Source organism: Colossoma macropomum, unplaced genomic scaffold, assembly GCF_904425465.1.
Source record: "Colossoma macropomum unplaced genomic scaffold, Colossoma_macropomum, whole genome shotgun sequence".
In the NCBI taxonomy this organism is placed as follows: domain Eukaryota; kingdom Metazoa; phylum Chordata; class Actinopteri; order Characiformes; family Serrasalmidae; genus Colossoma; species Colossoma macropomum.
In genome coordinates, this window is record NW_023494804.1 from 12,892,698 (window position 1) to 13,136,490 (window position 243,793).

The 243,793-nt window shown below is 38.9% G+C and overlaps 12 protein-coding genes across 17 annotated transcripts; 5 read left to right on the top strand and 7 right to left on the bottom strand.

Annotated features, from left to right (window-relative positions):
* Positions 1-8,976: 8,976 nt before the first annotated feature.
* On the bottom strand, positions 8,977-21,827 carry ankrd34ba (ankyrin repeat domain 34Ba). Its single transcript, XM_036594303.1, has 3 exons — positions 21,764-21,827; positions 14,018-14,200; positions 8,977-10,762 (listed from the first exon to the last, which is right to left on the bottom strand). Exon 3 carries the CDS (start codon positions 10,715-10,717, stop codon positions 9,062-9,064), a length of 1,656 nt encoding a protein of 551 aa, XP_036450196.1. The 5' UTR covers positions 10,718-10,762; positions 14,018-14,200; positions 21,764-21,827; the 3' UTR covers positions 8,977-9,061.
* Positions 21,119-62,912, top strand: rasgrf2a (Ras protein-specific guanine nucleotide-releasing factor 2a). 4 transcript variants are annotated; one of them, XM_036594299.1, is made up of 29 exons: positions 21,119-21,398; positions 21,481-21,827; positions 27,916-28,022; positions 30,569-30,716; positions 31,621-31,710; positions 33,350-33,603; positions 33,738-33,817; positions 33,958-34,151; positions 34,286-34,395; positions 34,851-34,969; positions 36,788-36,948; positions 37,549-37,615; positions 38,872-39,008; positions 40,661-40,743; positions 41,508-41,756; positions 43,965-44,057; positions 44,385-44,794; positions 48,684-48,809; positions 50,492-50,581; positions 50,757-50,863; positions 51,982-52,094; positions 53,552-53,612; positions 54,766-54,869; positions 55,331-55,415; positions 55,512-55,709; positions 55,876-55,955; positions 56,045-56,162; positions 57,482-57,550; positions 58,006-62,912. In XM_036594299.1, exons 2-29 carry the CDS (start codon positions 21,549-21,551, stop codon positions 58,102-58,104), a joined length of 3,831 nt encoding a protein of 1,276 aa, XP_036450192.1. In that variant the 5' UTR covers positions 21,119-21,398; positions 21,481-21,548; the 3' UTR covers positions 58,105-62,912. The 4 variants fall into 4 exon arrangements, with proteins under 4 accessions (XP_036450192.1, XP_036450193.1, XP_036450195.1 ...); XM_036594300.1 differs by having other exon boundaries at positions 21,484-21,827; XM_036594302.1 differs by having other exon boundaries at positions 21,119-21,340.
* A 1,901-nt stretch (positions 62,913-64,813) lies between these two features.
* On the top strand, positions 64,814-70,653 carry ckmt2a (creatine kinase, mitochondrial 2a (sarcomeric)). Its single transcript, XM_036594802.1, has 10 exons — positions 64,814-64,857; positions 65,902-66,087; positions 66,681-66,879; positions 67,019-67,114; positions 67,393-67,614; positions 67,869-67,954; positions 68,659-68,782; positions 68,887-69,021; positions 69,910-70,035; positions 70,146-70,653. The coding sequence occupies exons 2-10, from the start codon at positions 65,939-65,941 to the stop codon at positions 70,260-70,262; spliced, it is 1,254 nt and encodes a 417-aa protein (XP_036450695.1). The 5' UTR covers positions 64,814-64,857; positions 65,902-65,938; the 3' UTR covers positions 70,263-70,653.
* A 2,935-nt stretch (positions 70,654-73,588) lies between these two features.
* Positions 73,589-79,225, bottom strand: ube2l3a (ubiquitin-conjugating enzyme E2L 3a). Its single transcript, XM_036595421.1, has 4 exons — positions 79,117-79,225; positions 76,834-76,929; positions 74,624-74,810; positions 73,589-74,466 (listed from the first exon to the last, which is right to left on the bottom strand). Exons 1-4 carry the CDS (start codon positions 79,141-79,143, stop codon positions 74,312-74,314), a joined length of 465 nt encoding a protein of 154 aa, XP_036451314.1. The 5' UTR covers positions 79,144-79,225; the 3' UTR covers positions 73,589-74,311.
* A 6,370-nt stretch (positions 79,226-85,595) lies between these two features.
* Positions 85,596-94,166, top strand: hic2 (hypermethylated in cancer 2). Its single transcript, XM_036595172.1, has 2 exons — positions 85,596-85,698; positions 90,837-94,166. Exon 2 carries the CDS (start codon positions 90,860-90,862, stop codon positions 92,552-92,554), a length of 1,695 nt encoding a protein of 564 aa, XP_036451065.1. The 5' UTR covers positions 85,596-85,698; positions 90,837-90,859; the 3' UTR covers positions 92,555-94,166.
* An 11,487-nt stretch (positions 94,167-105,653) lies between these two features.
* Positions 105,654-151,284, bottom strand: pi4kaa (phosphatidylinositol 4-kinase, catalytic, alpha a). 2 transcript variants are annotated; one of them, XM_036594614.1, is made up of 55 exons: positions 151,081-151,284; positions 148,415-148,531; positions 148,093-148,186; positions 147,499-147,587; positions 146,559-146,631; positions 145,144-145,406; positions 144,335-144,401; positions 143,204-143,355; positions 142,998-143,063; positions 142,814-142,910; positions 142,257-142,448; positions 142,004-142,104; positions 140,155-140,284; positions 139,864-139,993; positions 138,264-138,359; positions 137,893-138,076; positions 137,630-137,730; positions 136,835-137,003; positions 134,769-134,819; positions 134,490-134,598; positions 134,224-134,360; positions 132,768-132,901; positions 132,461-132,543; positions 132,263-132,333; positions 132,050-132,174; positions 131,008-131,089; positions 130,804-130,887; positions 129,892-129,981; positions 129,657-129,776; positions 127,146-127,238; positions 126,847-127,003; positions 126,075-126,202; positions 125,648-125,806; positions 124,109-124,260; positions 123,879-123,986; positions 123,574-123,701; positions 122,624-122,782; positions 120,725-120,804; positions 120,358-120,557; positions 120,148-120,238; positions 118,771-118,938; positions 117,064-117,117; positions 116,854-116,974; positions 115,844-115,973; positions 115,632-115,702; positions 115,452-115,524; positions 115,242-115,312; positions 114,362-114,471; positions 114,168-114,272; positions 112,722-112,847; positions 110,789-110,909; positions 109,532-109,691; positions 109,131-109,220; positions 108,934-109,017; positions 105,654-106,898 (listed from the first exon to the last, which is right to left on the bottom strand). In XM_036594614.1, exons 1-55 carry the CDS (start codon positions 151,174-151,176, stop codon positions 106,847-106,849), a joined length of 6,294 nt encoding a protein of 2,097 aa, XP_036450507.1. In that variant the 5' UTR covers positions 151,177-151,284; the 3' UTR covers positions 105,654-106,846. The 2 variants fall into 2 exon arrangements, with proteins under 2 accessions (XP_036450507.1, XP_036450506.1); XM_036594613.1 differs by having other exon boundaries at positions 123,481-123,701.
* Positions 151,285-151,957: 673 nt separating this feature from the next.
* slc25a1b (slc25a1 solute carrier family 25 member 1b) lies at positions 151,958-171,511 on the bottom strand. Its single transcript, XM_036594615.1, has 9 exons — positions 171,048-171,511; positions 163,898-164,005; positions 161,090-161,189; positions 159,768-159,906; positions 159,345-159,429; positions 158,056-158,160; positions 154,849-154,964; positions 154,598-154,671; positions 151,958-154,484 (listed from the first exon to the last, which is right to left on the bottom strand). Exons 1-9 carry the CDS (start codon positions 171,157-171,159, stop codon positions 154,370-154,372), a joined length of 954 nt encoding a protein of 317 aa, XP_036450508.1. The 5' UTR covers positions 171,160-171,511; the 3' UTR covers positions 151,958-154,369.
* Positions 171,512-173,044: 1,533 nt separating this feature from the next.
* Positions 173,045-184,389, top strand: zgc:56235 (uncharacterized protein LOC393186 homolog). Its single transcript, XM_036594875.1, has 9 exons — positions 173,045-173,200; positions 176,315-176,386; positions 176,522-176,571; positions 178,154-178,306; positions 178,401-178,453; positions 178,538-178,759; positions 180,339-180,489; positions 180,848-180,905; positions 182,172-184,389. The coding sequence occupies exons 2-9, from the start codon at positions 176,320-176,322 to the stop codon at positions 182,261-182,263; spliced, it is 846 nt and encodes a 281-aa protein (XP_036450768.1). The 5' UTR covers positions 173,045-173,200; positions 176,315-176,319; the 3' UTR covers positions 182,264-184,389.
* Positions 184,390-185,539: 1,150 nt separating this feature from the next.
* On the bottom strand, positions 185,540-189,957 carry tor4aa (torsin family 4, member Aa). Its single transcript, XM_036595758.1, has 2 exons — positions 189,819-189,957; positions 185,540-188,021 (listed from the first exon to the last, which is right to left on the bottom strand). Exon 2 carries the CDS (start codon positions 188,019-188,021, stop codon positions 186,795-186,797), a length of 1,227 nt encoding a protein of 408 aa, XP_036451651.1. The 5' UTR covers positions 189,819-189,957; the 3' UTR covers positions 185,540-186,794.
* A 3,739-nt stretch (positions 189,958-193,696) lies between these two features.
* LOC118824834 (BRCA1 associated protein) lies at positions 193,697-202,634 on the top strand. Its single transcript, XM_036595260.1, has 12 exons — positions 193,697-194,158; positions 194,818-194,979; positions 195,505-195,688; positions 196,378-196,567; positions 196,751-196,864; positions 198,182-198,330; positions 198,929-199,004; positions 199,087-199,225; positions 199,618-199,727; positions 199,816-199,905; positions 199,988-200,091; positions 201,329-202,634. The coding sequence occupies exons 1-12, from the start codon at positions 194,080-194,082 to the stop codon at positions 201,696-201,698; spliced, it is 1,767 nt and encodes a 588-aa protein (XP_036451153.1). The 5' UTR covers positions 193,697-194,079; the 3' UTR covers positions 201,699-202,634.
* A 2,231-nt stretch (positions 202,635-204,865) lies between these two features.
* naa25 (N-alpha-acetyltransferase 25, NatB auxiliary subunit) lies at positions 204,866-229,281 on the bottom strand. Of its 2 annotated transcripts, none has more exons than XM_036594817.1 (24): positions 229,197-229,281; positions 220,850-220,935; positions 219,908-220,046; positions 219,127-219,245; positions 218,896-218,970; positions 218,658-218,765; positions 218,495-218,573; positions 218,244-218,355; positions 217,744-217,833; positions 217,282-217,454; positions 215,309-215,424; positions 214,308-214,515; positions 212,944-213,033; positions 212,666-212,846; positions 212,486-212,585; positions 212,249-212,400; positions 211,257-211,382; positions 210,850-211,093; positions 209,632-209,761; positions 209,454-209,519; positions 209,246-209,343; positions 208,845-208,955; positions 208,573-208,719; positions 204,866-206,372 (listed from the first exon to the last, which is right to left on the bottom strand). In XM_036594817.1, exons 1-24 carry the CDS (start codon positions 229,252-229,254, stop codon positions 206,250-206,252), a joined length of 2,931 nt encoding a protein of 976 aa, XP_036450710.1. In that variant the 5' UTR covers positions 229,255-229,281; the 3' UTR covers positions 204,866-206,249. The 2 variants fall into 2 exon arrangements, with proteins under 2 accessions (XP_036450710.1, XP_036450711.1); XM_036594818.1 differs by having other exon boundaries at positions 204,867-206,372; positions 215,309-215,421.
* Positions 229,282-230,967: 1,686 nt separating this feature from the next.
* Positions 230,968-243,266, bottom strand: ddx55 (DEAD (Asp-Glu-Ala-Asp) box polypeptide 55). Its single transcript, XM_036595559.1, has 14 exons — positions 243,089-243,266; positions 242,228-242,278; positions 242,053-242,139; positions 240,699-240,790; positions 240,548-240,610; positions 239,857-240,006; positions 239,558-239,747; positions 236,612-236,694; positions 236,346-236,477; positions 234,261-234,353; positions 234,068-234,182; positions 233,780-233,948; positions 232,555-232,844; positions 230,968-232,353 (listed from the first exon to the last, which is right to left on the bottom strand). Exons 1-14 carry the CDS (start codon positions 243,194-243,196, stop codon positions 232,171-232,173), a joined length of 1,806 nt encoding a protein of 601 aa, XP_036451452.1. The 5' UTR covers positions 243,197-243,266; the 3' UTR covers positions 230,968-232,170.
* Between the last annotated feature and the right edge of the window lie 527 nt (positions 243,267-243,793).

Below are 243,793 nucleotides of genomic sequence, written 5' to 3' on the forward strand. Positions count from 1 at the left end.
GGAATAAGACCCCGGGGTCGTCCTAGGACCCGCTGGAGGGATTATATCTCCAAGTTGGCCTGGGAGCGGCTTGGGGTCCCCGGGAATGAGCTGGAGGAAGTTGCGGGGGACAGGGTCACCTGGGATTCTCTGCTCTCCCAACTGCTACCGCGACCCTATCTGGACTAAGCGGTTAACGATGATGATGATGATGATGATGATGATTGTTCAACATGAAGCCTATTTAATTTTGTTTGCCTAGGACATGTAGTTACTCAGATATTCACATCTCAATTTTTTGGGACACCCTGTACATTTATTTTAAATATATTTGGTTAACATGGCAATATATACTGAAATACATGTATGTATATATGTATTTCATATATAAACAAATGCATGTCTATATTTTTTTTCCATATGGGCATCTAGGAGCAACAAAAGCTCAGCCACGAAGCAACCACACAAACTAACAGAGCGGACTGCCTGGTAGTGAAGTGCATAGTGCATAAAAATTGCCTGTCCTCTGTTGCATCACTCAGTATAGAGTTCCAAACTGGAAGCAACATCAGCACGAGAACTGTCTATCATGAGCTTTTTGCAATAGGTCTGCATGGCTGAGCATAGCTCACACAAGCCAAAGATCACTATACGCAATGTCAAACATCAGCTAGACTGGGGTAAAGCATACTGCCATTTGGACTCAGTGGAATCGTGTTCTCTGGAGTGATGAATCATGCTTCACTACTTGATAGTCTGATGAACAAATCTAGGTTTGGTAGATACCAGGAGAATGATACCTACCGGAATGCATAATGCCAACAGTAAAGTCTGATGGAGGAAGGATAATGGTCTGGGGCTGTTTTAGTTCTAGGGAAGGGTAATGTTAATGCTACAGCATACAAGGACATTTTAGACTTTATATACTTCCAACTTTGTGGCAGCAGGGTTGCACAAAATGAGGTCCATAAAGGCATAGTTTGATGAGTTTGATGTAGAAGAATGCCGCCTGCACATAGTCCTGACCACAACCCCACTGAACACCTTTGGGATGAAGTGTAACATCGATTGTGAACCAAGCTTTCTCGGCCCACATCAATGTCTGACATCTCAAACGCTCTTTTTACTGAATAGGCACAAATTCACACAGAAGCACTCCAAATTCTTGTGGAAAGCTTTCTCAGAAGATGGGAAGCTTTCATAGCTGCAATTGGGGTGCAACTCCGTATTAATGGTTTTGTAATGGGATGTCCAACAAGCGCATATATGTGATGATCAGGTGTCCACATACTTGGCCATACAGTGTAAGTCATAGTATGGACGCTAATGCGTTATGATTTTCAATTCACGTAGACTTTGAAAATTAAGAGAACAACTAAATATCTGAAAGTCTCAGTACCCTGCTGAAAAAAAACCCCCATAAAAACCATAAAGTGTTTCTGTTGTTTCCTGATGTGTTTTGGCTTTATAATGGGTTGTAAAGGATCCTAAAGGTTTAACAATGGCTGATTCTAAATGCATTTGATGGTTTTCCTAATGAGATCTAAAGGTGTTCTATTGGAAACCATTAAGCCAATTCCCATTAGAAAAAAAGGCATTAGGTCAGTAGTCCTTTTTCTGCAAGGTATTTTTCTACTTAATAAAGTATTTGCATAAGGCATGTGAATGCAGTTTTAACAACCAGCTTGGAAGCTTGCTAACAGGCTAACAGGTTCCTCTAATAATATTCACTGTTGGGTTTTGAGTTGAAATGTTTACGAAAGGAGTCATTGAAAACTGCAACATACACAGTAAAAAAAAGTTACATGCATGTCGTAGAAGCTTCAGATGTCAGTGTTTAATCTAGAGCTGCTTAAACTGTTAGCTTGGTGCTAACACAGTAAACCACGTAGAAATTCTAGTGGCAATTATCTTTTCTTTTGTGCAGCTGGAACATGGCTTCAGTAGGTCTTTCTGTCTGTTGGCTGTTCAGATGGGATTAGTTTCACATAAGGAAGTGGGGTAATGTGATTATTACCACCATTTGTCAGTTATTTTAATCCTATCAGAACACGGCATGTCAGTCATTTTTACAGACTGTTCATTTCAGCGGCAACAGATTCCGACACCTTTTACCTTCTGTAAATGATCCAAAAAATGACCTCAAGTTGTATCAATCCTGTACAAATGAACATGTCGATAAAACACTATCATATTCTGTGGAAAATGAGTCTCTTAGATATGGAGACATTTGAAGAAGCATTTACTTGTCTTCTCTGAAGAAGTTGAAGTCAGCTTCTTAGTCGCCAGCTTCTTGTTCACACTTCTTCGTTCCACCTTAAATGGAGTGGCAGTTATTATAACGCCTGAAGTGGCAGAACATAACTGCTGCACCTTTTAAAGTGGAACGAGAAAATTTGAATAAGAAGCTGACTTCAGTCTCATTGTTCCCTGAGGGTAAAATCAAGCTGATATGTAACACTACTGTCCTGTCTCACATGTGCAACAACTCAGAACATGTGAAATTACAGAAAAAAAATTAATTTTATGCAGTGAAGTTGACTGTTTACTGTGAATTTCCAAGCTAATGGTAATGCTAATGACACACTGCATTCACGTAAGACAAAAAGGAAAAGGTAAACGAAATAATGGCTCAATTAAACGTTTTAACATCTACTTTTTTCTGGGGTGAAGGCAGTGTGTAAATTAAGTAGCCACTCCCACCTCTGTCATTTAGACTGTGATATTGAGTAGCCATTCCCATCTCTGTCATTTGGACTGTGATATCAAGTAGCTACTGCCATCTCTGTCATTTAGACTGTGATATCAAGTAGCTACTCCCATCTCCGTCATTTACACTGTGATATCAAGTAGCTACTCCCATCTCCATCATTTACACTGTAATATCAAGTAGCTACTCCCATCTCCGTCATTTGGACTGTGATATCAAGTAGCTACTCCCATCTCTGTCATTTAATAGCTACTCCCATCTCTGTCATTTACACTGTGATATCAAGTAGCTACTCCCATCTCTGTCATTTACACTGTGATATCAAGTAGCTACTCCCATCTCCGTCATTTGGACTGTGATATCAAGTAGCTACTCCCATCTCCATCATTTACACTGTGATATCAAGTAGCTACTCCCATCTCCGTCATTTGGACTGTGATATCAAGTAGCTACTCCCATCTCCATCATTTAGACTGTGATATCAAGTAGCTACTCCCATCTCCATCATTTAGACTGTGATATCAAGTAGCTACTCCCATCTCTGTCATTTAGACTGTGATATCAAGTAGCCATTCCCATCTCCGTCATTTAGACTGTGATATTAAGTAGCTACTCCCATCTCTGTCATTTAGACTGTGATATTAAGTAGCTACTCCCATCTCTGTCATTTAGACTGTGATATCAAGTAGCTACTCCCATCTCCATCATTTAGACTGTGATATCAAGTAGCTACTCCCATCTCTGTCATTTAGACTGTGATATCAAGTAGCCATTCCCATCTCCGTCATTTAGACTGTGATATTAAGTAGCTACTCCCATCTCTGTCATTTAGACTGTGATATTAAGTAGCTACTCCCATCTCTGTCATTTAGACTGTGATATCAAGTAGCCACTCCCATCTCTGTCATTTAGACTGTGATATCGAGTAGCCACTCCCATCTCTGATATTTAGACTGTGATTTCTTATCCCATGCGAATTGCTGATAAACATCACAGACATCCTAATGTAAATTGGCATTACCCCAGCTCCCCATGAAAAACTAATCCTGTCCGAATAGGGTTTAGGACTCTAATACGTATGTCTGCGTATTACAACTGGTGAAAGGAATAAAGTTGCTCTTTCAAACAATAATGGCTCCAGAGAGTTATTTTTAAAGTGAATACTTAAAGAACTTTTATCTGGAACTGTTAGCAAAATGCACTGTAGTAAATTGATATATACAGTTAAGTTTATAAATATTTGCGGCAGTGACTATTTTTGTTTGTTCCATGGTTCTCAGGTGATTGATTTGGTCAAAAACATACCACATTTTGTCCTTGGAATAACTTCTTGCTTGCTTTAGTAGTATGTTTGGGCCTCATTCACCAGTTGTTATAAAGAAGAAATTTCTCCATAAAACTCACTTACACAGTTTTCACAAAGATTCTGACATTCACCGATGTTTTCTTATTTGGGATTTGTTCTTGAGGAAGAACAGAATCTATGCACACTCATGAGCACAAAGGTGCAACCAATTCTGCAGTTAGAACAGGTTATGAGTGTGATGTAGGCTTTTTCTTAAGACCTTTCTCAAGAACACATTTAAGAAAATACTTAGGAAGATATTGGAGAATGAGGCCCAATGTCCTGAAGTACTGTCCATTGTGTTTTAGGGCATTTAGTTTGATCTAAGCTGTTCAGATTCTTTGTACACTTCAGAATTCATCCTCTGGCTGTTATGAGCAATCTCATCATCAGTAAGAACCAGAGAGGGTAATCTTCAACTCATCTTTCCATTAGAATTTGTCCCAGACCAAGCCTTTTATGTTTACATTTCAGCAAACTATAACCAGGCCTTTCTGCTTCTTGCATCTCTGAGATGGTAACTTCACAGGCAAAGGAGAAAACATCATTAACTTTTAATGTTAAGTTAATGTAATTAATTTTATTCCATTTAATTTTGGACAATTTGTAATGAAATGGTCACACAACTTAGAAGGCAGCTGCCATTTTCAAATTATGTTTTAAAAAATGAGATACGAAAATGGAGACACAAAGTTTTGTTCTGACACGGATGATATTGTGGTGAACTTTTTCAGGTCATACTGGTGCATTTCTTATGGTCCCGTAAGGTTATGTATAAGACTGTGATTACTTTGTTCCGTTGTTATCATAAGATCCTAAGTAATATTATGAGATACTGGGTCATAATTATGAGGAAGTAAATCATAAGATGCTAATTCATAATTATGAGATATGTCATGATTGAGATACTAAGTTGTAATTATGAGACAGCAAGTCTAATGAGATAATGAGATACTAAGTCATAATAATGACAGAGGATCACATTATTATGGGATATGAAGTAATTCGATTCGATTCGAAGTAACACGATTATAAGATACTAAGTCAACATTATGAGATATTATCTCATTGTTGTGCTATGTCATAATTATTGGATACTAAGTCACAATTATGAGGACCGTTCTCATTTTTATGACGTTATTATGAGTAAATAGCCTTTATTTTTTAAGTGGCAGCAAATGGCTTCCACAGAGAACAGTTCCAAAGGCCAATTCCATTCTTTTTCAGCTGTACTTTGCACTTTGGCATTGTCTTTTGTGAATTTTTTCGTCGTTTTACAACCTGTGGATACAAATGGGTTCGGCATGCTTCCAGGCACTTTCTTTTTTGCTTCTGCTGTTTTGTTGTATTCTGCATGTCTTGTGGGATGTTGTTTTTAAGGGTTATCAAACCCTTAAAGGAGAATTATTTTTATTAGAAGAATTATTGGGTGTGACTGGTGACCTGTCCAGGGGGTTTCCTGCCTTCCACCCATTGACCGCTGGGACAGGCTCCAGCTCCCCCCGCAACCCAGAAGAATAAGCGGCTTAGAAAATGTGTGCGTGTGTGTGTTTGTGTGTGTGTGTGAATTATCGGGTGTGGTATCCCCAGTGATTATAATTGCTTGTCTAATGTCCACACAGCTGACATTTTTACTTTTGGTCTGCAGCCACTCAAGCTGTTTGAAGTCAGTGCTAAGCAGAACAAGAAAGAGAAGGGAACGAAACAACATTTTAAGTTACTGTTTCTCATTTTCGTTGCCAATAAAATTGTGAGTCTTGACACTTTGCCTAATTTTAGTTTTTTTTTCTGTCAAAATGTTTGCCCCTTTTTTTGACCAAAAACCAAAAGCTCCATTTTAAGCATTTTAGACTGAAGTGATAATGCATCCCTAGTAAATTAGCATTCAGCAGTACACAATCAAAACAATAAAAATTCTGCCACTGTCCAATTACTGATAAATGGTACTGGAATTCATTCATTCATCTTCTAAGCCGCTTATCCTTTTGGGTCACGCAGGGTACTGGAGCCTATCCCAGCGGCCACTGGGTGGAAGGCAGGAAATACCCTGGACAGGCCTCCAGTCCATCACAGGGCAGACATACAGACATACACATTCACACTTCTAGGCAATGTAGTATCTCCAGTTCGCCCTGACTGCTTGTCTTTGGACAATGGGGGTAAATCCACGCAGACATGGGGAGAACATGCAAACTCCACACAGATCAGACCCTGGTCGCCTGGCCAAGGAATCAAACTCTTGCTGTGAGGCAACAACTGTAACTGCACACTACAATATACTTTTTTCATAAACTATTGATTATATTGCACATTTTGGATACATGGCACCCTAGGAGCAATCCCTGTGATTCTTCAGGTAATTACCAAGTCCTTCATTAACTGTGCATATGCTATAATAGGAAAATACAGAAATGTGGTAATTTACAGTGCCAGTCAAAAGTTTAGACACACCTGATTGAATGTATGTTTTTCATAATCTTAAAAATGTTTAGATCTACAGGCTTAATAAAAAAAAAAAAAAAAAAACAAAAAGAGTTTTGACTTTATAATTAAATCATAAGACAATCTATTGACTGAAATAGAAATGCTAAATACCTCAACTCTGCAGATCATTCACAAAACACTGTTGATAGTAAGTAATGTCCTGCAAAATAGCATAGCGTCCCGCTCCTGGCTTGCATTGCCGTAGGGTAGACATTCTTTGCAAGTAAGTTGATGTGATTCAGTTAAAAAAGTGCACAAATGTTATTTGTGCTATTTTGTGCTGGGCTCGGGGGCAGTTTGTGTGGGTACAAACTGCCTTTAAAGTGCAATATTTCCCATTTTGATCTATGCTGATGCCACAATAGGTTACCTTTCTGGAGCCTAGCTGAGATATCCAGTTTTGTTACCAGCTGTTACTAGGCCACAGCTTATGTTCCATTCAAACTCCCAATACAGCAAGATAATCGCTGTCCTATAGCAAAGGTGTGCTGGGACCTAGAACAGAAATAAACTGTGGACTGTCTACAGTGCTTTTTGTGGAAAAGAGTGGGTTGACTGAACTGATTTAGTGTGTAAGTAAATGTACTTACAATGAAAGTATGTTTGCAGGTTGAAGGAGCAAATTCACTTTTTTTAGAATAAGGCCAATTAATGTTAGCTGTCTTAATCTTCATTGTGAGCTGTGTATATTTAAAAGACTGTGTTGTATTTTACAACACCCACTTTATCCTTGAGTTCTAAAGTGATAAATATGTAAACAGGTAGTTGATTTTTTTAAAGGATACATGCACCTTTTGCTTATTTTTAAGTCACATAAAGACACAGACACCCAGCACGACAGAGATCGGTTTTAAACAGTGAGTGTGTTACAAGAGTAAATGTGCTGTCATCTTAAAGGAACAGGGGGTGTGAACTTTCTGACAACCTCATTCCACACACACAGTAATTTATAACAATCTCTTGGCAGTATTTAAACATAAAAATTCTATTCTTACAACTTTTCAATAATTCCAACACCAACAACTCTACCCTTTACTGCACTGTGTTGCCATATGGACTGTTTTTTTGTCTGACTACAAAATAGAAGTATATATTTATCTTTTCTTTTGGAAATAAAAGGCTTTTTGAATGACATGGTATACTTTTATGTAATTACATGCTTCCCTGCATTCTGCATTTTTTTTGTCACACATACATCACATGGTGAGTTTAGGCCTCTTAAAGAGTATGTATAATTAATATTTCTACAAAACAACTCGACCAAAAAATAACACAATCTATGAGAGGTTTTCCTTTCTCATAAATAAAACAAATTTAGATTTGAAGGATTTTTGTATAAAGTGATAAAATACAATTGTTGCCTTGGGGCAACAGCATGCAACAATGGAACTGCAATCTTTAATGCATACAATAGGAGTAAATTAATAGACTTTCACTGGAAACCCTGGATATATGGCTGTTACGCACATGTTTTTTCATTGGTTCTTTCCCTTTGTATGCATAGCAGAATACAGTATCATTGATGTACACTAGGGGTGCGGGAAAAAAATTGATTCTTAGATGCGGACGTGAACGATTCTGAATCGATTTTCTAAATATTTAATTTATAACGTAATGTTGACAGAATGTAGAAGGCGGAACTTGGAAGCGGGTAAGTGCAGCGCCTGGACAGTCTCTGGCGGCACATAACAAAAACACAACTGGATGAGCGAGAAATCCGACCGGCTCCCTCTGCATTAAAAGCCAGGTTAGGTCAAGACTCACAACCCAAATGTTAAGAAGAGCTGCTTTCCTCCCCTTTCCCTCAGGAAACTTTTCCTCAAAAGTTCAGTAGTTTCTTCTAAAATGTCTCTCATCGTTCGACTGTTTTACAAGGCTGAAGTCGCTTCTCATTCTCCCGCTTCTCGTTCGAATTTTCCCGTTCCACCTTAAATTCTGAATGAGGCGCCAAATGTAACCTAAATGCGGCACCATCTAAGGTGGAACAGGAAAATTCGAAAGAGAAGTGACTTCAGCTTCGCAACTTTTTTGTGTTTGATCGTCTGTCGCTGCAGATTTAACGTACCAGGAAACTAACGACGCATTTCATCGCAGATGAGTGGCAGCAGTGTCTCATGTGCTCTGAACAAGAGCAGTGAATGAGAGCCATCTAGTTCCCTTGCCTCATCACTTCCATTTGATTTTTTAATAAGAGATATTGGAAGTAAATTCATTATGGATCATTACAAATACTTTGTTTTAAAAGTACCAAGTCCTCAGACAGTGAGAAAATAGAAACGCTGTATAGAAAAAAAAAGATGCACTGAGATGCATCGATAATCGTTTTATAATCGCATCGCAGCCCTCTGAATCGTAATCGAATCGAATTGTGAGGTGCCTAGAGATTCCCACCCCTAGTGTACACTGTTGCCATTTGGCAACAAAATGCAAGGTACGTCTTCACATTTTCTTTTCACTGTTTTCTTTTAATTATGCCATTTTTAATTTAATAAAATTCATAATTTGATAGTTCATGCAGTAAAGGCTTAAGTGTCTTTCAGTAGTCAATGACCAAAGATGTCCTTGAAGTCACCTAGCTGTTTGATTTGCTCGGTCTGCATGGAGTGCCTTCTCATGAGCATTCTCCTGGTCTTGAGATCCTTTGGAAAGCCAGCTGGAGCTGAGGGGAGATAGGGCATTATGCCTGTTACCAAGCCAGAGGCTGGTTTGTTGCTAGAGCAGAGAGCAGTGGAATTGCACGCTCCAGTAATTTGAGGGATTGTAGCGTGCTGATTCAGTGGTGGCAGGAATCCTGGCCGAGAGTAGGAAGTGGGATCTGTGAGAGGAGCACCTGACCCCCTGAGCTCGAGACTAACTGGATGTCTCTTGTGTATATATGCCAGTGAGTTGTTCTCAAGAGACTCTTGAGAGCCTATCAAAGTGGAGGAGCGTGAGGTCACAAGTTGTCTCCTCTCAAGCTGCCTTTTCCGTTCCTCTAGGGAGTTGCCTAACAGTGAAAGCTGGGAATCAGAACTGTAGTGGTCCATTCCAAGCTTTCGACGGTGGATGATGTTGCAGAGACTGGACACTGCTAGGTTAGGGAGAGACTTTTCTGGGTCCTTCTCTGTGACCAACATTTCTGCACTGCTTTTGGAGTGAAGGTTTGGATGGGAGAGAGAGTGGAGAGAAGATAAACCATCAAAGGACATATTACGAGTCAGTGCTTCCTCTGGTCTTAAACATCCACCCTCTCTTGCGTTGCTTTCTTGAAGCAAGGTCTGGCCCGAACTGGCTACTTTTTTGAGGTCCATGCTGCAGTGGCGTGAGAGAGGAGAGCCTAAAGCTAATCTGTTCATTTTGAAAGCAAGCTCTTCCTCAGGTGTTATGTCAGGTAGTTCTTCCATGGGAGAGGAGCCTTCAGCTTGCTGTTGGGCTAGAAAGGATTGAGGGATCTTGAGCCAGGGTTCTGAATGTAGTCTCTGGAGATGATAGAGCTTGTTCACGCTCCCATGTACCAGATGTGGATGGTGAGACGGAGAGGTTGGCTGGGAGTTGACAATGCTCTGCACATCCTGAAATGAGAACATATGCTCTGTGGAGCTGGAGGAGCCTGTCCCTTGGGATGATGTACTGAGGTGTATCTCAGAAGGAGAAGCGCAAGGCACTGAGGAGGAATTCAGCTTATCCCACTGCTCTGATGTTGCCAGTGAAGGAACCTTAAGATACTGTTTGGCCAGCTGCCTTCCACAAGCAAGTCTGTCTGTAGTGATGATGATGACTTCTTTCCCTCTGGCCTTGCAGGCATCCATTAGCAGCTTTAGCGTTTCCTCATCGCTGGCATGGATGGCATGAATCAGAGCAGAAGAACCCGTGTGATCCTTCAGACAGGGATCAGCCCCACTAGCCAGGAGCAAGGACGCTACTTCAGGTCCGGCTTGCTCTAGGCAGGCATGCATCAGGGCAGTCTTTCCACTCTTGTCTTGGATGTTTGGGTCAGCCCCACTCTCCAGCAAATACGCTACCATCTTTGCCTTTGGAACCCCCTGGTGGTCAGTGTGTCTGCTCTTGCAGGCGATCATTAGGGGTGTCTCCCCACGCTCATTGCTCTCATTTATGTAAGCCCCACCTTCTAGGAGAAGGCGTGTCAGGCGGAGTCGGCTTAGGTAAACGGCTTTGAGCAGAGAGTTGCTGTCTGTGTGGACTACCTGCGCACCATTCATCCTCACTTCTTTGACTGTGATTCATACAAATGTTTCCATCACAGCCTGTGAAGATAGGTACAATGTTTAGTATTTTCATTGTTCTTTCATTCTGTTATTCCTTCATCATTTGTTTATTGTTCTTCATCTTCTCTATATTTACCTCCTTAAACCACACAAACCCTGATCCTAGCAGGCCAAAGCACTGCACAACTTTGTTTTGCTGTAGCCTTGCAGGACAGGAGTTTGACACCCCAAGTGTGCTCCAATACACCTGATTCAACTCATCAGCTAATTAATGGGTAATTACCCCAACACTTTCTGAATAAATTAATCATTGAGATGTGAACAAAGTCATTCAGAGAGGTTTGCTATAAATGCAACATTTTGGAGAAACCTACGTAGTCAGAATTGTTCACAGTGGTGGTGATAGAAACCAAAGGTCTATAGCATTTAATGTCTCTAAAAGGTACCTCATAGTTACCGCCCTAATGCCTGAGACATTGTTTTACAACAATTTTGATACAAGGTTTTGATCTAAGTCCATTTAAGGTGGAGAGGTACATGGAGAGTATACATAACATATAAATACTCAGAGGACCTGTGTAGGTTCACTGTTCAATTTGACAGTAAATAAAATACACTTGTGATATAGACATTGCAATCCTTGGTTTTTATCACAACCACTGTAAAGAAGTCCTGTAAGTCTGTAAGTTTCTCTACAGTGCACCAGTTCATATCAAAACATTCTAAATGACTTTGTGTACATCTTAACAACTTAAATATGCATAAATATTTAAAATACTTTCCCCTTTCAGGGACACACAGGGCAGGGGTATCTCAAAGACTAACAACCACTGCCTTAGTCTAAAGTGATCGGGAAAATGTGCAACTCTTTATTTAACCAGGCTCAGTTTAGGACTGCCTACCCAGCTTTCTCTGCAATATTTTATCAACAAGCTGTGTGAATTCTGTAAGCTGAGGCAAAAACCTTGGCTTCATTGTTTGCCAACAGCACAAGATAACATCTTTTGAAGTACCATTCCTTTTCAGTGTAAGTATATAGCTCAGCCTCCCTTTCACTTTCCTGAGTGATGGCATCACTGTAAAGCCCATTGTGTCAGTTGTCCTTGCTGTTACCTTCTCCGCACTGTACCCTGCGCTTGCAGAACATCATGTCTCAGATAAGCTCATTGTTTCGTAAAACGTGTCTGAATACCTGGGCCACACTCAGTTGGACAGAATGTTTCAAATTGTCTTGTCAACTGAATATGAGACTCTACCTTAAGCTGTGTTAGGGAGGCACTTTAGTGCAAGTCTGTACAGTGTTCTGCAGAAATGTTGGTTTTTTTGTCTGGACAAATTTGCAATTTGGGTGTCATGTGACAAGTAAGAACTGAAATGTGTGTTCACTGACTGCTTGTGTTATCACTAATGTCCATCAAACAAGTGCAAACTAAACACCCAATTGAACGAAATAAAAAATTTGGTTAGACATGTCATGACACATGCCATATGTGGGCATGAGTTGCCATAAGAAATTATGTCCATATAAAGAGTCATGTTACTATTACTGTTAATTGTCACATCATATCATAATTTGTTTGATGTGATGATGGCTATCTAGAGTACACTTAACATGTGCATGACACTATATGTTTTATCTGTCATGACAATTAGCCAAAATAACATGATATAAAGACATAGTTATATTACTGCACAAAATGACAACTCATGACACCATATGACATCTTCAATGACTTCCATGTTCATTGGCAAAGGGGCTATTCACTACTCTCCAAACACTGGAGATGACATGACCCCACTGCCTCCTTAAATCTACACATATGGTACAACACATATGCTATTTATTCCATTATCACAGGCAATGGCAAAGCCATATTTTTCCTACATTTGCTTTTCTCAGATTTGCATTCAGTCAACAAAATATGTATCCTAGCTGCTTTAAGTAAAAGAGGAGGTGAAACTGAAGCTAATTTTTTTCAAGCTGCCCTTGAAAGACTGTGTCTGTCAGATAGCATGTAATGACCATCAATTTCCACACGGCAAACACGATTGAGTGTGTTAAGGCAATAGAGGAGATAGCAAATGTACAGCCTTTGTTGGTTTTCCTGGAATTGACCTTAACTCAAGCAGAGGGAATGTGCATAACCACAGTGTGAGAACAGTACTGTCTAGAACATCCGCCAGAAGACCATTTTCCCTTACTTTATCAGTATAAGTTCATTTGATCAGGTAAGTTAATTCTGGGATTGTGGGTAGAATCATGAAAGCAGTTTATGAGTCAGCACTATTCCCTATGAAGTAGAGCTTCATTTGAGAAAAATAAAGCTTTGTTTCTGTAATTAAAGTGCACCAGAAGATTCTGTCTCTAGTCTTAATGATAAAGCCATATCACAGAAATTGAATCAAGAAAATGATGACATTAATAAACTCTTTAACTAGTTTATTCAATAAGATGTAGGTGGTCTTATGGTGGGTTTTTTCCACTGATGGACTTGGTAGACTGGGGGCAAAAAAATTGCAGCAATAGAAGGGCTACTAACTGCAAACTTAGAATGTGAATCTGTGGTAGTTTTACCTGATAAACTTGTAACTCAGTCTTTGTCATTGATACTGTTATAATATGTTCTCCAGTAATAATAATTAAAAAAAAACATTAGGCATGATAGACAGAAAGCGTTGCTATTAGCAGTGTGCACCCAGTTACCATGGAGCACCTGTGCATTGCATGACTGTAGAAGCAACTTCTGCCCCTGTCAGCAGTGTTCTGCTGTGCTCCACCGGGAGAACCTGCAAAGCTTCACTCGCATAAGGCTTAGAGCAGGAACAGACAAGTTGAACACAGAGTGGAGCGGCCCCTGGAACCCCCTCCAGCTGTTCCGCTGTAATTATTATTTTTTTTTTGTTGGGGGGGGGGATTGAATTGCAAATGATCCACAGAACCACAGTCTTGTACGCACTTGGTTTGCAATGTGGAGAAAGATGTGCTGTGAGTACGCAATGTGTTAAAAGGCATGTTGAATGTGCACTTGAGATTTTGAAGAGGTCGCAGAGTGTTTCTATTCTCATCAAGGCATAGCTATTCAAAATGCTCTCAGTGCTGTCCTCAAACAACAGCAGTGCTTAGAGGAAAATGAGAGACCCGTTTGGCTCGAGCTTTTACTTGTGCACGGACATCAAATACTGCACTGTGCTATTTTGAATACTCTTTCTTACATTCCTTATGTGTGTGCAAAAAATTGTATTGTGGACAATGAAATACAACAATAATAAAAAGGCATGCTGAGGAGCACTCACCGGAAAAGCTGGGGAAGAGATGTTAGCCTTGCTGGTGTCCTGTTGGTTGTGTTAATGCTGGTTTGCTCCGGCTGGTTTGTCTGAATGTGGAGTAAATGTAATAGAGCGTGCGTGCATAGCAGGTGTGACGTTGGTTAGGTCTGAGCAACAATGAGCAGAATTACTCACACACGGAGAGCTGTACTGTGAGGGAGAAGGAGAGAGAGAGAGAACGAGCAGAGAAAAGACTATTACACATACAGGATCTTGATTTTCTGGCAAGAACACAGGCATGAACATATGTTCTAATATGCTGTAAGTGTGAACAAGGCAACATTTAGTATTTTAACAAGTGCAGCATATTTGAAGAATGACAATACAGCTCTGTTTTTTTAACCTGTAGACAAGATGGTTTTAAATAATACTTCTGTGGGCCTACTCATAGACTAAAAAGAAAGTGAGGCTTATTCCATTGCCACAAACACATTCCCAGTAGTTTTACTGGCCACTTTATTAGAAAGCCATTGTAGATCCACCTTGCTAGTGTACAGATATAGACCATAGCCCATCTATTGATGCATGTGTTGGTTATCCTCTAGCTCTTCAGCAATGGTCAGTTTCTGAAAATAGAGCTGTTCGTGGCTGGATATTTTTGGGTGGTGGACCACTCTCAGCCTAGCACTGACACTGATACTTGTAAAAACCCCAACATAATTTGTACCAGCACCATGCACATTACCATGCCATGTCAGTGTCAATGCTGTGTTGAAAATGGTCCACTACCCAAACATATCTGGTCAGTAGTGTCCCTGTGGTCAGAAACAATCAAAACAATCAGTGATTTGCCCCTATAGTGGACTTATAAGGTAGGTGGACCTCATGAAGTGCTCAGTAAGTACAAAGTAGGTGTTTTTTAATAAAGTGGATGGTGAGTGTAGTTTCCATCTATTTCTTCTGTGCCACATTGTTTCACCGTGATGATGCAGAGTTCGTGTCAGTGTCATTTCCCTGTCTGATAAGTGGTGGTCATATCCTTTGGTGTCCTTCACGCAGGTCTGTATGCCATGAGAGTCTAAAACTTTCCAGACAAAGCAGATGACTGTGACAACAAGTGCATCTCAGGGTCTGTATTAAGCAGGAAATGACTCTGGCAAAAAGCCTTTGTGATTTTCTTGAAATCATGAGATTTGTGTATCTGCCTTGCTCTAAAATAAGAGGCAGCTTTAGCATCTACATTAACTGTCGCCAGGTTGAGTGGAAGGTGAGATGGCGTAGTTTCAGTGCACTCAAGCAATGCCATCGCCATGACAACCACTGAAGGGAAGGACTGCCGCACATGTGCCTTGTTTCGTGGGATTGTGTGCACAGAAAGCAAGGGGAGGTCGTCACTCAAGTCCAGCTGATGATTACTTCCACATTACAGCAAGTCGCAAGCATTCAGTTTTCAGGGTCACTTTCAATTGATGGAACGTCATCAGTGCCGGATTATGTTTTTTGCTGCCCCTGTGATCTTCATGAAAATTACACAGATGATGGTCCTAGGTTTGGTTTGCCTCACCACTCTGTATTTGGCTCTGTAAACTGTAAAGTTTACAGAGCCAAATACAGAGTGCCTTAGGGATGAAACACCCTTCTCCCAAAAGCTACTCTTTTAGCTAGTGTTTTGATGATGGGGGGAGAGGTCACTGTCCAACAATTAAGTACAAAATCTCCCATAGGTGTTCAACTGGGTTGAGATCTGGTGACTGCGAAAACCATATACAGTGAACAGTGACCGTTCACTGTATATTGAATACAACACACAACTGCTTACTCCAACAGTATGTAACATACCGTATATATTGTGTTTATAGTATGTATGTATATATTATATATCATATTCATAGATATATTTGTAATTGTGTATATATTCTTCATATATTTATATATTTCATAGATATGTTATATTTATGCCTATTATTGTACATTTGCACTGTCTGTTTCACACTATTGCTACTATTTGCACTTCTGGGAGATGCTAACTGCATTTCGTTGCCTTGTACTTGTACTGAACCAAGACAATAAAGTTGAATCTATCTATCTATCTATCTATCTATCTGTCTATCTGTCTATCTATCTATCTATCTATCTATCTATCTATCTATCTATCATAGAATCAGATCGGCATCATTTTCATAGTCTTCAAACACTTTAGTGATCCCACATGCCTATTCACTCCTATGGTTTCTGTACCACTGAACTATAAAATGTCCATTCCACTTCAGGTTTATACACTGCAGCTCTACTATAATATCCATCTCTATGCAGTTGTGGGTGGACCTTTCTTCTTAACACAGTCTGATCACTTCAGACACACCTTTCATATGGCTGAAACCTTTGGAAAGTTGCATTGATACATTTGCATTTAGGCCTAATTATGTATTTATAAAGGTTTCAACATTAGAATACTAATAGGTTATTGGGTTATTGGTGCCTTTGTACAGTATAAAGAAGCCTGCAGTATAGTTAATTTTAAGATTATTTTATAGGTCTACATGTTTTACACTAATAGGATACCGTGTCAAATCATACTGCACAATCCAACAAAATTCTAACATTTTGTCACTTTTAGCAAAGCGGCACCTAAACCAGAAACCAGTCAGGTTAACGCCAGCATAAAGGAAGGAGAGAGTTGAGGAAAAGAGGACAGAATGAATAGAGTATAGGAAAACACAGAAAGCAGGCTGAGTCAGGGAAGAAGCCATAGTCCAGTTTCATGATTTGTTATACATTCATGCAAATGTGATTTATGTTAAATTATTTGCACAACACAGAATTTTGCTGTACTACCAGCAGCTTTCAGGAATTTTTATAAGATTAAAGCACTGTCCCGCTTTACGTGAAAAAAGGAAGCGCCAAACTGTGTTCCAGTGTCTGTAATATTCAAATAAAAATTACATTCAATACAGTTTCAACATACGTATATATCAGACGCCCTAGAATGGGCAATGTTTAATTAATTAAATCATTAGTTACTCTCTGGTGACTATTAAAGCAATGGAATAAAATTTTTATACAGATTCCTACACATGATGTCTTGTCGCAACCCATTTTTGTTATATCTGTTTTTGGAAATATGTTTACATTACGCCCATAAACCAGTTACTTTACAGTACGTAGAAAGAGTACCAGCATGGTAGCCAGCTGGCTTCATGTCATTGTGCATAGAAAGACATCATCAGATATATATGACTCTAATATGTAGCTCATATTTATAGGCTGAATAGGTGATCATATGTAAAATCATGGTTGTGAGATCATGAACAAATTCAAAATGAGCTGTTTTTGCACTTTATATATATGAAATGTACACAACGGGGAGTGGTAGGTTTGTTTACACAGTAGTACAGTATACTCTTTTACTAGAAAAAGAAAAGAAGAAAAATGATTTTATGGGCATTTTAACATAACCCCTGTTTCCTGTAGTATGTGAATGAACAGTCCCGAATGAGCTGATAATGGCTTTGTCCTAAGTGTGTGGAAGCAGTACAATGAACAGAAAAGGTACCTTCTGATGACAAAAGAATCTTTACTAAAGGGAGCCTTCACATGAATGAATATCCACAGCATTCATCTGGCTATTGCTATTTGGTGCTATTGGAATAGCACAGACCAATCTCAGTGAAAAAAGGAAAAGTTCAATTAAAGGAATAGTTTGGTTAAAAATTAAATGTACATAGGTTTTCTCTTACCCCAGATGTTGATCAGCAAATAAATGTTTGATGTTCAAATGTTTTTTTTAGTTTAGCACTGGAGCTAACATTGCTAATGAACAGTAGAAGTATAGAATAGAAGTATAAAGTCACCCAAATAGTCACCCAAAAAAATTCTCTCATTCTTTAGGTTACGCAGACTTGTTGATTTCTACTCTATCAATAAACATATATCTTCAGTTAAAAATTCTACATTAAGAGCTATTTATGAATAGAAACAACAGAAATCATGAACATAATCTATAGCATCCATATGCCTGCATGACAAGCTTTAGGCCAAGAGATATTTGTGAAAAGTAGGATATTTAATGGGGTTATAGGAAGTCACTGTCTTTAATACAAGTGATTTGTTGTGATTTTGTCTTCTTTTAACTAAATACATGAAAAATAAAATGTAAGTCGTCCTCAGTATGCACTTTTTAGAAGAAACCTTTAAGGCATTCCGTTCTTTCAGAATAGTTTTTCATTCCCTCTCAAGAATTTTGCATTCCCTTTCGAGAATTTTGCATTCTCTGCTGAAAAAAAAAAACTATTAAAAGTTTCTGTTGGTTCCTGGTGGTGTCCAGTGGTCAGTATTGGTATTTTGTGTTTTCCTGATGGGCTTATATTGCTGTGTAAAGGATTCTAATGGCTTAACAGGTGTTCTGGGACTGATACCACATGCATTTGATGATGTTGTAATGGGATCTAAAGTGTCCTACAGGAATCTAGTGGTCTCAATTGGTAACCATTAAGCCAATTCCCATTAGAAAGCAACACCATCAGGGTTTGATCCTAATGGTTCTAATTGTGTTTTCTCAGCAAAGTTCCCTTGCAAAATCCCTTGACCTTTGCTGAGAAAAGACAATTGCAAAAATATTGCAAGGGAATGCAATGTTGTTGAAATTGTTTTTTTTTTTTTGTTTTTGCAATGGCACTGAAGTGTTGTTGGTATATGTTTCCAAGCCACTGTTTTCAGCTAAATTTAACAACAGACATTTTAGATATATATTTGATTATATATCATTTTCTGTCTTCTCAGGAGTGAGCATAAACAGGTTTGATTATTTTTGTCTAGGCTACTGTTCAGGAACATCATCAACTACAGACACTTTAGGCTAATAATGTCCCCTGAGTGCATTTCTGTAAAGTGAGGTTAGGTTGCTGGTTTCCTGAAACGGTCCTTGTCATATATTTTGAATAGGTTTTTTTTTATAGATTTTTAAAGATCTGCCACAAGATGGCACTGTTTGAAAACTTTTCAACCACAACATAAACCTCAATTTATGGTTAAACTGAAAATCGCGTAGAGCGGTGGTCACCAACCCTGGTCCTGGAGAACTATTGTCCTGCACAATCTAGTTCCAACCACGATCTGCCATGCCTGCTCCAGCTAATTAACTTCATCAGAAGTCTCTGATTGGCTGGATCATCAGATGCATAAGTGTTAGGTAAGAAGGTGGCAGCATTTTTGATGTAGGATGGAACTTAACTCTGCAGGAAAGTAGATCTCCATCCAGGAGGAGGGTTGGTGAACACTGACGAAGAGCTGACTTCATTGGATGGAAAATTAAAACATGTTCTTGCTTCATGTAAATCATATTTCCTTTTGTAAAGTACAAATTCATTGGAGGAGCTGGAGTAAGAGTGAGGATCTTTAATTTATGGCTAGAAGTTGGGATTTTTGTGCAGTTTTGGGGCAGTGTCCCTCTGGCCTGGGCTTATCTTTAGAGTTGTTCATTTTCCATTTGCATCTGTTTAAAAACAAAACATCAACAAAATAGATTGCCATAGCAGCCCCATTTTACAGACTTATGAGCATGTAGCTATTTTTGGGATTGAGAGACATACTAGTAATCCACCATAATCCTCCAGTGTTGCCTTTGCCTTCAGCACAAACACTGGCTAAAAGAGAGAATTGCCACATATTTAAGATGTTTTAATACAGCTGGTATTCATATTATTATGATTGTTATACATTTACCTCTCATGTAATGCTATTAATGATGAAATTCAGTGGTGACTTTCTGGACCCACATCAGTTTGTTTTATAAGAGAATAAGGCTTAACAGTAATGATTTAGCTATGATAAGGTCACTAATAAAAACCAGTCCAACTGAGTGAGTGAAGAAATCTTTTTTGTCTTAGCACACAGCTGCTACTCTATGGCCTGCAGGCAGGCTGTGCTAGTGTCCTGGTTTTGCCTTTGCCCCAGACAGTGCTCACTTTTTCTGTTTTTCTCTGTCCTTTTTAGCTTACTATTTAACACAGCTTTTTTTGTCTGGTGTAAATAAAATAAACAGTTAGGCCTTTCTGAGATAGGTGATAAGGCATGCACATTACTAATGCATGTAGTAGCATGAACAATTGTGTTAATATGTGAAGTGTTTTGTGGTAAAAATTTTAATCAACTGGATCTGTGGACTTAAGTACATGGCCCTCTTGAAATTATTACTTATGATCAATTTTGTTTCCACAAATATGACCAATTTGAAATCTGATGTCTCAAATCCTGGCCAGGGATGTATTTTGAGCAATAGTTATATTTGGAGTAAATGTGCTAGCTCTATGCTGCCTTTACTCTGTATTAAAGAACACTGAACTTGAAAGAATGTCGTTCAAAATCTAAAGATGTGTATTATGCAGACCTTCATACATTACCCCTAGTTTTATAAGGCATGCATATGACTAGAAATTTCAGTTACAGCAACAACTCCAGCTGCTGTAACAGCTGCTCAAAAAACAGCTCAGAGCTGCTAGAGATGAGCTGATGCGGAGACCTCAAAATGGTGCAAATAAATCTATACCCATTTAGATTTATTCTATTATTAGTCCATTAGAAAAGGCTTTATGCAGTGGACTGTGTTCATTGTAGCCACTGATTTTAAATTGACTGCTAAGAGGGTATAAACTGTAAATGCTTAATGCTCTATACTAGCCAACATACGAAACTATTTAGCTAACGTTAGGATACCTTAAGCAAATTTTCTGTTGTAAGTTAGCTACCAGACAACACCAAAACAAACATGCAAACTTGCTAGAAAACTGATAATTATTGGAAAAAAGACTCGAAACTGTCTGATTCATGGCACTAAATGTTCTTAGAAAGACATTTCACATTGTCATTCAAATGGCACTAAAGTCGTTTTCTGTTGTAGCTACAAGCCTAACGCTTCCTCACAAACCTAAACGTGGACCGAGATTTTAAAAGCATCGTCGCACTAATTCACAGCATTTATTACTGCCAGAGAGTGGAACAAAACACATTTAAACATTTAAAAATACATGTTTAAGAGACACTGAAACAGGGTACTGTTTTGTTTTTTAGGGCTGCTTTTATGACTATAGCAACAGCAGCTCCGTGTCGGCGCTGTGTCTGCTGGGATGCAGTTAGCCTAGCACATCCTCCCCACACCGCCGCGTAAACAGAGCTGTCTCTTTAAGTTGGTATCAAAGCCGATTACCGCTGATCTCGGTCGTGATTCTGTTTTTACCGTCTGTTCACTGCATCTGTTTTTGTTTTACGATGCTTTCCGGAATAAAAAAAGCCCGTACATGTGGCTGAAGTTGTTTTAATTTTCTGGACTTAACCGGGCTCGCCGTTGTAAAAGCTGTAAGGGACTGATTTAGTGTTTTAACGGTCCGTTTTGGACGGGTAACGTTGTCTGCGTGTGAGCAACTTTCCCCAGCGTTTTCGACTGTCTCTGGGTGATCTTTTCGCACTTTTTCACCTCACTTTTTTCCTGTTTCAAGTAGGCTATCTCGACCACCGCTGAGGACCATGGGCTTATGTGACGCGGCGTGAGAGACCGAGCTGGAAAATGCAGAAAAGTGTGCGGTACAATGAGGGGCACGCACTCTATCTGTCCGTGATCGCGCGCAAAGAGGGAGTAAAACGCGGCTACCTGAGCAAGAAGACGGCCGAGAACAGCCGCTGGAATGAGAAGTACTTCGCTCTCTACCAGAACGTCCTGTTCTACTTCGAGAACGAGCAGAGCGCCAGACCGACGGGGATTTATCTGCTGGAGGGCTGTACCTGCGAGCGGGTCCCCGCGCCGAAAGTGTCCGCCGTGGGGAGAGACAGCTCCGATAAGCAGCAGGTATGCAGGCTACTTTCACATTTACATGCTTTATAAAGAACGCTCTGTTTCATACACTAAAGAAGCAAAGAGCTGGAGCTGCCGTCTTGTTTCGTGCAGAAGAGAAATTCTGCGCGGGAGCGCGCGCGCGAGGCGGGAGGAGAGTGAAGTTGGTGCCACGTGCGTTCGCTTCTGGAGTGCAGTGAAGATATTGGTCGGGTAGCAAAATCTGCGATTTGAAACGAGTTTCATTCAGATTTGCGGTGTCGTTCGAACTGTCCGTCTAAACCAGGTGTGCCCAGTCTTATCTGCAAAGGGCCGGGGTGGCGCTGACCAACTGATTAAGCAGGTAGAATCAGGTGTGCTCTGTATGTTCGATATGAGACCCTGCAGCCGCGCTGGCCCTTTGCTGATAAGATTGGACACCCCTGGTCTAAACGAACTGATTCACAAACAGAAAGACGTTTATGAGAGCACACTGACCAAACATTCTTAAACAAATAGCAGTGTTTACAGATGCCCAGCGGAGTATTTCATACAGCAGGATTTCTCAGTTAGCCAAATGATTTGAGCCTAAATATGAGGACTGTCTAGCAGGAATGTCCCTCAGCTCTTTTCCTATTGGACAGGCTTGATGTTGGGCTGTTATCTGTTATGTGGCTGAACTGAGAAATTCTGCTTTGTGAAATTTCCTCCAGAAAAATAACTGTGACAAGAAAATGTTGGAGTGAAGGAGGAGAGAACATTCTAGATTCTCCCAACATTCAAAGATATGCATAGCACACCATCTCTGTTTGTGTTTGGTTGGTGTGTACTGGCCTTTAGAGCGGGATTGTCAGAAATGTGTTACAATCAGGCATTTCTGTTGGGATTTTATGAGGTTGAATTGTGAAAGTTTGTTATTGAAATTTAAAAATTTTATTGGACTTTTTATAGCCAGAGCACACCCAACGGGCAAACGTGATCAAACGCTAGCATTTGGTTGGAGTGCTGTACCTGTGTTTGACAGTTCTCTTCCATTCACTTCTTGTTACTGGTTTGTCAGTTCTTTTTCTGGACATTCTGTGAACAACTGTGTTTGTCTGGTCAGTACACTTTGGCCTTTAAAGTCATCCCAAGATCAAAACAGACTTTTATTACCTTGTTAGTTCATGTGGGGGTCATTTAAGTGCAATTCATCATGCCATGCCATTTAAAAGACACAATTCTTGTTTTCTGCTGCATTTTTGATCAAAGTGAGGTGACAAAACGTACCTCTGAGTTTTGATTACATCATCATACACCATCAGCGGAAAAAATATTAGCCAATAATGTCATGTTTCATGTCCCCCTCCCACCATCTTCATCTATCACTGAGCAAAATGCTCGGATAGCTTAAAGATCCTGCCTAAGACCTGTCAGTCGGCTCAAAAGTACAATTCATGAGTTGAATATCACTATTAGAACTAAAAGTAGGCCTGTTTCAGAAATTCTGGAGTCGTCTCCGATTCCGATTCTAAGTAATATGGATTTGATGAAGTTGATTCCAAGAATTAATTCCACACAAAATTTTCTTGTTTCTCAATTCCAAAAACTGGAAGAAAGAAAAGGAGATCTTGGAACATAAAAAGGACAACATGAGTTAAATACATAATGTACCATTATGATTTATGTTATAAATGACAAGGAATCTTCATGTTCTGCCTCCTCAGTTAACACATGTCAGTTTAGTTATATGACCTTTTTATTTTAGCACGGCAATTTGGAGAGTTGACTCTTACTAAATTAACTCAGCTGCAAAGAGGAGATATCTAAACTGTAACGTTTCTGGATTCTTGTCTGTCAGCTCCTTCAAGTGGGTGGATGTTGCAGCGCTGACAGTCTGCATGGATTGAGACACTTTTGTGTTACGAATGTGACATTTTAGTTAGTTAAAGACAGCCAGTTTATTAATGTCTGTTTTGCGTTTTTCATGCTAATATTTTGACGCTAATATTGTTTTTAATCAAATATTTGTTGATACCGACATGATTCTAATAAAATCATCTGTCATTATTGTGTGCATCCAGAAAGCTGACTGACTGCCACCATGGATCACCCCCAACTTGGGGATGTGAACTTGGTATTTTCAGCCTGCCTTTCATTCACCATTTTTAATGACACAATCTTGGTGATATTTGTTTAGATTTACCGGTTGCTTGAAGCCTGACTTTTATTTGCTGGAGACCATTTCCATTGTCCCAGACTTCCCTGTGCTTTTATTTAGTTCCGTACTCTGTCAGCCTAGCCTAGTTTACCGTACAGCAGATGTGTGTGCACGGCCCTGCCCCCTCTCTTTCCCTGTGACAGCTCTGAGATTATCGGCCGCAGACTGAAGCCAGCAGCTCCCTGTCTGTCTCCACGCACTCCTACAACAGCTACAGCACCTGTGAATACAAAGTCCTATAGTTAAATACTTTATCCTTGAGTAATTTCTTGAATATACTGTTATTATTAGACCGTTACGATTAGACGCTATAGGCAGTTTAATATACAGAGTACATTAGCCCTTAGCTCTGTTGGTAGGTGGGCTAGAAAATAGGGCTAGGAAGGCATGTTGGTTTCAGTCCAACCTTTGGATTACTTCATGAACTGTGCAAAAGTCAGAGACCACCCATCATTCATTTAATTTCCAGCCAAAACAGCCAATAAGTACAAGATATTCATTTTTCAGGAGATTTCTGAGAAGTTTATATCAGCCACTTGCATAAATTGTCAAAGGAAAATTAGTAAAAACATTAAAAAATTGGAGAAAATGGCACTACTAATAACTGTGCAAGATCTAGTAGACCACCAAAACTGTCTCAGATAAACAGTACATAAAGCATTTATCTAAATTAAATAAAACAGCTTCGTTCTCAGACATAGGCATTGTTCTCAGAGCAATAACAACATATTCGTTATTGCTTTGATGGTGAGAAGCAGAAAAGTTAACCAACATCTAAGACTGAACTTTGGAGATGAGGAGAGATATCCTTGCAGATTTCTTTCAGAAACTGAAAGGAAGTCACCTGACAAGAATGGAAGCTGTAATGAAGGCACAATGCAAACGCACTAATTAGTGAAAACCTTATATTGTATGTCGTTCTTGAGGTTTATTTTAAATGTATGTTTTTGCTTTTTTCCTGATTTTGAAAAATGAATAACTCTTTTATGGCTGTTTTGACTGGAAATTAAATAGATAAAGGGTGTCCTCTTACTTTGCACAGTATTATATCTTATCTTGGCAAAATTATTTTGTGCAAAAGATAACATTTCTGCTGTCGCTTCAGAAAGGGGGATACGTTTTAAGTGCTTTATCAGTTTTGTTGTTTAGTGGTATTCAACCAGCCTGCTATTATCACAGCAAGTAACCTAATTTTATAGTCATGCAACATGGAAAATTAGAAATGCCATTATGTGTACCCCTTCTTAGCGAAGGCCACTCAATGAACTTTTACTATATCTCTCTCAACGACAAGCCTCTTCAGTAAAATTTCAAACAGACCAAGCATCAGAGAGCTCCAGAGTACTCTGAAAAGCAAAAGCAAATGGATAATTGTGCTTTGCTTTGTTGGCCATATTGATTGAAGAGGCCTTTGTGATGTGCAAAGTATTCTGCTTATTAATGTAACAGTTGTTTATGGATAGAGTCATTAGAAAATCCATTATAATGTCCATCAAAGTACCATCATTAACTCAGAATATGAAAATTAGATTGGCTTCGATTGAAAGCCTGTCAAATACGCTTTTTTCCCTACGTCTCATTCATCTGAACTCCAAGCTTAGAACTTTTGAAGCCAAAAAACAACCCTGTTAAGCTTTTATGTTGGACAAACACTACCGATTTTGACTGTTAGTTACCGAGACAGTCAGCATTTTTCATCATACCTGCTAAAGATTCAGATGCAAATGAAACATACTTGACAGAACTGCCAGCAACCGAATGACTTGGGTTACCATGGAAATTGGGTTTGATGTTATGCTGAAGTGGCACTGTATTATTATGCTTGAAGCACTTGCCACAAAATGTTACGCAAGATATCCCGCCACCCTCCTACCGAATTGGTGAACTCTGGCCGCAGATACTAAATTGCAACCTTTGCAGAGAGTTGCATTAGATTGTGTAATTTTATTTGCATTCTGTCAGTTTGTTGATTCTAGCAGAGCGGCCCGCTGTAAGGACGGCTCCTTTGTGCACTGTTCCAGTTCACTAAGCTCTGCAGACCACTAGAAGACCGAACAGGCGAGCATGTCTGTGCTGCACAATGCACTGCCGCCCTACTAAGAATAGTAGCCCTCCTGGTAGCGTGTTGCCCCCGGACACCGCCATTTGAATAAAAAAAAGTCTACAGCCTCTGTTAAAAAAATACAGTCTGTGTGAGAGAGCAAAGGAATAGGCTGTGTATGAGAGATGGGGCTAGATAGGACATTATTTAGTGGAATTTTGTTAGGACTAGGCCTGGAACAACTGTTTAATAGTATTCCATAAATTCAATCAATAAAATACTTGAAAAAGGAAAAACCCTTTAACAGATCTTTCCCATGCCTTACTAATTCACGGCCAAGACTTATTTGTCATGACCATTGTCTTGTTCCCATGCCTAGTTAAGTTTTATCCAAGACTAAATCTCGTTCCTGCCTTAGTAAGCCATGTTCACAGCTTATCGCATTCTTATGCTTTGTTAAGTCATTTCCATGAATTAATTATCTAATTTCCACGCCTTACTAAGTTGTTGCCACAATTTTATCATCTTGTTCCCACACCTTACTAAATCATGGGCACGATTTAATTATCTCATTCTCACACTTTAATGTCGTGGCCATGACTCAATTATCTCATTCCCAAGCCTTACTAAGTCATGGCCACAACTTAATTAACTCATTTCTACACTTTACTAAGTCATGGCCACAACTTAGTTATTATGACCATTATCTTGTTCCTTTGCCTTACTAACTTTCACTCGTTTAATGGCCTTGTGCCTTGACTTCATTATCTCATTTTGACACCTTACTAAGTTGTCACCACAACTTCATTATCTTGTTTCTATGCCTTACTTATGCCTTACTTAAGTCCACAATTTAGTTGTGACCATGACTTAATTACCTTGTTTGCAGTAAGTTTATTTTTGTAAACTCTTTTTATTTATTCATAGCTCAGTTTTATCTTATTGAAAGCAGATTTTATCAATAATAGAAATGTATTTTCTTTCTTGAATTGTAGTTTTTCATGTTCAGTGCATTTTTAAAAACATAGAAAAACAAATAAATAAATAAATAAAACAGCACTTCTAAAAAAAACCTTTCTTTTGGTTTCTGTTTTCAGCCATAAATGTCATGTGTGTCTTCAACTGGTTTTGGTCAGGAATTTTATTGCACTGCATTTTATTGCATCATCATTTATTACTGAATATTTGTTGTAGCCCTAATAATAATAATAATAATAATATTAATAAAGATAATCACAAAGAAATTAAGATTATTCAAGATAATATTTCATGGAATATTTGAAAATGAAAATATTTGATAGTTGCAGCCCTAGCTGCTAGGAATGTGAGCAATATCAGGTGATTATGTAGTGGGTTGGTGAGGTGGTTATGTATTGGAGGTGAGGCAGATTGAGAGGTGTGTGGGGAAGCAGTGGCTCTATTGTTATCTCCCAGCTTAAACAAGGCCTGGGGCTGAGGACAGCGCATTAAAGGCAGATAGGAGAAGCACTGGCTGTTACATAAGTGCGCACACACACACGCACATACACACACACACACACTCACCAGCCGATCTGCCATGCAGCAGGAGAACATGAACAAGCCCTTAAGCCTACGTCCTATAATGTGCATGCACACACACATAGTCTCTTTCACACTCACAGTTTATTGCATCAGCACACTTTTGGACACTGCAAATGCACACCTCTATCCAAGCTTACCTCGCATCCACAAGCCTGAAAATACTCACTTACCTCTGCTTTAAATGAAGCTCGTATTTTTGGGAAATGTCAACAGCAAGACCAATGACGGACTTTAAGTGTCTCCATTTATGTGATAAATGCAGTCAACTTCATGTGCTTCACAGTATGCAGTCACTGGTTCTTTGTCTTTCCTTCATTAAGCACTATTTCCTGGTCATCTTCGGCCATGATGGACAGAAACCTCTGGAGCTGCGAGCCGAAGAGGATGCAGACTGCAGTGAGTGGGTGGAAGCTATTCAGCAGGCCAGGTACAGGAGCACATGAAGGCCATTTTATTTTTTTATTTTTTATTTTTTTTTTCCTAACAAAGAAGAGGCTTCAGCTGACGCAAGGTACAGTGGCCTAGTTTGATTATATTCCAGATGTACTATAGTTCTAGCAAGCAGAGCAGAAAGTCCTCATTAACTGAAATGACACTATTTTAAGACTCATTTTTGTTTCTGATTTTTATTTTGGAAAAAAAGTTAAGACATTTAAGACGACCTGTTGTACTATGCTTTATTTTTAGAGGAATTTATAAATAAATATTTCAAGTTGGACAGCACAGTCAGAGAGAATCTGGACTCAGTGTTTGATGATCCACACAAATCCCTGTGTTTTCCCACACATCCACCATCTGTAATTTCCAGCACTCTGCATTTAGTGGTTCAGTCTCAGGTCACCCGCTGATGCTCTATGACGCTGGTGTTTAAAGATTACATCACAGTGTTGAGGGTGGCACACACAGTTCAGGACCTCTGCAATGCCATACCAGCTTTTTGCTGAGAGCTCCATTACACTTACATGAATATTCCTTCACAGATTTTTTTTTCTTTTCAGCAATATCATAATGCTTAAGAATGCTTAAATGCCAAAACATGTTCACATATGGGCTGGATATCAATTGTTTATTAAGCAAAGGCCACTAAATATTAGGGGTGGTAATCTGTAGGCACCTTAGTATTTGATTCGATTTTCATTCAGGATGCCAACAAAGCGATTCTTGATGCATGCTTCTAAAAACTGAAAAAACCTATACTATATGTTGTATACACACTTAGAAATGATGTTTTCAAGGGTTCTTTAGTAAAGAAGATGGTTCTATGTAGAACCATGTACGTTCAAAAAATATTTTGCACGAATAAAGGGTTCTTTGCATCATGAAAGGGTTCTTCGGATTAATGGAGAATGTATTGAATATGGTTTAATATGGAACCTTTTTATAGCACCAAAAAGGATTCTTCTATTGTTACAATGTCAAGCTTGTAATAATAGAAGAACCCTTTTTGGTGCTATATAGAACCATTTTCAGAAAGGTTCAATATAGAATCATATTTAACACATTCTCTTTCATGATGCAAAAAACGCTTTAATCATGCAGGTTCTTTGAATGTTCATGGTTCTAAAATGAACCATTTTCTTTACTAAAGAATGCTTGAAAAACCATCATTTTTAAGTATGTACAGTAGAGGTCATAGTTTTGATTTTTCATCAGACATGTTAGGTATTGATGGAATATTTCTGTAAAAATCAATGTTTTTTAGGGTTTGGGGCCTTTTATGTCATATACATGAACATTGTGACCAATTTGTGAATGCAAACATGCATGCATTAGTGAGAACCTGCTTTTTTCGCTGCTCCAAGGCAAGCCTACTTTGTTATGTTTGTGCGTGTGCTTGAGTTTATGTTAAAACACTGAGCCAGCATAAAATCTGATTATAATGTTTTATGAATCAATTACCCAGAATAAACAGATCAAAAACCCAGAATAAGCAGGTCAAAACATGGCTAGCCAGGAGCTCTAGGAAAGAAAGCAGCAATTAACCTTCAATATTTCATGAAGAGACTAAACAAAGGGTTCAGCTGTAGGTGATTGTGTGAAAGCAGTGTCAGAGTGGAGGTGGAACTAGAACAGAACAATTCAGAACAGTACTAGAGGTGAGTGAAGTCTCTCAGAAGAGAGAACTTTTCACAGTCTCTTATTTTATAGAAACTGTTGACTTTTTTAATAGTGGAAAGAGACTAATGTTGATGCACTGTGAAATTATATCATATTTGTGCATAATTTTAGCTTGCAGGATGGTAATGCAAAAACCAGCACTCAGTGAGGGGAAATAAATTGGAAAAGCAGCCAGTATTGCTGCTCAAATGTGAGAATTCTGCATCTTGCGCCACTATTATTAGAAGGCCCTTGTGGGAATCTTGCATCAATTAATGTCTGAGTATTCAAGAGAAATAAAGCTATAGCAGTCAACATTGATTTGATAAGTGCACCTGCCTGAAAAGTGTACATGCAGCAAATTAAGGACAGTGTGGATTGTACCTAGCTGCAAAACTCACACACAGTCTTCAGCAAAATGACTAAAATAAACTAAAGTATTTGTATCATTGCTATCAATGCTGTCTAGACCGTGAAACCACAATGAGTAGTAATCACACACAATTACTTAAATTATTCTCTCCACAACTTCTCCAGAATCATTATACCTTTCCTCCAAGGAATGCCATCATCCAGATGAACACTTGAAATTAGCCAGACCATAGTAATTCAGTATGTTTGGCCCATTCATTTGGTCAGCAGCGCATTTAAGATGGGGGGCCTCTTCCATCTTACAGAGTTAATAATTGTTTTCATTGAGATACTAGCTACATAACTAATGTGCAATAAATAAATTAACTTCTTTACCATGGAACAGTTATCAAAAACAAAATTCTTGTGGAGTTGTGCAAATCTCCATTTGGTGTGACCATGGTTTGGATCACTCTCCCTTTTTCTCTTTCTCTGTTTTACCATTTCTTCTTCATCCGCTGCCAGCTATTCTGATCTCATTATCGAGCGAGAGGTGCTCATGCAGAAGTACATTCACCTGGTGCAGATCTTGGAGACGGAGAAGGTGGCGGCCAATCAGCTCCGCACGCAGCTGGAAGACCAGGACACAGAGATTGAGAGGCTCAAGGCTGAGGTCAGGTCTCTCTTCAAAATTGACAGTGTCAACACTAGTACTGTATACTGTATCCTTCTTTCTTGCCAGCCTCCTGTTCAAATTTTCCAAATTTTTCAAATATTTCACCTTAAATGGTACAGCAGTTACATTTTGGTGCCTCGGGCCACTGAGGCATTCAGGCACCATTTAAGGTGGAACTCCTTATCAGAAAATATTACCAGCATTAGAAGAATAATAATGTTACTGCTGAAATTCACTGTTCATTACATTGTTTATAAATCTGTTTATGGAACATCATTAATTGTAATGTAATGTAAGTAATATTTGGCTATTTCTGCTGTTTTAGCTATTTTCATTATTTTATGTATCTGTGTAATATTATTAACTTGTCCCTACAACAGTCCTGTGGCTGTGTAATAGTAACTTCTCCCTACAACAGTCATAGTTACACAATATTATTATTGCTGTTTTCATTTAATAATAAAAATGTAATGTAGGGTAATATTGTGTTTTAGTACATATATAATGCATAATTCACGAGTTTGAATGTACGAATAACTACAAATGAATTTTGTTTGTTTGTTTTTTTTATTAAAAAAAAAAAAATCTTGATCTGGTCTCAGTCTTGTCTCGGCCACTCCTGTTCTTGGTCTTGACTAGGACTCAACTACTAAAAGTCTTGGTCTCAAAGTGTCCCGGTCTCGGTCTTGGCTCGGACTCAGACCCAGTGGTCTTGACTACAGCACTAGTATCCAGTGTACAATGTGTAGAGACACGGATTTCCTCTAAGTGCATTTGTAATTATTTGTTTAATGCTAAATGTCTTATTTTGCTGGTACATGTTCTCATCATATGTCATTTGTAAGGCCAAGTTCTTTCAGTATAATGAGGTTAAGCAAGGTAGTTTGTCATTTTTTTACAGATTATTGTCCTAAATAAAGCAAAGGAGAAAATGCTACCTTATCAGTCCAATCAAGAAGAGGAAGACCCTGACATAAAGAAAATCAAAAAGGTATATATCCTGACTTCACTCTAGAGATTTTAATGTTGCATTACTGACCCGTCTATGTTCTGTACTGTTCATACTTTTTATTTAATGCACCTGATCTGTTACTGTTATCATTATTAACACATTTTAATCAGTATTTCTCTCAGTCATAAAGAATAATCAGTGTATCTAGTAGCGTGTTAGTATTGTTTGGTCAAGCCATACTGCTTAAACTACAGTAGTGTTAAAAAAAATAGCAGTCCAACATCATTAATCTGATAAATCACTGTTTTTGGTAGAAGTGATATTTATACATAGCAAATAATTTACTTGTAAGTGTAGTAGAGTAATAGGAAAAAAACAGCAATTAGGACATACATGCCACTCAGAGTAATTGAATTATTAATTGAAAGGGGCATGTTCAAAATAATAGCAGTGAGGAGTTCAATTGGTGATGTCATTCATTCTGTGGAACAACAGGTGTTAATTTTGGCCCTTATTTAAGGTAGGAGAGTGGTAAATGTTGCACATGTTGGTTGTAGTGCATTTCCCTTTGAAATACTGGTCGTTCCTGACATTGTTCTGATGAAGAACATACTTTGATTAAAAAGTTGATTGGAGAGAGAAAAACATATAGAGAAGTGCACCATATTAAAGGCTGAGTGGATTGAGGAATAGCCAAAATGGCAAAGGCTCAGCCAATGATCACCTCCAGAAAGATCAAAGAAGATTTGAAGTTACCAGTGAGTACTGCTACAATCAGAAGACGATTAAGTGAAGCCAAGTTACCAGTAAGAACTCCCCGCAAAGTCCCATTGTTGAAAAAAAGACGCCCTGAACAGGTTAAAATTTGCCAAGGAACAAGCTAAATTGTTCTTTTTGGGTCTAGTGGCCGCAGACAGTATGTCAGACAGAACTGAATTCAAGCCACAGTACACTGTGAAGACAGTAAAGCATGGTGGTGCAAAAATCATGATATGAAGATGTTTCTCATACCATGGTGTTGGGCACATTTACAAGAGACCATGGATCAGTTTGAATATATCAGAATACTTAAGGACATCATGTTGCCCTATGCTGAAGAAGAAAAGCCCTTGAAATGGGTGTTTCAACATGACAATGACCCAAAACATACCAGTAAGCGAACAACATCTTGGTTACAGACAAACAGGATTGAGGTAATGGAGTGGCCAGCCTAATCCCTCAATCCCATAGAAAATGTGTTTTTGAGGCAAAACCCAAAAAAGCTGAAGAATTGTGGAATGTAGTCCAATCGTCCTGGACTGGAGTACCTGTTCGGATGTGCCAGAAGTTAGTCAACTCGATGCAACACAGATGTCAAGCAGTTCTCAGAAACAATGGTTATGCCACTAAATATTAGTTCAGTAATTCAAAGTAAAGTGAAATCTCAAACATTTTTTTCAGTTTATATATTACATTTTTGAGTTTTTAAAGAAAAATGCTGGCACTGCTATTTTTTGAACAACCTATATTTCGTTTTCTTTACTTTCTGTGAAGGATTAACACAAACTGGATCAATTTTGTTAATGTTTTGATTTGGAATTAAATGGATTTATGGAAATAAAAGTTATTATAATAATTTTGCGCTTTATTTGGTTTTTTAAACTCACTGCTATTTTTTTGAACACTACTGTATGTCCAGGTGCAAAGTTTCATGCGTGGCTGGCTTTGTCGGAGAAAGTGGAAGATCATCGTACAGGACTACATCTGCTCCCCCCACGCTGAAAGCATGAGAAAGAGGAATCAAATTGTCTTCAACATGGTGGAAGCTGAGACTGAATATGTGCTCCAGCTGTCCGTTCTGGTCAACTGCTTCCTGCGGCCGCTCAGGATGGCCGCAAGTTCCAAGAAACCTCCCATCAGTCACGATGATGTCAGCAGCATTTTCCTGAATAGGTGCGTGAATAATGTGTTATTGAGAAGCCAGCCATGGTAAAATATGCTGATGTTGTTGTAGCAAACATACTGTATGTACGTTTCACATGACTCTAAATCTACAATACTGATTAAACGATTTCCTTTCTTTCAAGTGAGACTATAATGTTTCTTCATGAGATCTTTCACCAAGGCCTAAAAGCAAGAATCGCCAACTGGCCAACATTAGTTTTAGGTGAGTCATTATATGTGTTCTTTTTACAGCTTAAAAAAATCATTTTCTCTTTATCTGCCATCAAATCCATTACTCAACTGTGCAGATGACCTACAATTCAAGAAATGGAATGAGACTCTTAAATAAATTTCACTTTGCAGCTGATCTCTTTGACATCTTGCTGCCAATGCTGAACATCTACCAGGAGTTTGTGCGGAACCACCAGTACAGCCTGCAGGTTCTGGCTAACTGTAAGCAGAACCGGGACTTTGACAAGCTGCTGAAGCAGTATGAGTCCAATGCTGCTTGCGAAGGCAGAATGCTGGAGACATTCCTGACCTACCCCATGTTTCAGGTGAATGACTGGACCCAGGCATCAGGAGTTATCCTAATCAGCCTATTTGGGCAGAGCATGAACACCATGGTGTTTATATGCAAAATTTCAGAAGTTTCACAGTATCTTATTCATTAATGTTCTTTTCGAGCCAGATCCCACGATACATTATTACACTCCATGAGTTGCTTGCCCATACGCCTCATGAACATGTAGAACGCAAGAGTCTGGAATTTGCCAAGTCGAAACTGGAGGAACTTTCCAAGTAAGTGATTTTAGAAAAGCTATTGTCAGTAGCCGTAAATCACAGATGCCATTTTTGTTCTGAGTGTCCAAGTCTCAAAAGATCAATAAGCTCTAGATTATTGCCTGACCCTTAGATGTAAGGACCACCATGCAACAGACCAGGGCGGAAATGTTTTCTGCTGAATTACCTAGCAACGCATATAGAACAACTGTTCTCATAGAAGAGAAGCTCTATCAATTGTACCATCCTTTAGGCCTGATTATGGTGCTTTGAAATGCAAAGAAGCCATTTGTATGCTGATGCCTGTTTGAAGGAAATGCAGTAAACACTGGCAAACACCACATGATTGAATGCGATGAATTACAGTTAAGCTGCAAGAGCAGAGTCTGCTGGCCAAAATTTATAATTAACTTAAATGAGGTTTGTATGCGGTGGAATACATTGTGTTGATTTTCATTTGTTTCTTTTTACAGAATGATGCATGATGAAGTGAGCGACACTGAAAACATCCGCAAGAATCTCGCCATTGAGCGCATGATAGTGGAGGGCTGTGACATCCTCCTGGATACCAGCCAGACCTTCGTACGGCAAGGTGAGCCTCACATAGCCACAAACAGAATCCCTGAAACTCCAATAGACAACATTCTTGCTTGCCCTTGCATGTCAAAGCAAGACCAATGACTTGCTACAATTTTATATTTCACATCAGCAAATGCCTATCTCACTTTATCTGGCACTAAGTTTTGTGCAGTGTCCTCTAATGAGTCTGGTGTGTCATTTGAAATCACTCTCTCTAAAACCCTTCCTCCCCGGAACAGCTCCATATTTCTCTTAGTTACCATCTTTGAAGCTTTCAGCTTCTCTTTCCTGTCTTCGTTCATTCTTCCCCCTCTCCTCCACCAGTCGCTTCAAGACTTCACTTCTACGATCATATGCAAAAGTTTGGGCAAACTGCATGTTTTGTTAATTTTCTAAGTGAAATTATCGCATAGTCTACAGAGAACATACTTCTGCATAATTTATTGCACAATTACTATTTATTTGCTGAATTTTAACATATTGTGAAAAGAAACACAACACAAAGTTGGCCTGCACGAAAGTAATGGCACACTTTGGAGTTTATTTTTCAGTATGTTAAAACTCAGCAAATAAATAGAATTTGCACACTAAAATTTGCAGAAAATGCCTTGAAAATGCCATGTTTTGTGTAGAAGATTTTTATTTAAAAAAATAAACAAAACTTTTTGCATGACTGTATGTATTCCTCCCAAACCAATGTTTTGTTATGTTTAATTAATTTATTTTTTATTACAATAATATTGTAAAGTAACCCTGTGCAAGCCAGGTAGGTCTCTACACAAGTGCTGTATGCCGTGTATCTTGCTTCAGAGCTCGGGTCACCCTGCAGGTAGTAGACTTTTACATCTGGAACATTTAAAGTGCTCGTCTTTGTTGTGGTATATATAAGAGACACTTCCGCCTTTGCATACTTTTGTGTGTTGCACTTCATACACTCTATATTCAGGAATAAATCCATAAAACCACTGTAGAAAATTTCAAGCTATGCACTTTTTTCTGTCCAGTGTCCCTGTGCGTTTTTAGTACATTTGTCATATATGAAAGTTCTTTTGGCAATTTCTGTCCACAGTTACAAGAGAGCACTTTGCAAACCCCATACAAGAAAGGGGTCAGTTTTTTATATTTTTTTACACAGTCTGAACAATGTGTACCATGACGCCAAAATCACTTATGTCTTCTGAGGAACATGATTCAGGATCTGAAGAGTTGTCACACTGTGCGTCGTTCTGTGCAGGACCAGCAATTCGAGAACCTTATCTGTAGAAAATAGCCTCTTAGCCATAATTTTTGTTTTGCTGTTTTTGTTTTCAGGTTGCTTTGCTTGTTTTTTTGTCTCTCTCTTATTGTTGCCCAGAGACACTCCCACCATGACTTTCTCTGAATCAGAAACTCCAATTGGCTGACACAACCTAACCAAAGCCAAACTGCGCACCCGTTTTTAAAGAAGTGCGCATGGAAGCTTTCCAAATCATGTGCCCCGATCAGCTATGGCTAGCCATTCAAAAGTAGAATGTAGACTATACATCACATGTCGCAAAAAAGACGGTGAATGGAACATGATCTATATACAAAACCCTACAAAACGATTGAGCAAGCATTGTGCCAGATGCATGGAAAGGGTGCATGTTTTCTATACGTTTACGCAATGTATTTACAGAGAAAGTAAACGACCCACACACACAACTTTGGCTTGTATTTTAGTGCTATTTCTCTCATTTCAAGGAGAAAAAATACATCTCTATTTCTTGAACTACTGAAGAGCAGTGACACTTTGAAGATAGCACAGTATTTTGCCAATTCTAAAGGGTTAATGTTCTCTGTCCCCCTGCAGGCTCTCTAATTCAGCTGCCCTCTGCGGAGAAAGGCAAACTCAGCAAGGTGCGCTTGGGTTCGCTGTCTCTGCGGAAAGAGGGTGAGCGCCAGTGTTTCCTCTTCACCAAGCACCTCCTCATCTGCACGCGCACATCTGGTGGCAAGTTGCATCTACTCAAAGTGAGTCTTCTCATATGGTAATGTAGGTGAAACATAACTCTACAGTTCTATACAGTACTAGTACAGTATTGGCCGAACCAATACGAACATTTTATGGCAGATACCGATTTTTTAGGGGGCTAAAATTCCTATAAATGATCATATCAGGCAATATAATTAGTTACATAAGTGTAAGTAGTGCTACACTGCTCTGGCCAGATGTTCCAGTTTGCAGCCAGAACTATCTTCACCGTATACTCACAGAACCACTGATGTAACTGCCTGGTTAGCGATCTGTCTGATTCTGTAAATGATCTTTGTGTCAATTTGTCTGATATATGAATATTTTATAGCATACAGTCTAACTACATTTGTCCTACGGTCCAGTTTTAAAAAAATGCATATAAATACATGTCTTGTAACACCTCTAGTGTAACTGCACACTCACATATTATTTTATCATAAGCTGGTGCAAAATGATTTTGCACCATCATTTAATATTGTTGTGAAAACACTAAGAGTACAATATTTCAGTACACATCATACTGAATATATTGCTTTGTAGTTGTCAGTTAATAACTGTGTAATGACATGGCACTTGTTCTCTCTTCTGATTTACAGCAAGGAGGCACACTGTCTCTGATAGAATGCACTCTTATTGAAGAGCTAGATGCCAATGATGAGGATTGTAAGTACTGTGTCAGCCTACAAACTTAATTTGGTGATGCTTTGTGCCAAGAACATCTTAAAGAGCTCAAACTTCTTGGAGAGTGACTGATTTAGTTCGAATTTAGTTTGATGTTCTACTCTAGGTACTGATGTTGGATGCTTAATTCTGGAACACAACTCCAAGGTTGAAGGCTTGTCAATTGGATAAAGCTCCATTGCTCCAGGGAATGCAGTTCCAGTGCTCCAGAGCCCAATGCTTTGTGTACCTCTAGTAGACACTTGGCTTTGGGCATGGTGCCCTAAGGATGATGTGCGGCTTCTCCAGAGTGTCCTATTTTATTGGCAGTGCTTTTCAATGGAGATTATGCGTCCTGTGCGCACAATTGAACGCCTGTATCAGCAACAGTAGCTTAAAGTAGCTAAAGTAGCTAAATTCAGTGTTTGTGTAACATGTTTAACAATAATTATAGTTGTACCACCACCCAGCTTTGAAACATATTTATTTGGAAGTTGAAGTTGTTACCTGGATACTCAGGATACTCAGCCCAATGTACTTGCGCCAGTTTCAGGTGCAAATTGGGACTCATTCAGCTCATGTGAAATGTACGAGAGTGGTGCACAAGCCTAAACACACATTTTATAGGCAATGTGCATGGAAAAACTTACATATGCATTGAGGAAGGGCCACGCAAAATATGAGAAGATTGCACAGAAAATGGGCAGAAGTATTAGACATGCAGCTGATTACCAGTTTACTGAAGTTTGACTAACTACTAGTGGCTGGTTTTGTATGCATTCTTTTTGCCTGTTACAACTAAGTGATCATTTGCAGTAGGATCTCAAAGGGATGTTATTGAGAGACTTCCTTTAACAATGACTGCAGACACAATGGCTAGACAAAGGCACAAGCCTCAAACACCAGTAGAGCATTACTAACTCTCTGGATCAGATGTACACATTTGAAAAGAAGCAGTACAAAATATCCTTGCTGATGGCTTCATTGTTTTACTGTGCCTTTTAAACCCTGCATCTTACAAGCACTGGAGTTAGTAGGCAGGCCTACGCACATTTATGTGATGAAGCTGTAGCAAAGTAAATCAAACATTAATTTCAGGCATAGTGTGGGCACATATTGTTGCAGTTTCACTAAGGCACATTCTGCAAAGTGCCTGTGTCCAAACATAAATTTGGGCCTTATTGTTATAGAAATGTTATCTAAATGTGCACCTGGGTTATCCAGTAGTATGGCATTACTGTGAAATTTGTGTCCTGTAGATAATGCTGCAGGTCAAGGCTTTAGTCATCTGGAGTTTAAGGTGGTGGTCGAGCCAGCAGATGGTCCCTCCTTCGCTGTGGTCCTGCTGGCTCCATCTCGCCAGGAGAAGGCTGCCTGGACCAGTGATATAAGCCAGGTAAGCCACAGTCTGTGTTGATTTTTTTTTTTTGTTGCCTGAGACACAAACATGCAGCCTAAAGCTTTAAATGACTGCCAGCTCTCAGGATACCAGTGCTGTAGTAATAATCAAGATTGTTTTTCTGTAATTCTCAAGATTCTAAATGCAGAGGGACTGTGGGCTTACACACACATGCACACACAAGAATAGAGCACACAGAGAGCACATCTAGTAAAACTGAGCACCAGACCTGCAGCAGGTCTGTCTCTAGAGTGCTGTATGTTTTGCGGTGCAGGTGAGGTAGGGGCTCTGGGGACAGAGCTGCTTGTTTTGATGTGAAGTTCAGGGTGTTTCCAGTCCCTCCCTCCACCTGCACTATCCCCACTGGGGCCACAACACTCTGTGGTTTTACAGCTTGCTCAGCCATACTCTTCATACTCTAGTATGTAGGATTGTTTAAAAGAAAAGCATAGTGTGGTACACAAAGAAAAGCGCATTACTTGTAGCTGTCCAATGAGTGGTTATTGCACTGGGTGGAGCTTTGGTCATTCAAGTGACTGCCTGACTAGGTCCTAGTCCCACCAACACAATGATGTTTTAACACAATAATACATTTCTGCTGAAGGAGAGGTCAAAGGGAGGTGAATGCAGTGACTGCAAGTATGAATCCCTCACTTTCACATGTACACATAATGGATAGCACATCTGTTTGTTTTTAAGTTTTAAAATACTCTTTCATCTGTTCATCACAATTTTTTGTGTATTTTATCCTTCATTTATTTAATTTCCAGTCCAGTTCAGTCGTTAAGTTATTCATTTTTCAGGAGATATTTCTGAGGAGATTAGATATAAGATAATCCTCTTGCATAAGGAAGGGGAGAGTCAAAGGAAAATAAGTGGAAAAAAAACAGGTGTTTCCAAAACCGGAGTTCAAAAAATAATTCAAAGATTATAGAGAAAATGGGACTCCTAACAACTGTGCATGACCCAGTAGACCACCAAAACTGTCACCATCAGATAAGAGGTACTTAAAGCTTTCATCTTTGAGAGAGAAGAGAAAATCAAGCTCCACTCTTGCTTCAGATCTGACAAAATCCACAGGTGTTTCTGTCTATCCTTTAACTGTGAGAAGACAACTCTGTGGGTCTGAAAGAATGTGTGGCTGTTAAGAAGCTGTTACTGACAAAAAAAGAAAGTGGACAAAAAGAAGAAAATTTGCAATGGACTGACCACCCCAGAGCCAAGATCTCAACATCATTTGGAATTGCTTGTATTGCAAGAAACAGAAAAGACTAAATCTTGAAGTTGTGAAAAAATATCCCTGCAGTTTTTTTTTGAAAAACTGAAAGCAAGTAATTAAAGCAAAGAGTGGACACACTGAATGAAAAAAGAGGTGTCTGTTTATATATTTATTTATTTTAAATATATGTTTCCTGCTTTCTAACAATGGAAAATGAATACCTTGTGCTTATTGCTGCTTTGCGTGGAACTTAAATACATAAAGTATGGTCTCTGAATTTTGCACATCACTATATATTTTATAATTAAATGTAATTTTCCTATAAGACTGACAGGGGCCATTAGTCACAGATTAATATGATGAAGGGGAACTGAAATTAAACAGTTAAATATACGTTGTTTTTCTTCCTGTTTCTGGGCCGTTTGTGAAGTGCATCGACAATATCCGCTGCAATGGCCTGATGACCAGTGTGTTTGAAGAGAACTCCAAAGTCACTGTGCCTCACATGCTCAAGTAAGAAATTTAGCAAGACAAACATCCACTTGCAATAACATTAATTTGAGATGATGCTAATATGACTACTGCATGAAAGCTAAGGGCATCATTTAACATGATCTCAGCTGAATTGTTGTTAACTTGCCTAAGACGGCAGCTTGCGTTCATTATTACTAACATTACCTCTTTAACCCAGTGGTTGCCAAACTGTGGTTTACACTTAATTTAAACTTCATTTCGTTCCATCAGCCGGCTGTGCAATAACACAAGTTCTTCCCTGATACACACAACGCAAACAGCTCTGCACTCACCAACTGCTGATCAAGAGATCCTCACTGAAAGTGCTACAGGCTGATCTTTGAATTCTATTTAATCTAAAGCCAATACCAGATTTCTGGATAGCGTTGCGCTCTGCCGTATATACATGAGTGATGAGTAAGTGGGATATTTATAACATCCAAATGAACAGCAAATAAAGTGAATGAAGTGAGTGCCCTTATGTAGACCACTGTGCACATATAAAAACATTATTCAATATATCTGGTGTAAAGCATCATCGCATTATAAACATGTTTGAACTTTTAATGGGGAGTAATTTTATAAGGCTAAATGTCTAACATGCATCATGCCAATGCGCACACATGTAAGTGTAAGGAGTGAGAGGGGGTACGCAGCAGGAGGTTTAATGTCTGAAGGTGTACCTGACTGCAAAACGTTTGGGAACCGCTGCTTTAACGTGAAACAAAATTATGAAACATGAGGTTAATGTATGCGCTCTATAGGTCTGACATCCGCCTACACAAAGACGATGTGGATATTTGCTTTAGCAAGACGCTCAACTCTTGCAAGGTGCCGCAGATCCGCTACGCCAGCGTGGAACGTCTTCTGGAGAGGCTGACCGACCTGCGCTTCCTCTCCATTGACTTCCTCAACACCTTCCTGCACACTTACCGCATCTTCACCACTGCTGCTGTGGTCATGGACAAGCTGGCTGATATCTACAAGAAGCCTTTCACCTCCATTCCTGTCAGGTCAGGCCTGATGATATTATCAGATTAAAGGATTACAATTGCTAAAATGCCAAGAATGAATAAGGGCAACTGGCCACCAGGTTATCATGATGACATTGACATGGTAATGCAAATTAATTGTCCACTATTTATTTTCATCCAGCACTAACAGTTTTGGGTTGAAATGTTCCTTTAATGAGGTTTCAAACTGCTGGCCTGCAGGCCACATCCTTCATGTGGCCCATATCATATTAACAGTTTATCCTTAGATATAGATATTTTTTCATCTGATTAGATGAAAGTAGATGAAAGAAGATAGTTTTGCCTCACCTACCAGCCACTGCGGCTGGATACCGCAGCGTTAAAAAGACACCGGTGCGCTAATCACCACCTCAGTGACTTATTTAATGTGCCATGTGTAGTAGCGCTGTTACCGCCAAGTTTTATTAATCTGGCCCAGAGTATTTATACTACCGCTGCTGCTACTAGTAGTAATAGAAATAATAGTAATAGTAGAAGTTTGTGATTGCAGAAGAATTGCTAACAAAAATTGTGGTTGGTATAGTGTAGTGGGTAACACCTCTGCCTTCTACACTGTAGACTGGGGTTCAATCCCCCACCTGGGCAAACACCCTGCACTATACCAATAAGAGTCCTTGGGCAAGACTCCTAACACTACCTTTGCCTACCTGTGTAAAATGATCAAATTGTAAGTCGCTCTGGATAAGAGTGTCTGCCAAATGCTGTAAATGTAAAAATTGACTAATTTAATCTACATGTTATGTAGTTAAAATTCAGACTTGGAAAAATGTTTTCAACTCCCTCACTTGGAGAGAACCACCTGGCTTGTGCCCCCCAGGTAATTTGAGTTTAAGACCTCTGCTTTGATGTATTCTGATTTTCACCCTATGGCATGCGGTGACGATGCAGTGAGTTTTGTTCCACAGCTCGTTTTCTGTGTGTTCAGGGAGAGTGTGTTCTTAACCTCAGTTTCTACCTGTGTATCACCTTTTATGAGCATAATCTGAACAGGCCTGATTTACTATTAATGTGTAAATGGAGGTCAAACCCACTGATCTAAAAAAGTTCATTCAACCTAAAAAAAAATGACTTCATGTGGTGACAAGTAGTTTAATTGCTTTTATTCTACTCAAACAAATACTTTGAATGAAACATTTGTTCATTCCGTATATTTATTTCAGTTGAATAAAACTATTATTATTTCAGTTTATTATACCGGTATGCAAAGTTTGAACCAACCACATTTAAAAATTGTGAATTTTTTGAATAATTTGTATTTATATATAGGTGGCTCTTCCAGTGGCACCTTCATCTAAGTCATAATAATATGTCAAAAACCATATCTTTATTCAACAAATAGTTGAAATAGTAAACAAAAAGTCACTAATGGAAAAATGTGTGGACACTTATAATTAGTAACTAGTGAAACCTCCTTTACTGACAATAACCTCAAACAACACTTTTTATAGCTTCTGATCAGTCTTGTGCAGCAGGTAAGAGGTATTTTAAACTGTTCCTCTACATCAACCTGTTTCAGTTCATGTATTTTTCTGCCATGTCTTGCTTCAGTGCTCGCCTTTACCTCAACCACAGAAGGACTGAGGTCAGCATTCTACCAGTCTAAAATACAGAATCTTTTCTCTTCTAGGCTCTCAGTTATTGATTTAGTTTAAATAATTATGTTGCATGACCCAAACTCTCAAGCCCAGATTTACTAGACAATTACTGAACACATGCAAACGTGATAACATCCACATACAATGTACAAGCATATCTATAAACAGGGTCCATGGATTGACTACTTAATCCACACTGGTGCTGAATCTCCTCCAGCTTAATGAGCCATTTATGTAAAGATCTAGATCATTCCAGTTGGCAATACTGATAACACAGAAGGCTGCAAAAAGCAAATGAACCCTGTTTTGTTTTTGTTTTTTTGTAGCCTAACAAGGGTTCACTGATTTGTTTAAACTACATATAGGTATAGTGCCATCACAATAAGTAGATGTATTACTGCAATATAATAGTTTGTCCATTGTGATGCCCTAGTGCATGGTGCAGTGAACAAAGGTAAAATTAAATTAATTTAAATTAAACCAGGTATACATATGTGTCCTTAGAAGTGTATTAGCAATGTGTACAGCACAGTAGACCCTAACCCAGACCCTCCGCCCTTCCTTCCTGCTCCACTCTCACTGTCACTCACAGGATTCAGTACCACTCATCTGATCGTTTGTCCATCTCCTCCATCTGTCCAGACTACAGTCTGAAGATCACAAGGCTCGCCCTGGACCAGTCCAAGTAAACACATTGTGCATATCTGTTTAGCCTTCTCCTCCTACTTCTTCTCCTCCTGTATCTTCTGTACCATATCTGAACTGTTATCTCAATTGTGTCTCACCCCATCACAGCAAAACCATACCTTTCAATCTGAGTGTTGGGAAATGATAAACCATGCCCCAGCACAGGTTTTAGAAGTTATGACCTGTTATTGGAAAAAATGCTGCCCCTTTTTTGTTTCAGTGCAGTTCTGAATATGCATTGTGTTCCTGCACTGTGCATTTATTCTTATCTCTGTCTTTCGTTCTCTCTTTCTCCCTCACTCTCTCCCTACTTCTTTTCCCTCAGGTCTCTTGAGCTCTTCTTTGCCACTAACCAGGGCCCCTGGGGCAGCGAGCACCTGAACAACAAGTCCCCCCGACTGTCACGCAAGTTTTCCTCACCCCCACCCCTTTCCATCCCCTCCCGCACCTCCTCACCTGTGCACTCCCGCAAGCTCTCGCTCAGCTCCCCCGTGGGAGGGGGGAAGACCGTAGCTTTGGACCTGTCAGCTGCCTCCTCGTCCTCTGCAGCCAGCAGTCCCACTTCCACCTATAACCCAGTAATCTCTTCCCCTCCACCCACATGCACAAAGGCCCCCCTAGACCTGAGCCGGGGCCCAAGCTCACCTGAGCTGGCCCCCACTACACCGGAGGAGGGGGGCGAACTGCCACGCATCGACGCCTTCTGTGGCAAGCTAAGGAGGAGCATTCGTCGGGGTGAGTCTGATCCTGAATCGTGTCAATGAACACTGAGTTGCCGATTTGTTAGGCATCATTATTAGGTTACTTAGCTCATTGATCATTTTATAAAGTACACCTGACATGTAGGTGCATTTCATAGATATATAATTACTGACTCTAGAGTGCCTGTTGCTATGCATAGTCAACACCCAAAACAGAGCAGAAAACCAAGAGTATACATTGTTAAGAAAGAACGCTTTAAACAAGGGGGTTGACAATATACTCAGCTCCCAGTATGATTCAGAGATCACTTCATGTGAGGGTCTCAAGTCTCTAAAGTGCAAGTCTAACCCTTCTCTGTCCCAAACACAGCACAGCAGTTCACAGTCATCAATCGGCCAACCCACAGATATAGTATTACATTTTAATGGGCTATTCAGATAATTAAGATGAGGTTACCGAAACGTGAAAAAGGAGCCATGTTTGATAATCAGGGAAGTTGGCTGGTGGGCAAAAAAGTTTAGTGGGCTGGTGGGCAAAAAAGTTTAGTGGACTGGTGGGCAAAATGTTTAGTCATTTTTTGCAACCAAGACAGCTGTTGCTGTTGTAGAGAATGCGAGTGTAACACAGCTGGAAATTTGTACATTTTTATTTTGTTTGAAGTTTATTGTGTTTTATTTAGCTTGAATTCCTGTAAGTATGAATATACACCTTTTATTACTAATCTGATCAAATCAATCAAATTCTGTTCAAAATGTGTGTGCACGCTAGCTCAGAAAATGACACAGTGCGTCCAGCTATAAAGGCAGTGTGCAGGTGCATAGTGCTTCTTTTATGTAGTGGAAGAAAACATGGCAGCACATAGAAAGCTCCAATTCCACATGCTTATCCACTTTATTGGCTGGCATTCACGCATCCCTACTTTAGGTTAGATAAGGTTTATATAAAATCCAAATAAGATATGAAAATTCGGTGACCAATACTAATTTTGGTGGGCTAAAAATTCTTATAACTGATAATATTGTTCAACATTATTACATTTCTCTTTTACTTTTTAAATATATAGTTTTAGTAGTTAGAGTAACTTGAGGTGGAGCAACTGATTTCTTTGCTGCTTTATTTTCTGTTCATTAACTCTGATCTTTCTTGGTTTTCATTAGCTCTCTTCATATTTTTTTAAGTTATAACATGATATTCTCATGTTACAAGTTAGGTTTGGATACATGTTTTGGTAATACTAACTATGATGAGATTCATCAGTTCAGCATGTACTGCTTTCATATAGTTGAACAGGGGGTTACTCATTTTGGATTCCCCAGTGGCACAGCCATATATCGGTGAGATGTTGCAAGTTTTTGAATTCTGCTAACCAAAAAACAAACAGGTTAACAGTGATATCTTTGTTGATACCGATACATCAGTCAGACCGTATTCTCTTCAACGTTATGAAATTGAACATGAAAAATGATGTGAAGTTAAGAACTGCTATGCGTATTGGAAACAAACAAAGCAAAGTAATGGGGAGGTTAGAGTTTACTTGAGAAGGGTCATTGTCAGTGTGTCTGAGGTATTTTTGGAGAGCAGCTCTTCGAGGGGATGTACAAGCTACAGAACGTATCCTTACAAACAGCTTTTTTTTTTTTAGGCTGAAGAGAGGGGCTCTTCTGGGGGCTAGCGTGGTGTGAAGGCTTGTGCACCCCTGCGTCCTGAGAGGAAAATGACATGTAATTAAATGTAGAGGACCCTTACTAAGCTTTTCAGATTGGCAGTGGCTGTCTAAGTGGCTTTCTTCCTTCCGGTGTTGTCATGATTGAGATGAAATGAGGGCAGCAGTTCTACACCACAACTAATGTTCTTATGTTTTTATGTTCTCATTCTTTTAAATTAGGCAATAGACATTAGCTAAAACCAGTGGTGGGCAATGTAACGTTGTTGTTAATGCAATAAATAATGCCAGTATGTTTGTACAATATATTTTGAGTATATTGCGGGCATTGCCTGTATTTCTGCGTGCATCATAAATTGTGGCATTGAAGACATTGTGAAAATGCCTTCAACTGTCTTGATATTATACACTATGTGGCCAAAAGTATCCTGACCGTCATATCTGTGTGAGCTTGTCGGACGTCCAATTACAAAACCATGGGCATTCATGGCCTCTTTGCGCTGGGACCGAACCCTGCTCTCCTACACGGGAGGCCTGTAACTTAACCATTTGGTCAACTACAAAACGTATGCTCTGAGACCTTAACTCAAAACAGAGGGCAGCAAAGAAGAAACATGCAGCACACGGGCTAGCTCAGGCTCTACTGTTTTTCTGCTAACCATCTGTGCTACTGAAGCTTGCTACTTTACGACCCTCCAGAGTCCTTCAAAATAAGAGTTCTGTGACCCACTAACAACACAGTGCCTAACTCCATTTAACTATAACAACAATATTCGTGAACTAAATACAACCTGGCATGTTTGACACCTCAATACTGAATAACTTAACAAAAAAATCTAATGAAACAAGAATATGTGTTTGTTCTTGTGTGTCTATATAAAAAAAAATATATATTTATTTGATTTTGTAGCCTTATAGAAAAGCTGTTAAGGTAATGCTGACTGTTTCTCAGCCATTCAGTGCAGAAATAATGTGCTTGCAGTTCTGATGTAAGTAGTTGTTAGTATTTCATTTCTTATTATTTTACAGAAAAGCAAATGGTGCTTTTGTAGTTTTATATTTTGCTGTTTCTTTAAAGAGGAGTTTAAAGAGAGGTTAGTAAGATTTCTGTTTATTATTTATTACATTCCAAAAAAAAACTTGCGTTACATCCAGCCTGAGACAAATTATTTTAATAGTAATTTATTGCTACATATCATCATTGTGATATCCGTCAGCTTTATTGAACATTGCATTTTATGTCAATATTGTGCAGCCCTACATCAAACCCAGATTTGTTTATCAGACCACTAGATAGTAAAGCATGATACATCACTCCAATGACAGTGATACATTTGAAGTCACTGAGCTCTTCAGTTCGACCCATTCTACTGCCAGTGTTTGGCTATGTGCTTGATTTTATACCTGTTGGCAGTGGGTGTGGCTAAAACACCTGAACTCATTGAGAGTGGTGTCTCATTTTCACTTTGTGTCTCCCTGGTGAAGTTCCTGTATTTTTGTACTGAATTGGTAAAAACTGATTGATTTAATTGGTGAATTGGTGGATTCCTTGAGTGATTAAAGGATTTTTGTTGATGTTCTAAGTGAAATTAGGAACACATCTTCTACAGAAAACACACAACAGCACATTTAAATGCACAATTACTGTTTATTTGATTCATTAAAAGCTATTGGAAAAAAATACAACATAAACGTGGCACATTTAAGGCATATTTTAGATTTTATGCTTTATTTTTTTCCAAGTTTTCCAGTTACTTTGTTCCTTTTATAGGGTGTGTTAACTTATTTTCACTTACAAAATCAACAAAACATGTAATTTGAGAACCTTTTGCATACAAATGTATGTTAACTGGTACCTGATAATTATAATCACCTATTAACAATGGGTGAAGCAATGGGCATTAGTTAGTGGGTGAAATATTCCTTTAGGACATTGTACGCTCAAATAAGCCATTTGCTCTGCTGCCACCAAGAGGACACATATATAACATATTCTTGTTTACTCAAGCTTCCTTAGCTCACAAACTATGACTTGCTGCTATGGCATTCTTTAAAACTTTTTACCTAATCCTTATTTTCCAGAGTGACTACACTAGTGTAAACCATTTCTTACAACATTTAAACATTGGGAAATGTGTCAATCAGCAGTGCAGTCAACAAGTTTTAAATGTTGTGATGTCATGATACTCAGTTACCTTGAACCACTTTAATGTCACAGAAGATGATTTAAATTAATCAGTATATTTTGTGTCCTGACAGCTGTCTTAGAGTCTGTGTCATTGGACAAGTTCATCCCAGAAACACCCACTTCTGTTGAGGCGGGAGACATGTCCCCATGCCGCTCGCCATCCACTCCTCGGCACCTTCGTTACAGACAGGCAGGAGGTACGGGATTTAACATTACTCCTTAATATTTACATTCAATGCATGGTGGTATCCATAACCATTTGCACATATCACTCTGGCTGTTAGCGACCTGGCCCTTATGCACTGTATGTTTAAAAATTTGTAAACACCTGCTCATCCAACATTCTTATTAATAATAATAATAATAATATTAAGTCCCTTTTTAGTAACAGTCTGTTCTGGGAAGGCTTTACACTAGATGTTGCAGATTTGCTATGAATATTTGATTGCATTCAGCCACAAGAGCATTAGTGAGATGAACTGATTAGATCTGATTAGATCTGGATCAGAATCGCCACTCCAACTTATCCCAAAGGGGAGCTCCATCACTCCAGAGAATGCAGTTCTGCTGCTTCACAGCCCAGTGGGGAGTTTTATACCCCTGTAGCTGATGCTTGGCATCGTGCAGGGTGACTTCAGACTCATCTGTAGCTGCTCCAAATTGTCCGATATTGTTGGCAATACTTTTTTGATGTAGTTATGTTATAACTGACGTTTTTGGGGGAGGAGCAAGGCTGAAAACCCTCCTTCTTTCCATCTAACGCCCTATAAATTCACATCCTGGCCAAGTGTTTGCAATCCCTGCCGCCACCCCATCTCCTCCCCGTTCCTCAGTCCTGCATCAGTCCTACTACAGCTATGAGGCCGAAGCTGCCCAGAACTCCAGTCCAAGTTCTCAGAGTTCTCCCCCTCCCTCAATCAGTCTTCCCTCATACTACCACCACATGTTGAAGTCATGGTCTGAACTCACAAATTGGAGATTATACAGGCTGTGTGGATGTATCTCTATGCACCTTGAAGTAGCTAAATTCACTGATTACAAGACTTCTGGAGACATTTAGACATATCTAAAATAAATTGGTCTGCAAACTGCTGTAATAATGTAAAATTGTCAAAACATTTTGTTGACAATAACAAAATAATTTTCACACTTTGCCACTTATCTGAAAAAAAAAGCTGAGGTGGGGTGGGTTGAGGACATGGGTTGCTCGTAATGTATTTAGGGATTGCGAGGTGTTTTTCTTTAAGAAAGTATTTTTCCATGTTAATATACAGTGATGAGACAAAACATCATGACCATCTGCCTAATCTACTGTTGACAGCAACAAGCAGCTTTGACCCACTGACTCACAGACTCTACAAGACCCCAAGGCCTTAGCAGATTCTAAAAGTCCTGTTAGTTGTGAGGTGGAGCTGTCATAGATCGGACTTGTTCCAACATATTCCACAGATCCTTGATTGGTTTGAGATCTGGGAATTTTTCATCTCCGCAAAAAAGCAGCCCTTTCACTTTTTGTCACTTCATTTTGGTGTCATCAAACACACAGAACTACAGAAAAAGCAGCAAAATGTTACAGCAGCTTCTGTGTCGAAGTTAGAGGAGCGATCTAGAAGTTTACATTTCTAATTCTACTTCTGGACAGTATTAGCCTGAAGCTTAGATCAACTAAGACTTTCGTCAGACTATGACAATCATAGCATGCTGTTTACATGAACAAAGCTTAGTTAGACTAGTAGACTAAGTCAGGCTAATATTGAACCACTTACATCTGTAAATGCAGCTAATATCCTGATCAGTTATGAGTATGTGTTCATAGAAGGTCTTTGAAAGTTGCCCTGTTTAATGTCACCCCTCTCCCCCGCTGTGATTGATCTGATAGGTCAGTCCACTGAGAATTCACGCTGCACCATGTCCCCCGCCTCCGCCTTTGCCATTGCCACAGCTGCAGCTGGACACAGCGGCCCGCAAGGTCAGACGTCGTTGATGCACTCGGACAGCTTCCCACTGCTCTGTTACACATCCCCCACCAGGCCATTGTCCGACATGACAAGGCCTTGAAGGGTGGCTGGCTTTCATAGAAACCTTTATAAATACAACATGTGGTGTGCTAAAGTTAAAGCTGCTGTATTATTCGCTCTTGCTAGGTTTCACCAACCTGGAGAAATCATACGACAAGGAGTTCCTCATTCGCAGGGCCGCCACAAATAGGGTGCTCAATGTTCTGCGCCACTGGGTTTCCAAGCACTCACAGGTTTGATGCATCAGCTCCATCTTCCATATTTCAGTTCTTCTTCTTATCAGATAGCCCACAGTTTTGCTCCAGCTCACCTCACAGAGTATAAAAGAGTTAATTACATTTCCTTTCAGGAAAGTTAACAGATTCTGAATGAACATTCCAACAGTCTGTAATATAACACACAAGAACCCTCCTATTTTGAATGACAGTGGACTGCAGTAGTTACACTTCAGTCAGTGGGTATATATTAAAGCAATAATACACGAAAAGCATACTTTACAGTGATTTTAGGATTTTAAAAAAAGCACAGCCTTGATGGCAATGAAATCCAAACATTTCATAAATTATTTATTAATTAATTATGATCTCAGTAAATAATTCTTATGCCAAGCAATGTAGTTTTTTAAACAGCAGACTGTGATTGCCAAGCAACATAATGCTTTAATAGTTTTAATTGCTTGGCAGAATAATGCAGAATCAAACCTGTGTGTGGACATATCAGCATGTGTGTATATCAAATATTTTACAGCAGTATACAGCAGTTATAGTAATATAAAACCATAGCAATTTGTATCATAAATATATATAAACCAACGGATTAATCAATTACTCATTATGCCTTTAAGAACAAGTCAGGATTGCTTTAAGGCTACACAGAAATCTCTCAAAAGAGTAGTGGTTATCCATATTCCATTATTCATGAGCTAATTCCTGGCTCATTGTTGGGATACTGTAACCAGCTCATACACTGAGTAGCCCCACACCTCCATATGGTAGCCACTGTCAGACTTACTCTGCTTTTCAGCTCTATGCCATGCATGGTAATGACAGCAGTGAAATGTCAGCAGGCCCCCCTGGGGCTCTGTACTGTTAACTCCAGTGTCTGAACGTGTCAGGGCTAGGGAAGGACATGACACAGTACTTCTTAGCAAGTTACTGGTGGGATGAAGCCCAGAGGGAGGTCCTTGTCTTCCTCTAGACATTATTCCTGTGCTTAAGCTATCCTGCTGTGTTCATCCGGAAATGGATGATTTGTTTGCTGAGAATATTCGCTTCCATTAGACATGTCAACTTATTAAAGTTCATGTTAATGGCTATGATGTAAAGTTTGGGTCTGTTGGTGTGCCGCACAGGACTTTGATATGAATGGTGAGCTGAAGACTGGGGTGATTACTCTGCTGGAGGAGGTGCTGAGAGATCCTGACCTGCTGCCTCAGGAGAGGAAAGCCACAGCCAACATTCTAAGGTTTGGTCTTTTCACCCTTGCCATAGACCTATGCACTCATATGCGGTATGCACTGTATGCCTACCTCATACCTACACTCATTTTCCATTTTATCTACCATATAGGTGCACTTTGTAGGTGTACAGTTACTGACTGTAGTCTGCATATCAATAACCCAAATTTCAGTTTGCTCTAACAATTAATATACCAATAATATTAACATTACTGGTTTCAGGCTTTTCTACATAGTCAAGTATTGGCATTTTAACTTTATTGAACCAAAAGTTGGTGATCCATCTCTGTGTGCTAATGTGTTTCTATCACTGTATAAAAATACACCAATCTTCATGTATTGCTTGTTGTTCTGTGATTTTTTTGAGTGAGTGTTCAAGCTTGTTCAAAGTGCAGGCCGAATCTGTAAGCACTTATTATTGACTCAGATCAATGATAAAACATGATGTGTGACCTATATTCTTATTTATGTGTTTGTGTAGTTTTTGAGACAAAGTAAATATAAATCTTTTCATTTTCAGCTTTGTAAGATCACGTTCTTTACATGTCACATAAATGCAACAACGGCAGAATTGTGAAGGGCAGAATAAAGCAGAAATAGCTACGTTTTTAAATCAGTTTTAAAGAGTCAAGGCAGCAAGGTAAATAAGATGACTAGATCATAAGTCATAAGTTAGAGCTTTAATCTAAAGAAAGACTTGCAGTGCACAGGGTTGGAAATATTGTGTCATCTATTACACAGCCAAACAGAGAGGGTCTGTGGCCCAGATTGGTTGTGTAGTGTTTATTCCATACAGAATAATGACTGAAGTGTAACCGTTCAGCAGAATCCAGACGCGTGCGGATAAAACTGACAAGATGGGTTTTATTAACACTAGGCAAAAACGTAGTCAAAACACAGGCGTGGGTCAAAACCGAGAAGTGCAAAAAGATCACGCAAGTGATCATATCACAAGGCGAACAAAACAATAGGGCAAGACAAAGGACGAGGTCAAAAAGGCAGGCAAAAATAGTCAAAACACAGATGCAAAATACCAGGCAACAGTACACAAGGGAACAGGTAAAAGGCAGAGTCAAAAATGAAGCAATGGTCAAAAACAGAATCATGCAATCAGAAATAACACTCATTATGTTCTCAGGGAAGCAATACCTCACACTGATACCAGCTAAAGCCCGGGCTATTATACTGCTCTAGCTAAATACATGATTTAGGCACACAGGTGGATCCAGTTAGTACTCAGGAGACTGAGATCTCTGACAGGCGTGTGAGAATGTGTCGGGAGTCACATGACCCCCATGTGTCTCTTGGGTAATGGAGTCCACGTTGGACTCCGATTCCGAAGGGAAGTTCCTAGTCACGTGATCTCCCAAGGGAGCTTGGGAAATGAAGTCCATTTCAGTCTGTGAGTTCGTACAAGGCGTGACATGAAGTCTGTCTAATACACTGCTCTTCTTTTCCACTACAGTGCCCTTTCTCAAGAAGAACAAGATGACTCCCAGCTTAGAATCGAAGATATTCTCCAAATGGTAAGCATTGGTGTCAAGCATCAAAGTATGTGTTCTTCACACTGAAAGCTATTTGAGAGGTGTAGTAATGAGCAGAGAGTATAATCAGTCTCTGTTTATTTGATTTGTCCTTGAATTGTGGAACAGAAAACCTGTCCACTACTTCACTCCTACACGCATCTTTGACTTACTTGGTTGTACTGTATATTAGATTAGTCAAATAATCGCTTCTGATTATTGAGCTGCTCTGTTAGTCCTGCTAACTCTAGTAACTGGTGTAATACTTAAAGCTATGTCACAGTTCATAAACAAGTAATTATTGCAGACAATTTAGAATATATAGTGTCTTTGTGTTTAATGTAGGGTAACTTGGGGAGGAAAAGACCCCAGGGTAAGATGTCCCCCCCTTATTTATTCTCCTTATCAAGTTATAGCAGCTAACCTAATCTCACCACATTTACTGAATGGATATGCTCTAATTCTGAAATTTTGTCTGGATGGCGGGATTCCTGAGATCATCTTTCGTGTGTTTGAACAATATGTATGTATGTTTTGTATGTAAGGTTTTTTTTTTAATGTGTTGTTATAGGGGAGTGCAGCTGGTTTCAAAATTCTGAAATTCCTCTTAAATGACCTTTGGACCAAGAAGTCCTTGCCAGATAAACACCTCCTTTAGTGTTGCTCTAAATTATAATTTAGAGTTTTATCAGAAAGGCAATAACTATTGCATAAAAAACCTGTTTTACTGTTACTTGTCTTTTGTCATAGCATATTAAAAGTGAATTAACTAATACAAATTATTAGAGACCTCATTCTAATTTGAAAAAAATCTTTTTGTATTGTACTTTGTTTAACATTGTTTTTAATGCAAGGACTAGAATTCATTTAACATAAATGATGCATTATGTTCAACTTTGATGCAATATTCACCAGGGGGGTGCTTCTTACCCCAGGTAGGGGGGTATCTTGCCCTGATAGTGGGGCAAGGTGCCCCTTTACAAGGTTTTCTTTTTTGTGCTGTGAAAACAAAACTGCTGTTCCAGATTGTTTTCCATAACTGTGTGTAGGTTCATGCTTCAGCATCCTGTACATGCTAAACTTAAATACAACTTAAGTGGGCGTTTTCCCCAACATCTCCTATTTGATCATCTCTTATTTGTATGTATGCTTCTAGGCCGAATATCCAAAAACAGAGTGTTTTGAGTCCCTCTCTGCCATGGAGCTTGCTGAGCAGATCACCTTGCTTGATCACATCGTATTCAGAAGTATTCCTTATGAGTAAGTATCCTTCAGTAGATCCTGCCAGGGTCTGATGCTGTGAAAGCTGGTTTCTGCCACTTAATAAATAAATTGGATTCCAAATTATATTCATGATTTAATGTCTCATAAGAATAGTGGTATAGTATCTTGTCATTTGAAATGAGATAATAAGTCATAAGTGAGATAGTAACTCCTTATTATGAGAAACTTTCTCATTGTTATGAGATATTAATTAATATATTTTATGGCTTACTAAAGTTTTTTTTACTTTTTTTTTGTGGCAGAAATGGGCTTCCATAAGATACTTTAGTGACTAGTGAAAAGGTTGGAACTAGAGAGTTAAATCTTTCATTTGCCTGTCTATATGTCACTACCAGTTGAAAGGATTTAGATGGCTGCTTGATGACCAAAACCATAAATGATCTTATGGACTCTTCCCAAAAATGTAACTATCCTTGTATACCTGTGGCTTTCAACAGGGAGTTTCTTGGTCAAGGTTGGATGAAAGTAGACAAAAATGAGAAAACTCCATACATCATGAAGACCAGCCAGCACTTCAATGATGTAAGCAAGCATAAGAAACAAACGCAATAGCATAAACCTGGAGTCATCTTCTGTAGTTTTAAACTAATTTGATTGATCATCCTTTTCTCTCTCTAGATGAGTAACCTGGTAGCTTCTCAGATCATGACCCACACGGATGTGAGCTCCAGGGCCAGCTCGATTGAAAAATGGCTGGCAGTGGCCGATATCTGTCGCTGCCTCAACAATTACAATGGGGTGCTGGAGATTACCTCTGCTCTCAATCGCAGTGCCATCTACAGACTAAAAAAGACCTGGGCTAAGGTCTGCAAGCAGGTGGGTCATGTCAATCAGTTTTTACACGCTTGTAGTGCACTTTATGCTATTGGTGAAAAACTCACTCTGTGCATAGTGGTTTATAGATTTTGATCTTGGATAACTGATTTGTTCTAAAATGAATGGAACACAGGCCTTTTAAGACAAAGGATTTTTTCCCTGTTAGACAAAAGCACTTATGGACAGACTGCAGAAGATAGTATCATCTGAAGGGAGATTTAAAAACTTGAGGGAAACCCTAAAAAAGTAAGTTTGGATCTTATACAGATTTTTTTTTTTATTAGAAGTACCAGAAAGGTGTGATATTTTATGTTCATGATATGTTTTGCTCACAGTTGCAATCCACCATGTGTACCCTATCTGGGAATGTACTTAACAGACTTGGCATTTATTGAGGAGGGTACCCCCAACTTCACAGAGGAAGGGCTTGTTAATTTCTCTAAAATGAGAATGGTAGGCCTAAGTCATATTTTTTTTCACATAGAACATTAACCCTTATACACTCTTTGTCCAAAAGTATCCTGACACCCCTTGTAATTAGTTTATGCAACTACTTTAAGGTGCACCGATCACCAACACAGCCATTCTTATTGCACACACAGTCTGTATAATATCCAATGAAAAAAGCACTGTCTTTAGAATAGGATGCTCTGGCACAGCCTAATGTTAGCCTAAGGACATTACGCTCAGTGGGTAAACCGCACCACTGGGCAGTGTAGCAGCAGGACTTTGTAATCTGAAGCAATGAAGCAGCACCTTTAGGATGAGTTGAAGTGGCTTTGGTGATCCAAAACTACATCATGAACCAAGAACAACATCACCTGACTTTGCCTCATTAATGCTCTTGAACCAAGACAACATCACCTGACTTTGCCTCATTAATGCTCTTGTGGTAATATTCAAACATCTAGTGCAGAGATGTCCTTTACATACGCAGATGGTCGTTGTGTGTCTGGTTTTTATAAAAAAACAAAAAGGAGCATACCGGGAGCTTTGTGCATAGTTTTGTGCAACTTTGTACTTAAGTTTGTGTATAAAGTCTTAGTTAGCACTAGTTTTACACTATCCTTTAACTAAATTTGCAGCACAAAACCTTGTCACGTCTAGTAACATCTAACTAATATGTCGCTTTTGCATGACGATTACATGTTCAGAAGTTACAGTATAAACGCACTACCGTGACAGCAAGCAATGGAATGGCAGCTTGTGCTGACTTTTTTCATTGCAAAAATATCCTGTATAGACCATGATGTGTACAGGTTGAACTGAATAAAACTAAATCTATAGCCATTGTCAGTTTATTTAATATTTCCTTGCAACAACTAAGTATGTTGTTTGTGAAACAACAGTTTCTGGCTATCTGACCCAGCAGCAGCCTCAGTTTGGACTTTTTGGCAACTGCTGAGTCTCAGAGAACACTGGAGCTGTGGGTGCTTCATGTTTAGGCTTTGTTCATGTTAATGTTGTGTAGAGCTTCACATTTGGAATTAGGTGTAAATATTTTGTAACTACTAAGTTCAACATAAAAACTAGTTTATTTGGTCCAGCCAGTTATGATTTTTGATGCATAAACCTGAACTTACACTATGACTAGCCTACATGTTAACTAACTTACAGCTGTTGCAAAGAGCAGGTGTCTACAAACTTTTGGACCCATAGTGTATATTTTCAAGTTTAATCAAGATCACATTTTTGCACTGCACAAGTTTGTGGACACTTGTGACACTAATAAAAATCTGTCTATCTGGGTGCTCTTTGGTTGTGTCCTGCAGATTTCTCACATCATAAGAGAGATACGGCAGTTCCAGCAGGCTCCCTACAGGATAGAACACCAACCCAAGGTACTTCAGTTTAGCAGTTGGGAGTAAAAGAGGTTAGAGCAGTGGTCTTCAGTCTTTGTCACAGAAGAGGTTGGTCTGGTTCCGAGCTTTTATTTCAACTATTCAGTAAAACTGGTGATACCGCTATTACAGTCTTGGCTAATGGTGATTATAGCTTTTTTTCTGTGGAGTTATCTATGTTACTCTTTAATATGAATAAACTAGGGATGCATCGATCATGAATTTTTATGGTGATTCCAATTCTGATTTCTTTACAGCCAGTTTTTGATTGCCTGTTTCTAAACCAAAGTTCACACTGTGTGGGCTAACTGAAAAAATTTTTAAAAATCTTTTAATCGTGCATTCTTAGAATAAACATTTGATCTATAGCAAACATTTTGTGCGTAACACCTGAGATGATGAGATTAAGTAATCTTCATGAAGTTCACAATCATCCTCTTTCCTTTTCTGACCAGGTGACACAGTTCCTGCTGGACAAAACCTTTGTTATGGATGAGGACACTCTGTACGAATTGTCTCTAAAGATCGAACCAAGGCTTCCTCCTGCCAACTGACAGCTGACACATTGTAGAGCTTCTTGTCTGCGTAGAATTGTCCCCAGTTTGCCAGACACCAGTGAACACTTATCTAAGTGTGGGCTTTGAGTAAGGTACTAGTACATGGCCACCAGAACCATGTGGGCAGGTGGGCATTTGACCCACCACTTTTCAAAGTACTGGAGCGACGACTCACATCTTTTTGATTGAGTTCAGGACGCATACATCAAAAAGAAACTAAACTACATGGAGCGCTGACTGACACAAACAGAGAGTCAAACTCATTAGCAGAACCAGTCAAAATCTCCGTTTCAGCTCGGAGGTGGGACATTTCCTAGACAGTAAATCCTTCATGAGTTCATGTTCAGTGAGAGGAGCTGCAGCTCACTGATCTGGTAAAAAACATTTTACTGCGAAATACAAACTAATGCACTGGGTCAAAGTTTATGTTACTACGCAATGTGAATTCATTAAATGTCAGTTTTAATATTTATTACTGCTACTTTGCTATACAAAGGTCGCTTTCGCACCTACCTTGTTTAACATGGACCTATCGAACGTTTTCTTTAATTCAGTTTGACGTGTGAACACCCGTATTCAGGGCCATACCAAAGAACTGAACTTTGGACTGGTAACCCCTGCTTGAGTTCACTGCGTCTTTACAATGGTCTATACCAAACTAATTCAACATCAGAGTGTGCTATTCTCAGTGCACATCAGTGCTGTACTGTCCATATAATTTGCCTTTTTTAACGTTTTACTCTTTACAGACTGTCATATAGTTCCTGCAGCATGAACTGCTGTTAATAAGGGCAGATGGGCAATAAAATAAAATTTAGGCATTGCAGAACATTTTTTTTCCTGATTTGGTACATTCAAATTGGTAAACCTAAAAAGAAGCAGATATCAAATAAAGTATATTGTTATTCCTTTGTTTTGTTATACACAAAGATATTAGGCATTTCTATATTATTTTATCTGTTTCTATTTTTCTATTTTCATGTTAGTGATCGCGTCTCTGCAAAACTCTTGACCAATAAATGAACATCCCCTGTATGTAATTTGATCTACTTTAGTAGTTGCAGTGTGAAACCAACCAAACCAAATGAAATAGAAACTAAAATTTTAATGATTAGGTTTATAGAGACATGTTATTAACAAGACATGAAAGCTAGTTTTAGTTACTCAGTCAGTGACCTGGTTGCAGTTTATTTTTGTTTGTTTTGTTTTTGTTTTTGTTTTATTTTGCCCCACCACCTTTTAGAGTTTGTTCTAGTTTGTACTAGTGCGACCAAGCACACACATCGTGGCAGCAACAAGAAAACCATGGCTGTCATTCCAGTTTATGGAGTGAAGACGTCAGCGCCATAGGAACATTTTTATACATTAGTACAGAGACGTCATAAAGCCAGTATCCCTCAGCTTTGTAAGAAGTTACTGTAAATCCAAATTATAAAATATAGATAGAACATAAAGACAAAAGACAAATATTCTTTTTACCTGGTTGTTATGGATGTGTATTGAAGTTAAATTATTGTTATGTTTAATCACATTACTCAGGTCATAATGTGCCTTTAACTAAATGCAAAATATCTGATTGACCGTTTTTTTACGGAAGGACAGATTTAGGATACGCTTGAAAACATGAAGTAGAATATAATTAAGAAATGCCGAAACACGACGGTGGTATAGCATGACTGGGCTGGACTTCATGAAGAACGCGATATTGCACCGTTGTTGTTAAACCTGGCCGAGCAAGCGTTCAGTATGGTGGAGTATACTGAAATAAGAGACAATCTTTAGGGTTAAACCCTGCAAAGCACATTTATCCTGTAAATACTGTTTAAAAGTTTGGAATCACATCGTTTTCAACCATTTAAAAAAACAGTGGTTGTAGATAAGAATAAAATTGTTCTAATATGCTCATCCTGTGCAACATTCCAGGTTCAGAGAATTAGTAATTATAATAAAAATAAAGTATTTTATTTTCAAATGTTTAGAGCACCCAAGGACACTGTAAAAAATTTAAAAGAAAAACAATACAATTCTAATCATTTTTACAGTGTTGTCACAATTGTAAAATGTAGAATCATTAAAATCACAGCAAAAGTACAAACAAGAGGTCATTTCAGTAGTCCAAGCGAAAAAAGAACAAATGCATGTAAAAGCTTTTCAGCTGATGATACAGCTGAGACGGACAATGTTTCTAAGGTAAGAAAACATTGTTGTAGTAATACTATTTATGTGTGGTTGAAGTGAGAGACAAGGATCAAATAAAATCCCAAAGGTTCCAAACTACACTAGCAGCATGTAGGGTGGTTCCATTAAAATACCTGTGGAAATCACTGCTTCTATGAGATGTGGGAAAACCCAGAGGCATAGCCTCTGTCGTTTTGCTATTAAACGTACAGCCCACTTTCCAAAAAAGTTGGGACGCTGTGTAAAATGTTATTAAAAACACAATGCAATGATGTGTAAATCATTTAAACCTGATTTATATATATATAAACCCTATGTGGGACATATTTACCACTGTGCTGCATCACGTTTTATTTTAACAACACTTGTAACACTGTAAGTGTCTGGCAACTGCGGAGTCCAGTTGCTGAAGTTTTGAAAGTGAAATGTTTTCTCATTCTTAATATAGGATTTAAGTTGCTCAACAGTCCAGGGCCTCCTTTGTCATATGTTCCGTTTCATAATGCACAAAATGTTTTCAATGGGTGAAAGGTCTGGGCTGCCAGGAGGCCAATTTAGCTCCCGGACTCTTTTACTGCAGAGCAATGCTGTTGTAATACATGCAGAATGTGGTTTGACATTGTCTTGCTGAAATAAGCAGGTTTTCCCTGAAAAAGATGCTGTCTGAATGTCAGCATGTTTATCCAAAACCTGTATGTATAATTCAGCGTTAATGGTGCCTTGACTGATGTGTAAGTCATCCATGTCATGTGCACTAATGCACCCCCATACCATCATGGATGCTAGCTTTTGAACTGCATATGGTAGAGTTTTAACTTGCATTTGTAGATTCATTGACAAACTGTTTTCACAGACAGTGGTTTTAAGAAGTGTTCATGAGCCCGTGCAGTGATTTGCACCACAGAATCGTGTTTGTTTTTAATGCAGTGCTGTCTAAGGGCCCAAAGATCTCAGCCATCCAAAATTGGTTTTTGGCACTTGCAGACAGAGATTTTCTATGATATTACGTGCCGTAGATGATGAAATTCCCACGTTCTTTGCTATTTTACTTTGAGAAACATTATTTTTGAATTGTTACACTATTTGCCCACTTAATCTTTCATAGAGTGATGACCCCCTCCCCATCTTCTGAAAGACTCCGCCTTTCTGGGATGCTCTTTTTATACCCAATCATTTTACTGACCTGTTGCCAATTAAGGTAATTAGTTGTGAGATGTTACATCAGGTGTGTTTTTTAGCATTACACAACTTTACCTTTTGTTGCCCTTGGTTTCAGCATTTGCTATGTCGTCTTTGTGCTGTTTTCAATTTTATACAGGTTTTAAATGATTTACACATCACTGCATTCTGTTTTTATTCACATTTTGTGTCCCAACTTTTTTTTGAAATGGGGTTGTAAGAAAATTACTGTTCATCTTTGTTTTCACCTCCTGGAGACAGTCTGAAACAGCTGGAGGTACAAGTAGGTCAGTAGGCTTTACATGGACATAGATTTGGGTGTCATCAGCAAAAGAATGATATTCATCACGCATCAGAATTCATTATATTTCAGAAGTGGAGATCAAATCTCTAGGCAGATATCTTGACCAAAAATATTGTACATAGATAATTACAGTATATTATTAATTAACTTTTTGTTCACAAAATTACTGAAACATTGAATAAAACATTTAAAAATACCTTTTGACAAATACTTTATAATATTTAAAAATGGTATAAGATTCTTTGGTACACAAAATAACAAAAAATTGTTGATATGGGAAGTGATTCCAAACTTTTGAATGGTAGTGTACATTTGCGATGATAACATATTTACATATTGTTTACCTGATTTCAGCGATGACAAATAATTGAGAATAGTTAAACGTTTTCATGATAGCAGGCTGAATTTTGGGCCGTTATACAAAATCTCTGCTTTAATTTAGCATGTCTGTTTGTTTATAAAAATATTTTATAGTTTTGTGCATGTTGTTTGAATAGCATGTTGTGTTTACTTTAATTGCAGTTTGATCCTTTATTCAAAAATACTAACTTACCACTGATTATTATGAAAGCTCTTCCTAATTGTGAAACAACTGTAGCATACACACTTATGCTGTCCACAGGCAAAGCAAAATGTGAATGGATTTACTGTATCATCTGAAAAAAGACAGAAGAGAAACCTCTGGCAATACTTTAGGTTTCAAAATGATAACAAGTATTTATGGATCATATGTTTGACACTTTTTTTCACTGTAAAGCATTCTCTCCTTTTTTTGTTACAAATTGAAATTTTGATTCATGCAAATAATTTAATTAGTTCAGCAAAAGGTGTGCATTAGCATATTTATTATTTATTTACCTAATATTTGTTTATTTGTTTATTACTTGTAAAATATAGAGAAAGAATTTTAGCACATCCTGTGCAATATAATTGCTTCTGTTTTTGTACAGTTCTGCAGAGTTGTATGTGAGCCAATGCACAGTCAGTCAATGGAGGTGCCTAATAGACTCCAAGTCTTCACTTTTATACATGTTATTACATTAACCTAAATGGTTTTTTTTTGGGTTTCCATAGGCATCCACACAAATGTACACGTACTCACAATATAGGCATTGTATTTGAAATAAAATATCTTCTATCATTACTATTATTATGGATTTTTTTTATTTTAGCCAACATAGATTTGAAAACAGTGTGGTGGTGTTTGTTCAGGAAGCATGTTACAGGTCACTATATAGACAAAAGTATTGGGACAAAACTTCTAATTATTGAGTTCAGGTGTTTCAGCCGCACCCATTGCTAACAGGTGGATAAAATTAAGCACATAGCCATGCAGTCTTAACAGACAAACACTGGCAGTAAAATGGGTCGTACTGATGAGCTCAGTGACTTTAAACATGGTCCTGTCATAAGATGCCACCTTTGCCACAAATTCGGGGGGCAGGGGGGTGTAAAGCCGCCGTCACTGCACTCTAGAGCAGTGGAAACATATTCTGTGGAGTGACAAATCACGCTTCTCTGTCTGTAGGTCTGATGAAGGAGTCTGGGTTTGGTAAATGCCAGGAGAACATTACCTGCCTCACTGCACTGTGCCAAGTGTAAAGTTTGATGGAGGAGTGTATTATTTGTGTAGAATTGTGTATTGTATTTTTAATTATTATTAATTCAGTTTTGAAATCCATCACACCACAGGGACACTCATCTTTTTGTGATGCATGAAGTTTTCAGACTTTAGCCAAATTTATCAGAAATATACCAAGAGATCTCACTGGCTATAGACTTTTCAAAGTTAGTCATTCTTTCTGTGAGTAATTCCAAAAGACCTTCTTGATTGTTCTTTTTCCATCACTGAAAAAAAACTGTATTGAACAATCAAAAGGTAAATTGTTTAAAATATTTAATATAATATGGAACAGAGGAAACAATTTTAACTCTTTACACTGATTCAAACTAAAAAAACAAAAATTGAAGTTGTTTCACATGCAAATAATACTTAAACATCTGTCAAGTCACTGGAGTGACATGCTGTTCATGGTGTTTTATACATACATACATACATCATCTAAACCACTTATCCTTCTGGGTCGCGGTGGGGTGCTGGAGCCTATCCCAGCTGTCATTGGGCGGAAGGCAGGATACACCCTGGACAGGTCGCCAGTCCATCGCAGGGCAGACAGACAGACATACATACATATACAATCACACACACACATTCACACCTAGGGGCAATTCAGCATTTCCAATTGGCCTGACTGCATGTCTTTGCACTGTGGAAGGAAACCAGAGTACCCGGAGGAAACCCACGCAGACACGGGGAGAACATGCAAACTCCACACAGAAATGACCCTGGTCGACCGGCTGGGAATCGAACCCAGGCCCTTCTTGCTGTGAGGCGACAGCGCTACCCACTGCGCCACCGTGCCACCCTATGGTGTTTTATGCAAAACTAAAAATTCAAAAAGAATAATTGTCATTTTTTGTGGGTTAATTGGAGAACATCACCATCAACTTTCTGTGGTTTACTTTTATTTTTAGATTTTCACATAACTTTTATGGCATCAAAAATGTGGGACAGCAACGGCCACTACAATGATATAATGACCCAGGTCCTAAATGCCCTTCCATTTCACCCTGCAATGCCACTTTCATATTGATTTCAAGCCTGGTGTCCTGACTGGCTTGGACATTCGGACTAATAATCCCTGATTGGTGTCTGCTGTAGTTAAGAGGACAATCTCAGGAAAGCAGTTACTTGAATACTGGAGCTGTTAAGGATTTCCACATCCCAGCTCATCAACATAGCTATGGCAAATAACATAGGAGAGACAAACCATGAAAAATAGGGAATATAGTTCACACAGATTGTGAACCTGCCAGAGTATGGGACCTTATATCCTCCATGTAGTGACAATGATACAAAAGCTCAAGGGCAAGATGGATGACAAACAAACTCAGGTCATGACCTGGCACTTAGAAGAGGATTGGCCAGCAGGGCAGGGTCTAATCCAATACAGAGCCAGCTCTTCTCACAGACTTGTGCTACTGCTGAGAGTATACTGGAGGCAGGAGCCACAGCGACATCTCCACAGGTATCTCTCTCTCTCACACGCTTATCTTTTTTATCTATGATTTTTTATCTATGATTTGAAATTCTATGATGAAATTCTTTACTGTAAACCAGGGTTCTTCAGTTACTGTTCTGGAGGGCTGGTTTCCAGCACAGTTTAGCAATTTCCTGCTCAAACTTTGATTTACTCATTTGTTAATTGCCAGGTGTAGTAAAAGTATTTGAGCAGAGAAATCACCAGACTGGCCTAGGCACCAGCCCTCCAGGAGCGGAACTGAAAAACCCTGCTATAAATGGCAATTGGCACAAATAGGACTTTCAAGAAGTGTAGTTAACAAAATGCATGACAAAAGATGTAATTTTCAATCACACTTAAGGCTTTTTAGGTTATAATTGTCTTTTTCAGCTTTGCTCTTCCCATTAGGGTACAATTTCTAAGAACTAATAATAATAATCCATGGGAACCAGGATCAGTGCTAGACCTTAAATCTGGGAAAAGCACTGACAAATCACCTCTTAAAGTCAATCACATAGCGCTCTCCATTCCACTTCTTAACGCAGATCTTAACGTGATGGAGTTTAACTTTTGGTTCCCCAGCAGAATGTCTCACCTGACCAGAAGGATTCTGAATGGACTTAATTCTCTCATTTTGGTGTGAGCTGGATCCAGTGCAGGGACATCCAAACAATTCACTTCTGGTCTTTAAAGGTTCTCAAACCTTTGATAGTTCACAAAGCTACCTCAGAGATTCTTTTCCACGCCATCCACATCTACATTTATAAGATATTGACACATTTTTGTATGCAATACCTCAAACTTGAAAGAGCAACCATCATTTAAACATACACCTTCCAAAGGTGACCTATGAACAAGATGGCCATCTTTGCTTAAGGACAAGTGTCATGCATCATTAGGTCATTTCCCAGCTCTATCACATGTCCCTTGACAACTAGATCTGCGTAAACTAAGTTTCATAAAATGCAGAAGGCACCGAAGGCCCATCAGGTCCATCAGTTGATCACCATATTTGTTTTTACATGGGCCTTCATTCTCTCTTCTCTTTAGCTGAACGAAGTTTGACTTGGATCAGAATACAGTTACGATGGCTAGCACCTTCACCAGGCTTCTGACAAGCCGGAACACCAGCCTGCTCCTGGCCAGTCTGGGTGCTGGCACCATAGCAGCTGGCTACCTCATGCGTGAAAATGCAAGGATTTCAGCTGCAGAAAAAAGGAAGCTGTACCCTCCCAGGTATCCACACATGATTTACGCCAGAGAAGGTGGTGAAGGTGGGACATATCTTTACTATGTCGTGTTAAGTGTCTGGTCTCTCACATATGCAATTGTTATTAAGCAGTATCTTATAGTTGTAGTACAACTACACTACAAGAATACTAAAAAGGAAATAGATCATTTTCTCCAGATGTAGTAGTCATGATCACCATTTAATTGAGTGTGGTGTCACACAGGAACTAAGTGAAAGGTGAAAGGGCAGGACTGTTAAACTTAAGTAGCTTAATGTGCAGACTTGCCAGGCGCCCTTTCTTCTTCACACAGGAAAGATCAAATTAGATCAGCTGTCGAGACATAAGCCTCTCCTCAGAGCTAACTTTGGACGGTCTGCTGTCATGTTTGTAACTGATACATTGCCAGGATGTGTGAGAGCATTGGCAACACTAAATTGTGCAAGAACATGACATTTCATTGCTGTCATTATGTACCTCTATTAGAGAGGTATTTGAATCCTGACCAGAAAGTATCAATTCATTCATCACTGTCCTAATCCTAATAGCCCTCGGCTGTAGTAAGGGACCCTAGCCTTTTCCTGCTCTTTTTTCCAACAGTGCTGACTACCCAGATCTTAGAAAGCACAACAACTGTATGGCCAGTGCTCTGACCCCAGCCATCTATGCCAAGCTAAGGGACAAGGTGACTCCGAACAACTGGACCCTTGACCAGTGCATCCAGACTGGTGTAGACAATCCTGGTCATCCCTTCATCAAGACAGTGGGTATGGTTGCTGGTGACGAGGAAAGCTATGAGGTAAAATTAAGTGAGATAGGATAACTAATGTGTTCATTGTTATTTAGAACCTCTTCTGAAGAAGGTATCATGCTTGTGGTCATTAGAAGACAGATCTTCAGCTCACTCCTCCCTTCTTTTTTTACTTATGATATTGCAGGTGTTTGCTGAGCTTTTTGATCCCGTGATCAAGGACAGACACAACGGCTATGACCCAAGGGCTATGAAGCATCCCACAGACCTGGACGCCTCCAAGGTTCCTGTCGTAATCTTTTATCTGTTAATGTCCTTGTGTGGAGTCACAGCATGGTTCCTTTGAATCAAGGGTGTCCAGTCTTATCCACAAAGGGTCAGTGTGGTTGCAGGTTTTCATTCCGATCAAGCAGGAGCATAATTAATTGTACTTTATTAATCATTTGGTCTCAGTTTGCAAACATTTGATCATGTGCACTCCTGCTTTGCATAAGACTGGACGCTCTTGTTCTAAGTTTTACTATGCAATCAAGTCAAGGTGTTCCCACCGGTTCCTTGTAGATCACCTCGGGCATGTTTGACGAGCGTTATGTCCTGTCATCTCGCGTGCGGACAGGCCGCAGCATCAGGGGCCTGAGCCTGCCTCCTGCCTGCACCCGCTCGGAACGTCGTGAGGTGGAGAGGGTGGTGGTCCAGGCCCTGTCTGGTCTGAAGGGAGACCTGACTGGCCGATACTACAGCTTGAGTGAAATGACCGATCTAGAGCAGCAGAGACTCATTGATGTGGGTACCATCTTAAAGAAACCTTCAGGGTTGCACTATTGCATGACTAAACTTTGTGATGGTGTAGGAATTCCAGTCATAGAGGGCCATAGTATCTGAATTGAGTTTGTTAGAAAACATTAGCACCATAGTCCATTGGTCTTTTATGGCTGGAATTGCCCATCCCAGGTACAAGAACTTTCAGGCAATTTGTTTTAGAATTGCCTCTATACACAGTGATTGTGGACTCTCCATTTCATGCTGCTGTGGTTCAGGAGCACTTCCTCTTTGACAAGCCAGTCTCACCTCTGCTCACTGCAGCTGGGATGGCCAGGGACTGGCCTGATGGCCGTGGTATCTGGTAAGGCAAAATGCAGACAGACTAGCCTATCCACTTCGTCCACAAGTCCAATGCTTTTCTTCTCCTGATCTTTGACTCCACAGTTATTTTCCTAACCTCAGCCTCTTGTTTCCTACCATCATGTTTTCTTCTTTCTTCCTTAGGACCACTTCTTGTCTTGCAAAACCTGTTTCTCCCTTTATTGACATGTGCATTCATAGCCTGTGACTTGTCTGATGCTAGAGGCATTTTGTAGAGTTCCAGAGAGTACTTTAGCATATGCTTACACCACAAAGTGTTGGTGTCTCTCTTTAAAGGGATAAAACTAGAATTTAATGTCATTTGTCGTGTTATGCATTATTCTGCATCATTCTCAGTACAGTACCTAGCACACACTATGCAAATACATCACACAATCATTTAGAACACTGTGGTGTAAAGCAGTTTACAACAGATGTAGAGATGGCTTAATTTTTCATTTTGTGTACCTTTAACTTATAACAGATGAAATGCAGATTTCTTACAAAAGTGAGGGGCAAAGACATCAGTGGGAGGCAATTGGAAGTAAAATGCATTCAGCTTGTGCACTGAATGCTCACAATCACTCATATAAAACAATAATCATATGCCTATTAATAAAGAATGAAATAAACCAGTAAATATATGGTCGGTAAAGGCCGTTCTCTGTTAATATTCTTTGGTAAAGGACTCCTGTCTTTCCAAAGGCACAACAATGATAAAAACTTCTTGATATGGATTAATGAGGAGGACCACACCCGCATCATCTCCATGGAGAAGGGTGGCAACATGAAGAGAGTGTTTGAGAGGTTCTGCAGAGGCCTCAAACAGGTATGACACTACCTCCCAACCTTAAAATGGCAATATGTTTCACCATGACCAAGTTATCTCAGTGCTTCTCGACTATTTATTCTGTCTTGCTTACTGATTTTTAGGTGGAGCACTTAATTCAGGAGAGGGGTTGGGAGTTCATGTGGAATGAACGGCTGGGTTACATCCTCACGTGCCCATCCAACCTGGGCACTGGCCTGAGGGCTGGAGTGCACGTCCGCCTACCAAAACTCAGCAAGGTGATCACTTCCAACAGACCAAATCTCTCATCTGACAAGTTCCTCTAATTTTGTAGCAATTTTATGGATTTATTGGTATTTATTGGTATGAGCTGCAGATAAAACACTAATATTTCTAAGAGGTTTATTTAATATTTTAACAAATGCTGTATTGTCATGAGAATTGCACATTCACGCAGATTTGAATGGTTTCGTAAGCTGGCAGTAATCAGTTACAAGCTAAACTTGTGCATTTGAACACAAAACACCATCACAGTTGAAATAGCAAATATATGTATATTGAATTATACTAATGCGTATAATGCATCTTTAACATGAGAATAATGTCATACAGTGCAAAAAGAGAACTGATGAAAAAGAAAAAAAGAAAAAGAAAAAAAACGATACATAAAAGAAACCAACAATATCGCCAGAAATGGTGAGAAGCTTACCCCAGATGTAGTTGATTAGTCACATTTGGTGTCCAAATTTTGCTGAATCATTTCTGTTAATACAGCCCTAATTCTTCCCTCAACCCACTTAAACCGCATCCAGAACTTCCTTAAGGTAAACTATGGCTATTGACGTCTATCGTTTGTTGCAAAGTTAGCCTTGTCGCCCAAGCTAAAGAAGCAACACTTGGGCACCAAACATGTCTTCGCTGATCAACTACATCTGGGGTAACTGGATAATCCTCGAGAACTGACAAACCTACATCAGTAAAGCACTCTTTAACTAAAACCTTTGGTGTCATATAAAACCAATACTGTCGGTTACTGGAGTTCTTAGTTCCTTATATTCAGTAATGATAACAAAATTTTATTTCAGTCAAACCCTCGTCCAACATGTCTCATACCTTTTGATATCTGCAGTATCAAAAGCAGCATAACATAGGGTTCCCCTCTGCAGGATCCTCGCTTCAACAAGATCCTGGATAACTTAAGGCTGCAGAAGCGTGGCACAGGAGGAGTGGACACTGCTGCTGTTGGCGACGTATTTGACATCTCAAACAATGATCGTCTGGGCAGATCTGAGGTAGGCTCACAATGGTCTTCAAATCCCCCCCTGGCAGAAATCCTCTTTCCAGCTGTGTACAACCAAAAATCGTCCTCCCTGGAGAATAACTCTACATCTTGTTTTCATAGGTGGAACTGGTGCAGTTGGTCATAGACGGTGTTAATTACCTAATCGAGTGTGAGAAGCGACTGGAGAAGGGCCAGGACATCAAGATTCCTGCCCCCCTTCCTCAATTCAGGAAGTGAGGTGTTGTCAAAAGCTGGTCCCAGTGCAGTGGATAGGCAGACAGACACTCCTTCCACCCAAATCTTATACAAACCTTTTTAAATCTTATCCAAACCTCAATAAAAAGAGTCCTAAAGCTACAATTGTCTTCTTTCTTTTTAACTACTAAGCTGAATAATGTTGTGAGTGCACAATTTTGGCTTTGCAAAATTGAACAAGCTAGAACGGACATTATTCATATCTTGAAACTGTTAGACTTATTTTGGTGCTATTGGTAGGCATCTGTAGACCCCTGTGTGGCTTTACCAACAGAGAACTACTCCCTACTGATCTCCTTTTAGAGCCCTTAAAGGGTTTATAGTAGTAACACTTGTCTAAGCTTCTAAGAGCCAACACATAGCGCGCGCCCCAAACCCCCCTTAACTACAGACTACAAACTCCCATCGATAGACAGCCTAATCCTGTGGGCCTAATTTGTCCCCCTAGAGCTGCTTAGTGACGTATATCTAATAATGCTAATCTTTGTTCTATACTTAAAGAAGTGGGTTAGGACTGGGCCGATGGCATCCAACATAGTGTCCAGCACTGAGTGTAGGTATGTATTCAGAATGTTTTTAGTGTATACTTTGTAGTGGCTGCAGATGGCACTAAAATAGAACAGTGTTTTTGGACTGAACCTTTTACCTTATTTGGCCAAGACAGTTTCATCCGCCTAACAACACAGCTAAAATGCATTAAACCTCAAACAAAATATATGCTGTAATAAAACACTGAGCTTATTCGTTCTCATATATATATTTATTATTTTATACCAGGCTTCCTATTCTCCTTTCCCCAAGCAATGCATTACTATAACACAGTTTTAAAAGAACAAGTGCGTATCGGTTTAGCTGTATAACAATATTCGCGTATATTTTAAAGAGCTGGATCATACAAAATACATGAGTCCCTTTGAAAATCTAATTTCATCTTTTGATTAGTTCAACAACACTGCAACAGATGGTCTGTAGTCATTTCTGACATTGAGTTAAAATGCCCCCTAATGGCAATGATGCTCAAACACTTCTGCAAAACCTAACCAAGTGTTTGCTGTACGAATGCACTCACTAACCAGACTCTGAGGAAGTTATGGGACTCATCATGGAATCAACCTCAAAGTAATATATTTAATCTGGTGAGATGGGGAATATGGGGAAAAAATCTAGAAGAAGCAATGAAATATCTGTTAAATGACTGTTGCTGAATGCTCTAATAAAAATCACAAAAATTTGAGTATATCAGAATCTAGTTTTAGATAATGTACATAGGAAGGTCAAACTGCAGCATTACTCTATCCTCAAATGAACACTGCTTTAATCAGCTCGTGGTGACTTTACTGTGGTGAAGTACAGTATTTGCTCACAGTATTCTTTCAGCACTGCAAATAGCTTTATAATAATTAGTAACTACTATAAACGTTGATAGCTCAACATTTTAACGTCCCTTCAAAGAAGGTACTTTCTATTAATATAGTGCCATTTCTTATAACATCATTGTTAGATATTCTTGAAAGAGTTCAATTTCCAGATAAGATCTCAAAACATGTTTCTAAGAGCTAGTTGTCTGAATTAGTCTCATCTAGTAGATACAGAAAATTTAAAAAAACTCAAATACGCAGTATTTTGTTTTATATCAACTGACAATATTCTCTTTAGGGGTGAGAAAGTAACTGATTCCTAGGCGTAAGATTTTTATATAGACTGCCTTTTCCTTACTGTAAAATAAACTCACAACATAAAGTCAGATCTCACAAATAGTTTGCAGTCACAAATAATTGTAAAAAAAAAAAAAAATCATAAAAGGCCGGAAACCTCTCCGTATGAATGCAACATTGTTTAACAACTACCTCAGCAAACTGCCTACATTCAAGTTCAAGTTACTACTTAATCAGCACCAGAAAAAAAATCATAACTTGGGCTACAGAAAATTGAAAATACAAAAATTGAGATGGATTAAGATGCATCGCGAATCATTTTATAACCACATCATGGCACCCTAAATTTAAATCCAATTGAGTTGCGAGATGCCTAGAGATTCCCACCCCTAACTGTCACGTTGTTGCATGAATCCAAACTGCTAAAACTATTCAGAATGAAATTGAAACAAATACGGCCAAGAGAATGATATAGAGCAGGGGTGCACAACTCCAGTTCTATAGGGCTGGTGTCCAGCAGAGTTTGGTGATTTACCTGCTCAAGCACACATGATTTTACTCATCTGTTAATTACCAGGTTTAATGGGTGTGTTTAAGCACAGAAACCTCCAAGCTGAGCTGGACACTGGCCCTCCAGGACTGCAGCTGCGCACCCCTGATCTAGAGCTTGACTGCCATCTTCAGTCAAGACTTGGTATCACCAGTTGAGATTTGTCTGCAATTAAGAAAAACTATTGTTCCTTTACTTTAAAAGACCTTTAAAACGATTTTCTAAAAATCTGAGTAGCCCACACACCTCATGGTCTAGCCAAATCACATGGTGGGTTTACCGCAGTCATGCATTCTTTCAATGTATTATTTTACTTTGCAAATCATTTAAAAATAAAATTTTAAATCAATTAAAACTGATCTTGGTCCCAGTTATCCTGTTTACCAATCTAATTAACGTCCAGTTGCAGCAGGTACTTTTTTGCTTTGCAAAAGTTTACAAAAAAAGTATACAAAGTTCCAAAGTTAAAGAACATTAGGTAAAATAAGCTCCTCACACAGAGAACTATGCAGAATGCAACACTTCTCTAATTCTTGGTTAAGCACCCAATTACCGTAATCACAGCACCAATCTGGCCAAGTAAGGACCACACCAGTCTCTTGGGATTCCTGTCCACTTTAGTCCACTCTACTAACTTTGTGATTCATGTCTGAGCACAACAAAACACTGATATTCCCACATTCCAGAAAGACAACAGTAGGGTGTCTGTATGTATCTGGTTCAAGAGACACTGGAATAGTTTGAAAGGCCAGCAAAATCACCAGACCTCAATCCCAATTTACAGCAGGTAAAATGCTGAAATGAACACATGAACTCTGGCTGAAATGTGCACCCAGTTCATGAAAGAGTGGGAAAAAATGAACAGCAACCATCTCAATATAATCCTTATATGACCAGATTTGCATTGTTAATATGGAAAGGAGACACATAACCAAGTTTTAAAAAAGTCCCCCCCAGTGAGTTTATAATCCAACTTTGTCAGATTTTAAACTAGTTTAAGGCAAACTACCGCCCAGTGCTTTGACAGGAAAATGTCTTGCAAATCATACTACCTCAAGTTTAAAAAAAATAAACAAAAAAAAAACTGTTACGTCAGACACAAGTGTTTTTTTTTTTTTCTTTTTTTATAACATCATAAACATTATATTGGTAACAGTGACTATGCTGCAGTTTTGAATATTGGATGAGATACAAACATAGGTTATGGAGAACATAACACCTTGTTCCACAGAATACAGTGCAACCTAAGCAAAAACAAAATAATAAAAAGAAATATAAAAGAAACGTCTGCCACACACCTTCAGGACCTTGATGCATTAATTGTTGCCTATCAATTAGTTATTTGATTTTCAACACAGACTTGTGTGGAAGGGAAAGACAGTGAAAGGACATATAATATAATCAAGTTCACCATAGTACTCTGCTCCGAAACAGTCGAGATTCATTGCACAGCAGGTTGCGTGACCATATCTCTGTGCAAATTAAGAACAAATTAAAAGTAAAAGCAGTCACCCCCACCCCACCCCCACGGTCCAATTCTTGATGTTTTTTTTAAATCAAGTTCCCATTTACGCTTATATTTGGATCACATTTTCTTTATACACTATAGAAAAATCAGCCATCCAGTTGGCACCCAGAGGGCAAGCAGACTGATTCAGAAAAGTCCTGTACCAATGTTGAAATGCTTTTGGGATGCTCTGCTCCAAGCTCTGAGAGGGTGTTGTGGGTTTGAGTGTGAGGGCAGGTTGGGAGGGTACAGGTAGAGGCAGAGGTTTATAGATTTGGAGGGGTGGACAAAGGAGAGAGTGGGAGTCACTCTTGTGTTATCAGTCCACTGGTCGCTTTTCCCCATGTTTCTTTGTAAACTCTTCTGCGTTCTTAAAGAACTTTTTACGGTCTTTTGAGTATTCCTCTGCTAAGTCAGCCCTCAGCGGGTGCTCTGGTTGAGGGTCGTTGACAAGGGCGATGAGAGACTGGATTACTAATTAGGGGAAAAAAAGGAAAAGAAAAAAGAACACAACATGTTGTTGGATGAAACACTTTGACACTTGTCACCTGACGGTCAAATAGAGTCAAACAGTGTTTAAAATTTTTTGTTTTTTATAAATGCTGAAGGGTGATGTGGCTGGACACTGTACCTTGGTCAGTTTTGGTTGCTGGTTTCCAGTTTTCTGCACTTATAACGGGCAGGCAGACCTGGCCTTTCTCGTCAATGTTTGGGTGGTAGATCTTTGTTTTGAAGGTGATCTTGGGAGGCTTAAACGGATACTCAGCAGGGAATATGATCTCAATCCGGAATGCACCTTTATCGTATGGAGGGTTGTCCTGCAATACATAAACAGGCATTCATTTTTCAACCATTTTATTTGCTTTCACAGTATTTGTGACGTTGCACCATTCTTCGAGGGCAATACATTCCACACAATTCTTCTCAAATATAGGACATATTCCACTTCCAATTTTGAACCAGTGTTACTGTCTGACCAATTTTGTGAGAAATAAACATCTTCTTGCACAACTGCTTTGTGGCCATTTTTTCGATGCGCAAAAAATTGTTCCAAATATTTTGCATTTGTGTGTTTATTCGTGTCACACTCTGTGTGTAAAATTAAACATTAGGTGACACTGAACAGCCAACAGAGCTTTCATTTCTGAATCATGAACAAAATCCATTCTTGCAACTTTTTCTCACTTAAAAACTGAAAACAAGACCGCAGGAATAAAAAATGTCACCAAAACATTCCTATTTGCTGCTGCATTACATTATACTAGAAGCTAATACATTACTTAACTTTCCCAGCAATGTGTTTGCTTCTTTTCACACATGAGCCCTCCTGGAATTTTCTGGGATTGTTCTAGGCCAGTTTTATCAGAACTTATCAGAACAGAGGCTTGACAGGATGCACCCAGATACCTAGGCCCAATCCCATTGCGCCCCTTGTCCCTACCACTTAGGGCTAGAAATTTTTGTTGAGATAGAGTGATGGGATGAAGAATTAGGGCTACATGGCCCTCCAAACAGAGGTTTCTCAGAGGCACACTCCAAACAGAGTGTTCTGACAAAAAAGGACAACTGGTAGGATGGCTGCTCAAGCGTCTAAAAAAATACACAAATGTGAGTATTTTCTCTGTTTTAAAATTATGATAATCGTTGTATTATCTTACTTTAATGTCATGTTAATGTATTATGGTCCTTTTCTTTATAATAAGCATGAAAAATTTGCTAGTATTATGCCAAAGTCTCGGTAGCTAGCTATTCTCACCGAAGAATTAGGGGTAGTGGTAGTCACATTCTGCCCTCTTCGAAGGCCAATCATTTCCTAAATTTATCTAAAAACCAGCAGCGAGTTCGCTGAACTTTACCATCCTCTGCTATCATTGCAGACTGACAGGGTCGCCTACAGAGCAGCGCTAGTAGCCTGTTAATAAAGTAATGTTCTTTTTATTTGAGGGTTGTCCCATTTCACCAAGGAAGATTTCAACCACTACCCCCTGTAATGTAGTTTCAAGGGGCAAGGTCTACAACACACAGTAAAACAAAAGTATCTGAATAACAACAAAGGTACAAAATCACACTCAACATTCATCTAGCCCTCAGCTATTGTACAGCATGGTCAGCTGTAGTTTTGATTCAGAAATGACTAGCTGGAGCTTTAAACAAATAGCAGTAAGGGCATAAACATGAGAGGCACTGGTCAAAAAACAGTTAAATGATAATAGTTCCCTGTAATCAGATTCCAGAGGAAATTATTACAGACAATTTGCGTTCATGTTATTCCCAATTCGGTATAAACTGAAGCCTGGGGAAAGCTTTGGGCATAGCTATTGGCTTTATTGTTTTAAAGGTAATATAGTTAAAGTGAGGTTGGGACAGTACAACTATTCCCCCCCCATGTCCTTACAGTCCTGAAAAAGAGATTCATTAAGAGACTTAAGTGGCACAGAAATGTGGTAATTGATGTGCTTCTGATATTTTTACCCTTCTGAAAAATGAATCAATGTAAAAATCAAATGACTCAACACAAAACATACATTAAAGGCATTTAATTTTACTGTCGTTGGACAAGTACGATGAGGCTCTGTGTGTAGTGCCCCACCAAAACTATGCCACGCAAACCACTTATAAAACCACTACCAATACTTATAAAACCACCACTGCACTGCATCGAGACATGGCGCAATACTGGTGTACTGACACAGATAATCCACCATCAAAGTGATGAATAAAACATATATATTAAAGACTACTGCAATGTATGCTTGAACAGTTTGCAAAATCTCCACCAACAAAATCTTCAGCACGAAATCCAACAAAGACAATAACGAGATGGTACTTTATAATACTTACAGGAACGATAAGCCCTTGCCAAGTCAAAATGTTTGACTCGTCAACTTGGATGTTGCGGAAATTTTTCATTCCAGACTTGCGGATTTCATCAAGTTCCTGTAAAACAAAGCACATATGTATGAGATCCAATTCTCAACACTCTTACAGTGGCCATTGCTTATACTGGAATAATACCTGTTTAGATCACTATCATACTGAAATACAAACACAATTTAAATGGCTTTAAATGGACAGGATTAAGCTTCAGCTTCACAAAACCTAACTAATGCAACAATGTTTATCTTGTTTTATAATAGTGGTTAACAACTTTCTCTGTTAACCTATGCTATGATTAATATGTGTGCACATAAAGGATGACTTTTATGGCAAACATGCAATTGGAAAGTGGAAAACGTCTAGTGGCTTGTTTATAATGAAGAAAAAAAAAATCATGCCATGTAAGTATATAGAAGGTAAAGCACTTATCCAGGTTAAAAAAAAGGAATGGTGATGCCACTGCCATCATGTCACCATTCATTAGAGTAATGTCTGCTTAATGATATTTACAAAAACAATGCTGATGTAGCCTAGTAAAAAGTGAAAATGCTGGGTTAGATCAAACTAAGCTTAAAGTTAGCTGGCTAATGACTTAATCCTAAAAGCACACACCGAAATTGATCAAAGTGTTGCCAGTAACAAACAGCGATGGATCTACCTTTCCACTGCTAGATGGTGACAAACGTGAATAACAATGAGAGCCATCTGTTGCATCAACCAGCCACCCACATTTAAAGTCATTTAAACTCGTAAGTATGTCCCAAGCTGAATGTAATGACACAATCAACAAAATTACGCCTGAAAATGTACTGGCCAGAATTCGTCTTCCACGTTGTTGTACAGTCCTTACACTCTAATAAAAACAGAGACACTGACAACGAATAAGCAACGTACATAGCACCTAAGACTTTCCAGTAATATACAGCGTGTCTCGGAGAGGATTATCCAAGTCTGCATAAACCAAAGTCTCGCCAACAAGGTTGTGAAACTTCACAACTTAATTTTATATTTTGTTGAACTTGTTAATACAAAACTACTAGGTTAACACCCTGACAAACACCGACAGCTGACTTCCTGTTACTCACCAACATTCTAAATGTAGACTAGCTAACTTACAACAAAACGGCACCAAGTAACAAAACCGACTATATAAAGGAGTTTGGCAAGCTTGTAATCTCATGTTACAAGCTGAGTACATTATATATTGTGGATTGAGCTAACATAACTAACATTTTTGTCTCGTATCTCGAAGCCAACAAGCGACAAATTTGCTCCCTGGCCATTTGGGTCATTAGCGAGCTAACGCTAACTGTAGTAGCTAGCTAGCCCAACAGTTTTTTCCTTCCCCCAAACTAATTCAGACAGTTTCGGTTAAGCGGCTTAACAATTCCGTTTCAACTAAACTAAATCAATATAATTAAAAAAGCGCGAAAACGGGATGTACTGGACACCTCAATGGAGTCCAAATGTCGTTCCCGGCACATTTGCTCTTTTTTTGCCGGGACTTCTTTCATCTGCGATAGCGGGCGGCTGTTTTCCCTAGCTGGCTGCTAACCTGCTAACCGGCTAAGCAGATCTGCTAGCCAGGCAGCTGTTCTAAAAGTTAGCACTTTAATTTACTTAGCTAGGCGAACAGATGTATTAAAACTTACCTATTTGCAATCATACCGAATATAAAAAACAGTAGCTATACTCAATACTAGTTATAATACTTCTCTTCACTCCTGTGTCTATGGCATCAGACTTAACCATTGAGTATGTAGCTAGTTTCTTTACTGACATTACGATTAATGACTTTAAAATGTACATATTTAAACATGTGTACAACATTAGGGCCATTACATTTCAGAGACGCGGGCAGTTTTATTAAAAAGACGAGTCAGACATGACAGCCAAGGGAAATACGGGCTACTTCAGCGCAGACTAAGTGTCGTTGCCGGTTCATCTTGTCCTTTTTACCGGGGACCTTTGCAAGCATAACGTTCATCTGTGATAGTGGGCGGCCGTTTTGGCTGGCTGCTAACCTGCTAACTGGCTAACCGCTAACTACCATTAGAATCCCGCTATGATAAGGCTAGCCCGCTCGCTAGCTTCTCCATTATTATATTTCTTTGTCGTAAACAGAAGCTGGTGAAAACCTTCTCTTTTAAATTCGCAGTATCTCCCTGCCTGTCGTGCTGTACAGCTGAACGGGTTAGACGCGCCGCGTTTCTCATCCCATCGTTTCTGTCAGATCGGGATATTTACCTTATGCAGCCTCCTGCTTGCCGCCATCTTGGACTCGCTGCCTGATTACCCACAATCCAGCGGTGGAGTCGCTCACAGACGCGGTGAGTCTTCTGGAAAAAGCCTGACTGAGCCTGTGAGTCAGCACGGCTTACATTCACATACAGGGCTAGAGAAGAAACGGCAAACTGCAACAGCATGACATAACAAGATATGCACTCACTGGCCGCTTTATTTGTTAGACTAACCGTATCTGCGCTCATTGTGCATTGTATAAGTTCCAGTTATCATGTAGGTGGACTGTAGTTCTGCAGTTACAGACTGTAGTCCACACGTTTCCCTGCGTCATTATTTAGCTTTTCATTAATGATGACAGGCGTCCGAAGCCCCTAAGGTAACATGCTGATTATTATTTAATAAGTAACAAATTAATATATTAAGGCCACGAGTTATTATATTTAACGCACTACTATACTGAGGAGACGAGTTGAGAAACTCGTGGCCAGGCCTTATTAAAAAAATAATCACCATGTCACCTTAGGGGCTCTTTAGAGGCGGGTATTATTCGAGGGGTGGATCATTCTCTTTAATTTAATATTTCAAGTATTCAGGTAATATAACATTTCAAGGTTTACTAGAAGTGTATTATAGCAAAATGTTAATTAAAAATAAAAATGAAGCTGTTCTCTGGCCCAGAAATTTGTTGAGATTTTCTAATAATATCCCTTTTAGTGACTGAACTTAAGAAGGTGTATACAATCATGAAATACATTCTTGAAGATTTTCTAGAAAGCAGGTCTCCTGAAAAGAATGGATGCCGTAATAAAGGCAAGGTGGACGCACTAAATATTGAACATTTTGATATGTTTCATTGTTTCTGTGTAATTTTCAGTTAAAAAAATAATAAATGTTCTATTTTACTGAAAAATAAATGAAGTGTCTTCTCTGACTATTGCACACTACTCTACCACAGGGCCTACATTGTGTGTTAGTATTTTACTATTAGGAAAAACTGTACTCTGTAGGCCTATTATAGGCCTAATAATCTGCCGTCATTCCTGGGAGATGGAACTGAATTTCTGTGAAATTCACAGATTGACCTCTTGAAAAACAGACTGACGTTTTTGCCATTTTGTGTGCAGATATCTAATGCCAAAACATTTCTTTCCTCTCTTCTTTCTTATTTTGTTGTTTTCAGAGGTGATATTGGAATACTTATGCATGTTACTGCTTTGCTTTATTTGTATGGTACTTCACAAAATTTGCAAATAGAACACGTATAAACAAAAAGAGCAAAAAAGCGAAGCTACACGAAAACAACAGAAAGTGTAACAGTGCTTCTTGTTGTTAGGTTTAATTAAGCATGTTTTTTTGTGAAATTATTTTTTTAATTGTACATCTTACAGTCTATCCATCAGTTCCATTCACACCTTCATTAAGTTTCATTAGGTCGTATTGTGATATCCTTTCATTTGTGCCAACATGTGAATCTTAAAGTGGATTTTAATGGACAAGGTTAGGGTGGATTTTATAGCCAATGGTTTCAGTCTTTTCAGTACTTGCGTAACCTGTCAGTCTCTTCTACCACCGGTTTGTCCAGTTAAGTAACATTTATTGATGACAGTCATGTAGAAGAGACCTTTGCCTTAATTCACAATAAGTTTGCTTAACACCTATGTTACAACCACTGTGGTTGTGCCACTTTTCCCCCTATTTATAGGCCACACATATTTGATACTCCAGTTTCTAACTATCATAAAATTCTCCTTTCTTCGCAGGGGTGTGGCATTGTAATAGATGGAAAACAACAGTTTTGTCCAGCAGGTGGTGGTAAGGACACTTTCTAGTTGTTATAGCAAATAGACAAATTCTTGAGATGACTCTTCGCACATAATTATTGCTTCCGCACTGGCCACAGCAAAATTACAAAATTCCCTTGTATGATCAACAAAGTATAACTAACATTGAATTTGAGCATAGCTTTATGCTCACTAAAGCCTTGGAGAACATAACTATTATTATCATCTTGCACTAGAAACTGCATATATTTCTCACATAGCTTACAGTTTGTAGGTAAAAGTTTGGGTGCCCCTGGTCAAATGTTTTGTTGATTTTCTCCATGAAAATAATTACACATCCACTACAAAGAACACACTTTTTAATGGACAATTACTATTTATTTGCTAAATTTAACACATTGGAAAAACACAAAAATTGCTGTAGTTTTGAAAGTGAAATAGTTTCCCATTCTTGCCTGATGTAGGATTTCAGCTCAACAGTTTGGGGTCTCCTTTGTCGTATTTTTTGTTACATAATATGGCAAATATTTTCAGTGGGTTACAGATATGGACAGCAGGCAGGCCAGTTTAACACCCAGAATCTGTTACTACAGAGCCATGCTGTGGTAATACATGCAGAATGTGGTTTGGCATTGTCATGCTGGAATAAGGAAGGCCTTCCCTGACAAAGACGTCATCAGGATGGCAGCATATATTGCTGCAAAACCTGTATATATATTGTTCAGCATTAATGGTGCCTTCACAGATGTGCAAATCTCTCATGCCATGTGCATTAATGCACTCCCATACTATCACAGATGCTGGCTTTTGAACTGTGCACAAGCTAGTTGGTCCCTCTCCTCTTTAGCCATGAGGACATGGCGTCCGCGATTTCCAAAAAGAATTTCAAATTTTGGTTTGTCGAACCATAGGACACTTTTCCATTTCACCTCAGGCCCAGAGAAGGCGGCATTTTTGGGTCCTGTTTCTTCTTTGCGTGGTAAAGTTTTAACTTCAATTTGTAAGTGCAGTGACAAACTGTCTTCACAGACAGTGGTTTTCGGAAATGTTCCTGAGCCCATGCAGTGATTTCCACCACAGAATCGTGTCTGTTTTTAATGCAGTGCCAACTGGGGGCTTTAAGATTGTGGCCAGCCAATACTGGTCTTCAGCCTTGTCCCTTACATACAGAGATTTCTCCAGATTCTCTTAACCTTTTAATAATTTTATGTACCATAGATGATGAAATCCTCAAGTTCTTTGCTATTTTACAGTGAGAAATGTAATTGTTGCAATAGTTTTTGCACAGTGGTGAACCCCATCTTTACTTCTGAAAGACTCAGTCTGTCTGGGATGCTCTTTTTATACCCAATCATGTTCCTGATGTGTTGCCAATTAACCTAATTAGTTGTGAGATGTTCCATCAGGGCTGCATACAGCCCTGACAAAATGTAGCAAGACGTTTATTTAAACAGAAACCGTGGTGCATTGAACACATAATACCAAAGCATTGCAACTATGTACAAAAAATGTACCTCAAAGTCCCTTGCACACTGTTTCACACCATTTTGGAAACCATAGCAAAACGATGCACAACGTTTTGAGATTAGATGTGCCCAACTTTACCAGTCCTTTGTTGACCTGTCCCAACCTCTTCAAAATGTGTTGCTGGAATCAAATTCAAAATGGGCATATATTGTTCAAAAAACAATATAATTTCTCAGTTTCAACATTTGAATATGTTGTCTTTGTACTACTTTCAATTAATTATAGGATTTAAATGATTTGCACATCACGGCATTGAAAATTGAATATATGCTCTTTAAACATTTTCAATTGACATGTTTTGTTAATTTTCTAAGTGAAAATAAGTTAACATATCCTCTACAGATAACAAATGTAAATATGATATTTTTGTGCAAATTTTAGTGCACAGTTTTTATTTATTTTTATGAGTTCAACACATCGGAAAAAAAATTAAACATTGAATGTATGCCAACTACTGCACAGGCCACATTTTGGAAATGGGGTTGTATTTTTTACCTTAATCCTGCAATACACTGTAAAAATGGCTTGTCAGATCAACCTAAAACATTACTTCATGTGGTAACAAGTAAATTAACTAGTTTTATTCAACCTAAATAAATACTTTGAATGAAAAAGTCTTTCAATCATTGTAATTTCTTGAGTTGAAAAACTCTAGTTAATTGCTTGTTACCACATGAAGTAATTTTTTAGGTTGATCTGATGAGCCATTTTTTTACAGTGTATAATTCTTACAATTATAATTAGAATACTTATAATTCATAATGGGCGGCACGGTGGCGCAGTGGGTAGCGCTGTCGCCTCACAGCAAGAAGGGCCTGGGTTCGATTCCTGGCCGGGCGACCGGGGTTCTTTCTGTGTGGAGTTTGCATGTTGTCTGCGTGGGTTTCCTCGGGGTACTCCGGTTTCCTCCCACAGTCCAAGGACATGTAGTCAGGCCAATTGGACATGCTAAATTGCCCCTAGGTGTGAATGTGTGTGAATGTATATGTCTGCCTGTCTGCCCTGCGATGGACTGGTGACCTGTCCAGGGTGTATCCTGCCTTCCGCCCAATGACAGCTGGGATAGGCTCCAGCACCCCACCGCGACACAGAAGGATAAGTGGTTTAGATGATGTATGTATGTATGTATGTATGTATAATTCATAATGGCCATTTGAGGAAATGTGAGTAAACAGCAACTGAAGACAGAAACCGTGGAGAGTCTCTGACATAAGAATTGAACAAATTGCATTGGTTCAGTTTGTATTTTTTTAAAGATCTTTTTGACTAAATTTAAAGTGAAGTTGAAAAATTTGTACATATCACGAGTTTTGGAGCAGGAAGTGAGACTGTATCTCTGTCCCTCATGGCCACCTGGTGAGCAGTTATATTCCATTGTTTTGATGCAAATATGTCTGTTTGTCATAATGAAAATTATTATGATTCTATTTATGTACAACTGTTCAAAGCTGGCCCTGCGATGGATTGATGACCTGTCCAGGGTGTATCCTGCCTTCCACCCAATGACTGCTGGGATAGGCTCAAGCTCCCTCTGCGACCCAAAAGGATAAGCGGCTTAGAAGTCCACATCTAAACTAAATGTCTAAAATGTGTTTTCAACAGTGACATCACAGTATCCCAAACTACTGACTGATTATTATTATTATTATTATTATTATTACATGTGTATTTTCCTGTATTGATATAATTTAATATGTACAGCTCTGGCTAGCACACAATTATACCAAGCAGTAGAAGTAGATGTTCATGTATGTCCCACAGGGTACGACTTTCTAATGATGGCCTGTAGGTGGCACATAAGTACACAGCATCAAATCTTGCCTCTAACAACACCATTAAAACACCAACCAGTATTTCTGAACAGAGTGGCAAAGCAGACACTCATTTATCTGAAACAGTTTTTCTCTTCCTGGTGAACCCCTGCACAAGCACACATGATTCTGTTTAGGAAGTAATTAGCTAACAAGTTGGATCAGGTTTGTTAGAGCAGGGAAAACATCAAACCGTGTACTGCATGGACACACCAATATTGGCACAGGGAAACATTACTAACATTATTAACTAAAGACTTTGGTCATGGGCCCATTCATGGATGCTTTGGCAGAATTGTGTACTTTAATGCCTTATACGCATTTATTTTAGTTAAGAGAATCATACACTATATACAGTAATATGTAAAAGTTTGGCACCCCTGGTCAAATTACACTTTTTGCTGATTTTCTAAACAAGTACACACCCTCTACAGAGAACAAACGTCTGAACACTTTCAATACACAACTTCTGTTTATTTTCTGAATTTAACAAATTGGGGTTAAGTAAAACGTAAGATGTGGTCTGTGCAAGTTAGGGCAAATAAGTAGAGACTGTACACTAAAAAAGATCCCAGATTTAAGTGTGCTCTCTCTAGAGCATGTGTTAACTAGTTTTCCCTTAGAAAATCAAGATGTTATCACAAACTGTATGTATTAAAAATATTAAACAGTGTGAATTTATGCATACAATTCTGAATATTGCTCAAAAAAAATATAAATGTATGGATGTCTCCTGTACTGTTTTTACCCTGGCCGACATAAACATAAAATACATAAAGAACTGTAAGAAGTGTGTTTTATTGTAAATAACAAAGTATTTTTATATACCTTATTGTAAAACATTTTTATTTGAATAGTAGATTAACATGAACAGATGCCACTTCTAAATAAAACTCAATACCTTGTTCAGTAGTTTTTGTATGTGTCGTACTGCAGACAGAAATCAGTGTTGGGTGGAGACAGTGAACAACGATGACTGCAACTACACGTTTGCATGCAGGTTATTTAGCTGTCTGTGAATAAATACACTCTAAAAGTAGTCCTAACTCGCTAGTATGGCCAGCATGGAAACTCGACTCTCAGTGGCTATCCTAACATAACAATTACCAAAGGACAGAACGACATAAATAGTTACATTATTTGCTCCTATTCAGTTTATCTTGCTGTATTATTTAACTTTATAATATTCGAGATAGGAGAACGGGCAGCGTCTCAGCAATAGCCTGCACAGTAATCGTGGCGAATACGACATGCTGTTCTAACCCAGAATAACCCGAGCGAATTCGTGGCTCCTGGCTGGCAGAGGCATTTTTCTCCCCTTTTCACCCCCTCTTTTGCTGGCTTTTATTCAAATTTGGGTCAGGGGTGAGGATTTTTCACGTCACAAGCTTGCAAGATGGCGCTCGGAAAGCTGTGAGATGAGAAAACAGGATGGCTGTTTGAAGAGCTTCGGTCGATTTATTAAGGTATATGTTCTTTTATCACTAGCGCGGTATATGTTTTACTGAATTTGTAACCGCTCCGATGTGACGGCCGCGAGTTTATGTTTCTGCGAGAGGGTTTTGGGGTCAGTCTGCTTCTTGAAAGAAAGACAGGCTGCTCCAGCGCGTTGGTCTCGTCGTGTGCCCACAGGGGCTTCTCTTGTTCAGGTCGCTGCTAACAGCCTAGCTTGGCAGCGGCAGCGTGCCCGAGCAGCGGGTCGGTCTTTCAGCTCGGAAGCTAAACCACCGCTGCGTCGGGAAGTAATTCACAACGTATTCCAAGTGAAAGCGTTTTAAGCAGGGGGTCTTATATTTTACTTTAAAAAACAAATATAGTGCTGGGGGGGCTAAAGTGCCTGGGCAAACCTGGCGTATTGTCGCTTTTATATAGATGGCGGTCCTCTGTCTGTGTGTGTTTTTCTCATGAAATACTCCTGTCTCTTTTCTGCTATTTATGCATGAGGCTTTTCGAAGCAACGTATGATATTGGTTAGCGAATGCTGACACGAGTACCACGAACTGTGTCATGTATTTCCCCCTCATATTTACATGGACACAAGACCACCGTTTGCAATAATTGTGGAAAGAGAAAATACGTAGAAAAAAGTCTTTGTTTGGTCGCCTTTACGCGTTTCTTTTTTCTCTGCGCTGTAAGGGACTTGCAAAAAATCACAGCTAAGATTTTGTTTGGTGTATTGTGGAGGTTCGCTTTTGATTCGGTGTTAGTTTCAGGCTGGAATAGCAACCTGCCACTGTTGGGCATTTTTAACCTCGTGCCTGAAAACCTTATCAATGGGGCGGCGTGGTTTAGGCACTTAGTTTCCCCTTGTTTTCTCCCTTTTGTGCTTTCTTGAGCTGTTCTAACTCGTGTTGCTGGGAGTTTTTATACGTTGGCTTGTTTGTGTTTGTGGGGGGGGGGTGCATTCCCTGTAAAGGACTGTACTGAGTCGCATGTTGAAAGGATACGTTATTACACAGCTTGTCGTAATCGGAGTTTTAATTTTTTCGTACGGAACGTGATTGGATTGCTTGAATGAACCTTTTATCTCATCCGTTTTAGTGGATGGGGGATGGGTTGTTTTACAGTGGGCTCTGCACCGATCTGCTGCACATAGGTAAGGTAGTAGCTCTTGTAATGGGACAGTTTTCCTGAATGAGAGGAACCGAAAGGGTTTTTTTAATCTTACATATACTTATTCAGTGCATACGGTTTCATACTGGTGGGGTGCACATATTGGTCCATATTTAACAAGCATCTCAAAGAAAGAAGATGCTGGGCAGGTGGTTGTAGTCATCCAGCCTGTGAAAGACACAACCTGATTCTAGATCGTTGCTCGTTTTGGACAGGGCCCACAGTTGCAAAGTCACTCCGTGAATGTGGTTTCAAATTGACGTACATATTTGATATTTTCTGGTCATGAAAAAAGCCTGAATTCATGGATGGTAGTGGTAGAAGAAGTGATGTGTAAAGCGAGATCAACAAGGACAAGATAAAAACGTCCTCCTAAAGATCTTCTGTAAGCTCTATCAAATGGATGTGCCGCTGGCTCTCTGGGAAAACGCCCGAAGATGTTGGTGTCCCCCTGGACAGCTTGAATTTATGCTGTGCAGTTTTGCTTCATGGATTGAAAGGGACTTATCCATGATCAAATACCTTTCAGTTGATTCTCTGAGTTCATGCAGTTACAGAACCCAGTAGTTAGGCTGTCACTGAAAATCAAGTGTAACTAATCGTCAGATGTTTTAACACTGTTTGGCTTACATCCTTCTTTACTGATTTCATACCTGTGAAGCCAGATGCGTGCAAATATATTTTGTGCAGGAGTTGTGTTGCTTTAAGGTAGTAACTTGGGTCTGAAATCTTGCCCTACATACTTTGCGTGTTTGTTGTGGAGTAGACAGCTTCTCTAAATAAGAGGTGCTGTGACTGCAAAAACATAATACATTGTGCCTCAGTGTTGACATGCTGTTTTATGGCATGGATGTCTGTCCACATTATGTTCTAAAATTTTAAGGATGCATCAATATGGGAATTGTGGGCCCATGCCAATGGCAGACAAGTTTTTATTTATGTAACTGCTGTTGACGATGCATGAACAATTTGGAAACTGTGTAGAAATTACAACTATATCCACCTGGACTAGAATTGTCAAAAAATACAATTATCACTAATATTAGTCACTGTCCAAAAAAACATGAATCTCCATTTTTGTTGTTTTTCTACATCATTTCAACACACAAGCTGTTCTTTCCGTTGTGTGAAAATATCCTGATTAATGGACTAATTGAGATGCTCTAAAATCACTTGGAATAAAATCTCTTTACACTGACTTACATTAAAAGAGCATTACAGAGCTCTTGTAAAGTTACTTTTTTGGAGATACTTGTCCAAAGAAAAACAGTGACTTCACTGTGCTAGACAAGATGCATATTAAAGGGTATATTTTTTTTATTTCATTTTATCTGTAAAGTACAATAATGATTCGGAGAATGAGGTAAGCGCTATTTATTGCAAGTAAGTTGCATTAATTGGTTAGTAACAGAGCTGGCAGAGGCTATGACCATAGTCGTCAGTCAACCTTATGAGTGGTATTCAATTTTGTGAGGATTTGGCTTTTTAATGGTATACTCTATATACCTGAATTGACAGGGTTTGTTTCATCCTTGTCTTTTTCATGTGTTGGGCATGTTATGTCATTTATGAATGAAAATAGGTTTGGGCAGTAAAGGAAGGCTCTTATGTTCTTGAGATAATGTGTCTTTGAAATTGTATGGTTCAAGGTGGCATTTTGATTAAAGGAGTATTCCTGACATGAAAAAACTGACATTTAGGTGCATCTTGAAGGTAAAACACTAGAGAAACACTGATGACCATGACCATGGTGGTCTTTGAATTTCCACTAGTTATTAAGATTTCAATAAACAGTACCCTGGCTTGGCTGAAGTTTTTACCTCAAATGATTTGGGTAATTAAACATACAGGATAGCTTGTATATTTTGAGAGGAAAGATGACCGTGTGAGACAAATTCTCATACAGTGTTATTACATTGGCTCTAATAGCCATGGTTCCATTATTTTGGTGTTAAAGCTGACTTTATATTTCTTTTAGTAACAAGGCAACAGCCCAGCATGTATTGTGCTTGTTATTGCTTGCTCAGAAATAATGCAACGGGGCAGTCAGTTTTGTCTTATAAGAGCCCACAGTAAATATGTTGGCTGTATTTCTGCTGCCAGCGCCATCTTTCCTAAGAGTTACACTAGTAGGTTATAACAAAGACAATAAAATAAAGTCCTTAGGGGTATGTGGCATTGGATAAAGTTGTTTACTAGGCTAATCACATTCCTTGCCAGACTTGTTTACCAGTGTTGTTACTGGCCCCCCTCTTCTGCACTTTGGCTTGCCTTTCCAGGCAGCAATCTCTCTGATTAGACCAGTTGTTTCATCTGTGCTGGCGCAGGCCTGTTCATTTTTGAGGAGGGAAAGGAATGTCTGCAGAGCAATAAAGAGGGTCAGAAGCATCTTATCAACCCCTGTGTACAACTCAGATAAATGCTTTTCTGTAACTTTTTTTTGCCTTTGGCTTTTTTTCCTAGCCAGTGGGTTTTCTTTTGTGGGCTATGGGTGCGGTGTGATATAGAGGTTTGTTCAAACAGATGTGGTTTTTCTGTAAAATCCTTAAACTTCTGTGGGCAGTGCTGCTCCAAGGCCGAAAAAGGTTTTCAGAGAGATGATAATACTAAACCCAGTCAAAGTGTTAGGGCTGGTGTCACAAGGAATCTATTTAGACAATCTCTCTTTTAAATAATGTAATTAGCATTGATCTAGACTGGTGAATTACTCAAACATAAACACAGCAAAGTTCTAAAGCCTAGAGTCTGCCTGGATTTTTTTAATTCATGAATTTGATGCAAATGTAATAACCCAGTGAAACTGAGAATGAGAAGTTAATTTCTGTTAACAGTGTATGCATTTTTCTCTTTATTCACATAATTATGAAAGCTTTTGGCAAGATCATAATAAAATTATTATTATTATTGGTTTAGTCTTGGGTGTATGCTGACCCCATGAATAAGCTATTTATAGTACAGCAGACCTCTGTGGAACAGCTGATTTGAGCTCACATCATAATGCACACAAACAAGGCTGGCACCCTAATGATAATAAGGTTCTCGTTGGCCTTTATCTACCCACCCCTTCACAGCCACCACCACCACATATTTATGGTTTTTTCCAGGATTTCAGTGGGTGCTTCTGATGGCTTTCATAAATGGGATATGAATTTGCTTGCTTGATTTGATACTTAAAGTATTTTAAGCATCTCTAATGTCATAAGGAGACCTAAATGAATTGTAGATTCTACTGACATGAGCCTAATAGTAACCTCCTAGTTACCCGGGGCAAGTCTTGTCATTGATCAGACAATACAGTGCTTTTAGGTATTTTGTAAAGATTTCACCATCACTAATGACACTGTTGCTGAATGACAAAACCTTTATCTTATGCATTGCAAAGATTCTGTTGCAAGCCAGGGCCTGCTTATCCAGTGGAAGGGCTGCTGGTTTACCTGTTCCCACCACACCCTTGGTGATCCCTCTGGCTCGAGTTTCATGTTGTCCTTCATGCAAGCGAGTCAGAAACATCCACTGGCCTCCCTCCCCCCAACCCCCATCTTGCAACAAAGAGACTAACCCTGGAGGCTGGCATTAATGGCTGGTGGCAGGAACGTTAAGAAGGCTCAGAAGAAAAAAAAATACTCTTCAGACCTTTAGTTTCCTGTCTGCTTTGTGCTTGGACTGGTGTTTGTCAGCATTTAAAAACATGATGCTGCTTTTTGAGCCAGTAAAAGAGAGTGACCCTTGATTCATAGTGAATGGAAGCACACAGTGTTTTTAGCAATGCAGGTTTTAAAAGTTTGTTAGGGTCATGGGATTCCTGAGAAATTTATTGGCATTGTTCTAGGTCTTTTTTCCATACCTCAGCTTAAAGTGGTGAGAGTAAATGACTCTGAATAAATGAACAAAGAATTTAGTTTAATTGAGAATTCACATTCAGTGAAGCATTTTGTACTTTGCACGAAATGAACAGTATGCTAAGTTCTCCTGGTTATTTGTACCCTTTCAGGTTTGCAGGTGCAGAAAAAGAGGATGGAAATGGAATTGCCAAATCATGCCAAACAATTGCTGCTGCAGCTGAACCAACAAAGAGCCAAAGGTTATCTGTGTGATGTCATTATAGTAGTAGAAAATGCCCTCTTCCGGGCACACAAAAACATCCTGGCAGCCAGCAGTATCTACTTCAAGTCCCTCATCCTTCACGACAACTTAATTAACCTCGACACAGATATGGTCAACCCGTCGATATTTCGGCAGGTACTGGACTTCATTTATACTGGCAAGCTTTTGTCATCGGATCAGGTCAGCGACCACAATTTTAATGCCCTCCTGACGGCAGCAAGCTACCTCCAACTGCATGACCTGGCTGCTCTCTGCAGAAAGAAGCTGAAACGCAATGGAAGATCCCTCCACAGCAAACCTACAACCCCTACCAATGGAAGAACTTCCAGGAACCAAAGGTTGTCCTCTACACCCGTCACCCCAAACCAAATTTCAGGGTTTAAAGATAGTGAAAAAACAAAGAGGCAAGAGGAGGTACTTAAAGACGAGTTATCGGAGGAAGAGGTTTTTGCCGGGAATGCCCATTGCGCAACCTCAGCTAATTCTCTTAGTCCTTCTACAAGTAAGAATGGGAGCAGTGGCCCCATTAACAGCAGTGGTGGCCTCCTGGAGCTTGGCCTGGATCTCTCCAAGAAAAGCCCTTCAGGGAGCACAGCCACTGAAGAAGTCAGTCCCAGCAGCATCCCACAAGAATCACCTCAGTCTGCCTCAGAATCCACAGCCAACAGTGCCTCGTTTGATGAGATAACCACGAACCCGCAGAACCTCACCGGTGGTGAGCCTATGGATGTAGGTGAAGGGGGAGAATGTGAGGAGAGCCAGCACCCTCCAGACCCTGACCCCGTCAAAAGCTCCCGTCAGACATCACGGCCAAGGCGGCAAGCCAAGGGCGAGAGCCACAAAGGTGAAGATGCAGAGCGAGCCAGTCTGCCCAATGGTGTCACCAAGAGGCTGAATGTGGCAGGTGGGGGAAAGGTCAACTCTGATCTGTCCTTCCAGTGTAAAGAGGAAGATGAAGGCCTGGAGAACGGCCAGGAACAGAGTGAGGAAAGCGGCCAAAGTGAGAGCGAAGGTGGCCGCAACAGCGCCAACTATGTGTACCGCCAGGAGGGCTTTGAGCCTGCCCTTGGTGACAACCTTTACGTGTGTATTCCCTGTGGTAAAGGCTTTCCCAGCTCGGAAGAACTGAACGCCCATGTGGAGACCCACACGGAAGAAGAGCTGTACATCAAAGAGGAGGAGGACGATGGCTATCCAAAGGAAGATGAGGCCGAGGCCGAGGACTTGTCATCCCAGACAGTGCAAGCGCATGGGGCAGAGTCACGCCGCTTTTGCTGCACAGTGTGCAATAAGAGCTACAAGGATCCGGCCACGCTGCGGCAGCATGAGAAGACCCACTGGCTCACACGACCCTTCCCCTGCAACATCTGCGGCAAGATGTTTACCCAACGTGGCACCATGACGCGCCACATGCGCAGCCACCTGGGCCTGAAGCCCTTTGCCTGTGAGGAGTGCGGCATGCGCTTTACACGACAGTACCGCCTCACGGAGCACATGCGGGTCCACTCGGGGGAGAAGCCCTATGAATGTCAGCTCTGTGGCGGCAAGTTCACCCAGCAGCGCAACCTCATCAGCCACTTGCGAATGCATACCTCCCCATCATAAGCCAAAGACGCTCTGGACAGGAGAATCTTCTTCAGCAAAAAGATTTCAATACAACGCACACCTCTTTTCTGTGAAGATGATGGCTATGAGTGGGCGACCCCAAAGGAAGTTTCGCTCCTGCCTTGACTAACAGGAGTAGCAGTTCAAAACATGAAAGCCCTAATGGTTAAAAGGGCAACCTTCCTCAAATATTGGTATGTAACTTTTTTTTGTTTGTTTTTTCTTTTTTTGTTTTTACTTTATTGCTGTGAATGTATAATTGGGGTACTGATGCTGTTTCAAGATTCCTTGGCATTACCAGACCATTATTAACCAGTCTTTGCACTGGTTTCATGTCTTGGTCCACTTCAAATAATTGTCATTTGGCTATCCCAAGAATACACCACTTCTCTTCCTTTGGTCTTTCGAATAAGGGGTTCAGTAATCTGAAAATACATCACAATGTTTTAATGTCTTAAATTTTCATTTGAATTCAAAAGATTTAAATTTATTGAGTATGACAAATGAGGGTTTTTAAGAGTCTCAAAGAAAATGTTGCAAGGCATGCAAAGTGCTGTCTGTAGTGGTGTTTCATAAAAGCTTTGTGCATTCAACCAAACAAATTTGCAAGATTTTACTCTGTACCATGTGCCCGTTGGCTATTCCCTAGTAGTAGATGTGAAGCAGGGTCCAACAAAGCTTTCGTTCTACAGTATCTTGAGGCATTTTGGGACATGCACGCAAATTCCTCAGTTTGATACAGCTTCAGTTATAATTGCTGCATGAAACCAGTAGTTATGAGGAGGCTTTGTAGTAGCCTTTAAGATGAATGATGGATGAATGATGGGCCACTCACTTATCAGGCAGGTGCAGTCAAATATATCTGCTGTGTTTGTTCCGCACCTGAACATGGGCAAGTGGGGTCATGGACATGTGTGGTCATAGGTGTCCATTAAAGCTGTATCGTTTACTCATATAGTATGTAGGGGTTTACTCTCAAAGAAAAGCCAAAATGAACGGTACTTGTTTTATAGATAACTTATTGTTATACTTCTGTGAATATTTAAACTGGAAGTCCTTTTGATATTTCTTTGGGGTGAGTCAGAAAGGTGAGGTGACTTGGGTGATGGGTTGGGTAGGGTTTGTTTTAGTGAATGTTAAACTTCTAAATTCTGTCGGTACTGTTTTTTTTGTTTTGTTTTTTTTTTTTCCCTTTTCTTTAGTTTTGTCTGTTTAACTTTGCCCTTCACTGAAAAGACAAGCCTAATTTTATAGTCTTGTCACATTTCTACCTCTTAATTCAAAAGAACAATACATTCATTGATGGAAATATGGGGGTTTCTGAATATAGATGTATAAAGTTTGCTGAGGCTTTCTGAATACTTCTAACCTGCCCATCTCTCAACAAAGGTTTTAAGTTTTACAAAGTTTTAAACATATTAAAGTAGAAATTAGCTTGTTGGACGCATGTATTTAAGGTATTGAAAGGTTTATGTCAGTGAAATCCAAAGAGAAAATGAATATTGAGGAGAATAATGGCTTTCCAACAAAAAAATCCTGTAGAATATCCCTACCAAAGTTCTTAGAGTAAATATGGAAAAATATCATTGCAGGAGAAAGGTATTATTAAAAAACTTCTGTGGTTCTCAACAAAGAGTATTGTGGGAATGTTAGTTTATACTGGACATTGTACTAAAAACCAATGAACTTCTTTTGTAAAACTTCTGCTGATTGGTGGGCCGGTGGCTTTCCATTTTTGAAGTTTACAGTAGTTTCTCTTGAGTGTCTGACTTGCTTTTTTTGTCGTCAAGAGAACTTTTGTTGAAGGACTTCAAGAAGACTAATTTATTTTAGTTCAGACCAAAAAAAAGAAAAAAGTAAGTGAGTAGGATGTTGTAGGGTTAAAAAACATGTCCACCATAGTTGGGAAGCTCATTCAATGAGGAATCGATGCACTGGATTGCCTCTGCCATCTGTAGAAAAGCTCTTGGGTCACACAGATGCCCAGCCGAGTTGAGTGGATCACACAAGAACTGACGACATTTAATCGGTTGACTAAGTATTGTATAAATTCTTTGCATGGATCAGAGAATGCATAGAGGTTATTCAAAAATGCTGGTAGTTGTCTTGGGTTACTGACTTTGGGTCAATGTTACATTATCAGTACACTGAAAGAAGTATTCGTACTTCACTGGTGAACTTGTTGATGCCATGTATTCCATAACTCATTACAGATTAGCTTATTTTAAAGCCAATTCTGGTATATCACATTCCATGTTTAACTCTTAGGCCTTCTTAATGCAAGTCTTAATGGCATTCCTTTTTGGTTCCATTTGTTCTGGTTCTTACTCTGTAGTCCAGTTTGAGTAGTTATTGATGCCTCTGCGGTACAGCTATAGTCATTTTAAACTATCAAATACTGTTAACTGACCTTCTTTTTCCTGGAATTCTTTTGTCTCTAAGCCCACCTGTTCAGAGACTGTCTAACCTTATCAATGTTTTTACACTGGAGACACTTCAGGTTCTTTTTGGCAGAAAATTATAGCTCACATTCCTGCCTCTATCAGTAGATATGTGCTGCCCTATATTTTTCTGGCCTTTTTTACGACAGAATAGCTTGTCATGTAATTTTTTTCTCACATTGTAATATGGACACTAGTAGTTTGAAAGAGGTCCAAAGTCTTATTACTTTAATGGTTATCAAGTGCATCGGCAAAAATTGTATCTGCCTCATTCAATTCAATGTCTCATGGAAACTGAATTGTTTCGAAATGTCTGGGTGCACTCCAGTGTTGATGTACTCGTATCACGAACTCAGGGAGACTTAATTTTGTCCTCCTTGTCTCTTATGTACACCACACAGGATTCCAGGAAAAAGGCGACATTGATCTCTTGTGTATGTTTCAGCACTTAACCAACACAGCATCAGTGTAAGAGAAAAGAGGTGTGTTGCATGGCGAGGTGTTTTTCTTCTCGATTCGAACATTTGGAGCTATAGCCGAAATGAACTGAAAAGATCAGCGAAAGGATGACTAAGTTTCAAACTGTGACAATAATGTTTCTACTTCAAACTTCAGGGACAGTTCTGCATATTTTGACATGCGGAACTTTCAACTACATTTGTAAGACTGTGTCAATACTGTGTCAATTTCTGTATTTTAATGACAAAAAGCAAAACACTAGTTTCCTATGAAATAGATTTTAAGAGAGTGTGTTCCCATTTCAAACAACGCCTTCAGAAAAATAGAAAAAAATGAAAAAAAAAGAAAAGAGAAAAAAAGCCAGAGATGTACATGAAAGCTTAACTTTTAAGTTCCAGAGTGTTTTAGAACAAAAGGAGAAAAAGAATAGTAGTAAGCATAAAGTGTATAAATGAATAAGATAAGCTCATACCCAAATTTTCAGACTATTTTCTAAACCAAAGCACATTTTTGAATGATTGACAGCTTGTCTGACATAACGATACTTGTGTATATCTCATTGTTTACATATACTCTTACAGTCTCAGACCTCAGGAGAGGAGAGGCCAGTTTGAATGCACTTCTTTTCAAGTGCACTTCTTTTAGAGAAAAAAAAAAAACCTTCAAGTCTTATTTACGTGGCTTACCTTATAGAAGAAGCTGCATGTTTCAGAATGGCTTTAGAGATTTTTGTTAAAACTGTCTTAGCTGCTAGATCTTTGATTTCATGTCCAACCACTCTCTGCATAATGTGCCGTGGGAGTGATGGGGAGATTAGGGTTAACGCATTACATTTACAAATCATATCTTTGGATGTACTGGATGTATTTGTTAGTCTGCTGCTTTTAAAGGTGTAAATAATTGTATACAAACTACACAAACATCATTTACCTCAGAGTGAGCCATTTAGGATTGTACATGTTGTTTAGTTGTGTCTTGTTTAGTCACATGTTTGGTTTGTTTTTGTTTTGTTTTTCTGACCTGCCTGCTGTCTGTGAAAAGAAGAAACTTAAGTCTAACTGGCCTCTCCTCCAGCCACATTGGTGCAAACACTTATTGACAGTGTTCACTTTTTTTTATCAAATGTCTTTTGTCAGTGATGAATGTATTTATTTTTGATCCTGTTTTCACTTTTGCTAAAGGGTTCACTTTGGGTGAGACGAGGTGTTTTCAGGGTCTTCTAATTTTATTGTTTTTGAATACGCTGAGAATAAAATGACACAAAGCGAACCATTGTTTTTGAAACCTGTGAAGATGTAGGCGTGAGGAATGTAGTGGTCCCATGAAGTGTTCATATTAAAGGGTGGATAGGATAGGTGGTGGTAATTATTATTTTTTTTTCTTTTCCTCCTATTCCTTCTCTCACTCAAAGCATGCATGTACTCTGGATCATATTTTTATGTTTGTGTTTTCCTTCCTGTACTGAACACTTGAAGGCTGTTTTCTTCAATTTGAATTTTTTTTTCAAGTCTGTATGCTTCTGTCTGTCAGTACAGTGCGGGACCTTTTTTTAGAATTGTGTAACCGGCAAACGTGTTCGTGTTTTTACTGAAAGCAGAGGTGTTGTCATGCTATCATGGTTCAAGGCTCCTAATTAATTCCTCCCCCCCTCCTTTCTTTGGGGGTTGGTGTTTTATTTATTTTTGTTTTTTTACAAATGACCAACAAAACCAAAGCTTTTGTAAGAATGAACACTTCTATGCTTACCTTCTACACCTCCACAGGCAGTAAAAGTGGCATGCAGACATGTCGCGTCATTACAGATGGAATAATTTTAAGCTTTACGATATGCACTTTTCATGTTGTCAGTGAGGTCCCTTTTAAAGATCTGCAAGAATTTAGTTACCCTAACTGTTTCATAAACTAAGCTTATCGGTGAAGCTTTAAGTGAACTCAAAGATTAGGGACTGAAGAAGAATGACCTTTCATTTGCTGCTATAACACGTAGTCTGTCAACAGGACTGCGTTCATTTCCTGTGTAGTACTCATTGTGAAAATAGTCTTATGTTACTGATTGTTAGCCCACCACTTGGACCTTGAGTTACCAAACCAACCCCTAACTAAACCAAAGCCAGCTTTGCAAGTATCTGCATAGCAGGTGGGCCTTTTCCATGTGTTTCTGCTCAAGGCCATATTGCACCTAATGCTGTATTCCTGCTGCCTTTTGCCTGTTCGTACAGCCAATATGCCCACCTCCTTTCAGTGTCTTCTAGCCACGTCCTGCCCATTCCAGTGTCTTCATATGCCTCTAATATTTCTGCTCATGGCTTTATGGACCTGAAGGAATGTATCCATCCATCTTAACAGAGGAGACGTCAATATTGTCCAGCTACATTGATGGAACAACCCAAAGAACAGTCTGACCTAACCTCTCCCTTTTAAGGGTTTGCGTACCTCAGAATGGCCGAACGCAAGTTATCTTGGTAATTTAAAATTTACATTAATGTCTTTTTGGTTTTTTAGCCTTGAACATGGCTTGCTGACAACACCTTGGTTTCACGTTTCAGTTCCTCAGAGAGCTTGTATTCAGGGCAGAGCTACATGAAGCTTGCAGCTCGAATTCTGTCGTGTATAGAAAAATGTTGTACAGAGGTGATCTCATCTCAGCATTCATGGTCTTTACAGTCTTAATGTACAGCTACAAGAATTCCATTTTAGAATCTTTTCATTAAAATCTTGATTAAAATGCTCATGTATCTCATTGTCTTTTATGCCTTGGTTGACTTTTCTTTTTTGTGGGTGGATGTACCAATTTGAACTGAGAAATAGTATGAGAGCCAATTAAAGATTAAATAAATTTAAATATATTTAAGAATGGTTCTGTATCTGCTATTTAAATCTAATTTCATTTAAGCACTTTTTAAGCTACTACTGTAGAGGGGACACATGGGCATTATCCACAACTTACGTCAGCGGGTTTGAGATCTTAACAAATGGTTTAAATGTCTGCAGTGAAACTACTTTGAAGTGGGGAAAATTACAACGGTCCAAAAGTCATTTGAAATATCTGCAAAGACATTATTTTTACTGTCATTAACGGCCTTTTGTCAAAAAGGTTAAACTAGCTGTCTGTAGAATTACCCACTTTTACATGCTCAAAGCTGAGAGAGTACTTGTTAGAGTAACTTGAAATACAGAAATGGTAATTTTTTTATTGTAGAACTTACAAGTAATTGGCAGTTTAGCATATCATATAATCAAGGTATTTTATGGTACTTTTAAGATTCTTTTGCCCAAACATATAAGGCCCTAATGTATTTTAAAGGTCAACCTGAATTCAAAATACATTCTTTTTGCCTGCTTAGTTCATGTCCCTGGTCTTACGATATGATGAATCATGCTTTATATCATACAATACTTTATATCTTACAATACAAACCTTACATTAAAATATTGTGACAAATATCTGCCTCTAAAATGTATTCTGATTTTTGGTCACTGTGTCAGTGGGTGGATAAAAATAATATTAACCAATAATATAATTTTTCACCTCCCTGTTCCACCACCCCTACTTATCATCAAGCCAAATTGCTCAGAGACCCTCCTTAATACCTTGTTTCACTTAGAAGTACACAGTACAGAAGTATGCATTGATTTATGTTCACATCAACTTTTAAGTTTGCCATGTGTAGCTATATTCTCTAAAATACAAATATCAAATAGGGCTCTGCCATTGGCTTATGGGAACCACTAAAACAATTAGGATTAGAAACAAATAAAAACATTGGGGAATCCCTGGCAAATGTGATTTCCAGTACTTTTGTTTCTCTTAATCACATCTGAAACGGCCATTTCAGTTCAGGCCATACTGAAGTGAGTAAGTGGAATCGGTTGGAGTTTGGGGGGTCAGTGGTGATTGATGACCAACGGGTGTGAGGGAAACCGCCCCAATGCGGGCCCCAACCAGCCGTGGCACACACACTCGCCTCCGTCTGCCATCTGGGAGCCCTTCTCCCAGCTTCACCAATGAGGGGGCCACCTTAGCTCCCTTCATTTTCGGCCACTAACATTCTCTCTCCTCCAGCCTCGGCAGCCCATATAGAACGGCCCTCCCTTTGTCTCCTCCTGCCCTGGGCTTGCCAGTGTGTGTCAAGAGGCCAGCAAGCACCTCCCTACCCCAGGGGAATAGAGGGTTGGCATTTTTATGGCCCTTGTGTGCCTGATTCCACGGGGCCATTTAGCCCCGCCTCAAGTGGTGTCACATGCCAAATGACCCTGAATGGGGTCAGTTTCAGGCACAATGAGTTGTATGTTGATGCCGCCTCCCCCCACTCTCCTCCCGTCTGCTAAGTATAGATTAACTATAGTCACATCTGCGAGGGGGCCAAATCACATGCAGATCTCGGAGGAAGGCTGTGAATGCATGAAAAGGCGATTCAATTGTCAGATGCCCATGATGTTGTAGCCCTTTCTTTCTTTCTTTTCAAATTTGGCATCTGCTGCGTCATGCAAATTTCCACTTGAAATTTTAAAATGGGCAAGGCCTGCCAGGTGGTGCCACAGCTGATCACTTGACACATTTAGAAAGTACTCTCTGTCTCTCCTTCTCTCTCACTTTCTTTATCTCTCTTTTTTCCCTCTCCCTCTCTGTCCCTCTCTCTCAAGTTGGATCTTACATCCACACTGTCAAACAGTTCTTTTCAGGCTAACCTGGCTTGCATGAAAATGTGATTTCTTTCTCTCTTCTTTAAACCAACAGTGTTGCACCAGGTGTCTGCTACATCAGTACAGCAGCTGCCTCTGAAACACTGGATTAATTCAAAAGAAGGGGGGCGGATAACACGCGAGCCCGTCCAGCGACATTGAATTCATTCTTCTCTTTTCTTTCTTTCCTTCTGCACCGGGCTGAATGTAACGGCCTGGTCTGCCCATGCTGACGGCAAGAGGCCCAAAAAGAAATGGCACTACAGGTGGCTGGCACAAGGAGGGTGAGCCTTTAGCATATTGATCCTTTCACATAAAACAGTACAGCAAAAGCTCTCTCTCTCTCTCTCAGAGCAAGAGGGGCCTGCAGTCCTCCCTCCTGCGTTTGCCCTGTGCCATGGCACTATACAAAAACAGGCTTTGGAGCTAGGCATAATGGCTCCTTTTCTCAGGCTGAAGGGACCAGGCCACAAAAGACTGGACTAAAAAAAAGATTCAAAGTGAAATCTGACATCTGTTTTGTTCCCCTTTCTCTCTTTGCCAAACATGGTGCTGCGATATGAGGCAATGCAAAGATGTTTTAGGGTGGCTGGAGGACACCAGTATTAGCATTAGTTTTTAACTAAATGTTTTATAGAACATTTTAGTTGGAGTTTCTGTATCTCCCCAGATTAACAAAGACTGTTACACTGAAACCTCTTCATCCATTAATTTATTGTTACTTGGCACAAATACTAGAGGAACTACAAAATAAGTGTCTCTCCATTATCTGTTAGAGCTATAAAGCTCAGCATAAATCAAAGTGCTTGCAAGGTGTTGCTGTATGATGTTTACACAGCCTCGCAGGCTTTTAACATGCTGCGGGTGTATGCGGTTTAGTGGTTATAAGTGTACTTTCCTGGTACAAAATTTTTTTATCAAAGCCTGTCAACTGCATTTGATTAACATTAATGGGTCATGGAGACCAAGTCTGTCCTCCCCTCTGCTGAGAGTATGCAGATTTAGAGTGGGTTCAACAGCAAAACGACCCTAACGTACACACATGCACACACTCTCTGCTGCATCCAAATTCAGTAGCAGCTTTAGGCCCATTCATCACTGTCAGCTTGTATTAGCTGTGTGTGTGTAAGCGAGAGAGAGGGAGAGCGAGAGAGAACGCAGGGTATGCAATAAAACTAGAGCCACCTCACGGCTGCTGTTTTCCTGCACTTGAGGCAATTAAAAGAAGAGCAGCCAGTAGAGATCCATATAAGCTTCCTTCAGTAATGCTCCAGTAATACTGACTCGCTTTTGGTCCGGCTCCTTTACAGAGTTTTTCTGACCGCTCTCACCTCTTAATCAAACATCATTCTCATCTGCCCTGAAAAAGAGGGACAGGCATTACATTTGTTTAAAAATGTCATCTCGGCCCGCCCATCCCTCTTCGGAGTAACTTCTAGCTTTTCCAAAAGATTTGCATCCAAACCATAGAGAGCTTTCCATCCCTCGACAAGTCGCCCTAAGGGCTTCTTTTATCATTAACTGATCCTGTCTTTAATAACCTGCAATCTAATTTTGCAATTTAAATGTTTGTAGTAGTCCACCACTTTTTCCCGGCCTTCACTGTTTTGTTTGAGGTGGGAGAGGAATTTCTGAAACCTCGGAGAATGTCTGGTGAGCTAACGTTAATTTACCACTAGTCAATGCTTTCTGTGATAAACTGACCGAGACTATTAATTACTGACATTAGCTGTTCTACTCATGACTTGAACTTATAAATACTCCTAAACGTCTGTTAAAGCTAGCTCGCCAACCACCATTATCTAAATCTACACTGTATTAACTAGCTAGCTACGTTAGTTAACCTAGCTAACCTACCTATCGTATTTAGTTAGCTAACGTAGCTAACCCGCCAGACTTCGCTTCCGACTGCAAGGTACTGAAATCGTTTACGACCAAAACAGTCCGGTTTTAACTGTAACGGTAGTTGTAAGATGAAGAATGTATGCTAAATTCAACCCACCTTTACATCTTTGGCTGTATTTTGGCCGTGCGGTGTCTCTGCCAAATCTACGTCACTCGTCTGCGTTGTGACCGTTATGCGATCCTCTTCACTGCTCTCGTTATCAAGTCAGTTTTGGATGTTGATAATATTACACATGAAAATATAACGTTCATTTTTCTAATCTCGTCCTCGCGTAGTTACATACACTGACAGTTAGCTTTTTGTTTGAATTCAAAGTTAAGCAAAAACGTGTATATTACCCCTAATACGAATAGGGGTGCAGAAACTCAGCTTCCTCCACTATTCAGGCGCCGATGCATTACATAACGTACAGTTAAAGGGGAATTCCACCCATTTTTCAAATTTCTGTATAATGCAATTGTTAAGATGTAAACAAAATCATTCAGACTGGTTTAATGTGATTTGTTTGAACAGGTATTGCGGAGGGGTACATGCAGACCGTTATAAGGCAAAATACTACCCAAAGAAAAGTTTTTTCCCTATTTTACCACTATATTACCATTAGCAACATTACATATAAAACTCAAAACACATTTGTAGGTTTACTGGTTGTTTTGGATACTAAATAAATAATAGCTTTAGTTTTGTTGTAGACATCACAACCTGGTTCATATAATAGAAATTTGAACATGCTAAAGTCAACTTTTGTTAATTTACAAAAGCAAATCCCAATTAATGTGTTGGGTTCCTTAATTTGTTTCATATTCAAGTACTGAATATTTCTAAATTTCAGTTCAAATGTAATAAATTAATATTTGAGAAAGGGGCGACATGCATGACGAACAGATGTCACAAGCACCATAGTGCTCGCTTGCTTTTGGACCACCGCTCTGGAGATGGAAGCAACACTTTAGTGTTAGGGGCTGAAGTAATGTGTCAGGTTAAGAGACTGATGGCCCAGCTTTCCCCATTAAGGTGCTTGTCCATCTAATCTGGGTTGACAGGGCTCACTGTACACCAGTTTGCAAACTTGGGTCTGGTGTAATCTGCTCTGAATTCTACCCACATTGACATGGTGCAGAAAGCAGCCATAGCCACTGGGTTGAAAAGTAGATCCCCCACCATCCGTTTGTATGCCCAGCCTGTGCTGCAAGGCTAATAAAACTTCCAAGAGCAATGTGTGGCCCAGCATCCTCTCATTGTGAAACCCACCTTAAAGCTTATAATCTGTAAGCTCATTAAAAATAGGGTGAACATGACTAGACCGAGCAGTCTCCTGCTTGAAATCCCCAGCAGATGCACTGTGCTGCTTTCTGTAATCGTCAAAGGATATTATTACCAAGGTTAAAGTGAACTCATGCTGTTCACTGTAAGTGAGTTCAGAATGCTTTAGTGCATTTGAATGTATTTATGGCAAACTGATACAAGTAGTACTTAAGGTAGACGCATTGGGGGGGGGGTTGCATTGGCTGTGAGGTGATCATACTGTCTACTCTGCCTAGCTGCATAAGCAGTCCTGGGCCTAACTGTGATGAACTGAAATATCTCTGGGAGGACTGTCAGGGGTAGGTGTGTGGGTGGGTGCTGGGGTGCTTTTTGAAAATTGCCCTGTCGTGAGTGAATGGGCACATTTCAGAAGAGGGGAGAAATCAGTTGCAACACCTTTTACAGCCACACACACACCCCCACCCCCTTGCTGGCTGTGCTAAGGGAACCGGTTGCCATGGCGATCCAGTATTTGGCCTAATGTATGGATAGAAGTGGAATTCCAGTAGACAGTGCAGGCTCAGAGAGAATAGCTTCTGAAGAAGGGGGTATACACACACGCACACACACTCTCACTCTATCCTGGATTGGAACACCCCAAGAGCTGGTAGCTCTCCAGCACTCAAAGGCTCCCCTCTGACCACAGTACGTGTGCTGGTTCAAGGATGAAGGGGAACAGGGAACGACAGACGAAGAGAGTGAGTGGTAGCTGGAGATTCGAAGAGGTGTGCGAGTGGGGGATGGCTGCTGGAGGTGCATTAATGAGTTCTCTGGTGTTTAACATGGTAGCTTTGTGGAGGAGGTTACTCTCCCTCTTAGAGATTAGCTCAGCGTTTCTGTGCCACGCTACATCCCCCAATTAAATATTAATGCAGGACAGACTCAGTGTCCAAATAGTCTTCCCTAGCTATGGCCCATACAGAGCTACATCAGCTTTTCACAACAGCCATAAGCTTGATTTCAGGGGCTAATAGTTACATGGTCATGAATAAAGTATAATAAAAAAAGTAAAATATAAACCATAAGTTTTTGAATATTAAATTTAGTATATAACACAATATTATACAAAATGAAAGCTAACTATAATAGCGGAAATTAGATATTAGATAAAGAGTACAAAAAAAATACAGTAAAGATGTGGAGGATATTAGCAAAAAAATATCTAAAATCTAAGATACTGGATATTGTACATAGATAAAAAAGCAAAATTAAAAAGAAGTTTTTGAATATTAGATATAGTCAATATATAGTGTGGGATATTATGCAGTCTACAAAAGATCAAAATATCCACATTAGGGGCATGTTATTTTTGTATTTGTAGTATGCGTATAAGGCTATTTAATCCATATACATTGCTGTAATTTATACATAAAGGTTAAGAAATAATGCCACACACTTTTTTTTTTTTGTTCAGTTTGTATTTAGATGGATGTACATGAGCACATTCATTGCACTCTGACTGGGACTGGTATGATTTCTACAATACGAGCACTGCACACACTGAGTGGTCAGCAAATCCCTGCGTAACGCTAGTGAGGATTTTGGTCAGCACCAGCTAGTGAACTCACAGACAAGAGCCACCATCTCAATGACCAGCATATAAATAATACTCCAGAAACAAAAAGCAAGTTATTGCACAGTTGAGTAAACACAACACAATTGAAACCTGGACTGGACAGATGCGTAAGGTATCAGTAAACTATTTATGTGCCAATCAAAACATTTCAGACTTTAAAATTCCACAACAATAAGGTCCTAGATCATCCTTCAGTCACTGATCATTTTCTCACACATAAGACATTACAGTATATACACAAGTAAAATAATGTTCACTTCTAGATTCTATGGTACATATACTAAAATAGTTTCTTCTGATGGTCTCTGAATAATACTTTTAAAAGAAAGTGATCTGATACACTAATGAATTGATTAAATTCCAATAGATAGACATGTGAATAAATTCTTTGAAATAGCCTTTACAGGGGAATTTGTGTGTGCATGTTATATATATATATATATATATATATATATATATATATATATATACACACACACGCACACACACACACACACACACACATACATTGGAATAAACAAAATCATTCAAAGTGTTTTAATGTAAAAGGGTTCACTGTAGGGAAATTTACTGACTTAGATTTCTTTACAGTGGTGGTGATAGAAACCAGGGGTTGCAATGACTCCAATGCAAACACAGCCATTTTATTTACATACACAACCTTCATGTACCTTTTGAGTTTTTATATGTAATGTTGATAATGCTACAATATTGGTAAATCTGAAATTGGTACTATTTTAACATCCTGCATGCATCTTTCCATACCTCTGGATTTTAAAAAATATGTTTCTTATTAATTTTGTCAATTATGTTTATGTCAGAACTATCACAATATAATTTCTCAAGTAACAGGCAGCGTTTTCATAACCATTTTGTTCAAAAGCTTTCTATGAGGTAGCTTTGAGAAGCATTAAAAGCTGAATGTCTGGTTCCTTTCACCACTGCTGTGAACAATTCTGATTCAGTAACCTTCTTTAGGAACGTTGCACATTAAACCACTCTGAGTGACTCTGTTTACATCTTAATCATTTCAGAAATTTTTAAAAGAAAAAAAAAAAACCCAGCAAAACAAAATCCCCCCTATTAAATAAAGTGACGCTGCTTCTCTTCTTCAAGCATTTCAATGGAATTTAAATGTAAATTGGCGTTGTTATGAGTTTAATGCTTCAGATCCGTCACATCCTTAGCCAGCTAAAGTTCTTGTTTAAAGGGAAAAGAGCTACGGATCTGTCAATATCTCTTTGATGGCATCACCAACAAGATGACACATATACATGCAAAAGTACTCCTAATTATATGCCCGTCACTCAGGCAGCAGTTCACAAACATCAAGTTTCTCTTTTTTGGTTGAAGTTTCCCTTTAGGGTTCCATGTACGGTGCAGTGTTCTATTACAAACGTGACACACGCACAAGCAGACATATTGCATAACATCTGATTGTTGCAAGGACACACCAATAAATACAGTACTATTTGTGCCATGGTCATATAAATGGCTTCTTGAGTAAGAAGACAAGCTAAACTAAACAGCCCCTGAATTTCCAAGTATAGTTTAGAACGCACTGGTATATATTCAAAGTGGAATGTTATCAAAAAGAAGAAGAAAAAAAACAAACATGTATGCTCGCACAACACCATTATGGTGTGCACTTTAAAGGGAGATAAAACACTCATTGCACATGTAGCACTTTCTACAGCAGATGACTACGGAGGCCCCCGACAGCACTGGAGGACACGGCTTATCTGGACTCTTGCAATTACCTCCGCTGTGACGAGGCCCGTTACATCAATTATTAAAATCTATAAAGTGCTTGTCTTCATGGATGCTCGTCGACTGATATGGCCATTGATCTCTGAGGGAGGACTACAACTAATAGGTACAGACAATTGGGGAGATGTGAAAGGGGATGAGACGGTGCTTCATCAGTATGGGATTTGGTTTTGGTAATACTGCAGCATGTCATAGGTCTTGCTCCTGGAACACAGCAACAGAAGAAATGGTAATTTTACAGGAGAAGGCAAAAGCGTTAACATTTAATGGAAGTTAATTTAACAAGATGTTTTTTTAAGTAAATTGAAACTATTTATGTTGGTCCGTTTATCATCACAATTTAACACAAAAGTGGAGATTTTTGCTCATCGGTGACCGCCTCACAGCAATTGAATTCTGTATTCATGTGCCATTTGGTTGTGCCATTTGGTTGTTGAGCACTGAGCATGATGATCCATATGGCCAGAAATCAAGCATGTATGTGAAGTAAATGGCTTGAAACAGAACAAAACATTCTCTACAAAAGAGACCGGTTTTGTTTTAACTTTTGCACTTTTGTAAGATGTTTTTGTTCAAACTAAAAGAAGTAGCACTGCTGAGTCAGGAAAAAACAAAATCCTAAACACTAAAATATGGTGTGCATGCGCTGCCGCGGGTCACCTGGTAAGGCCTGAAATAGTAATTTGAAGGTCAGAGGCGTTGGGTCGGATTTCGTGGGACTTTTTTGGACCACGTCATGCATCTTTACTTATTAACGTTACACACACAGAGTCAAAAAGATGGTCTGGCTTGATGCTTAGGTCTCAAATGCAAAATCAATGTTATGATGATGAAGATACGATGGCTTGAAGATACGATGGCAATAGTAAATAATTCGTTAACATGCTCGGAAAACTTGTCCTATTTGAATTCTCCTTTTACACACTCACAATCATCAGATTGATTGGCTCCTGGAGGCCTGAAGCACAACCAACGTTACAAAATGCTTTTCTGCACTTTAAGTGTAATTACGCAATTCCACCAGAAAGGTCTCCAAATCCCAGTCTTACATCCAAGTCTTACATAGTGTAGCTTCAATCTGACAGACTGCTCAACTCATCAGATAGCTAGCCATGTTTCTCTCTTGTGAATATTTAGTGTTAGGCTTCGTATTGAAGTATTTACTGTAAAACATATAGTTTAAAGAATATATTACTTCAACGGCCTACAAGGTTCAAATGTCTGCATGTTTTGTTAGATATGCATTAAACAGAACTAAACTGAATGTGGGAAAATAAGCAAAACCATTATCTTGATGGTAATACAACAAGAAATTACATAGAGTTAGTTGTATGCAAAAGTTAGAACGTCCATAGTCAAATTACGTGTTGATTTTCTACATAAAAATAAGTTATCTTCTACAGAGAACAAACTTAAATGTGGCATTTTGTCTGCAAATCTTAGTGCACAATATTTATTTGACCAGCTTAACATTACACTGAAAAAATAAAGACTATAAAAATTAAAAATTATATATATATATATATATATATATATATATATATATATTTGCGTCACAACATTTGCACAGGCCACATTTTATGGCTTACTTTTTCCAAGTTTAATTTTGCAAATAAACAGTAATTGTACATTAAAATTTGGTTCTCTGTAGAGCATGTGTACTTAATTTTAATTTAAAAAAATCAACAAAAATGTAATTTGACCAGAGGCCTAAAAGTTTTGCATACTACTGCAGAAAGGTAGTAAAAACTTTCAGTGTATTGGTAACTTAAATAGGTGAAGGTTCCAGCCTTAAATTCTGCTCTATGTTCATGATTACATGAGAACAATTTTAAAAGAAATAAAATGCTGCCATAGACAATGATGGCTGACTGAAAGTCCTTGTCCTTGCTTGCTTAATGTCTAACACAACCACGTACCCTCTTAAAATCACTAAAGCATGGCCTCAAGTGGTGTATTGCTTTGTTTTACGTTACCTTTATACTTCCAGTGCAAAACTAAAGAACCAAACTTTGGACACTGATCGACTACATATGGGGAAAGGGGAAAACTGTAAATTACATTTTTTTTTTGCCAAACAATTGCTCTACAGGATGCTTGTGTGTGCTTAGATATTGATCAACACAATCACTATCCAAAAAGGCCCATAGGCTGACACAGTGGTTTAATATAACTGTATGATTCATGCAGACTATATTCAACCCTTAAAATGGAAAAAGCTAAAGTAGCAGGGTTGTACCTGCTGCTGAGGAAGCAACGCTCGATGACTTTGATCATAAAGGCCGCGGCCTCTTTTTCACTCATGTTGGGGTTGAACCTTTGCCTGGAACACACAAATGGTGGAAAAAAAATCATTTAAAACCTAAAAGAGGATTAAGAGCACTAGGCTTATCATCATCTGCCCCAGTAAGGTGCATTTTGGAAGTGGACACATACTTGAGCAGTTTTATTGTCTGTCCTCTAAAGCATGGAAGACCAGTGTCCAGCATCAAGGTCACCAATGACACCACAGCATCCATATATGGCCTGAGATTAAGAGGAGAGAGAGAAGGAGAGAGAGAGAGAGAAGGAGAGAGAGAGAGAGAGAGAGAGAGAGAGAGAGAGAGAGAGAGAGAGAGAGAGAGAGAGAAGGAGAGAGAGAGAGAACCAGAAACCATAAGAATAAGCAGACTTCAGACTAAAAAAAGCTTTGCGCTGTACAGATTACTCTCTCTCACTCTCTGACATGATACGCACACATAGAAACATCACCCTGGACTCCAACCTTCCCTCCTGCACTTACACGTTATCCTGTATCCCAGAAAGCTGCTAAAATATTTATGAGCAGCGCATCTCACCTTACTGCGAGGTATCCGCGAACACACATCTCCATGAACCACTTAAAGGGAGTGGCCTCCATTTTGCCCCCCATGATCATCACCATCTCGTCGGTCAGCTTGATGTCCGGCTCCCAGCCCAGGTTACCACCCGGAGAGCTCTCGAACATGAAGCCAAAATCTACAGCCAACCAAGAAAGATATATGTACACCCTCTTACATAAATAATATATATGCATATTTTTGTTTGTTAAAAAAAATAATAATAATGTTATTGCACACATATCAGATAATCACTTGCATATACAGTACTGTGCAAAAGTCAGAGAACACCCTTTCGCTTCTTTCTTTGAAAACAGCCATTGAGTTTAATTTTTCAGAGTCAGGGTAGAACAGCACAAGGCATATATTTACAAATACAAACAAATTTCACAGAAAATTACAGGGCCTCCAACGCTATGCATGTCAAATTTAACTTTTTCCACTCTTTACTTTTGTGCACCAGTTGTTCCCATCAGATAAAAATCACAAAGCTTTCATCTTTCAGAGACAGGAGAAAATCAAGCTCCACTTTTGCTTCAGAGCGGAAAAAATAAATTTGTCTGTATATCCTTCCACTGTGAGAACGCTATGCATGGTCTAAAAGGATGTGTAGAAGCTGTGTGTATGTCGCTAAAGCAATGAAAGACTCTTCAAACAATGTCTATAACCATGTTGCAGGATCAGTGCAAGTGTTCAGATACATAACATCTGGAGTTAGTGATTAGTCTTCGACTAAAAGCTGACAAGGACAAATTAATTTGAATATATCATGCAGTACTCTCTGAAAAATATTTGATTGTAAAGACACACTGCTGAAAAGATCAAGATGTACTTAACAAACAAAGAAGCTGCTGGTCCAGACCTCAACATTACTGAATGTGCTTAAGATTACTTGGATTGTGAGAAGCAGAAAAAGCAACCGAATTTTAATTCTGAACTTTAGAGGTGTGGAAAAATATCCTTGCAGATTTCTTTCAAAAACTGAAAGCAAGTCCATCTGAAAAGAATGAAAGCTGTAATGAAGGCAAAGAGTGGACACAATAAATACTGAACAATGTTGATGTTATATTAGGCATTGAAGCTTCTGTTAAATGTATGTAAATGTATATACATGAAATAAACGAAAGTGTGGTCTCTGACTTTTGTACAAAACTATGTAAGTTCAGCTAAAGTAGGTTTTCTTTATAGCTTCTTGTGATCTCCTTAATATATTAATGGGCAGTGACTCAGACAAACCAATGTGAATGAGGTGGCCTTTGCTGTCCAGCATGATGTTGCCGTTGTGGCGGTCTTTGATCTGCAGCAGGAAGAGGAGCAGACTGTAGGCGGCCATGCTGCGGATGAAATTATACCGTGCCTGTTGGACACAGGAGCACAGACAAGCAATTTAATTAACTGGACAACTCACAGAACTGGACACAGCTTTTAAAAACATTTAACTGAAAAAAGATAAATAGACTGACTACGGAAATCTATATCAGCGAAGAATTACAATGGTAATTTAAAGATTTATATTTCATGTAATACATAACAATTTTGTTGTAAACTATTCACAAAGTTCAATTAATGAACAGTCAATCAGCCATTTCCCTATGAACTCCTCTCACACTATATAGACAAAGGTATGGGGACATCCCTCCTACATACTGAGTGACTAACAGGTGTATTAAAACAAGCATACAGCCATGCAATCTCTGTAGACAAACACTGGCAGTAGAATGGGTCATACTTAAGAGTGACATAAAATGTGGCAGTGTCACAGAATGCGATCTTCGCCACAAGTCAGTTCGTGAAATTTCTGCCCTGCTGGATCTGCCCGGTTAACTGTAAGTGCTGTTATTGTAAAATGGAGCATCTTGGAGCAGCAACAGCTCAGCCAAAAAGCAGCAGACCACACAAACTCACAGAGTGGGGCCACTGAGTACTGAAGCAAATAGCATTACTCACTTTCAAACTGCCTTTTTAAAAGCAACATCAGCACAAAAACTGTATGTTGAGAGCTTCATGAAATGGGTTTCCATGGCCAAGCAGCCGCACACCAGCCTAGTATACGCAATGCCGAGCATCTGAAGTGCGTGGAGTAAGGTTTGTGTCCCCTGGACTGCAGTGAAAATGTGTTCTCTGGAGTGATGAAACATGCATCACTAACTAGTGCTCTAATGAACAAATCTGGATTTGTCAGGTCTGGAACTGGAATGTCAATTACAAGCCAGGCCTTCTCATCCAATATCAGTGTCTGACATCACAAATGCTCTTTTGACTGAATGGGCAACAATTCCCAGACACACAAGAAAATTTTCTGGAAAGCGTTCCCAGATGAGTGGAGCCGCAAAGGAGGGCCAACTGCACATTAAAGCCCAGGGTTTTGGAACGGGATGTGCAACAAGCTCATACAGGTGTGACTGCCAGATGTCCACATACTCTTGACCATACAGTGTATAATTTGTATTTAGCTTTATGGCTGCCAGTCTCTGCATGAAGTCACAAATATAACAAATGTTAGAAGCGGACCTCAAGAGGAAAAATAAAATCCAAGAAAAATGGACCCTATAAGCTGTGTGAACATTTTAAGATTAATGGACCAATAGAAATGGTACAAAACTACTCAGAATAAAATCTTGTGACTTTTACTTAAAAAGAAGCTACAGAGGATGTGTTCATATATTTTCACTTAGAAAATCAATCAAATGTGTAATTTGATCAGGGGTGTTCAAACTTTTGCATATGACTCAATTAACATATTTAGAATTAAACAACACAGTAAAAAACAGCCTGTTTAATTCTAAGGGATAAAGAGAGGTTGGAAAATTATTATGTTAAAATGAATGATTGTTTTCGGTATGTAAAACCACACAAATGTCATGAGAGGACCTCAGGGGAAAAAATTAAACTGAGAAAAATGAGCCCTTTAAAGGACTTCTCATTTGTTTATTGTAACTCCACTATCCGGTGCACCTCCAAGAAATCTGAGTTTTGGGCCCTTTTGAGTCTTGATACCTTTCAACATCTCTTCCACATAAGGAGCTGTTTTCAGTCTGGACCCACATTTCTCTTAAGCTGCTTTGAGACAAGGTGCACTATATGGATAAATATAACTGAACTGAACTGGACTGAATTATACTGAGGGTTTTTATACCTCAAGCCAATCGAATTTTGAAATTGCCTTTACCTTCTGGAAAGCCAGAGTGGACTCGTCCCCGTACTGGTTCCTGAAGTAGTCATACATGCCAAAGTCAGTCTGTCTGCCCAGTTGATCACGAGACTTACAATCTGGGATACACTCAATTACACCACACTGGAAGAAGGAAATGATACAAGTAATTAATAATTCACACCCCTACACCCCTGCCTATGCCTGCTTTATTTATACTTAAATACTTTCAAAAGTTTTTCATTCCATTACTTACAATGATAATCTAAGGAAAAAGAAATAACAAGCATCAAAGCATCAACTTTTTTTTGTTTAGAAGTCCTTGGGAATACATTTTTTCAAAGCAGGCAAGAAACATCAACTAAAAATGGTTCTTCTGCTGTTACAGGCTTGACATCGTAACAATAGAAGAACACAAATTGGTGCTATAGAACCACATAAAAAACATTCTCCATCAATCTGAAGAACTCTCTAGTGATGCAGAGAACCCTTTAATCATGTAAAGGGTTCTTTGAGTGTTTTCAAAAAGGTTCTATATAGAACCATCTACAGCACATTCTCCATCAATCTGAAGAACACTTTCACAATGCAAAGGACCCCTTAATCACACAAATGGTTCTTTGTGTGTTCATTTTCTTTACTAAAGAACCTTTGAAGAACCATCATTTTTAAGTGTGTAGTAGTAATTATAGCAGCTGACTGCAATTATTCTCCAAAGTTGTTAGCTTTCATAATGCTATGTTTACATTGCAACAAATGGTGAGATTGGGTGCGTTTTCATCAATTAGGAGGTAAAAGCAAGCAGAAATCATTTATTAGGGCATGTCATAGGTCTTGCGAAACAACACGGTTCTAGCATCTGACCAATGGTATAACACCTTTAGAGGGCAGCGGTGAGTAACATTTGTTTATTTAAGCTCCAGCCGTGTCTGTCATCCGTTGGGAGCTATTAAGCAGCAACAGCTATGAAACATTATCAGCCATTTTGGACACTTCAGGCTTATACTTTAATAGTTGCATACAGTAAACAAAAAGACAAATTAATTGTTAATTGCAATTATTATTATTTATATGACAATTAATTTTCAGTTCAACCTTAATGATCGTGACAGGCCCACCAAGTGACCAAGTATTTATTTTAAACAGACCTTTTGAAAGTCTACTTTGCCAAAAGGAACATATTTTGACCAAATCTATTTACATTTCATGGAGTATATAAATGCCTAGAGTTATCAAAACACCCAACAAATCTCATGTGGATATGGATGAGGTTTGATGAGGAAGCTCTCAGCAATGAACAGCAAAGAACAGCAACAATGAAACATTTTTGATATTTTTAACCCTGTTTTTAACCCTAATTCATTCATGTTCAAATTCCACCCACTATCCAGCTCTCCTTGTGCAGCCTTAGTACATTTAATGTGCTAGTAGTGGACAGTATGAGGGACAAAGAGTAGAACTTACGCCAGGGGCCGTGGCTACAACTCTGTAGGGGAACACAAACAGATCCAACCCCACCAGCTGGAAAATGTTCTTAAAGAGTCCAATGATCTGCAGTGCCAGCATGTCCTATCGCAAGAAACCAAACAGTCAGCTGTTACCAGAAATTAGCTCCTTTTAAATGGACTTCAGAAACCTTTTTTTTGAGGTTAACTAACCTGTCTGCAGTCATCTCCCACTTTAAAGATGGCCGCCTGCCAGCAGACCTTCTGTGCGACTTCTGAGTTTTCATCTTCGTCATCTACAGAGTCAGTGGGGCAGCGCAAACCTAGATAGAACAGTGAAATATAGACCACTGAATTATAGGTCATGTACCTACACGCAGGTGGGCAATCTGTCATATAATCACAGTTAGAACACAAAGATTATTATCAGCAATTATGAATCATCATGAACACTAATGAACTCACAAACACATGAACATACCATTCTATAAGTTTATTTTTTAAAAAGTGAGAGTCCCTCGCCACATTTCACATTTTGGCCAAGCATCCCACTGGGTGACTGGGGGAGAGGGAGAGCTATTCTACCCATGCAAAGAGGTTAATTATGTTCTCTTGCAGTCTCAGCCGTAGATGGCTGTGGCATCATTGGGGACTGAATTTGTGAGCTCCCAATGATAGAACCAACACTTAGATGGTTGCGCTCCCCTTGGGGGGGAAGCATGTTTGTCAATCGTACATACAATGTATACATGACAAACATGTATCTATAAATGGAACCACTTATTGACCAATTGTTAAATCTGGCCATAAGATTCACTGGCTTGGTGGCCTAAGTGTCCAGTGCAATTCTACTGCATCTGTCTACCTATGCTTATGAGGACACATCTTGAAGTATCTGAGAAAGGTTTCTTGTATTTGCTCTGCAATTATTAACAGGCTACTGTGCTAATGGTACATTACATAGGCCATGAATATCCTTTTTTTTTTTAAATGTACCTTATAATCATTAGTTTGATCATTTGAGAGAGAGAGAGAGAGAGAGAGAGAGAGAGAGAGAGAGAGAAAGATAGAGAAAGAAGAATACACTCCACACCTTCTTTCTCAAGTTCACTCACTCCACAGCGCTTGACTTTGAACTTTGCCAGATAAGGAGCTTTGGCAGCACTGCAAAACGTAAACAAATTAATAACACAGGAAAATATCATCGCACCATGTAAATATTGGCACAGTAATTAGTGGTGGTGTTACAAACATGATGTATAACCACATTTGCTTTGGTCATCTATTTTTTTAAATAGTTCACCTCTGCATAGGAGTTCCTGACTTGTAGTCGATATCTAGAACAATGGCTTCAGGATTGCTTGGCAAGTAGCAGCCTGGGAAAATAAATCAACAAAATAAAAGTCACAAACTAAAAACGAGCTTTGTTTAGATAACACAACACTACAACAAAATAAAAATGACAAAGTAACTGTGTCCCAACCTGGCTGAACTTTGATATCAGATAAGGCTTTTAGGCAAGCCCTTTTTCTCTCGTCTCCTTTCGGGACGGGCCTAATAAGAAAAAAAAACATATCAACATAAGAATTAGCATACATGAAGAAAAACACTACACAATATAGTTTGAATGGCAGAGCAATAGAGCGGTTGAGTTCTCTGATCATTGATTGGCTTTCACAGTGTGAGAGAACGTACTTAATGATGGCGGAGACATTGGTGATCTTGTTGAAGAAATCAAACTCTCGCTGGTAAAAGTCTTTAGCTGGGCCTGACAGAGAGCTCATGATCTCCTCCATCATCTGCTCCAGCAGCTCTCCAATGTCCGCTGTGTACCAGGAAAATAAGAAAAAACTCAACAAAAACTATTCTATTCTATATATGTTCTACACTACTGATATGAAGTATACATTTTTCTGTCTCACAAAGCAGGATTTCATGCTTAGCCAGCTAACTTTAAACGTTTGCTCTAACCCTGGATTTTCTGTCTCACAACGGTGTATCACTATTTAAAGAGATACATCATGGCAACTATGGCAACGTATTCTGCACACCTAAACCGGGGTTTATGGATTGCAATCCCCACAGCTCCATGACCAATTGGGACTGAGCTACTGACCAATCAAGGCCTACCTTCTGGTGAAGTTCTTTTCAGATCTCAAGCTAGAATGCTCACAGTGCCACCTTGTGAGGAATCTTCAGCCTGCTAAACATGAGTGCATACTAGCTCAATGAGATGCTTCTTCGCTAATCACTGATCTTCGCTCAAGTGTCTAAACCCAGACCTGCCGTCATAAAACAAGTTAACCCTGGCTGCATTTGTTAGATTTAGCGCAGCTGAAACGTGATTTGTGAGACAGGTCCCAGGAATTAGTTACCATGTGTAGATGACGTGCTTAAGTAGGTAAATTATTACACTGTGCTGGACTCCGGTCCACTAAAACTGGAGTAGCCCTAAATTGAGGTGTTGGGTTCTATCCATTTTTTATTTGAATTATTAATAGGATATTTAAAAATTTAACAACATTGTAAAAAGCATTTTTGAAATCAGATTTTGCAGGCAGATGAAGTTGAAAATCAAATGTCGAAAAATTTGGCTGAACATTGACAAAGATGACTGAACACCAGCAGTGGGCAGTTCTTATTGTGCCGATGTGGTCTTGCCAACAATTCCCCCAAAGCCTTTCCTCTGATTTGGATGCACTCACGGTCTTTCTGGTGCCCTTCCTCATCCAGGTAGATGTTGGTCTTCATGTTCCAGATGAACTGGTGGGCGAGGAGCTGGGACTTCTGTGCAGCCCACAGTATGTACTCGCGCACATAGCCCATCTGTTACAGAGGAGCAAGGACTGTGAGTCACTGGAAAACCCTGTGCTGTGTTTTGTTAGGAAACGGGTGGGGTGGCTGAAAGCTCTTACCTTGTCATACCGGAGAGCTTGCACAATTTGTGGAATGTAGAACAGAATTGCATCCTGTCAGAAGCAACAAAGCAAAGTTACCCTCCCATTAGACTTTTACTCACTATCACTTTTCCCTGGGCAACGGGTACAGAATAGATGTGGTTTTTCGAGATAACTAACCAATAATGCACTCTTTCACCTATGCATTTGACCTCACACAAAATATTTGTACCTGAAATAGCCAATGAATGTCTCAGAGAAGCTAATAAGACTGCATTCACTTACAGGTTTGAAGTGGTGCAATTTTTTTTTGCCTAAATGTGACAAAGATCTGATTCATTCCGGTCTATGTGAACATGAAAAGTAGATCTTTTCAAATCTATCTTAAACTACTTTTATATGTGATTTTAAATCAGATATATATTCTACGCATGTTCATGTGTCCGTAAAAAAAAGTCAGATGAAAATTTATTTTACACTTCACTGTATGTGTATATCGCTGTCATCATCGAATGTTGGCAGCATTCCTGCAGTGTCTAAACTTGATTAAATGTTTTTTCCTCATCCTCACTAGTGATATGGTTACATATAGTTGTTTGCAAACTTTGGACAGTGCTTGTTATATTACATGATTTTCTAAGTGAAAACAAGTTTCCTCTACAGAGAATAACTCTGCACATTTTAATGCATACTTACTGTTTATGTGCTAGATTTAACATATTGAATGGAAAAAATATTTTTATATTGCATTTTATATTTTATGTATTTTTCCAACGTTAAATTCAGTAAAAAGGTGCTCTAACATTTCCAAAAAATGCCATATTTAAGTTTGTTACCTGTAGAGGATTAAAGGATGTGTTCATTTATTTTCACTAAGAAAATGAACAATATTCAGGTCTAGATTTATTTAATTAGCGCTTTGTACAACAAGGGTTGTCACAAAGCTGCACTACACGAAATCTGGGTCCAAGCCCCAAATTAGCATACCAAGGGCGACAGTGGCAAGGGAAAACTCCCTAAGAGCAAGAGGAGAAAACCTCAAGAGGAACCAAGACGCAAAAGGGGAACTCCTCTAGTAGACCGGAGGTCTGCTACCAGATAGCAGAACAATAATCCAACAAAAGCAATATACACAGAAGATATGATTTTACAATGAATATACAATATTGAACATAGAAAAAAGAAAATAAATCCGACTGTCACTGGACAGAAGTACTTAGATTAACCAATGACAGACGACCGGCCTATCAGAATAACAAATAACTACTGTTAGAAGTATATCACAGAAAATAAGAGTAAATCCATGACTATCATCAGAAACTCGTCATGATAATATGTTACTATGAATATGTAATTTGACTTCTGCATATAACTGCACATTAAAATTAACTGACAAAGTAAAAAAACTGGATCGATGAGGCATATTATCAATTTAGCCTAAATGACTCAATAATGTTAATTTGGTAACTAATTCTGTGACAATTCATTGTGGCAACTAGTTTTCTGTCATATTGTGACAGAAGCATTTAAAATGCTGCCAACAGAAGCACAATATGTAGGTTACTGAGTGTGGAAACCCTTGACACCTCAAGTGGCTAGCATCCACATCAGATAAAGACAAATGCATTAAAAGTGCTACAGTGTGCCATTACAGCATATTGTGTCACAGCCTGAGCTCCCTAGCAGCAGAGGCAGAGCTGTGAGGCAGAAGCAACCGGTACATACGGGTGGGAAGGAGCGCAGCACTTTGACGCCATACTGCGCTGTGAGTGGGTGAGGAGGGTACATGCTGGAGAAATAAGACAGGCCGGTGGGGGGGTCAGCAGGGGCCCAGCACAGGATGTGGCTCAGTTCAGGTGAGTCAGCATCAATGGTGTGCCATGTCACCAGAAACTGTAGTTAGAAAAAGATATAATAGAAAAAGTGAAGAAACAGGTGAAATATGTTGGTCAGCACCTCCAGTTCAAGCCTTTTCATGTTGTTAATAAACATTTCACAGAGCACATTTTATTTTAGCTAGGTTATCTGCATACAATGTAACATTAAAGGAACAGCTTAGTTAAAAATAACAATTTCATAAATTCCCCCTTAGCCCAAACTTAGTTGATCAGTCAAAAATGTTTTTAGGTCAGAAGTTTGTTTTGTTAGTTTTGCACTGGGGCTACGAGCCTAACATAGCCAACAATAAAGGAAGTTTATACCATCAACTGGTATCATACACTTCTGCTGTATGGCTGTCTTCCTTTTTTTAATCTATGCCTGTTCACAGTATTTTAATACTTTTTCTTAAGTTTCTCTCCAGTACTTGTTGCTGCCATTTACCACCCGTTACCTCCACCACAGCTCAATAGCTACTAAGCTGGATAAGGCTGAGGGCAAACTCCATTGTGTAGCCAATCAGTGCACTTGTTTTTGTAAATTCTGCTTATGCAATATCAATAATTAGCCTGGAATAGACTTCTGAAGACATTCTGAAGTCAGCATCTTGCCCATATTGGAACTCCAGGTCTAAGCAGGTTTTCTCTATGGGAAAAGTCCATTTCAAAACCGCTGCTATAGCAAACAAAAACGTATCAAAGTCGATACTTTTTTTCTGTACACATATTTTTCCCGAATGTCACTGGATCACCTGAATAACAAGAACATTAAGAGCTCAAATACGAGTCATAAGAGGAGCAACAAGACCGGCACATCATAAGATAAGCAATGCAGCCTCACTGAACTACTTCACACAAATCAGCAAGCTTTGCCAAATGTGGTAGTTAAAAGGCTGTGGCAGTGACAGGCTACACTTTCAATAGCTGGTGTTGGTATATAATAGCGTTGTACAAAGGATAAAATGTATCCAGTTTGGAACACTATTGTTCACCATATGGCGCGACACCAGCAATTTTCAAAAAAGCTGTTTATGTTTCTCAAAGCGAAAATGTGCTAAGACCCAGAGTACCTAACATGGGCTAGACGCCGACTACTGAAACTAGGCTGGAGTGAGAGATGGCTGTGGCATCACTGGGAATCAAACTTTAGCTGACTGCGCCATTCAAGGACCTTTTTTCACAGTAGCCTGAGAGTAAAAGGAAATATTATTGACTCTTGTCTCACCTTTACTGCCTCTGGGACATCGCTAACAGCGCCAGGGTCCAGTCGGACCAGCCGGGTCACTTCAGCCACAATGGCTTCAGAGTTTTTAAACCTGCGAAACAGGCCCAAAAAGGTCAATAGGTATTTCAACGCTTAGAGAACTGAAAAAATGAATGGAAAATCAAGTAATAGCCATATTATATCAACACATTTGCCTGTATTTAAATATACCTGGCTGGCAACTGCAAAGCAAGGTAGGGAGAGATGCTCCAGGAAAGGTTGACATGGTCCTTCCACTGCTTTTCACTGAGACTGATGTATTTGGACCTCCAGTTGGCAATGCTGGTCTCCACCGACTGCTCAGTGAAAATGGTCAACTCCTGGGCAGACAGTGGGTTGTACCAGGTAGTCAGCCGCTCAATCTCACTGGCCTGTATAGGGAAAGAGACGGAAAGAATCAGTGGTCAAAAGCTCTATGAGCTTAAAGGGTTTAAAAGTTTTATCAATAATGCTAACTGGCCTAACCAGCATTTTTTGTTTCAGCTGCAGGTTTAGGAAGAGACTAGACTTGACAGAGGAGCAAAGAGTATAGGCTTACCAGTAAGGCCAATAGCAGTGTTCTGCGCTTCATGTAGTACTTGTGCAGCTGAGTGCCTCTGTTGCTCTTCTTAGACATTCCTGTGACAAACAAAGAAGAATAAAGGTATTTATTATTTGCATGGTTTGCATGTGGACTCTGCTTATGTAGAGTCTACTGCTTATGTAGTTTGACATACTGCACATTGTGAGTGACCAAAGTACAAACAAAATTCAGGCTGAAAGGGAAAACCCATTGCCTTTTTTAAAAAATTCTACATAATTAAATGGTCAAAACATTTCCAAATTCATTCAGAATGGTTTGATGTGAAATATTACATTCTAGAAAAACTTAACAAGTCGGAATTGTTCACAGCAGTGGTCATAGGAACCAGATGTCTAAAGAGTTTAATGCCTCAAAGCTCCCTTACAGAAAAATATTACATAAAATGGTTTCGAATACACTGATGTCTGAGATGTTGTGTTTGGACAGTTCTGAAGATTTTGGCCCAAAACGTATTTTTTAAAAATCCATTCATGATGCAGGGCATTTTCAGGCAAAATGGTCCCCAAAGAACATTTATTTTTTCAGATTTATCACTGTTTTAACCTTATCAACATACATATTAAAACACTAACCACTAGTGGTTTTGGATAGTAAATAAATGTTGTGTTTTGTAGACATCTCAAGTCAAGTTCCTATCACCACCACAGTAAAGAAAGAGCCGGTATGATTCTCTACAATGAACTGTTTTACACCAAACCAATCTGAATCACTTTGTTAAACCACTGAATTATGCAGGAATGTAAAAAAAATGGTAGAATTCTCCTTTATAGATGGCTGCTAATAGTGTCAGAATAGTGTCAGAAACCTTATGAGCAAGTATATTTGAGATTACTTAATATCTCATGTATTGTAAGAGACAGAGGAAGTGTTTTTTGTTTACAGTTTTACATTTTTGTACATTTGCTTGACTTTACACAGACATCAAACATCAGTTTGAGAGTGTGCGCAAGTCTGTTATTCTACTAATAACAGTCCTAGAGTCTGCTAATTTGGACCTAGCATTCATAGATTTTTTTGTGATGTAGCAGTGGATACAGCATGTCAGAATTATGAAACAAATTCACAGAAAACAAAGGCTTTAGTCTTTTTATTAATTATTTTTTATTTACTAAAATTGAAAGAAGCAGGATTACTGGGTGAAAAGGGAAAAAAAAGTTAAACACAATAATATAAGGTGTGCGTGCACTGCTGCAAGTCCCCCTGTAAAGCCTGAAATAATCATTAAATAGTCAAATGTGTTGGGTCTGATTTTGTGGGAATTTTCAGACCACGTCATACATCTTTACATATTAACAACTCACACACAGCCTCAAAAAGGAGGTCTGGCTCAGTGTTCAGGTCTTAAATGCAAAATCATCGTTATACTGATGAATATTTGACGACAATAGCAAATAATGCATCTACATCCATAGAAGATATGCCGTTCATCAAGTTCTGAATGAGCTCTCTTTGGAATACTCTTTCAACAAGCTCACAATCAGCATTATTATTATTATTATTATTATATAAACAACAGTAATAGTATTATTAGTAGAACAACAACATTTGTTGGCAAAAAGTGGCTGGTAAAAAATCTAAATGGGCATCCACCAGACACAGCGGGCAGGTGGACTAAAATGTTTATTGACCACAAGCCCAAACTTTAATCACAGTAGTCACTCCTGCACTACTGTAGCTAAATAAGTACTTTGTCTTAGACAAGTCAAACAGTGCATTGTGCACAAGCGGATACACAACGTCCGTCTGAGCCATTCTAGACTTCCCTGGTCAGCAGAGAGCTCAGAGCATTACCTGGAGTGTGAGGCTAATGCAATTATACAATTAAAATGAATCAGGGTTACGGAGCGGCCATACCTGATTTCTTGGAAGTGGTAGACATTCCACTGGACAGCGGGTATGTGTTGATCCAGCCTTGGGCACTCTGCTGGCGAGTGCCCACCGACATGTCCATGGTGTTCCTGGGGTCAGCGGCAGTCATCACTGACAGACTGTTCAGCGATGGATCCTGGTTGTCTGCCAAAAGCCAAGCAAAATGCTCTTTAGTTAAGTTTGCAGCTGCTTTCACTGTCTTTTCTGGACATTCTTGAATATTTTAATTACATATTTTTTTCCATTTTTAATTAAAAGAATTAAAAGCTCTATTTCCTTTTCTACTTCTCTGGTTCTATCTTTGTCTCTTTTTTACACCTGAACCATATTGGTCTTACAGATGATCTCAGAACGTTTTGTTTTCACCATGTTACAATCCAGCACATTCTGTTTTATTTGTTTTAAATATATTAGTAGCATTCAATAGATTAGTAACATTTGCACGAAACACTTTGACAATTATTAACTGAGACAAAATATCGGGTTTCTCAGTAGGCATCACACGGATGGAGAGGTCTTTGAGGAGCGGATGGTGCATAAATTAGTCCTCTGATACTGAAATGACCATGCATTGTACATGAGTGGGCTAATTCATGGATGAGAGAATGCTGTCTACAATGAAGGTGGTGCTGTAAGGGTCAGTGAAGGTGGCATCTGGGGGTGGACGAGGCAGAGCCGTTTCTCAATTTGTGCTCAGCGACAAATTGACGAATCGGGCGGCCGTGATGACAAAGTCGTGCACTTTTCGCGCATGCTTCAAATTTGCGCGACGGCAAATTTGAACTGCGTCAACATGCTCCTGGGGCACTGTAGATTCCACAGTTGGAGCAAGGCAGGCTTACTTAAGATCGATATCGGAGAAGTGCTGGAAACGATTAGCGATCCGAAAATCCCAGCAGATAGGGAGCTTTGAGGGGGATTGGCGCCAGGCTCACCCGGTGGCACGAGTTGGCTAGCAGCTAGGTACTTCTTGTCTGAGAGGATGCTGGCGTAGAACTTGATCATGACGCTGATGTCTTCACGCAAACGCTTGTCCCCTTGAGTGGGGAACTTGGACGCCACACTGACAACAGAGAAGAATCAGAGGGAATGTTAAACTCTTTCCTCATAACAGTGATTCTGAATACGATGGTTCATGATTCAACAGTGTTTCCAGATGCAAACATCAAAAATGATTTTTAGCTAAACTATCACTTTAGAAGACTGGAAGCCTATTTTGAAACTGAGAACAAAACAATACCTGAAGTAATCAAAAGCAGTGGAGTAGATCTTCTCTCTGAGCACGTTGCGGATAGTGGCATTGGTAACCACATCTGAATGGAGTAGGGCAAGGCCAAGCGTCAGCAACCTGCAAGCAAAGAACAACGGCAGACTTTCACTTCCAAGTGCTGCATTGTTTGTTTCTGGGTCATAAAACAAGGTATGAAACCAGAGCAACGGAAGCAGAAGTGCTGAGAATCAGCCGTGAACCTGAAGCGGGGTCCGATGGCCGCAACATGGCGGTTCAGGCTGCTCTTGGGGCCGCCTACGTTGAGTGAGAGTGACCTCTGGAGTAGGCTGCCGAAAATTTCCACCTGGTCAGCACTGCAGTACTTCGCAATCTCAAAGCGCTGGACGAGGAACTGTTAAGACCACGAACAGCAGAAAAAACAGTCTATAGATATGCTGCAATTTGATAAATTCATATATTTATATTAAAGTAATAGTTTGGTAAAGAAGAAATTCTACACAATATTCCCCTCAACTACTGTTTATTTAGCCAAATATAATTAAACCAGCCATGACAAAACAACTAAAGAAGCAAACTTCAGACACCAAACATGTCTTGGCTGATTGACTATATTTGGGCTGAGGAGAAAACTTGATATGAACATGATTTTTTACTGAACTATCCCTTTCACATATGTTACAGAAGAGAGTTCCCTTCATTTATAAAAAAGCTTAATACTGCTTCAATGGACGTAATAAACAATTACTATAAAACCATACTGAATTAAAGCTAGGGCTAGGTTGACACTATCACTATACTTTTAAGAATAAAGGTTCCAAAAAGGGTTCTTTGGAGCTATGCCACAGAAGAATCACATTTGGTTCCCTATAAAGACTTTCAGTAGATGGTGCTTTAAAAAAAATCATATTTGTAAATGAAAAAAATGGAGGGGGGTGTTCTATACCTGTTTTATTCTAGGAACCTTATGTCCAAGACAAGAAGCATTTATGAACCTTTATTTAAGAGTCTATTGGCAAATCAAACTGTGCAAACATTTTTTGTGTTCAGAAAATGAGCCCCTTCAATGAAAAACCATATACTGACCATTCAGCCTTTTTTGGATTATCAGTTATTTTGTTTTCTATTTTATTTTGTAAAATCTTTTATATTAAAAAAGCCAAACTATGCTTTATTTGCATTTTAGAAACACCTTTATTTTAAATACAAGGCATCAAACAATGCCATACCATGTTTTTAACATAGAATGTCATTTATTCTGTTTTTCGTTGAAAGGACTGAAATGACTGGCACTTAATTTTTTTTTCTCAATATGTATTGTTTGGTATCAAACATTGCAGAACTACAGTTGGTATCAGTATTAAAATCAAAATTCCAGTATCATGACAACCCTATTTCTAAGGTAAATTTAACAGTTGTATCAATGAATTTCATAGTTTTATTTCTTATCTTTGGCAGAATCTGTTGAACTGTAATTGAACTGTATAACCTGAAATTGAATTAACTAATTTTGATGTCTGATTATTCATTTTTTTAATAACATATGGGTAATCCTATACTTAATGAACACAATGTCAGATCAGACAGTAACAAAAGGAGAAACAAGAGCTGTTGTCTCCTGAGCTGTAGCCCTGAAGGACATGCGGAAACGCGCGCTATTTCTGGTGTAGATCATAAGGAGCTTTCCCACCATGCAAATCCAGCTGAGGCCCCCGAGCAGGTAGCTATGGATATGACCAGGAGCTTATGGGAGTGGATAAGGCAACACCAGCTCCACTGACCTCGATCCAGATGTAGTGGGGGGTGACATCGGGAGGGCAGGGCACAGGTTGACTCTCTTCTGATGCAGCCAAGGGGTCTGCCTCCACCTGGGCGTCGGAGAACAGCCCCATCTTCAGCTCCACCGTCATTTGCCATGCACCCGCCATCTCACGCATGAACTGCAGCCAGAGAATTTCAGCAAATATCACCAAATTGTCCTAACTCGCAATGCACACCATCCAGTACAGGTTTGACTTCTTTTTAAATGTTCTGAGTAAAGTTTTTCATTGGGACTTTTAGGTATGGTAAACAAGTATTTACTAAACCTCTGGGTGCATTGTGCAAGACTCAAAGTGTCTTATTTGCTATTAAAAGCAAGATTTACCTAAAAGACTGTTGGTACATCTAGGTGAATTAGAAGACCAAGGCTAGAAAACTCTGCCTTACCGGGACCTCAACACCAGCTCGAGCTGCTAAAAGCCATTCCCAGCAGGCTATAGCCGTCTCCATTCCGTTTTCTGTAAACATCTTCAGTGGGGACCAGCACAGGTGATGCAGGAGCTGTGGGTCACAATCTGCAGCACATATATGCATATTCATTCTTATTACATTCTTATTTAGAGTAAACTGTAAATGCTGTCAAAAGAATTTTGACACAGTCCAAAACCAGGGCTGTGACAATTACTTTTAAGCTTGATTGCTAAACTGAATCTAAATTTATTAACTGTAACCACTGCTACATCCATTGTAAACATGCCTATGCGCATCCTACAGTGGTGCCACAACAGTTTCAAGAGTAATATTTTCCTGCTTAAAGACTAGTAAACTCCCCTACTGATGATATATCTTGAACGTGGTAGGAACTTTAGAAAAACTACAAATGCCTTTTGTCGAAGATATTTGAGGGGAGTTTGTTTAAAATGACTTTTTTCTGCTAGATGGCTAATGCAGAAGGAAGCCAGATAGCTAAACTTACTGCTGGAAGCCCAACATCATGACTGTATTTATTAGCCTCTGCATCTGTGCAATCCACGCTTGTTATTGTAGTGAAAGAACAGGTACAAAAAAATCATTAATTTTGTCAAACTGATGACGGGATGCAATTCTGCTCATCAAAATATTACATGACAAAAACATATTAAATGCTAGTTTTAGGCCATAAAGTCACTTTAATATATTATATCTAGAGGGTTAAAAGGGCTGGGTGTGGGGGCCATGCCTTTAGAGATGATGAGGAGAGCTGCCATTTTGAACATGGCTTCAGTAAACGCTTCTGGCTGCCCTCCTTCCAGAGCCTCATTCAACTGCCGAATCATCAGTTTATTCAGGTCTGAGGTGCTCCGCGTGGCCTCTGAGAAGTGGATCATGCCTGCCACCTAAATGTAACACGCACACACACGCACCACTTTAAGAGCTGATTTGAAAGATGTTACTTATCACCCCTGCCGTGAACCCGATGCCATTAAAGTAAACAGGTTAAGTATGAAGACGTAGAAATCGATAAGGGATTATCCACACCTCTCCAGCGTAACGATTCCTCAGGTTCAGCGAGGCCATGAAGTTGGAGTAATCTTTCTTAACGCAGGCTGGCCTCTCCGTGAGCTGAGTGGTCTGGAGTCAAAACACATTCCTTAGTACACACAGGATTCATAGACTTTAACACAAAGAGACACAGTGTTACCAATGTGAAGCACTGCTCTTACGAAGCACTGAAGATTATGTCAATGGCGCCCCCTTTAAGGAATTTTTAGCCTGCTAAATGTGAGTGAGTGACTAGTCTACTACTAAATCCACTAGTCAGCGCTGTGGGCAGCAGTCGACTAGTTTAGGACACTGTGGTTGTAAAAACTGCAGGGAAGAAGCAGGAGAGGATTGCAGCAATCAGTTTTTCTGCCAAACACAAAGCTCTTTTTTAGTGTGGAAATACTACACAAAATACTATACTGCCAGCTGTGAAATACAGACTTTGAAATACTGGCTCATAAGCCAGACTGAGTGGGCCTGTTTAAATTCTCTGTGTATGTATGTACGTTTCTGAGAGCTGTGGTGACTTTAGCATGCGGTTTACCTCAGACAGTCTATGTACTAGTGTTGTAGTACTCAAGACCATAAACTATTGGTCACAGTCTTGTCTCAGCCTCAACATCATTTGGACAAAGTCTTGTCTTGGTCTCCAGATACGGTAGACTTGGAGTGCAATGCCTCTTTCTAAAGTAACTGGAAACTGAATTATTACTGAATATCAACAAAACCAAAAACAAACATTCCTTTCTCCATATTGGGGTTCCCAAACTGCAGCCCACATAAACAACCACAAAAGCTTCCCACACAAACAACCACAAAAGCTTCCGCGGTCCATAAGATTTAACAGGCCAAATTGTTTTTTATGACTCACTTAGCTAATGTGATAGCTGATATTTGGCATCTACTGAGTGCTGGATGCCAGGCTGAGAACAGAAACCCTGCAAATGTCATTCTGGCTCGGTTCGACATGTTTAGATACCTATTCAATATTTTTAGTCTCCAAGAGACAGTGTAAATTGTTGGGTTTCAAAGCTTCATTTGGAAACACCCCTGAGCAAACAGTGGTAGTCACTCGTTTTTTGGTTCCCACGCAGGTGAAGTCTAGCATTACATATCCCCTGCTGTATTTTTTTTCATTTTAGATATGCTTGCACTGAAAATATAACTAGCTGGCATTTTCCCAGAGCAAACAATGAGTTTAATATAAATGTGTTTTATTTTTGCAAATAATCAACAAATTTGTCATGTTTAAAATTGCGTTTGGTTAAATGTCTATATCGAAACAATGTAAACCAAACCTGATTGCCAATGCCCCCTAGCAGTACCACCATGGCCCACTGGTGGGGCACAGCCCACAGGTTAAAAACCAGTGCTGTATATTTGCTTAAATAAGTTCACTGCCAGTTAAGGAACTAATTGTTCCTTTCCATGATGGCTTAACTGGGTATTACTTGTTTGCTGATACTCATTAGTTCCAAATTACAAATTCCCCTGAGGTCAGACTGGAATCTTATTATTGCAATGTTTTCATTTAATAACAAATGGATGTTGTTTGGGTTAAGTATATATGACTTTTTATGACTCTGAGTGTTGATTCTAGCGGTCTTAATTACAACACCACTGTGTACTTCTGTGGGCAGAAGTCCTGAGGTTAAAACTTACTGAAATAAAACAAAAAACTGTTCTGCAGTGGATACAACACACCTCAAATCACAGCATCCACAGCTATAAGAAAACATTTATCAAAATACCAGACCACTCACTTTTTTCAGTACGCAGTAATGACAACTAGTTGACTACTTTTTTTAAATGACTAGTCGGCTGTGACAACAGAACAGTCGAGAATAAACACTTTTGCAAGTTGCTCTGGATAAGAGCATTTGCTAAATGCCATAAATGTACTAGTAAATGTCCTGCAACACCTAGACAGAGTGAGTGAATGAGTGAATTACAAGTCAGTTCCATGTGGTGCCTCTCATCTGAAAATCTAACTCAAAAGACGATGATGTCAGCTTATAAAATAGGGTGAGCATATCACGATAAAAATAGGGTAAGCATATTACAATATTTTGACATGCATAACGCACATGTAGCTCCATATTTAAAAACTACCCTTAAAAACTGGGTGATTTTTAACAACATAATTCTGCTCTTGTTTTAATGAAACATGCAGTTAGTTAGTGCTATGTAAGTACTGATGATATCCACAATATCAGAAAAACATTTTATTACGATAACAAAATTTATCACAATAATGATAAAATATTGTTATACTGGCCATTTTTACATAAAAATTCATAATGGTTTCTAGTTTGGTGTTTTGTTTTACTGTCTATACTTCACTACTGTGTAAATAACTCCAATTACATAAAAATAAAATCTAGCAAAATAATCAATCAAATCTGTGAGGTCAAAAATTTAGACCCCTAAGCAATTCCCATTTTGCATTTTCAAGGTGAAATTAATAATCTAAAGTGTAAGTCTATACGCTTATGAAATACTCACTCCCAGAGTGGTACTCTGCCGGTTGTAGCCAGCAAAGTGCAGAATACTTTCTGTTGCCATGGCGAGGCCAGTGTGCTGAGACAGGCCTGATACCCAGTTCTGGTGCTTGTTCAGGTACTCCTGTGGCAGAGACAGGGACATGAGAGCTTACAGTCTACACAGTACACAAGCTTCTTGGAATTCAGGACGACAGAATATTTATCACATTGAACACTTAAAAAAAAATCAGGTTTACCTGTAGATGAGATTTGGTGACAGATGGTGCCCACTTCATGGCCTCCTTTAGGATCTCCCCACAACGTGCAGCAAAGTCCTTCACAATGCTCTACATAAGAACACCAGCACAATTGGAATTTCAATCAGCTGGAGGGATATTTCATGAAAACTGGGGCCCAACTGATATATTATTTTACGCTTACAGTTTAGACTTTACTTTTCCATCCAGTAGCAGATTAGAGTGTGAAACTGGCAGACATAACTGCCTGTCCTCAATTGTTACACTTTTTCACATTCAAATAAGCAAAAACAACTCACACTTAAATTGTGTTTGTATATATATGTGTATACACACACACACACACAAACACACACACACACACACACACACATTATATTAAATATTGACTTTAATGCAAATAACACACCAGCATGAAGTATGTCACAAACAGGCATCTACAGGATTCTGAAGAAGGTGCAGCAATTACATTCTCCCTTAGGGTGGGCAATATGACATTATCTTATCTTGCTATAAAATTATGCCACAAAAAACTTTTCCGCAGCACACCACCGGTAATTTCTGGAATGCTGACTAATTGTATGCTTCATCAAAATACACAGATTTACACCAATTGTAGAAAGCCTGTAAACAACACAGTTACACTGTCCAATTAAAGCTGTATAAAAGCAGCTGTTTGCAAGTAAGCCTATTACATTTTTACCAATTGTTGGATATTTTCTCATGTTTATTAAGATATTTCTTGTTGAAAATCCTTGTTTTCTTATTTTTCAAATTTTTTCCAACGTGCTAGTTTTGCTTGTGAACCCCTCAGAAAATCACATTATTATATTTTTGCCACATCATCCACTCTTAATTCTCCCTATGCCAAACCTCCGTCAACAACTAAGTGAATTTCCCACCACAGCTTACCTCTCTGGCTTCATAAGTGTCAGGAACGGTGATGCGGTATGGGGTATCTGGGATGTCATAATAAGGCTGATCTTTGTGAATGTCCTGAGAAGTGAAAGAGTTAACTGTTGATTAAGATGTTAACTATTCATGCATGCTGTATGTTATTGAGAAGATGGGTTCTGATTAACAGCTGCTTGGAGTAGAGAAGGTAACAAAACTCACAGCGCTAAGCGACAAGGAGAGGGTCTGTAAAATATCCAGCATCGTCTTCAACACACGTCCGCTCCACAGCAGGTGAGGGAATCTAGAAACAAAATACATCAGAGTAATATACATTTTTCATCCTCACATTCATATTTCTAATTCATATTTCATTATGTTAAACTTTCACTGAAAACAAAAAGGTAAAGAAACATAATAAGAACATTATATGACAATATACATTAGTAATGTGTTAATGACACTTTAACAAGGCTAATTATTAACGACTCATTACAGTACTGTAGGCTGAAGACCAGTTGCTCATGCACTGCATGTTGCAATGATATATTCTGTGATTCTAGCTCTCTGTTTCAAATACAGATTTAAAATGGTTTTAAGATTTAAGATTTAAAAAAAAACAAAACAAAAAAAAAATAAAAAACAACTTCGGCACTTTTGGCATAAAACTGTGTCGGAAGAAGACCTATAGATAAATTCAATGAGCAACACAGCAACTAAAAGCAACAGTAAAGCAGAGAGTTCTGGTTCTACTCTAGAGCCTCTACTGTAACAAGAATACACAAGCTGTATAATGAGATCGACAGGCTACTGTTGTGTTGGGAGTTGGAACCTTGGACTGTATATGAAATATACGCTATATGGCCAAAAAAAAGTGGACAACCCTCCTAATTATTTAGTTGCTGGCAGGTGTATAAAATCAAGCACATAGCCAGGCAATCACCATGCCAGTAAAATGTGCTGTACTGAAGAGCTCAAGAGGTCATAAGATGCCACCTTTGTCACAACACACAGTGCACGTAGAGAGTAAAATGGTCCATCCTCTGTTACAACACTAACTACAAAGTGGTTGATGTCCACCACAAATGGTTAATATCAGTCGGGTCCTACAAAAAAAAAAATCCTTTAAAAGCCACCTCACAATCCAACAACCACATATCTGTGGATATGAATAAAGCAAGAAGGGCTGAAGTTGAGATGAGGGCAACAATTCTCAGTATGTTCAGTGCATGTTTGTGTTTTTCTGAAAGAACTGTGCTCTTACGTTTCAGCCAGGCCTGAAAGGTATTTGTCGGCCACCCGTCTGATCCTTTTGTGAATGTGATTGAAGTTGACCAAAAGGAACTGAGCATGCCGCTCCAGCTCTTCTTCGTGGGCCTTTGTCTTGGGCTGGGACAGAAAAAAAATGGCCATTGGAGCTCAGCAGTGGTTGCATTTAAAACTGTCAAAAATTCCAACTCCATAATTATGAAGCTACCTTATCTGCCATCATTTGAAGAAAGACATCAAAGACCTTGTCGCCAACTGCAATCACACACTGCATCATCCCTGAAGAGTAAAGGAGAAACAATGCTAACAAATAAAAGCATACATATTGGCGACAGTATTTATTTGTTATTAATATAAGATATCTAGTCGCTATTTCCTTCAACAATCGTTCAAGTCACTAGCCCACCTGATTTGTCTTTCTGGATGGCTCGGTCTTCAAAATAACGGAACATCACCTGGAAACGATCTGAATCCAGAGAGCGCAGCATTCTGGAGAAATTCAGAGACCAATGATTATATGCGTGTACATTAAATCAAGGCAAATTTCTACAAGACATCTAAAACAGAAGATTTCATTTGGTTATTTTTCTTTGTTCTCTGGATAATTCCATGCTATTTTATAATTTTAATGTCTTCACTGAAAAACTATGCATGAAATGCATAAGTGCATCCAAGCTTTTGATGGCATATATAAAACAGAACATTCAAAATACCTCATATATTCCAGCCGGTAGACTGAGAGCAGATAGGTAGACATAGCAAAGTCCAGCTTATTGATGAGAGCTGCTACTTCGGGTGGGGGATCCAGTAGGTTAATGATTGTGCTTCTCAAATCATTCAGCTCAGCCTGTAAACAAACCTACTGAGTGAGTCCACCTCAAATCTCATCCAGTACACCAATCAACACATTTAAACACAAAGATAAATCAGTAAAAGGTAATATTTCAGCTTGAGATAATGGCTGATCATTTTCAGCACTGCAGTGACAATGATGTGGTGGTATGTTAGTATGTGCTGCGCTGGAGTTTTTAAACACTGCTAGAGTTTTTAAACAATTGCTGTCCACTCTATAAGACACACTTATCTTACTGGTCCACCTTTCGTACACTGCAGTCATTTAAAGTGCTTTATAAATGAGAAAATACAAAGATGATTCAAATTAAAATTTTAAAAACAAATTAAAAACATGATTATAAACAACATATTTAAAAGAAATAAACATTAAATTAAAAGTTAAATTCAGATAATAAAGTGTCATTACAGGATAGAAGTGCAATAGAGCTAACAATGTTTTAAACTGCCTGGATTTGAAAGCGTCTGTCAACTGGTTTCATTTGAGATCAGCCTAATACCCAAACGCTGCTTCTTCATGTTTAGTCTTCACTTTTGGCAGGACTAACTGACTAGTTCCTAATGATCTGAGAGTTCTGCTCAGCTCATATTGCTGCAGCATATTAGATAAATACACTGGTCCTACACCATTAAGCAATTTTTACACCAGTAATAGTATCTTGTATCTACCAGTAGCCAGTGGATTTAAGAATGGGGGTGATCTGTTTCCTTCTTTTACTCCTAGTAAGAACTCTGGCAGCTGCATTCTGAATCAACAGAAGTTGTTTGGCTGTCATTTTTGGGAGTCCAGTTACGAGACCATTACAGTAATCAATCCTGCTAGCAATAATGTGTGGATGAGTTTCTCCAGGTCTGGTTTAGTCAGAAAATGTCTAATCTTGTTAATGTTCTTACGGCAATAAAATGCTGAGTTAGTAACTGCTATGACTGCTAAAACTGAGATCAGAGTCCATTAATATACAAAGATTACATGCTTGTTACTTAGATTTTAAGGCTCTCGAAAATCCGGAACATTTATTCTTGTAATAAGGTATAAATCTTTTTGAAAACAAGAAATTCTTGATACTTTTTTTGTTTGTTTGTATACATTTACACAGACTGCTGAGATAAATGGTTTAAACCATTTGCTTGGGTGCCTAAAGGTTTTGCACTAGTGTATACAGATAAAAAATACTGCCCACAATTTCCATATCAGTGCCCCACTTCAATGTACTGCCATTTTAATATATGCAAGTTTGACCTAATGGCTGCTTTACTCTGTATTAAGTTGTAACAGGTTCCACAACATTAGGTTCCACAAGATGCATTAAACCCTACCGGAGTAACTGTGTCATTCTTCAGAGCGGAGTTATATTGCAGCTCTGAACGCAGGGGCTCTCCACTGGGGAACGTCAGCAGAGGGGATTTGGTGGCTATTTCACAAACACCCTCATACCACTCCTCCGGCCACAAACCTGGAAGAGACAGCACACAATCAGCGCACTTGTAGAGTCACAAAATTGCTATCATCAACACTGATACAGTCACCATGTAACCACAGCGTCATGTTTTGTATGGGATTCTGCATTTCAATTACAACTCACCCGAGCCTTCCACAGCGAAGCCCATGACAACGGAATACAGCCAAAAGTCTCTAAAGAGCTTCTGCAGCCTCGGTTTAGCCTCCTTTATTGGTGGCAGACGCCTGGTCAACTGGAGATAACAGTGACAAGGTGAACTGGCCGTATAGCAGAAAATAAAGCATCTGCAAATATGCACTTGTTTTTAATTTGACAAACTGCAGAGGGCACTATGTAGAGTGTGAAAGGCATTAGCTCAGGCCCTGATAAGGAACAGCTTTTGACTTTGAATAAATATTTTACCACAGCGATGACAGGAATGAGCACTCCTAAATTACCAGCACTGCTTGAGGCCTGAAAGAAAATGGAAATAAGCATCAGAGATGTGTGATATTAAGGAAAATGTCATTTTGCAATATTTCTGTTTTTTGCAATAAATACTGGGATATATGGAAAGGAATAAAGCAGTCAAAAATTGACCCAGATAAAGTATTCCCAAATGGACCTAATTATGACTTTATGAAAGGATTATGTAGGCAGAATAATATGGACAAAGTACAGTATTGAAATTATCAGTGACTTAACCATGACTATTAGAGCTAGGCCTTAAGTTTGGGCAATAAATGTCAAAAATTAGTCAAAGATTAACCATTAAGATATTGCTCATTTCTGTTAGCAGCCCTATGGAATTTCTAGTAGTATGTTAGCACCAAGCTAACAATGACAGATGTTAACCTTTTTTGGCTGTTCTAGATTAGTTAGAAATAATCATTAGCTTTAATTAGACTTTTGTTTGCATTTTTTTTTCAACTTTCAATGTTATTATTTTCAATATATTTGAAGGTAGTACAAAATAATTGCTAGTGGGAACCCTCTGAGTCGTCTAATGATTTCTGGCAACTAAAAATACATGTCATTTACACATTTTATTTTGTATGCAAAAGTTTAAACACATCTGGTCAAATGAATGTTTGGACATGTAAGGATTGGTCTGCATTATTTTTGGCCAAAATTGTTTATCACACCATCACACCCAGACATCATCTGTGATTGGTCAGAGTGCCCACAGCACACAATAAAACATTCAGTGACTGGTAATATACAATAAGACATGCCAGAAAGGATATATTGTGCAGTCCTAACCCACACTTTTGCGCTTCATGTTTTTAATTTTTCAAGATTTAAGACTCTAAAAGCGCCCCAAACAGTCCACACTTTTGATTGCAATCATAACTTCTCTCTAACCAATTCACTGTGACCTATTAATGGATTCTGAACTTTACAATCTTAACCTCTGCACTATTACAGTTCAGATTCTTTATCTTTGCTTTCTGTGTATTAAAACGTCTCTGCCATTGCAAAACCATGAATTGTACCAAATCCTCTTATGCTGACATCTCTGCAGTTATCTAGTATGGATTAATACAATGGCTGTTAGCACCAGTTTAAGCCTCTTTCAGCAGGCTTTCAATCTTCCCCAAAAAGTCTGATAAGAAACCACTGGCAGAACTGCGATAACACCTCCATGTTAGCCTAGCTAACTGGCGTTCGGAATACAGCATTCCATGCTTCACGTTTGACAGTTTTAGCTGCCAGTGTAAAATGCTCTTCTCAGTCTTGACTGGTTGGTCCTGTTTCAGGGCCCACAGAAAAGGTGTGAGCTGTATCCAGATTACTGTTTAGTTGAGCTAAACACATACAGTCAGCTACTGCAGGTTATAAGGTGGCAGCAAACAGGTCAGAAGGAAGTATACTTTTTAATACAGTATTTTGCAAAGGTCAGAAATCACTCCTCATTTATTTAATTTTCAGTTAATCGGCCATTAAGTAAAAGTAAATTTTTTTTAGGAGAGAAGTGGAACATGTATTTAAACAGAAAATCATCTACACAGAAGCCTCGGCAACCCAATATAAAATCAAATTATTCAGTATTTAGTGTCTAAACACTTTATCTTATTACAGCTTACATTATTTTTTTCATTAAATCTTTCTTTTAATTCAATTTTCTTGAACTTTTCCCTTCTTTATGCAAGTGGATTATCTTATATCTTAATCTCATTAGAAATATCTCCTGAAAAATGAATAACTTGTATATAAAGGCCATTTTAACTGGAAATTAAGTAAATGAAGAGAGGTCTCTGACTTTTGGACAGTAATGTACACACGTCTACTTCACCAAACCCAATTTTACTGTTTATTTTCTTTCATTATTTACATTCCTTTTGTCTTTCTTGTTTCGTCTACCTCCCCCTCCAGCTCATTACATTAAATAAATGACATTCATTTGAATTGCAAATAAGAATCGTACACGCTCCCATGCATACACACTATACTATTGCATATACATAAGAGAGTGCACATGCGGATACCTTAAGCGCGGGGCCCTTCTCGCTGGCTCTCTCACTGGCCCGTTTGCCCTCCAGGCCGAGCTGCACGAACAGCTCCAGAAGGTTCACCAGCAGCTCATCCACCATGTGCTCGGCCTGCAGGTTGGCTGCAATGTTGGCCAGGGCATTGATCACCGCCAGAGAACAGTGTCTGCCCAAAGCATGAACACAGTTGTCAGCCACAGGTGTCAGGACATTATTCTTTAAAAAAAAACTGGGCATTAGGTTACCCCCCTGCTAGGTACATTTCATCCCAGTCTGCTAAAACTGCAGTTTAAACGATAATCAAATTTACCCTGTTTTCCCCTCATCCCTCATGTGGACAATCAGCAAAGACATGTTTGGTGTCCAACAACTGCTTCTTTAATTGTGCACTGAAGCTACAAGGCTAGCTAACAAGTAGCTGACAGGTAATAGAAGCTTATACCAGTTTTTTTGCACAGTTGTTAAGTAATCGCAAATAGACTTGCTTATTTGGTTTCTGATACTTCATAACTGTTATCTGTCATCCACAAAAATGAACAACAAAAAAAAGATTAATTTTTTAAAGACAACAGTACAGACGTGAGTTTAAGGCAGTTTGATTGTGCTAACAACTGCAATGGACTGACAACCTGTCCAGGGTGTATCCTGCCTTCCGCCCAATGACCGCTGGGATAGGCTCCAGCACCGCCCCGCGACCAACAGTCTGTGCATTGTTAAGGGCTTTATAACGTAGATAAAGAAGCTGTTTGATACAAAAGTTGTGAAATGACAGGAAGTGACATAAGCAGTTACCGGTATCCGTGGTCTTTGTAGTCTTTGGTGGAATATACCATAGAGCTGGCTTTCACACTTATTTGCTGAAATAAGTTCCAGACTTCCTGGTATATGTATTGCTGAAAGAAAATAAACAAAAAAATTGCAAGACAATTTATTCCAGGTGCATATGAAAATGCTAATATTATAAGCAGCATGGCATCATTACCATTAATGAGACAGCATTTAATGCAAACAAAGACAAAGTCTTGAAATGCAAGCGTGTGTCTATGTAGACATACATTTCCAGTGATGACCATGCAGCCCAGCTGGTCAATGATGAGTACATCGAGCTGTGAGGGCGGCTGGCAGAACTTTTGCTGAAGGATCTGCAGGATGGGCTCCATCACACGTGGGGTGTCCCTCAGTGCCACCGCAATGTGCCCCAAAGCCCGGATGGTGTGGTCCGGAATGAGATGGGCGTCCCTTGAGAAAAACAGCTAGTGACATTACCTTCAACTCAATTCCACTGTCAAGGACACGGCTTATATGAGACATTTTTACTTGAGTAGATTGGGAGAACTGAAAAGAAAAAACGAACCGAAGCTTATTATCCATCAAAGGACACATCTAACGACCTGCTTAGCACTTGAGACCCCGCACAATAACATACTTGTCATTTTCCTGGGAGATGTAGAGACGGTTGGAGAGGCTGGCAAGAAATGCTTCCACAATGACTGCATCCATGGTTAGTCCTGCTTTCAAGCATCTAAAATAAATAGATAAAGAAGATGGTAGGCTGTGAGGAAATCAAGGCTGAGCTTGACTAAAAGAACAAATCCTACAGACAGAACAAGCATGAAGACTGCTGTGGTGTATTACAGTTTATTAGTGAAAAAATCCTCAACATTGTTAGCATAATAATAAAGCTTTGGTGATTATACCATAACGATAAAGCATAATGATTTAAGATTACATTTTTAATCCTTTGAAACCTAAAGGCCTAAAAAAATGCACGTAAATGGCTTCAGTCAATATTTTAAATTGTATTCTCAGACTCTGCATATCATCACTGTCAAAAAACAAATCAAGCATCTCCAAAATGGAAGCTTTTCAGGAGAAGCCAAAGCATTTACTTTTAATCTAAATGAATGTAAAACTTTTTATTCCAAGCAATTTTGGAGCATCTCTACTGGCTATTTATCATGAATTTTTTTACACACCAGAAAGGGCAGTTGCTAAAAACTACCATATTTGCCATTCTAAAATAACTTACATTTACACATTCATTAAGATGAATTGCACTAATTTATTCAAAATTCTGCACAATTAAATTGCTAAGATGTACACAAAATCATTCAAAATGAGAAATGTAAGAATTCTTCACAGTGTTGGTGATAGGAACCAGACATCTGAAGCGTTTAACACCTCTCACAGTCCCCTTTTGGAATAAAACATACTTTTTGAAGACCATTCATGGTGAAAAGGCACATGCTGGGTGTTGAAAGGCAAAATACTACCCGCTATTCAACCATCAATGTTACATGTAAAATCTCTGAAGACACATGTAGGTTTATTGGCTGCTTTGGAGAGTAAATAAAATGGCTAAATTTGCCTTGTAGCTATCGCAACCCCTGGTTCCTATCACCACCATTGTAAAGAAAACTAAATCTCTAAATTTCTCTACAATGTACAGTTTTACATCAAACCACTCAGAATGACTTAATAATTGAATTACACAGGGGCAAGAAGGCGCCTGCATTCAATTCCCAGATTTCTGTGTGGAATTTGCATGTTCTCCCCGTGTCTGCGTGGGTTTTCTCCCACAGTCCAAAGACATGCAGTCAGGCGAACTGGAGATGCTAAATTACCCCTAGATGTGAATGTGTGTGTGAATGCATATGTCTGTGTGCCTGCCCTGCGATGGACTGGCGGCCTGTCCAGGGTGTTTCCTGCCCTCTGTGGTATGTATTACAGTGTGTATTATGCAGAATCTTTGAAAAAGTAGTGGAATTCCCCTTTAAAGAAACCACAAAATTCTGAATGGCAAAGGCTAAGAAACATAAAACATAATCTTTGTTATGGATCTATGACCTATGGATCTATAACTCTAGTCAGAACTTATTTGTGGAAATTTAATGATACAAATCAGCATCTGAAAGATTGTGGCAACAATGTCATACCCAAGACCACATTCACTGGGCTGTGAACCATAAATCTTAATGTGAATGAAGTCAATCAAGCAAATCTTTAACAGGCCGGTATTTGCTCACCTGCAAATGTTATCTATGGAGATGTCTCGGAGTTGTTCATACATGGAGGGCTGACTTTTCTTACTGGAGTGAGCACTGAAGGTGGACTGGGAATGCTCATTGGTTACATGGATCTTGATCTCTCCAGTCCCTTAGCAAAAGAAAAAAAAAGGAGTAAGGCATTTCCAGCAACTCACTGTAGTCTGACTTCTTAAGCAACTGAAAAACAGATTTTTCCCTATTTAAGATTTGCACAAAACTTGAATTATATTGGTTCTAATATATTGTAGTATACAAGATAAGAAAGGTCACCGGTGGTGTACTGGCTGTGGTATTTGTAGAGCTTGACCAGCACGGGAGATGGCACCACCAGGAAGTCTCTCAGTGACATGGTGACGGAGTGGGCCACCACTGGAAAACGCTCACACAGACGCCCCAGACCCTAGAACCACATCATTTCCATCAATTTCCATCAATACATCCATCACACTAATATAATACTATTCATTTCATATGTATATCTGTTGTATGAGCATTATTCAATTTAATTTTTTTTTCTTTATTTGGCCATTTTTCAATATTGCAGGCCTCTTCACTGTCAGCCAACATAAAGGGGTAAAGGTCCTTATACAATATGTTTAAAACCTATCGACGCCTTCCTTCAAACTGCTGGTCATGCCCTGTCGAGCACATTACCCAAGTGCTCCACAGACAGCACTCAAACCTGACTCCCAGCTGTCGGTGATGCTTCAACAATACTGAACAGTGTTTTAACGTGCACCCTCAGGCAGTTATGTATAATAGTTTTCAATACAAAATCTGTAAACATTTTCCAATAAATTCTCCCAATGCCTTTAGGTCAAGAATCTGAAAAAATAGAAACACACAAGGTCAGTACTCAAACCTTTTACAGTGCTGGATCAGTTTCTGTGTCTACTCACAGGGATGTAACTATCTGAAGGTGGTGATTCAACTGCAATGATTTTACAATTCTAGAATTGATTAAAATAATATTTAGTAAAGTATAGCTGTAGGAAACGTATCACTGCTCTGGTGAGCCATTTCAGATTATTTATGAAAATAATGGATGTTGTGTTCTCTGAGCCAAAGAAGAAATAAACCACCCAGATTGTTACTAGTGTAAAGTTCAAAATCCAGTGTCTTGTCACGGATGGCTTTGTATTAGAACTCATGGTATGGGTAAATTGCACATCTGTGAAGGCATGAATAATGCAGAAAGATACACATTTAGGAGCAACATATATCACCTTCTAGACCATGTCTTTTTCAAGGACATCCATGCTTATTCATTTTCAGCATCACATCAAGTCACATACTGCACGTCACAACAGAATCACTGTGTTATCAGAGCATGCAGGTGCTATACTGGCCTACTTGCAGTTCAGACCTGTCTCCCACTGAAAACACGAGGGGCATGATCAACCTTGAAATTAGTCAACGTTCCTACTTTCATTGGACGTTAACCTAATCAAGAATGTATCCTACGTCTTGTAGACAATTTTTAAATGGTCCACTTGTCATGAAACTTTGTAAAGTGTAAGCAGTACTTTTTTCAAATTATGTAAAAAAATAAAAATTACCAAAATGGACATATAAGGTCCTAACAGTGATGATATGCTGCTTCCAAGACTCCATCTTTTACGGGACATCCATGCTTATTTCAGCATGACAACAACAAGCCATATTCTATGTGTGTTCCAACATCATGTCTGCGTAACCAGAGCGTGCGGGTGCTAGACTAGCCAGCCTGCTGTCCAGACCTGTCTCCCATTGAAAATGTGTGATGCATTATGAAGCTCAAAAAATTACAATGAAGGCCCTGTATGATTGTGCAGCTGAAGACCTGTGTAACAGAGGAATGGGAAAGAATTTTGCCCTTTAAAACTCCAAATGATTAGTAAATGTTACTAAAAGGTGATGTAAAACAATGTTAAATATGCTCCTGTCCTAACTTTTTGGGAACATGCTGTAGGTATCAAATTTGGAGTATGCATTTATGAAGGGCAAAACATCATGTCACATATCATGCTTTTGTACTGTTTTCAATTACTGCTTTCTGTATTTATTAGCATTTCTTTTACTGTCCCAACTTTTCTGGAATTGAAGTCTGAGTTCTTCTTCTATAACTGTGAACACTAACCTGCAGACAACAGATGAGCAGAGGCATGTGCGCAATGATGACTTTACTGGACGTTTTGGACTGCAGCTTCTCCGACAGCTTAGTGCAAAGATTCTCAGCGCCTACCAGCAACACAGTAAAATAACAATAAAATCAATTCAATTAATTATTCAATTAAATTGAACACACCACAATACTACCTAATAATCAATTGATATTACATACTTCAAAGATACAGAAGAACATCAAAACTTTTTCCAGCTAGTAACCTTACCCTGTTCCTCAGTGACTGCCCAGACCATGAGGTCCACACAGGCAGCGTTTGCCTGGCATCGCAGTTTGAGTGGGCTGAGCTCACTATGCAGATATTCTACATCATGCAGGATGCGCTGCAGCTCAGACTGGCTGCTGCTGAACTGCTCCAACACAAAGTCATGCACCTCCTTCACAAAGGACGTCTGCAAGTCTGTACACAAACAAACCCAGGGTCACCAAAAAGAACAAAGCAGGGATGCGTCCATGTCAACTTATTCACCAATGATATCATCCTGGTAAAAAGTCTGGAGCTCTCCAAGTTTTACTTCATTTTCCTCCATGGAGTCTTTACGGTTTGAAGGAGCTTCTTTAAAGAAGCATTATAATATTTTTTTAAAATATTACAAGCAAGGTGCTAGACTGAGGGGGAACATAAAGATTCATACCTTCCTGTCTAACAAAACCAATTAATTTGTGATTTTAAACTGATCAAAGTAAAAAGTAGTTAAAACAAAACAACTGTATGTACACTCTCCAGACATGCTGTAAAAGATATAATGCTTCAAACCCACTCACCTTTCATATAATACAGAGTGTCCCTCAACATTTTAAATATGGCCACATACAGAGGGTCACTGAAGGTTTTGTAGAAGAGGTTAAGACTTGGATTACTCTGTAACAGAAAGCACACATCACAAATTAAACACAATTCTTCCTTACACTTACAAGTCAATGGTGAGTAATAATTTGTGCACGTTACCTCTAAAACCTCAACCATTGTTTGATCCAATGTCTTTAAAAATGACTCAGCAACAAACTGCTCAACCTGTCCACAAAGAGAAAGAGCAGATTACATTAACTGTCCATGGTAAGTAAGTAGAACTCAGGTTTTTGTGAATGTATGGAGCTTCCAAGTGAAACTTTCACCTAGGAAGCAGAATATGAGTGCTGATATGGAGCACTAACCATCTGAAGGAGCTGCCTCAGCATATCCAAAGGAACGTCAAATTCCTTAGTGCTGCTGCCAGTGAAGAGAGGAGAGACAGAGAAACTGGAGCTGATGTTGGAAAAGTAGTAGTCCGGGTCTACAGTGCTGCCATCAGGCAAGTACGATCCAGCTGCAACACGTACACATACACTGGTCAAAACCTTGGTTAATCACATGTCCACTTCAAAGTCCCTTAAAACAGCATTAAAAGTGAAATCAGGAGCTGGTACCATGGCATCTACATGTATATGGTCATTGCATGCACTTGCACTTTAACTCAAAACCTCATTATCTTAGCAATTCCCGCTTCCATCAATTAGACACTCATTTGCCAGTAACACCCAAGGTGCAAAATACAGGGGTCCTGTGGGGTCTGGGCAGTGACGATACTCTTGAACCCTACAGTGAGGGAATCCAGTGGCTCTATTATGCTGTAGGGTATATTTTATATTTGGGTCCACTTGTCCCCTTAACGGAAAGAGTCACTGCATAATCAATATAAATTTATCCTGACTGACCACCTTTATCCTATGATGAAACATTTCTATGCTGTTGGCAGTAGTGACAATGCCCCCATCCAAAGGGCATGAAAGGTCACCAAATGGTTTGATGAGCGTAAAAATCATGTAAATTCTATGCTATGGCTTTTGAAGTCACCTGATCACAACCCAACCAAACAAATATGGGAGATTTTGGACCGATATGATAGACAGAGCTCCCCACCATCAAAACAATACTTAAGGGAATATGTTTAGAAGAATGGTGTCCATCTCTCTAACAGCATTCCAGAGAAGCTGTTTTTGTTTGGCTGTATCTTAAACCCTGATATAAGTAACTGTCCTCTGTTTTGATTGGATGTCCTGAATTGTGCCCCATTTGAAAAGGAGCTCAGACTGAAACACTTCTTATAACGTCCGCTTAAATGGGAGGAGCGAACCTGCCGTAGGCTGAATAGGTGGATCTATAAAAATGTGTTGGTTGGTCTTATTTCAAAAGAGTGAGGAAAATTATGGACGCTTTACTGATAGAAGGGGTGTCGTTCTTATGGAGAACGGAGAATATTATTGCTAAAAGTATTTCATATTCACTTCTCTGACTTTGGATGTTACCTTCAAAGTAATGAGCAGAAGGGTCAGCAGGAGAGCTTGGAGGCAGCCCTGCACGTTCTGGACTGGCCTAAAAGAAAAAAAGAAGGACAAACACAGTACATATTTAGGACTGGGCACTCTTTGTTAGCTCCTTTGGCTAAACAACTTCCTTTAAGGAAAAGTTTGGCAAAATTTCAATTTCACACAGATCCTTAGCTTAGATGTAATTGAATCAACCTAGACATGTTTGGTGTCCAAAGTCTGTTTCTTTAGTTTTGCAATAATGCTACAAGGCTAATGTAGTAAATAGAAGCTTAAACTCAGCCAATTAGTATTGCATTAACAGAGAATTCTAGTAATTTTTCAAAATATCTGCATAATTCAATCTTCGAGATGTCAACAAAGTCATTCAGGGTGATCTGATGTGAAGTGGTTCTTTCAGAGAAACTTATCCACAATGCTGTGACAGGAACCAGGGGGTAGCAATTTCTACAATGAAACCACTGAGAATGACTTTGTTTCCATCTCAATGATTTAAATATGCAGAAATATTTAAAAATCAGTGGAATTCGCCTTTGCCCACACGTCCAAGTCATGAGACGTTAGCTTGTCCAGTAGTTATGTAATCTCAAATAGATTTTCTTATGAGGCTCCTGACATACTTTTATCTATTAAAATGTACTACATGACACTGCATACATGTGGAGCCTTAACTTTGCCCAAACTTTTGTAAATTAAATTTTTTGTCCAAGTACTACTTGAAGCAGCTGCTCTCATTTTAATGAACTGAGTGCCCCTTGCTGGTGGTTTGATGTACTGCGGTCAGGAACCTGCTGCGAGATGCTGGACACGCTGCTGGTTTTGCGTCGCAGTGTGTCACTCTGGCAGACAGTGAGAAGCGAGCTGGGCAAGATGGAGCGGAAGTCATTGAAGGAGCGCCGACGGGCCGCCTCCATCTCATCTGTGCTGGCCACGGGCTGCGGGATTGACCGGGGGAAAAGCTTGGACAGGAGTGGCTCTTCAGTGTTACTGTAACGTCCGGATGCTCGAACCACACCAAACAAGCAGGGCACGGTGTATCGACACATGTATTCTAGGTAAAGAAATCACAAAAACAGTTTTTGTAGGTGGAGTTTGATAACAGATATAGACATGTACTGTCACTTCTGGTTGTATTAGGAATCAAGTAATCTACTGATAATTTGGACAACTTTCTGGATAATTCACTGGTTGAGCTGTGAACAAAGTCATTCAGAGCGGTTTGATGTGAAGTGGTTCATTTGTAGAGAAGATCAGATTTCTTTACAGTGTTTGTGATGGGAACCATGAGTCTCCAATGCAAATACAGCCATAAACCAGCAGTGGACTCAAACATGTCTTTTTTTATATGTTATATTGATCATGGTAAAGTAGTGGTAAATTAGATTAAGTACGTTTTCTTTGGGGACCATTATGCCTTACAACACCCTGCATGCAACTTTCTGCTATAAATAATTTTAAAAACATGTTTAAGGCCAAAACTTTCTCAAAACTGTTGCATAACAGTGCCTGTCTCAGGCATTAGGCAGCATATTCATAACCACTTCACTTTCTGAGAAGGAGCTTTTAGAGACATTAATCGTGTCAGATGTCTGGTTCCTATCACCACTCCTGAGTTTTGACTCTGTATGTTTCTCTAAAATGGAGAATTTCACATCAAACCACTCTGTCACCAAATGACTTTGTTTCTTTATCATAATCATTTCATTATGAAGAATTAAAAAAAAATAAAGCATAGTCATATAAAAGTCTGAATACCACTTTTTAAAACATTGTTTTCTGTAAATTTTAGTACACAAGTTTAACATGTTAGAAAAAATGATCTAACACATAGTATGTGCCATAACTTTTGCACAGGCCACATTCTATGCTCCAATATGTTTAAAACAACAAATAAACAGTAATTGTGCATTAAAATGTGCAGAAGTTTGTTCTCTGTAGAGGATGTGCTAACTTATTTACACTTAGAAAATCAACAAAACATGTCGTTTGACCAGGGACGCCCAAACTTTTGCATACAACTGTTTAAATGTGTGTGTCCATCGAGTTCTGTTTCTTACCCCAAGAATTAGCGTAAGGACAATTTAAAATAAGTGTCATCCTCACTCAAATAAACTAGTCTCTGCCAATTCATCGCAAAGGTAAATCTGAATGTGGGTTAACTAGTTAACTGTAACAGCTCTTGAGACATGTGGAGGATACAGACCTTTGTCTTGACCTTCAGGGTTCTGGCATGTCTCCAGAAGGACCTGCATGAGGTCCATCACAGCCTCCAATATCTGTAAAGGACACAAAATCCACAGTTTAATGTGATTCGTAACAACATTTTCATATAAGTTTCTGCCGCAGGGCCTAAAGCATCAACACTCTGGAGGAAATTGATAATAACAACAGTTCACTGACGTACACTAGAGTTTGTCGTTAGGGATGCACGCTCGAAACCAGCCAAGATCAGAATCTGCATATTTGCTTCAAACACACAATGTGCTGCAATTTTATGATGTAAATATCCAGGTATGATTGTATGCAAAAGTTTGGGTGCCTTTGTTTTGCTGATTTTCTATGTTTTGCTGATTTTGTGAGAATACACAAACACATCCTCTACAGAGAACAGAAGTCTGCACATTTTAATGCACAATGACTGTTTACTTGCTGAATTTAAAATATTAAGAAAAAAATCAAACATAAAATGTGGCCTGTGCAAAAGCTATGGCATATTTTACACTGTATGCTTTGTATGCATTGTTTTCCTATATGTTTAAATCAGGAAATAAAAAAAATGTTCCCTGTAGAGAATGCGTTCACTTAATTTCACTTAGAAAATCATCAAAACATGTTAATTCAAACTTCTGCATGACTTTAAGTGTCTTTGGGCTGTATCTGAATGCTTGTGCGTGTACTAAAGAGCAAATATTATTTTTTATATTGTAACTTTGAAAACTAAATTGAAACTAAATTGAAAGTACCAGATATACGTTTCATGTGTTCTTTTAGCCAACACAGTTCATGTTCATGATCTGTGCATCCCTATTTGGCACTTACAAATACTGTATATGTCAAGTATTAATGCTAGATGCACATCTAGCACTTTCACTACTAATCCTGAATTAAAGCTAGAGCTGAATAAACTGCAGCACTGCACACACCTGGATTCGCAAGGTTTCATCTCTCTGAGCGACATCAGACAGTACAGTTACCAAACAAAAGCAGAAGTTCTCAGCAACAGGAAGGGTTTCTGCAAGAATCAAAATGCAAATAAGCAAGAATTGTGTGAATACGTTCTAAGAAAGTTGAATTTAAAAGAACCCACATGAACGAAATAAACAATTTCCTTCAATTTATTTTAGAGTTTGATGTACTTTGTAAACACTGGTAAAGTTTCTCATCCACTCCCTAGTCCATATATAGAAACGAAGCTGCACAAACGGCCCGTTTTGAATTCATTGTTTTTGTCATGTTACAAAAAAAATAATGTTACGGGCATATCCACTTATTCAGCCTCAGATACTCCTATTGAAGTTATAAGGAGCATTTCAGCCTGGGCTGAATTTTTAATGAGTCTCAGTAAAGGACAGCCAATCAGATCAGAGGTCTTAAAGGCATGGAAACAAAAACAAAATAATGCTGGAAAAAGACCATGTAAACATTATTAAGGCCACTTTTGGTTAATGAATCCAAATTCAAAAATAAGAGAAATGTAGAAAATAGATCATTAATTTAAGAACATTTTGGGCTGTTACCTCTACCCTTCCTCTCGGAGCTCTCTTCAATCCATTGTACCTTTGGTAATCCCTTCAGCAAGCCCAGAAGGTAAGGCACAATTGTATCTTTGTGCTGAATAAAAAACAAGCAAACATATATTTATGTACCACAGAACAAAGTGAATAACAGCTACTAGGTTTAACCTATACTTATAAACCTATAAATCTCAAGTCAGGCCAACTTTTGGAACGGTAGTGTTTACCTTAAACTAGATTCAGCCTCGTTTATATGGCGCACCTCATATTCAATATTTGTAGCTTAACAACACGAACAGCTTCAATATACAATGTTACTGTGTACCTGCAGGTCTGATTCCACTAGGAAGATGCCCAGTGCTATCACAGCATCTCTTCTCCTCTCATCCAGCTGAAAGACACCACGGCAGTCCACCGGACACATGCATTGCAGTTTCTGAACCTAAATCACAAATCATCAAGAAATAAGTAGTAAGTCAACCAGTCAGGTTAAAGAACAATGCTTTGCCTCCAAAACATTTATTTCCAGTTTTAAGACTGCAACTTTAGTGTTTTTCTATTGCAAAATGTGGCATTATGAGCATTTATTTTATTTGAGAGTTCATCATATATAGCCTTCTCAGTTATTATGGAAGCATGTAGGGGTGAGCAATATGATAAAATATGTCACAATGCGTTTTCTGAGCATATCATGGATCTCGTCAGCACTTCAAGGAGAACTCCAATGATTTTTTTAAAATTCTACATAATTAAATGGTTGAGATGTATACAAAGGCATTCAGAGTAGTTTGGTGTTAAACGCTTTGTTTTTGTGAAACTTAGAAAGTCAGAATTGTTCACAGAGGTGGTCATAGGAACCAGATGTCCAAAGAGTTTAGTGCCTCTGAAAGCCACCTCACAGAAAGCTATTACATGAAATGGTTATATTATGTTAGATGTATGCTACCTACTGTCTGACACATTGTTTAATGATTGTTCTGTGAAAAACCTTTAGCTTAAAATGTATTTTAACCTGTTTATTTAAACCCACTTATGGCTGAGGGGTACATGCAAGGCATTTGAGGCTAAATAGCCCAAAGAAAACTTGTTTTTTTCAGATCTACCACTATTTTACCATAATTAACAGTACATACAAAAAGGTTCACTGGTGGTTTTGGATGATAAATAAAATGGCTATATTTGTGTGCAGACATCTTGACCCCTGGTTCCTATCACCACCACTGCAAAGAAATCAGAGTCTGTAAGCTTCTCTACAATGAACTATTTCACATTAAACCACTCTGAATGAGTCAGACAAATTGGTTGAATTCCCCTTTAAAAAACTAAATATTTCATTGCAAAGAGAGCATAAATGGGCCTGTTTAATTTGTGATATTTTTTTGGTCATATCACCTACCCCTAGAACCATCTGCCACTCCGTTCATCAGTTAAAATATCTTCCGTTCTAGAGGCCTCAAACAAATGGTTTGAAACCTATAGTCTACCTATGGTCATCAACCCTGCTCATGGAGATCTGCCTTCCTGTAGAATTCATCTCCAGACCAAATCTAACACAACTGATCTCACTAATGAAGTTGCTTTAACCTGTGTCCAGCAATTAAGTCATCGCAAAAAGACCTGCTTATGTGGTTTCTGACACTGTATGACATACTGTTATATATAAAAATGCTCAACAGTAAAGTGAATGTAAAGTGTTTTGGGAACAATAAGAAGTTAAGACATCTCTTCAGGAAGGTAGCTCTACAGGGGCAGGGTTAATAGGCACTGCTACAGAACATTACCATCATGTCCAAATCATTTTATACATGTATGAGCAACAAAATTAGGTTTTATACTATTAAAAACACTCATTCCAAACTTTATACAGTGTACCTATACCTGACATTTACATTCTTGAGTTTTAAATCTCTTGCTGTTCTTTTGTCGTGTAATTCAATATGGGGACAATATTTTTATATTAGTTATATTTTTCTACATTCCTGCATTCAGTGGGTGAGAAACAAAGTTATTCACAGTAGTCTGGTGTGAATGGTTCACTGCAGAGACTCCGATTTCCGATTTTATTTACTATCTAAAACCACCAATGAACCTACACGTGCTTTCTGAGATTCATAAGTAATGTTTATGATAGTTGAATAGTGGTAAATCTGAAAAAAAATGTTTTCTTTGGGGACTATTTTGCCTTACTAAGCCATCCATGTACCCCTTTGCCGTGCATGGATTACAATAAATTGATTAAAACACATTTTAAGCAAAAATTTTATCAAAAAACTATCACAAAACAATGTGTCAGACAGCAGAGGGCATGTATCTAACCATTTCATGTAATAACATTCTGGGAGGGAGCTTTCAGCATTAAACTCTTCAGACGTTTGGTTCCTATCAACTGTGAACAATTCTGACTCGACAGGTTTCTCTTGAACGGAACACTTCACACCTAACCACTCTGAATGACTTTGTTTACATCTCAATCTTTTAATCATGTAGATTGTTTTTAAATGGGTGGAGTTCCCCTTTAAGTGTCGACCGTAGATGCCATTACTATTACTCTCAGGCTGTCAGCAGAACTGTGATCTTTTTCTAAAAGTGCAATAACCAGGCATTTATGACTGACTATTCATAGGCAACAACTGAAACTATACCTGTTCTTTGTTGCACAAATAAATAGCTTAATACCAAGTTATTTGATTACGAATTACGGAATTGGACGTAAACATCAGCTATCCCAGCTAACCAGTGACGGCCTTTAAAGTAAGCTGTTTTGAATGGGTTAGCTAGCTAATGTCATGTCCATTTAGACATTTACTTCGCTGGTATAAAACATGACATGGTTATGCCCTCTATCCAAAAAACAAACGGAGCAGTGCTGCGAGTAAATGATTACTTCAGTTACTAAGTTTGGTGTTACTAGAGCTAGCTAAGCTAGCTAACTGGCTAGCGATCTTCCTACAGGAATTAGCGTTAGCCTGTGTGACACCTATGAAACGTTACCTTGTCAATTGGAGCAGGCCGATGAGCAGCTAGTGATCGGGCCAGGGACAGTACAGTGTTAAAATAAAATCCCCTCGATCCTCCTTTTGCCGACATTGTTGATTTTAAAAAAGAGAACAGATTTAACGTTCTGACATCTTACAGCCACTAAGGACAAACACGGGTCCTCGGTACGGAAAGCCAGAAAGGCCACGTCATAACGTAAACGGAAAAACGCGGTTTGGATAACCTTTTCAGTGATGGGCTAAACTGGGTAGGAAATAAAACATTACTGTTAAAGGGGAACTGCACCGACTTTTCAAAAGTTCAAATGTTGAGATGTAAACAGATTCAGTCAGAGTAGTTTGAAGTAAAATGCTCCATTTTCAAGAAACTTGCCAGCCCAGCTCAAATCTTCTTTGTGGTGGTGATAGGAACCAGTGGTCACAATGACTAGAACACAAATATAGCGTTTCTTTAACTACCCGAAACTACCACTGGACCTACACGTGTCTTATGAGTTTTTATATGCAGTGTTGACAATAGTAAACTAGTGATAAATAATTTTTTAAAAATGTTTTCGTTGAGTATTATTTTGCCACACTTGAATTTGAAATTAATTTTTTTCAAATTTCAGCCCAAAAGATTGTGTCAAAATTAGAGTACAATAAGAATCAAGCAACAGGCATCAAGCAACATATTCGTAACCTTCTTATGTGATAACTTCCTGTGAGGTAGCTTTTAGAGGCATTAAACACTTCAGACATCTGGTTCCCATCACCACCACTGTGGACAGTTCTGGCACATTCATGCCAGAACACTCTAAATAACCATGTTTAATTCCCCTCCAAACAAATCAATGAATGACAAATGAGGAAGAACAAAAGAACTTCCCATATTCATGTCCAGCCACCATGATTTATTGAACATTAAGAACATAATGTAAAGGCACATTGTATGATTGAATAAAAACAAATATGGCAATACAAATTAAAAGTGTAGATATACGCAGTCTCATTATTTTACTATGGGCCACAAATACATCAAGAATATTTCATTACATTCACTGCCAGACTTCTGTCAAATAAGTCATACTGTCCAAACCAAGATATGTGACAAACATGGAAACACAAAACCATTGCTATATTCACAGGTGACCCAGTTTGTTTCCCGTTTCCTCTTCGAAATCACTATTTTCTGTGCTTTCACAACATGACCATATACTCATTTTATTCAAAGCTTTACAGATGGGTCAAGGACAATCATAGAGAACTAAATATATTTGGCAAGAAGAGAGTGAGCGCTCTTAAACATAATGAACATGATCGAGAGCTTAACGCTAACACAATTTCCAAGGCATAGACAAGCAGATATTAATTAGGCACGAATATTCTTTTCAACAAACACTGAACGCACTGTGTTATTCTCCCATATTAGACGTAACATTAAGTAGAACACATTAACATTTCTGCATCCTGACTCAAATCAAAAACAAAATCATTTGTACATTTGTCAGGTAAAACTGTACTGTTTTTCCCATTATAGCTTCAAATGCAAGTACAGGAATTCCTACTAATGAGCTGTTATGATATTTGTATACCTAGTGTACTATGTAAAATGTCAGTAATGTCAGGGAGACACTATTGTGCCCTGTATTGAGAGATATCATCTGCTTTCTCCCTCATTAGTTTTTGTGTATATTTTGGGGATTTCTTGAGGTAGGAGAAGAGATAAACAAAGTGACACTGAAAAGCAATAATCAAAAGCAGCATATAATTTAAGGCCATTTCAGATCCATGAACCACTTCTCAAACCAAACATTCTGGACAGATTTGGTAATCTCTTTAGCATGAATAAATATTTTGTATCTCTCATGAAGCCAGTATGAGTTAAAAGCTATCCCGCGCTCATTCAAGCAGCCAGAAGTCCTCCAAGTTGTGTTTTGGTCACTGTCAATGGTACACGCGTTGTCTAACACACATCATATTCTTTATTTTCAGAAATTAGCACTACTTTGATTATGCCATATTAGTGCACGAGGACATAATCATGGCATACAGACAAACGCTACATGCTGATCATGAGCACTAGTAAATACTGGTCTAGGCACTTAGTTGCATTTCATTACTTCTCTTAAATTAGTACCGTGTTCATTAAGGTTTTAAAAGTGCACATATTTACTGGAGGTACTGAGGAGACTGTGTTTCTGAGAATTAAAGGCTTTGGTGCTGTTTCAAGATGTTTTGTGCGTTTTTGGATCAAAGTCCTACAGACTGTGGCAAAAATCAGGCTCTTAAAATTAGCAAGTACGCAAGTAATCACTTGAAGAGGCAAATTAGCGCACTAGCATAATCTGAAGAAAAAAAAAAAAAGCTAACAGTGTAACTCCACTTAAACATTTCCTTGGTTTTGCCTAACCTGCTTGAAAGTGCTTGATCTTACTTTAATTACTACATTTTTGAGTGTAGCTACACTTTTAAGCAATACTTAAAATCCTCACATAGCTAATGATGAATAAAAGCTAATAGAGGCCAGTTAGCAAAAAATACTAACAGAATTTCTGCTGGGGCCACACAGCTCTGCAGAGATTAGCATTTTCCCTTATTAAACACTCTGAATTCAACTTAGGAAGGTCTTGCTAATTAGCTAATGAGCTGAATTAGGTGTTTAATGAGGCAAACTGCCAAACTCTGCAAAGCTGTGGTTTGAAAAAGGCTAATTAAGCTAATTAGTTCTCATTAGCTTTACTTCATTATTAGCGCTTCTAGCATCTTTAAGCTGTAATAAGCTATTTTTGTAATGGTAGTAACTTGCCACACTTTTGAGCAATGATGAACTTGCTAATATAGTTATACTTCAATACGTTTCATATGTTTTAGTGTCATCACATTTAATACAGAAATCAACTAAGTAAATGTAATATAATTTTAGAAAAAAAATCCTAAGGGTAACACCTTAAAACGACACCAAAAAGCCAAGTTTTTCATGCTAAAACATGAGTTAAGCCTTTCTTTTGCTCTTCCCATTAATGATTCTCATTAATAAAAAAGCAAATTATTTTCCTATTAGCTAATTTTCAAGTATTTGTGTGCCTCACATTATTTGGGGAAATGTTTTCTCTGTCTTGATTTTAATGGGCTACTTTAGTACATTAGCAGCCACTTGGCTTTGCCGCTTGTGAGCACATGCACTGCCTTAAGCACATATTTGGCCTCCTGACTGCATGTTCCCATGCGGCACATCACTGGGATGCTGTGAAGGTCAGGCCATGTTCACCAAGCTCTGTCTGCATCACAGTGCTCTCTCTGCTTTAATCCGTCTTCCACACCATATTAAGAACCTTCACCACCTCCTCATAGATCACAAACACGATTGCCACATCCATGCAGACTCGACCAAGTCTCGGAATGGTCCCTTTGTAGAACCTAGAACACAGACATAGGATTATAGTGGTATCTCCTAGCTTGTATAGTTAATAACTAGCTAGGTGTTACTGTGTAACTGCATGCTCAGTGCCAGCATGGACGTGTTCACTTACGCTGCTGGTCCTTCGTGTCTCATAATCTTGATGGCACAGTCCATGGTGTTCTTATATTTGTGAGCCTCTAGACCCTAGAGACAGATATTTGATTACACTCCAAGCCGCCAACCACAAATCATGGATTATTTCTTTAAACCACCATTTTAATGGCCCCAAGCTGAGGCGCTGGGGAGATATCATTTTCACATACGAAGAAAAATTAGATTTAGAGCACCACAGACTTTAAAACTAATATAACCACAACTCACCTGCATTCTAGTCTTAATCACATCAAGCGGTGTGTTTCCGAATACACTGGCAGCTCCAGCTATGGCTCCAAACACTCCAGTCACCAGAGGGTTTATGGACTTGTTGGGGTTGTCACCTGGTTTTGAAATAAACATATGTTTGTTCAGTCTTGCATGTTTACAGCCTAAGACACTCAGTTTATTAGGTACACCTAAATTGCAACTACACTCATTGACTATTTTATTAGGCACACCTACGATATAGGTGCACTTTGTAGGTTTACAATCCTGGTAATCCATCTATTGCTGCACTTTTTTTCAGTCACCTTCTATCCCGTACATAAACGGGAAAGGACCACCTAGGGTTGGGCAACATTACATACACTTACAATACTCCAAGAACACTGAACAACTGTATGTTTTATTAGGAAAAAGAGTACAATTAGTCCTCTTCCATTGGATTTAGTGCAGTGCATTGCGTGAAGCATTCAATCAATCAATCAACCTTTATTTAAACTCTGAGTACATTGAGGAAGATTGAGGAAGAAAAAGTAATTATGAATATAGTAGTAAATAGAAAAAAAAAAATCAATAAACCATTAAAATTACAACAATATAGTAACTACATAAATAAGATAAAATTATGATAAATTACAAAATATAATTAAAGTTAAATAATTATAATGTAAAACTCAATAAAAATCACCATATTCATAGTAATTTGGTTCTTTTTTTTGTCTGTTTCAACTGATCAGAAACACTTAAAATCATGAAGTATATCACATATTGAGAAAATCTCATCAGCATCATGATGTTACACTTTTGCCACAACATCCACCTCTAGGACTACAAGACCAGGTATTGCTTAGGGCCTTTTTCAGCACAGCAGTGACACTGACATGGTACTGTGTCTTGCACTGTTACAAAAGTTTGAGTGCCCTGGCCAAATTGCATGTTTTGTTGATTTTCTTTTAGAAAATAAGGTAATACGTTGAATAACTTTACATTTTAATGCACAATTACTGTTTATTTGCTGAATTTAACACATTCAAACAAACAAACAAACAAACAAACAAACATTTTCTAAGCCTTTATCCTCCTGGGTCACAGGGGGTGCTGGAGCCTATCCCAGCAGTCTTTGGGCAGAAGGCAGGAAACACCCTGGATAGGTTGCCAGTCCACCAAAAAACATACAAAAAAAAAAAAACACAAAATGTAGCCTGTGCCAATGTTATGGCACATTTTATATTTTGTGTTTCATTTTTTTTCTAATATGTTATAACTTAGCATATAAAGAAACAGCACAAAAATTAGCAGAAAAATTGCTATATATTTATGTTATATTGCTATAAAATTGCTATATTTAAGCTTCTTACCTGTAGAAGATGTTAACTTATTTTCAATTAAAAAAAATAAACAAACCGTAATTAAACTGGAGGTGTTTAAACATTTGCATAGAGCTGTACGAGTGTATCAAGCACAGCAGTGTTGTGGGAGGGTTTTAAACACTATATACATTTACTAGCCATTATTAGACAGACACATCAACCTTGTAAACCATATTGGTAATAATAATATTATAATAATAATATAGTAATATTTTTCTAACCACAATTTGCACAGCTACCATTACACCCACTAAAGTCACAGAAGATTTATACACAATAAAGCTCTAAAGCTTTTTCCCCCCCTGTGGTCTGCATTTCTGGTAGGCAGACTATTCTCAACATTGGCTGTAAAATGTGTAAAATCTAGGGCCTGACTGATATGAAAATTGTGTGACTGGTACTGATTTTAAGGAGAGAAATATTCTAATAAGCGATCATATCAAACAATATATTTTGATATTGATATTTTAGAGTCTAACTTATTAAAATTGTTTATGTAATCAATGAAGTAACAGTTTTTGTTAAGTATAACTGATAAAATTGTTTAGAGTGAGTTCACTGTCATTTGTCAAATGTTAATTGTCCTCACATTCCTAAACTCAAATACAGCTGTATGCAAAAATTTGAACATTTTCTGATCATTTTAGTGCATGATACCTAGTCATTTGCGCCATAACTTTTGCATGGGCCACATTTCAAGTTTTATTTTATTTTGTAATATGTTTAGTTTAGCAAATGAACAAGAATTGTGCCTTTAAATGTGCAGAAGTGTGTTCTCTGTAGAGCATGTGTAAACTTAATTTCACTTAGAAAATCAACAAAACTTGTCATTTGACCAGGGATGCCCTAACATTTGCAACTGTAAATAGCAGAAACCCAAAGTTTTAAATAACATATATATCATAACAATGAACCTTATTTAGCCACTGTTCTTAAGAAGAAATTTCTTCTTAAAACCCACTTATGAGGTTTTATTAAGATTCTGATATTCACCAATGTTCTCTTATGTGGGATTTGTTCTTAGGTAGGAAAAGAATCTACGTGCATTCAAGAGAACAAAGGTGCGAACAATTCTGCGGTTTGAGAACACGTCATGAATCTGACGCAGGCTTATTCTTAGGACCTTTCTCAAGAACACATTTTTGAAAAATTTAGGAAGATTGGTGAATGAGATCCAATGTGAGCCTACGCAGAATTCTTCTGCAGTTTTGGTTTCTGTTGATTTACTTCCTATTTTTCATCTTTTTTCATCTTCCTATTTTTCCTTCCTATAGTTCTCTCCATTGAAAAAAGTTTTTTGTGTGTATTACATGTCATGCTAAAAGTGAGGTTTGCATTCAAATTTACCAGTGCAGCCTGTATTATTGGCATATAGTTAAAGAGGTGGTAACTCATTTTGAGCTCCTATTCTCTATTGGCACTGTTCTCTAAGGTATCACCCTCTTGTTGAGAGGGTCCCTGGTGATGGTGCGCCTATGTAAGGAAGCTAATTTTTGGACTATGCTAATATTTTTGCCGATATTGATGCAACCACGGGTCATCAATTTCGGCCAGTATTACCAGCCAGCATACTGGTTGGGAACTAGTGAAAAAAAAAAAAATCTAAGTCAAAAAGCAACACAACACACTAACATGCAACTACCATGTTGTTATCACCAGAGCGTAGAAAGAGGCTGATAATTTGTGCAGCAACAGTCAGTTAATAATAGGCAAACTATACATAATAGATAAGCGTCCTTACATGATAAATATACTGGCTAAACTGGCAACTCAGTGTAGGGCCAGATCAGTTGCTAAAAACTGTGCATGTAGATAGTAAATAATTAACTTAAGTACAGACCTTTGTACCAGTTTCTCAAGGAGGTCATAACAAAGAAACGAATAGCTTGGTTTGATCCTTGCTTCAATACTGTTGCTGTCAATCCCTGATATGTTCCCTTAAGGCCTAAGAAAAGAACAGAACAATGCATGTTTACACTAATAAAACACTGGATTACAAAGTCACAGATTAGGAAAAGTAAGTAGACATTCCACCCCAGTTAAACCAGTCTGTGTCCATTAGCTACTATAAAGATCCACTTGTTCTAAAATTAGCTCTCTTAGGTTCCCATAATCGATTGGGGCCAAAGCAAGTAGGAGTGTGACAGTCACATGGCCTCGACACTCATCACATGTTGCTCATGTGAATGAATGTCAATTGCAGAACTTGAACATGGATAATCGATACCCATTTATTTTGTTCAGAGACTTATTTAAACTGAATGTGAATGAGCTGATGTTCTCGGCTCTTGGTCTTATTTGTGGAGTCTTCGCACTGTGTTTTTGAGTAAATGTGTGTAATTAGGTGTAATGAGACATATTTATTAATTTGTTTAATATATCCTGTGCACTTTAGCTACAGCTGCCTCCCAGCTCAGCAAAGAACCAGCAGACCAAGCAAACTCACAGAGTGTGGCTGCCGAAGCATGTAAAAATCACCTATCCTCTGTTGAATCACTCACTGCCTCTGGAAGTAACATCAGTGTTGGGAGCTTCACAAAAAAATGGTTCCATGTCCAATCAGTTGCACACAAGCTTAATGCTAAGTGCAATGGGTGATGTCAAGCTTCCACTCGAGTAGTGGAAATGTGTTCTCTGGAGTGATGAATCACATTTCTCTATGAGGCAGTCTGATAAACAAAACCGAGTTGACAGATGCCAAGAGAACGGTTTGGCATGAACTGAAACATGGATTGCGAGTCAGGTCTTACTGTCCAACATCTGACCTCACAAATGCTTTTTGACTGAATAGGCCCAAATTTCCATAGACACACTACAAAATCTTGTGGAAAGCCTTCCCAGAAGAGTGGAGTAAGTATTTTGATTTATAAAATAGTTTAGAGAGAAACCAGATGAGCACACAAATGAAACAATAGTTCCCTATTCCAGCTCAGGGTTACTGACCATATTAATATTCAAAAGATTTTGTAAAATTAAGTTACAAAGAAACACAATGCTGGGTATGCTTGTACTTAAATAACAATATATCCTGAATTAGATCTGTAAACAGTCTAAATTAGTTCTGTAAAAATGAAAAACTGCATTCTGTTTCATCTCCAATAGATGGCAGTGCAGGTAAACTTTACAAACCTTGTGTTCTGACTATTTCTCTTACACCATGGAAAAAGCCTCGATACTTGGGGTTGGCTGAGGTCTGATCGTGGATAAATTTGACCTGAAACAGAAGATAAAACAAAACTTAGGCCACAGCTTTAAAGCTACTAATTCAATGTTACTTGTGATTCTATTTCTCAATTACTTATGTATATTTTCACAATAAATTTTCACAGTCATCAAATGTAAAGAGAACTGCTTTTTCTAATCCAGCCCCCAAAGCCTCCTATGCCACCCCATGCACATTATTTAAGCAGATCTAAATCATCTCTGTAGTTTTAAATAACTTGACTTCCCTTCATTTGGAGCTATAGAAAAGATGCATGTGTTAGCCATGGCATAACTGATGGCTTAGTAGAGAAGTATGGATGCTGACTTCTCAATGTTCTTCTCATGTACCTTTATTGTCTCCATAGGACACACCACCACCACAGCCTCAGCCACACCTGCGCCCAGGCCGCAGATCAGCCCTCGTGTGCTGTCCAGCTTTCCAGCTTCGTCCCTCATCTTATTACTGAGAAACTCAAACACTCCAAACCTGAGGAGACAGGGGAACACCTGAAGATACAGCATTCTCAGAGTGACCTCATGAAGCAACCGGTGAGCCAAACAAATAAATTTACTCAATTTTCCCCTTATCCCAAATTGCACTAAACTACAAGTCTAACGTATTAACCAAGTAATGGAAAACTATGTATACCAAGCATTGTCCAAACTATGCTATGGTTGTCTATAAAAAAGATGGTAAAGTATGGTCAAAAAGTATGGACAAAATTTTAAGCTTCAAGATGGCTTATACTACTGTTTTTAACAACGCAATTTTTTTGTCAAATCTGATCAATAACAGTATGTCATACAGCATCAGAAACCTCATAAGTCTATTTAATAACTACTTAATATCTCAACATGGCATGAGGCTAGTTTGCGATGATTTAGACATGCTGGCTCCACAATACTTTAAAACCAGTGTAATGAACTGACACCAAACATGATTTGGGTGCTAGACTAGTTTTTTCACCAAACTATTACTATTAGTCAAATGTTTACCACTTCATCACCAACATCAGATTTCACCACAATGTACCTAGACATCATGCTCACTTATTTCTGGCATGATGCAATGTTCATGAGTCTTACCTCCACCTGACTTTAAAAAAAAAAAAAAAAAGATGAATCTGTCCTTTAATAGTACCCAACTACCATCTTAGGCAGGGGCAGATTATGCTCTTACAAGTAATCAAGCATCTTCGAAGGCCAGTAATACAGCTATAAAAAATACGAATGGCAGGGAATGATTTATTTTACATATTACTGGGATAATTGTTTGTCTAATTTTTTACATTTGCAGCAGATTGTCCTGGGTCTTTGAGGTGCCTTGTACTCATTGAGGTCTCCTAGCAGCCACAGGCCCCTGGGCACTGGCCTAGTCATTTATCCTTCTCTGATTTTAAACAAGCTACATTTACTCCTATTAACATCAGTTTGTAACTTGCATGAGGAGATGAGGAGAAGTTATGAGGCATTATCTGCTATTGATTTACTTTACTGAATAGATTTTATATTATTTATTTGTTTATTTATAGGCCGACATGCAGCTTCGCAGGCACACCATAGTTCAATGTGTTTCTTCCCCCGGAGTTCTTTTAATTTTAACGAAAAATACTTACACAGTGCAGCTTGAAAAAAACAATAAACAAAAAGAAAACCTATGGCATGCTTACCTCACAGCTGCTTTGGGGATGGAACCATAAAGCAGGGAGCTGAGGCCCCGGTACAAGCCTTTCACCCCATGGCCCTGGACTGTCTGCTTCACACAATCAACTGTGCAAGAGACAGGAACGAAAGAGAAAGTTTCTCCATGAGAAAAGAGTTTTTCCATGGCGATTTTGCATTAAACATTATGAAATAAACCTCTTCTCCCCAGGTTTGTCTTAAAGAGATATTTCAGCAAAGGAAAAAATTTATAATAATTTCTACAATTGTCCCCAAGTCCCAGATGTACTCAGTAAGCCAAGAACTGTTTGGGGTCCAATATAGCTAAAGACACTACCATCAGTCATTGAAGCCTAATTTGTGTGCATGCATTTGTCCATTTTTATACATGTCCGTATGTCATACAATGTCATAAACTATCAACAAATCTTTCTGAGATTACCTAACAGCTTGACTGCTAACTGGTGTGGTATACGTTTCTATTGTTTGTTAGCTACATAAGCCTTGTAGCCTCAGTGTAATGCTAAAGAAGAGAACTTCAGACACCAACCAAGTCTTTGCTGATCAGTTGTCTACATTTGAGGAAAACTGCATGAATTAGATTTTTTTTGTGCGCACTTTGTTCTTTTAATGCAAAACAGGACACCTTGTGCACTTGAACAATTACTCGCCATCCTAGTGTTTCATTATTCTATGGAGTCAATATATCTCCAGAGCTCAGCTGTTTCGCAAAAGTTTGCTGCTCGAGTGGTAAATCAATGATTACGTCAAATCACCGGGTAGACCACTCAGCCAAAGGCTGATCAAACGCAACACGAGAGCGTGACAAATCTATTGGTCAACAGCCGCGACACAGAAGCTCCACATGGGAACAATCAGTGCTGGCAAACATGTTGTGAAGAAAGAGGGGTTACCTTCCAAAGTCCAGGGACTATGGAACACTGATAAAGCTATGATGAGTGCTGGAGATATCAGAAAGGGGTTAGCGCCGCACTTTGTACTTATAACTTAACACGCTCACGCTTCCTTCATAAACGCTGGCACTGTCCCCACCTAGGCACTTTTGGAACATTTTTAGATAATTAAAATGCAGGTGAGCTCTAAGAACACAAGTTTAACACCAGTATGGCTGGTAATTGCTTAATAAAACAAGGTGTCCTAGTTAGTATTAAATGAATAGCAAAAAATCTAACTTACACAATTTTCCATGTATTTCAGTTATAATTGATCTACCAAGACATGTTTGGTGTCTGAAGTTTGCTTCTTTAGGACTTGAGCCATAAGACTAACAAGCTAACTAATAGAGAAATCTCGAGCTCCACCAATTAGGACTGCGCAAACTGCATACCTAAATCATCACACATTTGCCTTAAACTCAGAAAAAACAGAATATTCCTCAGACAATGTTCAGGATGCTACTGTTTTTTATTTGTTTTAGACTCACTGAGCAATTTATCAGATACACCTACCTTGTATCTACACTCATTGTCCATTTTATCAGCTCCACCTACCATACAGGTGCACGTAACAGTTCTCCATTACAGACTGCAGTCCATCTGTTTCTCTGCATACTTTGTTATCCCACTTTTACCCCATTCATCAATGTTGAAAACCCCCACAGGACCACCACAGAGTAGATATTATGTGGGTGGTGGATCATTCTCAGCACAGCAGTGGCACTGATGTGGTGGTGGTGTGTATATAACAGCATGTCACACAGTACCAGAAAGCACATAATCCAGTTTGAGGCAAATGTGTAATGATATAGGTATGCAGTTTTTGCATGATTCTAATTGGTGGGATAGATGCTTCCCTTACCTACACTGGCTTTATAGCTCCAGGGAAGAAGGAAACTTCAGACACCAAACATGTCTTGGCCATTGGCTATATAACTCTGAATGTGTATGTAATTTTGTAGTTGGTGTAATGACCATACAATTAACCCCAGATCCAAGCAAGGTTTCTCTGAGAAAAATGCAGTTTTTGAAAAAGCATGGCTGTCAAAACACAAATATTTCTACATGCGAGCTAAAAATGCTGTGCATTTAACTGACTGGCTCCCTCATCAAAACACCCCACACAAACCAGCAAGCTTTACAAACGTGGCTGTTAAGTTGCGTTGACAGTAGTAGTCCACACTTTGAGCAGCTGGTGTTGGTATTTAACAATGTTAAAGTGTAATAGTAGACTTACTTTCTTGTGACGCCATTTTAATGCACAGCAGTGGTAGCTTGCTTTAGCATGAATGTAGCCGTGGTAACAAAAATGCTCAAAAGCCAATACATTTTATCCTGTGTGCACGCCCACACCCAAGTGTCATGGGATCCTCTGAACCTCTACAGGGTTGTTTAGCAGTAAGTAAGTAGCAGTAAGTAAGTGTACTATTCAAAGCTTGCTGGTTTGTATGAGGTATTTTGGCAAGGGTGCCTGTCTTATGATGTCAGTTCAATGTGCAGCAGCGTTAGCTTGCACATAGCAATATTCATAGTTCGGTACATGTACGTTCAACAAAACATACTGGCTTTGAAACATTTCTGTTTATCACAGGGTGCAACAGCCATGACTTTTGAAAACTCTGTTCATTTATCTTATAGGGAAAACCAGCTTAGACCCGGAGTACCTAATATGAGCATGACACTGACTTCAGAATGATGCATGACTTCAGAGGACACTGTTTGGGGTAAGAGGGAAATAGTGCTAATTAAATTTGAACTATTCCTTTAAAAACTTTACTTTTTTGGGATGGAATGATAACCTTTCAGGTGTAATATAATACAGACAGGGAGAGACAGGTTTGAAAGGAGACAGAGACACACCAATGCCTTTGTAGCGTGGGGGGTTTGCCTTCTCATCTAACTGTAACTGGGTTTTCACATACTCTGTTGGGAAAGTGATGCAGATTTCAATCCCTCCAGCAATCCCACCTGTAAAAACAGACAGAGGCCTTCACAAGAGTTGCAATTAAAATGGTTAATCCCTACATTTTACACTTTCCTATCTGCAAGTAAAAACCATCATTAACAAATAAGAAACACAGTATGGAAGTGGATGAGTAAATACAATACATAATTTAAGTCATTTTCATGATTCAAAATAAAGCATTCAAACTAGTTAATATTAACCATGTTATGTACTAATATCCATATAATTACACAAATAAACGTTGGATTTTTGAGCTGAAAATGTAAACATGCATAAGTTCATAGGCATTTAGAGGACAATCACAATTAGCAGGAGCCTCCTTAAAAATGTCAGCTTTGTGCATCTGCAGTGAAACAGCAAACAGCAAGGGGGCGAGTGACTGGCTGCTATTGGCTCAGTGAGATTCTGCCCACTTGGCCTCTCTCCAGCTTTGAAGAGGTGTGTCTGTAAACCACAGGTCCTGCTGCTCAACAGGATATGAAAAAATTATTGGGTTCTCAAACACTAGCACATGCTCAGTGCAATTCCGCCTGCCTGCTACAGCACAGCAACGGTTAATTACATACCACTCGCAAACTGCTTATTATCTATCTAGCCACACAAATACAGGCAAACACGGAAAGATTTGATCAGTGTAAACAAATGCATTGTTTGAATTCAGACTCTTTGCTGATGGATTAAAATTAAGTGCTTGACATACTGCATCAAACTGCAAAAGTTACAAACCACTCTTCATCTGTTGACTTTTATGTCAAAACTGCTATTAAGGACATGTTTTGAAATGAAAATGAAAATTACACAGCAGCCTCTGCAACTAAATATGTCACCTTTTTCAATATTTAGCATGTCCACCCATTAGCCTTTACTACAGCTTCCATTCTTTTCAGGAGACTTGCTTTCAGTTTTTTGAAGAAATCTGCAGGGATATTTTTCCACGCCTCCAAAGTTCAATCTTAAAAGTCAGCTGCATTTTCTGTTTCTCACAATCCAAGTAATCTTAAACACATTCAATGATGTTGAGGTCTAGACTCTAAGGTGGTCAGTCCATTGTTCTGAGAACACCATCAGCTGCTATGTTTGACTCGCAAATAATATTCTTTTTTTTGTCTATATCCTTTTCACAGAAAACGGCTTCTTGACAGCTATCAAGCTATCAGCACATCATTTTAGACCCACAGAGTTGAGTTGTCTTCTCACAGTGGTAGGACGGATAGAAACACCTGCATGTTTTCATAGCCGACGCAAGAGTGGAGCTTTGATTTTCTCATATTTGATGGTGATAGTTTTGGTGGTCTATCAGGTCTAGCACCATTGTTAGGTTTCCCATTTTCTCTACCGTCTACTCATTTTTTGAATTACAAGTATCACAAGTCGCAATCACCAGGGTCCACGCACAACAAGCAATTTTTGAATTTGGACAGTTTTTGAACTCAAATAATTCCACAACAATTCTTTTCCGGACTTGCCATCTTTTTCACTGTTCATTTGTTCTCATGTCTGTAATGTTGATGCATCCTGTAACATTAAAATAATGCCTACTGATTTTAACTGGCCTAATGTGCCCAGCCTTGGCCTGTACTTTTGTCACAAGGCAGAATGGATCCATGGATTCATGCTGTTATATTAAATCCTGACCTCTACTATTTCGAGAACCTAGCCTAAGCATGTCTACCTGGGTGCTGCAGAGATTACAATTACCTTCATTTAACACACTGAATCCAGTCTGAAGGTCTTATTAATTAGCTGATGAGCTGAATCAGGTATGTTTAATGAGGCAGTGTGCCGCAGTGTTTGGCTCGCGAAGACTGGAGCCTGACACGTGACCTTGCAGAAACTAAGATTCATTAGACCGGACAATGTTTTTCCAACCTTCAATCATCCAGTTTTGGTGACTATGTGCCCACCCCATAATTTTCCAAGCTAACAGATGATGTACCAATGGCATGGTCTACAGTTATAAGCCCATCTGCCTCACTGTTCAACTCTGCTTTCATGGATTCTCCTCTACACACTTCTATTGAAAAGCCAGCACTGTTACATGAATATTTGTGGTCATTCTGAAAAGGCCATTCTCTTCTGGCCTCTACGTTCAAAAAGGTGTTTTCACCAACAGAACTGCCACTCAATGGATGTTTTGTTTATCAAACTGCTCCCAGTAAACTCTAGAGACCCCAGGAGGGAGGTTGGAACCACAATGTCTGGCACCAACTAATCATCATGTTCAAAATGACTTAGCTCATCATGTGCCTTGATCATTCTAATGTTATTAGTAACAACTAATTCTCTTAAATATTTTAGCATGCTTTATTGACAGAGTTGCAGTCACATCATTCACTGTTTGGAAGAACAGGCTATTTGTGTTAGCCTAATACAGGTTTACCTGTGTATCTGAGTGTATATAGCAGCAGGCCAACATCACAGGCCCAAACATTCACTGAATTAGATATTTCATCTTGCTTTAAGACAAATGGTAGCATTCAGACATCAGGCACTTATGGCACTCACAACCTAAAAAGAATGTTTCAATCTCTTAAAATTTGGATACTGCATCATAACCAGATTCCATGGCTGTATAACAAAGGTCTTGAGGGCTAGTTGACTACTGAACAATGAATCTGAAGCTTATGAACTACTGTAACTAAAAAGTGTGGATACACATATACTGCCAAGTTTTGGCACCTCAATACAAAATATTCAGTCTACATAGTGTTAATAATTTTGCAACAAACACTCTTTTGTGAATAATCATTTCTGTGCCCACCCTAGTCTCACAAGGCCATAACAAGAACATCTAGACAACCATGAGAAATTCTGGGCAATTTCTAAACCAATCCAACATCTCATGAAGTTAAAGCTCAAACCAGGGGACGACAGTGCATCTATCAACATTGTCCAATAGACAACAAGCCCGTTGTTAATCTGATGGACATAATGTAAGTTCCCCCAAAGAACTCTCAACTAAGCATGTAGATGTGTGCAGAGAACACATTACTATTGCAGTAAAAATTCTGTTGGCTAATGATAACTTTTGGCTAGGTTGCTTGTTTTTCTTTTGTTATTGATTGTACTATAGACGATAAAAGAGCACGGACACCATAGGTTTAACAAGTTTTTCCCAGAAGTGTATTCTTATGGGATCACAACTGGCCCTGCAAGACTATGCCCACCCCACAAAATCAGCATGTACACTTCATATTACACCCAAGAGTGATGGAGTTGTGGTTTTTCACAAAAAACACAAATTCTGCAGGTATCAGAATACCTGTTTAACAGGTATTTGCGGAGCAATCTCTGAAAGACATGAAGCAGGAGATTTCCGACCTGCTCTGCAGGCTTGTCTAGTGGTGTGTGAAAAGTGGGGTAGAATGAAAGATTGCTCAAACACGCTAACAGCTAACATTCATTATAGTCAGACAATCAAATCTCAATATGCGGTTGCATTTTAAGGAGCTCCTGGGTCAGGGGATGATTAGAGAACCAGCAGTCCTTCTCCTTTTGTATTATTCATTAGCTAAAACCCTGCTGACTTCTGACTATCAGCGTGAGAGCAAAGGTTATTGGCAAGTTAAGCTATCCCAGTGCAACACACATCAGACTAATGAAGGCAAGTAGCAAATACAGAAACTTCCAGCTTCAGGCTTTAGTATCATGCAGAAGTCAGAGACCACCCTTTTATTGGTTCAATTTTCAGTCAAAATGGTCAAAGTTATTAAACTAACATTGTCAGAAAAAAAGACAGGAAACATTACACAAAAGCCTCCAACACTATAATACCAAATCTATCAGTATTTTGTTTGCCTACACTTTTATGCACCCCACTGCCACTTTAAGTCTTCTATCCTTCCAATCTTAAAACCAACTAGTTACAGCTGTGGCATCCTAACAAAAGATGTTCCCAAAATTGTCACTGACACAAGCAACAACCCAAATTCTACTAAGCTGCCTCGCACATTTCATTCTCATGAGCATCATGTGCAAAATGGCTAAAGGAGATATTTCTGTTGAGATTAGATATGAGATAATACACTTAAATAAGGAAAATAAAAAAAAAGTTAGCCATCATCTGCAAGAATTAGCAACAAGCCCCTAGCACTCTTAATACATGGAATAATGCAATATCTAAAGCAAAGTCCCTTTTGCTTGTTTAGTTGTATGATGCGTTTAGGTTGTGAATGATGTAACCCAATTTTCCTATGTCCTGTGATGAAAGTATGATTCGTTTTTCTTGACAAGTCTCATGTAGATGTGGATTGGGTTCAGAATAGGAGTTGTTTGGCTTTTCTTTATATTGAAAAAATAAAAATAAATAATAATAACAGTTTCCAAAACTAGAGTTCAAAAAATTATTAACAGATACAGAGAAAATGGGACTCCTAACAACCATGCAAGACCTGCCAGACCAGCACAACTGTCATCATCAGATAGACATATTTGAGAGATAGGAGAAAAAAAAAAAAATCACGCTCCACTTTTGCTTCAGATTGGATAAAATCTGCAAGTGTGTCTGTCCATCCTTGTACTGTGAGAAGACAGCTCAGTGCTATGAATCTAAAGGGATGTGTATCTGTAAAGCCATTACTGAGAAAAAGAAACAGGGGGTAAAAAAAAAGAAAATTTGCACTAGAACACCAAAACTGGACATATGGAGAAAGGTTTTATGGATGGATGTCTAAATTGGTCTAAACATGTAAATGGGATTACTCGGATTGTGAAGAAGCAAGTGAAAATATCCCGGCATAGTTTTTTGAAAAACTGAAAGCAGGTCTCCCAAGTAGATGGAAGCTGTAATATGGGCAAAGAGTGAACATCTTTTGAATAACTAGTGTTAATTTCCACATGAATAGACAGCCAAACACTACTGCAAACCTGTAGGAGCCCCGTGGGTTTGTTCCAATCACTGCGCTTGTGTGTTGGCTAAACCAGAAAATTATGACGTCTCTTTTTGTGCTGAGTCACTGGTTCACTGGGCCACAAATGCGGACAGCTCATTTCAGAGTGCCCACATCTGGATCACGACAGCAGAGTCTAATGACATCCGAGAAAAATGCCTTGAACATGTTTTTAGAACGTTGCTAGGTCACTAGCGTAGCTAGCTATTAGTGAAAGCTAATGGCAACTGGTTACAGTCTTCTGATTTGCTTAATGTCAAGTGGTCCCCTCATTCAATGTTAGGAATGTAAGTGCATTTAAAAAATGCATTCCTTTAAAAGGTGAACAAAAGCATTGTATTATGAAGTGTTAACACCAATGATGGCATCCATTCACAGATCATGCAATTTATTCAGCTGAATAACTAACAAACTGCATTCCATACACTATGTATGTTCTTCTAGTTTTCAAAACCAGTCTCCATTATAAAGCCATTTGGTCTTCCATGCATCCACAAACTTCAATCAATCAAATGGACTATTAAAGAGGTTAGGAGAAGGTCATGCAACACAGCCGGAACTGAAAAAGAGCTGTCCTGCTGACGCTCGCTGCCATGAAAAGGCATTTGTCTTAGAACACATATGTCATAATTATGGGCTTAAAAAATGGGACAAAGAAATTAAATTATTTGTTGGACAACTAAGGCTTTGGGAATATCTTGCATATTGAAAATTTCTAAATATACTTGAATAGACTTAAACATTTAACTTAAAAATAACACTTTGCCCATACATTATGTGGTGATATTGGCACCATGACCTGATTGTTTTATTTTTCCACCTTTAGCCAAGCAGAGGACTATTCACATGGAGCAACATTTACGTACTTTGGTGTAAACCCAATTATTATACATTTTTCAAATGAATAAAAATAGGGACAATGGAGAAAATTAACCACTGCTCACCTAATGTTATGTATAGAAAGAAAAGGAAGTCAGAAATTAATCAAATAAAACTTGTAAGGTTGGAAATATTGTTTTTGAATGGGCATACAACAGAAAAAATAACTCCATAATGAGTAAAATTCAGGATAAAACAAGGATTTCAGTCATTTGCTACCTGTATTGGGGACCATTCATTAGTGTTCAAGCCAAACATTTAACTTTCAGTTATAATACAGACAGTTCATACTGAGTTACTTTTTCAGAACACATTAAAGCAGAATTGCATCGATTTTTCAAAATATTTTGCATAATTAAATTGTTAAGACTTAAATAAAGCCATTCAGAGTCGTTTTATATGAAATAATCCACTGTAGAGAGACTTACTGAGTCAGTTGTTCACAGTGGTTGTAATAAGAACCAGGTGTCCAAAGCATATAATGCTTCGAAAAAGCCACCTCACAAAAAGTTATGTCAAATAGTTACCAATGTTGCCTGTTGTTTGAGACATTAATTTATGACAGTTTTGAAATATAGTTTGGTCTAGAACAAAATTTATTTAAGGCAAAGAGGTTTACGTAGGGTGTAGTAAAGCAAAAAAGTACCCAGAAGAATTTTTTTCCAGATTTACCAGTTACCATAGTGGATATTACATTTAAAACCTCAGTAAACACATGTAGGTTCACTGGTAATTTTGGGTAGTTAATAATATGGCTATATATTTGCATTGTAGACATCGTGACCCTTGATTCCTATTACCACCACTGTTTAGATATCCAAATCAGTCGGTATACTTTTACACATTTTATACATTATACATACTCCATTTCACATCTAACCACTCTTAATGACTCTGTTTACATCTCTACGATTGAATTCTACAAACATTCTGAAGAATCGTTGGAATTCACCTTTAAGGGTCCCTTAAAGAGAACACGAAAGAGTAAAGAGACTCACTCTTCAAAGACTACATGCCAGAACACACCAGATACTTGCCTGTTCTGTGCTGCTGCTTATTTGAGACGGTTTAGGGTCCTGTTGAGAGCACCAGTTGTGTTGCTATTAGCTATGAAACCACTGCAATTGTCTAAAGCACGTTATAAAGGTCCAGCAAGCAAAAGGAAAACAACATGTGCCTTCTGAGAGACAAGGTTTCATTGCACATCGGGGTATACTCATTTTAAAATACAACTTAGCAATGACCTCAAGAAACAAGACATGTGAGACGAACTTACCAGCTAAAATGGCTTTGCCAGGGTGCGTTAGTTTCGCCTTCCCCGCCGGTGCTGCTGCAGATAAACAGTGGGGTCTGTGGAAGGGGCTCACAAATTTCGTCTCTCCTGACATGTTTGGGTATTCACAAGAAGATTTGTAAATGCGAACCGACCTCGGCTCGTGGCTAAACTCTTAAAACGGAATACTACACAGGGCTAACGTAGTCATTGACTTCGGTACCGTCTCCCCAGAACAATGTTTGCTGTTTTTGACAGCCCGAAGTTTCTTGACTGCCCTGTTCCTGTCAGTGTTGGGGGCGAACGGCTGAACATCGTGTTGAGGGCGGGGCGCTCGGTTTCGCCAGCACCACGTAGCGCCATGTTTTTCACAAACAAAACATTTTAAGGTGGACCGAAGTCTGCTTCGTTTCCTTATAACCTATCTTGCTTAAATGCATATTTCACACGAAAAGACATTCTGTAAACAGATGCTACTTACGCAACTTAGATGTTAACGTTTAACAGCGTATTTTAAGGACTACTAGGCTGGGCAACAGGAGGGAGCAGGCCAAAAGTCAAGCTCAACAGGCACAGCAAATAGACACAATTGAGTGCAATGAGTTGGTGTATTTTTTTCAATAACAGTAAAGCTATAAAAATCTTCAAAGGCACGGTTATAACAGAGACTTGTTGCTTCCAGTCGCACCCTGTTGTTGGTGAAACGCTTTCAATGTCCTGCGCCCCCTAGAGGTCAGTTGGTAAATGTGCAGTTTGGATCTGCTAGCATATCAATATTATTTTATGATGCGTTTATGCAGATTTCTGAAATGTGTTTTGATACAGAGACACCAAATAGCCTAGTTTTTCCCTTTTTAATGCGTTTGCTACTGGGTGACTGTCTCAGGGCACCTAATTTGTATTTAGTTACAGGGTCCATACTATGGGAAATGGAATTTTACTACCGCTTTTGAGAGTTTGGTGAGCTTTGCAAGCACTGAGTGTGTTAATGCGCTTAATAATCCAATCATAATATGATTTCTGTGTTTATCTGAATATTCAAGTAGTCATGAACAGCATAGTCCTATTTCTTAGATCAGATTAAGGCCTAGAAATCTGGCAAAGAGAGCTGGATTTTAGTTCAGTAATTGTGTTTTTAGTGCATGTAACGTTATACCCTTACTCTGATTTCTTTTGTTTTTCTCAGTCTGCGCATGTGCGAAAACAGAGCACTCTCCAGGAAATAGAAAGCAGTGTTTACACAGCAGCTGCGAGATGGCAACAAAACACTTTTAAGCGATGCTGAAACCAATTACATGCTGTCTAATTAAGAATTTGATTTGAAGAATTTGAAAATCTTTATCTTCTAGATGATGTATGTTCATATTTTTCGCTAAATGTTTAAAAAAAGGTCGCGGCATGACGATGAGTTGTATGTCGCGTTTACGTCATGAATTCCTCTAAAAGCTTCTTGAAAATGGTAACAAATATGTGCCCTGATGTCTAAGTGAAGGTGTTTTACGATAGTTTTGAGATACGAGGTAAAGGCAAAATAGGCACTTGTTTGTTTTATTTAATGCTTTTGCAGTATTATTGACATTGCAAAAGAACACTCAGAAAGACGTGTAGGTTCACTGGACATTTTGGATAGTAAATAAAATTTCAACTCTAAAGACAAACAAGTCATATGTCAACAATTGAATATTTTTTTTAACGTGAAGTTAAGGAAGGAGTGTTTCGGCTCAGACTGCTGTTTGAACGAGGCACAATAGAGGGCAGCCAATCAGAACAGTTGTCATTTACATATACGGATCAAGGCTATTTTTAGCACATAAACTCACACAAACGTCATAAATGGACCTCAAGCAAAACATAAAAAAACATGAAAACGTAGGATATGGGACGGTAAGTGGTAGGCGTTTTCCTTACTTTAAGTTAGGGTTAATTGACTTTTAATTTGAAAAAACTACAAAGTGTCACTGTTCACTGCTGCGCTTTGGTGCCTTACTTCATGTCCCTGCCATGTGCGATTGCGCATGCACAGCCTGTTTTTTTTTCCTCCTTCAGTGTGTCCTGGTTGGTGTAAGACAATAAATCAGTGTTACTAGCTTTTCAACAGAGGAGCAAAATCCTTTGCAAGTTTCAGCTTTTGTGTCAGTCCTTTCGCTGCATTCCCGGTATGTAATTCCCATTATTTGCCACTAGGACGTTCGTGTTTTGCGTTGGACTGACGCTGTGACACGTTTGTCAGAAATGTTTACCTGGTAAAAGTAGCTAAGCTACGTATTGAGTTAGCTGTTTCATATCATGGCAGTTCTGTGTTAATTTAACGATTAACAATCTGCTGCCAAATCGTTACAGTCCTGGAAAGCTAGTTTTAGAAAAATGCTGCCAGTTAAATTATGAACTCGCTTGTTTAGCTCGAGTCGTTTCCTCAGTCACAAAAAGAAAATTCTCTGCTTTTGGAGCAACAACTCTTATAACATTTTAAGCCTAGAGCTGTACACGACACTGTAAATGTGTACTAAATGCGCTAGTATGTCAGTTTTATAAGAAGGTTAGTTTGAACAGGCAAACATGCATTCCATTTGCAGCATACTGCCGTCAAGTAGTTCATCCAGCTGAGCTGCAAATACCGAGCTTAAAGACAATTTGAAGTGGCAAGGTTTTAGCGCCTAGGGTTGGTAGGAACATCATGAACTACACACTTAAAGATGATTCTCCAAGGGTTCTTTAGTAAAGAAAATGGCACTGTTTAGAACCATGAGGTCTAGATAGAACCATTTCATGCTACAATGGTTCTTCATATTGATTAAGAATGTGTAGTATATAGTTTCCTTCACTAAAGAACCCTTGAAGAACCACTTTTTTAGAGTAAGACTGTGCAATATAGGGACAAAAAAAAAAAAGTGAAAAAATTGCTTATACTACGTAAGTGTGCATAGTACATGTATGTATATATGTATTTCAATGTGGTTACAGCTTGTTAAAGGATAACACAGCAACCCATTATGTGCAAAGCTGTAACAAAGGTTTAAATGACCAGCCTCTTTTTCAGTTTTGTGATATTTTCATTGCAGACAGAACTGAGAATGGGGATACAGCGTTCTAAACATTTCAAATAATGTATTGTTAAACTTACATTGTAAACGTCTGGTGTGCATTATTTATACCAAAATGATTTGTGTTTGTTGATTCATTTCAATTTCTTGAATGATCAAAATGCCAATAAATCACTAAAACATCTGTGACTGTTCAGGATGCTCACAGTAATAAACATTTTTGTGATTGGCTAGAAGCTTATTTGCATATTGCAGCCAGTGCTAAGACCATTAGCTGTGTTGTGCACCTCTAGTGAGAAAATAAACAATAAAGAAATCACAGCGTTCCTTATTTTTTTAGTTGGTGCAAAAGAATCTTGACATCATTCTTCATATACGAACATCAATTATAAAAAAAAGGGGTGACAGTAAATGCAACTAAAACAGAAAGTACTGGTTTGTAATTCCTTTTTGACCTGTATTTAAACGAAAACAGTATGTCTACAATGTATTTTGAAAAAGCTGATGGACAAATGTGAAATGTTCAGTAAACATCTTAAACAGGTAGTGCCATTATGCTTAGGTGTAAAAGGTGCATCTATGGAAGGCCTTGACCTTTATGAGCAAGGAGAGATTAAGGCTCGCCACTTTGCCAAAATATGCAGCAGCGAGTAGTTTAACAGTATAAGAACAACTTTCCTCAACAAGTGATTGCAAGCATTTAAGGTAATGCAACCTCTTCGGTGCGGGGAATCCGGAAAAATCTCTGCGCCAAGGGCAAGGCTAAAAAAAAACATGATTGCCCATGACCTTTGACCCTTAGATGGCATTGCATTAAAAACTGACATCCTTCTGAGACGGATATCACCACTTTTGACTTTTGTCAAGAAACACCATTTATTGACGGGTCACTCTTTCAGATTGTTTGTGGTGAAAATGGTCTGTTTGTTCTCCAGGCAACAAAACAAAAAGATCATCTAGATTGTTACCACTTTAAAGTTCAAAGGCCAGAGTCTCTCATGGTATGGGGATGTGTTAGTGCCCATGGCATGGGTAACTTGCACATCTGTGAAGGTACGAGTAATGCTAAGCTGGTCGTTATTAGGTGTTGAAAGAAAAAAAGTGCTATAGCACAGTGGTAAGCATGCTCCTGTCCCACCTTTTGATGTTGCAGGCATCTTATGTGTAACGAAAAAAATGTTCAAAAGGTAAAACATGAAATGGTGTGTTTTTTCTACAGTTTTCAGACACTTTAGAGAGTTTTCTACAGTTTTCTACATGTCAGAGAATTTACTAATAACTGCTTTCTGGTTTTAGCAACATTTCACATACTGGCCCAGCTTTTTAAGAACTGAGATGTGAATCAATTTTCTTTCATTTTAGCTTCTTTTTTCTCCAAGCCACTTCTTTATGTATTTAACTGAGGCCTGAATCATAAAAGGAAAGGCCTTCTTTTGATGTATTTGCATGTAATATTCAAAATGATACATTTTGTGAAGTCACAGCTTCATTGATGACATTAAAGACTAAGAATGACTAGAACTATGGTTCATTTGAGTCACATTTGTTTTGCGTTTGACAGTGTGTTTTTCCCCATAGGCTTTTTCGGTAAAGATACCCTTATGATTAGAATTGCAACAGTATGAGCATTATCTCTAAACCACAAACAGCTGAAAGAATTATTAATTAATGAACCCATCCATCCTGAGTACTGCAACTCTGTGGGAAACTTGATATAACTTGTTTAACTGCATTGTGATCTTTGGCATCTCTGTGAATTACACAACAGAGAACCTTACATTATATTGTAAAGAAGACAGAAGGCATTCATCAGAAATGAAACTCCATATTTATTAAGCTTTGTGTGTTCTGAAATGCAGTTAACAAAATACCTCTAAAATTAATATTGATGTGTGATCCCAGTATTGTTACATACAGCAGTACGGCATACACAGTACATTGGCTGCCACTAACCCTAATTTAGTCAGTCAGCCAAAATTTGGTGTCCAAAGGAAAATGCCAAAAATTGTCAAAAATGTTGGCATGCTGATTACTGGATGCTGTAATTGGTATACATAGGCTTCCATCATTGTCGGCTACCTTAGCTTTGTAGCTCCAGTACTAAACTAAAGAAACAGTCGTTGCATACCAGACATGTCTTGGCTCGCAATTGTTGTAGAGGGAGAACTATGTAAAAAATTTTTTTTTGTTTAAACATCACTTTCACTAGCTCTCTTTATTTTATGCTAGGCACAATGGCGGTTCCTCCTTCATACTCTGACCTGGGCAAAGCAGCGAAGGACATCTTAAGCAAGGGCTATGGTAGGTTAATACCTGGAGCATGGATTAAATTACAGGATAGAACTTTTACAGTGAGCCATTTGACTTTCATGTCTGTTCTGTGCTCTTTGTGAAACAGCTGGCCTAGCCTTGTCTCATGTTTTGCCTTGTTTTTAGGTTTTGGATTTGTTAAGTTGGACCTCAAGACCAAATCACAAAGTGGAGTGGTGAGATAAGAGATTGTTTCTGTTCCTTTGCACTGTTTCTTCACTGGATTTCCTGTTGCTACTGGCTTCCTTTACCCCTCACATTTTGTTTCCTCTAAGAGGTTGGGCTCTTTGTGGCCCGATAGTGTCATATGTTGGGGAAGATACGACTATACAAAGGGCTATCATAGACATCGTTCAAGCCATTTTATGCTGAAAATTGCTCATTGACTGTAAAATAAATAGATCTGTGGTTAGAGGTGCTCTTAATTTATAATACTTTAAAATACACTGAACTGCCATTTTTAGGCTTACCTTTTACGTACACTTAGGTACACTACATGTCTAAAAGTTTGTAGACACGTGCTCATCCAGTGTTTCTTCTGAAATCTAGGGTAGTAATATGGCGTCTGTCCCCTCTTTGCTTTAGTAACAGCCAGTACTCTCCTGGGAAGGGTTTACACTAGATGCTGGGGCCTCTGGCTAAGTTTCCACTGCTCCACAGCCCAATGCCAGGGAGCTTTATACCCCTCTAGCTAATGCTTGGCATTGAGCATGGTGACAATAGGCTCATCTGCGGCTGCTCTGGAGCATCCCTTTCTGTTGGCAGTGCTTGTCTATAGAGATTATACAAGCTGTGTGTGCACAATTTAAAGTGCACAAAAGTGTCAGCAATGAGTAGAAAAACATATTGCTGTTGTCAGAAGAAAACCTCGTATCTCTGTTTTTAACATTTTTCTGTTTTTGACATAATTTGAAAATGCCTGTTGCTTCTTACATTGTATGTAAATTTCATGATGAATGGACAAAAAGAAATGGACCAAAATGATTTGTAAAAAAAGTCTGGTTCCATTGACTTACATTAAAAGTAAAGTAGGTTTTTTCCTTCTCCTGTAAAGCTATCATTTTGGAGATACAAGGTTTTCTTCCGACAACAGCGATATGCAGCAACAGATGGGCTACAGATTTTATGGGTTAAACCGACAATGCGTGCCTATATGTGTAGGTGTAACTAATAAAATGGGCGATGAGTGTAGGTAACCTGGCAACTCAGCCTATATGGTTTAGTCTGAGATTGAAATATTGTAATTTTTTTTTTAGATTTGTGCTAGGCATTTTTTCCTGAGAGTTTTGACCTGAATGACCCACAAAACCTATGTTGGATAGATGTCCTTATGATTGTTTCTCCAAAAGACTTGCATGTGTTAGGCAAGGGTTGGAGAACATGTGTTCTTAGCATTTAATTCTCCTCCTGTCTTTGTTTCTGCAACTTGATGGCGCATTTAGATGGTAAGGTCAATTTAAGGGTCGTTGCATGCGAGATGCAGACAGGCCCCAAGCCATTTGTTGAGTCTTTAGTGTCCATGTTGTTTGCCAAATGTGTTTCAGTTTTACCTTGTGCATTGTGCATCTTTCATCTGTGGGTTATGAGGATAAAGACAATTGGTGAATTTGTCAAATTTCTACGCATGATTTTCCCACCATTCTTTTCACTTTTAATTTCACTTCTGTTGTCCCTAATCATGCTTGTATAGGTGTGATTTGTTTTCTCTGAAATTCTCGGGGAAAGCATTCTGAACTTTTGTTTTATAATTAACTCTAGGAGTTCAACACCTCTGGCTCTACTAACACTGACACTGGCAAGGCCAGTGGGAGCTTGGAGACCAAGTACAAAATGGAGGAGTTGGGTCTGAGCCTCAATCAGAAGTGGAGCACAGACAACACTCTGGCTACAGAACTTTCTGTAGAGGACCAGGTCAGAAAATCACCTTTCACCTGTTCTTTTATGACTAGTCATAGTTATATTAGAGTAAAGTTAAATCCTTGAGAAACTTCTCTTTTCTCAACAGCTGGCAAAGGGCTTGAAAGTGGCTCTTAACACATCCTTTGTACCAAACACAGGGTGAGTTCTTGAAAACCACCACAAATGTATTTCAGAAGTTTCTAAATGATTATATTTAGGACTATATGTTCTTTTCCCCAACAGCAAGAAGAGTGGGAAGCTGAAGACTGGATACAAGCGGAACTACATCAACCTGTCCTGTGACATTGACTTTGAAGGCCCAGTAGTGCACTCTGCAGCAGTTTTAGGCTACGAGGGCTGGCTGGCAGGCTACCAGATTGCGTTTGATACAGCCAAGTCCAAACTGGTACAGAACAACTTTGCTCTTGGCTACAAGGCTGGTGACTTCCAGCTTCACACCAATGTGTAAGTATCAAGAAGCAAGAAAAAAGGTAATAATAGTTTCACAAATAGATCAACTCCATCAAAGAAAACCATGTGCTAGCCAGGTATATAGTTATACATGTGATTTTAGTTGTCTACCACAGCATATTAGAGCTGAAATTTAACAATGTATATGAGCTCAAAGTACAGATTTTCAGCTTTAATTTGAGCGTTTTTACATCCAATTGGGTGAGCGGTATAGAAATTTCTACCATTTCCCTACATAGACCCCCAGGAGGTCAGGTAATTGACTTGGCCATTGCCTTCTTTGCTTTACAAAACAGTCTTGGGTTGCTTTCACAGTGTGCTTTGGGTAATTAACTGTCTGCAGTGTAAAGCTCCACTCAGTGGGTTTTGAAACATTTGGCTGAAGTTGAGCAGATAATGTAGCCCTATGCACTTCAGAATTCATCCTACTGTTTTTGTTATCATCAGTTAATACAACTGAACCAGTTCAAATTGGTTTACATCTTGTGGAAAACCCTTTGCGCTCTGGTGAAGTCCTCTCCTGACTGTTGACGTTGAGACAGGTATACTTACTACCTGGAGGGTGTTTTTGATCTGGCCAACTGTTGTGAAGAAAAAAGTGAAAGAATTCTTCTGTCATCTGCCGCAGTTGTTTTCAGTGGCCTTTGCCGTTTCTCAGCTCACTAGTGCATTATTTCTTTTTGAGAATGTACCAAATAGTTTATTTGGCCACATCTGATGTTGCTGCTATCAGCTTGTTTTTTTGTTTTAGCATCAGAGTAACAGCATCAGATTCCAAATGCAAAGGTCATGCTTAAAATCAGCTTGAGATCTTCTGCTGACTTGTAAAAGGAATAATGAGGGAATAATACACACTTGGCCATGAAACAACTGAGCAGCCAATTGTCCCGTTATTTTTTTAGCCCCTAAAAGTGGGGGACTGTATGAAGATGGTTATAGTTTCTACATCGTTCACCAAATTCGGATGCAAATGCCCTCATGTTAAAATTGTGATCATATTCATTATTTCAAATCAGCTCTAATATGCTGTGACAGACAGCTAAAATGACACTAATTTTGTTTTTGTCAAAATATTTTTGGACCAGATTCTTTCTATCTGTCTCTCTGTCTGTCTGTCTGTCTGTCTATCTATCTATTTATCTATCTATCTATCTATCTATCTATCTGTCTGATAACTAGTGAAAGCTAGGAAGGGCTAGTTATAGAAGTGAGATCATGGTAACTAGCCTTCTTTACCTTTCATTGAATGCTAGCATTTTTGCATATTCTGTTATTTTAGTATTCTCTTAAAGAGGCATTCCGGCCCAAAACTAGCATTTGAAATGTTATTTGTCGTGTTATGCAGTATTCTGTTGAACAGCATTATATCTCTCAGCCTCATCAGTTTGACAGAATTACTCTGTAGACTATAAAATCAGTTGCACCGTTGCTGTAGGATATGTGTATGCATGTTTACAAGAGATGTAGCAATGTTTACATTTTTTTATGGTCAGAGAGCTCCTTTGAATAGCGAGTATTAGATGATTGTGTGATTTATAATTATGGCTGAATAGATTTGTTTTGTTTGGCTCAGAAACGATGGGACTGAATTTGGAGGTTCTGTTTACCATAAGGTGAATGATCAGTTGGAGACTGCGGTCACTCTGGCCTGGACTGCTGGCAGTAACAACACACGCTTTGGCGTTGCTGCCAAGTACCAGCTAGATAGTGATGCCTCTTTGTCTGTGAGTTAATTCCCTTGACATGTAATCACATTTTGCTGTAACGCTGACATTAGGGGCTGCCTTTTACATCTAAATGAATTCTAATACCTGATGATAACATCATTTATTGTCCTTGTGAGAAGAAATTATTCCAGCATGTCAACATACAACACAGCACACAGCAACAGAACACATACTAGAGTCAAAAGACCACATAAACACTCCACCTTGCTGTAAATACAGTGTTAAGGGCCATAATAAGTATTTGGTAAAAAGAATTTTTACCAAAATGCACCATACCTTTTAGTCCTGTGTCTGGTGAGTAAAGAACAAAGCAATGAAACTGACTAATGCCCTGTCTCTAATTTTGCATTTGCAGGCCAAAGTGAACAATGCCAGTCTGATTGGAGTTGGTTACACTCAGAGTCTGCGACCAGGTAACCTTTGGCCTTTGGGTTTATTTTTGGGGGCCTTTCACCATTTTCACCACTGATTGTGATGCCTTTCATACACACACAGGTCTGTGAGTGACTTAAGCCAGGATTAGAAATCATTCACAGGGAATGAAAACAAAAACCTATGATGATTTTTTTTTTTAACAGAATTTAATTGAGAACAGGAACAAAATCCATGAAAACTTTTATTTTCATTACTTGAAAATGTGGTTTGTCAAGTAATGATCATCATTTAGTTCCTGCTATTAGTAACAATTTTCATTTGTTCAGAATTATTTTAAGGGCTGTTAAATGAATAAAATAATTTCTCAGATTAAAGCTTTAAAAAATCTTTAAAAGTGCTTTTTGATTTTGAAGTGAAAATAAGTTAACGCATCCTCTAAGGAGAACACATTTTTGCACAATGTAATTACTGTTTATTTGATCAAAATATTGAGGGGATAAAAATAAAAAATAAAATCTGGCCTGTGCAAATTATGGCATATTCTATATTTAATGTTTTTTCCCCAGAATATTACAATCCAGTACATTATACAAATTAATAGAAATATTGCACCAATTTGCAGAAAATATTTTTCCCATATTTAGGTTTGTTGGAACTTATTTTCACTTAGAAAATCAGTAGAACATGTAATTTGACCAAGAGTGTTCAAACAGCAGTTCGCTAACATTATTTACATGTTAACACAGGGTTCACATAAACCCAAAAATGAAAACCACATCATTTCCATAGAATGAACAGTGAATTTTCATCACCAATGGTGGATTAAAAAACAGATTGCATCTCAGAACATACAGCGCATGAGCAGCTGAGCTTAAACCTGCTCTACTACAGATGGTACTAAGGATTAACAGCATTAAAAACAATGTGGCATCAATCATTTTCCACGTTGATGTGGTGACAGCACTAGTGTACACCACCTCTCCGATTGGTAAATCTAAGAAAACAAATCGTAGAACTGATAATAATGAATAATGAACCAAAGAATTCATATAGCAAACTGTGCATGTATTAACTGTGTAAAAATAACACTAAAACATGTATTCAATGAAAGCCTAAACACAGCTAAATGATAGCATTATTAAGTGGTTAACCACATTGCAAAATACAATTTTTACTTCAGAAATTAAGTGGTTTTACATTGTTAAATTTCTTTTTTTTGTTGTTGTTAATTGTTTCTAATCCCTGATGTTTGGTGTAGTCGATACAGTTCTGTGTCTTCGCCTGTTCTTCTTTGTCTTGTTAAGGTGTGAAGCTGACACTCTCGGCACTCGTGGACGGCAAGAACTTCAACACTGGTGGACATAAGGTTGGACTGGGATTTGAACTTGAAGCTTAGATGTTCTCATCAAGTGAAAGACAAACAAAGACCCCACACTCCATCCCAGTGATAGCTCCTCCACTTTCCACTGCCTCATGTGTAAGCACATCACCCTCACAAGAGTTGATTGAAAAATGAAAAGTGATGATAAGTGGTTCTTCAAGTGATGCACTCTAAACTTGTCATCTGACCTTCTACAGTAAATGTTACACGATGAAAAATGGTAGAACGATGGTAGGAATGTTTTGGGGCTGTTTGTCTATAGCACCTGCAATATGCTGTTATATAATAAATACAGTTGCGGGGGACAAACACAGTATGCTTTATGAACAGATGACTTTGAGGTCCATAGAAGAGTTTATGTGGTAAGAAAGCGTTTTTGAAGCCTTTGGAATTGTCCGGATTTCTTCATGATTGACTCTTGTGTAAGTGGTAATTAAGAAAGAAAGTCTTACTTAACAACATGTGCAACATTTTGCAGGGAAGTATCTTTATTGAACAAATAATTTAACATCTAGCAAACTTTAAATAGAAAGAATCCAAAGTCTAGATAGAAAAGTGGTTCATTCTGTGGTAATCAAAATTTAATTTTTGGCTGCGTAGGTCAAACCCACACCTGATGACCCTCATTTCTTTTCAAGAGGGAATTATGAAAAATTCTTACATGGTTTTACTTAAAAGACCCTGTCTGGTAAAGTCATTTGTTCAACCTTATGGGCATGTTGTTAGGAAACTATTTATTTATTTATTTTGACTTGAATGAAGTTAACACTTTAAGAGTCATTCGTAAAGAAATTGAAACAATTGCAGTAAGTATATATGCTTAACCTCTTAATATTTTCTTTTCTCTGTTTACTAAAGGTCACACTGTAGAATGCATGATAACATCTGTGTATCTCTCTGTCTTGGGGCCCTGTGGTCTCACTGCTGGGATGTGTAGGCCATTACTGTACGGCTGGGGGATTTCAGCATGAAAGCATCTAATGTAGTCATGTAGGACTTTACTAGAAGAGCAACCAAAAGGTAAAATATGCATCTTAGAGCTGGAACACTGACTTATAAACACACCAGCGTGTAGCAAGTGAACACATAGAATTCCTTCACCAGCATCCTGCAATAATTTTGGCTGTTGTTTAGGAGAATAGATGAACATCATCTGGGGTTACTTTACATTGAATATAGTCATTAATAAGTTAATGTGTTTTACATACAGTTGTTATAATTATTATAATTATTATTGTTATAAATAATCAATTATGATATGATTTTACTAGAAGCTTGGTTGTTGTGTTTGTACACAGTACCTCAATTTTCCAGCTAGAGTCTACAAATTCTAATAAAGAACTGGAAAAAAACGATGTTTACATGGTCGTTCTATACTGTTTATAAGTATTCAGCCCCCCAGTATTTAGTCGGTACACGTATTGGAACAAAGTAAATTAAAGTAGCATCATTTATCAAAAAACGGACAATATTTAGAAGTGAGCTAAAATATATGGAGATTCCTCAGCAGCTTTATGGATAAATATAGTGACAAATATCTACCACCCCGATGCAAAGATTCAAGACTGGAGAGAGAAAAAAAGGTGTTCGGGCAGTCCAATACACAGAACACATTTGTTCCAATACTTAGGCTGAACTAAACTGGGGGGCAAAACACACACATTTAGTTATAAAACAGGGATGTGCATTTCAGCTAGTTTTGATATTCGAGTATCTGTAAGAATTAATAAATAGTTAATTGGTTAACCAGTGGGATGGGGGAAAAAATGCTAAAAAAATAAATGAACATAGAGCTGCATGTTTGCCTTTTAAGCTGACAGCACTGACGCTACACAAAATTTTAGCAGCACACAGAGAAGAACATTTTTTTGTGTTTTATTATTCAAAAATAGCCAAGAAAAATCAGTAAGTTTGGGTGTTGGATGAATAACAAAGGCTGCTTAGGAGCGATAATGAGCTAACAAGCTACATGTCTAAAGTTGATGAAAAGTCACTGCCTTCTACACAAAGTTTTTTCTCCTCAGCAGACTATGTGCCAACATATTAGTTTGTCTGAAATAGTGGTGCGGGAAAAACTCGATTCTTATATGCATCGCGATGCGGACGTGAACGATTCTGAATCGATTCATAAATGTCAAAAATCGATTTTCTAAATATTTAATTTATAACGTAATGTTGACGGAACGCAAAAGGCGGAACTGGAAGTGGGTAAGTGCAGCGCCCGGACAGTCTCTGGCGGCACATAACAAAAACACAAGTGGAAGAGCGAGAAATCCGACCGGCTCCCTCTGCTTTAAAGCCAGGTTAGGTCAGGAATCACAACCCAAATGATAAGAAGAGACATTTGGACCTTTCAACAAGAATCAAACCACCTTGGGAGCCGCAATATTTAATGTCCAGTATGTCTCAGTATGTGATAATGTCCTAGTATGGGCTAAAAATATAAACGAGCGCGCAGGTTTACTTTGCTCTGCTTTAAGCTTCAGCTTTAGCCGCTTTCCTCCCATCTCCGCCAGGAAACTTTTCTTCGAAACTAGAAGAGTTTCTTGTAAAATGTCTCAGCGTCCGGCTGTTTTACGAGGCCGACGTCGCTTCTCATTCGCCAGCTTCTCGTTCTAATTTTCCCGTTCCACCTTAAATTCTGCCTTAGGCGCCGAATGTAACTGCTGCACCATTTAAGGTGGAACGGGACAATTCGAAAGAGAAGCGAGTTCATTTTCGCAACTTTTTAGAGAAAGGCGGTCTCTCGTTGCAGATTTAACCAACCGCGCTGCTTATAAATGCGAGTAAGTCCTCCAAATGTTCGTCTTAATCTGTTTTTTCGTTCGCTACTGGCGAGGCCAGACTGCATTGCTATGTGACCTGTCTGCTCTCAGTCGTTGAGAACCAGGGCTTTCGCGCTATGCTGCACACTTTGGAGCCGAGATTCAAACCCCCACCCCACACACACACACACACTCTCTACAACGAGACCAAAACCGAAGTTATAAAATGACTAAAGAAAACGGGAAGGATGGCTGTAACGTGCTGCGTGGACACCCATTACCACTGGATCTTATTTCAGGGTAACAGCGCATTTTATCGCAGATGAGTGGCAGCAGCGTCTCTGAATGAGAGGCTTCTAGTTCACTTGCCATATCACTTCCATTTGATTTATTAATAAAAGATATTTTAGATATTTAAGGCAAAGTATTTGTAATGATCCATAATGCATTTACATTATGGATCATTACAAATACTTTGCTTTAAAACTACCAAGTCCTGAGACAGTAGGAAGATAGAAATCCTGTATAGAGAAAAAAGATGCATCGATAATCGTTTTATGATAGCATCGCAGCCCTCTGAATCGTAATCGAATCGAATCGTGAGGTGCCTAAAGATTCCCACTCCTAGTCTGAAAAATATATTCGTACTAGCTTACATCAGCCAGAGCAGTTTAGCCTGGTAGAGTAGCCTGGTGAGTGATAAAACCACACCAGTGCGATCTCTGCCTTTTCAGTCACGTCCTTAACAATGCATTCATTGCAACATGATGATGTTCAGAGTAGCAAACTACAGTATAATACTCACAAGTACAAGCAAACTTGCCAAATTGTACAGTTTTTTTTAAAAAATACACTGGCCTTTTTACATAATTGTGGGACAGTATATTTCCTCTATATTTCTACAGAGCCCTGCTGGTGACATCCTGTCCTAAAAAAAAAAAAATTGTGGCCATAGCTTACTTAATTGTGGGAATGGGACCCTAATGCATGGCCACGACTTAGTAAGGCATGGGAACGAGAATTCATTTTTGCTAGTTAAGTTGCATTAGGATCCTGTTTACATGCCTTAGTAAAGGTTGGCTATGCATTATTTACCAGCAGGGCTCCACAGAAACGTAACAAATACCTGAACAGTGATTGCAGTATTCAAATACTGGCGCCTCAAGCGGTTAACCAAGTACTCAAGCATGCATGCACATCCCTGTTATAAAATGCACTTTACTTGAAATAACCAGAAATAAAAGATAACATTCTGTATTTTCGCTTTAGCATTTGTCTTTTTGTGCTGTATTTCTAATACCATGAGTACATCATGAAAACATCAGCTTTTGACTTCACTCTCCCAGTGTTTCTTGAGGGCACTACAGGTCTTTACTTACATTTTTCTGTGTAGGTCTCATACATGCTCATGATTTGCACTGACCCAGAGTCTCAAGGAGAGGAGAACTGTAAAATGTTGATAGAAAATATGCAACTCCATCCTATGAAAGTTTACAACAAACTTTAAATCAAAGTAAACACAAGACGTCTTAACACTGAATGTTTGTGAATGTTCCATAAAAACATTGAAATAATAATATTAAAAAGGAAACCATGAAATGTCTTAACATGTTGAACATTCGTAAGGTTTTTCTTTAGAGCTGCAAAAGTAAAGAGGTTGACACATGTTTGTGTCTTCCTGCCATTGTCAACCAGTGCTGGTCTCAGTTTAACAGTGTGTTCCTCAAGTAATCCATAACCAGTAGTCACTTACATGACTTCAGTATATTTCACCTTTGGCTTCACAGAAGGTTCACTTTTGCCACTACCTGCTTACATCCAGTACGTGAAAATTCCCGTTCACCCACAGAATAGTAAGACAGCTCCTCAGCTAGTCTTTCTACATGGGAGCGTTCTGGATAGAATCCTTCCCTGGACATCTCGTCTATGAAACATTCCATCACATGACCTTTCTCCAGGAGCGTAAGAGGCAGCAACTCAGCCTCCAGCCACAGTGAGTGGTGCTTTTTTAAACTGTTAAGCAACAAAGGGTTCAGCTCCTTGCTCAAGCGTGCCCGACCTGAAACAGCAATGCTCGAGGAATTCTGTAGGACAAATTTAGTGATTTCCTCATGCTCAAGGTTACTGATGAGGATGTAGATGGCATTCAAGTATTCGTTGTTGTCATGTGTGAGGATGAGTGCAAGCACAGTGTCTAGCAGTTCACCAGGCATGTGTTCCATTTCGTCAAAGATGAAGATGGGGATCTTCTCCTCTTCTTCGGCCCGAGTGACCATCTTGGAAATGTGGGAGGTTAGGGATTCGCTGCAGAGCAGCAGGTCCCCTTCTGAGGGACAGTGGTGCAGCACAAAGTACTGCATGACCAGCTGCTCTCCAACAACAGAGCGGAAGTGCTGAGCAAGCAGCCTGCCCAGGTGACTCTTCCCAACACCAGTGGGACCAAGGAGAGACACCACCAGAGGTTTACTGTGGACATAGGTCGACAGATAATCTTTTAAATGTCCCAAAAGACCCTCAGTTGCATCCTGCTGTCCAAAAACCTCCCTTTTGAGGGTTTTCTCAAGTCCCTCCAGATCGTACTTTAGCACATGGTCATCCAGGTTTTCGATGGCATTGTAAACCTGCAGGAAGACGATGACGCACAGTAGGACCAGGCAGTTCTTGGCCCGGCTACGCTCCATGGTGGGTGGGACACGGCGGCTGCTGTTGTTGGGGAACAGGACGCGCGCCTTCTTCTTTTTCTTCTTCTTGCTCGTAGTCATGGAGCTGTCACCCACAACCCCATCGAACGTGAAGATCTTGGGGCTGGTGGAGCGTGGGGAGGAAAAGAACGGCGTTTTTGACACTGACAGCTCCATGCGGCGCTTTTTCATTGCTTGGTACTTCTGACGAATCCGCACCACGGCTCGCACAGTTGAGGAGAACTGGGAGAGTGTGAGGTTCTCGCTTACTTTCCTGTTATCCATTTCGCCCTCTGATAACGTGTCAGAGGGGTCTTGGTCTCCCATCTATAAGAAAGCAGTGATATGAAAACATTATGTAATGCAAAAAAATAAATAAAAGGTACCACAAAAGAACTAAAAAGGTGCACCACTTTTTCTTTTTTTACAATGCTGAAATTGTGTGTCTTTATTAGGTTAGTATTATTGTCATTAGTAATAACAATATTATTAACAACCAAGGCACGTTAGATGATAATCTAAATGTTTCATGCATGACTACTATGTAGTTTTCAACTTTTATCTCCAAAATGGTAACTTTACAGCAGTTCTTAACTTTAAGTTACTATAACAAGATTTTTTTTAAAGTCATTTTGGACTATTTCTATTTTGTCATAAAATATTCACACAATGTAAAGAGAAGATAGCGTGTTCAGATGGTGTAAAAAAATGTAAATAGAAAAAATGGAGTTTTTGTTCTCATAGATATACATTTATATATTATAATACAAGTTTCTATATTAGTAATGTTATGTGGCTCAAATAATCCAGCTATTAGCCTTTCTTCTTAAAACTGGCTAGGTATAGAAAAAAAACACCTGTTATGTAAATGTGGCCACATTAAGAATGTTCAAAAAAGGTTGGGGGGGCGGTTTAAGGGGGAGTCTAACATTCCCTTAAATGCAAAATTAAGAGCTACTGTTACATGACTTGGGAATTAACATCTTGACACCAATCGTCTCCACCTACAGTGTTGTATGTGCTCCTCCACCTCCCTTTCTAGTAAGCCTGCCTCAGGCTCCATGACAGAATCTGACCTTTGGGGAAGCCATGGTTGACGCAGATGCAACTTTTACCTCACGTATCATCACTGCTATGATTCAGCCCCCAACTGAGCTGTTTTAATAGTTACGAAAATGAATAATTCCTCACATTTTTTTAACGCATAGCACCTTCAAAAACCCGAAAGGCAGCTTAGCTTCGACAATTCACAACTGCCTTTAAGAGAGCAGCAGGCCAGTGTAGACAAGCAACTGTGGACTCTATTCGTGGTTCAATGCAAATAATAAGACTATCATTTGCAGTGGTAAACAAAGGGCTCACAGATTCCCCTTATCAAATTCCAAACAAGGCCGGTTACGCAGGTTAACACAATGGAGAGACTGGATTCGGCGCACTTCGCTACAATACCAAAATGCAATGTCAAAAGTCAGAAAAGTTGCTTTTCGGTTCTCCAGGAGCCGCTTTCCCGCTAAACTGGAAGGCTGAACCGCGCAGCGCTGCTGTCGAACGTAGCTGAGGGAATGTTCCGCTGAAGCTCAGCATTTTTGGACGCCTGCTTTACCTCCATAAGCACAGACAAGAATTCCACGCATTCTGTCCTTTTTTCTCCCCCTCCCTTAAAAGCCCTCTGCCCATGCAAGATATGGTTTCCTTCCTGGACGTCCTGTGTGGGGCTGTGGCAGCAAACCCTTTTCACTTTTCACACGAAGCTATAAAGCTGCACAGGCGTCCGAACTGAGTTGGCACGACGTTTGCATGGCTGACTAACGAGGTGGAAAAAACCGTATCTGGACCTGTAGCTGAGCTTTGCATTTGTTGTTTTCTGCTGCCAAGTCTTTTCTCCCTCGGGCTGCTATAAGGTAGCTTTAGCTCCCGTTTTGTGACCTATGGTGGCTCTTTTCAGACTCTGACTACTTAGATAAACCCATGTGAAACGGGAAGTTGAGTTATTGAGAAAGCAAGATGAAGACAAGATTGTGGCCACGGTTGCAGTGATGTGGTAACTGCTGGAGGAGGGAGAGCAACTTCAGAAGCTTAACCACCTGCAAGGACCCACAACGCTAAGAAACAGAGTTCACTTACCTTTAGCAAGCACTTCAGGGAACTGATGAATTTGGCGTTCAACTCGAATCTCGAATCCTCCAGCCAGCGTGGACCACCGTGGGTGGTACTTATGACCAACACTAGAAGATTCAGAAGCTCATAACTCCTCCTATCTTCTCATCTCTCCCACCCAGCTGGCGGACTGTTAACCAAAGCCCTCCCCCTTCCTTCCTACAGTCACAAACGCTCATTCTGATGAAATGTACTTTATTTCTGTTCAGTTAAAAACACACGTTCACTATATAAGGACACTGTGACCACAGGTACAAACTGATTGCTGAGGAGGTTTTTTTTTTCCATATTGGCTAAACCCAGTGAGGCCATTCTTAAAATGGGAACTGTGCATTGATATACCATACCTATAATATTATCACATGGTTTTATCTCTTAGGCATGCTTTTATGAGTTCTTGCAACAAATCATGTGAGTTCAAATACATCCGCAGACCAGCAGAAACATGTTTACTTTGTATAAACTATAAAGTGGAAGGTGCGAGAAGACAGAGAGCTTGAGAGAGGCAGTGTGTGTGAGACCATATCAGTGGTGAGAAATCACATGGGTGGAGCTTCGACTGGTGGTTTAGAGTTTCAGGAAAAGAGCTGTGAAAGAGTACAGCATTCGGCTAAACATGCAAATGAAGCCCCTGACGGTAAAAAGGGTCACATTAGTGCGTGTGCATACATCCTTGTATGAAAAGACAAAGCATTGTTTATTGTGCACTGCATATTCTGACATAAAAGTCTGCAAAAATGGACTTTAAAGGGCCTGTATTCTATTTTTGTGTGACTTTATAACCTAACCTGCATACAAAAGTATAAACGTATAATTGTCCTGCATACAAAGTCTAGCTAGTTTTTAATTCATCAAAAAGATTTTAAATGCACATAGTCTTTCATTTTGGAAAATAAAAAAAAAGACAAAAATAAAGACAAGTATTAAAAACTACTGAGAGAAAAAAAATGACGAGGCCTAATACGAAATTATTTTGTTGAAAATGTTGTTGCTGACACTGTACTAGATTGGTTACAGCAGGATAGCTGGCCTTATTCTTCATATTGCTGTTAAAATGATTTACTAATTTACCAAGAATAACTAAAGAAGGTATTAAAGGAAAATTGGATTGTGTGTGAAAAAATGAGCAATTCAAAGAGGCATTTTGTTGCATGCTCTGCTTAACCACCAGTGGGCTGCATGGAAAATGCTTAGCAAAAAGCCAGTGGGCCCCTGGCTTTGCCATCAGTTGGCAAACAGTGGCCTGCTATCCTCTTGCTATCTGGGAAAAAACAGTCGTAATGACTATTTTTCAGCCTCTCTTTATCTCTTAATTAAACAGGCTGTTTTTATTTCTAATATATAAGATATATCTGTTCTGACTGGCAGCACTATGTCGTGTCTTATTCAAAAAGCAGTCTGGGCTGAAACATCTTAATGCTTCTGAAAACTAAGCTAAGCTGTTTTTAATGGGCAGGCTAAACCACTGTAGGATGAATGGGCAGTTATATGTAAATGTGTTTGTTTTCATGGTTTCACAAAAGCAGTCAAAACAGGGTGTTTTTCCAGCTTAGTTTCTATACATGGACTATATGGACTGGAAAGTGAGCATTTTGAAACAACAGTTTACATACTAAATCAAACTCTTATTTTATAAACTTGAGGAAAATTTGGTTTTCCACATCTTTAAGAAATAATGTAAAAAATATCTAATTTATCCAGTTTACTTCTTACCCCACTTGTAATCTTTTAGGTAAGGCATGTTTGGTGTGAAGTTTGCTTGTATAGTTTTAAAATGGAGGCACAAGGCTAATATAGTTAACAGATAATGCAAGCTTATACTTTACCAATTTGCATGGTGCAAATTGGACGCCTAAATCATCACACGCTTACCTCAGACTGTGTCATGTTATTAAATAATCACAAGTGGATTTACTTATGTGGTTTCTGATGCTTTGGCATACTGCTATTCAAAAACTAGGGAAAAGTACAGACAAAAATCCGGCTTCAACATGGCAGCTACTGATACTGTTTTTATTCATAGAAGTAAGCTAAAAAAAACAGTAGTAGTAGCTGTTGGGTAATTTACCACACCATGATTGAAATAAAAACTTAAAAATGTATGAAAAACACTCATTCATAATTTCTATGATATGACATACCCTCAAAACTAAGTTCCTGTTCAGGATTACAGGAACAAGAGAACATAATTAAAGAATGAATAAATCTAGTGAAAAATACTGTCAGCTGGTCAACATGTTGACAAACACACATAACCTCTCATGCAAAGGCTTAACTAAGTCACAAGATTAAAGAAAGAAATCAGCAGACTGAGAGAGAGAGAGAAGTGGTGGGGTGAGAGCACCCGCAAGTGACTTCCCCATCTAACACATACTTGGTCAAAGCAGTTATAGCTTTCTGCAAATTATATGTAAAATAGACAATCTACATATACAATTGCTGATTCATCATTACAAATCAAAAACTACTATAATGCAGACTTGGATTGGTCCAGAAACTAAACTAAATATAGTATCATTGATGAGATTCAGTCAACAAAGATAGCATCCGTCATGTGCATCTTGATGACGTCAGCAAGTGACATGTTGATTTTCTAAATGAAAATAAGTAGACATCCTATACAGAGAACACACTTCTGCACATTTTAATGTTTTTTCACTGAATTTTAAATATTTGGAAAAATAAATTATAAAATGCAGCCTGTGTGAAAGTTACAATAATATTAAACTCAGCAAATAAATGTGCACTAAAATATGCTCCTTATAGTATTTTTCTTTTTAATATTATAAACGTTAATATTTACAATATTAAATATTATAAAAACATTGCATTCACACTGTATTTGCTTGCTGCTGCTACATTAATACCAAAATGTCACAGCATAATTATCCATGATACATTGTGCTGAATAGAGTTGCTTTTTACTTTCCATGTAGCACTTAATTTGGTTCATGATAATGATAAGTGATTTTTCATTTTAGAATTTAAAACACCACTGTGGCTTATTAAAGAACAAATTATTTTGTTAATAGAAAGTATTGAAAATGTACTAGTGTGTGGCTAACAAAATTTAAAAAAAATCTATGATAATTCACAATAAGTGCACTTACATTTGCAGTACTTTTTTCAGAAATTATTTCAGCTTTGGATGTGGAGAAGTAGAAGTGTTATTTAATTCCAGACCCCATGCACTTTTGTGTTCTTGCAGCTTAAAGACACATGATTTAGGCTCTGATGAAGCTCGTCATGAACTGGGTCAGATGTGTTAGATCATTGATAACACACACACCTGTACAGTATATGACTGGGCCTGGACAGTAGAACACTAGCGACCTAATTTATAAAACATTCACCGGCATCAACGGGCCCACATCATGGAAAACTGAATTTTCCTCTCTCTTTTAAAGTGAAAGAGTTTGATGCAGTACATAAACACTGCTGTCTGGTTCACACAGTCCATGTATGGCTGTGTCCAGCACAGGTCGCCACCGCTGATACATGGAAATTAAATGGCCTGTTTTCAAGTCATTGTTTTTTGATTTCATGAAAACCAACATTCTACATATACATATACATCTAATTTTCCGTTCCACCTTAAATAGTGCAGCAGTTAATAAAATTCTGCATTATTTAAGGTGGAACAAGAAAATTCGAATAAGAAGCTGACTTCATGTTTTATAAACCCTCGTACACGAATGCTGAGAACGTATCTTAAGAACAAATTAAGAAGGCAATTTAAGTACGCTATATACGTGAGGCACAGGATCGACAAACACTGACGTAAAATCGTTACAGCGAAAGCTTTTATTTTGAAAGAAGTAACCATTTCAACACGCGCCCCGGAAAAAGACTGCTGACAGCTAATTCTTCACTTCTGAACGTCGATGCGATTTATTTCTTTAAAACATGTACAAAATGCCTAGTACTAAAGTAGTGTAGCTAGACATTAACAGTTAATCTCTATTTTTTGAAGGTAGTGCTAAAACCATTGTTCTTTTAATTCCCTCAGTTTATATGCCATCTGGCTAGCTAGCTAGCTAACGTTAGCGTTGTTTTGTTTTGTTCTGCTCTTCGTGTCAGGAGGAAGTCTACAGTTTAGCTGTCAGTTTAATAAATGAGTTAAACTCTTTGTGGCCGAAGAAAGTGTACAGTTTTGTTACCAGTTTAACACATGAATCAAGCGCTTCGTGTCGAGAGAGAATCTGCAGTGTAGCTACCAGTTTGACACATGAGTGTTTCACTTGTTGTGATCCGTTTGGAGCTCGCAGACCAATCTCTTATGCCGCAAGGCTTTCAGTACTGTGCTGGTAAGCTATGAAGCCGACCGTATAGATTTATATTGACAACGTAACTTTAATAACTAGCTAGATTGAGATGTATCGCATTCTCGAAGGTGTACATGAATTGTGCTAACTAAATCACGTCATATGTATATAAAATACATAATAACAGGATTGACAGTGTTGCTGTTTGTTATAACGTTACGTTAACCTTTGTAGCTGGCTGACTGAATTGATCCGAACTGAATCAAGTAGTGTACAGTGACGCATAATGCATAAGGGATTTGTTTTAGTCCAAGTTTCTCAGAATAAGATGAAGATAAAACAGACCTACAATATTGATCACCTCTCCTACTGCAGTAAGAAGAGTCTAATGTATCTAATTTGGCTGACTAAATTGAACTGAACGGGATTCACTTGGTTCATATAAATCACTTTGTTGGCCAATCCACTGAACAGTGACGCAGCACTTCATGTTCAAGGAAATAGTCGAAGTATCTTTAATCTTTTTTTTTATCAAAATAAAATGAACATGAAACAGGCCAGCGTTTTCAATTGTGTTCTTTCTTATTGCAGAAATATGTGTCCGTTTTTCTAGAAAATCTCTGAAACACTGAGGAGATGGTGTTTGTATTTCACTAAAGTGATGAAACCTAACACTTACTACTCTTTCTGCTTCCCTGCAGATGAGGAGATGTCAGAAGAGGAGAAGAGAGAGAAAGCCCTGGGCTCTGCCAAGATTGCACTGGCCGGCAAGACAGAACTGGAGAAAGCAGCCATCCTCCATCAGCATATTGGAAGCAGGGCCATGTCCGACATGGTTATTGAGACTTTAACATCTGGCCCAGGTTAGAGCTGCATATCGTCAAAGCAAAATTGGGGATCTGTAGATACAGAAGGTTTCTATATTTACAGGTATAAATAGTTGCCATAAATGTAGCCTATCAGTGAAGACATGTTTGGTGTCTAAAGTTTTCTTCTTTAGTTTTGCACTAGAGGCTAGTGTATCTGAGATGTGTTGGAAGATTATGGCTACCTGTCAGCACTGTGAAAACTGAATGCCTAAATCCTGACAAACCACATAAGCAATTCTGTTTGACATTATCACTTTCCTTGGTTTGAGGCAAGCATGTGGTAATTTAGGCATGCAGTTTGCACAGTGGTAATAGCCTCATAGCTTCAGTGCAAAAGAAGCAAGCATTGAACACCAAATGTACCATGACTGATCATGGTACATTTGATTTTGTGGTATAGAGAAAAATGTCTAAATTAGCATTTTCAGAAAACTGTCTATTTAATTATGTTGTGTTTTTAGTATAAGTATGTGGTGTAGTTTTAAAAATGATAGTCACCAAACTGAAACTCCTTTTTAGATACACCTGATGAGAAGGAAGCTGATCACCCCACTAACAATGAAAGCAGCAGTTTGAAGGAGCAGACTGTTGGAACTCCAGTTCCTGATTCGCCCTCCAAACAGCTTCCAGACCAGATTTCCTTCTACAGTGGGAATCCATCAGTAGAGATTGTCCATGGCATCATGCACCTCTACAAGACAAAGTGAGAACTCTGTAATGTAGGATGATTATTTCTATAATCAGCTAATCTAATGTTACTCACAGTTGACAGATTGTACCATTGTGCTTCCTGCCATTTTGTCTTACTTTGCCCCTGTTATAGCACTGCCATCATTTAAAGTTCTGTCTGTGGACACCACTGATGAAAACATTTTATAGCATTGCTTGTTTTGGCAGATTCTTTTATTTGTTATGCGTTGCTTTTTTAATGATCCAAATGCCACCTCAGTGCTAGGCTTACTGGTGTCTCTCTGCACGAACTGATGGTGCAGCAACAAACAGTTGGCCAAAGAACAACTGAGCATTTAGTTGTCCGATTATACTTCCTTGAAATGACCTCTGACTACATACAACAAAAGCTATAATTTCTATGTGGTTCACTCAGTATAGATACAATTACTTTCAAATTAAAGCTGACGTTAGGCACTTAGGCCTCAGATATATTGCTTCATTTAATATCCAGTGTGCTGAGGTACTGAGCTAAAATAACAGTAATTGTCACTACACAATTACTTACAGACTGCACTGTACTTTATATATTGAAACGCAGTCCATAGTTGTCATATCGTCAAAATAGAAAGCCTGAACAGTAAGCTCTTTGTTTCTGTAGATGCTTGTTAGAAGGTGACTCACGCAAATGCATTTTTCTCCCTTGTTTACTTTGGACCACAGCAAAATGACATCGCTGACGGAGGATGTGAGGCGCAGTGCTATGCTTTGTGTGCTTACTGTGCCCACAACTATGACCAGCCATGACCTTATGAAGTTTGTGGCACCCTTCAATGATGTCATGGAGCACATGAAGATTATCCGGGATTCCACACCCAACCAGTACATGGTGCTTATCAAGTTCAGCACCCAGGTGAGCTCCCATCTGTTTGTGGAATTGTTGACATTTGCTAGCAATACATCATTCCTTTTACACAGTGTAGGTTTTGAGTGTCACTGGCCTGTGCGTCCCTCCCTGTAGAACTATTTGTTGATGCTGATTTGCCTGGTTTGCCTCATGCCACTTTTAAATAAAAAAGTATGTGTCTTTCTTCAGGCTGATGCTGACAGTTTCTATACAGCCTGCAACGGCCGGCAGTTCAACTCCATCGAGGATGCTGTCTGCCAGTTAGTCTATGTGGAGAGGGCAGAAGTGATCAAGTCTGAAGAGGTCAGTGTCAGCTTTGTTAGTGGACATTTCTTGATGATGGTCCATTGATGTCATCCATGCTTAGGTGTTCTAGGTCTGTTGTAACCAATCTGACCATGTTGAAAGGCCTAGACATGCTATTCCCATTCTCCCTCTTTAGAGAAGAGAATTATCTTACCCAGTTCTATACTATTTAGCCACTGAGCATTGTGAGCCATCTACAGTCATACGGAAAAGTGTAACATTCTCCATACATTTACACGTTTTGTTGATTTTAGGTTGTTAACACATAAGAAGTTAACACATTCTCTACAAGGAACAGACTTAAATATGGCATTTTTCTGTTAATTTTAGTGCTTTATTTGCTGAATTTAACATATTGAAAAAAATAAAACATTAAGTATGCCATAACTTTGGTAGATGTTACATTTTGTGTTTTACTCGCCTCCCCCCAATATTCAACACATAAGTAATAAATTAGAATGTGTGCAAGTGTGTGTTTTCTGTAGAGCATGTTTTCTTATTTTCACTCCCATTATGAGAAGAAAACAAATCAGCACTTTAAAATTCTGAAAGCAAATACAATAACCTAATCACATGTGCTGAGAATAAGAATGTGACATTTTGAAAACAGATGAGGGACGTTTCTAGCTCTATTCTACCTTCATTGTTTGCTTGTTGAATTCAAGTAATTTTTCAAAATTTCTGCATAATTCAATCACAGAGTCATTCGGAGTAGTCTGATGTGAAATGGTGCGTTGTAGAGAAACTTTCAAAAATTTTTTTTACGGACATGTTGATGGGAATCTCTGGATGTCTACAAAATTTTATCTACTGTCCAGAGTGAACAGTGAACGTACACATGTCTTCTGAATTATTATGTAGTGCTGATAAAGGTCTCAGGTATCAGGCAATGTTATCAGAATTATTTAATGTAATAGCTTTTTGTGATGTAGACTTTAAACACCTCGGACATCTGGTTCCTATCACCACCGCTGTGAAAAATTCTAACTCTGTAATTTTCTGTGGAATGGAGCATGTCACATCAAAACACTCTGAATGACTTTGCTTACATCTTAACTATTTAATTATGCTGATATTTTGAAAAAAGAGGGAATTACCCTTTAATACCCCTTAAGTAATAATCCTACTTTTTTTAAATGCCCCTGGTAAACCTTTGCTTTGAGGCCAAGTGTCTCACAGTTTCATAGTGAACATGTACTTGCACTTCGCAGCTGCCAGCATTTTGTTCCTGAGAGGCATTTTGTCTAGAGCCATCCTCAGTGTGTGTGATACTGGCTTGTGATCCTCCTTTAAACCTTTCCCTTACATCTTCAGGGGGCCAGCTTACCAGTAATGGACTTGACTGAACTGCCCAAGTGTACCGTGTGTCTAGAGCGCATGGATGAGTCCGTGAACGGGGTACTTACCACTCTCTGCAACCACAGCTTTCACAGCCAGTGCTTGCTGCGCTGGGAGGATGCCTCGTAAGTACGACTTCAGCACATTTGTATAAAGACTTGCCTGTGTGGTGTCTGTAAAGCCAAATTCCCTTATATCTCTTAAGAAATAAAAACATTCCAATTTCTGTTCAGTTTCTGTTCATTACAGAACAGTGTTGCAAAGGAATTATCATTGGTTTACTGGAATTATATCCAACTCCCTCTTTTCTGAACTTTTCATTGAGCCAACGTTCTACGTCTTTCATGTATTCCCTCCACCTCCCTCTGCATTCTCCATTGATGACAGTGCACTGACGTATGCAACACCGTTTACTGTTCTAACATCTGTTATTTGTTTAAACTCATCCCAGTTGACATTTTCCTCTTGATTTCTCGTTGCCTTGTCATAAAGGCCTGCTGGGTAGTTCTCCATTCTTCCTTGCTTTTTACAAACAATATTTTGCTATGCGTTTTTTTGGCTATTGTGCCATTGTAGCAGATGACCTTTGACATATCAGGTGAGCGATGTGACAATGACATTTCCAAGGGGGCACAATAGAATTGCTAACTGCTAGTGTTTAGGAGAGTGTTTGTAGTGTTTTTGTGTATTTAAGAGTGCTTATGATCTGATCTTGCTCTTTAGGTGCCCTGTGTGCAGGTACTGTCAGACCCCTGAGCCAGTGGAGGAGAATAAGTGTTTTGAGTGCGGAGTGCAAGAGGTAAGGAGAGATTTGAATGCAATACTTGTTATGAAGCTTGGTAGTTGGTGCATATGTAAAATTTTCCTTTCACTGTTTATAGAACCTGTGGATCTGTCTGATCTGTGGTCACATTGGCTGTGGCCGCTACGTTAGCCGCCACGCCTACAAGCATTTTGAAGAGACGCAGCACACCTACGCCATGCAGCTGACCAACCACCGTGTCTGGGACTACGCAGGAGGTATTTATACCCAGAGAGCAGGGGTGTTAATCTATAACCTCACAACAATTCAGTAGTAGTTTGTTTTTGGGAAATTATTAAATGCATCATGAAATTTGATTTGATGCAACTATTTTAGAACGATTCAGAATTACTATACTATACACCATTTTTATTGTTTTCAAATAGGCTCCCTTTTATTTTTAATACCATAGCTTTGTTATGGAATGTTGTTATTATAATCAATTGTGTCATTGATGGATGTGATTGATGGATTTTTACACCCCTACTGTATAAAAAATAGATTTCAGTGCAGCTTTACAGTAGACATTGCACATTAGCTGACTACTGAGATTCCTGTTTATTCACACAATCGAGACATGAAATGAGCCACTTCTTGTTTATGCGAGCAGATAACTACGTGCATCGGCTGGTTGCCAGCAAGACGGATGGGAAAATGGTGCAGTATGAGTGTGAAGGCGACTCCTGCCAGGATGAGAAAATCGATGCACTACAGCTTGAGGTGTGCTTTTTGGGGATAGTTATAGTCTGCCATCTACAAAACTTGCTTTTTACTTAAACTCTTAAAATATCTGAACTCCCTTTTGCAGTATTCCTATTTGCTGACCAGCCAGCTGGAATCCCAGCGCATTTACTGGGAAAATAAAATTGTTCATCTAGAAAAAGAAACAGCCGAAGAGGTAAGATGGTGACAATGTAATAAACCGGTTTTACAGATGCATAGATACATGTAAATGTTGAGATGTGTTGCTTTTGCTTCAGATCAACAACATGAAAGCCAAGTTTAAGGAGACCATTGAGAAGTGCGACAATTTGGAGCTCAGACTGAACGAACTAACCAAAGAGAAACAGTCCATGGAAAAGAAGTAAAATCTATATAATATTTTCTATTATATTCTGCACTATATTAACTCTGCGCTAACTAGTGGCTGGTTATTTGCCCTTTATCCAACAAAACCAGCAAAGAAAAAATAACGAAGAAAACATACTCACATTGTACCCATCAAAATGTATTAAAAACATTTTTTAAATTGTTTTTAATACAAGTTACCTTGTTTTCTTTGCTGTTTTGGAATTACCTAACATGCAAGTTTATTCTGAGGAAAACAGTATTACATATGTAAATCTTTGATGAATAATGGCCACTAATCCCCCAATGTTGCATGTGGTCACATCTGATTTCATCTTTGCCGTATCTGTATGATCAATCTCACAACTCGTAGGAGTGTGTAACAGTTGAACACCCTGGAAAAAAATGCTTGGTTTGCGGTTAACTGATCAAAACTATGATTAATATCTGCTGTAATACCAATAATAAGAATGTAATTAATACTAGTACTAGTTACTTGTGCACATGGCAGTCCACATATTTTACATGCACATTGCTGTAAACAAATGCTGGTGCTTTTGTTTAACACTACTGACACCGCCCAAAAATACAGCATTAAATGTTATTTTATGAAGATAATCACTACACAGTCACATTATTCTGTCATCTTAGAAGAAGTTTTGTTTATTTCACATTTTATCCTTTCCAACACATCCATTGGCTCATAAGCCGCTAAATGCTGTCATTTTATTGCCTCCCCACCAAAACATCTGCATGAATTAGGGGGTACTTCATGTAAATGATATGTACATAAGGTACTGGTAGACTGGTGCTTGATTTCATGCACTATAGATGATGCATCATTTGCACTCAAATCTGATGAAGATGAGGATGTTCATTCCATTATTGTGATGTCGGCTCAACCTTCTCAAGTGTTAAACCACCTTTAGGCCAAAAAGAGTTTCAGTATGTGCTGCTAATGATAATTTGAAGAGAAAACTGTCAAGCGCTCATCAAAGTAAAACCTTTTCTTCATAACAAGGAAAAGACTTCAGTAACCATGAAACAAAATGTGGCAAAATATGCACAAAGTATTAGTAAATAGCTGTGTTAATTTGATTGTACTTGCATGTTTATTTTGTTAGATTTATGTAATTTAAAATACCTCTGCAGGTGTGTTTTAATTGAAAAATGACAAATAACAGTGAATATCAGAAAAAATGTTCAAAAAGGGGATACAGACTAGCTTTAATTTGCTGTCCATTTTCAAATAGATGCACACAACTTAACAGCAAGGTGGCCAAGCTGGGCCAGGAGCTGAGGGAGGAGCAGGAGATGAACCGCTGCCTGAGAGCCAATCAGTTGCAGCTCCAGACGCAGCTGCAGGAGGAGGAGAGACGGGGCAGGGAGGCTGCCTCCCAAAAGGACGTTCAGATCGCTGAGCTGCAAGAGCAGCTGCGTGACATCATGTTCTACTTGGAGACGCAGCAGCAGATCAATCAGATGCCGGCTGACGCTCGCCAAGAGATCCAGGAAGGACAGATCAACATCGCCTCGGCCCCTGCACCGCCCCAGCCCGGACCCTCTGCTACAGGCTCAAGCAAGCTGGGTAGCAGGAAGGGGCGTGCCAAGAGAGGGAAGTAGCCAATCAATGGAGTGGGCTAGCATAAATGACAGACTTGGGGAGACTGCCTCGAAACTGGAATTGTCTATAAAACTGACTTTTGGTCACCTTTTGTCAGCCCACTCAGCTGTCCACCAGTAGCTACTAGCAACCTAGTGCCTCTTGTGTATATAAGAGGTTGGAAAAGATGCTGGCTGTACAAAGAGTAACGTACATATAGCACTAATGAACCCTTCACATCAGTGTGAGTCACTTTCCCAGTTTATCAGAAATATATTTTGGGCACTCGTGGCTCCAGTGAGGGTTCTGCTTAATCAAGTCTCTTGTGTGTTATTTGAATGTAGTGTGCAGCATTTATGTTAAGGCTGTTGTATGATTGAAAAAGCCCAAATTTGATCATCTTTTTCTGTACAAAAACTTTGCACAGCAACACTATGAGCAAAACACAGTGGTATTGCCTGTATCTGTTTGAGTGTAATTCTGAATACTCATTTAGTGCCTAGAAAAGACATATTTTGTACTTTTCTGAAGCCAAAAACTTAAGTATTACTTGTAATCTACTTAGAAAAAAGTCACATTACCAAACTGTTGTTCTGACTTAGTTTAATGCAAAATGACGTACATTCTTTACCTGAATAGCCTAGAACAGTCCCTCTCACCACCTATTTAAAAACAATGTAGCAGGAGCTGCACAAGTGCTGCTGAAGCATATGTGCAGCCAGTTTCCAGTACAGTACTCAGCAGCAAGAAAATGCTGAAATCCTTGAGTTAAAGTTGAGATTATTACACCAAACTGAAAGCAATGGTCCAGAGTTCTACTCAAATATGCATCTGTCAGATCCGTGTTGATCAGAAAGTTAAGGTACAGTTTTATTGCAACATTAACTGTTGTGAATGATGATGCAAACCTTCCCCTGTAATGTAACTTGATCTATTAAAAAAACACTGGACTGAAAGTGAATGTCTCTTTCCAAACAGTGGATTACAAATTGGCAAAATCAGGATTACTCAGTTAAAGCAAGGAACTTAAGAAAAAAAAACTGAAGTACATGGTTAACTGTTTCATCACACTACCTCATTACTTTTTCCTGAAGTAGCAGTTGAAACACATTCAGAATTTTCAATCTAAACTCCATCTGCGGCGTCTAACACACTAACAATGAAATAGGTGCTAAAGCAGGTTCCCATTGTCTTCTACTATAAGCTTTAAAGCTTTTAAAAGGAAAAAAAAGGAAAATTGCTACATCCGTTGGAAACATTCTCCATGCCTCTTCTACCTATGCCATAGAAGTCTCTAAAGCGAGATTTCCTGGGTTAAAGACTAGAAACCTCCCACCCTACTAATGGTGTATCGTACAGGTGGAAGTGCTTTTAAAGACAAGCGCTTCAGTATGGATACTTTCAGGAACAGTAATCCGATTTCTGCTTTGCAACCAACCAATAAACTCACAGAAGAAGAACTCGGAATTCTTTCGGATTTCTCAGTCTGCGCATGCGCAAGAACAAACGGCTGTACCAGATATAAGCAAGCAGCGTTGCCGCGATGGCAGCAAAACACTTTGGAGCAGCGCTGAAACCAAACACGAAATAAAGGATTTAAATATTCTTTATCTTCTAGATCATGTATGTTTATATTTTCAGGTAAAGGGGCGCAATGTTTAACAAAAAGCTGCGGCATGAAGTTTGAGTTTACGTCACGTCTTCTTCTGTGAGTTTATTGGCTGGTTGCAAAGCAGAAATCGGATTACTGTCTCGCTCATGTAGACCCGGAGTTTATCTTTATTATCTTTATACTCAAGTGCATGTAAACATGTTGATCGGGTTACTGACAAAATCTGATTTTCTGCAGTTATCGGATTATTAAGCGCATGTAAACGCACTCACTGAATGACAGTAACGTGAAATGAAACAAAATTGTGAAACCAGTGAGGCTGAGGGGCACAATACAGCACTATGGAATACAAACTAGCAACAAATAACATGAAATAGCCCTTTAGCTTTAAAGCTAAAATAGTCCAATGAACCTTTTGTCCAAAAAGTGTTCCTCAGAAGCATAAAATCGTATACAATAAATACATAAATCGTTAGCACATTTGCCAACCAGCGCTATAGCATGGTACCATCTGCTGGACAAAATCTCGTCTGGGCCAAACTGTCCTGCATAAATCAACATTTTATTATCAAGACGACTCTATTCTACTAATCTATTAGTGTCACATTGCAACATACCTTCGTAAATCAGCGGAGCAGTGTTAACACCTTTTACATTGACGAAGTGTGTGCTAAATGACATTATACAATGTATATCTACAATTTATCTTCAATATACCCAAAAACAAGTTCTCCAGTTTTCTCCAAACTAGTTAGTTGAAAACTAGATTAATCTGCATGACCTAAACCAGAACGTCACCTCTACCACAACTGTGGCTTCTGCCACCAGTTCTGGAGGGTCCCTGCATGAAATAGCCCTTAAATTTTACAGGCCTATATTTAAACTAGTGCTAGAATATATACATTTAATGGAAAATCCAAAATGAAAGACCTGAACAATTACACTTAATACAGATTTGAATTATACCATTGCGATTAAAATTATTTATTACATTCTTAAACATAATGGCAAATCAACTGAACACAGTTCCTTTTTTTGGTACATTTTATTAAAAAACATCCTTTCACATTCCAGTGTTTTTATTTTATTTTCAATTTTCCTAACAAATGGGGGGAAAAGAGAGATGACAGATTGTCAACCACTTTGTGCATCTCAAAAGGAGCTCTCTTCAGTCCAGAAATGTTGTCACTACAATCCGGGGACAGTTTGGTCCAGAGAGCTCTGAGGGTCGAGCATCAGAACAACTGTTTGTTCACACAAGCAATTCTCTATCTCCTCTCATCAGATTAAAATAAAAGAAATAAAAAAAGATGGAAAAAAGAAACACAAAGATTTGACCCCTCTACCCAAACATAACTCCAAGCAGAGCAAAGCTGTAGACCGCAGCACACGTCTCCCCCATCTATAAATATGAAATTCCTACTTTTAAACCTAACACAATATGTAAACAGTTGCATCTGCTGTTGCACTCCCCTTATTACACATGAAAAAATTCCAAAGAACAAAAGTCTACTTAAGCTGCTTGTGTATTTTAGTTACGCCAATTTGTTTTCTTTCATTTTTGGTATATCTTGATTATTATTAAAATTAAAGAAAAAAAAAAATTTCTCACAATTTTTAGGGACCTCAGTGCAATTTACATTTTTATTCTCCAAAACAGTATAAACAGTAAACATAACTTGTCTTTAAAAAAGTGTTTGTCCCCCTTTTAACAACTGAAATTGATAACGCAATACAATAAGTTGGCCCCAGCAGAGTAGAACAGGGGCCTTTCCTTTGACCAAGCAAATGTAAATAATGTGTGAGCATCGAAATCAAAGCAAGACCACCATCTGAGTAAAACAAGGTGTCTCACATAACAGAGAATAGCCCCATACTTGCAGCGGTCAGTGCTACTTTGTGTAGACCGTTCCTTCAGTTGGCAAAACAAACCATAGGCAGGAAAGCTACATCTTGCAATACAGATGGCCCTTGTTGAAACAAGTATTCTGTAAGGTCCATTAAATCAGTGCCCTACATAAGCTCACTGTGTAGCAATGAAAAAACAAAGAACAACGCTAAAGTGGAAAACAACTGTTCTAATTTACTACAGCGACGTTCACTCCTTTCTCTTGCCCAAAGACCGTTGTTAATGCAGTTTGAAGCATATGCAAGTGGATACATCGCACAGACTCTTCCACCACACGCTACAACGCCATTACTCCTGATGAGGACTCAAAAACAAAGCGCTGCGCAGCTCCACGGCTGCTACGGAAGCAGCACCAAGCCACTTAATTGCACTGAACAGCTACATTAGCGTCTTGCGAAGTTCTCACCAAAGGACTTTTGGTGTACAAGGCTCGGCAAGTAAAAGCTGTGACGAGCAGCGCCGCACAAAAATGGGCGACATTCTGAAGTGTGGGAGCGGCGGCGTTGTTTAATTGGGAGCAACTCAGAGGGACAGTGGGGTAGAGGGGCATCTACAGCTAGGTAGTAAATAGTGAGACAACGACATTAGACAGTGACAAAAAGGACAAAGCAATTCACTTTAATTCTGGCAAGGAGTTCAGGTGGATATTCTCGGACCTTCACACTATGTACAATAATTTATAGAGTAGTTCTTCTAAAATTGCTTATTTGTTTGTCTATCTAGTTCACGAGGAATATGAGGAACATCTGTATTCACTTGATCGGTGGCTCAGAGCACCGTAGATGGTTGTGCTGAAGCAGCTGTGAGTTTTGTGCGTGCCAGTGTGTAAAAGGGGGGGGGGTGGTGATGCTAGATATGAAAAAGAGAGTAAAGGAAAGAGAAGAAAGAGAAGAAAGAGAAAAGAGAAAAAAGAGAAAAGAGAGAGAGAGAGAGAGAGAGAGAGAGAGAGAGAGAGAGAGAGAGAGAGAGAGAGAGAGAGAGAGATGTGTGATGGCGCAATGAACTGAGGACTGTGTGACTTGTTGGGTGTGCTGGTCTGAGGGTGATCGTTCAAATCTTCAGGGACTTTAATGTGTCGACTCTTTTCCTCAGCAGATCCCCAACCTCCTGCAGTGACCGCAGGTAGCTGCTCTGCACTTTGTCCATTACAGTCTTTGTGAAGGTTCCCTCCTCCTGGACAAACATATAAATGCCAAAATACCAATCATATTCACAAATGTACATCACACCATTTTTATCAGAAAATCATTTTTCTTGAAATGGCAGAACTCAAACTAGGCTGACAGAATTCAGAGTTTCGAGTTCAAGTTTCAAGTATATTTGTCATTTGCACAACATGTCAGGACATTTATGCATTGAAATGCTTGTGGTGAGGCTCAGGTAATCACTCTAAGTAAAAATAAAAATACAAGAAAAACTAACTGACATTAAATATACACACAGAATATAGAGACAATATACATTTTAAAGTGACTAAGTAACTCAGTGTTATTGTTATTTAAAGTGACTTTTAAAGCAGTGTTTGTAATGATCCATAATGAATTTACTTCCAATATCTTTTTTAATGAAACAAATGGAAGTGATGTGGCAAGTGAACTAGAAGGCTCTCATTCAGTGCTCTTGTTTGGAGCACGAGAAGCTGCTGCTACTCATCTGCGATGAAATGCTCAGTTACGGTGAAATAAGATCCAGTGGCACACACACATTTTTATATATATATATATATATATACACACATATATACACACACACACACACACACACACACACATATTAGGGGTGCGGGAAAAAAAACGATTCTAAGATGCATCCCAATGCGGACGTGAACGATTCTGAATCGATTCACAAACATCAAAAATCGTTTTTCTAAATATTTAATTTATAACGTAATGTTGACGGAACGCAAAAGGCGGAACTGGAAGTGGGTAAGTGCACATAACAAAAACACAATGGGATGAGCGAGAAATCCGACCAGCCCCCTCTGCATTAAAAGCCAGGTTAGATCAGGAGTCACAACCCAAATGATAAGAAGAGCCATTTTGTCCTTTCAACAAAAATCAAACCACCTTGGGAGCCGCAACATTTAATGTCCAGTATGTCTCATTATGTGATAAGGTTCTAGTATAGGCTAAACAATATAAACGAGAGCGCAGATTTACTTTGCTCTGCTTTAAGCTTTTGCTCAGCTATAGCCGCTTTCCTCCCATCTCCGCCAGAAAACTTTCTCCTCAGAAGTAGATCAGTTAAATGTCTCTCAACATTCAACTGTTTTACGAGGCTGAAGTTGCTTCTTATTCTTCAGCTTCTTGTTCCACCTTAAATTCTAACAGGCGCTGAATGTAAATGCGGCATCATTTAAGGTGGAACGGGAGAATTCGAAAGAGAAGCTGACTTCAGCTTCGCCACTTTTTAGTGTTTGACAGTCTCTCGTTGCAGATTTAACGTACCAGAAAACCAACTGCGCTGCTTAAAATTGCGAATAACGCATCGCTGCTAGGTGACCTGCAGTCTGCACACCAGTTCTCAGTTGTTGCGAAACGGGGCTTTCTCGCTGTTTCACACATCCTGTCTCAAAGATATTTTACCGACACAGTGATCCCCCCCGTCTCTACAACGAGACCAAAACCGAAGTTATAAAATCACTAAAGAAAACGGGTAGAATATCTGTAATGTGCTGCGTGGACATCCATTACCACTGGATCTTATTTCACCGTAACTGCGCATTTTATCGCAGATGAGTAGCAGCAGTTTCTAGTGCTCCAAACAAGAGCACTGAATGAGAGCCTTCTAGTTCACTTGCCACATCACTTACATTTGTTTTATTAAAAAAGATATTGGAAGTAAATTCATTATGGATCATTACAAATACTTTGCTTTAAAAGTACCAAGTCACTTTAAATAACAATAACACTGAGTTACTTAGTCACTTTCAAATGTATATTGTCTCTATATTCTGTGGATATTTTGTGTACATTTTGTGTAAATTTAATATATTTCAGTTGGTTTTTCTTGTATTTTTATACATATCTTATTTACTTTCTGTAGAGTGGTTACCTGTGCCTCACCACAAGCATTTCAATGCATAAATGTCCTGACATGTTGTGCAAATGACAAATAAACTTGAAACTTGAACTCGAAACTTGAGCTCACACAGTGAGAAAATATAAATGCAATATAGAAAAAAAAGATGCATCGAGATGCATCGATAATTGTTTTATAATCGCATCTGAAACCGAAGCTACTCAGTGTATCTAATTATATATCTGATTATTGAATACTGAACGCATGTTCGTCAGCAAATCATTTTATGCAATTGGCACAACTTGAACTAGGCAGAACTCAGATATGTAGGCAAGACAAACAGCTTACTGACCTCAGTCTGGGACAGTCCCTCCAGAGAAAGGGATTCCATCTTCAAGGCTGTGAGGTGGCTCTCCTGGCCCTTAATATGCTCCAGGGCCTGGCTGAGAAGACTTTGCAGGCTGCTCGTGAATTCCTGGAACCCAGAGAGCACCACTGGCTGCAGACGGACAAAGAGGAAGAGTAAGACACAAGTTCAAGCCATCTTTTCATCAAAATGGGATCCAATAATGAAACAGCTGGACAGAAAATGATAAAAGCTAAAGAGAATGAACATGAGCTTACTGTTACTGCACTAGCATCCTTTTTCTTTTTCTTCTTCTTTTGTAAGCTAGACTTAAGCGGTCGGAGCGTGCTGCCACAGTAATTGGACACCCAGAGGACAACACAAATTGTCTGGTACAAAACATTAACAGGCCTTGTTAACGATATTAAAAGGTGTGACTAATATTTACAATAGTACATTTATGAATGCTGTTATTTTAAAACTATGACAGGTTTAGATCAGGTTTAGTTTGGTGGGAGCAAAAATGCAGATCGTCTGGTTCTTTAGGTCCGGTTTGAAAACCACTAGTTTTGCTCCAACCCAACATGCAACACATGGGGATATAGCAAAACTGTGGTGCTCCCTGAGGACCAGCTTGACAACTGCTGGTTTAGAGAACATAGTGAGGAAAATTACTCACCTCTACAAAGAAGACTAAATTTTCTAATAGGGAAGGCTGGGCCTTACTTCGGCCGTCTTTCACTTCCAACAAGTCACCTTTACATTTATTCAGCATATCTAGTGTAGGAAGAAGGCAGGATTTCATTCAATACACCTTATGGATCATATATGTAAATACAACAATTTACTGATAGTTATTAGAAATAGACAAAAAAAACCCCACCCACCTTGAAGTTGTACTGTTAGCGATTTGAAAAGGTTTGAAATTTGGGCCTGAAGCTCTGCTGACTGATCTAAAACAAAGAAAAATCTGCATATTAGACAAATAAGACCGGCACTGGCACAGCTGCCCCAAAACAAACCATATGCTGCAATAAATGAGTTATTATAGTTGTAACGGCATACCCAGCCCAGCAGCCTCCAACTCCTGGAAGTGGATGGGGAGCTGCAGGGCGGAAAGCTGGCAGTGACAGCTGCCACTGGCCAGAGCCTGAGCCAGTCGTGTAGATGGGGGTCCCAAAATTGGGTACTGATGCTGCAGGAGGAATGCACACACATCTCCATATTGAGTTAAAATACTTTATTTCCTATTTAATCTATTTTTGATAACACATATTTAAAACGCAAATGTACCATTTTTCAAGACAGATGTCGTCCACCCACCTATATATGGAAAGTGGACCTGATAAAATAGACAGTGAGTGTAGATACAAGGAGGTGTGCTTAAAAGAGTCCGTTCGGTACACACACACACACACACACACACACACACACACACACCTCATTCATTAAATACCACTCCTTTTACACTCATGGTCCATTTTATACGGTATACTTACCATATAGGAGCACTTTGTAGTTCTACAATTACAGGCCGAAGTCCATCTGTTTCTCTGCATACCCTTTCCCCCCGTTCTTCAATGATCAGGATACCCAAAGGACCACCACAGAGCAGGTATCATTTGAGTGGTGGATCATTCTCAGCGCTGCAGCGACACTGTGTATTATGCTGGGATGAGTGGATCAGACACAACAGTGCTGCTGGAGTTTTTAAACACTTCATTGTCACTGCTGGATTGAAAACAGTCCACCAACCAAAAACATCAAGCCAACAGTGTCCTGTGACTAGTGCAGAAGGGGCTAGATGATGAACACAAACTGTTCAGCAATAGATGAAACCATCTCTGATTTTATATCTACAATGTAGACCAAGACCATATGTGTGTCTAATAGAGTGGCCAGTGAGGGGAGACAAGGTTTAAAAACTTCAGGAGTGCTGCTTTTTGATCCATTTATACTTGCGCAATACACATGCAACACGTCACCACCACGTCAGTGCTGAGACTGATCCACCACCCAAATACCAGCTCTGTGGTGGTCCTCTGTGGGGCCTGACCACTGAAGAACAGAGTGAAAGGCGGCTAACAAAGTATGCAGAGAAACAGATTACTACTAGAGTCTGTAATTGTAGAACTATAAAGTGCACCTATATGGTAAGCAGACACAACAAAACTTTTCAAGTCAGAACAAAGGAAAAACATATCCATACAATGACAATTATTAAGATAAATTGTAAAGTTTTATCAAATGGTTAGTATGACATGTTCCTCCACGACTGCTCACCTGCGAATGCCTTTCAGTAAACTGCACTGCCTGGCTGAGAGTGCTCTCCAGCTGGGAGATCAGAGGCTGGAGGGTCGAGGGTTTTGCCGCCACGCCATTCTCTGTGGTCTTCTCAGAGTTACGCACAGACGGCGGGTGACAGAGTCCAGAGAGACAGCCCACCAACCTCAGCGTTACAGAGCGAATCTTCAGCCACAAGGCCTCCTCTTCTACAGAGCGCTGTCGATGCTCCTCATTCAGTTGCCTGCAAAGAGAACGAAGATGTATACTACATATAAAGTACTCCATGTAGCCCCTGAAAAAAATCTAACCTTTTGTGCATTCAGTTTGAAACTGAATAAAGATGATGACAAGGGGTAATCAGTGATGGGTACTGCAGTAAGCAGGAAGAGATTTTTAGGCAGTACCGGTCTTTTGGGTTCCAGCTGACAAAGACGGTGAGATCACGGTTGTCCCTTATGTTGTCCCACGGGATGTCGTCTTCTTCAGGACAAAGAGACATAGACTTTACACTTTCCTCTAAGGTGGATGATCTGAACATACGAGACATAACGATCAGTTCTTGTATTTTTTCATGCTCTGCAACTAGTCAGTGGGTAGGAATAAGGATATTTAAGGACCTTCAGTGTGAAGTTTCAGTATCATAACTAGGAATGTCTTAATGTAGAGTCCTTTAGTAGTAAATATCAGTCTTTAGCACACACATACAAACACATTTTCTAAGCCACTTATCCTTCTGGGTAGTCTTTAGCAAACCAATTTTTTTTTTTATAGAAAAACAAATACAGTGTGCCACACTACCCATTTAAGTAAAGTAAAAAACAATCCAATTTAGGCAACATACTCTAGGCTGACACTTATAGAATAATGTGACATTCTAAACTGCTAAATTTAATTTTTTGCCTATTTTTTGAAATCATATTTTATGGTGTGTTTAATACTAGCTTATGATCAAGTAAGACTGATATGAAAAATTGGTTGGCAGTTACTTCTGTGCATACTTCTGGTGAGATGCTGCTCATGTATACATGTAGTTTAATAATGTTTAAATAAAAAGGTGACTCAAAGGCAGTTGAATCACTGGCACACAGTCGACTTGGTGTGTCAGGGTGCTAAAACAGTTCAGACATTCCACAAGGCATACATTTCAGTCACTTCTTAACTTCCAAATCTTTATGCTGCCAGTTGTGGAAAATATCTGTATGACAGAGCCTAAAAATCAAAGGCTCAGGAGTGGATTGGGCTTAATATAGCTAATCTCTGATCCATTAATATATGCCTGGATCGAATCAGGAAATCCATAATCATATCATAACGGCAAAATTTCTACTCAGACAAGAGCAAGCACGTTGAAATGCTAGAGAGATTCAAAGAGGTTTCTTGAGACCAAGAAACTCACATGTCTGCTTCCAGGTAGAGGTCCAGCAACATCCTCTCAGTGCGCACCTGGGCAAAGTGCAACGAGTTGTTCAGGCGATTCCTAAAGGCAATGAACTCAGGGATCTTCTCAAATGCACCGTACTTATATGCCTGAATGATATATTCTGAGGTCTGCAATTGGAGCAAGAGAGTCGCATTTCAGAAAACAAGAACTGACAGCAGGCTATAAACACTGTCTCAGGAAAACATGACTTACATCTTTCTGGTTTGAATGAAAAAACCTGAGAGAGAAGTTACAGGACTGGGAAGCAGCAGCAAATTGGCCCAAAGACTCTGCATAGCGAGTCAGTAAGTATCTGTAAATAGACATTGTCTATGAAACAACTGGCTGAAGCAATTTTAGTTGTTATCAGCAGTGAACAAGCAGGACACTTACCCTATGGTATCGTGCTGGACGTGTTTGGCGTCCAGGCTAGAGTAGAGGTCCACCACGGGCTCGAAGGCGCCCAAACGGCAGAAGAGGAGCAGGAGGAGCAACTTGAACTGGGCGTTGGAGGGGCTGTGCGTCAAGCCTTCCTCCAGCAGTCCTAAACATTGCCACAACATCTGCTCATTACCTGTTGACACAAGACAGAAAATCAGCAAAAACAAACCAATATTTTCTTCAGAATAGGATTTTTTAATCCAACAGAACAGTTAAAGAACAAAGCTTACCAGTCTGCATCCACAGGTCTATATAGACATGGGCAGCCATGAGGCAGTACATGTCCGAGAACTGCAGCTCTGTCTTTAGACAGTTCCTCCCTATGGATGGGGATAAAAAAGTTATTTAAGGGAAGTAATGCTCATCTGTCAACTGAAATCGTAAAAAGTTCACCCCTGTTTATCCTTAACAGCTCCCAGATAAAACTACCTTATATACAAACAACAAGAAACCAGAAAACAAGACTAAGTAACTTTAGTTTAGATGGACCATGAATGCACTCTGTGGGAAACCATTTGACCCATGACTTTCTGTCCCTAAATGGTACTGGACCCTCTTTACATGTAAATTTTCTAAGATACTGATTCATAAAATGCCCCACCTGATTTACTGTGACATTAAGAATGGTGTGGCGGTAACACGTTTGCTCATTCATAAACGAGGATTGCTGTGAAGTGAGGAGCTGCTGCACTTTTCCTTCATTTACATGCGGAGGTAGGGATTCATAGCATAACCCAATTTCTCAAAAAATAAAGTCTGAAACACTTCACCAATAATGTTCCCCCGTAAACCTTGGAACTGCCCTTGTGGTAATACATAAGCGCAAAAAGGTAAAGCTCTAAGGCAAAGTGACAGCAGGAATCACATCTGAGGCTAATGTGTTTGCGAAGCTCACCTGTGGAGTTTTACGTCTTTTGTCTGGCTGGTTGAGCTGTACATACACCAGACATACACTATGCCATTTTAGCAATTTTGTTCTTAGAAATCTTTGGTGACTCACAGTGTACGTTTGAATAGACCATCATGTATGGATTAAGCATGTGATTTATATATTCACACTATATGAAAACGCTCCGTCCATGCTATGTAAAACGCAGCCCCTACAGACACCTCTGTCTATGAGGAATTTCCAATAAAGCTGTTTCATTCAAAAAGACACGCTGCACACCGAGCACTTAGCAGAAACGCTGGGAAACTGATCCAGCAGCACTTCTAACACTGAGCACTCAAGCTCACTCAGGTGCGGATGCACACGATAGGACAATAGAGTCTTTCTATAGCCTATTTTATAAAGACAGCTTAAAAAAAAAAAAAAAAAGTTTATACCTCTCAGTTCTACTCAGTCCAACAGAGTAAAGTCTTGAGGAAGCAGTTGTGTATGTGTATTTAAAGACGGGCTGAAGTCACACAGCGTGTTCCTGGTGGAAATTAGCATGGGAACTACACTTGGTTTAGGTCACATGGTATCAGCTGGTATCAGAATGTTGGTGTCTGAATTTTTAGCAGTACAAGTATATGAGCACAGTATTGGAACGATACCTGATACCAGTATCGGTATCGATGCATCCCTAATCTCTCTTATGCAGAGGCTTACCGAATTGTAAACCATGGCGATAGTGGATCTTGAGTTCCCGGATGAGGGCCAGTTTGCCCTCAGTGTCCAGCGCATGCTGAAGTCCCAGGCAGCGGCCGAGCTGGGCCACACACAGGTGCCTCTGGAGTGCGCGAGTATCTCCTGGCAAGGCCACGTCATCCTCACCTGCTGCCCCAAGAGGCACTGCCTCTGTCAGCCTGTTAATGAACTGAGTTGCATACAGTGGAGTTAGAAAAGCAATTCCAGAGGGGCTCGTTTACTGCTTCGAGGAACCCAGCCAGCTCTAAGGGACCTTACAGAGTTGCAAATTTTATACCTGTTTATTGGTTATGTTTGACAGCTAAACTATAGTGTATAATAGCATATAGGAAACAAAGGTAATGTGAAGAGGCACTCCAGCCTAATACTAGCATTTAAAGTGTTATGTTATCTAGTATTCTGCAGCGCAGTACTGCACCCCTCAGCCTCATCAGTCTAGCAGCATTTACCTAGCATGCATAAGTACATCACACAACCCTTGGGAATGCCTATAGCACAAAACTAATCCTGACTGCAAGCCACTAATCTAGAGGCTAATAAATACATCTGTGATGAGAGCTTTCATAAGTGACAAGACAAACCTCAAATAGTCCTCAAAACATTTTTTTCTTTATTAAAAGGATAATTCAGTTGAAAAAATTAGCCATTAGCCAGCTAGCACAAAAAGGTGTCAAACAGCTCACCCCCAAGTGTCCAGCACAAGCACACTGTAGTCTTTCAAAATGTACTTCTACCTTTAAGATACATCGGAAGGGGGTTTTCCTAGCCTTTAAACCACAAAGTCTGACTTTGGAGAAGACTTTGCGTCACCAAAAAGGCAGGCAGTCATGCTTACAACAGATGGAGCAATGATTATGATATTCTTTTTGGCCTGAGTGCCCCTTTAAGAGTGATTTGCTACTAGAAAAAGCAACTGAAAATTCCATCTAGAATCAGTAGATTTCTCAGTAAAATGTGTTTACCTGGACACACTGGTCAGGCGTGAGGAGGTCCAGAAAGACTTTCAGATCCGTGATGCAACATGGCTTGTCTCCAAACTTTACAAAGTACTGGAACATCAGCTCAAGAGGCTCACCTACTGAGACCATTACATCAGAAGCTTATTACTCAATTTTAAACCTTTATAATCATATTTTCTTTAGCCAAAATATAATTATCTTTTATATTAATATTCAACAAAGTATGCTATTTTCGAACATTAAAATGCAAACCACTTGGTATACATTTTGCTTTCTATACACCGCTACAATGTGAACTATAATTCTGAATCATACCAAAATTAATCAAATTATGGTGATGTAGTGGCTCATCTGAGTCGATCTCTAAAGAACTGTAATCAAATCTGATCACCTACACTCTTATTACTACTACAACCCCAACCTCCAAAAAAGCGCTGGAACGCTGTGCAAAAAGCAAATAAAATCAGAATGTAATGATGTGCAAATCATTTAAACCCTATACTTAGTTGCAAACAGTACAGAGACAACACATCAAATGTTAAAAACGGAGAGGTTTTATTGTTGTTTTTTTTAATAAATGCCCATTTTGAATGTGATGCCAGCAACACAGTTAAAAAAAAGGCTGGGACAGGGCAACATAAGACTGGTAAAGTTGTGTAATGCTTAAAAAACAAACAAACAAACAAAAAAAAAAGCACCTGCTGGTACAGGTCAGTAACATGATTGGGTATAAGAGCATCCCAGAGAGGCTGGGTAATTCAGAAGTAAAGAAGAAGACTGAGTGGGCAAAACAGTCCAACAATTTAAGAATAATGTTTCTCAAATGTAAAATAGCAAAGAACTTGGGCATTTCATCATCTACAGTACAGAATATTATTAAAAGATTCACAGAATCTAGAGAAATCTCTGTGTGCAAGGGAAATGGTCGAAAGCCAATACTGCCTAGTCATGATCTTCGTGCATTCAGGTGGCACTGCATTAAAAACAGACTGGATTTTGTAGTGGAAATCACTGCATTTGTGAACACAGTTCGTAGCTGCACCCACAAATGCAAGTTAAAACTCTACTATGCAAAGAAGAAAACATACATAAACAGGATCCAGAAAAGCCGTCGCCTGTTCTGGGCCAGAGCTCATTTAAACAGCCTGAGGCGAAGTGGAGAAGTGTTCAAACGAATCAAAACTTGAATTTCTTTTTAGAAATCATGTTGGAAATCATGCTGCGTCCTTCGGGTTAAAGACCACCCGGGTTTGTTACCAGTGCATAGTTCAAAAGTGAGCACCCATGATGGTATGGAGGTGCACTAATGCACATGGCATGTGTGACTGTGAAGGCAACATTAATGCTGAAAGATATATAAAATGTTTTGGCAACATATGCTGCCATCCAGATGCCTTCTTCAGGCAAGGCTTTGGTTATTTCAGCGAGACATTGCCAAACCTCATTCTGCACATACTACAACAGCATGGCTGCATGCCTGCAGTCCGGATCTGTCACCCACTGAAAACATTTAGCGCATCATAAGACCAAACACAACAACAAGGAGCCCCTGAACTGTTGGGGTGCTGACATCCTATAAACCAGCAAGAACGGGGAAAACATTTCACTTGCAAAACTTCAACAATGGGTCTCCTCAGTTCCCAAACACTAACAGTGTGTAGTTAAAAGAAGAGGTGATGCGACACACTGGTAAACATGCCCCTGTGCCAACTTTTTTGGAATGTGTCGCTGGCATCAAATTCATGTTTTTCAAAAAACAATACAATTTCTTAGTTTCAACATTTGGTATGTTGGTTCTATACTATTCTCACTTAAATATAGAGTTTAAATAATTCACATATCATTGCATTCTATTTTTCTATTTTTATTTACTCTTTGCACAGCATCACAACTTTTTTGGAAACGGGGTTGTCCTACCACTACAGCAATTACGACAATTAGCCTCTGTTCAACCTGGGCCGCACTAATTCTTGTACCTAGCTGCTGTTCTTCAGAGCAACTCCTTTGCCGGAGGCGTTGTATGAGCTCTAGACGGGCCAGGTATGGGCCTCTCAGTGGCCTCGACTCCTTTGCCTCCTCCGCCGCTAGCCGCTCCTCTACAAAACTGATGGCCTGGGACACGGAACAGTGCACCTCCCCCTCTGTACAACTACAGCACAGGGAGGAGCAGTACAGAGCACAAAAGAGGACAATGAGACATTAGCTGTCAAGCACTCACCAACTGAACTGGTCTAACTATGACTATGAAGATCATGAAAATGCAAATTAATTTTGTCTATATTAAGTGTTTTTAATTGTCTAACAACTTGTATATACATCCCTAAGTCTGTGAGCTGTATAGTGTTAGTCAATGCAAAGCCTAATGTCACCAAATGATGCAATTAAAGACCAACAGTGTATGTATATTTGGATTGCACTACAACACTGAGGACACTCACTGGTCTCCTTCTTCTGGTGGTGTCCAGCTCTGGTCAATGAGGTGGAATAACGAATCGAAATACGATAAGTAGAACTGCCAGTCATCAGGGCTGGGGAGTTGCGAAGAATGGAAAAAAGGTCATTAGTCAAGACCCAATTTGAGCACTCCTATTTTAGCTGCTACCTTAGGTTGTTCCGTCAGTAAGGCCTTAAGTTGCCCAACCCAAATTCTAACCTCAATCATTACAAATGAACATTTATTTTGTTTTAGAACTACCACCTTTGCGTTTTACATTACAATCATCCTGTTTTAGTTTTAAATCATGACCAAAACCTTTGTGCAAGTGGCAAGAAGGACCACCCAAACCAATGGTGATAAACTACTAAAGAGCAAGGGGCAAAGGGGTAGTTTGTATGCCTTCAGAATGGAATACAAATTACTCCAAACCCACCCTGAGGCTCTTGGCAACCTCCTTTCCTATTCTGCTAAAGAAAGTGTGATGGTGGTGGGCAAGCTTACTTTTTGAGGAGCAGCTTGCAGGACAGGGCATTGCATTCAGGCCAGCGCTTCAGCTGGCGGTAAAGCAGCATGCACTTGTTTTCCCGGCTCTGCAGCTCGCTAGTGAGCTTCTCTGAAGACCACAGACACACACACATACACATAGATTGATTCTCGATTATAAAACCTGTCACAGTCAATATAGTGTCAACATATTTTGTCTTCTTTCAGTAGCTGGAAGGAACATAAGCTGTTTTGCTCTCCCTCCTTACCTCCGAGCTGCCCCCGCACCACTTCTAGTGCCTCTACGTATTTCCCCAGGCGCTCCAAGATCATGAAATACAGCTGTACCTGGAACGAACGATAATAAACCCATATTATTCCATCCCAGAGCTGAGAAAATGGTCACAAGCTTAGCTGAAGTAGAATTCTTACTTCCGCTTCAGCCTCAATCTTCTCCTCTTTGACCATCTTCTCCACCATGCGCTCAGCAAGGGGCAAGAACATGGTGTGAGAGAGCTTCTCATCCTGTGCTGAGATGGCCTAAACACATTCAACATTAGAACATCTGAGAACTTTTTGTATTTGATCCACTGCCGCCATCTTCTGCTCATGCAAGGCATGCGGAATTTATGGTTAGGTATCAGTATTTTAAAAACTTAAGTGTACCTACCTGCATCACTAAGCTCATAACAGACCAGAAGTAATATGGGTTTTTGGGAACAATCTTATAAAGGGCCATTCCAGCCTGTTTTAGACAGAAATAGAAAAATACATGAGACAAATGAGAGACCAAGTGAGACCTTGTTGTTTTTGTTTTCTAAACACAAATCTGCCAGCAGTCCATGAGCCAGGTGGATGTAAATTAATAAGTACATCTATAGGCAAGAGGAGACGGCATTACCTGTTGCATTTTCTTGTACTCCCCAACACGTGCATAAGCCATGAAGAGATGAGAGTGGTACTCTTCACTTGTAGGAACCTTCCGAACTGCTGCTTCATAGAGTTTCGTCACCAGCTCCGCTACAGAGTAAAAGCACAGATCTTTGAGCCACACCACAGCTAATCCAACTTGTTTGTTTAAAAGGGTAAGTTGATTTCTGATACGTTTGCCTATAATAGGCCTATACTGTATGATATTTTTTATTCCTATACGGTCAACTGAAATACTGACAGGCTGTGATATGCTTTAGAGCACATGTTGTGCAGTTAATATCTTGAACAGTTTAAGATATTCCTGATGAGTATAATGATGAATCAATACAGTCACATGCAGTCACATGGACTACCGTGTTTAGTGTAGCATAGTAGGAAAACGGCTGCTCTCCACTTGGCAGACTAGGGCCTGCTTCCCCACCTGGGCATGCAAACCACACTACACCAATAAGAGTCTTTGGGCAAGACTGTTAACGCTATATTTGTAACATGATAAAACTGTAGAACACTCTAGATAGGTTCATCCACCAAATGCTGTAAATATAAATGCAAAACTTTTAGCCAAAGCAATAAAACAAAAATAATAAATAAAACAAGCCATTCTTTAACAACATGTCATTAACTATGACAAAGTGTTTGTTAATATAACAGAAGCAATGCTGCGACTGTAATATGCAATATAATGGCAATATGATTATTTTTGTTTTGTGTAACCCTAAGATGCACTGGACACTGCTATAGCCACTCACGCCGGTGCATCTCTCTGTAAAGAATGGTGAGTGCCTGGAGGGAGTTGTCATCAGTGGGCTCCAAGCTGGCTACCTCTTGGGCCAGAGTGAAGGCTTCATCCTGCTTGCCTGTTCGTTGCAGACCAATGGCCTTTAGGACCTAAAGGATCAGAGAAAGAAGTTGATTACGTATAGCACCCTATAGGCACTGTATTGCTATCAGCCTGAAGAGTACTGACAAGATCAATAAAATCATTTGTTCGCTGTGGCTGTAATAATAGCAAAGGACAAAAGTGGACTAATGTTTCAACACTGATTGCAGCAATAAATACCTTTGATTAATCATACACCACTCAGCAACTTCACTGTAGATACAAGTAGATGTACTTAATAAAGTGGTCTATGTAAACACTCAATCATAGATTCATTATATGGACGGATTAAATCAAAGATTAAAATTTTTCTTTAACGTCAGAGCAACTTTCACGGCCAGCTAACCAGACAATATTGCAGCGGGAAAGCAATTATTAAATTTTGCACAAAGTTTGATTCAGGGCACTCAAATCTACTTTTGGGTTTTAAGAAACAGGCCATAGCCTGAGTGGCTGAAAACTCCCTGACTGACTTACCAAGGGAGGCAATGTATTCTGCAACTTACATGAAAAAAGGGCACGTTCAGGAACAAAAAGCCATGGGTCAAGGGTTTTTTGACTTTTTTTTTTTCAAGATTTTGACAGTGTCCTGCAAAGGATGTATCTGCAGTATGGATAAACTAGGCTTGCCTTATCTTGCTGAACACAAAACCTCTCAACACAATCTAATTTGACTGAAGTGACAATAAAATAAGGCTGGTATGATAGCATATTATCTGGCTTGGAACTTATAGCTACTAGGACAATGTATACTTTTGCAGTCCGAGTTGCAACCTAGTGTCTTGGACTGAATTCTTAGAAAGCCACCCACCTTAGCACAGTGAAGATCCCTGTGCTTCTTGAGCAGCTTGTCAGCTTGCTGGATTGCCATCTTGTTATTGCCATTATCAAGATAATCTAGGAGAGGAGAAAATAATTGTAACTGTGCAACAGACCATGATAAGCTGCTTTCAATTATTATAAAAACTACACAATCATTCAAAACAAGTTCAACAGCATCAGAGATATTTTCATACACCTAATCAGCATTCTGTAATGCTCTCTTTTTATCATCGGCTTTGTCTAGACAGTTTAGATTAATCTCATTAAGGACGCGGTAATCAGTTGATGAGCTGAATCTGTATGAAAGCACTAGTCTGCACAATGATGTGGTTTAGCCCGGCAGTCAAATTTGACCCCCTCCCTCGCACACTTCATCTCACACATATCTAATGACTCTAAACAGCCAAAATCTTTTAGACAGAATTCAAAAGTATTTACTAACAACAAATTACAGTTTGTCTGATATTTTGTTTGTCTGGTATGACTATATTGAGTGATATAAACAATTCATTGCAGATAATATGCCAATTGCCATCAGTCTTGATACTAGCACTTCAACACTGTGTCTGAATCAGCAAAAGAGAATACAGTTATCATAAAACAATTTTTGTGGGACTATTTCATGCTTGACACAACCAGTAGTAAAAATGCTCACTGCAAAATCTGTTATGTCAGTATTTTGAGAAGAGGCATGACCAGTAAGGATTTCAATACGTCAAAGACAATTAAGCCTTCAAAAGATAAGCCATATCAAAGAGAGCAGAGACTTTTGGTACCTCTGAAACCATTCACATGTGAATTTTAACTGACCAGTACATGGCATTCATTCAAGTTTAGTGTATTTGATTTGTGACACAGAACACTGCTTTTACAAAAATAAAATAATTAAAAAGCGGAATGTTACAGGTATCAGGATTTATAGGCATGTATCAAGTAGTTACGTTAACAGAGTTAGGATGAGGACTCCTTATCAGCAGACATTTATGTACAGGTATCTGTATCGAAAAGGAAAAAGTGGTGTTGGTGCATCCTTATTAATTATGTGACTACAATGTTGAACTGGCTCAACTGAATTTAAAAATAAAAATCATCATCATCATCATCATGGGTAGCAAACAAATGAACTAACAAAAAATAAGAGTCAACAGAAACCCAAACTGCAAGTAATTATGGGTTACACCCTCCAGTGTTTCATTATTTATATTATATATTAATGTTTTATAATAATAATAATAATAATAATAATAATATTGTTTTTATTATTACTACCACTATTATATCATTTAAGATCGCAAATTGTTTATTTAAATTTAAGAAGTACGACAACTGAGAACTGTCGTATATTTAACTAGAACCTCTGAAACATAAAATTAAAAAACAAAATATACATTTTTTTAATTCTATTGGCCAGTAATGTCATTTATCAGAATCTGTAGCCCCTTAAAGTCAGTATCAGCTACAAAACATCTACATTATGCATTATTCATATTGGTCCCTTGTAATTACAAAAAATCAAATTTAACAGACACGGATTTTGCTCTACCTGATCTCTGATAAAAAAAAAAAATAATTATGAATTTATAAAAGATCTCCAGCATTGGTAAATGCAATAAAGTATTACAAACCATAATCAAACAACAATTTCAAACAAAAGTATCTTCACATTACCACCTCACCAAACTACTCCAATGCAGACAGTCAAACACACAACTGCATAGAAAGGAAGGGATGTTTACAGAGAATATTGAAAAATTCAGCAGCAGCAAAACCAAGTAGACAACTAATGCAGCTAGGAGACAAACAATGCCAGAATACCACAGAGACTACCTGTACCTAAAGGGTGATATAATGTGAGCCAACACAAGAGACTGCCACAAATGAAAATTTACTCCAGCCCAAGACCTCTTGCTATGATGTTTTCTGTGTAACAGCACTCTTGTTTTGTTTGTTTGACAGCAGGACCCCATCCACCAGCCCCAACCCCGAAAGGCTTAAGCTGAAAGAATGTATGAGACTATTCTTCATGACAGCTGGCTGCCAAAATTAACTAGACAAGACAGTGGACAAACACAATTTACTCTTTCTTTGACTCTCAAAAGAGCCAAGGAAAGGACAGCATTTTGGCTCTCTGTGTTGCCTTGTAACACAGAAAAAGTATATCTAAGGGTTTTCACACTTGGGCCATTTTAGTGCCTGAAGTGGACTCTTTTGCATAGGAGAACACGCCAAACGAACTCAGAACCCTCTAAACGGCCCAGAATACGAACCAAACTGAGACCACCTCTCGAGGTGCCACATTCTTCAGCACTTCAGTAGGTAAAAACACACCATGATCTGCAAAAGCGACAGCAGCACTGACATTAAATAAGATGTGAGAGCCCACGTGAATTTACATATTAAAGGCTCATGCTGGTCATGCAATGCAATTTTAAGCTGCTTTCACACTGAACGCTGAATGAATGAAAATTCACAGCTGACACAGAGTTTTGCAGGGTGGAGATCAGTAATCAGCACAGCCCAAAACGGAATGCGCCGCTGCAGACCTGCAGGGTCATTTTTCCAATTTTGCGTGATACACTTCGGTCAATCGATTCAGTGTGGCCAATAGGAGAGCAGCAGTCATGTTTGGTGGTTCCTCTCGCCACCCAAAAGGTCAGTTTTATCAGAGAACGCTGCCCACTTTGCAAGCACTGTGCACATCATGAGTGGTGTGAAAGGGGTCTGAGTTCTAAAGGAGTTGTGGTCTGAACAAGAAGTGGTCTGAGATCTCAAAGGACCAGAAAGGAAGTCCTCTCTATAGTTCACTTACATTGTGAACACAAAAACAAATGAGGTCATTTGCTGTTGGTTCCCTTTCAGGTTCACTTTAACAGAACTCAGTTTAGTTCTTTTAAAACGAACTACATGTGAAAACACTTACATATGTGTAGACTATTTTAATCAATAAGAGATGAATATATTAAATCAAAATCACTAAACAGAGATGCTCTGGTACTAGTGTCCATTACTTGCTTAGTATTTCTATTAGTACCTGCAATAGAGATTCATTCATCTTCTCAGAAGACTTGTAATTCATCATAATATTAAAGTTGAGAAAGTCAATCATGGACAAGAACAATACAAAGCACGACAAGTTCATCTGGAAAGCCTGAGCAAATATCCAATGATTACAATCAAACAGCCATTTTCAGATGTAAAACAGTACTGGTAAATTCCTTAATAAGACTGTTGCTAATGTTGAGATACTAACTGGTCCTGGTAATTGTTAGCCACACTGGTCCACTAGACTTGCACAGTAGTGGGCCAAACTGTTTACCCAGGTTTCATACAGGACTACAGCGTTTTTATGACAGAGCCTGTTTATGCAAATGTTATAAGAACCGAAATTCTGTATACTGGACTAAAGCTAGCAGTCTGTGTCAGTTTCTATAAAACTACTATAAATGCATAAAGCTACACACTTAGCCATATACATTAATTTCCTTTATACGTCTACAAGTCTAAATTAGATTCTGAATTACAGCCAGCCGCCTGTCTCTGCCCACAAGTCTCTCTGAAACAACTAACCAGCTGTTATTCTCGTTTGATACTACACTAAGTTAAGCTACTGGTTCCTCATATCTCATTGTAGCTGCATTTCTGCGATTTATGCCCAGCATTCCTGGAGCCTAACGCTGTTCCTGATTTATGCCCCTCATGCCTTGGCCTTAAACACCACCACGAAGCTATAACTGACCCATGCCATGGGTGTGTATTACAACCAGGGGTTAATTTGGGATTTAGTGGGTGAGGGAGCCCTACTTCTTTTATAGGTGCCAATAGCACTGATAACATGAAAATGTGCTTTAATCAACATTTTGATATTTATATCTGTATCTAGGCTGCTAGGAGCAAGTGCGCCCTTTGAGTGCATTGAGCAAAAGCCAGTTGGCAAAACAGTAAACATCATTACTGCACAAGTAGACCATTATGCTTATGATACATACACGCTGAATGTAACAACCTCAGCGACAGTCCTGCAATTCAGAATTCTGCTTCTCATCAGAGAACCTGGTGTGTTTTGTTGCGGACTGTGTCCAAGCAAAACCAACTACTCTGACAGGCAAAGGCATCTGACTGACAATCAAGCTGATCAAACATAGACTGCTGTTTTAGGGCAACATGTAAGGGTAGAAGGTTTCCAAAATGGGACTACAGAAGAAAAAAAGAGGGGCGAAAACAAAACATATCCATGTGCCAATAACTGGTAAATGCATCGGCAAAAGAGCTACTAAACACTTCTAAGCTGTGATGTGATGCTGTGAATGTCAAGCTTGTTTTCAGTCTAGTGATTCTGTGTGGGGAGCCAATCAGAATGGAAGTGACAAAACCCCAATAGTCAAGTAAAACTAGTTCAGTATATATCAAACACTCCGTGTACGAGCGGGCAGAGAGTCTGAGGCTACATCTGCACAGACAATTTTACTTCAACACCAACTACAACACGTAACTATACAGCAAGAAAAAAAACAGCAACAACCTGGGTCAGTTAAGGTTTGAGGCTTAACTAATAACTAATTTATGTACCAGAGTGAACGACTGAAAATGCACCGCTTCACAAGATCATATAACCATGCAGCACCAAAAAAACAAATGATCATTGAGTTAGAAGGCGGGTGGCTAAAGCTGTAGCTGTCATGGGGTTTTCACAACAGACATTTAGGAATTTATCACAACAGATTGGAGGTTTCTTTAAGATAGCCTTAGAAATAAATTACACTTAAAATATATTACTGAACCCTGTTGTTCACAAAATTTCCCAGTTTAACCCCTGCTGACAACTTATGGAGCACTAACTTGCTTATCTCTTCTGGACTGTGAGACTCAGAGACTACTAGACTTTGGGTGCATCTGCCACAGTCCAGTGCAACTTCCATGTTACCAAAACAGCCAAACAAAAGAAATGGCCAAACCAAATTAAATTTGGAGTCAAAGAATCAATTCTTCGTCATCAGGGCTAACTAGTGTGATACAACCTGCTGCCTCGCATCAAGCTATCTCTTAGATGATGATTCATGAATAGTCCAGTAAGTCATCACTCATCTTGTATCTCATCACCCAAGTAAAGTGACAGCTACAGCCATTTCCATTCTTGAAGCCAGACATGCACCTTCTTGCTCTCGAAGGAAACAAAAACTGTTCTAAATAACTGAGCACATGTGGGCGAATCTGCTCCTGTGCCCAAACAGAATTCGGAATTAGATATGTCGGTCTGTTTTAGTCTGTGACCCTCACTGAAGCTTGTATAACTGGCTTTTATATCAAAAAGAAGCCAGAAGACAGCTGTGGCTTACAGTGAAAATGCAAAGTGCAGTATTCATACAATACTGCTAAGCACAACAGGCACAGAAAAATTAATCTGAATCACCTACTGCTCCCACTGCACAGAACTGGCCTGGATTCTTAGTCACATTCCTCTAAGACCATGTCCTGAAGCATGATTCAGGTGGAGAAAATGTTATCTGTACAGGCATCTGTAACTGATTTTCATTTATTCGCAGTTCGATTTTATTTGCATTTGCATATCTGCATAGTTAAATAATCAGCTGTCGAACATGTGTGTTCACAAAGCAAGCAACATACAGGCCTCTAGAGCCCCGTGGGCTTGCGTCAGAAACCTGCTGACGGTATGTTCCCCTGCTGTAGGTATCCTCTTTCAAAGCCCCCCTCCACTACAGGACTGGCTACACTGGGAATGGTTGCTCCTCCTACTTTAAGTCCTCAATAAGACAGAGTCCAGACAGGTTTTCTGTGCTTCAGGACACAAAATATACTTCGGCTAGATATGCAAGTCTCAGCATTTCACAACTGTCCTGTGATTCTTAAGGAAGCGAATAAATGAATCATGAAATTTTTGATTTTAACACAATGTGATTCAACTATACAATTCAGAATTACTTTCAAAAATACATATTTTTGCACAAATTAAAAAACCCACAAACATGCAACAACAAAGCACTGATGCATTTCTACACGTCTAACTTCTACACTCCTCCTTTGCCAACACAACTGCAAGGTACGGGGTGCAATACACCAATACACCATTCACCAAAACCATTACTGATTTGCTGGGCTCTCTCTAATTGCAATCTCTATTGAACTTTAGCCAAGTCTACCAGGTTTGAGAATTAGTCTGTCAAGCTAACTATAGCCCAGACCTTAATGGTGCAGCCGCAGTCCTGCACAACTGTGCAGGCACGTGAGGGCTGCGAGGCCATAGGGTGTTCCATTTCTCATTTTGGAGTCCGAAGGGGTGCTCAGGAGCGCCCTCCACAAAATTCCACGAGATGCAGGTGAAGACCAATGAGAGCACAGAGCTGTCTGACCAACAAGGCAGAGAGGAAGATATTCAGATGGGAGTTAAAATGCAATTGTTTCTTACTTTAACTTTTCTTTAAGTTGCAGTCTGCCTGTAATGCAAAGTAGCTAATAAAAAAGAAAGAGCAGTGCACAACTGTAGCATATCGCACAAGTCTGTCTCAAATGCAGGGTTCTAAACCAAGCACTCTCGCTGAACAAATCTGTCACAATCATAAGCATTTAAGCCAAGCATCTCTGAGTCCTCTTGCCCTATAGATCACTGTGTTGACATCACCAAAGTGTGGACTTTGAGAGGAACCACAAAGCTTAGGGCATCTGTTGGGACTGGGCTTCTGTTTCAAGACAATGCATGCTTACTTCTGTGTCTTGTCACACATACCAGTTCAGGTAGTCCTTCGTCCATTATGTATGCGGGTCACTTTCAAACCAATAATTACCATACTAGACTGCCTGCTTGCTTGCTTAAAACAGCATACACTCTTCCCAGACCTCACTGTCTTCTGGTTTCCACCTAAGGGTGTGTCGCTCCCAAACCTCTGAGCAGCAGCCATCCAAACCTCTCCCTGCACTCTCTCTAAATCTGAAGATGTTAATATTGCATCCCCAACATATTTAGTCAGGTTATCCTCTGCACAACTGCACAGGATTCTCCTCAGGTGGGTTCTCAATACTCCTGACCTTGGTTTGTTATCTGGGTAACTAAGGTGCTCCACATTTACTACAAAAATCAATGTTAATGAAATTCAATGCTAGTTGCAAAAAACTACAGTCAATACATGAAGCATGTTGTGTGCTCATACAATTCACCAGAGGCTTACGAATGGCACCTCATAACTATTGTGGTTTAGAAAGTCTTCCACATCCAAGCTCATGAGGAACAGAGAAGAGACGCTAAAGAAAGCTTGCTTGACCTTTGCATATACTAGACAGATTCAAAAGCAATCACAAAGAGTTCAGTCAATACAACACGTACAATAAAAGATCAAAAGTCCATATTTAGATAAACAGACACTTTGGATATAAGAAGGGAATCATTCATAAAGCCTGTGTCTTCTACGGTCAAACCGCTAGGTGGTAAATGGATTCCACTAACACACCTGATTTTTCTAACGACGTTTAGTTTAACATGCAATGGAATAGAGAGCCGGTTTTGACACCTTGCCGAAAGACCGCTGTCAGCTGTCACTAGCTGGCAAGCTCTGATATCCAGAGTACGACAAGCATTAAAGAAGTCACAGTACAGTAAGGCCAATTTAGCTAGCTAACTACGCGAAAACCAGACTGAGGAAACGACATCAATATTTACCAACTATTTTGGATACGACCGCTTAAACTATTACGTTAGCGTGTAAAAGCTTACTGCTATCTCCTATGAAATTATGAAGAGGAGCCAAGGCAGATTTCCCTGACAGGAGCCAGTACTTTCACTACAACTTCGCTGCAGTTCCACCACCGTTTATATTATCAAATGGCTCATATTACGAAATTAAACCAAACAACCAAGCAGAATTAACGCTAAGGACATACAGATGAAGTTAACCGCAAAAATGCAGTTTTCTGTCGGAGCTGCAAGAAAGCTAACGTTAGCCAGCATGCTAACTTGACACTTAGCAGTCAAGTAATTAGCTAGTGGGCTACAGATGTATCTGGCAAGTTTAGAGACAAGTCTGGTACTTAAACATATGAGCATAACCCGAAACCAGGTGTATTTGCAGTATCAGCAGTCAGACGTTCGGTTCGCTTGGCAAATAAGCGAGTGAGGCATTATGAGAGAGCGGCCGCTCGAGTGCGCCGTGACTCGCGAGCTCGGGCTAACCGAGTCCGGGGCCGGAGCTCGCATAGACCGCGGGCCTCACCGGCGGCAAAGCACCCTCTTACCCTCACTCGGACTCGTGTCGTTTCCCACCGTTCTAAACACACAAGACAAAATGCACACTAAGGAGGACGCGCTGCTCAGACAGCGGCCAGTTCGGTACCGTAAATGGGTCTCAGTCTTCTGTCGTTAGGGTCTTGCACATGGCCCCTCGCCGCCATGTTGGAGGTTACCGGGATTAATAGCGGAGCATGCGCAGAAAGGAGAGAGCGGAGCCGTGCGTTTCTGCCCATACAATATTTCTAACAGTAGTCATACTGCAACACATAGTAATTCATTTCTGTGTGGTAAGTCACATATAACGTATAGTATTATACAGTTACATTTTATTTTGCTTCAAACATGATGCATAGTCTTTCTGCCTAATATTACCACCGTTTTTCACCTTTTAATTGTAATTAAATTAATTAAATTAAGTTAAGATGTAAAAAAAATCATTTCGCGTGGTTTGATGAGTAATGCGCCACTATTGTTCGCAGTGGTGGTGATGGGAACCAGACGTTTGAAGCGTTCAATACCTCTAAAACCTGCCGCACAGAAAGTTATTATATTAAATGATTATGAGTGCGTTTCCTGATGCCTGAGACATTGTTTTAGGCTAGTTTTGAGATAAGGTTTTGGCCTTAAACGTATATTTCTAATGATGCCTTCAAGTCCACCTCGGAAGTTCCTATTTACGACTTCGGAGGTCCTAAGTATGACTTGATTTGTGTTCAAGTGGTGTCGGTTGGAAATAATGTTTTTTGTTTACTTTTATTTTTCTGTTATTAAAGAGAGTCCGTGTAAACACATTCTATCTGTATTTCTATGTGTGAATGGTTTCAGTCTGCATGATGATGCTAGGCTGATGAATAACTGAATAACTGAATAACTGAAATACGGCCAGTTTATCAGCGGCTATCATTGGCTTTTTTGTTGACACGCCCCCAAATCGGAAACTCGGGGCTCATTGAAAAATCCGAGTTTCCCACTAGTAAATACGACATTGTGGTGCCGTTCATGTGCATCCACCTCCGGTATTTCCGACACGACTTGAAGACAGCATAAAACAATTCATGACGGAGAGGTACATACAGGGTGTTGTAAGGAAAATAGTCCCCAAAGAAACAGGGGCGTAGCTATAACTTTTAGAATGGGGTGATCAGTGAAGTCCCAGAGATTTTACTGGGGTGGCACAATGCTTGAAAAAATAGACATAATGACAAATTATGTGTTGTTTTTTGTACATAAAATACATCAAAACAGTTATTGCCAAAAATAAACTGAAGATTGTGTTGATGTTACATATTGTAGTCATTCATGAGGAAATTCTGTAATTGAATAGATAAAATTAAATCAAATAATTTTTCCAGTGCACAATGTTAACTGTAAGAAAAAACATTTCATAGGTGGGCCATAGAAGTAATTCATTTAGGCTGCCAGACTTTTTGTAAGATAATTTGGAATGGAAATCACTGCATGGGCTCAGGAACACTTCTGAAAACCACTGTCTATGAACACAGTTTGTCGCTGCATCTGCGAATGCAAGTTAATATTATACTATGCAAAGAAAAAAACATATAAACAGGATCCAGAACTGTTGCCGCCTTCTCTGGGCCCGAGCTCATTTAAGATGGACTGACGCAAAGTGGAAAAGTGCCCTGTGGTCTGACGAATCAAAATTTTTTTTTTTTGAAAATCACAGATGCCACATCCTCCGGGCTAGGGGCAAGGGACCATCCGACTTAAAAGAAGAGGTGGTGCAGCACAGTGGTAAATATGCCCCTGTCCCAACTTTTTTTGAAACGTGTTTCGAAATAGGCATGTATTTTTCACGGAACAATAAAACTATTTTCAATTAAAATATGGTTTATTGATTTGCACTTCGATGCATTGTTTTATTTACATTTTGCACAGTGTCCAAACTTTTTGGAAATTGGGTTGAATAAAAAAACATGTACAACATAAAGATATCGCACAACAAACAGAAGAAAGATTTCTGTTCCCACATATTTTAGCATCAGGATGCTCAGAGGAGAGAAGTAGAGAAATACAAAGAAATAGCAGTATTTTGCCAATATTTTCAGTATTCTAACAAGTAAATGAAACATTTTCTCTTTTTGGTGGGGTGCGATGCAGTGACTAATCAGTTGTACTGGTCCTCACACAAAGACAAATTAGCATAGTTGCGAGCAGTTTCATTTTGCAATGATAAGAATTTGGTTGGCGGTTTAAAGAAAAATTGAAGGGCAAAAGAAAGAGAAAAATCTCCTGGCTTTTGAAATTTGTAACAAGTATTTGGAAAGAGTAGATGAAATTGCAAGAAGTAAAAAGTATGTTTTTCCTCTTAGAAACTTAGTAAAAGTACAAGTATTCAATAATATTCAAATAAAGTAGAAATCTTCTAAAATAATACTTTAGTATAGGAAGGAAGCACACATTACTTAAGTATTTCTCACCCCTGCTGGGATGCGTGCAAATGGGTCATGGTGGGCATTTTATAGTTTTAATCTTGAACTTCAACTGGCCTCATTCACCAACACAAAAGATTATCTTAAATTTGTTCTTGAGAAAGGTCCTAGAGAAAGTCTACATTAAATTCATGACACGTTCTTAAACCACAGAACTGTTCACACCTTTGTGCTCTTGAGTGTGTGTGGATTTTGTTCTTACCTCAGAACAAATTCCACATGAGAAAACATTCTGGAATGTCAGAATTTTTGTAAACACTGCTTAAGTGGGTTTTAAGAAGAAATTTCTTCTTAAGCAAGGTTTGTGACTGAGGCCCAATGTCTTTGAGGCCACATCAAAGGAAAGCCTTTTTTTTTAATCCATATTCTTAAAAGACTCGTTTTGTTCAATATGCAGATCTCAGGCGCTGTAATCTACCCTCCTTACCTATGTGATTATTGTGCACAATATACAATAATGGTATACAAAAGTAACAATAACATATGCATAATCTTAATAAACCTCACTGATTCAGGTCCTTTGCTGATAAAGCATTTTTAGATTTAAAAGACCGTCTATGTAAGTCTGCAATGTAGAGATTTCTGGAACAGTTCATGTTTATTTAAAACCAGAGGTTACAATACAGTTCATTCATCCTCTGCTTCTGAGCTAGACCCATGAGAGGGTCCTGCTCTTTTATGCTTTGAACTCCCCCCTGCACGCATGTGCTTATCAAAGTCCTCCTCCGTGATTTTTCCCTTCTTGAGCTTCTTCAGTAGACGCGTGTCACTCAAAAGCTCGTTCATGTCTTCATCATCCATATCTGATCCCTGTGACCAAAACAGACATGTTAATGAGAAAGTAACATGTTACTTTATATATATTGGAGTTAACTATCATTTTTGGTGTGAAGAACATTACATACATCACAATCAAATAAAACAGAACTGTATGAAATCCTAACTAAACTGTAAACAAAAAAAAATCAATATTTAAATAAATAAAACCCATAGCATATAACTAAAACCAACCTCATCCAACTTCCGTTTGGCAGCCATCTTTCTCCTTTTGTCCTTTTTGGATTTCTGTTTGGACCAGGCTTTGTTCTTGGCAAAGTTCTTCCTGGGTAGTGCCTCTTTTTCTTTCTCCTTTTGCTGTTCTAACACCTTTTGCCTCTGTTTCTCTCGGTTCTTGTCCTTAAAGCGGATTAAGTCTGTGTCTATCACCTCTTCAAAGTCTGGGAACGTCTTGCCTCTCAACTCAGGCATCTTGGGCATGCGAAGAAGAGCAAAGCCTCGAGCTAAAGATGCAAAGTCCAGGTCTGAATAAAACACATGAGAAGTATTAGACATATATGTACACATACACACACATATACATATATATACATATACATATATATATATATATATATATATATATATATATATATATATATATATACACATACATATATATGTATATATATATATATATATATATATATATATATATATATATATATTATATATATACACACACACACACACACACATACACAATCTGGCCTGTAGCATATTGAAAATATTTGATTCTAGAATGTCTCAAAGGCTTTGTGCCTTTATGTCCATAGCCTTTATATATTAAATAATATATTCCATTCAGATACAGGCAAGCTTAAACGTATACAATGACAAGTTAATATTTGCATTGTAAATATGGACATTTTGAGGGTTAGAAGTACATTACATAAGAACAACAGTTTGATTATAAAAAACAATTTTCTCTTTACCCCAAAATTGATTTAACTGGTCATTCAAGATATGTTTGGTGTTTGACCTTTGCTTATTTAGTTTGGAGCTGCCGATATGAAGCTTACATAGCCAACAATTAAAGAAAGCTTGTTTTTTTTTGTATCATTGTGTAAAACATGCCAATTACAAAATGGATCTAGTCCAGGCTTCAAGTTGCCCCCTACTACTGTTTACACACACTTTTGTCCATTTTAATAGATAACTATATCATACTGCATCAGCAACCACATAAGCAAATATATTTACGATTACATAACAACTTGATTTGAAGCATGTATGCAATGATTAGGCATGCAATTTGCACATGGCTGAAGTACATAAGCTCCCATTACTAGTTCTCTACATTAGCCTTGTTGCTTCAGAGGAAAGCTTTAAACATTAGTGGTAAGGGGAACTTTCTTGAGGAAACATGTCTTTAAGAGTACCTCAAGTTCATGTAATACAGATGGCAACGGGCACTGACCTTTGATCCGGAATATAAGGCTGCATTCATGCTTAGCATAAGCCTGGACATAAGAGACAAATGCCCTCATGCCTCTCTCAAACACAGCCCTGTCTCCAAGCGCCAGAGCCTTCAGTTTGGGCAATACATCCACCACATCCTTCACAGGAGGATACAACTGGAGCGGACACTGCAGGACCACAGATATTTATGAATTTAGCAGATTTACCTTTTTTCCTCTGAATTAGCATTAATAATTATTTATTTACTCCCCAACTGTATGTGTAAAAAAGCTAGTTCCTTCCTTACTTTTTGATTTATAGACAGGAAATTAACATAAGATTCCTCCATCGGTAGCAGAAAGACTAGCGCGCTGCCTCGGTTCCCAATACGAGCAGTTCGGCCACACCGATGCACGAAGGAACTGAAGGAAAGAACTTGCAGTTATCTACCAAGTACATTGAGTGGTCATGCAAAATGAATTTAGTTCTGGTCACCTTACCTTGCGCTGCTAGGTGGGTCATACTGGAGCACCCAGTTAACATCTGGAATATCGATGCCTCTTGCCATCACATCAGTGCAAACAAGTATCCCACTGAAAATGACAAATATTACCATCAAGTTGGGAAGGAATACTGCACCTAAATATGCTAATGTTGCTAATAATGAATGACAATTAGTACTGACCAGCTAAAATTATGCAAATGAGATTGTGCTCCCCACTAACTTGATAGCTGTGAAGTATTGCTTTAAAGGTGAACCCACCGATTTTAGCAGAATTCAATAATTAAGAAAGTCTGAATGCTGTATTTAAGAGATGGCATATCTGTATAAAGGGGTATAGATAATGGGCCGATGCAATTAGAAAATGCTGGATCGTCTTTGTCCTTTAACAAATCTAGGGCTCCGTGTAAATTCCTTCTTTTAAATTTGCCCTTACCAACTTCAACTCACCAGTTGGATGTGCATCATATCTATGTTACACAAGCGGCCACTCATGACGAAGGGGAGGAGAGGACAGTGAGAAGCATATTATTCAAAGGGAACACACTCATCCTCGGCAGGTGGGCCTCAGTGAGCTAACTGGCGGAACATTTAAAACTTTTTACTGTTTACTGACATGGCTTATAAATAGCTTCATCTGCCATTATTTTTGGGTCTGAAAATGAAAAAAAAAAAATCTGCTGCCAAAGTCGACACTGGTCCCTCACCTGATCCCTCACCCCTTTGAAGGCTTACCTAACACCCTTTACTTAAGGTAATAAAGTAAGAGAACAGCCCTTAAGGTGGTGCTGGGTATTCCACCGAGGGGAAATGATAAGGCCAAGTGGATGAGGGCTTTTTAAAACCGGTTCTGAAATGGGTGGCTACCCTGAAATACACTCGCATTGTATGATTTCATTAGTTGTGTACTTCTTCCTGTGGGGTAGTAGAGTGTTAGAGTATTTTTAGCGTGATGTCCCACTTTGATACTCTAGGTTTCAATATCTTTATTGGAAAAGAATTGCTGTAATGTGCTACTTCTAACAGCACTGTAGGGATACCATCTCAGATTTCTTTACAGTGTTGTTGATAAGAACCAGGGGTTGCAATGTACACAGCGCAAATTTAGCCATGTTATTTACGCTCCAAAATAAACAGTGAACCTATAATTATAGGTTTTTTTTTTATATGTAATGTTTATGATGGTAAATAGCAGTACATCTGGAAAAAAAAAACCTATTTTCTCTATTATTTTGCCTTACATCACCCTGCATGTACATCTCTACCATGAATGGAGTTTAAAAACCTTATCTCAAAACTATAAGGCACTGTACTCGTAACCACTTAAAGTAATACATTTCTGTGAGGTGTTTAACTCTTTGGATGCCACATTTCATGTCAAACCAGTCTGGGTCCAGTCTCCCAAAATCATCTTAGTGTTAAGAAAATCTTAAAAGGTCCAGATCATGGAAAACCAATATTTCCTCACTTCCGTAAATGCAATCATTATTAAAGTCACAAATTCATTATTATTTCACAAAATCAAATACATTTACATATATTCTCCTATTCAATCCAAAGCAGTTTAGCACTGCCCATTTACAGTCAAGTTATAAGTAGTTGGGACTACTTTTTTAATGAGGCACAATATAGAAAAGGCAATCAGTTTCATTTACATATATCAGTCTTAAAGGAAAAGTTACAAAAATAGCCTATTTAATTCTAGGGGATGAAGAGAGGTTGGAAAATAGTCCTGCAAAAATGAATTACAACTGGTTTTGCTATATAAAACCACAAACATTATAAGAAGATCTCAGCAAGGAAAAATGAAATACGTAGCATGTAGGGTATGTGCCGCTCAACCGGTAGAGAGAGTGTGCTCTGTCATTTGAAAATCAACTTTGTGCTGAGATGCTTTTGGGAAACTCAGCTCAGAATGACTGTTTACATCTTAGTATGTGAATTGTGCAGAAATATTAAAAATCACTGGAATTCACCTTTAACATGAATTGTTTTGATAACAGGTCTGGAAGTTCTTTTCAACACTAGAAAGCAGTTAAAGCGAGAAACAACACGTCTAAGGAAACAGCAAAGTGCCATTTACCCCTTTAGCTCCCGAAACTCAGAGAAGACTTTGTTTCGCTTGTCCTTCATCTTGCCATGGATGCAAAGAATGGTGACATTTTTGACCAAGACTTCCAGAGCTTTGCCAAAATACTCCACGCAAGCACATGTGCTGTGGAAACAAAGAAAAACCAGAGTAAACAATGTGTCCTTCCTTCTACACAAACTCAGCTTTGCCCTAATTTTAAGATGGTTCCTTAAAGTGGAATAAAGGTTTTTAGTGTATTTCAAGGTTTTCGTTAATACCTGAAAAAGACAAGCTGCTTTTCGTGCTTGTGTTGTCTCAGAAAGGCCACCAGTGTGTTAAACTTATCTTCCGTTCTACAGATCTACAGAAATACAAAGGAGATCAAAGGAAATCATCAGGGCAATAAAGTAAGCTACTACACAGGAAACAATTTATTTTTATAAACCACATTTAGAGCAGGATTCTATGGGAGGCAAATCCAGCCGAAAAAGAAATTAAAATTAAAACAATAAAATGTAAGTGGAAACCTCTTTTTGCCATTTCTTTTTCCTAACATCTGCGCAAATATCCTGCCAAAATTGAAAATGAAATGAAATACCTACATTTGCAATTTCATTTTTCACATAAGCACAAGTCGTTTGTAACAAAAATAAAAATTAATTTAAAACAGTTATTTGTGATTTCATTTTAGTCGTTATTCTGGTATTTCATGGCCATATCTAAAATGAAAAAGCTAATAGAGAAAAGAAAATCCAAGCTTCGCTTTGGTTTTTCTTCATGAAGTGCAGAACACGTGTCAAAACTAAAATCAGAATGCAATGTTTACGTTCTATTTCTTTTTCATAGCAATAAGCTGAATATCTGACAAAATGAAAATGAAAATGCAAAATGGATAAATCAACAGCAAAGTGACCGTTTGTGATTCAGTTTTCGGCATTGACGCGCTGTAAGTGTCAAAATGACACTTAAGGCAAATGTAAACAAACATCGGCGCCACCTGCTGGAGATTTACTCTTCATTTGCCACTTTGCTTTTTCATTTTCAAACTGACCAACATGCAAATATATGTTAATTAGCACTAGACGGGGCTACGGGTACATTTTAGGACATCCTCAGACTTCAGAGTCAGAATGGCATCATTCCTCAAGCTGAACGACTTTGAGTCTCGAGAAAAACCACTGATCTGGTGAAACTGAACATCAGACCAAACAGCCTCAGAGAAAAGCCATCAGACTAAACACAAGCCTAGTCGAGCATATACTGGTTCATATAACTTAGAAAACTACTGTGTATTCTCGATATGAATGCCAGTATAACATTTTCACAGTTTTTTCTGAGGCTGTTTGGTCTGACGGCGTTTGGTCTGATGTTCAGTTTCACCAGATCTGAGACATGACGGTGGTTTTTCTCGAGACTCGAAGTCATTTAGCTTGAGGAATGATGCCATTCTGACTCTGAGGTCTGAGGATGTTCTAAAATGTACCCCATAGCCCCGCCTAGTGCTAATTAACATATATTTGCATGTTGGTCAGTTTGAAAATGAAAAAGCAAAGTGGCATATGAAGAGTAAATCTCCAGCAGGTGGCGCCGATGTTCATTTACATTTGCCTTTTCATTGACACTTACAGCGCGTCTATGCCGAAAACTGAAACACAAACTGTCAATTTGCTGTTGATCTATCCATTTTGCATTTTCATTTTCATTTTGACAGATATTCAGCTTATTGCTATGAAAAAGAAATAAGAATGTAAACATTGCATTCTGATTTTAGTTTTGATACGTATTCTGCATTTCTTGAAGAAAAGCCAAAGCGAAGCTTGGATTTTCTTTTCTCTATTAGCTTTTTCATTTTAGATATGGCCATGAAACACCAGAATAACAACTAAAATTTTGTTTTAAATTAATTTTTATTTTTGTCACAAATGACTCGTGTTTATGTGAAAAATGAAATTGCAAATGTAGGTATTTCATTTCATTTTCAATTTTGGCAGGATATTTGTGCAGATGTTAGGAAAAAGAAATGGCAAGAAGAGGTTTGCATTTACATTTTGTTGTTTTAATTTTAATTTCTTTTTTGGCTGGATTTGCCTCCCATAGGATTCCAGTAATTCGCCAAGAAAGAGGTAGGTGAAAAATTAAAGGAAAAAAACCAGAGAAACCGGAGAAACATAACAAGTGCAGATGCTTCCAGACAGTTGTACTATATGATAATTAAGCAATTAGCATCTCACCATGCTCTGTGGCATACAGAAAAATTATGGGCAGGCCAAGTTGACCTTTTCACTTAGATCTTTTCCTCAAGTGTTTCAATAGGAACTGCAGATAGGAACTAAAATGACATCTGCTTTTACATCTAAGGGAGTAACTGTTCCTCAGGGGAATAAAAATGTCAATGCAGGATGTGATCAGTTATATATACACTGGCATATTATAGTATAGTAGGAATATTATAAGAGACTTGCAATGCACAAAGTCCTCATCAAGACAAATGCATATTTGAAAGTTCAGTGGTGCTAAAACCACAGACACAGAGATGTGGGGGAAAAGTGGGCGAGTACATGTGCGGTATACAACAAGAGAGCAGTACAAGCCTGAATGCCTAAGCCATACAGTGAGAGGGTCTGCTGGCCATGTTATGCATTTTGCTGGCATGGTTTGGGTCCACTTCTCCCTTTAGAGTGAGGGGGTGGTGCAAATCAATACATATCTATTCTGACTGATCACTTTTCTCCCATGATGAAGCATTTGCATCTTGATGGAAGTGGTCACTTGCAGGATGACAATGCCCCTATCCACAGTGGTTTGATGAGGATGATATAAATCTAAACGACATGAATAAATCTAAATGATGTAAATCATATGCTATGGCTTTCAAAGTCACCAGATCCCAACCCAACTGAGCACCTGTGGGAAATTTTGAACCATAGTGCTCTAGAAGCATAATGTATCAATTCAATTCAATTCAATTTAATTCAAGTTTATAGTCATTATGCATACACATGAATGTCTAGGATAGCGAAACACAGTCGGGACATTCAAGTTGCTTAAGACAATATAGATAAAATATTTGCAATTCACATAACCACAGTAACTTGCAAAGTGCAAAAGCTAGCCATGCAGCATTCTATATAAGTTATGCAGCAATGCAGTAGCAAAGTTCAAGATAGCAGTTCAGGGTTTCAGAACTCAATGTTCACAGTGTGTACCATCGTCATTCTACTCACTGTGTAGTAATTACTCAGCCTCGCCGGGGTCTTCTGCACGCTAGAAGCTGCGACTCCTTTCTCTTTCACAGTGATGCGAACAGGGTTGCGGAGGCCAGCCCTCACCAGCTTCTCCAGCTCCTGAGTTTGCGTGGCTGAGAAAAGGCCTGTGCGCCTCTGCTTGGGCAAATATCCCAAGATAGCATTCAGGCTGGAAGCACACAGAGAACGAAATCTTGTTATCTGAAAGGCTGAATGTGGATGGACCTTCTGACTGTTCCACAGTTGTGTTATGCGTCATATATGCAATTACAAAGAACCTTGCTTCAAAGCCCATGTCCAGCAACCTGTCTGCCTCATCTAGAACTAATACATCCAAAGCCTTCACACAGCTGGCCAGGTCAAGCCCATCAGCTTTCCTCCTGAACATGTCCTCCAGCCGCCCAGGTGTTCCAATCACGATGTTTGCACTACAATCAAAAGACACATCACGTTTACTCACATTATACTAAATTAAGAGCCCATATCCTGTTTCTTGTATTTATTTTGCCTGCCTGAGGTCCACTTATAACATTTGTGTGGTTCTATTCATTGAAAACAGTCACAATTCATTTTTAAATGACCATTTTCCAGCCTCTCTTTATCCCTTAGAAACAGCTGTGTTTGTTACTGAGCCTTGAAGACAAACATTTATAAATAAATAAAGCTCTGGCAGCCTGGTATTGGAACTGCGTTGAAAAACGAGTCCTTAAAACTTCTGCATTAATGGGCTGGACTAAACTGCTGTACTGTTGTAACATCACAAAAAAAACACATTCCAAAAGGGCTAATTTTGCGGATTACTATCCCTTATATGGACAGGGAAGTGAGCGGTAGGTTTTGAAACTTTAACACACTACATCAAACTCTATTTTAAAAAAAGCAAGTCAATTTTGATTTTTCATGATATGAGCCATTTAAGTCACTGTGACCTTGAAATCAAACTGCCTTCCAACCACAGTCATTACCTACCCATGAGTCTTGAACTTCTCTACATCTTCAATGGGGTTGCTTCCACCAATCAAAAGAATCTGTCTGTAATAAGAACACATTAGTTTCTCTCTATATTACCTGCAAATCATATTTTAAAGTACAGTACATAGTTCAACCTGCTCATACCAACCTGAACTGAGGAAACTCTTCAATAAATTGGCCCATAACTTCACTAATCTGTATTGCCAGCTCTCGTGTTGGTGTGACGATCAAAGCACCAACCTACAATGATAATAAAGCATTATACCTAGCTTTCATGAAAATATATATTTGTAACATTGTAACTGGTGTTACACTGATATGAATACAGTAATAGCATTGGGGCAGATACTGGCACCTAAATGCAGTATCAGTGTTGGATACGCGGATACCAACACCACAAAGCAATTTCTGATGTACATGTGCACTACTGAGTGATGCATGCAAATTCCAACATGTCAGTGGTGAGGGTTGACAAAGAGCAGTAAAAATGCTCATGGCAAGGTCGGTAAGGCCAGTATACCATGAAAAGGCAACAGTAATGGGTGATATACCGGTTAAAATTCTCCTAAGGTATTAGTTTCACCGGAATAAATTAATTAAATTAGCTAAATTGGGCTTCCTCACGTGCAGCTGTGCAGTCTGTTACAGTCATGTTAGTTCAGGTTGTTACTGAGGGAGCATACATTGGAGAAACATATGGAATTAACTGATGGTCTCTTTAGTTAATGATAGCCTAGGTCAGCTGCAACAGACAGCAGTGTGGTCTCATGGCCTAGTGCTTCCATCAAGCAGAGAAATCTGCTGAAAATAGCTAGTGCTGTTAGCATGTAACTCCAGCAGAGTCTGATGCTGGGAGAGGTAAGTACATAAGACAAATGTCAAATGAAATTCAATATAACTATTTTGCGCAATAAAAATATTTCACATTTACTTCAGTTGTTAAATGTGTTTCTTCCTACTAATTATATAATAATAAATCCTAATTACATAAGTAAATAAACAAAATAAAAACAAATAGCCTGCATTATTGCACTGCAAGATATTTCTCAATTTCAAGTAGTTTCAAAAAGCAACTGAATATGCATTTTACGCATCAATTAGCCTAATATTATTTTGCCAACAGTAGTCTGGTGGTCAGAAACCGAGTAGCTAATGGCTGACAAATTGTGCATGACAACAGATGGTGGCCTATACACTGACCTATAGGGTAGGTAGTCAGTGAGTGAACATTCAAAATAAAGTGTACGGTGAATGTATAAAGGTACACATACAAAGGCAGTGTATCAGTGCTGACAGTAGCATCTATAACAATGGTCACCAACTCTACTCCTTAAGAGCTACCTTCTCACAGAATTCAGCTCCAACCTAAATCAAACACCTGATCAATCAACCTGATACAATCCATAATGTGGAATGATCAGATGTGTTCAATCAGGGCTGGAAACTTCAGGAGAAGAGTTGATGAGCACTGATCTATAGTATCTGATTGCCTGCACACTTACTTGCATTTTCTTCAGCTTTTCTTCACGTTTTAAAAGAATCTCTAGGACAGGAATTACAAAAGCAAGAGTTTTCCCACTACCAGTCACCTGCAAGATAGTGAGTTGATTCTGATGAGTGTGAAATTGTGTTTATTATTTTATTAATCTAACTTATTCATGTTAGTGATGTCCTTACCGCTTCAGCAGCAACATCTTTGTTGTTCATAAACAGGGGGATGCAGGCAGACTGAAATGAGAATCACTTGATTAGATTAACCCTCTAATTGTGTTTGCAAATCAGTTACATCATTAATATTTGCAGGTCAATTTTGATTCAGTGTGGTTAAACCAACTCAAAACAGTCCTAGATCATGTTACTTGACAATTTCATTTGACCCTACTTACCAAATACTTACAAAAGATTAACTTATTTTATTGTATTTTACTGTTCACAATTACCTTAATTACCCTAAAAAGGGACATCTGTTATCATAACAAAATGCATATTTTAGAGCATTTTATGGCTTTGAATTGCTATTTTGTATGTAGGAGTCATATATTCTACTGGATTATCTCTTTCTAACATATGTTATGTACATATGTCACAGATATTTTCTTAGTGTTGATAACATAAAATTATTTAATTATTTGTCTTGGGTCAAAACTAACCCTTATGTTACAAATGAAACTTCCAAATTGTAATAAACTTTATCTGCACTGTATTTCCCCAGTGTGCTGCATTCTCGATTGCCATTGTGAATTCCAGGATCAAATTTGACCCTGAATGTTGTGGAGACAACATTAACAAAAACATCATATTAGTCATCTTATCATATCATGACTGTTAACGAAGTCATCATGTTTCATGACAAAATAATAAAGTGTAATGATATTTTAAAGATATTAAAACCTGAAAAGGGTCAGACTTGACCCAGTAAAGAACAGGAGGCTTAACCTTAGTTTGATTAGCTAGTTACAGTACAGCTCCGTACAGAGTGGTGAGAACATGTGAGAGTAGCTGCCAGCTTGATAGCAACATGAAATATTTGTTCACTACCTGAACTGGAGTCATATATGTAAATCCCAGTTTTTTCAGTGTCGATGATATGCCGTCATGAAGCTTCACAGGTAAGCTGTTCCATTTTCCATCCGTTATGCTCTCCATGTTTTTCACTTTGGACTTTATTTCTGTCTCAACAACCTCCCATGCCTGAAGATATTTCTGTGCAACTGAATATGCGGTCCGACTGGAAACCGGAGGCGTCAATCGTACAACGTTTCTGCGTTCCTGTAATTTGAGACTGTAGTTCCGTTTTTAAATTATATTAAATCAGTATTAAATATTGGGCGATTAAACGGTCGAGTAATGTTTGATTTTTATTAGGACAAAGCTGACTTTAAATAAGGAGAAATCCACCGTTTTTTAATGTCATTGAGATGTGTAAAAATATTCAGGGCATTTTGAATTGAAATGGTTAATTTAAGAGAAATGTACCGACTGAGAATGTCTTTACAGTGGCGTAGGCCAACACCCCTTGGCCAACACACATTAAAAAAAATATCTTAAGGGCAATATCTTCAAAACTATCGTGAAACATGTCGCAGGCACCAGGCGCTGTGAACTATTGGCCTTTTCTGGAAAAAAAAAGCTTTCCTAAGGTAAACACTTATGAAGAACCTTTAGACAAACACCAAGTGGATTAAAAGAGCGTTTTTACATCCAGTTCTTGTAATTAATACATTAATTCATTAATACATAAAA

What these genes read in the sequence shown, in the direction of transcription:
- hic2 (XM_036595172.1), top strand. Translation starts at nt 90,860, where the DNA reads ATGGAAATGGAATTGCCAAATCATGCCAAACAATTGCTGCTGCAGCTG.
- ckmt2a (XM_036594802.1), top strand. Translation starts at nt 65,939, where the DNA reads ATGGCTAGCACCTTCACCAGGCTTCTGACAAGCCGGAACACCAGCCTG. An exon ending in TCTGCAGAGGCCTCAAACAG is followed by an intron (nt 68,783 to 68,886) that starts GTATGACACTAC and finishes ACTGATTTTTAG; the next exon opens with GTGGAGCACTTAATTCAGGA. An exon ending in GCCTACCAAAACTCAGCAAG is followed by an intron (nt 69,022 to 69,909) that starts GTGATCACTTCC and finishes TCCCCTCTGCAG; the next exon opens with GATCCTCGCTTCAACAAGAT.
- tor4aa (XM_036595758.1), bottom strand. Translation starts at nt 188,021, where the DNA reads ATGGGAGACCAAGACCCCTCTGACACGTTATCAGAGGGCGAAATGGAT.
- ddx55 (XM_036595559.1), bottom strand. Translation starts at nt 243,196, where the DNA reads ATGGAGAGCATAACGGATGGAAAATGGAACAGCTTACCTGTGAAGCTT. An exon ending in GAGTTTCGGGAGCTAAAGGG is followed by an intron (nt 234,354 to 236,345) that starts GTAAATGGCACT and finishes TGTCATTTTCAG; the next exon opens with TGGGATACTTGTTTGCACTG. An exon ending in TCCTGTCTATAAATCAAAAA is followed by an intron (nt 233,949 to 234,067) that starts GTAAGGAAGGAA and finishes GTGGTCCTGCAG; the next exon opens with TGTCCGCTCCAGTTGTATCC.
- ube2l3a (XM_036595421.1), bottom strand. Translation starts at nt 79,143, where the DNA reads ATGGCGGCAAGCAGGAGGCTGCATAAG. An exon ending in CAAGCAGGAGGCTGCATAAG is followed by an intron (nt 76,930 to 79,116) that starts GTAAATATCCCG and finishes TTTGTTTTACAG; the next exon opens with GAACTTGATGAAATCCGCAA. An exon ending in GGCAAGGGCTTATCGTTCCT is followed by an intron (nt 74,811 to 76,833) that starts GTAAGTATTATA and finishes TATGTATTGCAG; the next exon opens with GACAACCCTCCATACGATAA.
- slc25a1b (XM_036594615.1), bottom strand. Translation starts at nt 171,159, where the DNA reads ATGTCAGGAGAGACGAAATTTGTGAGCCCCTTCCACAGACCCCACTGT. An exon ending in CCCACGCTACAAAGGCATTG is followed by an intron (nt 161,190 to 163,897) that starts GTGTGTCTCTGT and finishes TCTCTTGCACAG; the next exon opens with TTGATTGTGTGAAGCAGACA. An exon ending in AGAAATAGTCAGAACACAAG is followed by an intron (nt 158,161 to 159,344) that starts GTTTGTAAAGTT and finishes TTCTTTTCTTAG; the next exon opens with GCCTTAAGGGAACATATCAG.
- ankrd34ba (XM_036594303.1), bottom strand. Translation starts at nt 10,717, where the DNA reads ATGAATGGTGCGCAGGTAGTCCACACAGACAGCAACTCTCTGCTCAAA.
- naa25 (XM_036594817.1), bottom strand. Translation starts at nt 229,254, where the DNA reads ATGGCGGCGAGGGGCCATGTGCAAGACCCTAACGACAGAAGACTGAGA. An exon ending in TTATGAGCTTAGTGATGCAG is followed by an intron (nt 218,766 to 218,895) that starts GTAGGTACACTT and finishes GAATGTGTTTAG; the next exon opens with GCCATCTCAGCACAGGATGA. An exon ending in AGGATGCTAGTGCAGTAACA is followed by an intron (nt 208,720 to 208,844) that starts GTAAGCTCATGT and finishes GTCCGTCTGCAG; the next exon opens with CCAGTGGTGCTCTCTGGGTT.
- zgc:56235 (XM_036594875.1), top strand. Translation starts at nt 176,320, where the DNA reads ATGGCGGTTCCTCCTTCATACTCTGACCTGGGCAAAGCAGCGAAGGAC. An exon ending in AACTTTCTGTAGAGGACCAG is followed by an intron (nt 178,307 to 178,400) that starts GTCAGAAAATCA and finishes TTTTCTCAACAG; the next exon opens with CTGGCAAAGGGCTTGAAAGT. An exon ending in ATAGTGATGCCTCTTTGTCT is followed by an intron (nt 180,490 to 180,847) that starts GTGAGTTAATTC and finishes TTGCATTTGCAG; the next exon opens with GCCAAAGTGAACAATGCCAG.
- rasgrf2a (XM_036594299.1), top strand. Translation starts at nt 21,549, where the DNA reads ATGCAGAAAAGTGTGCGGTACAATGAGGGGCACGCACTCTATCTGTCC. An exon ending in ACATAAAGAAAATCAAAAAG is followed by an intron (nt 31,711 to 33,349) that starts GTATATATCCTG and finishes CTGTATGTCCAG; the next exon opens with GTGCAAAGTTTCATGCGTGG. An exon ending in GGATAGAACACCAACCCAAG is followed by an intron (nt 57,551 to 58,005) that starts GTACTTCAGTTT and finishes TTTTCTGACCAG; the next exon opens with GTGACACAGTTCCTGCTGGA.
- pi4kaa (XM_036594613.1), bottom strand. Translation starts at nt 151,176, where the DNA reads ATGTCGGCAAAAGGAGGATCGAGGGGATTTTATTTTAACACTGTACTG. An exon ending in CTCCGAGAGGAAGGGTAGAG is followed by an intron (nt 147,588 to 148,092) that starts GTAACAGCCCAA and finishes TGATTCTTGCAG; the next exon opens with AAACCCTTCCTGTTGCTGAG. An exon ending in TTCAAATGATGGCAGATAAG is followed by an intron (nt 132,175 to 132,262) that starts GTAGCTTCATAA and finishes TTTCTGTCCCAG; the next exon opens with CCCAAGACAAAGGCCCACGA.
- LOC118824834 (XM_036595260.1), top strand. Translation starts at nt 194,080, where the DNA reads ATGAGTGTTTCACTTGTTGTGATCCGTTTGGAGCTCGCAGACCAATCT. An exon ending in ATGCACCTCTACAAGACAAA is followed by an intron (nt 195,689 to 196,377) that starts GTGAGAACTCTG and finishes TTTGGACCACAG; the next exon opens with CAAAATGACATCGCTGACGG. An exon ending in TGTCTGGGACTACGCAGGAG is followed by an intron (nt 199,226 to 199,617) that starts GTATTTATACCC and finishes TTATGCGAGCAG; the next exon opens with ATAACTACGTGCATCGGCTG.